Genomic DNA, 246,880 nt, shown 5'->3' on the forward strand with positions numbered 1-246,880 from the left:
ATTTGTGCATAGCAATCTTCTTTATCTAAGATTTCACCCTTCATGGGTGGAAAAAGTCATGCTTCGTGTCTCCTATACAATGATGACGTAGGGGGAAACTTCACTACTACGAGAGGTGTTAGGCAAGGCGACCCGCTGTCTCCCAATCTTTTCATTCTAGTAATGGAAATGGTAGCCAAACATCTTAAGGGACAAATAATGAAGAGGGTTGCCTCCCCTGCTCAGTGAGAGCTATACCTGATGTACACTAGCTAATGTTTGTAGATGACCTCATGTTGTTTAGTGTTGCTTCAGTTAAATCGCTAATCAATATCAAGAGGGTCCTGAGCTAGCTAGAAGCCAGAATGAGCTTCATAATCAATAACTCTAAATCTTCTCTATTAACCTTTTTAACATTGACGCTCCTCTAGAGCAAAGGTTGGCCAACATTGGTAGTTGGCAGGTGGTTAAGTTGCCTTTGGATTATTTGGGTATTCATCTTTTTAAGGGAAACTTAAATGTGGACCTTTGCGCAGGCTTGATTGCTAAATTTGATAAGAAGATCACGCCTTAGAAAACTCAACTCCTATCCTATGCAGGACGTGCATGCCTGATCACTCATAACCTTAGCTCCTTGGGTAACTTTTAGATGCAATCTTTCTCTCTCCCGTATGAAGTATTGAAGAAGCTGGAGAGATGCATGGGCAGCTTCCTATGGGCTGATGCTGAGGAAAACCAACACATCCACCAAATAGCTTGGCGTTCTTTGTGTAAGCCCAAGGTGGAAGGAGACACTGGAATATGCCTTCTTGAAGATGTGAACGATTCCCTTCTAGCGAGCAGACTTTGCTATTCATTTAATAATAACTCTCTCTTTGCTCAGTGGTGTAGGGCTAGATATCTTAAATCTAACAGTTTGTGGACTATGCGAAAACCTTGAAGGGGATCTTGAGCTTGGAAAAGCTAGGAAAAGGCTGAAAAAGATAGCAAAATGGGTGAGGTGGAAGATTGGTGATGGCACATCCTTCTGGTCAGATTGGTGGCATGATGAAATTCTGGTGAAATCAATTAGTGGAGAGGATTATGGTGTCATAGTTGATCAGTTGAAGCTTTCAGTGGCTGAGGTTAGAGAGCTGGGTGAAGCTAGGCTAGTGCGCCGAGCAAGGCATTAGCCGTGAGTAGTTGCATTCAACTAGCTAATGAGGCTGACCAACTTGTTAGTAATGCGAGAGACCTCAATGATCTAAGCTCTAGGTCGATTTGGGAAGCCACAAGACAGAAGGGTAGTCAGGAAGGTTGGCGAAAGGGTATATGGAACAAACACATCCCAGTTAGAGCTAGTTGGATTACCTACATCGCCAACCACATGAGACTGACCACTCAAGGCAAATTAAAAAAGCACGAAGTTCATTTGGCAAATAGATGCCATTTATGCAAAAGGGAGGAAGAGAACAATGTGCACGTCATGTTCAAGTGTTCAATTGTGCAAAATGTGTGGAGAAATGTAATTGCTAGCTTTGACAGGAGTAGGCTTCCATGACTGAGTATAGAAAAAGAATTCCAGCTTTGGAATAATGTGCCTTCGAAAGTTAAATGGCTTAGAAAATGTTGGATGTTTCTTTTTTCAATCGCGCTATGGACACTATGGTGGTTTAGGAATGAAGTGGCACATGAGAGAAAAACCACAGTTATGACTCAATATATTTTTTCTGTTGTTTGGTGCTCAGCTAAGGAGGCCTTTCAAAGTTTGCAACTGGAGGATGACGAGTGTAAGGCAATGTCCATTTGGTTGCTGACTAGAATCCTTTGTGAGGGAAGACTCTCTAACTTAAACATGGACACTAATATGCTCCAAATTGTCACATATAAGAAGAGCATTATAACTATGGTGATGGGCATGTGGAGATTGAGAGGAATGGAATCCAGTGAGGCCATACTTACTGAAGCTTAATCTAGGGAGGATGAGGCTAAATTACATGTGCTTAATGGTTGGCTGCAATCTATGGCGAGAGTCAATGGCAGTTTTGGGATCATTTCGAACAATGAAGGATGGAAGTGCAGACTTAGAGTGATGCTGGAAGGCAGGAGCCCGTTTAATCAGAAATGGCAACACATGAGGGCGACCAGCCAACGTCTCAGGGTTCTTAGTCAACTGCCTACTTTAGAGGCTGGGGACCAGGTGTGTCAGTATGTGGAAAGAGATGAGAGGGATGATGGTGGTTAATGTTTCAATAGTTTTTCAAGTACTAATTCTGTTTTAGTCGTATGCCTTTTATCAGGAGTTGAATTACTGTTGGGATTTTTTTTGGCCATCTGGTGGTGGTTTTAGGGCAGCTGGGTTATGCTTGCTTGGGTTTTTTGGTTGTTCTCCTATTGTGGCTGATGCTTAGCTTTGTGTAAATCTTTCTTTTGTCTTGTACATATCTTAATTTTTCTATAATAAAAAGAAGGGAGCCTACCTCCCAATAGCCATTTATTGGCAAATCGTCGAAGTTATAGAATGACCTGATTCACAAATAAATGAATCATTATAAGTGGGATTTTTTCAATGAATCGCTAAGTGGGACTTGTTCTTTCTCTTCTACATGCACAACTTCAAAATTCATGCATATGTTGAGATTCTGCACTTTGGTTCTTATTCTCTGACCCTCCATCATTTCAGGTTGTTCTTGTCATGCAAAGGTGGGCTTTGAGGGGTCGATTGATGTCTGTTATTAGGGTTTGTAGGAAATGAAACGTTCCAGTTCTACACATGCTCAAATCCTGTTGTCCTCAATAGCACATTCTAGGTCAACCCTGAGGCCGTTTGACAAATGGAACACTTTGTGCGTATCCAATAAATCATGGAACATAATTCTAGTGTTTCATGAATTTGCTCTAATCTATAGAGTAGATTCCCGAAACATTGACAAAGTGTTTTACTTACCAAACAACTCCTAAGCACCCTCTTTGAAGAGTTGCTTGGAGAATGTGGCACTAATTTGAAAATGTTAGATCTAAGATTAGAGGGGGAAATGTCTGATCTTAAATCCACGGTACTTAAATCTTGAGAATCTCAAATCCGAGGCTATCAAATGCCCCTTTGTGTGTGCGTGCACACACTAGTCAAAGAGAGCTAAAGTTATTCTGACCTAATGAAACCTAGTGTCATCCAATTTGAAACCCAATAAGCCAGTGCATTGAAATTTTGAAATATGTACTCGGGTTGAGTTCTAATGCAGATAAATGTACTTAGTTATCTCATCGCCAGCTATACTATGCTATTTGATTTGTTTACTAGGGAACCTAGATATGCGGATTATCATCAACATTTCTAGTGATCAATGTAATAAAAATAGATGGCAGTTCAGAAAATCTTCTGGAGATTCTTTTCTAAAGAAAACTGTTAAGGTTAATGTGAATATGATTCCATGATAGGATACTTTTGTACTTGAAATACATATGTTTGCAATCGCTCAATCTTCACTTAGTGTAACACATAATTTTCAAGATACCAAGATCAAGAATATTGAAAGAACGGCAGTTAATGTCATATTTGTTAGGTTGTGAATTTTATATGTATCAACATATGTTAAATGAAAATAATCTTATCGGTTTACATTAGCCGAAGATTTGACATCAACGAGGGATGGCATAAGTTATAGGCTGTATGCATATCTTCATTTATCGTCTCTTGAATGAGCTTGAAATTAATTCGCATCTCGTTATACCCTTTTTTTTCATTTATTACTGCGAAACACAATAGTTGGAATAGCTTATCTGGGTGAGCATGAGATGGAATTCCTTATCTGGGTGAGCATGAGAAATCCAGCACCTGGAAGGCCGAAACTCCAACCCAACCCTTTGTTCCTTGGTAAAGGGTCTCCTTTCAGTGCCTCAAGGTGTTACCCCCACTGTGCTTTGATTTATGCATATGTGGTCATCCCTCAAGGTGCTACCCCTACTGACACTTGAAATGGAGATTTGCCGCTTACCAGCTTTTATCTCATGTTGTTGCACCAACCCCCTTGGAAACACCTTATCATTTTCTTAAATCCCAATAGGATAAACTCTGAAACTAATATCTCGCCTCATGGAATCCAACCCAGCCAGTGACAGAACCAGACATTTCGTTGAGGGACACTCCCCATATAATTGAGGCACATATAGATATACAAAAATTTGGGGTCAATCAACATGTAAATATGAAAACATTATTGTACTGTGTGGGCAATTGCACACACATGCCCACATGTGTCTTCACCCTTGTGCCCAACAAACAGTTGAAGCCAACTTCACTATGTCAAGCCCCTTGGGGCTCTTGTATTATTATGCTTGGAAGCTATATACATATGGAATAACAAGGGTAGCGGGGATGTTAATGGATTGGATGCAGACTGGATATCCAACTGAACTGCTTTAGATAAATCAGGTAATTAAAGAAAAAAAAAAAACATCTAACCTAGAAATTTAGTTCTAACTCATTCTTAAGAGATGACAACATGTTAGATTCTATCAGATATAAATACACACTCTCATAATAAGCATCAATGTGGGCGGTTAAATTTTCTTATGTCCAATATCCATATATTTAGAAGTCCGTCCATCCCCATTCAAATTAACGAATTTCAAAATTGATTTCTGCTTTGAATTTAAAAGTAGATGTCGGATTAAACTTGTGCATTTAAAAGTCAGATTAGGAGATGGCATATGTTTCTTTACAATTGCATTAAAGTATGAAGTACAAATATGTGATCATCTGTTAAATTAATCACACACTACAAAGGATACATGCGAATTTGTTGACATTCCTAACCAAGGCAAGATATTATAAACCAAACAAATCTTAGTTATATATATATATATATATCACTCTCTCTCTTCCTTTGTGTGTATATGTGTGAGCGCGTGCATGCGTGTGTGTTGATAGTGTTGAACTTTCTTTTTTTTTTTTTGGGTTCGCAGCATCTCCTAATGCTCCTCCATGTTCTACTAAATGCCCAAGCCAGTGTAACCCACTTCTATAATGGCAGCTCCTGTTTCTTTAAATATTCTTATTGAATAAAGAAGAAAAGGAGAGAACAAACTTACCATATAAGCATATGCTTGCTATCACTTGCAAACAAGCACCAATTCTGCTTTCCACTTCTCCAAAAAGTTTATGACAATCCCCAAAAACATCAAATGACATAATTTTACATGCTATAATTGTCAGCTTTGATATATACAATAATTTGCCTCAAAGTTTGGGAAGAAGACCAAACTCTATAATAACACGTAGGCTCCTCAAAACCCTTATAAAAATCAAAATCACAATCTCTCCTAAAAGTAGCGCTCTTTTTTGTTCATAAATACTTCTGGGGAGGGGCAGAACTAACCTATCTAATGATATAGGCTTTTCAAAAGCCCTCAATGAAGCCCAAATGCTTTGAGTTCTTCACTTTTTTGGGATTTCACTTTGTCAAGTGCTTTTGCTTTTAAAGTAGAGCACTAAGGCAATGAATGTTCTATACATCTTGTCTTATCTCTACCTAATTTGTCATAGACAATGTAGGCTTTTGCCTTTTCCTTTTTTGGTACCAATTCCTTAGCTCCAAGGTGGTTGTAAAGATGTCGAGGCACACGGATCCAGCCACATTTAGTAGGAGCCTTTTTCCGATCCAATTAATTTAATCAGGTTTGATTTGGTTTTATGCTGTCAGATCCAAATTCAGCTAAGTTTTTATCTTGGATTTGGTAGTCAATTCGATCCACCACTGCTTACATTTGTTCGAGAGAAGATTGAAAGGCAAGATCTCAAACAAATAGGTTGAGACTTGTTCTGATGCACATTTTTGTTTCGACCCATGGAGGGCTATGCTCTTTGTATCGTAAAAGGGAGTTGACATTTATATGCAAATTGAAGCACATGAACATCTCACCGCCTGATACTGATACAGTTTTGTACCTTGGTGCGAGGGCAGGGGGGTTTTGGCTCTTGTTTAGGTGGTGGGATTAATCTTTCTGCTCACTCTAAATGCATCAAACTGCAACGAAATTTGAACTTATGACCAGTCCCTTACACGTCGTTGAGAAATGAAACACTGTAAGTGCTTTATGAATCTACCCTAATGATTGCTACCCTAATGATTGAGACAAATTCATGAACGCCTAGTTCTAGTGTTTGATGAATGTATTACTATCTTTGGGATATATTTATGAAATGCTCACGAAATACTCTAACTACCGAACTACCCCTTAGCGGCCGTTTGACACTATTAACACATTGTTACCGTCTCATGAGTTTGACCCAAAAAATGAAGCAGATTCATGAAACACTTTTGTTACAATGTTATATGTATGTACCTCATTTTTTAAAACAACTTCATGGGATAATAACACAGTGTCACTATTATCAAACTGGCTCTCAAGAAGCAGTTTTACTAAGTCCAAATGACTCTATGATGCAAATTCTTGGGTTCTTTAAAATTATTTCAGAAAGGCAACATTAGGAATTTAAGTGGCTGAAAAAACATCTTCTCCTTTTTCATCGGCATCTTTAGTATTTTAATAATTTTCTTTTTTTTAATCGCTTTGTATATATATATATTTTATTTGTTTGTTAAAGAATTAATTTCTTAGATATTTTCAGCTGTCAGCATCTCTAATCCGATAAACAAATTCAGGTTTGGGATTTTCCCATGCAGTTTAGGTGGAAGGCCATGAGCCCAGCAATTTTTGGTTGAGGAATACTATTTAAAAAACCTTTAATGAATAAACAAATATTTGAAGGCACTTATTTGGAAACAAACAATAAATATAGAGCCCAATATGACTCCGTCGCCGCTTTCAATGAAAGGCTACTTTGAAAACTAAGATGTAAAAAAAAAAAAGAAAAAGAAAAATCTTTCCTGTATTGGAGACAACAGATCAAAAATTAATATTTTAAAACAACTGATATTTTTAAAGCACATGAGCACCATTGCTGATGACTCCGTTCATACAACCATGTTCTCTAGAATACATGGCCTGTTTTGAACGTGACGACCTTTGATGAAATTATGAACCAAAAAAGGTCCATACAACCTTATATATTAATCCATATATTTCCTTAATTACTATATATTTGGCAAACCCATTTATTTATTGATGTTACTATTTTGTGGAATTAGATGAAGTTTCAAATTATATAACACAATCGAAAGATTTTATGAGAGTTGAGACATAATTTTCGGCTACCAAACATGTTGCCCAATGAGAAAGGAAGTCAAGTCGAGCTGGTTGGTGACCCCACAGGCAGACTGGCGCTCATTTTTCTCAACTGGATCGGATAAAATTGGTAACTAACTCCAACCACATTTTTCTTCTTCATGGGATTTGATGAGTCAACATTCGCGGTTGGATTCTAAACCCAATGAAAAATAGATCCAGATCCAAAACAGAACCAGGCACATGGATCTTGGATCTCGGTTCCATTCTGCTGTCAGATACATAAACAGGTCTCAATGATCTAAATTCCTTCCGGTTCCTGGGGAACGAGGTCCAAACCCGAGATCCAAGATCGGAAGGAAAGCTTCGGATGGCAGTGGGGCCCGCCAGGAAGCTTGGCATTGGGTGCACGCCACCGTCAGCGGTCTTCCCTGTCCGCCTGAGAAGTGGGAACTGAGAACGACGGTCGATGTCTTCGACAGCGTGGCGAGGAAGACTTCCCAGAAGTCGTCCACGCTTCCCGGATTGGCAACCACAAAGGCAGTCGGTCCTTACGGAAAAACCCAGCAGTCGCATCACTTATTCGAAACACCTTAAGATGTTTTACAAATTACGTATCACTACCTACTCATCATTCAATGCACCGTTTCTGTGTTGACACGGCGACACACTTGGATACCACAGTTTAGTTTTTTACATAATTTTTTGTAGAATTGTGCATATTCTTTTGTGAAAATTTACATATTTTTTGAAGTATTTTTCGTTTTAGTTTGCAAAATTTTGCATAATTTTTTATGAAATTTTACACACACACATACATATTATAGGTGGTTGTGTTATTTGATGCATTTGCCTTCATACCAACTACTTTTGTATATTAGTTATAATTTAGAGCTGGTTTTGCTTGTATAAACAACTAGTATCTATGCTACAAAAAACCAAAAACAAGCCGTTTATCAACTATTAGTTCAAACCGTTGTGCCAAACCCTTCTAGTCAACTATTTTTGCATTTATACCAAACTATGAAGAACTCTCAAAACTTTTTATTTGCTTTTAGTCACGCAGTCATCCAACTGCATATTGGTTTGCTTCGCCTTATTCTTTTATCTTTAAATAAAAAAACATAAATTATTTTAAATTGATTTGAAAAATAAAAATGACATATATAAACTTGCATCAGCCTTGTATTGTATCGGTAGAAAGCCGATACATTAATGTATTGGCAGATGAAATCCGATACATTAATGTATTGGCAGATGAAATCCGATACGGCTCGACATTAATAACACTGCCGTCATGCAGAAAAGATCGGCGAATAACTCGCCAGGACCGTAGATGACAAGATCGCCCAAGCTCGCCTCGCCAACGGTCGTACGTCACGTCTTCTTCTCCCTTCCCTTTCCGTTCTCTCTTCCTTCGCCGTCTCTTCTTCTCCTTCGCCGTCTCTGTTTTGCAGTACAATCTCTCTCACCCAACAACCATTCGTAGTACAATACCTCTCTCCCTTAAAGTCCCCAACTCGAGGGCTACCAAGATGCATTCAGCTGCATCTTCAAGTCGTTCTCATGAGCCCCTTCCGCTTCTTCGTCTTCGTCTTTGCCGTCGCCGGCGTCCTACTCTCCGCCGAGGTCGCTTCCGGCCATGGAGGATCGCACGATGATGACACCGGAGGGGGTGAAGGAGAGCCTGCCCCGGACCTGAGGTCTAAGGGGTTGATCGTGGTCAAGGTCCTGTGCCTCATCATCGTCTTTGCGGCGACGTTCCTCGGGGGCATCTCCCCTTATTTCTGCAAGTGGGACGAGGGCTTCCTCCTGGTGGGGACGCAGTTCGCCGGCGGCGTGTTCCTCGGCACGGCGATGATACACTTCCTGTCCGACTCCAACGAGACGTTTGAGGACCTCACCAGCAAAAGCTACCCCTTCGCCTTCATGCTTGCCTGCGCCGGCTACCTCCTTACTATGCTCGCCGACTGCGTGATCCTCTCTGTTTACGAGAAGCGGGCCACCGGCTGCGGTGGAGACGTCGAGAAGGAGAGCAAAGGTAAGGGGTTTCTTTTGCTTCCATTTTTCTGGTGAACCAGAATAATCATTTCATGGTCGATGTCATCATGTCATCATTGCTATTACTTCTACTGCTTCTGCCCCTAATCGCCATCATGATCGTCACTTTCATTTGTTTTGATGAAGTCAGATTGTATTCCAACTTGTCTGAGGAGTTTAAATTTTGTTTCTTTTTTGTTGACTGATCTCTTTTTTTACAATAAGTACGATCTTGCATACTTTTCTTTGAAATTAATAACTTTCCGGTTCATCGTCTGCCCTGTTTGTTTCTTCTTTTCTAGCGGAAGTTATCAATAAAAGAGTTTCATTGATTTCTTTTTCTCTTTCAAAGCGCAATTCTAGATCTTCCCTCTGCTGAAAGAAATAGAGAGCGTTCCTTTTTCCTCTTCCTTCTTTTTTCCTGAAAATAATGCATTGATTACTACGTGCCAAGATTAGGCTAATCATTCAATTTTTTAATGAAAAGTCCTGCTTGGCTGTTGTATAATCTATAATATAAAATTATTTTGAAATAGATAATAATACTGTTACTTTCTTTTCCGTAAATTGCATAGTAGTTGCTTCCTTTAACATTGGCAATTGTTCTCTGTCTTCAGGTTTTCTTTGAATAAATAAAATATTCAAATGTTTCTATTTCTGAACGTGACTATGAATTTGCTATTTGTTTTGGTTGACGAAGTCATTTTCCCCCTTCAAAATTTACCAATATGAGGTTAGAGAGGATTGTTGTAAAAAGAAAAATGAAAAGGATAAAAAAAAAATGTGAGAGAGTAAAAAGGGGGTTTTTGACCCATCTTCATGTTGGGATTAATGTTGCCAAAAGTAAAGCTTGATGACACGCTAGCTGCTCAAAATTTCTAATTTTGTAGTGGCAACGAAAATGGCGTCCTGAAATTGAACAGTTCCCCAATGAATGAATGAATTGGTTTCACACTGCTCTATTGTGATCCTCTGTTTCTCATGGAGGACCTTAAAAGGTTGCATTTTTTGTGCAAGAAGAATGTTACCATTCTCTCATACTGCTTCTTTTGTCATGATTGAAAAAAGAATTGTTGTTTACTGTTCGTTATGGGGTGCAAAAGTGGCATTGTCCTTTTGCATCAAAGAATTTTGTTACAATTTACATGAAAACCTGGCATCATGTGACCAGAGTTTGGAACTAAAACTGACTGAAGAGTCATTCTTGTAGGGGCTGCTGCAGAACTGAAAGATGGGCGTGGGCAAGAACAATCAACGATCCAGGTTCTTCTTGCACTTCTCTGGTTGCAAGTTTCTTTTGTTTGCCTGTTCTTTCACAAATTCCAACTGCATTAGAAGGATATTTTCTTCTAACTGCAGCTGACAAAAAACATAGGGAGAGACCACCAGTCGCCCATCCGTAGCAGGCAGTGAACCCATCGCATTTGTGCCTTTGATGTTCCTTGTTTGGTATTTATTTTGGTTGCATTTTATTTACTGTGCATTGGCATGGAAACCTGCAGTCTGGTATACATTTTGATTGCATTTCATATACTGTGCAATGACATGGAAAAACCAACAGCAGAGCGTAAGTAGCTGACCTGCGTTGTTCTAGTGATTAGGACTTGATTGGTTTGCTGATTTTGGACTTAATTTATGATGCATTCGTGAGAACCTTTTTATTTGATAAGCTTGTGTGCTTCAACATTAGTGTCAGCATTCAGGTTGTGCATACTCTTATTACTCTTTTATTACATGCACAGATGAATAACAGTATGGGAGGGCAATTTTTAAGATCAACGGCGGCCTTAACCAGTGCTACTTCCCTGGGCGATAGCATCATATTGATTGTTGCCCTTTGTTTTCATTCAGTATTTGAAGGAATTGCAATTGGGGTTGCAGGCAAGTACTTGGTTTTGTAATTTTTTCCCTTCCGAATTATAACAACACAAGCAGTGGTTATATGCACAAATGCAACACACACGACAGACGCATTTGACATACTTTGTTTACATATGGTTGCAAATAGATTAGAAACCAATCAACTAAGTATATTTGAGGGCAATGTGACGTAGTACAGCCAAAAACGCCAGTCCTTGTATCACATGTGGCCGGTTTATCGATTTTGTTAGCCCGATTGAGCTATCAAAGTCGATAGGTACACCATGGATACGACTAAATTTATGAAACTTGCTGAACAAAATGAAGAAGTGATGAAAAAGCAAAGTATACAACTACAAAATGGATGATCAGTGAAGATGTGCTATCTGAATGGTGAGATGATAATTTGCTGCTCGTCTCCATCCATGATAGAGCAGGAGATAAGGATGTAAGAAGTTAGGATATACTTTTTGGATGTGTTTGTACTGAACCGATTTTGCCATGAATCTTGGTTATCCAATTCCGAAGGATAGGAGAACTGCTTGTGGAACTAATTAGCTTATGTGCAGCTTCAAGTAGCTTACAACACCTTGTTTGTCCTTTTGCTGATTTTGTCTACTTCGAATTTGTTTCTCACATCCTCCATCCTTCTTTCAAACTAGTTTCTGTTACTTTGTTTCCTTACTGTATTTTGCCGGTTCCAGAAAACAAAGCTGGTGCTTGGAAAGCACTATGGACAATCTCCTTGCACAAGGTGTTTGCTGCTATTGCGATGGGTATAGCATTGCTGCGCATGATTCCAGATCGCCCCTTCTTGTCTTGTGCTGCTTATGCCTTTGCTTTCGCCATCTCCAGTCCAATAGGGGTCGCCATTGGAATTATAATAGATGCTACAACACAAGGCCCAGTCGCAGACTGGATATATGCCATCTCCATGGGTTTGGCTTGTGGGGTATTTGTATATGTATCGATAAACCATCTGCTTGCTAAGGGGTTTGTACCACAGAGGCCGACTCCACTCAATTCTCCATTCAACAAATTCCTGGCCGTACTCCTGGGGGTTGGTGTTATTGCTGTTGTAATGATCTGGGACACATGATTGCAGAGCTGCAGTTCACGATAGATTCAACTGACCCCTGGCATGCCACATAAGGTACCGAACAAGCAACGGCCAGGAGCTTCATATAGTTCTTTCGAGTGTAGTTTTGCCTTTATAAGTGCATACATCCAAGTAAATTTGGTAATTTTAGATTAAGGTTTTGCAGTCGTGGAAATGCTGACAGATCGAGGTGACTGTTATAGTTCGTAGCTGGGATTAGCAGAGGTCGTTTTTGAAGAACATGTTATAAAAAGTGTGTTGTGCCTAACCATGTAACTCTCTTCTCAAAATAATAGATTTGATGTTCACCGTATTCCAACAAGAAAACAGAGTCATGAAAGCTCCCTTCTTTGCGTGGCAGAAACTACCTAAAAATTCAAAAGGGCTTCCAAACTTTTGCTCCTTTCAACGCTCATAAATCGAATCATGCTTTCTGAATACGCCAAAATTATAATTCCATTTAAGTGGAAGCCTCCCCAAATCAAGCCGTATCCCATATCCATGCATCTGCCCAAAGTTTCTAACCGATGCGGCTGATAAGGAAAGTCACATTAATCCAGATACCCAAGAGTAACAATGGTATGAAGATCTTTCATCCAAATGAATTTAGCAGTGGGCACTGAAAGTATATGTCAATTGAAGTGAGACAAAATGCTCGAGTTACCTTTTGACAAAGTATGCAGAAGCACATTAATTTCTTTGTATCTGCATCTAGAATCGGGCGAAAACTTCAAATGTCAACATTAAACAACCTAACTACATGTGTTTATCAAGATGTGCTACTGTCGTATCAAATTTCAGCAGCGCTATGGTTACTCTCAATCAAAACTAAGTACACCTGTCCACAAAGTGCGGCAGCAAATTTAGTACATAGTAAAGCGCATCTGCAGGAATACAAAGACGTGCTCCATAATATTTGCACGAACTAGAAACTGACTTGGCCATGGTTCTACAATTCGACATCAATAAATCTGTCAATACAGATGGCAACAATGAAAGGTCCTGCCAAATCTCCAACTGCACAACCTGAAATAAAAACAGCAACAAGCTATATGACGCTAGATGCATATATTAAACAAGAAATGTTTGAAAGAAATATTTCCCTGAAAAGGCATCATAAGTTTTAGAAAACAATACATGATAAAAATTTTTGGCTCATAGCTCCCTAACTTAGGAAGGGAAGGCCTATAAATGTCAAGAAGTTAAAAAAGACGTGGGTTTGAACACCACAAACACATGCCGGCACAACAATGTCCAAGTTTGATGCACTGTCCAATGGACAAAGAAGATCAAAAAGCTTCTACCAACTGAAAGCATATGCAAATTTGCGTCAATGATTTGGTTACAGGCAGTCCCTTAGCTTACAAAAGAAAAGAGAAATTCATGCCTGCATGTAGTAAAGATTCGGCTCTTCAAAAGAACCTCAACTTTCCTTTGGGTGAGACACCAGAGGTTCATAATATTTCCACCAGGGGATACATATATGGCTTAAAACGAAATGAATACCCATGTCACACTCAAACTATATCATATGGAAGTGTGGATGCACACAGTATTCTATGCTACATTATTTGTCAGGCGTTAGGAGTTAGGGACACACTTGTATGCAGCATACGCGTGTGTGCATGTGTTGGGCTATGTCATATGAGTGTGGATATAAATTGCAGGTGCAGATGCAGATGCAAGCTTGTGTGCAGAATTTTCAAGAAGAATTTAGTTTTGCCAAATCAGGTGCATATGTGTGTGTGTGCAAAATAAGCTTATATATACATATATGAAAGATACATATATTCAATTGAGGGACAGTGCACTGCACCTGCATTGAATGTTAGTTGGTCACAGCAGCCGATCTGGGGTGTCATGTGGGAAATAGGCATTAAGTCGTTAACTACTTAAAGATGAATGAGAGGCGGCTGTGGATAAAAAACTTAATTATTACTTTCTTTTTAAGAAAAAAAAAAGCTTGTATACATTTCACAAGCTATTTCTATTGCTATCTAAGGTTTTAACAGAAAATGGAAAAAATGCCCCCCATGATGCAAACTTGGGATTAGCAGGACTTCTGTTAACAACTTCTAAGCGCCTCATCACTTTGGACTCAGAAGCACCCATAATTGCCATCCTCCTTTTTAAAGTATTGTTTAGCTGTCGGATGATTAAAAAAGACAATTTAAGAAGCCCTTAAAAGAGTTGTACAGACAACGTCTTACAGACAGGCTATATGGTAAGCAAGACCAAAATCAATCAAAGAAGAAAAGTCCAACAAAATCTCAAGCTAATAACCAGCTTTTAGGCCAAGGTGAGATTCCCCACATTAGAAGGGAGAAAGAATGAGAATCCAACAAGAATGTCAAGTTCTTTCTGATGCAAGAAAAGATTGACATGTGACAAACTGTGATCTTTTGGTAGATTTGAAAGAGGTTCCTAACTTGAGGATGACCATATCTGCTTACTAAAAGCACAAAGTAAATACAGGGTCAAAGCTCTACCTACTTGTTAGCTAATCATAACATCATAAATATGGCAGATTATCAAATTAGCAAGGCAAATCTTATAGAACGAGAAACAACAAACTATCTGGCATATTTTTATGGCTTCTTTCATGATTGTAACTAAAGAAACAAATCACTAAATGGGTCATACTTGGCAGAGATGTAGGCACTACTAAATCTTAGCTTATACAAAAACAGGCGTAAGACCTTAAACCTATTTCAATAGTCATAATATTTTCTTAAGCTGCTATTGTATCTTCTGTTTATATGGACGGCCATCTCTCTCTCTCTCTCTCTCTCTATCTCTCTCTCTCTCTCTCTCTCTCTCTCTCTCTATCAACACATACTGCAGAGATGAACGCAGAAACACATACGAGCAGCAGAAGAAAAATGGAAAAATCATTTTAAGAAAAAACAACATTTGATATTGATTAATGATAGTGTACATATTATACAATTAGTAGACACTTCTGGTGAGATAGTTGTTCTATTTAAGTAGACAAGATCTGTAAGTGCCTCAAAATTCACGAAGTATCTATAATCTATTCACAAATTCATGCTTATCTCATGTCCATAGCAGGCTAGCTTCATATATTTTGTGAAAAGCCTTAAGATGTTAAAAATGACTTTTATACCATCATAAACATAAGGTCAATTGGAAAGGTGTAACTCGTGGCCATCATCTGTCCTTAGTTAGTAGAAAAATAGACTGAACTACAGAAATATAGCATGAAAATTGAAAACAATATCCAGTTCAAAGTCTTGAATAGTTCTAAATCATCATAACTAAAAGATCACACATGAAATCTTACAAAATTTATAACAATTTTTATGAAAACAATCTTGGTGTACCCAAGAACCTAGTCCTTGCCAAGAGAAATTGCATATCCAAGTAAAGTGTCTGGGGATTACCTTTCCAGTATTACCTATAACTATTAAGACATTTTTCTGGAAAGTCAAAAAGGGGCAAGCCTGTTCCACAGGTAATCAATATGCTTATAAATATTGGAACGAAAATGCTTACCAATCCATTGTCCTGCTGAAGGGGAAAATATGGTGGCACCCAATCCTGCTCCAATGGACGCAAACACTAATGATGAACTACACCTTACAGTTGTGGCAACAATCTTTTTCCCAAGAAACTGGACTTGGTTTGATCTAACAACAGCATCGGTATTCTTAGCCACCACAGAGATGCATCGGTATATATCTATTCCAACTTGCACCAACCATGATGCAGCAACTGCAAGAAAATGTCCTGAAAGAAAAGAATGAGAATAAAACAAGCATTAGAAGGCGTACCACAAGTACATAAAATGGAATTAAATGAAAGGCTGACCTCTAAATGTTGATTTAGTGACACTATGGAAGAAGACCAGAGTTGGCATGCCTCTTCCAGCCTTGCGTTTGGCTGACTTTGGTAGATCTGTAGCATCCAAAAGTTTGGTAATTTCATTACACAAGAGCATCAGTTTGAATCCAATAGATAGAAAGGATGCAGATGTTGCTGCCGATTTGATAGGATTATACTTGCATAATATGACAAAGGAACAGCAAATCCACTATAATAAAAACTGAATTGCATCTAACTAAAAGGAAAATTATGAATCATGTCCACTACATGGTTCTTCCAACCTCAAGAAATGGGACTCAACTTGATACTCCTGATTTTAGTGCTCAAAAGCACTAGGTGGATCCAGTCAGTGACCCTCCAAAAAGGCCTAGGCAATGCATAGGCAGGCATCAGGAATGCCAAGGTGGGCCAAAAACAGAATATGAAAGGGAAAGGATGAAGAGGAAAAAGAGGAACAAACAGGAGAAAGAACTACAGAACATTCTTTCTGACTTGGGCACCAAAGTGGCTCAACCTAATAAAAAAGATGCACACCCAGGGCCTAGGTGCACTTTTCACTACTGAGCTCATGATACAGCAAGATAGTGACCAATTTAGTTTTACATAAGATATATATATATATATATATATATATATTAGAATTTCAATAACTACTGTTACTAATATATTAGTTGTGAAGTGTGTGTGTATATATATATATACATATGAATATTAGAATTTCAATAACTACTGTTTCTAATATATTAGTTGTGAAGGGTGTGTGTATATATATATATATATATACACACACACACACACACATACACACACACACACACACATATGCACAACCTATGCATATATTCTATAATTAGATCATCAATAATATCTCTATTTCTGTCACTTTTTATATATAATAATATAGAAGCTTTGTGAAATATGCGTGCGCATCGTATGTGGTACATAAAGTTGCATATAGTTCACAGAATCTCTCTCTCTCTCTCTCTCTATCTATCTATCTATCTATCTATCTCTCTCACACACACACACACACAACACACACACACACATCAAATATATGGATGACTCAGCTGAATCATGCTAAAGCCCAGGTGATCAGCTGAGTTGTCCAATTTCATATCATTCATTTAAGTGATTCAAATACTTCCCTTCGGGCATGTGGCCCTAAAATCCAGCAAACAACTTTGATTTCTTGGTTGCAAGTTCCAAGCAAACAAAATCAGCTACCAGAAAAATTACCCACAGGTTTTTTGTATTACTTCAGTATTTCCAAAACACTCTCTTCCCCATTATACCGCCAACCTGATGCTTGCCCCATACCAACTCCAATTCCAATGTTCAAGTGGCTGAAATCATGTGCACAGTGCACACATGTGTACGGGCCAGAACAGGCACAAGTGGCTGTATAAACGCATGGAAAAAGGGAAAAAAAAAAAGAAAACATGGAAAAAGGGGAAAAAAAAAAAAAACAGAGAGCAACAACATGCAGAACTTTCTGTTCTTATCTAATGCACTTGATACAATTTCCACAACAAAATGGACAGATAAAACTAGTTAAAATAGTTTATTACCTTTAAGAAGTTTCCATGACATCCTCTGGGAAATGTAATGTACAGAAATTCTTTCCAGCACCCGTCTAGTTGTTACCACAGCAGACTGAAGAAAGTAGAAACTTCACATCTTAACTTGAAGATGGTGAATCATGATTACATCAATAAACTCAGGAAAGAGCAGATATGTTCCAGTTCTTGGTTACAAGAAGAAAGCAAGACAAATTTTACATAAAGGAAACAAAGGAAAGCTTTCCCATAAACTATGCTAAACAGAAGATGGAAACTAACAACAAGAATAACAACAATTCACAGACGAGCAAATTCCCAGAGCTGTTCCACATGCTCTGCAAAATGGAAATGGGAAAGCTCCAGTCCAAGTTGAGCCTGGACTACATAATACAAACTGAACCAAGATATGCACTCACTCTGCATTTTTAAATTTTCAGACTGATTTATCAAATAAGTAAAGTCATGCTACTGAAGAACACAATTGTGCAAACAGAAAAAAAAGGAAACAGAAGATATGGAGATCACCTCGCGAAAGATTTGTTTCACTGACTTCTTCAAGGGAGTGACGAGATCAACACGCTCGTCTTCTGCATCTGATGGAAAATCTTCATCATCTTCTTCCAAGTGTGAACGAGGTTCCAAAAGTGGAAGATAAAACATCAAAAGTGCCCTTATGGTTGTCATGGTAAGAGCCTTTAGTCCAAAAGCTGAAAATAGGGGCTTCAGCTCTATTGGGTATTCCTTCAATCTGTAACTACTTGCTTCATTGTAGAATATACTCTCAGAACCTTTATGTAGATTAGAAATGTAATCATCACCCCATACAGCAGCACCAGCATCACAATAGGCAATATGACTGCAAATAGGGAAATAAGTTAGCCAATAAATGTACTTCATTTACAGACAAACACTAAAATTTCCAAGTGAATCCATACAGCATGTTAACAAGCAACAATGCATGGTCAGAAAGTACTACAGAATCAGCACGGCACCTTGTAAGACAGTATTATGGGAATGGATATGCAATTATTTGAAGAAAGTTCCAGTACCCATGAGCAGTAGTTACTATGTTGTCTAGGGTGGAGCAAAAAATAATTACCAACATAGGCAGAAGAAGTGGTCTGTGATTTGGCCAGACGATGCATCTATGCATGGAAGAAGAGACTATATGTCACCCTTTTATTTCTTGCCAGGTGACAAGAAATCTAAAGGCTGTGCTTGTGAATGTGGTGAAAGAAGAATCATCTCTGTCACTTAGGAAATAATAAGATGGAGTTATTGCTAAGGCCCTCTATGATGAGAGGATGGTAACCTTTTCCAGAAGTAATATGGAATTCCTGTGGCTGATGGTTCTTTTGAGGACAGAGAGTGGAAAGGATGAAAAGAAATCCTTAAATATGCTCCTCTTGATAGCAAACTTTTGCTAGAGTGCTCAAGTCAAGATACTGTAATTCAGTTTTAAAAAGCCATGGAATGTAAGGACAAGAATGACTTGATCCTAATAGACATTCTATTGACAGCATATAGTTATTGGGCACTACATGCGAGGCACTTATAGTGCAATTGCAACAGTATAGTGATCACCCTTATCAAATTAGCAGGGTCGTCTGTGAAAATCATATTGGAAACTGTGCAGCCAAAATTGGTAATACATCAGCTAAATTGCTGATTGTAGCACGACACAACTTCAGCACATTTACCAAATGCAACGTTTAAAGCAAAAACCATACAAACTCATGGATTCATGGGGCAAATTTGAGCAATTTTGTGTGTAGGAATCACATTGTGTGTAAAGAGATAAAAGGAAAAGGTGATCTTTATGAGGTACTGAATATGGATGAAGAGAGAGAGGCTTGAGTAATGACGAACACAGAGAGAGAGAGAGAGAGAGAGTCATCACAGAGAGAGAGAGAGAGAGAGGCGTTTTATTATATAAGTTTACATTAAAATGAAATTGTATTAGACATGAGAAAAATTGATGGTAGAAGTTAAGTAAGAAACAGAAAGAGAAAGACCATGAGAGAGGTTATCAAGGTGATGCTCAAATTGGAGTTAATGAAAATAATACATCTATAATTTTCATAATCAAATAAAAATAATTTCAAAATCTAGCTCAGGTGTATATTCGAATTTCATTTATTTATATTTTTAATTAATCAGAATTTGTGATTCTCTTTTATATATAGAGAGATCAGTAGACGGACAACTAATGACAATTCTTCATGAGTTGATTATTATGATTTGCTAGATACTCATATGCCAAATTTAGTTAATCTTTCCGATTCACTAGTTTAAGCATTTCCAAGGACGAGCTTGGCAAATACGGATGGAAGGATAAATCACCTGAGTGGATGCCAGACACTGACACTGTCTAACTGTTCAAGTTATTTTTTGTCAAAGAAACAATCCACACGTTTATCAAGGAGAGAGAAGATGCATGTATGACTTCGAAGCTTTCCTGATTCAATGCATTGAAATTTTCATATCAAGGTGTTCAAGAGTCCGAGAGATTATGGAACACTGGATTCCTTAAAAAGATTACATGGTTGCGCTTCTCGACAATTTAAAGAGCGTCAAAAGCAACCGAGTTTATCAAAACAACATTTTATCTATGAACAATTACGATCTCGGTGAAGTTTCTGACTTTCCAAATTCCTCATTTCGATTTCCATTCTCATCTCAAACATACCTGCCTGCATTATTAAGCATTCGTGTCACCTAAAGAAAGACAAAAGAAAAGCTACAATAGGCCAACCATATCTTTAACTTAGCAACCAAGGAAATTAATCAAATTTAACAACCAATTGACGCTAATCAAATAAAACAGGAAATATTAGAACTGAGAAGCACATTTCTCTTGCAACGGATCAAATTAAACGCCCGTAAAGACAAAGGCAAAGCTACAATAGGCTATTCATATCGTTAACTTAGCAACCACGAAAACTAATCAAATTTAATAACAAATTGAAGCTAACCAAATAAAACAGGAAATATTAGAACTGTGAAGCACATTCATCTTGCAACGGATCAAATTAAACGAAGATAACGCTTCCCATAACGTAAACACAAACAAAAATACAAGGAAAACAAAAGGAGAAAAGAATAAGCCGACCTAAAAAGAAACCTAGATGCGAAAGGTCGAGATGCAGCGACGGATGCAGCAGCAGCGGAGGCAGCGACAACGGATGAGAAGAAATTGGAGGAATGAAAGACGGAAGAATTAGAGAGGGCCGGTTTCTTCCTCAGGAGCTCGATTAGGAGAGAAATTCCAGCCATTTTTACCGTCCAAATATATGAAAAAGAAGAGGCACAACGGGAAGCCGGATTCAGACAGAAGGCCTCTCGCTCACATCACTCCGATGGGAACAAAGAGAACGGCAGTGAGATCCCCTCTCATCCTGGTTCCACGCCGATCCAATGCTACCAAAAAGGACCAATTCGCCGGAAATCAGGCAGCCGTTCCGGCCGTCGGTGCGGATTCTCCGGCGGGAGCTGAAGGGGTCATGTAGAGTGGAAGAACCGAACCAGCTTTGCCTTTTAACGGGACCGTGGAGAAATCACCCAGACTGCCCATTCTTCTCATTCCTTTCAGTTTTCACCATCGAAGAGGGTCGGTTCCTTGATCCATTTGATTTTGTCTCCTCTACCCACATCCATTTGCACCGTATAATTTTTTTGTTGGTTTCCCAAATAAAATTAAAAAAAAAAAAACAAAACTCTATGGACACAAAAATGCAAAACTTTGTTGTGATCTGATTAAGAACAATATTTAAATGGCTTAGTTCATAAAATATGTTGGCTAATTCATATAAAAGCCACATTATGACTTGTTTGAGGGTTTACAAGTATATATAAAATCATTTGCCAAAGTTAAATACAAATCTTCATTCATTTTTTAAAAAATAGAGGGTCCAACTTAGTCGATCCGAGTGGCTTAATTATATGTATATAGTATTCCACAGCACATTGCTCTGCATCCTAATTTCTGAAAAATTGTTTTATTGCACCAAGTGACGCAAGTTTCTTGGTCTCCCTAATTAGTTCATTATGATTCAGGTTTCTATAGTTCTTTGCCCAAAAAAAATCAAAGAAAAACTCGGCATTGAAAGGTAACAATAATATACTTCATGTCAAATTTTCATGTAAATATAGTCATAACATGATAATTTTTCAACAAAATAATAATAATAAGAAGTACATAACATAGTTGGTTGGCCAGGAAGAGGGCACCTAGAAGGCACATCGCCGATTCGATTCTCATGTGAGCTACTTTCTTGAACTAAGTGAAATTGCGACATTTTAGTTGAAAGGTGTAATAGACTTTACCCAGATCCCAACATAGTCTATGATCCGAGAGACAGAGGCAGAGTGGGTTGTTAAATCTCTTGCACTCTCCAAAGAATATATGATGATAAAACTACAGAAACATGAAATGATATTTAAAAAAATTGATTTGGTAATGGGGCTGATGATATTTTAGAAACTGAGAATTTGATTGTACATTGTAATATTTCTGTTTTTTGCATTATGTGAAGGCTTTATAAGTCGAGAGTAAAAAGTAGTTGTCTGAGGTGCACTGGTGCACGCTCTTTCTATTTATCACACAAATATCACCACAAGAATACTAGATGAAATGAGAATTTCCGTGTCATTATCACCTTATGCATTTTTTTTTCGGAAGATGCTTAAGCTTTCAATTGCCATAACTGACATACGATATCCGTCCTCCTTGAAGTTATTATTTCTCATTCGTTATGGTCTTCTATCCTAAACCACTGTGTTATCTTTGTTGCAGCATTGAAAAAAATTGCCAAATATAAGTGTGTGTGTTTGATATTTTGTTGCACTGATCTAATCTAAGGTGCTGTATTTTTGAATCTCAAACATAGAACTTGAAGAAATCTAGTCTAAAATCTTCGCAAGAGTTTAATCTCACAAATGAACGAGTAGCATAAACTGGATCTTGTGTGCCATCAAAATTTTAAACCTCTGATTTTCCTTTGATAGAAAAGAATCTACTAATGGCTAAAGTACAAGAAAGAAAACTATAAAGATGACAAAAAGGAGGACCGTTGTGATCTAGGAAAGGAATCCCACTAAGCTTTAACAATAGAGAACCCTAATTTTTTTAAGCACTGTGCGATATGTTAGGTATAAAAGAAACTGGTAAGTGCTAGACACTTAGACGGTAAAACAGATAAATAACAATTTCAGCAAATGATCTTTTTCAGATTAGTGGTTGAAAGAAAAACAAAAAGAAAAAGGTGATGATGCACTTTCTTCATCTAACATTAGTTGATACATTTTTCTTATTGTTTTTCTCTCTCATTCCTGGCTCTAGAAAAGGACTGATATTGATTTTTATCTATCTAACATCTAAGTGCCTAGTATATATATATATATATATCTCCTTCTTTATATCTTTATAGGTATAAAGAAGGAGAGAGAACACACATATATATAATCATTGAAATCAGTTTCTGCGGCTAAATAATTAAAATCTGTCACTAAAATGACCACAAACCCTTGCTAAAAGCGCTATAGAACGTTGCATATCAGACCGTTGTAACCATTCAATGCAAATGTTAAGATACTGAGAGCTACATGAAATTTATATGACAACTAATGTCATACATAAGGCGTGTATTCTATGATTCACTCCGTTACCTAATGCAACTCACGGTTCACCTTCCATACCGCACCTTTTACAGTACATATTAGGTGTGACTCATGTCACACCTTGAGAACATTAAAATGTGTCAATTTTTTAGCGTAAAGTTGCATATATAAATGTATTAATTAAGAATGAATATTATGTTCGACCCGACAGATACTTCTACATTCAAAGTAAAAATGAAAATTAAGAGCGAATTCATGCATTAAAAGGATATCTTTCCCTTATAAACTTCTACGTTTATTCCCAAAAGTGAAAAATAAAAGTTCAAATTCTGTCACTATAAGTTGCTTAAAGACTCCAAACTAGCAACCTAATTAGATAAAAAGAAGGTAATTTAAGTTGTCAATTTTCATTTTTTCTAAGGAAAGTGTATATTTTAGGTAACATATATCGGTAATTCTTTTAATTCTCACAATTCTTTTTTTTTCTTACAGAGTGTTTTTCCTTTTCTTTTAAAATTGTGCATTTTTAGTACCCTAATCCTTAGGACTCATGCACCTTTATATAAGTAGCAAGTTATCTATCCAAAATGAAGCAAGCTGATTTTTTGTGTGAGTTAACCATTTTTGTTGTTTACTTAGGGGAAACCTCCTTTGGCATAAAACGTACAAGGTCATACACTTATATCCAAGCTTTGGGGCCTGTGTAGACCTATGGTACATCCATCAACTCGAGCGCCATGTTTGCTACTATTTGCAGCTCAGAGGAATAAGAAATCAGAACGTGAGTGTTCATGAGATTTGAACCTTGAACTCTTTGGATGTGACCCCCTTTGCTGCCCGGTTGTGCTACGGCCCTTGAGGCTTGGGTGAGTTAGTTTACACCTCATATTAAAAGTCATTTTTCCACTATCAATGGGGGTAATGGAAGACTTCTTAGGTTTATCCAAATTCCATAATAATTTGTTTCAGACAAAGAACAAAAATGCATGTTAGGTCTTTGAAAGAGTTCAAATCATTTGGATAATAATCAGTTGATATGTAGAATAATTGATTTATTGCTGTACAGAAAAGAGCGATATTGTCAATTAACATAATTGATGAGGATAATTTTAAACTCCATATTTAACTGTTCTATACTCTTGAATTCATTTTATCATCAATCACTACTTCTGTCTTGTTTATTTCACAAAAAAAGAAGCTCAGTTTGCGAGAACCCCATAACTAGAGCCCTCACCTCCACGGCTATGTGCTTTGGTTCACAGAGAGCACTAACAACCACAGAGTTTGAACTGCAACTGTCTATCAAACAGTTGAGGCCGGCTCTATAAGCCAACCCTCTCAATCCAATTCTAATGCATGGGTTTTGTAGAGGTGAAAATCAATTACTCGAGTTTCACCAAAACTGAGCGATGGATCTCCTCCAGGTTTAAGCCTTATTAGAAGGTCAACCTCTATGACTTAAGACTAATAATTGAGGTTTAACATTTTAATGGTAGTGATTCCCTTTTATGTCTAACAGCCTAGAGGTTGACGTCAAAAATTAAGTGCTTTGGCTGTATCAGATTTTTCGAGTTTAAAAAGTAGCACCTTGAGCCTTTGGCTTATAAAACTATCTATGGGATTAACATATTTTGAAGACAGATAGTAGTATTGATTCCGAAGCCTTTATGCAAGAAGCAAGCATCTATAAGAATAAATTAATTTAGAGAAAAATCATAAGCTACACATGAGTTGATCCGACCAGTGAGAGATTAGGAGAGAGAGATAGAGAGATGTTATAGTGCCCCCAGAGAATTCCGCCAATATCATGAAAACCACAGCTAGATGCTATATTTTGATAATCAAACCTTGCGTTGCCATTGACCGTGTTCTATTTACAAGATGACAATGTCATCTTGGGTATGAAAACCTTAGCCTTACAAATTGCCACATCAACAACTGTTGATTCTTCTTTGTCGATTATTCATGACCTGAAGACACCCATATGTCAAAATTACATACTGAAAATTTGTCCCCTCACCACCACACACCAACCCCCCTTTCTCTCTCAAGATGTATGCAAATCATGTCCTTCATAAGGTTTGATAAAGAAAAGCCTTTACTATCTATGGAAAAATGTATTAAGTGCACCTGACCATCACATCATTACCGATCCATGTGCATGCGTCGAATGAATACCATTTGCTAAAATCCAGGTCTTTCATCATGTTTTTTATAGAGAACATCATCTGTTAAGATTTATCTTTGGTTTCAACGAAGGAAATCCCACAGTGAAATCATATTTATGATAAGCCAGTTCTTTGAACATGAGGACGTTTGAGCTAAATTTACACATTATAGGGGGCGGACAAACATATCCATCCATCCGCTGACCCCTTTTAGAATGTTGTAGCTACACTGTACACGACATAGAAACGCCTAATCTAACCGGCCGTGGTAACCAATCTCAACCCACTATTTACACAGTCCTAAATTCAGACTGCCCTCATGAACTCACATTAACTGCTACCAACAAATTACTCCCAACCTCACCATCAGTTAGTTTGTCCTCTTCCAACCTCAGAGTCTTCTCTTCATCATCCCCATCATCATCCTCATTGTCATTGTCATCATATTTATCAACGTCATTAGCATCATCATTATCACCTTCCTGTTCACCACCCTTGCTACCATCATCACTGCTGCATCCTGTGCCATCTTTTCCCTTTCCACAGTTAGAATGTCCAGCGTCGCAGGTTTCATTGTGAAATTTCATCATCTGGTCAGGTGATGCATGCTCGCTTATGTCTTCCTGCTTTACACCATCCTGCAGGCAATCGCGTTCTGAAGGGTTGGCTGAGCATGCAAGCTCACCGCCCATCTTAGCAACTGCATCTTTGGCTGCACCTGCAAACGGTGACGGCTCAGGTGACTGCGCTGTGGGGTCTCTGCCCAACAGTCTGCAGCCCCCAGAATCAGCTTTCTTTTCGTCTGCCTCAGAGCATGCAGAAAGCTTTGTGCCTGGGCTGATAGCAGATATGAGAGACAATACATCTGGTTTTGCCTTGATATCCACCCATTGGTTGCCAGCCCAATCCTTGGAAGTCCTGAGGTTTTCCTTACCAAAGACTGAGAAATCATCTTCACCTACAACTCAATACATGCTCCAGAATAAGACTTGCTATAAGATATAGAAAAAATCATAGAGAACATCACCAGTTACTGAAAAATTTATAACAGCAAAAAGAAAATCAAGACCTGTGTTTGTCTGCTTTCTTAGAGTTGTATGAGATAAAATACTACAAGGTAAAATCAACAACTGAAAAAAAATATATATAGTGCAGTTATAAGGTATAGATTATAAGTTTGAAAGGACTTGATGTTTCACAACTGATTGATACATGTCTTGATATTTTGTAAGCGTTCAAGGAGGCTTTCAAATTGAACTTAGAGACCAATTACAACAGGGCTAGTGATGCAAAATGTTTGGACCAAGGACAGCTAAATATTCTGGAGGTCGGTACATAGTTGTTACAGCCTGATTAGAAAGCCAGATCTTGTCATTGTTTGATACCTGTCTGATATTTCATAGTGTTTAAGGACATTTTCAAATTAAATTTAAAGACCAATGATGACATGACTAGCGACGGACAAGGTTGGACCCATGACAGCTAAATATACTGAAGGTGTTGTACAGGTGGATATAGTACAAGAACTGACAAAACACTCTGGACTCATTTGACTCGGATGTCGCCTAACAAGCATTCGTGGAGGATGACTTTTAACAGACCACTTTACACAAACCAAGAAAAAATCCAATGCAATAAAAAATATGTTTGAGGAATGAATGAGAAGCCATTCAGATGGAGAACTTACCAGGGAAGTAAACCTGCACACCACTTCCACAGTTGTCAATGGAAGTGACAACTCCTTCCCACCATCCGTCATTCCACCAGGCATCAACAGGTGCACCTATAACAATGTGAGGCTGAGATGAGCTAGCTGTTGGAGGACAAGGTCGAACAGTAAGGCGTCCTGAAAACCTCATTCCCAGCTTGTCAGGAGCAGCAATCCTGAAGGCTGGGATCCATTCCTGCATGGGTGATAGAGAAAGTAAACACCTTACACAGGAGACGTTCTGTTTTTCACATGGACATTTAAGAAATAAAGAATAAAGCTTGCACATCTATATTGCAGACAGAAAAATCAGAGCACCACAGAAAGATGCTTGTCTTCAAATTCTGTAATGACCAACATATCTAAATTCTAATTTCCCGCAGTAGTAAACAGTTTTCATTAGGGAAACCATCATGAAGTTCCAGCCTAACAAGAAAGCACTGCAGGCACAAACAAACACACAAGCACATGTGCACCAAACAGACAGAGCACCCCCTCTCCAGCAAGCACCCTCATGTTCAGCTGGTATCTTAGGCAAGACATACTGAGTTCTCTCCCCTTTCAAAGTCAAATTAACTGTTCTACCCCTTTGGCTTTAGCAATCTGCCCACGATTAAAACCAAGGCTAGCAAAAAGGAAAAAAGACAGAGAAAACATCTAGCACAATATTTTAGCTCCCTAAACTTTTAGTCTCAAACATCCAAAGTACATAATGAACTTGAGGTACTGAACTTTATAATTCTTTGGGCTTGCTCAGGCAGTCAACAGTGAAATCTTTGTGGAACCAAATGAAAGATATGATCTAATATGCTTTATGGAATCAGTTAATGCCACTGACACGCCCCAATTAATATAATTAAGGCACTGCAGAAAACAGTGGGCTGGCATTCGGACAAAGCAGAAGCATTTATAGAAGAAAAACCATTGAGCAAGTATGTCATTTGAGATCTAAAATATAAAACTCAACTAAAGAAGAAATTATCAAATAACAATTCAATATCAAGAAATTATGCTAGGTAGACAATAAACTAGATTGTGTTTAAAGCCACGTGCTCAATGCTTTGTAGGCATTAATTCTCATTTCTTTGTGAACGCATACATAGAGAATTAACATGGAATTGGATTACAAGAAGAATACTTTACGTACTCTTTGATAACCTTCCTAGTAAACCGCCTACAGAAGTGTTTTATGGCAACATCCTGCACCAGCCACATCTGTGAGCTTGAGCTAGGTATCACGTACTTTTCAGAAAGGGCACCTGAATCCACAGGTCTCGAGTACGAACATGATGCCAGCAACTGGCAATTTGCTTTTCTTTCTTTCTTGTTGAACCATTGATAGAATCATAGTTTGTCAATTGTTAATTGTCAATTCTATTGTGTATATATACATATACATATATGCATAGTGAAATTATGAATCTATGGTATTCTTTGGTATTTCAAAATTATTGTAATACGTTATGATAGTTATTATGCTTCTAAGTTTAAATAATGATATTTTATATCATTTGCATGTTTCTGGAATCATCTCTTTTTTGGTCAAATTTTTACATCATATTTATGAGAATATTAGATTTACTGCATGTGATTTAGATATTCATTTTCCTGTTTGGAAATAGATAAAAAGTATGCAAGCATGACACCAATAAATTTGGAATAAGAAAGAATTTGTCAAATGGAATTCCTAATAAAATGAATTAGATTGACTTGCTAAAAGTCAATTACAGGGAACAAAAATCTAATTCACTACCGGGTGTCCCTGTCCAACTTTTGGGCGAACTTGTGGATGTTCTTTGATATTTTAAAACCATCAACATATGGTAGGATAGTCATTTATGCTTCTAACTTTAAATATTTATACTTCACATCAATTACTTGTTTCCGAAATTATCTCTTTCTTGCTCAGATTATTATGTCATATTTATGAAAAACTTGAACTTACTGCATCCAGTTCTGAAATCTGTGAAGTTATGAATGTTCTTAGATATTTCAAAATGACCAAAATATTTTATAATAGTTATTATGCTACTAATTTTAAATATTGATACCTTACCTTATCTCATACACTTATTTCTGAATTAACCTCTTTTCTTGGTCGAATTGTTATATCATATTCATGAAAAGAACTTACTGCAGTCGTTTTAGAATGTGTTTAATTTACTTAGGTCTTCATAGTTTATATAAGATGTGATTCTCAATTTATTTGTTTTTCTCAGAATTTGCAAATCCTTTAGTTCTCATTATGGGGGCTGCGCATGTGGGATGTAAAGCTTTGGATGCTTCAATTTTTTTTCCAAGGAAGGCTACTTCAGATCAATAGTTCATGAATTCATGCTAATTACTCAAAATTCAGAATCCTCTCTATACTAATTACTCAAAGTTTTGTTCATCGACATGTTACAAGGATGCACAGTGGAAAGAGGAGCTATGTAACACGGGTACTGCTCCTATGTACCGTATCGGTACGATACTAGTATGGGCATTGGTACATACTTGGGTACGTCCAGGGTACAGCGTTGACCGTACCAGCAACGGTCAATGTACCCGAGTACGTATCCGTCAATTTATGGACTCGGTCAAAGTTGATCGAGTTCAAAATTGTCCACAAGTTAGGGTTTTTTTTGTTCTTTACTTTAAAGAAAACGCAGCATCTGTGTTTCATCCACAGCAACCAGCAATGCCCACTGCTCAGGCGAACAGTAAGGGCAACTCCGGTGACCTCCGTCCATCATTTTCCAACATGTGATTGAGTAGTGCAGCGAATGGCAACTTCTCCGGCGAAGGGCAATGCCTTTGCTGTGGTATTCAAACGTCATCTGCTTTTCCATTGCCTGATTTGGGCCTTTTTTTCTCTGTCCAATGTTTAAGCTTCTTCCATCTCCAACAGCCTCACCTGTCGTCCGACAACCTTTCCCATTGACCGGCGGCAAGTATTTTCATCCTCCATCGACTTCTTTATTTCTGTCACTTTTTTCTTTGATTTGAACTGCTGTGTTTGTGGTTCACACATCGAAAATAAGCCATTGTAGCCTGATTTGTGTGTTTTTCTGGTCTGCTGAAGATAACCTGATCAGTGCGGTTTTTTAGTCAACATTATTGGAGCTGCATCTGTGCATTTATGTGCAGTATCTATAAATTTATTTTGAGATCATGATTTATGAATATGTTATTCTGTTTGTTTGAATTCCAATTTATGTATGTGTGTGTGTGTGTGTGTGTGTACAGCCATATCCCCGCACTCAAGTTTTTTGCAAATGGTCTATACCCCTCCCTATGTGACATAGAGAGGAAGCAGGTTTCTGTATGAACACGTATTTTTTAGCTAGTGCATAAATGGAGACAAGCATGGAAACTATAAGTGCATCCCACATCTAAGTATGGACCCAAATGTAAGCCCTAGCATCATCAAAAATACCAACAAGTAAAGCTCAAGCAGCTAATTCGAATGCTTCTCTATATGCATGGACAAGGTTCACTTCAATAGAATACATGCACCAAGGGACCCACCTAACTCCGTCCTATTTTAGTTTTAGAACCTAGTCTTTAGTCCTGAACACATGGACCTCACCACAATCATATGCCTATCCATGTATGCAATGTCACAACTATTCAAGGTACTAGATAGAAATAGAATGGGGCAGGAAATTTAATAAGCAAAACTAGCACATGATACCATAAAACAGCTAGCATTAAGCATAGGCTAGCACTAAATGAAAATTTCCTAGGTACAACACCTTACCTCCAGATTGCCACATCCACCATCATCCTGCAGATCATCATAGCACACCTTTAACTGCTTCCGGGCCACTTGCAGAACTGTACATCTGAACCAGCAACCTCTAATACCACTATCTTGACAAAGTAATTCCACCTTATCATTGACCTTATATGGAACCCAAGAATCAATTCCGACACATTTTACAGCAAATGAGCGGTTTACATGTCCAAAATTTAACCTCCTATAAGCCAGATTGCATGCCATCATCTGGGTCTCACTACCTGGTACTCCAATTCCAGGTTGGTGCTTGAAAAACAACTGATGTCTTTTGCCGTTTTTGCCTTTATCAGTCCCCTTGAACACACTGAAATGGTCAAACTCTTCCGCTTGCTCCATATTTAGGCTTTTGCTTGCTAACTCATAAGTTACATGCTGATCTATACATGTTAGGATCCTTTGTTCAGAATAGCCTTTTAGTTTGCTGATATTGAAAGATGTTACACCATGACCAGAAAACTGCCGAAAACAAAGATGGGTATGTGCTGAAAAATTTATCAAGTTAGCAGCCAAGCATTTCCTGTAATCTTCAGGAGACAACACATATGCGACACCATCCACACACTCTGCACTGATGACTTGAAAATATGGAGTGATAAACACTTCCTTTGGATGAGGATCTGGTTTTGGTACCTTCCCAGTAACTTCTTGCTGTTGATGAAACCATCTAACTTTGACTTTCTTCTTTCCTTTCTTGTCTTCATACATATCTTCCACGTAAGCAAGATAATGAGTGTCATCTTTTGACATGACAAATACAAAAGAGTGGACCTACACACAACCCATCAGCTCTTTAATGCAAACCATCATAAAGAAATTGCCTATCTTTTAGAAAATATGCTTACTTCTACTAGGATGCCATTGCGAGAAAAAGAGTCATAATGCTTAAGCTGCCGGCCACATGTTCTGCTGACACCCAGCCACACTATCTCCAAGTTGCAATTCGCCTTCCTCGTAAAATTGCCCTGATGAGACAAGAGTTTAAGAGAAAAAAAACGGACAAGAGAAAAAAGGCAGTTTATGAAATAGAAAAGCAAGACCTTCCGACTATAGGAACTGCTTCCAGGCTCATGAAATACAGCTGCTAATGATTCGACATTTGACACATGAGTTCTCTCATTCAACGGTGACCCTGTTATGAAAATATTAAAAACATAAGAAGATTCAAGGACATCTTCCCTAGAAATAAGTCGAAGATAGCCACTCAGATGTAAATTGAAAGATGCAACCTAAAGATATTATCTTATAGAGTATCTAGAAATAAAAAGGTTTAGAAGCCCAATAAAGGAGGCTTCCAGGATCCAGGAGTTCAAGTCATACAAAACAATGGAAAAGCATGCAATGTCACTGCAAAAAAATAATTACATGAAGGCCCACCTGACTAGTTTCAAGTTTGAAGTTTCAAGTTTCAACCCGTACCCTTTAAAAGAAACCTCTATCTCCCACCATTTATGCTAGAACTTAATGTATAGTTTTTCTAAATTATGTGGTAGAAAAACATTGATTAGATTAATAATGAGTAGAATGCCTTATATCCAAAAAGAAGAAGTTCCAAAGTAGAACAGCATAGCGTTGAAATGAACAAAGGGCATTTTGTCGCCCAACTTTTTAGTTGGTAACTTCTTGCTAATTGTTCCATGTTATACAGCTGATTCTTTATGTATCTGACACATAAGTATAAGTCAACTTCATTATATCTTGAGCAGTCTCTTATTCTGATGGTGGTAATAGTTACGTATGTTACTGTTATTTTGATAGGCCCAATCTGATTGTTTTAAATAAATAAAAAAAAGGAGAAAGTTTTGGGAGAGTCAAACTTTGTCATTACTTTCCCCCTTGAAGCTTTTCTTGCTACCGCTTCACTGGACTGATAGCACAAAGAACCATACCAAAGTATGACTGTATGAGGAAAATAAGATAGGTTTGTCACCTTAAAATGAAAATTATGGGTTTAGTTACGAGATATGGCTGTTAGTTTAGCACGGCACTTGATATATCATAATAAATTAAGTGAACATAGAATTTATCACTTGTGTAAAAACTGTATTCAATATGTATTATTGTATGCTTCTCTAGCATTAAATTGCTGGGGATATGATAAAACATACCTTGCCATGGTTTATCAGCTTTGTCAGGACATACTGGCCCATTCATACGATATAAAGGTATGTGATACTGTCTCATGTGATGCACCTTTATCCTAGAAGTTATTTTTGACATCAAAGGACTGACTGATTGATCAACTGCATAAGCTACTTTTAAGATCTAGATGTCATCTTGATCCTTTTCATTATACAAGCTTTCTTTTTAAAAACTGTGACATACTGACATGGATGCAACAAATAGATTGATATGAATCTTCTTGATCATGAATGCAGGCAGAGATGCGAGAGTTCTGATGCACTTTATGCTTTAGCTTAATTACATACATTTGATACACACACAGACATTTTATATATATATATATATATATATATATATATATATATATATATATATATATATATATATATATATATATATATATATATATATATATATAAAGTTTCTCTAGAAAAAGTCTAGAAACTTCAAAAAGTTCAAAAGTAAGGGATAACAAAAAAAATTATGAGAATATTGGTTTTCTATTATTTTTTTACAAAAAAAAATTGACAAGCATCCATAAAGCTTTTTTAATTATAAAGAAGTAAAGAAGTATGTTTAAAATGTATACTTTAAAAATGGGGAAAATACAGTCATGTTATTGCAATATTTTCTTTGTTGATATTTTCAAAGGAGCAACGATATTTGAATATTTCTGACCATATAGTATGTCTATATACACACGTGCGCACACCCGATACACATTCCCCACTCATATGACATACTTCTCTATCTCTCATACTAGGGACACAAACCCACCACTTTCCTGCCATCCTATTGCATTGTGAGATAAAGTCAGAGAAAACGGAGTTTTGGCAAATAGAAGCTCTAACGAGCAAGGAAAATCAGATCCCTAAAAGCCCTTCTTGTTAACCTACACCTATTGTTATTTAAGATAGAAAAAGCCCCTAAGGAAGCTTCTGACAAATCTTGACATCAGGCGCAAGTGAAATGTCCATGTCTTACCATGCCAAATTTTATTGTAACCCTCAGTTGCACTGTTCTCAGGTCTTTCATCAGTGAGGTTCTTACTGGGTACTATTTGGCAAGTTGTTTTTCTCATGAAAATCAAGGGAACAAAAAAAAACATAAAAGATAAAAGAAAATTTTATGAAATTAGGAGTTCTCTGCCTTCTTGCAAACACATTGATAAAGATTCAAAATAGTTTTAACATTTTAAACTAAACAAAATGGAAACATACACTTAAGTACACTAGAAAAGGGTATTTGAAAATAGAGAAATATTGTGGTAACACTATTGTGCTGGCAATGGTTTGAAATAACAAGATAATTTCCCATTAAAATGTTTTTTGCTGCTCGAGACTATGCTGCAAACGCCTAATTACAAGCTCCAAAAGCATTGAGTAAAAGATAGTTTATGAAACATGACTTATGAAATTATGATAGAAACGACCCCTGCCTGAAACACAAACCAAGAGTGATTTCAATGTCTTGATGGGAGATTTATATGTCTGTACAATTTTAAGTATTTTAGGAGTTTATTGTACATTTCAAGAATAGAAATTAAAAAAAGTGATCGCATGTGCTTATAGCAATTGCTAGAGATTTTGGGTAATTACTGCAAAAGTTATTTCATAGTCCAAGGAGGAAAAGAAAAGGGGAAAAAAGAACAGAAAAGAAATTAGCAGATATTGGGGTCGCGTTATTTTCAATCTGCAAGGAGAAGTACTGTCAACATGCCCAAGTGTATCTATTTCTCATACTAGTGTATCTATTTCTCATACTAGGGACACAAACCCGAAATGGAGTGTCCTTTCAACAGCATTGAAAAGCAGAACCTACTATGAAGTCTACATGAAAGCTAAGGCCAGAAACTACACCACCCACCACTTTCATAATATACAAGTACATGTTACCTATCCCACTAGATGCAAGTGGTGTTGAATATATCATTCTGTAAAGTATGATATACGTATCATAAATAGGAGAGACTAGCAACATATACCCCTGAAGCTACTTTCCGGAATGTAACTATCTAGTATAGGTTGTAACTTACATTACATCTCTGTACCTTAGTTAAAATACAACGTGGTGCATCTTAATGTGCCACCTTCAAGACACATAAAGTGTGCAAACTTTTTCTTTTGGGTTTAAAGTTGCATTCCTGTTGGGCTGAATAGTGATTGTGAAAGGCAATCTTACATAAAGATTTAATTATTTTGGATTTAATTCAGTACAAGGATTAGTTTAAATTATTAAACTATTGAAGATTTTGATGATCTGTTGTTGTGCATTTAATGTTTATGTGATTCATAGTAATGCGAATGTGAAATTGCAGTCATATTTTATAGTTAATAACATTTTTTATGGCATAGGGCAACAATTTTTTCTCAAAAGTTCTCCAACTCTTGTGGAATTTAAAATGCTCTTAGAAGAAAGTGATGAATCGCAGAACACATAATGTTGCATTCGTGTTCTGGACCCAAATCACACGAGTCATGATAACCCTCAAGTTTCAGTGTCTGTAGAAATTGCCCAATAAAAGTAAGGTGATCTTCATTAACTATTCATTTTTGCTAAAAGCTCAAACCTTATTGTCTTATTATTTTAGGAACATGCAAGCATATGTGCACACAGACACACAGATGCGTGTTCATCCATACACAAGCATGCATGTCTACATAGATATGAATGTGCCTATAATTTCTTAGAGCTATTATTATATACGCTACAAACCTCAATAGCTGCTGATGATTGTTGAATAAACAACAAGCATATTTCCATGATATTAGTTCCATTCTGAGTTAATATTACAAAAGAAACCTACACAATAACCGTAGCAACCTGCAGAGCAAAATCAAACCATAATAATCAAGCCACGACCAGCGCTGGGGCCTCTCGATGTTTATATCTACCTAAATAGATTACATGCAGTGAGAACCCCTCTTCGTCAACGGCATTCGTAAACAATGCCAAAAGAAACGGGGCAACAACAAATCTGTAGAAACAATAAGTATGGAACACACTAAACTGACGAATGATATCACACAAGGATGGTTCATAAAAACTCTTCGCACCATCTAAACCATACCAACGTCCGTTCGACCGATCATTTAAATGATCTAATCACCCGTTTTAGCCGCTCACTCACAAAAAAATGGACAGAGGATGGAGCTCCAACATTCCATAGTTGCAAAGTGTGGCGGGACGTTGGGACCTCAGTGGTTTAAGGGCATCAGTCTAAGCACTAAAACCACCGTGAGGCTTTCCATCTTACAACTGCTCTCCGAACCATAAAGAAGTGACACTAGAGGCTAAAATGGAAAACCAGAGCTATAATGCAAAATTGAAGAAACGACAGCAAAAAAGTAATAAGCAAATAGCTGCCCAGCATCAACCGTTATCAGACACTAGCGGAAAAGATCCAGAAAAGGTGGAAATTTACTTGAAAGGTGGCCCGGAGATGCGGGCTGCTGCTTCGCCAACAAGCTCGTTAACCAATCAACGACTTCCCTCCTCGATCTCCATTTGAAGTTGGAATTCATCGACTTTTCAAGTCCCGAGACCTGCAAGAACTCGTCCGACACGACATACACCATGTGCCGGAGGCTCCGCTCGGTGCCCACGACGGCCACGAACGAATCGCCGTCGGAATCCTTCACGATGTAGTGGACGACCCGATTACCCCGCTCCTGAGAGACGAATTGCTCCGTCCATTCGACAAATCGCCGCTCCATCGACGCCCTACAAGACAACTCCTCTACAAACCGCATCAGACGAACACCACCAGAAAACCCACCCTCGCCGTCCGTTTGCCAGGGACTCTCATATGGGGAGATTCAAGACTCTCGCCTTCTGGAGCTCAGATCGTCGGAGAAATCCTCGTTTGCGGCGTCGATGGGAAAGAAACAAAGACTAGGTGATGATGGTCGTCCTCCTTCTCCTTCAGACTCAGGTGGTAAGGCCTTCCCGCTGGAACCGGATCAACAAAGGAATGCATGAGGAGGAGGAGGAGGAAGAGGTGCGGGAGAGAAGAGGAAGAAGAAATGCAGGGCACGCCATGAACATGGTATGAACGCAAGCAATTTGGTCCGAGAGGGACCATGGAAGCAGAGAGGAAAACCTCCGACCTCCCCGCTCCTCACGCCCTCTCCCTCCCCACACCGGATCAGGAAGCAGAGAGCTCTTATCCTCTCTTCATCCTCGCCTGCTGCCGCCGTTCTTTCTCTCCTCCCTTCTCTCTCTCGCAAATAACTGGACGGACAGAGCGGCGCGTTCTGAGTACGTTCCCTGTTCGATTCACACGAGCGCAATGGCATGAATCGAAAGCACGGTTAGATTGTGGTTAAGAGGTGCGTGGTTTAGAAACATTAATACTGTGATTATGTTAAAAAAATGTTTCAATAATTTACCTTATCAACAGCAACATCATGGTTTTGTTTTAAAAAATATAACAGATTTATAAAAAAATTGTTATAGTATTTGATTCATGGAAGAACAATAACAATGATGTGAATTTTACTGTCTGGTGCATTTAACTTAAAAATTATGTTAGATTCATTGAGCCTTTCAAAAAATATTTCATAAATTAACAATATGTTACTGGTTACCAACAGTTTCTAAAGCGGACAAGATGTACCAAAAAATTATATTGATTACATAATTATATTATAAACTTAAGAAGTGGGGGCCTTGCGTACTTTTTTAAAATAAATTACACATTTATTATATTAGAATGTCTACCTCGTCTATTTTATAGTCAGCTTTAAATATTACTGTGGGCTGTGCACTACTTTCAGGGTGACCGGACCATCGGATGCACTTTGTTTCGTAAGTTTTTTTTGCCGAAGACAAATGTCACTATCTTCTCGGCTCATTCATTTGCTTTATGCGAGCTCACGTATAGTGAAAAAGAAAATTGTTTTATATATTTTTTTTAATGTTTTACATTTTTGGACATACCTAAACTGTAAAGAGATCTGGATCTGATTTAGATTTGGATTCAAGATGTGGTTTCACAATCAAATCTAAAACTGAATTGGAGATAAGATAGGACCCAATAAGATCCAAGTCGGTTACATGTAAATATATGGAATCTTATGCTAGTTGGATTTACATTTGGTTCCTTTAAAAAATATAAGGTCTGAGTCAAAGTTTGTGAATCTGATTACATGGAATCCGATTCAATAAAAGCTAGATCTGATCCGAAGCAATTTTATCCTGATTTATGTACATTACAAAATTATGCACACACATCTATTTTTACACCTAACTCTCACCACTAAGTGATAGTGCAAAATCATTTGTCTCATTTAATTGTATATGTGAGTATAGTTGGTTAATCTTTGGTCTGAAAGTTGATTTGGCGATTTGGCTGGATTATGTTATAAATTTTTTTAGTACATTTTTTCAATATTTAATAGATGAAAAAAAGTAAGTCCGTCGAAACTTTATATTTGATATTTTCATCAACTAAACTAAATAACATGTAATATGAGTACTTATGTATACTCGAATTACATGTAATTTGAGTATTTGTATATATTTAATAAAGTTTATGATGTTTCATAATTTAAAAAACAACAAATTTCAGTATTTAGCAATGGACAATAAAAAAATCCTGACTGACTTGGTCGACCTTGACTCTAACATATACTAGCTTGACTTGGTCACGATTTTTATAAATTTTAATTATTAAGCTCATCATTTTTATTATTGAATGTCTAATAATTAAAGCTAATGAAGAGATGTAAAAAGAACGACCCAGGCATTCTCTTACTTAATGTTGATTAGTAAACAAACATTAATGAAAAAAGAAATGTAGAATCAAAAGTTAGATAATGTACAATATATTTGGATTGTTGACTTCCACAAACATATGCATTCACCCTGTCTTCCTCTTTTAGACTTTTACAAACCCTAATTCCTAGATAATATGCAATGCACAGGGATGTCATTTCAGTAAGGAAAAAAGGAGCTAAGAAAGAAGTGAAAAACCCTGAAGTATTATCGCAAGCACTTCTACAGCAACCCCGTCTCCAAACAATAGAATGTCATAATACTCAAGTCACCCTCAGAATTTTTATTTTGCTTTTTCATAGTCCCAGAAAACTTATTTTTTAAAAAAAAAACACGATAAATTAAATGACTGTTTAAAACTTTTAAAAAAAAGTGTTTTTTTTGAAAAAATGTTAAAAACGAAAAAAATACGTTTTTAACACGTTTTTAATTTTATTTTTACTTTTTTCATTTTTTCCAGCTTTTTAATGCCTATCGCTCTTTCCTTCCTTCGGTGCTACCTTTTCCTTTCCAAGGAATGGGGTTGGGGTGACTAATAATCTAATTGGTGTCTAATAATCTAATTGAGGATGTTGCCTACCTCCTACACGAGAGTGTTTGCCCTTTCTTTCAAGTAGGCCATTTTTTCCAGAACACAGTTTTTTTTTTATTTGTTGCAAATCTACTTATTTTTTGATGTTTGTGTTATTAGTTTCTCACTTATTTTATTTTACTCTATTTTTAGTTTTTAAATTTTTTTAAAAATTTACCTTTTTTTCTGTTTTTTTTAAGCTCACCATATTATACTTCGAGAAAAACCTCACCGTTTAAAATTCAAAGACATTATTTGTGACTATGAACTTGGCCCGGCCCCATCTCAAAATTAAAAAAAAAACTACATGTGAATGTTTGAAAATTTTACTTGTTCTATATAAAAATTCTAAAAAATGATATTTTGATCATAGTTAAAATTTAGAAACTTTAATTTAACCCCACTTTGTAAAAATTTATAACTCCGCCTCTGGCTATATATTACTGGCAGCTTAGTGATGGCAAAAAATTTTATACTAAAATGCATTTTTAAGGTTAAGATTCCTTCATCTTGATATCAGTGAGGGCCGAGTCCTTGAAATTTATGATCCGTGAATTCAACTGGCTTCTAGGTTCCAATATGCACTCACGTCATTAAAGTATGTAGACTTTAAACTGATACATATCCTCAGACTAACCAAGAATTTCCCGTCAGAAATTAATATCATCAGTGACAATGGGACCAACGTAAGTGCACTGAACTTAGCGACAATCACACAACACAGTGATTGTCGTCGTCGGAGATCATCCTTTCTGATGGTCAGTTGCAGTTAGGTTGTGTTTGATAACAGAAGCTGCATTAAAAGGTATGTTTTTGAAGATCTTCGTTTAAACAAACTAATGATCTCAGTAATGTGGATCTTAATTCCATACTGCATGTGAAAAACCATGGATTTAAGATTAGATTAGGGGGGAGGTTTGATCTGAAATCTGTAGATCTGTGATCTCAGGTCACCGTAAATCTCTCATCTGTAGTTAAACAAACACAGCATTAGTGATTTTCATTGACAGTCCGTCCGTCAATAACAGTACTGATGGATTTTACTGACGGTAGAAGAACACAGCACATGTTTTGTTTTGAGCTTATCAATTTTCTTGGCTCTTTCTAATTGGAGAAGCAATTTTGAAGAGACACTCACTGCCTGTTCATTTATATATATGTGAAGATTTTGAGAGTGCAGGTGCAACTGCTGGTGCGAGCCATCGCAATTCTCCTGTTGGTCTTCACTGTGCTCAACTTGCTCGTCTTGAACATTGCTCAAGACTAACTTTTCATCTTCAATGTGGTCTTGAATAATACATGATTAAGGATGTGGCACTGATCTTCTGCGCTATGATCCGTCGTTCCATGGGATCTAAAACAATGTCTGTTCAGAGTTTTGGCCTTTCAATTGAAGAGGGTTGTTGCTTTGAGATGATGGTTTACATTTCCTTCCTACGGCAAAAGATCTGGAGATTGAGACAGGGTTGGTGCCTTATATTTTTTCTATTTATATTTTTTGACAACCCAATTTAATATTTTTTTTTTATGATTCACAGCAGATTTGTTTCTATTGTGGGTCTATCTGGTTAATTTACTGCCTTCATTTCTATGAAGTCAAAATATGTTTGTTTTCAGGTTCCTCAAAGCCTTGAAGTGATTGGATCCTTGAGATCTAAACATGGGTTTCTCCTGCTATCCTGATAATCTGGTCTGTCACACATGCAGCCCGACACATTTCCGCATGTGTAAGAGGTTGAATGAAAGGATAAATTTAACTCCTGTATATACATTATAGTCACAAATAATGTTTCAAAATTTTAAACGGTGAGGTTTTTCTCGGGTATAATACGGCGAGCTTGAAAAAAAAAAGAAAAAATAAGGTGAAATTTTTAAAAACTAAAAATAAGAGAAAAATAAAATAAGTAAAAAAAATTAATAACACAAACATCAAAAGATAAGTAGATTTGCAACAAATAAAAAATAAACAATGAAAAAAAAAACCGTTTGGCATTAAAAAATGAAAAAAGTGAAAAAAAACGCATTAAAATGAGTTTTTTTTAGTTTTTAACATTTTCTTTAAAAAAATTCCTTTTTAAGTTTTAAATGGTAATTTAATTTATCACATTTTTTCTCATTTGTTTCGAAACCTTTTTTGTGACTATCATATACATCCTAGCATTTCATGTCGACCAAGGTAAAGATGGGAAATTATTAAATTTTTTTAGTATAAGTATCAGTCAACCTTACTAGCATGTGATAGAATGCAAATATTTTAAAAAGCCAAAACCGGCCCCGTGATAATGTACTAATCATCATGACAATATTGAATTTTGGATCACTTACTAGCATGTGATAGAATGTAAATATTTTAAAAAGCCAAAACCGGCCCGTGATAATGTACATGACCACATCGAGTATTGGATCTCCCATTCATCTATTCCAAAAATCTCAAACATTCAAAGGTTCAGCGTGCATGCACATAAGAAGCTTAAAAATAATGAAATAATAATTTTCACTTTAATCAGGATTTTACTTTTTAATTGCAAAACAAAATTTGTCTCCGGAAATCTAAAGTTTGCAAATAGAGCTTTAAAACTAAATCCGAAGAAATGGTAGTAATCCCGACTGCCAAAAGCTGATTATCAGCAAAGTCACTTGGGTGAAACCGGTTAGTGTTGGTGTATGGAACTTTTTCCTTTGTAAGGGCATTTATGTCATTTTGTACAAATACGGATTTCGCCCTAATCCTTATGTTGAGAAGAGGGACACAGTTTTATTTTAGTCGGGAGTGTCTGTTTTTTTATATGTAAGTAAATAGTAAAAGATCTGTGCGACCATGGACGTAAGAGATTTTTGCTCTAAACCACGTAAATATTTGTCTTCTTCCTTGTTGTTTCTAACCCCCTCTTGAGAGTGTGAGATAAGAGTTTCGTGTTGTTGTCAACAGTTAGGACTCTCTCAATGCAATTCTTATGATCCTGTGCTACCAACTTCACCCCTTCAAATGAGCAGTATCTAACTCATGCTGCAATGGCTTCTTCTTCTTCTTCTTCTTATAATATATATTTCCATAAGCTACGCCTGCTTCAGAGAGTTTATTTGTTTAGTTAAGCCTCTAAACTTGTGAAGCAGTAATTAAATCAGTTGATGGGCTCATTGCTCAATCACGGAGCTTCGAGAAACCAAAAAAGGAAACCTCCATTGAGGGGTTATGAAAGCTTGCCTGAACCTGGCGTTTAAGAAGCAAGTGGAAATGATATATTATTGTCCCTGATACATATATAAGAAGTTCAATGGAACATTTGTGCATCTTACTGAGAACATTGAACTCACCCGATTGAAGGTCCAACTGGCTTTTGCTTGACTTGTTTGCTTTTGGTGGATCAACAATTTTCTCAAACTACAAATTGGTCTACTCATCAATTGATCAGCACTTTTATCTCTTACAGATACAATGGGCCCTCGAGTTAGAACAGATGTTATTAGTCATCTCTCTGGAGGATTTTCTTTCATCAGCAGAGGTGCTCTTCTAACACATATTTCTTGGTGACTGAACTTGAAGAAAATGCATGCTTTATCATCACAAAGCTGCATGGAAATGTCCATTTTAGGATACGCTTCTGCAATCAAAGCATTCAGTTGTAGAATCAAACCATCTTAAACATCTTGAAATTCATACTTTGTGTTTTTTATACAGTTTGCTTTTCAAATAATCTCCGCGTCCCTGAAGTTGTCAGCCCGTGACACTGACATCAGATTTGACTGTTTAGTTATACCAGAATTTTAGTTGGATTCAGTATTGATTCCAGATCCCAGTTTCAAATGAAGATCTGGAGTTTGAGTCCTGACGTATATATTATTAATATTAATCATGTTTTATTTTTTCCAAGTCTGAGATTTTAGATCCCAATTCAACACCCTTAAATCATATAGAAATCAGAAGTTATTTTACCCCAAAATCTACATTCTTTTTGCTATATATTGAATCACATTCTTCAAGAGTTCTTAGATGGCCAACCTCTTTCGATCCCGTTTCTATCTTCTCCCTCAACAGTTCCCGATGCAAGAAGTGGGGTTTAGCAGAAAGGACAACGTGATTTTATCATGAAAAGAAAAACGGAGAGAGCAGCACTTTTTAAAATATTATTTTGGCAGATTCTAATTGGTTTTGCATACTACAAGCTGTTCCTTTTATTCATACAATCCATGCCTTTTCACATGACAAGAAGTTTGCACCTAGATTTTAGTTACATTCCTTCTTCTTTATTCATACATCTAAAGAAATAAAGTACTACCCAATTGGCATCTCTCGTGCGATGGTCATAAGTAAACTTTCTTGAATTTCCTTAATGAATTGTAGAAGACCATATTTTCCATGAAATTTCTCGTTGCAATAATTTTTTGCTTCACTTTGAAACAGCAGTCAAACCATATTCTATTCAACCAGCAACTCGAGGAAAGGAAGAGATCCAGTTTGATTCTTTAGCATCTATGCAGCAAGAAAGCCTCATAACAGGTGGACAGAGCTCTTGTTGGCAATACAACCCATTATTTACCTGAACAAGAGATCAATCTTAAGACATGTGCGAAAGGAGGAGAGAGCCATGGATTAGGGATTTATCTCTCTCTCTCTCTCTCTCTCTCTCTATATATATATATATATATATATATATATATATATATATATATAGAGAGAGAGAGAGAGAGAGAGAGAGAGAGAGAGAGAGAAATAATGTCCTCTTTATGGGTTCCTCATGAGCTACCAAAGAAAAGATGGAACTTGGATCAAGTTCCAACCTGCCACTCCAAGTTTTAAGTTTTGTCAGGGAGTTGTCGTCATAAGACGTGGCTAGTGCTCATCGAGACTTTACTTCTTAAAAGGTCATGCCCATATAACTATCTGGTCCTAAAAGGGTTCTGTGGTATAAAAATTAAAACGAAGACTACGGATGACTTGCAGATTAGATTCTCTCGTTATATAAACAACTAGGGTGAATCATGCTAGATGCATTAAATATTACATGGCCTTTAATGTAGGGAGGAGGCTAGCCACAAGCAGATTTTTAAACCGTATCATGTGCAAGTTGATGATTAATTTATGCGCAGAAACAAGCACGAACAAAGGCAGGAGTATCATGTGAAAGTTGATGATTCGCAAGCACAGCAGTCAAAACCTCACCGAAAATGCAGCCATGTGCCATGATAAAAGAATTGCCAGTGAACAAAGAGAGGCCTAGCTACTACCCCAAAATACTCTTTGATCTACAACGTTTACTTTCGGTAATTCCATCCAGGGAATATCCAAGCAGAGATGAGAATATTTTTCACCTTCCTCTCTCTCTCTCTGTCATATTTCTTCACTTTACATAGATGCCCAAAATATAACACACAGTACTGGAGCCTCAGCAACAGAATGATTGAATAACTAGTCAATACAAGGAGAGTAGGTGCAGAAAGAAGCAAGAAAGCATAATCCGGATGAGAATAGATGGCGCAAACCTGCACCCTTGGTTACAAAACTTCTTCCCCGAGTCAAGTACAACCAACAAAAGAAATAGTCCCTACATGTTCTTCCCCACAGCCAGAAAACCAAAAACCTCATGACATCCTAAAGAATCATGTCTGCTTAATCTTTTAGATACAATCTTCCCCACGGCACTAAAACGAAAAGGTGTCATGCTCCGGTTCTAACAAAAAAAAGGAAAACACCAACATAATGTATGAAACCCTAATAATTGGCGCCTTGAAGCAGCAGCAGCAGCATTCTTAGTTCTCTTTTCCCTTGTTTAGCAGCGCTAGCCGCATGTTTAGGCATCAAAAGAAACACGATCAAGTTCATGAGCTACAGCCGATTTCAAGATCTTGGCTCACATTTTCCAATCTGATGCCGAGAACAGGCAGCTCTTAAAACAGGGCTCTGAAGTCCCAGAGATGCACGCCCGTGCTGGCCGAGCACCCGGCGACATGCTCGTCGTCGGCCACCAAATCCGTCCCGTCGTCGATCCCAAACTCCAGATCATAGAGAAATTCACCAGCCTCCGCATCCCACACGCTGATGGTTCCATCAATGGAGGTAAAAGCGTAGCCACTGTTCAAGCTGCACAAGATCTTGACTTGGGCAACGTCTATATCCCCAAGATAGAAGCTGCAGACCTCTTCCATGCCCCTCACCTTCGCCACCTTCGCCACGCCATTGGCGTAAACCATCAAGCACCGATCCCCTTGGACGTCCAGTGAGTCAACAACAATGCCCTCCTCGGGCTCCTCTTCACTGAGCACGAATCCGCCGTGCTGCAAATCAAGGACGACAGCCTTCGACGCCGTCACCGCCACTGCTAGATGCTCGTCGGCGACCCTAACGCGTCCAAGCCGATGGTTCGGCTGCGGCTCCGTCAGCAATTGCCAGCCGAGGACCGCTTCGGGGTCAGTAAGGCCGCCACCTATGAAGCTGATCTCCTCTGTGACGCCGTTCCATATGTGGAAGGCCCGGCCGGGGGCGCCGGAGAAGAGTCCAATCCACCACCGGCTGCAGCCAGCGAAATCGATCAGAAGGCCGTCGTCGTAGACGCTGCCGACGTGCGCGAGGCGGGAGTTCCGGCCAGGGATCATGCCCACGCAGACGTTGCCGTCGAGGGAGGCGAATATAACATTGTTGCCCCTCAAGACGATACCGGAGATGCTATGGGAGAAGGGACCGAGCCTGTCTGGGTTCGTTGGCCTGAACCTACTTACCCAGTGGTTCGAGCCCATGTCGAAGACCCGGACCGACCCATCCAAGAAGCCGCAGGCCAAGTAAGCATCGGACAGTGCCACTCGCAGACATGTGTTCCTCCGGTTTGCGCCGTCGGTGTTTCCGGCGAGCTCAAGGGGCGTATACGTCGCGCGGCCGATGTGGAAGTTGAGCGCCGTCCGGTGGCGATAAACGTAATCGTCATGCCAAGTCGCATGGGATCGACGGCTCATGCCCCATATCCGGCGGTGAAGGGCCTGCCACAGCAATTCGGAACCAGATATTGCTCTCCATTGGGAGCAAACCTGCACAAGTGTGAACAAGCGAAAATTGGATTATATACAAGCCAGTAAGAAACCATATTCTTCGCCGACCAACAATGACAAAATCGACAGTACCTTGTTGCATATAACAAATTTGCTCCACTCCTTTTATCCATCTTTTCACTTATACCAATTACAGAGAACCCAAATTCGAAGGACAAGGACATAAATGATTTCATATTTGACAAATAAAGGTTTAAGTTTACACATACGAAAGCATCATATATTTTATAGAAGTAATAACCAAGTTTCTCTTTCTCTCTTCTCCCTCACCGTATATATAAAATGAAGAGGAAAGCTAGATCTCCCATTAAACAATCCAAATAACTATATCAATGTCCTTCATTTATCTAATGACAACAAAACTAACAATAAAACAAATCCAACTGTCTTTCATTTCTTGTTTGCACACAGAACTATTATATATACATGCGCCTCAAGATTCATGCCACGGCAACTTCTGGCTTTTGAGCCTTCAATATGACAAGAAGGCACAATTGCCAACGCTGTTATTTGCTAAATCTCTCTCTCTCTCTCTCTCTCTCTCTCTCTCTCTATATATATATATATATATATATATATATATATATATATATATATATATATATATATATATATATATTATATGAGCAAAATAAAATCATGAGTATTGATAAATGTTCAAAGGATGGAACAAGACAAGCCACTTGCCATGCATTTTATTACAGTATAGTTTCGGTCCTTGTACTACGTTGAATTCATTGTTTAAGAGGAGGGAACCGATGCTTCCAAAATAAATTAAACAAAGCACGAAAAGAATCAACTTATAGTAAGTAAGTAACACCAAGGTCATCAACACTCGAGGGATACACGTCGGCAGACTACACGTCCGACGTCAGAGAGATAAGTAGGTTATTTACACAAAAATAATTTCATTAGTTTTCACCTTTTTTTTTTTAACATAAAGTGCTTCTTAAACTTTGAAATTTAAAATAACCTAAACTTTTAGCTGAAAATTCCAAACTCCGCCAAGTGATGAAGACCATAGAAAAGCTGTTCAAGACTTTTTTGGAGGTTGGTTAAACCACATATCTTGGACGCGGGGAACACCCGTGTCTTGTTCTTCCCACTCTTGGGACACGAAGAACAGTTCATCCTGTTGTTGAGGACGGACGGCATATCCACCCGTCTACTGACATGAAGAACATGTCCAAATCAAACGTCCTTTTATGTTCTCAAACCCAAAGATGTGCACTTCAAAAGAACAATGCCATTGTTACCGAACGCCGGTTTAATCACATTAACAGCATGGGTTCACTTGGCGCTTCCACAAACCTTTATCTCGGCTGCTTTCTTTCATCCATAATAAAGATGCCAACATTTCTTTAGATGGGTGATGCCATGTCCAGTTAAGCTTTAAATTATTTGGAAAAGAGAGTGGAAAAACCATTTTTTAGAAATAAAAAAGGGGTTTCATTTTTTTAACAAAAAAAAGGATGCTAGAACAACTCTGCTGACGCGGTCAAAAACTCATGCAAACAATTTCATAAGGATTTATTTTGCCGGCAATACCCATTCAAGTACAAGTTTTATCACCGATTGTTTTTCTCTATTTGCGAAGAAAATATGAAACAAATTTTATATAGTTCCATGGTTCCGGATTAAAAATCTAAATTAGGATTGAGAAACCAATTAAAAAGGTAAAATCTCTTCAGGGCGAGACATCAACTTCGATAGCGCATCTTCATGATCCCCAGAGGCAGTCCAACTAAAATCATGCATATCTCCCTATCTTTCTCTCTCTCTCTCTCTCTCTCTCTCACACACACACACACATATATATATAAACATTGGACACACTAGGAAAATACGGACAACACATTCAAAGACAATTTTGGAAATAAAAAATATGAAACTTTTGAAGCAGAAACACGGTAAACATTAACTAGTTAAGTTAATCACGTTTCTAAAGTCTAGTTCATGCTGCTAAGCGGTTCCAGCTTGAGCATGTTTTTCTTACCGGTTAGCATGATTTTCTCAGAAATTTCTGAGTATTTTTCATGTTCAGCTAGGCGTTTGGAGCAACATTAGCCCATGTAAAATCAAAAGCTCTCCAAGAAAAAACATGCATCTTACAAACCAAGTTTAGGTCAGTGCTTAGAAATGTTCTCTTCTGGGTAGCTTGGCAGCATTAACAACTTGCAAGTGTTTCATGAATCTACTCCAAAAATTGTTGCATGGAATATCGGCTCTAGTGTCCGATGAACCTACTCCAACCTTACCTTTGGAGCAAAGCCTCGAGACACCCAGAAAGATACTTTGTTGCCAAACGACCTCTTTAGCCAGTGCCTTCCCACAATTTGAGATGTGTAAACATAACTTTGGAAGACATTCACACTGACACACATAGACAGAAACATGCTAAACCAGTCGTATTTTCAAAACTGGCCTCTATTGATTACAAAATCTTACAAAGCTTACACAGATTTAAAAATCTAATTATCATAGATCCATTACATTTTTGTTCATGAAACTCATATGCGGACAATAGGCTACACACAAATGAAAAGAAGAGATGGAGACTGAAAATTCTTATGGAGGCATGTTTATGTGGTGAAGAAAGAAGACCACAGCTAGCTTATAGAGATTTCATTATTGCAATCTGACCTTATATATGCATTCAACGTAATTTATTGAAACCAAACCTTACGTGTACAATTAACTATCCTAACCCATGTGGTGGGCGCAGCTAGAGATTCTATTATTGCAGTTGGACCCTTATATATACAATTAAGTAAACCTAACCTATGTGGTGAAGGCCACGGCTAGATCTTTTATTATTGCACCGAACCTTATATATTCATTTAGTATCTGTGTATAAATTCTTCTTCCATGCATTACTTTGGGTTAGACGGGTCCCCACCACGTCATGTGATGAGAGACAGACTAGCTGTTGAGCAAATGGAAGTCTTCAACTCAAGGGGTCATGGTTGCAAGGCCGGAGCCTGCCATGCCTCATGTTGATGAGTATGCGTCTCCCAGTAAAAAGAATCTGGAGCGTTTGGATGGCAGCGATGTTTTTGAGGCAGAACTTTGGTTTTTGGAAGTGTTTGGATTAACATGAAAAATGGATTTGCCCACAACTTATTTTTCACAAAAACTGGTTTTGCACAAGGAAGTCCAGGTTATTATTCACAAAAAACACGAAAACCAATTTTTAAAAACCACTTAAAAAACTTGGTTTAAACCAAGTTTTTCAAAAACTGGGTTTTGGAGGGTGTCATCCAAACACCCCAGTTTTCCTTCATTTTCCAAAGCCATGCAAATATCTAATTAGAGATCAAGATTTTTGATAATGTAACTGCGAATATAAATAGCCCTACAGGTATTTTTCAGTGACACGCCGTATATTAAAATCTATTGCACAGGCAAATCACAATTTTACGTTAAAAAAATGCAATCTATTCTTTGGTCCTTTTAAAAGAACAAGGGAAAGAACTTATGTGGCTGAATGGCAAGGAAACAACTTGCACCTAGAGGTTCCCAATTAGTGTGATGGAAAATATAGACTATGTGCATTTTTTACATAATATAGAGAAATTATGTACATCGGCCATAGATATAGTCAGGCATAGTTGCTTTAGTAGGACCCCACTTGCGTCATATTTTAACATAAAATCACAAATTTTAAAGAGACTAAGTTTTGGTACATATAATTTGGACCACTAAATTTCAACCTCCTAATTTGTTGAGTACTATAATCACATTGAGGGTTGATCACTTGGAACAATCCGCATCAGATCGCATGCATAAATTTACTAAGGAACACCACCTCTACATTAGCTAAATTATGCGACATAAAACTGTGAGCAGAAGACATTCTTCTCTGGATATAAGAAAAATTTGTTGCTTATTATTCTGCTGAAGACAGGCCCTGGAACAAACAAACGCACCAAAAGCTTTTAATCGCCATGTCTAATTGGCTAGATTAATGGAACACCCTTACAAGGCATTTCGAACATCAAAAAAAGGGCAGTTCTTAGTAAGCAAAGAATACAATCCATTGGTAGAACATGTTCTTTCAAGTTTCTGAGTCAGAGATCTAAATAAGAAACGAGAGAGAGAGAGAGAGAGTATGACTATGATCATGACTTACTGAAACACTAAAAAAATTTTAATGGCCCCGAACAGGGATGAGGTCCGCGCCCACCGGTCAGTAAAAGTATAAAAAGAAGAAACAAAAAGGGGGACGAGACGCAACCACACAGACATTCCAAGAGTTTCTACCGATTAAACAAGTCAGAATCTGGTAAAGATAGTCCATTTAAAAGACAAACTCTGGACATGAGTTCTTTTGGTCCCCAAAATAACAGCGCGTGAAAGAACCGACGGAAGATCAGCACCAGATTTTCCCAAATTCCCACCGCAAGTCAGACGATGGCGGTGAACTGACTGACCTTTCCGATCATAAAGTTGAAAGGGAAAACAAATTCCTGCTCTACTGTCATCATACTATCATCATATGCAACGTGAAGCGTGAGAAGGAAAGAAGGTAGAAAGCACTCCCACATTCTAACCGACCGAGGTGTTGCCCACAAGCAGACCAAAACTGTACTCCCATCACATGTGCGACGGTGTTCTGTGCGTATTTATTCGTTTCTATATCGAGAAAAACTATTTTATTAGTGTTGGAGAAATGACAATTCCTTGCCATCCTACCTCTCTATGCCCCTCTATCATCTATTCATAGGTTCTGTACTTTTGGTGTAGGCTGATTGACAGGACTTTAAAGTAAATAAATAGGAAAATTTATGATAGCCAAGCAGCACCTCTCTCTCTCTCTAAACTACTTCTCTCTAAAATACTTTTCCTGTCTTTCTTCTTTCTCTCTCTCTCTCACATCATTCATGCCCTCGAGAAAGCGAAGACGCACACAATCACTTTCCCAGCCTTTTGACCGGGAATTCAGGCAGTTTCTTGAGCTGCCCAACTGAAAATAAGAAATGGAGGGGAGGGGAAGAAAAGAGGAGAGACAAGGTGAGGAAGGTGGGGGTGGGGAAAACCACCATACAGTTTGTGCGTACTTGATCTGAATTGTCTTGTAATTCAGAAACAAGAGACAAAAGACGTCAACTCAAGCTTTACCCAACAAGGGGTCAAGCCGTACAGAGCCTCGGGTGTGATCTACGCTTGTACTGTTTTCTTTCATACAAAGAACATATACACGGAGCCATGAGGCAAAGCGACCGGTGGGAAAGGCGAAACAGAAAGGGGGAAAAAATATAGAAAAGAAAATTGAAAAGGTGAAAGGGAAAGGGAGAGAACTCGAAAAGAGAGATCAGAAAAAGCAGCCGTTGCAGAACAGTGAAATAAATTTCCATCCCCTTTTTCATAAAACTACAGGACAATATAGAGTCTTTGAAAATTAAAAAGATGGTCAGAAAGAGAGAGAAGGCCAAAATCCTTTCTTCCTACGTGATACCAGGCAAAGAGTTTCTGCTTTTATTGTTCCTACCCTCTGTTTCTTAATGAGTTTTAAATCAGAAAGACAGACATGCAGTGGTACTGGAGTTCAGTTTAATGGGGGAGTCAAAGGGAGAAAATGACGACCCAATGGGAAGAGGCAGGCAGGAAAGAGCATACGTAAACCTCCAGTAAAGCATTGATCACGTGAGCGCACAAGTGATAGAATTTCTCTCTCGGCTTTTCGCCACGGCAGAAGTACACCTCATGATTCTATAAGGAAATATTTGCCGCGCCGGCTAAGTCCACTGCCCATAGCCGGACTAAGTCAAAACAGTTTGTAAGAGAACAGCAAAAAAGACTGAAAAGGAGGAGGCATGGACTCGGAATCCGCCATTGCCTGGCCCTTGGTGGCTCGTGACTGAGCCCTCTTGGAGAAACCTACTGCTCTGTCCCTGTGAAAAGCAAACATGATCGTACCAATTGGTACCACCAGGGAGCAGGCGCTGGTAGTAGCCATCCCTTTTGTTGTGAGATGTAATGACATGCAGAGAAATGGAGGGTACTCAACTCCTTCAAAGCATATTGACCTCTCGAATATGGAATAGACAGGGCAGAGAACGGCATCGATGGAAAGGTAACAAAAAGTTCATGAACCACATACTAGAATTGGAATTGGAACTGGAACGGAATACTGAAATCTCCATGAACCTAACTCGAGTCGGGAATTTTTCGGTTCCCCCTTCTTTTCGAAGGGTTGCGTTTCATCGATTGATGCCTAAATGTATAAGATAACCAGGATTCAGACGGCAGCCGAGTGACCAAACATTCAAAGGCAAGGTATTGTGGGCGTTAGGTCATGCGGTTACCGAAGAGAATTGGAAAAATTATCCACTTGTGCAGGTAAGACTATGATGGGTACACAAGCCTAACTCTAAGGCGGTCAAGGCCAAAATTAAAGAGTCCCCACATCTCAGAAGACGGCGAAGTATTCAAAGTTGTGAATCTAGGATCATATCTGCCCTAGAAAAGCCCACCAACCACATGCATGTGACACATGCAATATTAGCGTCTAAATAGAAAAGTGCATGTGGTCCTCTACCCTTGATTTCATACGCCAACTCTCCGTGATTAGACAAGCATTCAGATCATGACGATGAGTGGAGAGATGATGACAGGAAGCTCAACGCTAGCAAAGGAATATGCTATAAACTGTGGGATTATACATGTTTGGCTGAGTTTGTATTCTAGGCGCACAATTGCACGTTACATGATGGTGATGGTGAAGATGATTACATGGATGATAGCGATGATTACATCAATCATAAAACGTAGCCCGCTCTTGCGCTTTCACAGATCATTACTGCCCAACTCGTAGGCATCCATGGTCAAAGAAAGAAGGTAGGGAAAGGAGCTAATCATGCAGTAATTTCATGAAAAACTTCCACGCGTTTCCGTTTTTTAAGTGTGTAACAAGTATAGCTACATAAGTAACTAGCAGATAGCACAACGCAGATGAACATAGACTTCACAGGCTAGAAAAGTTTGACCCATGCTAGGCACAAACATAAGACTGACACCCCTTTGGTCATCACTTCAACCGAGAGAGAGAGAGAGAGAGAAGAAGCGCGCGCTCTCTACTTTGAGACTTGGAGGTGCGGCGGGTGACAGAGAAGCGAGCGGAGCAGGTGACAGAAGTGAGCGGACGGGGGTGGGGGGCTTCTCCCAGCGGTGGCGATGATGATGATGATGGCGGTTGTGTAAAATTAGGAAAGGGGTGAAGACACAAGCAGACAAAGGGAACGGAGAGGGAAAGCACAGTTTCCAATCAACAGAAGAATGAACACTAGTAGATCCCACCACAGCCGATATTACTACTGAAAGGACCGAAACGTACAGATAATGCCCAAGAGATCTTTTAACACTGAAACCTGCTGTCATCGTGATCTCTCTCTCTCCCTCAGTGCGTCGCCCAGATGAAAAGAATGACAGTCTTTTAGGGCGATTCCAGTATTAGCAGAAAGATAGCCAAACAGGAGAATCCCTCCCCAATCCCATTGACAAGGAGATGACAATGAAGGAATAACGACCAAAGGCTTCTCCCGCCCACTTACACCTTACTGGGTGCTCTCTCTCTGTCTCTCTCTAGGGAATCGAGAACCCCTTACCGGATGCAGAATGATGTGTGCAGTCAGCAACTAGCCAAACACAGAAGGTCGGACTGGAAATGGAAGCATTCCCTTTCCCATAAGAATGCTCCCAAAGGAAAAGACGCTCAAGCTGATTGCGTCCACGAGATATACAAGGAAAATAAAAAGGAGGAAAAGAGCTTCTTTCCAAATTTTAACCGACTTAGAAAGAGAAAGCTCCATGAAATTACAGCGACGCCATGGAAATAGAGAGAGAGAGACCGACGCAGACGCATTTATTTTGAGGACAGCGCGTTTCGCAGCGAGAGAGACGTCCGTAAACTATCAGTTAACAGTTGCAAAAAAACGAAAAACAAAATAGATCACTCTCAGACAGAATCGCGGCTACTGAATGATCAACACTGTTTATGAAAAGAAAGCTGCAAACAATATATCAAAGAGAACAAGATCACAAAAAAATAAAGAATAAAACTATGCTATTCGAAAGAGAAACGCAAAAGCACGCGAGCAAGGTCCACGAAAACCTGAAGAATTAAACAGAATCGTTCCTTCTCGTCTTTTTTCACATTCTGTTTGTAACGAGAACGGCAAAGAAAGCCATGAAGACGGAAACCCTAACGCCATTTGATCAACGGATGAAGTCTCCCTAAAGAGAAACCGCAACCTTGCGGGATTCCCAAACCAGAAACCCGGAAGATCACGACCGATAATCCTCAAGTCTAAAACCGAGACGATCGTTCGCCCGCGATCCCGTTCCCCGTTTCTACGTTATGCATTTCGTTCTTCTCGCTTTTCTCGTTTGCTTTTCCTTTTCCTGCGTTATCTTGCGTAATGCGCAGGCCAGAGAAGAAGAAGAAGAAGAGATGATGGATCGTGAGTACGAACCTGGAAGATGTTGGCGAGGGCGTAGCCGGCGGCGAGCCGGCCGCCTGACCGAGCCGCGTCCGTGGCGACCCGGACTGCGAGCGACTCGAGAAACGGCTCGGGCCAGACACCGTTCGCCCTCCTCCGCGTCGACGCCGAGGACGAGCCCCGCCTTCGCGACGACGACTCGGCGCCCCTCGCGCCTCCGTCCTCCGTCTCGTCCTCGGAGGTGGAGGACGCCGACGACATCCCGTCTCGTCTCGCCGGAGAATCGTAAACCACCGGAGAAACAATCACAAAGAGGGAGCCATCATCAACAAAGAAGAGAAAGAGAGGGGAAACCCAGGGAGCGATGCCGAGGCTTTAAATATTCCGCCATTTCCCGCCAGCCGGTGCCACGTCAGCTTCTGCACAGCCCAACTCGCCGTCCGAGGCCGTCCGGGAGAGGGAAAGAGTGAGCAGGTGAGGGGGAAGAGTGTGGGGCCCACCCCTCCTCCCCCTCTCCCTCTGCTCAGTTGCTCGTGCGGAGCCGGCCGTCACCGGCCGCCAACGGGGTCTCGCCACGTCGCCGGCGGTGAGTGGCTGCCACCGAGACGGTCAAAGTAAGAGATAAAGAGAGAGAAAGGGACGGCACGAGCCACAAGAGAGCGGCTCGCCGTTCCCTCCCTCCGCCGATGCCTAACTTTTGCTTTGGATGATATGACCCCGCCCGACTCTCCCCGGGTCCCACCGAAAAAATAAAATACATTCAGAAAAAAGGAATTTACTTTCTTTTTTTTTTATTTTATTTTTTAAAGATATAAAAATACCAAAAGGGACACGAAGCGGCCACCATGGGAAGGGCAAAGTCGTCACCCCATCTACCCTGCACCAGTTGTTCCGTATCGTTTTTTTCGCTCATTAGGAGGCGCTCTTAGTTTTTGAAATAATCTAATTTAAAATTTGTTTTATTTTATTTTAAATTTTTTTTAAAAAAATAAACTTGCGAAATCCCTTTTAGTCGGTGGGGCCGAGTGCTATCGGCGTTTCTGGTATCGATTTTCGCATCGTATCGGTTTGCCGACTCCATTGTAGCTTAGTCTTTTTTCTTATGTTCTTTGGAACACACTGTTTCATGATATGTTTATTTTGTGAAACATATTGAGGGAAATACATAAATTGAAAACAGTATTTTCGTCACCAAATGTCTTCATAGATTGTCCATGCATTGCACAATTATTTGGGATGAAAGATTTCTTGAGCAGAAATAATTTTATGGTCTATATGGTTGGGAATTTTTTTTCACGAAGAAGGTTGGCTTAGAGCTAAACTAAGATTTTGGAAACGCCCCACAACAACCTTTGCAAAAAAAAAAAAAAAAAACCGGATATTTTTTAGGAGTTGATGATTCAAGTACAATGGTGGAAATTTTTATAAAAAAAAAACGTACACCAAAAAATATTTCAACTACTAGGTGAGTTTTGAATTTCAAGGATCTTAATTTGGAGAATGATCTGGCATAGAACCCACACAATGATACCTGCTTTGTTAGACGTGAGATGACATATAGTTCGACAAGTTATTACTGTTTCATGAACCTACTCAAAAAATTGAGCTAAACACATCGTGTTCTATGAATCTACCTCAATTTGTAGGGTAGGTTCATAGTACAGTAACAACTTATTATTATAGCCAACATACCATCAAGGATTACATGATTACCTAATATTGCATCTAGAGGTTTGATTTAAACATGGTGCATCTGAAATGATCCATAGTTCTGACAGACTATGAATAGTCAGTTGCATAATTAAGATTATTGTCATGCTTGAAATCCATTTGGTGTTGGCTGCAAAGTTGATTTTGTTAGAGAATGGTTGTGAGATCACTAAATGATAGCGTCATAGGATCGTGATTGCGTCTCGCAACAAGAAGAGTCCACCTAAATCGTTTCAAGCACGAGTCACAGGATACTAACCAGTTTCTAACTATGTCTTTGCGTATGATTTATTTCCTTGTTTAACTATCTATGCACATCTATTGTAATCTTTATCATTATCATCTTGTGTAACAGAACTTCTTGGTAACATCAATATAAATGTACTCATCCATCACAACAGATGTCGGAAAATATAGTTCACATTTTGCTTTCATAAAGTTTCTCATCTACAATTTCTTGTAAGGATATGATTATTATTTGCTACTAGTGGAGAATGTTTTGCTATTTGCTTGACGAAACCTTATTTATGAGCAAACTAAAAAGATACCTCATGATGTTTCACATTAGCCATGGATATCACATAAGTTGGCACAAGTTCCGTCCTTGTATATGCTTTGAAACAAAGTCTTATATGGAGAAATATGTGTTTTGATAGAATTTTAATTGGGCCTTTTAAATTATTCAAAATGATAAGAGGTGGCATATGGTGTCATGCCCCCCCCTTGTTTGATCATGTATACAATATATGTATCTATTCTAGGAAAGAACTTACTAAACTTTTTCTATGTGATAGAATATGAAGACATTGACATAAATGGTTGAGGAAAAGAAACAGACATTTGAAATCAAAGGCATGATTTGGCCTGATACTTAAGTGGATTGGGTATGCACAGCAAGGGGAAAAAATGTCCAGATACATGTGCAAAAAGTGGTTCTCTCCCATGCCTTCTCCAAATTCAAATCCATACCCTAATCACATACTATCCTATGGCTCTACAAAAGAGATTGTAACAAATTGGTTGATCAAATGACCATCCAAAATGATCCACATTTATGCAAACTATATGTTTCCATTTCGAGTCACATTCACACTATTGTATTTCGATCAAAGATAAAGAGTTGGATGAGGTGAGCGCAATATTGAACCAATGGTAGATCCAAGCTCAAGCACGCCTGGAGAGCAGGTGACAGCCCATCCCACTGCCAATACTAAGGGGATCAAGAATGCAGAAGATAGAGCCAAGGTCAGCTCTTAAAGCCTTTCAGCCAGGATTAATTTATCAAGCAATTTATCAAGCAACTTGTAGAAACATGCGAAAGGAGTGCCAAAGAAGAATACCAGTATCATTGTCTTGACTAGTAGGTTAGAAGCTCTCTCTCTCTCTCTCTCTCTCTCTCTCTCTCTACGTATGTGTGTGTGTGTACATGTGCATTGGTCAGCCACTACTAATGCAGCTACCATCTAGCACTGTTGATGTAGCAATGTGCCGATCAACAACCAGTGGCTTGTTGTGTCAAACACTGTTGCCTATCAACAATGCCATTTGTTAGCCACAATGTAAAAAGTAGCATTAGCTGCATTAGGAACATAGAGGCTGCTCTTGGAGTGCGTCACTATAGGTTTTTTTTTTTTTTTTTTTTGAAATCTCTCACTCTTACTTTGTTTCTGATATGAAGTGCCTGGTAGTGGTCCTTTTCCCCCCTCCTTTTCTTGTATATATTATGTAGATCTCTTCGTGCCTGTAGCAAGTTATGGTTTCAAGTTTTTTTTGCTTTGGATCACGATTTCCATTTCTTAACATATGTTCTGTTTTAATGAACAATAAGCATTGTAATGAGGATTTTCCATCTTTCCCATGTCTTCTCCTGCTTTGGGATATATTTGATGATACTCTTAAAATGTTCAATGAATTGTTTGAGTGGCATATGCGGGCCATGACTTTTCAATTATCTCCCTTGAAAAATCTAAAGTTAAAGCTTTTATGGCTCAAAGTCACTTAATGTGGGAACCATACTTTCTTCTTTTTATTCTTTATTTATGCATTTTACTCATCATGAGATTTGCTTTTAAAAGAAGTTTACTAGAATTTCTTTAATTTACAAGGTAGCTTTGCACTACACCTACAAGTTGGCTTCTTAAAGATCACAAGCACGATAAAAGACTTCATGATGATTAATGCTCTTTGCAGTATTACAATAGCTAGAATACATTGCAAAAATCACCTTATCTACACTAGTGAAAAAATCACCGCTATGGCCTCCACCTTATACGTGATCTGTGAACTGTTAACAAACTTTTATAGAAGCTAAATTTTGTGCTTAGTTTGTTTTACTTTGCTATTGCGATGTTATTTTCTATGTACTACATGATGTTATGTTTAAAAATCTTGATATAAGGAAGGCAATTTGTAAACGTGAACTAAAAAATGGTCTCTTAGTAACAAATGATATACATATCGCCCTTTGTGTGCACACAAAAATATGAATGGAAAATTTGAAATCAATGCTTGGGTCATCATTCAAGTTATGTCCTCTAAATCCTTTTACATGATATATGTTTCAAAGATAATGACACTAAAGTACATCACAATGTGAAGTTTGCTCATCCTTTTCACGTTACCAATAATGCTTTTCGTTTAGTTCAGTGAGGCCTGATACCCTAATGTCTTGTTTGCATTGTGAATGCTACATATATGTTGTGATTGTTAGTGATTAGTCTAAAGTACTATTTATTTTAATCAATCCAAAGGATGAGGCTTTTGAAGATAAGGCCCTTGGTCATATGGTTGAAGCTGAATTATTTGCAAAACGAGAACTCTTACAAAAGACAATGGCGAATATATAAAAACCATTAATTTCATGAAATTTGAACTTCGATAAGTTTTCTATCTACTAGCACTATTACACTAGAGCACAAGGAAGTGATAGAAACAAAAATTCATCTTGTGAAAATTACATAAGCTTTAACATTTCAAATGCAAATACAAAAACTTTTACAATTTGATGATACAACCAAGGCATATTGTTTGACCAATAGACTTCCCATAAATAAAAACTTTAGATGGCAGAAAAATAAGTTTTCAGCACCTTAAAACCATTAGTTGCGTTTTGTATACAAAAAAAAGATACAATAATTAGGCTCCTTCATTTGAGAAGATTTGAATGGATCAGTTATCTATGTAGACTTCTCCGACTTTGCCATTTATGATGCAATCAAATATCGTATAGTAGAACAACTGACTTTTAGTGACTTCTCGCTAAATTTGTGACTTTTCTATGTAATCTCACTATTCACCAAGAGTCAACCACCTATCATGAAGCAAAAAATGTTGCTATGTGGGCTTGATGCCATTTATATTATTAAATTGCCTAAGGGTTAAAAAAATGAATGATGTAGATAAGCTTATAAGGCTAGTATGCTAATGGCTCTATTGATTGTCATAAAGCTAGTTTAGAAGCCACATAGTTCATTTAAGTTCATGGGGTTGATTACAATGAAAATTCCATTTTAGCAAGAAGATTAAATACCTTAAAGATACTCTCATTTATTGCTTTCAATAAAAATCAGGATCTTAGATATCGTGATGAAGAGATAATAACTTTGTGTATAGGTTCTTGAAGCCAATTTTTGTTATTTCAAATTAAGCTAAGGACTTCAAGGTAAGAACTTCACCAGTTTGCTTTATATACTTGTTTATGCAAATCGGCACATTAGTGCCATATATAATAATAATAATCACATAATTTAAGTAAAAAAAATTATCTATGTGAAACCTTTGATATCAATGACTAGGAATTGAGATGCCTCCTAGTCATTGAAGTATCATGTTTTCAAAAAGATTTTTAATCACAATGCAAATATGCCCTTAAACATTTATGTCTTTTTGAAGAGATAGAGAGATTGAAATCTAAACCTATAGATACACCAATTGATCATATGAATAATGAGACCAACAAACAATTGGTAGGTCTTTAAAAGATATTAGACTCTTGTTTGAAAACTTATGTATCTCACCATCACAAGATCAAATTTGCATGTGCAATAAATGTAGTTAATCAACACATGCATTCTGCTATTGAAAATCATATAAAAATGGTTGATAGAATTATGAGTTGCACATAGAAAATACCATTTTAAGGTATTTGGATGAAATAAGAAATTTACCTTAAATTCATAAGGTATTTAGATGTACATTGATCATATAGTACAAATAGTCAAAGAGTTGCTATAGACTATAATGTCATTAAAGGAAACAAACTTTTCATAGAAGAAAAATAAACAAAATGCTTTGTCGAAATTTTTGATTCCAACATTTGGTGTTGTGCAGTGACAACTACAATATGTGAACCTGATGATGGTTGTAGTCAAAATGTATTATGATAATTAGGTAGTGATACAACATACAACATATATTTAATTTAGCATCAGAGACCAAAACATATAAGACTTTTATATCATTGTATTTAAGAAAAAAAATAGAAGAAAAAAAATATGATGCCTTCGAACACAAAAGAATTGATGGATATTGTGATTAAAAGTTTACAAAGGGCTCCAATTTATAAGATCAATTGGAAGTGAGTTCCCTTAATATTCATGTCCACTTGAGAGGAATTGTTGATAATACACAAGCTAAATAAGTATCACATATTTTTGATAGACTAACGGTGAAAAGTTTACTATGTTTTTGGTTAATGGTGTATTACCTTTTTCCAATGAAATTTCAGGTGCCAAAACAATGCCTTTTTAATGAAAATTGTGAATAAACTTATTTTGGAGAAAGAAATGTTAAATTATGCAATTGATATTTTAGATTATATTACACTAGATACCCAATGATGGGGCGGTAGATGATGTTCAACCTCAACTTTTCAGTAGAATTTTTAAGGAGAAGCAATCAAGCTAGTAGTCTTTAATATAACTCAAATTGTTGTCTTTAGAATGGAGAGATCATGTGACAACCCTAACGAAGTAAGCAGCTCTAGTGCTCCAACTGCTTTATATGTATCTTTTGCACAAGTCTTTTATCTTTTTAATAGTACTGAAATTCAAGGGGTTGAATATTTGATTAATTAAGTATATTCCTAAAAGTCATTTTTACTAAATTACTAATTAAGACATGAGCATATAAAATATATCTTACTTGTTGAATAACAAGATCCTTTTTTCATATTCTTTGAATAAACACATTAAATGTGAATAATAGCATTTTGCTTGTTCAATCATATGAGTAAGCAAGAAGGATAACAACATAAGGGGTTTGCAAGAACCTAAGTAAATGCGACATATGGTTGCCTAAGGATGGTATTCTATTTGTGAAAAGAGTATACCTTGTTCAAAACCCTTTTTGACCTCTCTCTTTCTCTGTACTATTATTTAGTTTTTGACCAACTTACTTAGTATTAAACAAAATATAAAGTGCCAAACTAACTTAGGGTTTTTGTCTAGATAAGCAAGTGAGTTTTCATTTTTATGTACTAGGGTGATGAGGTATTCGTAATGTGACTAAAAAGCCATGCATTTATTTTCACATTACAATAATTTACAGCTTCTGACTTTTATTTATTCATTATTCATTCTATTATATTGAATATTCCTCCCTTGTATATTAATTGTAATAGTAGTCTACATTCTTTTGCAAAACACCTTTTTTATAGATGGCTTGAGCATTAGAAACCATATGAGAAATTTAAGAAGTTATTCATAAAGTACCATAGCTTAAGATGCTCTCTTTAAACCTATTGTCACTTTACTTTTATAGGTTCATCTAGGGATTCTCTTATGAGCTTTGTTTAGTTTCATAAATATACTTTTGAAATAGTTGAAAAACACTTTACTAAAGACTATCTTAAAGGCAAATTGCTATATCTCACCTAAGCACTATAAATGCACTTGTAGCCTACTTTATTCATTATGATAAAGTATAATTTGTTAGATTGAAAAAGAACAATTCTTACATACAACAATCAAGCTCCATTTGAACTCAAATGGGAATTGAATAGTTCTTCAAATCTTGAATAGCTTCTTTACCTTTTATTGTACTTGTTATCTTAGACAAAATGTTTTTAGTAAGTTAAAAAAAAGCTCTTTCTAAAAGGGATTAACAAACACCTCACTTCACATATTTACATGTTGTACACTCTTTCCACTATCATAGCAAAGTCTCTCCCTCTCTCTTCCCACCCCAACAAATAATGACAAGGGTAATGATGTGTCATTGGATTGCAACGGATAGAGAATATCTTCCACCTGATTTCCTTTGTGGTCTATTTTTTGAAGGTTATTGCTTAGCTGTAGAACATTATCTTGGTGATATTTTGAGGTTGCATAGTTTTATTTGCATTTTCACATGTTTTAAATGTTATTTTTTGTTGAACAAGTACAAAGGCTTTATTCAGACTTCTTTTATCTCTCATGTAACCTTTATCTCTCATGTAGTGATACGTTTTCAACATTGAGTTGTTGTATTGTTTATTTTTTATTTTGTACTTTAGTAAAACCATGGTTCTACTGAGTTCATCTTACCAATTAGTGCAAATTTTTATTGTAGCATATATATTTTGCTTTACTATCATGATTTGTATTTTTTGTATTCATTCTTCATTTAAGAAAGTAACTTGTTTCCAAACTTTTTCATTTTATAAGGGTATATAGTTCTTTTAGAGCTTGGGTTTTGGTTTCAATTTGTATCTCGAAATGTTGTTAGTTTATAAAATGAGAGCAGGTGTTAGATAGATATGCATGATAGACTTTTAATGAGTCATCTAAATAAATATATTCTTCAATTGGATGAAGTGTAAAATTTGGGACTTTGCAATAACAAAATTTAGAGTTTATGAACACTCTCAGTTTATATCTTCATGTTGCAACAAAACATGATATTTATCTATAGAGCTTAAAATGTTTCAATAGAATTATCTCTTTTTCAATATATTTTTAAAGAAATATGACACACACAAAATCATGTTTTAATGCGAACTCAACTATCTAATTTTCTAGTGCTCATCCTTTAAGAAAGTATGCAATGCATACCAATGACACACTACATTATCTTAGCACAAAGAGCTAACATGCACATAACCTTAATTTAAGCCTTGTTAGAAGATGATCATTTCTTAACATGTTGACAAAAATATCAAAAGTTAATGACCTGAGATATCATCATAAAATTCTGAAAAAAAAAACCTGAAGTATTGGTATATAGGATATGTTGCCATGCATTTATAATTGCAAATTGCACTCATAATTACCATTGACCTGAGATATCATGATAAAATTCTATTGATTAAAGAATTCTCATAGAAAGAATTATATTATATATTAAAACAATATTTAGTTCAAGCTAGTAACAGTTGATCTGACACGAAGGATTTGTTTACTTGGTTTTCTTAATATATAAACATTCTTGTTTTCTTTTTTAAATTGAGTGATAAATTAGTTACTTAATTATTTAATCTTCTAACTCATTCAAATTCTTTTACTCTCATTCTTTTTTAGCTTCACCCTTTTTTTTTTCTTTTTCATGATACAAGTGTCATACTTCTCATTTTTCTTCTTATCAACTTGATTCTCAAATTTTGCCCATGTATCTAGGCAATGCCATTATATTTCTTTCACAATTCATATAGCCTGTCTTGTATTTCTTACTAACATTTTTTAATCTGACTAAGTGAAAGAAGTAGATTGGATGAGACCTTACCCAAAAAATATATTCCACATCCATCCTCCCAAATCCCATCGCAAGATTTCTTTTGTCACTCTATCAATTATTACTAAGAATCTATCTTATTGTTAATCTCCATGGGACTCATGTCTACGTCTAATGTGGTTGATAACGTTAACAAAAAAAAAATGTAAAGCATGCTTTAGTGACTCTATTAACTCTTATTAGGTCAGTTGCCTAATATTCATCTAGGTTTTGCTTTGAATTGTTTGGTAGATTCCCATGAATCAATATGACTATTGGGCTCATCTTTAAAATCACTTGTTTAGTAGCTATAAAGAGTTGTACCTATTGATTAGAAGACATTGCCTTTTTTTTATGGATGCCAATAAGAAATTATTGTCTTTTTTCTATTACTATTTGTAACAAAAACATTTATTAGCAAATGCAAATTTGTCATATATAAACTCATTTCTAAAAGGGGCTAGGGCATGACTCTACCTTTGACATTGTCACATTCTTCTTACTTTTTTTCTTCTCTACATATTATTTTATCTTTCATCATATTTTGTCTTCTTAGACTACTTTTTTCACATTTCTCATATACATTATTCTAAGTGTTTTCATTCCTAACAATGTCATCGTTTAGTTGGTCAATCACATTAGTCTACAACGAACATGTTCCCCCACCTTGGTAATTTTTTAATTTTTCCATTCTTTTGAAATTCAGCTAGTAGTCTTATAGTTAGTTAGTTGTTCACTTCAACTCCCTTTCTAAGTTGGAAAGTGTAATGTCATCTTGCTTGTATTATTTTCCTCCCTCTTTTGTCTTAGTTTTTTCTCCATTTTTTCCTACAAATCTTGATAACATTTTTCATGATTGTAGGCTGCATCTTTTGGTTGGTTAATGAAATGCATTATATATCAATTGGTTGATCAGCTTTGTTGGTTGACCATTTTCTTCTTCTAAACCAACCAATGGACCAGAATTCTAGTTGGAGGTACTTTCACTCAATAAGTTCTTTTCTACTAGAAGTTTAAGTGAATGCATTAGTCAATTAACATTTGGATGTATGGTTTAATACGGAATTGCTTTTAAAAATATATTTTGAAAAGAAGGTGATAGGGAAATAATATTTCAAGATTGACTGCATATTTAGAACCTCTATAATTTTCCTTTATTTGCATCAAGAATGTAGAAATTGATGATTTTAGCTCGTGAATAATGTACTTCATAATTAAATGTTTGTAGTTTATTTATCCCAAAGATATTTAAACTTGTTGGAGCTTCAATTGGTCTATTACATTGCAACATATATTTAAAAACTTTATATTAAAAAATCTTTTACGAGATTCCATTATTATGTTATTTTTGTTGAACCTATAATAAGGTCAACCTCAACTCAATTTTTTGCAAATGCTAGGTAAATCATAGAACCTTTGTTGTTCATCTTCTCACTTTACTAGTCTATGCATAAGCTACAAGCTTGCCTCAAACTTTAGCACTAAACACAATATAATATGCTTCTAAGATGAGTTCACTAAGCATGATTACTCTTTCGTTATATGTCCAGAATATTCATTTTTTTTGTTGCAACAAATGAAAAGTTATTGTAATTTTGTAGTCTAAACTTTTTCTCAATGCTTTTTATAATAAGATAGTTTATCATTAAACCATATATATGTTTTCAATGAAAAGGTATGTTGAGTACTGCATTTATCTCTTTATTTCTTTTAGTTATTAGATGTATTTCCTTTTGTTATGCTTTGTGCTATTGTCTTTTGCACATGGTATCAAGGCATTGGATTCATGACACTTTGATAATTCAAGAACTATTCTTATCTCTTAAAGGACAACTATACAATAGGGTGTAGATCCATACTTATGGCTCTTGCTACTAAGAATAAATTGGCATTCATTTATTGTACTTCTTATAAACTAGAACTTTGATATTTAGAGAATGCATTATGGCATCATTGTAATAATATGCTCCTAGCTTAAATCATTAATTTTTTATCGTGAGACTTGGCTAAATATAGTTATTCCAGTTCGACTACTCAAAATGTTTGAATTGACCTAAGTGAGGTATTTACACAGAGCACAACATTTAAAAAATTTCAAACTAAGCTTACAATAACCAGACATGTTCAAAATGTAACGTTAGTTGTGTATTTTATCAAGTTGAAAGCCTACTAGGATGAACTGACATCCTATGACCCAACGTCTATTCGTATTTGTGAACCATAAAAATACGTGCTAAAAAAAGTCAAAAAAACCTTGCTAGATAATTTTTTACAGGTTTAAATGAGCATTGGTAATGAAAAAATTTATTAATTGATCTTTTATTTGTAATTGCAAATGTGTATTCCTCATTCTTACAAGAAGAAAAACATAGTGAAACTAAGTTAGGTAATGCAAGCCTTATTATCAACAAAAACATGAGGAAATAATTGTAGTTTTGCACCAATCATCAAATATAAGGTCACATCCATGACAAATACTTTACTATAATTTAATTGATAAAGACTGAAATAAGACAATTCTCGAGCCACTTTTGCATCAAGCCTAAAAGAAATTCAACTATGGCCAACTCTTTTATTATAAATGGAGAAACCAATAAAAAAAATAACACCTATTTTGACAATAGAGGAGTACCAAAAACTTATGTAAGTTCTTAAAGCTAAAGCAACTTCATTCAAGCTGTATTTGCATGTTTGCACTTGTCTTCTTCCAATGCTTGGATTATTGACAATGGTGTAAATGAACCATGTCGTTGTCTCTACCATTTTTCTTTAAAGTCTCAAAATTTAATGTTTCATTTACATTCCGTTAATGATATAACAATGTTGCATGTACTATGTATCTTAGAAGTATCGATCTCAACACCTCATTGAACCTAAATCATATCTTCTTTAAGTATTTATATTCAACTGTATATATGTCAGTCAACTTACAAGATCTTTTAACATTTCTATTCTATTTAATTCTAATGGTTGTTATATTTAAGATCTGATCTCCAAGATGTTGATTGGAGTGGTTGACTTGGACAATGGTCAGCATTAGTTTAGAGATCTCATTTTATCCACAATAATGATTATGATTAGCTTAGAACTTGAAATTTAATGATGGAGATTGTCTTATCCTTCAAATTCTAGAAAAAATAAATTTTAGCATATGCTAGTGCATTTCTTTATTCAACTATCTTTGATTTATCTCTTTAGTTTTAAAACAATCCAAACTTCTACTCACCTTGATTTGTAATTGAAATAGCAATAGATACGTGAACTAATGCATTGTTATATTTCCTTATTTTCAAACTTCTTTAATAAAAACTCTTAATGTTAGTCAATGATTACTCAAGAACAACATATTGTTACTTACAAGATGCAAACTGAAACCATCATCATGAAAATTGTTTTGAAAATGAAACCAATTTTTTTTTTATGACATGATTAATTTCTTGCTCAAAAATGAGTTTCACGTTAACATAGCTGCACTCATATTTCTCAAAAAAATAGTATTATGGAGAGAAAACACATGCACATCTTAAATGTTATTGGAGCACTTCTATTCCAAGCAAATATCCTTTTAAACTTTTTTTTTGGTTGGGAAGGGGGATGCATTCTTACTGCCACATGCTAATCAACTACACTTGTTTTTCATGGAAATGCTTTAATGCAGACATACTAAGCTATCTAACTGTAAACAAAATCATGCAAGTATGAAAGTGAAAACAAATCCCACAAGAGAGAATTAAAAGGAAAAATAAACATCATGCAAGCATACTAAGCTATCTAACTGTAAGACGACTTGACATATTATTTCTTCTAAATACTTTCAACATGTTTGTATACAGCCCACTCAGAACTTGTTTAGAAGCAATCATGAAATGAAAGTATTTAGATCATCAAAGACAACTTAAGTGAATGGATTATGTTCCACATTAAAAATAGATAAATGATCAAGGCCTCTAGTGATGTCGACTAGGCTTTATGTGGGGAACTAAGAGAATTGTAACTAGGTACTACATATTCAATGAAAAAACATTGCCTCTATGAAATTGAGTATAGAGGTCATTCATAAAAGTTGAATAATACTTCAGTAAACATAATTTGTAGAATAGTGTGAGTAAGATAATTATTTATAAAGCCGTAAATCTATCATCATTTCTAATAGAACTTTATTATATTATGACAATCAAACACCACCACATGTATTTGCAAATCTAATTTTTCATGAGTGCACAAAGAACATATCAAGTACATTATCAAATTGTTCACAATCTGAATAAATATGGAACCATTCAAACCTTTCATGTTTCCTCTTTCCTCTCAAGATCAACTAGTATACTTATTAAGTAACACTATGAGAAAAGATGAACTTTGATTTTTGGAGTCCAAATTGAGTATTCATAATGTGCATACTCTAGCTAGTTTGAGGGGGGATCGGTAAAAAATTTCAATTTCTAACATATTCAAGAACTTTTCATAACCTTCTAAAGAGCCTCTTTTGATTTGGAATCTCGAGATGTGTCTAGAATCATATGCTATCTTCTTGTAACAAATATCAAATTGTTGTATCATGCTGTCAAAGTTATTTCTCAATGATTATTTTAATAAGGTGGTCTAGCCTCAAGCTATATATGTGTTTTGTGCTCAATAATGAAAAAGGCAAGTTGAGCATTTCATTTATCTACTTTGTTCTCATCTACTCTATTTCTTATTGTTATCAATTATGTGCTTTTTGTTCAGCTCATTACAAGTTTTCACATCTTCAAATATTACTTATCATTACTTTAACTCTTCCATTGCTTATGTTTATCAGGCCTTAGGGTTTGAAAAGGCAAATGGTCTCTTCTACTTGGAGAGGATCCTATGTTGAGTTTTGCTTTGAACCATTTTTGTTTTTCACACTTGTTTTTTATGTTATTTTGTTTTTCTGTTCAGTTTTGTTTATTTAGTGGGGTTTAGCAACACCAAGCACTATTCATTGCATCTCCTTAGCTTGTGCAGATAGCTAATGGATGATGCCTGACATTGAATACTTTCAAGGATGACAAAGTTTATGAAAAACCACATATCAATATTGTAGACATCCATAAAGATGCCAACCTAGCATTATATGTCAGATGAGTTAGAGCTAAAAAATTAAGGTAAAAGAACAATTGAAGTGTACTTATTGTAGACAAAAGTTTTAACACTTGTTAGGAGAATTGCTGAGACTTATATGGCAAGCCCGATAAAGGAAAAGTTCAAGAAATGAGGGGATTCCAAGAGGCATTGACAAGCTTGCATGCTCATTGCAACAAGTAACTAAGTCCAAGGTATTTTTTAGCAAGGAAATTAAAAATGAGGACAACAATTCAGTTCATCTTTGTGTTCTCACCTCTAAAGCCATTCAAAGGTTGTGGATAGTGGATACTAATACCGATAACACAAATATGTTGAAAAACATGAAAAAACAATCACATATTTGCATGAAAAATCTAGCTCCCATTTATATGCACGAAACTTAAATTCATTTCTTGACAAAAAATGACATAACAAAATTTCCGCCAGTTTTTTGTTAGCAAATTTATTAAAAATGATGATCATGATGTCATTTTTTATTGGTAGTGTTGATTTTAGGTTCTCAAGCATCATGAGACTATTGATAGGGGTCCTTAGGCCCAGTGATGTCTAATACATGGACATTTTAATCTAGTCCTTGATTTCCCATCAAAAGTTCAATACTAATAAGTTGTGATATAATACCCTTCAAATATGTTTAAATCTTTTTTCCATTTAACATGATATGAACATCGTGTCATGCATGTGAATTTTTCCAAATCATAAGACCCCTCAAAATCCTGTCTTACCTGGATATCTGACACATACAAATCTAATTCAAACTTGACAACCTTTGAAGAGGCAAATTTCAAAGCAAAATGAAAGCTAAGAAAAAAGATTTAGATGCTGTTGTGAGAATGAAAACTTGGGAAATGGTGCATGTAACTAAGGAAGACCACCTGTAGCCAAGATCAAATGCAACGGTCGTAAAACAATTGAAATATCTAAAGCTGATTGATAACCAAGTAGTACACATAAATAATGGTGTTCAACTACGATTAGAAGTATGCACTAGTGGGTAAGGGGAACTTTAAGATATTGGCTTGTTGAGGTGAAAATAATAACTAGACCACACAAGAATCTCATGTCTGAAAGGTATCTTCACATGTGAGCTAGAGGAAAAGTTCACATGGAGCTTCTATGCTGGTTCAACATAAACAACGATTAAAAATGTACAAGTACAAAAAATATACTATGCAACCTCGAATGTCACCAAGATAGTGGTTTGCAGCTTATAAACTAGAAAACTTGGAGAACAAGGCTACAGAGTAGGTACTCAAGTGGGCGATGCTCTCCTTCCATTCCAATCATAAATCACAGCATTGCCCTTGTTCTTAGATGATTTGAGGTGATATCAAACTTACAAACAAGGAGAAAGGATTACGAACATTGAAAGTTTGTGAAGGTTTTTGTCAACAAAGATGCTTTTGGGAATTGAGGTTGTACACTACAGGAAGGATGTGCCCATACGACTGAAAGTATGCATTGGCTTTAGTGAAAGAAACAAAACTTTGGGAGCAAAGGGTATCACACATTCTACGTGCTACACAATGATTAGTAGAGACCTCATAATGTCATGATAAAACGCAGAACACATGATTAGATGTATTGAAGTGCCAGTCAAGGCCTAAGATTTGAAACAAGTCAGCCATGATCCTTAACAATGACAGCCTATCACCCAACTTAATGGCTGCCAATTCGTCCTTCCATGAAAGGAAAAAAAAAAAAACATGCAGAAGTAACTGCGCACATCTTCAAATTCTTGGGTCAATTGAGACTTCACATGAAGTAATCTAGCACTGACACAGTTAGGACCATAAACTCAGTCCAAGCCAATCTTTTGACTTCACCCATTCAACTGAACCATGCTGATTTATGTCGGAGGTCTAGTATAATAAAGCAAGTAGATTTGCTATTATTATGCTTCAATCTTTCCTTCTTTCTTCTTGTGCCTCTTTCTGATAACTAAAGCTAAGCCCTACCACTTGCACCTCGGGAAGTACCTACGTAGCTAATATATAAAACATGAAAGGGGAGCCTGCATTTTCCTCTCTTTCTGTCTTGTCACTTTGAAACCCCATGCAACTCTACCCTCTATATTCCAAACCTAATGACCTACCAGAGGAAGCCCCTATAGCTGCTCCCCACCCCCTTTTGATCTCACGCTTTGGCTTTTTTGCCTTGAAGTCCTCCGACTTCGGGTGTGTTGTGAGCCAATGGGGAATGGCCCCCCCAGACACGGAGAGATGGTCATATCTTTAAAGTACAACTGGGCCGGGCTTTTAAGGATAAAATATATCTTTTAAATGTACGAGAGAGAGAGAGAGAGAGAGAGAGAGAGAGAGAGAGAGCATTCTTGATGACCTACGTGGCTCTAGGTTTCCCTTTTCTTTAGCTTCTGTGTTTTTTCAATGCCACATCTTCACTGCCTTTGTAGAACGTGTATGCCTTCAAAAAAGGAAAGTGTTTGTTGACATCAGATTACTTGTTGTGGCTCGTGACCAACTTCCAGCGCCCTGAGGAAGAACTTCTCAAGTTGAGAGAGAAAGAGAGAAGGGATCAGGCAGGCCTTAGGCATAGGCTCCTGGCTTAGGCTCAACGTGACATGACTTCACTGAGCAGCTAGCATTAGGCAAAGCAGAAAGAGATCAGCACCCAGGGAGCTAGCTATGTCCAGCCTGCACTGCAGATCAAGTCATTCATTCATCTTTCGATATAATTTTATTCCTGTTTTTGCCCACCTCATATGTATGTATTCTGCTTCTATCTACCTGTTGTTAAATAAGAGTATTATATATATATATATAGTCCATCAAAGCGTGGGTGGTACATGCCAATGAACCCTAACCACGAACTTGTGCTTAGTCTTGATAAAGTGAAGCAAGTAAATTTATCTCATTTTTCAGTGAAGCGCGCCTTCTGATTTTACACTACCCTTCCGCCTCTCCTTCCTTACCTTTTTGGTATATATTCTTTGGATGTCTGATGGAAGAACAGAATGTTTTTAACAAAAAAAAAAAGGTCCCAACACCATGGGATTTCTTTCTCGTTAACACTCTGATCATGAAATTAAGGTATCTCGATACAAACCCAATATAGCAGTTCAAATATTGCTGTCAAACATTTCTCTCCCTAACCCTCTCGCGATCGTCTGCACTTATATCAATTGTCCATCATGTTAAACCAATAGTGTGTGCTTACTAGTCGTGTACCACCATTCTGTGGGTACCTTTGAGGACTCATCTGTTTCTTTCCTCGATAAAATATATAAATTCAAAAGCAGCTTAACCACAAGCATCCATTAATGGTATGATTTTAATCTGGTTGCTGAAGACGACCTTGTCCCCTTGCTAATACCAGAAATTTTTCATTCTCTGAAGTTACAGGAACTTGACTTTAGTTTCTGTTTCAACAATACCTAGACGATCAACTGTCATATAAATAACAAGTTACTGATTGCAACAATAAATAGAAAACCCAAAAAACATGAAGAAGAATTGTTGGTGTCAACGTTACCAGCAAGCAATCTATACATCATCTGGCGATGGTGAGAACGCATCTGTCAAAAAAAAAGTTAGTCCTAAAGAAGAGGTGAAAGAAAAGGACTCAAAGGGAGGAAGTGAAGAGGTAAGAGGAAAGGGCCTGCGGGAGGAAGGATCGATGAACTGAGCAGGGCGCAAAAGAAAGGGTACTGTACTTTCTCTTGCGCTGAGCGATTCAAAATCAAAGGCGACTATAAACTGAATCAAGGGCTTTGTAGTTGTCCGATGATGGGTTTTCAGCATAAAATGAAGCTACTGTGAACTAGTTTTAGTATAAAATGAAGCGATCAAAATGGCCATCCACATTGCTTGTCTCTTCGTTTGCACAAATCATTTGCGGAATACATTGGAATGTAGCCATTGAGGAAAAATTAAAAAAGAAGAGGAGGAAGAGGGAAGGAAAGAGAATTTGGAGGGGGGAGAGGGAGAGGGGGGTGAGAGGAGGAGGGAAAAGGAGGGTTGGAGTATTTTAAATTTTTTTATAAAGAAATATAATTATATATATATATATATATATATTTTTTAGATTTTTAACTTTTTCATAACTTTTTTTATCTTTGTAAAATCGTTTTTTTTATTTAGTGGGCCAGTATTTTAATCCTGTGCACAATCTTCTGTGCAAAAGAAAGTGTATTGCAGTTGTGTGTCGTGAGAGGCTGGATAGATCGATGACCAGAAACCCAAGAATTATATACATATAGGGTTCCAATTTTTTATATAGACAACACAATGCTTGATGCAATACACCGGGATGCATGCTCGGTCATGACTTGATAGACGTCCTTATGGTTGGAGGATTTCATATATATATATATATATATATATATATATATATATTTGAAAATGACTTGGGCTTATAAAAATCTTCATGAGTTGAATCCGATTAACTGGAAAAGGATCCGATGCCTTATTATTCAGATCGTACCTCCGGCCGAGAGAAAAAATCCCGACTTGAGCGGCGGCGAGAAGAGCGTGCCCACACGAGTACACGCCTATCAAGAGGGCACTCAGGCTTTATCAGCCTTGCGGATGACTAATTTAATAAAGTCACCATCTTTTCCGAGTCCCATCTTTTAATTTGCAGATATTTTTCTACTTTTAACTGAACGTGTTTCAATTTATTAATTGCCCTGAGAATTTCAGGTAAATCAGGTCAATATATGTCCATCCAACAACTAGAACATCAATAGAATGCACAATGTAAATGTCATTTGAGTATCGAAATATGCATTTCTCAACATTGAAACCATAGAAGGGATGCTAAGATACATATACTCAACGTTTTCTGAAATCTAACTTGGCTGAGCAAGAAATTTTTAGCTCAGGGGTAGCCGAAATTCAAATTTCAATTTTTAAGAGGCACTCATATGTAAAAAACTGAAATTAATAATGTTTATATATTGAAATAAAGTAAATTATGGATTGGTGTGGGCAATTGCCCACACCAGCTACAACATAGCTCCGCGACGGCTAGATGAATCAGTGAATGGGCCAATTCACCAATTTGGCACTTTGAACAAGACGATTCCAACAGCAATTTTGTATCTATGTGTGAGTGTGACTTAAACTGACTGATCAATACATATTAATTCATAACATCAACCGTATGTAAACAAAAAGTCATTGATGGAAGCAACTATATTGGGAGATAAATTTCATTAAATAACAAATAAGCGAGAGAGAGAGAGAGAGACCCTTCCCTCCCGTGAGCCGTAGGGAGGATACTACAGCAACCGATATATTAACATCATCATCGTCACCATGAAAACCAGCATTCTGATCATCCTGTGCGGATGTTTGTCCGAGATTAATTATCACCATCACTAACACGCAATCTTGTCAATATTTACTCGTGCATTTGTTAGCGTACATGGGTCCTCATCTTGGTTTTGGACTGTTGGTATATATATATAAACCGAGAGAGAGAGAGAGAGAGAGAGAGAGAGAGAGAGAGAGAGATGGAGTCACTAGAGTGACAAAAGATGTAACCTTCAAGTAGCTACATGATTGTATTAAGCTACCAATTAGTTAACATAGCAGCAGTAACTAATAGTTGAAATTTTCCAGATTAGAAGTGACAATGCAAGACATGAACTTGTCAATATATAGCAGAAAAGGCAGTGTAAATTGGCCGTAAGTTGGCATACTACGGAAACGAAAAAGCTTTAATTTAAAAGCGAAGGGGCGGAAAGGTCAGTACTACACTTTCCCATGCAAGTCTGGATGGGTAACAATCATGCTACAGTGGGCTCAACTTATCCCACAGACATCTGCCTGCTCCCTATCTGAGTTTTTGGTCTTCAAACACTTAGGGTGAAGCTACACACATGGTTGTCAGGAGAAGGGGGGGATGAGGCGACGTCTGAGCATCTTTTCATGGTCTCTGAGAAGCTTCTGTCTCTGTATTCAAGTTGGGGCACATGGCCCCTTGATCCAGTATGGGACAAAAGTATCTGAGAACTCGAGCCAAAGTTATACATGCCTGACTCGAAGAAGACAAACAGAGTGCAACCAAAGTACGAAAAACCGACCATATCGGTGTAAGGGTATCTGTTTACCATGCTTATATCTCAAAAATTTGGATCCCCGGAGCTTTCACGCCTCTGTTCTAATCGCTTTCTGAGTTGGAAGAAGTGCATGGTGTTTTATCACCTTAAAGGAGAAAAAACGGAAAAAGGATTCAGTTTCTTTGCAATAGCTAGGTATCTGCAGAATCGATTTAAAGCCTGTGAAGCTGCCAGAGAACAGCCTTTTGTTGGCATGGAGTTTGACAAAGCTAGTTCAAATTGGTAGAGATTGAATAAGTCAGGTGGTATCTTATTTCTGAGTTAATGTCTGATCTAATCATGTTTTTGTTAAATATTCCATTGGCAGGTTCTTGATGAACACCATCTTCTTTTCTGTTTACAATGAGAAGAAACCAATTCTTTGGGCCCAAATTATTTCCATTTTGTAGAAAGAATACGCTACCTTTGAGGTATTTTTCAGATTTAATCAGCTTCGTAACACTCAAAAGTTTCTACAGTTGCACAGCCCAAATGGAATGCCTCCTCGACGCATCTAAACAAGGCAAAGCTGGTTGTCCTTTTCCTACCAAAAAAAACACTGGGGTTCACATCTCAAAAATTGTTCATCTGAAGAACTCCCCCCGCATCTACAGTATCCAGCAATAATTAACTCCACTCGATATCTACAAAGTCGTCATCTGTGATTCTTTTAGTGATAAAATTACTGGAGTCATGGGCAGTAGAGATAGGAAAATAGGCAATACTGGGGTAAATATTATATCTCTGTCATAGGAGAACTGATCCTTCTACTTGTAAATACGGTGTGCAGAAAATCGCTATTGAGAATTAGAATGAGATCTTGCTCAGATTTGTCACTCAGTGTTCCTGAAAATTAAAACAGTTTTAGAATTTAGAGAATCGGAAATGCCGAATGATGTGTCCTTGCCATGCTTATCAGCATGTGTGCAGACATGTTGAAAACTGGATTTGGATCCACCAGGATGGAAAAAAGGATCTGATTGACTTTTCTCACATTCAAATTTGAATCTTTCTATAATTCAAAGTTTTGAACAAATACAGTAAGTGGCTTTGGAAACCACTCCCTAAGATAGTGATCTCAAACACCTATAAATATGGGCAAGTGCCTGAGATCAAAATGCACTGAGATAATGAGAATCGGGCTCTGTCTTTACCGAAGAACCTGAGGGAGAGGGTATGTATTGTGCATCGTCTCGTTTTGCAAACATAGTTGTGTATGTTCAGCGATAATCATTAATCTGTCGTATCCTTTTTCGCACTATATGATCTTTGGCTTACCTCTTTTCATTCAGTTATAGGTATTGACTTGATTTATGTTTAAATTTCCTGTTATTGGTATTAAAGCTAGGTTACTCCTGCAGGGATAAGGTGCGTAGGAACCCACATGCATGTGCGTACATGTTGAATCATGCATATGTGAATCTAGTTCGTGACAAGATGACAAGATGTTTTTAGATCAATCAAGGTCAGAAAAATATGATAGCTTGTCTCCTCAAATATATTTTTCAAAATAATGTGGCACTAGCTATCTGGGCATGTGTTAGACGTGTGTGTGTATATATATATATATATATCTAAAAAATCACCAATGGGCTGCTCATGGATGCCCGAACCTGTTGGTACAGAGGGATGAACACCACCAGAAAGCGGTTTCCATGAGAAAGCAATTGCACACCCTTTCCATGAGAATTCATAGATGTAGGATTGACAATCTAAACCATGTGAAAAGCTTTTCTTTTCTTACTTTTCCTGTATCCACTCACTAAACTGATAGTAAGGCAGATGTCGAGCTAAATCTATTTTCCTATTAATATACGAAATATCCCCTTCTTTACCATGCATTCCTCCTTAGATGCGTCCACTCTATAGTTGACCTTGAAAAGGGTCTCAACTGATTTATAGACCAATTTACAGACTCCTTCAATAAAACAAGGGCGTACTTTCTTTGATTTAGATAAAGAATTTTTTGGGATTAAGTAATTTCAATGCCAAGAAAGTATTTCAAGTGTCTAAGATCTTCCATTTCACCGCATATAGGTACTTATTCAACATTTCATTTGCACAAATATTATTCTCTGTTTATCACCAATACGTTAACATAGACTAGCACGATGATGATATCTTTGCCATCCCTTTTCAAAAATGATGTATTGTCTAACCCACACCTTCTAACATTCATATTTCTAGAACTTGTACTCGAATTTGTATACCAAGTTGTGAGAGGATGTTGGAGCCCCAAGTCCTCTTGATCAGTATGCAAATCAGATTTTTTCCTTCATTAGGATGACCCAGTGGCAACTCCATGTATTCTTCTTCTTTCAATTTTCCTTATAAAAATGCATTTTAAACATCAAATTGATGAAGTGACCACTTGAGATTACACAAAAATATATAAAACAGTCTTCAAGATATTCATCTTGGCCACAAGAGAGATGGTTCCACATGGACAACCAAATGTTTGAATGAATCATTTTTTCTACCAAATGAGCCTTATATTTCTCGATGTCACTGCCATTTTTGTACTTTATTTTGCAGTGCCACTTACACCCAACAGCATGTTGTGGAACTTCCCATGTTTGGTTCTTCTTACAAAGGCTAGAGCTCTTCTTCCATGACTTTTCTCTATTAGATGAATTCATTTACTCCTTTATAAGAAGATGGCTCATTGTGTTTTTCAAGTTCTTTAACAAAGAGAACATATTTGGAGCTACTTGAGTATGCTTGACATACTTGTCTATGGGATATACTGAGGTATTATGAGTTACATATCTTGAAGCTGGATAGGAGGATGAGATATTCTATCTTCTCAATAAAATTTCTGTATTTTGAATTGATCGAGACACATCCTTTCCTTGAGCCAAGAAAGTTTCTTGATCTCCCTTCTCAATTATTAGGTCCTCGCAACCTTGGGTTTCATAGTCAGTCCATTGATTCATGTATGTCAATATGGAGGAAGGCATCAAGAACGTCGCTATTAGGGTGTGAGCTCTCCCCCATGATTATTACATTCTTGTACTCTTATCACAAAACTACGCTTTCCCCTTAAAATTTACATCAAAGGACCTCCAATGGAGAAAGTTCTCCCAACTGACAATTTAGCATGCCTAATTAAGTGGCAAGATGTGATAGCCTCTGCTGCCCTCGGCTCCGCCCTTGCTTAAATGCATTTCTCACGTCATTAATTAGTTCGACATTCTCCATACAACTTGTCAATGTTAGAAGCTGAATATATATTTGTACATGAGCTTTAGTTTCAAGTACCACTTCATGCACAAATTAGACATGTGAAAGGCTCTGAATAGTTATAATGTAAACGAAAATAGTTATCTACTTGCTTTCTTCCATTTAAGAACCTTATTCCTTGGCATCCATTTGCAATTAAAGCTTCGTTATAGTGATGGATGAATTGTAAGCTTGTCATCAATAAGATTTAAAAGCTCTTGCTCACAAGTCCAATTATAGCATATGTTTTCACATGTTGAACATCAGGAGGCTGGTAAGCTGTAGCTTGATGATCACTAGAAGTAGGTTTATATGGTGGCTTGGGCTCAAAATCATGACTCTTATCCATATCTCTCTCCAGTTCGTCAGGGCCCGCATTGTTGCCTTCAAGTTCAAAAGCACCTTCTTGCTTCCCAAACAAATCTATCTGAAAAGATCCTTGCTAGAAGTTAATACTGATTGTGTGTATGTTCTATCTACTTTATATAGCATCATAAAAAGCAAAATAAAGCAGATTCTCTATGCAGCATATAGTGATGACAAAAATGACATAAGTTACCTTATTCCAAACTATATTTTGCAGTTTTTCCTCAGAAACCCAAACTTAATGCAGTACTTGCAGAACTGTTAATGATTGTTCTTTCAGATTGAAGGCACTAGAGTTTAACACTTGTTGCCAACAACTGTTAAATGTGTACGAACGTATTCTTAACTGCCATTTGTGCTAAAAGTAATGAAACTCCTCTAAAGAATACAAGAATGAGACCAACATTTATAAGACAAGTTCAATAGAACCATTCCCCTATTTATAGATATATGTGAACAATCATTCTTTTTTCCGGAAACAGTCTTTACCTTAATCAAACAGTTGCAAAACTGGCACTATTACACTGAAAGAAAATCGCCAACAAATGTAGGTATTACATGAAGAACAATTATGATCTCCACCATAAGGTATGTGATCAAATGAGAAAAATCCTGTTGTGTACTCTTCTATATAAATCTTACTTGGCACTTCAGCTGGCACATCATCATATATAGATTTGGACGTCCACTTGATCATCTATAATTCCCTCCAATTTAGAGTCTTATGTGAACTATTATTATTTTTTGTACAGCTATTCCTCACAATATATAACAACCAATATTAAACAATGCAAAAAGCAAAAAGTATCACTGTACTACAAGAGAAGACTAAAGGAAACCCTCTAAATTTAGGCATTCAATAAAACATGATTTTATCTTCCACAGAGAGGTCAACGTTCCTAGTGCACTTCTTCTTATTGATTTCAATAGAACACAAGAATCAGTAAGAAAATAGATAGTCATATTTGCTAGCTCAACATTGCAAGCCTATCCATTGTGTAGATTTAATAGAAAACAACCACATTTGCTTACGGTTTAAAATGAATAATGACAGCGACCCGACTTTCCAATTTTTTTACTCCATAAGGAACAAAAAGAAAGGGCCGACCGTCCAGAACATGTAATAACCACGACAATCAAAGTAAGGATAGGCTTCTATTGCAAAGCAGATCTTAAGTGGACATTTTATAGATACATATTATAGAGACCATTAACGTAGCAAATGTGCAATGCATAATTTGATGATTATCACATGATAGTCTGACGCATATTAGGAAATATGATAACTGATCATGAATTAGCCAAGCATGCATTGGGCAACCACAAATAAGTTTATCTATCTCTGTTCCAACTTAATCACTACAGGGAAACATGGAAGAGACTGGAAGCCCCGAACCATTCGAGTTATACAAGTTAGGTCATCACTAAATCAAATACACCACTAGAAGATTCGCTTCAACAACTTCTTCTTCTTCCAAAGTTGCATGAAGGGTTTCGATTAGTCGCATATAGTTTGACAAAAGCCTGCAGGTTCTAGGGGAAGAACAGAACGTATTACAAGCATGACAACAAAGAGTCCTTTACCTAAACTGGTAAAATATCAGAAATAAGCTCGACAATATCAGTAAGAAGGAATTTTCTTCTATGTAGCAGATTTGATTCTCTAATCCCTGGCAAAAGTAGTTGAATAGACATCCTAATGGCTCTTATTGATTATATCACTGTTTTCTTGTGCTTGAATTGAATCCGCCAAGCTGCATGCCGATTCAGTAGATCAGGTTCAGAGATTCAGCTGAACTGGTTGATAATAGGGTAAAATGTTCAAAAATTCATTTTCAGAGAAGAAGTAAATGAAATAAATATATAAAATTAATTTTGAAGAATTTCTTAAAAATATTTAAAAACAATTAGAAAATGGCGCATGGCAATCTTGACTTGGCCGCCGAAATGAATTGGTTTGCCACTGATTCAATTTCGTGAAAAGGAGTTGGAGGCCAACTAGTCCAATAGCATACCATCCTCTATTTTCTAAAGGATGTGTAATTAATTGTTGGTGTTCGTGATTCAAGTAATTTAACCACGGCTATGAGTTTGATAAAATCTGGATTCCAATTCAAAACACATCAACGTATATAGAAACCTTTTATTTTGAAACGGGAACGCAATGAGAATTTTTCGTGGGAAATTCTTTGTGAATTCTTGGATGCTTAATTCTTCCACACCTTACTGCGAACTGGAGGATTCTCTTCCCTCAAAGAAAGGAAAAGCGTTGAGCTTGCATGTGCCTACGCTCTGCAATTCTGCATGTTGCCTCCCTATAAACTGAATTAGTTTCTTTAGATTGGTTTCTCAAGTTCATGTTTATGCCAACACCCAAAATTAACTCTTAAAAGGATCTACAGTCTTTATCTTTTGATATCGTAAGGTCGGGCATACTTCTTTTCGGGTGACATGCGATTTGGAAAGTGAGGTCATTCTCATGGTGGGTATCTTAAATAACCGCCTTTGAAAACTTTGCTTAAAGCAAATAGGCTTTGGAATTTCCAGGTTCAGAGCTGCAAGAGAAGTCATATCTTCATCCGGTCGCGCACAAGTCATATCTTCATCTGCAAGACAGTAATATAAGTTCAACACACCACAGATTAATGTTGGAGTGTGAAGGCTGATCTATACTGAGGCAAGATAAATTGAGAAGAATCATTAGTAGAACCAGTCACAAGTTTATATGTCATGTGGACGTGTTGTTCATGTCCAAAACTATAAATTAATATATATATATATATATATATATATAACTGGACGTATAAACAAGGTGAGTCTTATGAACAGGGGAAAAAAATCTGAACATATTTTGGCTGTGCGATTTTGATATATGTTTTAATGCTCTGGTTATGTGGACAGATTTTACTGAAAAAAACAAATATAAAAAGCGATTGTGACTATTCGCTTCAGTCAAAAATTGATCCACCGATATTAAGTTGGGGAGAATGGTGGCAGGATGAAAAAAGGAAAAAACTGAGGGAGAAAAAAAGATGGTAGACAAAAGCCCGTCTCAAAGTATGCAAGACTACTCTCTCTCTCTCTCTTTCTCTCTCTCTCTCTCTCTCTCTATATATATATATATATATATATATATATATAGTGTAAATGTTCATGTTCATTTGGCTCATGAAGTCCTAAAATGAATGGTCTTACTAACCCAAGAAGATCGTTACTGCACTTCACAAATTGATCTATTAATTACAACCAAGAATTCGATCCTGAAGAAGAGGTGCTCGAGAGTTAATAAGATATTTCAGAATCCCTCAGATTAATGAGATGGAAAAGATCAAGGAATTCAATTGGTTGACCAAAGCACAGTTTGAGTTCAGATGACACGGACTGGCTACTTGACAAATCAAAATAACACGAGAACCAAATTATAATCCCAATGGTCTTCATCTCCTTATAGTTGAGCGGCAGACTTTCGATTGATAAATGGAAATAAAGAAACTGACTTTAGAATATTGCTCAAATGTAGGAAACAGAGGAAATTAATGAACCAAGGAAAAAAAAACAGCAAGTACATGATAAAGAGGATTCAACGTTAATTTATTAGAGAAATTGAAGCATCTTATACAGGAACTGAAGCTTGCAAACCAACATGTTAGACGATGTTGATGAATGGCATTTCAGAATTTGAGTACATTAGCTTCTCTTTACGGGCAGTTTGGCAATGGTGACACTTGTTATGAACCTGCCCAAAAAATGAGGCAGATACATAAAACACTAATATATGTTTCATAATCTGCTCCATTCTTTCTGTCAAACTCATGGGACAGTGACGATGTGTTATATGCAGCCCTTAAACCTTCTGTAGAAAGGAAGACTTGCAACACTTGAGCTCTTCTTTAGAACAATTCTTTGGGAACAGAAGGGGAATCTAGAGACTGCTGTAACCAGAAGCACACACAGACCTGGACCTCAAGATTAATGCTAGATTATCCTATGAAGACCATAAACCTAACCAACTCCACCTCCCGAGTTTTGCATCTGGACTCTATCTAAATCTGCACTTTGTGAATCCGAAAAAATATGTAACCTTGTATTGTATGCAACTTAACTTTGATAGGGCATATAAGAACCCAAGCCCAGCAGTATCTTGGATTTTAGTAGTGGCACACAACAGGTTGAATGAATCACAGAAAGTATCTGCAGCCAGAATAATCTGCTTCTCACAGCTGCCCATGAATGAAAAGACTAACTGTAAGTAGGAATACATGAGGAAGAAGCAGGAAAGTGAATGTTTCTTTGGAAAATGTTTGATTAAGGTGGAGATGGGATTTGAGGAAGTGGATTACAGGAGAAATATAGGAAGGGAGAGCAGGTTTATAATATTTTTCCAGGTTCAGATTCAAGAGACTGCAGTTGATATAACTAATGAATAGGTTCCTCTGCTTTGCCTTTGCGAGTGTATATATGTTGTTTGAATCTGACTTGAGAACATCCATCCCATCAGTTTAACGATGAAAGATGAGATATAATGATCGGCGTGCGCCCATTCTGGTTGTCACTGAAGTTATTAGAGGAGACAAGGCAAACTGACTTGGCTTACGAATTAGCAAGTAGCGCTCCTTTCCTTTCCTTATTAAAATTCAAACAGAAGGGTTCCTTCCTGCTTTTGAACAAGTACAATAATTGTTTTAGTTTATCAAATGTGTGCAACTATTTCATTCTTAAGTGGTCGTATAATTAGAGTGATTTTGGTAGAAACCAGATCAATAGGCCAGGGAGAAAAGCCAGATGCTTTAAATATGATATTTGATGTTAAAAAAACTAGCTTGATCTTAAATATAAGTGAATGCAAAATACATATTAAGGTGATCATTTTTGTGTGTTTTAATAGAGTTTTTATAATAATAAAAAATGATTAATTATCATAGCATCAAAATTTTGATAATAGCAAAATAACATTTTCCATAAAAACAACTTGATTCAAAACATGTTTTATATCAAAATAGTTTTATAAATATACTAGGATGTATATAGTTCGTTTAACATACTTTTTTAGCAAAAAATTAAAGGAGGTCTGGTTTTTATTCCTGACATAAGTATATGGTTTTTACCAATTTATCTAATTATATTGTTTTTACCAATTTCTCTATATAATTATATTACAAGCTTCCGTGTCTTTATGTTAATAAATCAACATGCATGGAGACAAGTTGGCGCATGCTTTGGATTTGGGAAATCTTATTATTGTGCAGGCCACTAAAGAATTAGTGTTAGTATGTCGACACATATATATATATATATATATATATATATATATATATATATATATATATATATATATATATATGACTTGAAACTTAATTATTAAAATGTTTTTTGAAATCCAACCTCATGATTTTGATGAAAGACGTATATTAAGTTCTTACTTAAATAATATTTTTTTAATAGTAAAAAAATGAATGGCTCTCACAACGTCAGAATTTTGGTATTATAAAGACTAATTTTTTTACAAGGACTGACTTAAAATTAAGCATGATTTATAGCCAATTAATGTTCATAAACACACGGAAGGTTCATATTTTGTTTGAAAAATTTTTTACCCTGAAATTAGGAGGTATGGTTTTTATTTCTTACCCAAGTGGTATGATAGCTACCCATCACTATATATAAATATATATAAAGGAGATGAAGAAACATTATGTTTATCCTATTTCTAATCCCTATCAAGCATTATCCTATTTCTAATCTGTTTATAAAAACTTTTAAAATAAATCATACTTTAGTTCAAGTCATTTTTGTCCAAAAAAAAAAAAACTTTATACTACCAAAGTTTTGATGCTATAAGAGCCACTCATTTTTTGTTACTATTAAATAAATATTATTAAGTAAGACAACCACTAACTTATTCTCATCAAATCACCCTTAAGATCACATCTATAAGGATAGACTTCGAAAATAATATTTTAATACGTAATTTCAATAGGTTTGGTTTTTGTCTTGCACACCAGTGGTTCAGTTTTTAATTATTTATATATATATATATATATTTATTTATTTATTTATTTATGGTTTCCTATTTCTAAAGGCTAAGTTTTCACATTGGGAAGAATTTAGAAGCAGGCCATTTTCCTATCCCCTCTCCCTATCAAGATTTATCACATATTCAAATAGAAGAAATGCTTTCTTAAGGGGTGTTTGATAAGGTCAGAGTTGTAGAATTATGAAATCAACATTCTTATTTTTTGACGATTTGTGTTGTCAAGCAAAAAGTTTTGATTTAAGAATTATAGGTTCAAAATTCAGAAATTGTGATTTTACCTCAGGGGTAGAATTATGATTCCAAAATTTTAGAATTTTTTTTATTTTTTATGATTTTAATTCATCAATTCTAATTTCTATTTTATGAAACACATCATTTTCAATTCTGGAATCAAAATTTCAGACTATCAAACAAAAAGAGAAAGTAGAAGTGAAATTTCATTCCAATACCAATTTAATGTGGAATTTTGTTTCTAGAATCTTCTTCGTAATCGATTATATATATATATATATATTGAAAAATAAAAATGTAGATGTTAAAAATTTCGTTTGGCCATCATGAAAATTTTGAAAAATATATATAATGTGATCGGTTGAAAGATTTTTTATAAATTTTCTGTGGGCTTGATATATGTATATAATATTGCCGGTGGATGTGGCATTTATTTATTTGAGTGAAATCATTGAGAAGATCTGTTTTGTGGGTAGAATTTATACTGAGCCCACCTGGATGCATTTGCTCGAACTTGGGGCTCAGATTTCTTCCAGGTGGGTCAGGACCCACTTCTTTAGAGTCCGCACGAATCTTATTCCTCGCCCAGATTGAAGCCGGCGAGTCTCCTGGCTCCAAATCTTATACGTGGCTTTTTTTCCGGCCAATGAATTTTTGCTCCCCGCCAAGTCGGAGGTGTTACATTTTGATTTCTCTTCTTTCGTCGTCTGATTTCCCTTGATAAGTTAATATATAAATACATTAAAAAGAGGGGCAATTTAGATTCAGGTGCTGCAATAATTTTCAGATACTGACTCATTTATTTACCTGTTTATTTATTCAGGTTTGAATCTGAATTTTTGCCTTAAAATCAGTTTCGTATAATTCAACACCATTCATTTTGGAAGTTGGTTTTTAATAAACAATATTGTGGCTGGGATTCAATCCTGTACCTTAAAATCTGATTCATATTTCGAATATAAAATTTCGATCTGGATATGACTTAGGTCATCTTTTTGTGGGTGGATCTCAAATTTGTATTTAAAGACGTGAATGTCCGAAAAACCAAACATAGGCACACAAATTTCACCGATTGTTGAGTTCACGTTGCTCACAAGAATCGAACTGATGACGTGTGACTCGCAGGAATCAAACTAACGAGATGACCCTTAAGCACAATCAACTATGCTACGTCCCGTATCTATCACGATGCAAGTCAAGTCGACAGATACTTTGCTTGTTAAGCTGCAGAGCTTTTAAGTTGCCAAACAATGGTCACATTCAGGGTTTTTTTGTCGCAGGGATCAAACTATTGTTTTAAAATTTTAATAGGGTCGAAATATAAATTTTTAAAATTTATATATATATTAAATTAAAATCTTTCATGTTTATATATAAATTTTTAAAGTTTTTAAAATCCGAGTCATTCAATTGTTGATGGAATGACTCGGCTAAAGGTGAGGAACCCTTTGGTGTGATCGGGTTTATGTTTATTAAATCGTGGCAGGTAGACTTAAACATTTCAAAATATTTATTAGTTAAAGTAAAGCAAGTGACAAAATACTTACCTCATCCCAACTTGCCCGCAATCTTAGAGAGAGAGAGAGAGAGAGAGAGATTATCATCTTAGATCTAGAAAGATGACCAAGTTGGTCCAATTAAAAAATAAGCAGTCTGCGAGAAATTAGGGTTTTCAATAATTAATTAAAGTTTTTAATAGTTAATTATGAAAAAGAAAGCTCAGCGTATCCGAAAAGTACTCATCAAACAAAAGGCCAAAAAAAGGAAGAAAAAATCTTATCCGGCGCAAACGCTGGATTATCGCCTTGTCTGCCAATATGACCAATATCAACATCAATCATTAAGTAGAAAGAGACTCATTTTTAATTCACTTTTTCACATTATTTGAACATTCACTTTAATTTATGTAGCACAATCTTTTTTAAGTCATTTTTGTAAAAAGAAATTAATCTTTCTATTATGAAAAACTGGTTGTTATAAGATAAGGTCTTGTGTACATACAATATAAGGGACTTGATAACACTCTCCCAAGGACTCAGAATCACAAAACTCCAGGACGAGTAGTCTCAGGTGTCTCAAGAAATCAAGACTCACTTTGACCAAGGGGACCTACACTAGATTTGGCGCTGGAACTTAAGTTGGTCACATGGAGGGTTGGTTCGAGAATCGCCCCAGTCCGCTTCGGTCGCTAGGCATGAGTCAAGGTTGGTTAGTTTCGTCCCTAACTAGGCCCAACTCAATTCAATTTGCCCCTATTCAACTCGACTACTCGACTAGGCCCAACTCAATTCAATTTGCCCCTATTCAACTCGACTACTCGACTAGGCCCAACTCAATTCAATTTGCCCCTATTCAACTGGACTCGACTCGACACGACTCGGCCCGGACTTGTTCAGGTCAGACTGGTTTAAACCTTCACCTACAACAAAAAAAAATAATAAATGGGAAAAAAAAAACAAAATGGTCAGGTCGTCAATCGGGTGGGGCCCGGCCTTCGAGGGGTCCCTCTCCGTCGCGTACATGCCAGCGACCGAAAGGACAGGCTCCTTGAATAATGTGTGAACGAATGACGTCATCTCTTACGTCACCCGCAAAACCTAACTCCTTTGGACCCATCATCGAACCATTATCAATCAAATGATGCCATCAAATCCCTTTCAAATACATTGTGATTTCCTTTTTCTTTTTTCTTTTTTTTTTCTTGTACATCAAATTATTTTGTGACAGCACTTCTAACTCTTCCTTCATAATCATATTTTTTATAATTCGGTGAGCTCTTATATATATATATATATATATATATATATATATATATATATATATAATATTTTATAGATAAATAAGAATTACTTATTTTTATAGTATTATTTAAGGTAATTTCTTTTGTTTATATACTAATACCTTTCAAATTTTAAAGCTTTATAACTTATGCTCTTTAGCTACAATTTTCTGACTTAGAGGCAGAATGGACTTAGAACCAAACATGTCGAGACCCTATTGCCTGCTTTGCAAAGAAACTTCTCTTAACAATACTTTCATTAATTAAACCAAATTGTTTTTTTAAGAAATGACGGTCAATTCACATTTATTGGAGGTTTCTAATTACTTCTTTGTTTTTTTTTTAAATATATATATATATATATATATTTATTTATTTATTTGAAAAATTAAATCGTTACTCTAACTTTTCAAAATCATTTGTCATCTAATAAAAGCATTTGATCGATAATGACGTACCGTTTAAAGAAAAGAAAATAATTCAAATAACGGAAATATCTATTATACATTTTTCTTTTATTTTTATCTCAATTATTTGTATGAACAAAAATATGTATAAATATTAAAAACAATTAATTTTTTTAAGAGAAACGACTGAGTTTCATGGATGGGTCAGACTGCCGACTCGATGATACGTTATTTGTCTCCCTGCCGACTCAAGGTTGTGGTTTCTAATCTACTCTTCCTGAAAAACTCCTCCCGAAATTTTTAGTAGCTTCCAGAAAAACGGAAGGAGCTATGTGAAATTTTTAAAAACTTATAACCGCTAAACTTTATTTTGTTAAGATTTGGAGGACGTCCAACTGCCTCCAAGGCCAAGCCAGTCAAAAACATTCCTCAAAGAAATATTTCTGTGAAATTTCGAAATAAATAAAATGTAATTGCCGCCTCGACCGTGTGGTGTCCGTATCGGTGTCGGCTCCTCTCCAAAACGATCCGGATAAAAATGCATGACCTCCGATTTTATCCTTATGACTTGTGTCGCCCGATTCAGTTCAATTAATATTATCTTAAAAGAATAACAGTTTTTTTTTTTCTTTTCTCAATTTAAGAAAAACATACTGTTATTGCTTGTATATCAAGTTCCAGTTCCAATTCTATTCATTATATTTATTATATATGTATATATAACTATTTTTGGAGACAGACAATTAATTAACTTATGCACATCAATATTGTTTCCAATACATCTACGAGACGGTGTACGACGGCAGATTAGTTTTGTGTATATTTGAATCGGTATGTGTATCTTACTTAGGGATGTCAATATATTCGATTTGAATCGAATATGTGACCGATTCGATCCTCAAAAAATTGGATGTGAAAAAAAATTAATACTTGATTAAAAATTGGATTAGATTTGGATTCCAATATACATAAATATTCTATCAGATTCGGATATGGATTTAGATTGGATTCATTTTTAGATAAATATCCTGTATCAAATGCTATTAAATTTTGAAAATTGACAAGATGTGGTTCAAAATTGTGATTTAAATTCAAATACAAATATAAAAAATTGTGATTTGGATTCACATATAAATATAAAAATTGCGATTCGGATTCAGATATCCCAACTCCCTATCCGTATTACTATTCCAACCGCCTCGGAGGGTGAGAACTGAGGAGTTCAAACGCGTATAAACCCTAAATTGCTCATTCGAGCCGTCGAGAGAGGCAGGTGCACTTTGTTTGCTTTTGACCAAAAGCCGCTTCATTCAAACGCGGCGCAAACAAGTCAAAGATTGTTAGCTTCTCTTCTGCGTATCAAAGAGCGGATCAAGTTTTCCCTTGTTAAGTTCAACCACTTCAAATTCCTCCTCTTTTTCCTTTATTCACCGTCAAAATTTGCTCGGTAGACAGAGCCCTTGTAACTATCACCTAGAGAGAGAAAGCTAGAGAGAGCTTTTCTTGATTATTTTGAAATAATGTCACATTATATATATATATATATATATATGTATATATATATATATATATAAAGAGAGAGAGAGAGAGAGAAAGAGAAAGAGAGAGAGAAAGAGTAATTGCCTCAAAATAAATTGTTTAAACACTTGTTTGCACAATCCAATGCTACTAATGTAACTTCAACAACGATTTGACGATAAACATACATTAAGTTAATCATCTTATTAGTAGAACCAATGCGTACGGCTCTTATAACATCAAAATTTGGCTCCTAAAAGCTTAATATTTGTTATAAAAACAACTTGAAATATAATGTTTATAGACATCTGTATTATGTCCATATTTTGTTTAAAATACATTTTTAAGTGGTCTGAATTAAGAATGTTAAGTGGTCCGAGAAATACGAATATATATATATATATGTGTGTGTGCGCGCATGCGCGCTCATTGAAGCATGCCTCTTTAGAATGCAATAACACATTGTTGGAGCCACTTATCGGCAAATATCTACAAGTGGGACCTCCTCAAAAAAAAATATTTTTACAGAAAAATAGGTCAAGCGGTTGGTAAGAAAGCCAATCAGCCCACAACTCTGTAAAAACGACTCAACCATAAAATAATGTCAGGTTCCTATAGGTTATCATATAATTCAGCAACATTCTGGGCCCCTTCAATAAGCAATATGCCTGCCCAATGGCAAAATCTGCATCTATATATATCCCCCACCCCAACCCAGGTCCATAGCTCCTCAGGGAAGCTTCTACCTCTGCACTAGATCAACAACTTCTCTTCCTCTCTCTCTCTCTTGCTAACTGCTTCTCCTCCATCTCAGAAAACATCAATGGCCACCTGTGTCGACTGCCTGCGCTCCGGCGTCGTCGCCGACCCACTTTCCAAGGACGTGCCGGCGTCCATTTACGACTTCGCCGAGCTCTCGAGCGCTTACCACCATTCTAAGAACGAGGAAAAGGACGAACTGTGGCACAGGATGAGGGAGGAGGCCAGGAAGGATGTGGAACAAGAGCCCGTCCTGGGAAGCTACTACGTCTGTGCCATACTCGCCCATGGGTCCCTAGAGAGTGCACTGGCCACCCACCTGGGGTACCGCCTCGCCACGCCCAACCTGCCCGGCCCCAACCTGGCCGAGGTCATCCTCACCGTGCTTCTCGACGATCGCGCCATCCGGAAGGCGATCCGGGAGGACATGAAGGCCATCAAGGAAAGAGACCCTGCCTGCGTTAGCTACGTTCAGATCATGCTCAACTTCAAGGGGTTCCTCGCCATCCAGGCGCACCGGGTGGCTCACAGGCTGTGGCTCACCGGCCGTGTGCCGCTGGCGCTGGTCATCCAGAACCGGGTGTCCGAGGTCTTTGCCGTGGACATCCACCCCGGTGCAAGGATCGGTAAGGGGGTGCTCCTGGACCATGCTACCGGGACCGTGATCGGCGAGACCGCCGTCATCGGCGACAATGTGTCGATCTTGCACAACGTGACGCTCGGCGGTACCGGAAAGTGCAGCGGCGACCGGCACCCCAAGATTGGGGATGGGGTCCTGGTTGGTGCAGGTACGCATGTGTTGGGAAACGTCAAGATCGGCCATGGGGCTAAGATCGGGGCCGGGTCGGTCGTGCTGAAGGAGGTGCCGGAACGAACCACCGCGGTAGGAAACCCGGCGAGATTGTTGGGTGGGAGAAACAACCCAATCAAGCTGACCAAGATTCCGAGCTTCACCATGGATCACACCTACGAGTGGTGTGACTATGTCATCTAAATTTACTAAGAAACTAATCATCTTGTCGGTGTGCTCTTTTTTAAGTTTTCTTCTTCTTCTTCTCCCTCTTCCCCTCCTCTCCTTAAAAGTTGGTGGTGTCATACCAATATTTTCAGTCGCTCGCTGAAAATTATAATGCAGAATCTTTCTTGTATACTCTTTCTCTTTATATGTATATTTATATAATTTACTTTCCTTTTTCCTAATTTGATATTTTAATAATTTAATTGCTCAGCAATACCAACTATCTTGGGTCCCTTACTTCGAGGCACATGGACACACAGGCCTGCCCACATGATAGGAGGAACCATTTTTTTTTTCTTTTGCTAAGTCCTACGATACATTATTATTATTATTTCCTGGTTGAAGCTTGACCATGGCGGATTAATTCCCCCAACAAGTTGAACAACTTGTGATGCTGATTCAATTGAGAAGACAGGAAATAAATTCTCAAGTTGGTGTTTGAATCGTAAAGTAGATTCCTAAAATACTAGGTGGTCAATCTCCAGTAGTAAAACACTTTTACAGTACATCATTCAACTTGAGTATTGCGCTATTTACAATTTAGAAAGTATCGCCCAACAAAAATCAAACTAAGGACACATTATATGAGCGCTCCTCAAACCGACCAACTAAGTTACATTCTTGGGCACAGAACTTTTTTACCATGTTCAAACATGGAACGCTTTACAACCACACCCAAATCAAATTCAAATACTTGATCAATCATCAAATAGTTTTTTTTTTTTTCTAGTTACATAAACATTAATTGTACTAGCCAGCTTTATGCTCAAGTCCGAAGACTGGGTTCGGGCAGAAAAGATGGCTGGATGAGGAAAGAGTGGCGCGCTCGAGCCTATGTTTGAGCCTTGGTGAGAAAGATTCATATTCTAACCAAACAATTTCTAGGTATAAATCGGGCTAGGTTATGTAACTTGACCACCCTAGAACACATACGATATCCTTGTTGATATTCTTTTTACTTTTTTTTTTAAAAAAAATTCCATTAATTTTTGAAATCAAGAAACTAGAGATACATTCCCATGCTAGTTTCCTTTTTATTGCAATCTCGAATTCGAACCATGTCTAATTTCTAGATACATTTCTATGTCATTTCGGTCGCATAATTGCAATTTTTGTACAATCACATTGCACCGAACCTGGTCTTCTCTGCCCGGTCCACAAAAGTCTTCACCATTGCGTGTAGCTGTAACATATTTTGTTTTCATTGACCTGGCCTGTGCAGCTGTGCTTATCTTTTCTTTTGTTTCTTGCGTTAGGAATGGAGATTTGTCCTTGTACCAAATTCTTCGTTGCTTAGAAGCAAACAAGTGATACAAGCAAACATGTGATACGCAACTCTGCCTTCTTTCTTTAACCTGCTAAACCAACCATTTAAAAGCTTCTTTATCTGTATATGCGTTTATCTGTATATGCGTGTATGTGTGTGCATGTATATATATTATATTGTGGCGCAAACTTACATGTATTTTTTTAATATCAACTCCCAACAAATGGCCCCCAAGGTTGGACAGTTGTGGCAGCAAGGTTTCGTTTTCTTCTTCCTAACTTTTGGTCTCTGCTGCTTTTTTAAATGTAGGATGTGGACAGGCAGGGGAGAAAACCATGGGCTGAGGGGAAAACCATGGGCTCAGCTCAAAACAAGGGGCTGTAATGGAGCATGTGCCAATGCTTCTCAAGGTTCAGGAGCTTTCTCCCCCTTTCTTCAACTTAGGGGACAGAAACATTAAATCTCCAGAGCCTTGGAATGTGCCCTCCTTCTTTCTTTTATGGTAGGTAGGTGGCCGCAGAGGGCCCATGTTTCGGATGAATGAAAGGCTAATCTTACCGCTCGAGTGAAACCCGAAATCTTCTCCCCTCGTTACTTTACGATTATGTAGAATTTTAATGGAATTTCAATTTGAATTTTGTGAAAAGTTTTTAGTCGAAAAAAGACTTGTAAGTATAGTCACAAAAAACACGGTATTTTTAAAAAAAAATGTGAGAAAATGATATGTTATTTTAAACAGTTTTTTCTTATATTTTTTAAGTATTAAATTCGAAAAAAAACTTGTTGTTTAAAACTCCGAAATGTTATTTGTAACTATGCTGATGCTTTATTCTACATATTTTAAACCCAGGTAATTTTTTTTTGCCATTCAACATTTGCATTGAAATCATCACAAAAAATGACGTATATAGGACCTGGAAATTTCGTTCCACTTGAAAGCCACCATGGAAGCCACATGGTGTTAAATATTCTATATTCTAATAATGCTTCGGGTATTTTAATACCATATATACAGATGCTACCCTACAGTTTTCTCGCCTTTTAAAAAAAAAAAAATTATATTAAAAACAAGGTTTTGGGTTGTCATATATAGATTCAGATTTTTAAAACACTGATGGTGCTTCTATTGTTTTATATCGATTAATTTCATTGTGGATTTTAAAGCGAGTGCGATGTTTATTTTACATAGTCATTATTGAGGCATGACGCGTGAATATGTTCATACATATATATAATCAATGAATCTGACGTAGACATTATTGAGAGGGAGAGAGGCGTGTCTATGAATTCCAACAATTTGGCATCCCAAAAGTGGGAGCTCTCCTCATTATTCAGTTTCGGTGCAGGATTTGTTGTCCAGGGGCGTTGGATGATGGCGTCAGAGATTGATCCAAGAAACCGTGGGCGCGTACAAAACCATGGGCTCAAAAAACAGTGGGCCGACTAACTCGTCCTCTTCCATGGAAAACCACCTTGTGTTAAAATAGCCATGGTAAATCTCTCTCTCTCTCTCTCTCTCTCTCTCTCTCTCTCTCTCTCTCTCTCTCTATATATATATATATATATATATATATATATATATATATATATATATATATATATATATATATATATATATATATATATATATATATATATATATATATATATAAAACAAAGTTGTTAAAAACATGAGTAAGGGAAAAGAAACAAATGCATTATATAATCATTAAAATATTACTTTTGCAATGCAAGATGTGATTTGAGGAGTGATTTGGTGTTTTTTATTCAAATAATGTTTTTAAAGTAATAAAAAACGAACAAACTTTTGTAATACCAAAATTTTGATACTAGAAATATTGATTTTATTGAAAAAAATAACTTAAACTAAAACATAATTTATGTTATTGAGTTGGTGCTCATGCATCTAGAACCATTTTCACTTTAACTAGTTGAAAATTTTTTAAATTTTTATTTAGTTTGATTCTACCGGAATAAGTTTCTTGGATTATTTGACTCTGTCTCTAAAAAAAATCCTTGTTTTCAGTATATATTAAAAAGAATAAATAATATTTACCTTTTCTTTCTTTCGCAGTACATTAGTTTAAAACTTAGTGACTGAAGCAAGTGCTCAAACAGGTAAAAATTTATGTATAATGGATAGAGAAGGACCTCCTTGGGCCGTTAGCACGCTTAATTTAATAGATAGCTCACTTCTTTCAATGGTTCTTGATAATTTTTTAGAGAGAGGAAAGAGGAGAATGTACACATCCTACATCCGCAACAATAACATCACGCAGCTTTATGCTGGTTTTCATTACTAGTTTTATATATTTACAAACAATATAAGTAGTTGTTGAGGAAAGATTTACAAGGAAGGTGTTTTCCAAAACTTTCCATTAACGACTATATATGCAATGTAAAAGGCATCAAGAGCAAAAACAATGCAACGTCTTCTCGTCAGTTCCTTCCAGGAGAAAGTTGTGTGGCCACAAGCTTGAGGACCTTGCATTGATTTTTCTTCGACTTGTGGCTCGTATTCTCTTCCACTCGTTGTGATTTGGATATTTTCTCCTTCGTATCGACATCGAATCGAATGGACGTTCAGTATCGTTTCATGGCCCCCGCAGGCTTTGTTTAGGGAGTATCTTTCTTGCGAAGAGCTAAGCACATTGTTTCCAGCACATAGAAATGTACAGAGAGCCCATTGTATGTATCTTGCTCTTTCTTTATAAGCGACTCGATATTTCTCAGTAACAAACCTTTAGCTCTTGCTGTATATAATGTTGAAGTCCTTCAGCCGATGGAGAATTCCCAAGCATGACAGATACGTACATGCATGCATGACCCACGTATAGTGGTTGGAGCTATAAATTTTTGGTTAATCATTGGTGATTGCCGCACTCCTTGTGCCTAAAACTGTACATGAGTCATGATTTTAACTCGACTCAGAAAACTCCAGCTTGAGCTTCGCATGAACTCGAGTCGAGCTCCATAGAATGGCTCGAGCCAACGCCGAGCACCATAAATCGTTTTTGTTAAGCCTACCTGGCTTCTTTTGGTTTGTTAACTCGTTTAGCTATTCTTTCATTACATTTTTTGCATTCGTTGTCGTCGAATCAAGTTTAAATGAATCGATTTCTTATAACTCAAAGCCAACTCATTTAACATTTTGAGTGTGCATTTGAACTCGAGCTCGACTCATTTATAAATGTGTTAGAGTTACAAGGAGCTCGTTCAAGACAAACTTGAGGTGGCTCGACTAGATGTTCAACCCTGCGACGCCTGCATGTTGTGAACGTTCACACACACACGTAGAGGAATGCTTCGAACTCACGCTTCAACCTCAGACTATCACTTCCTGCAGCTTCTTTATATATTGCTATATATATATATATACATATATAGTCTTTTTTGTGTTAACGAAAGCTCTCGGGAAGCTGATCAGTGCACGCACTACACCACCAAGCAAAAAATTAAAAAAAAAAGGACCATTTGCGAGTTTAAAATTTCATTAATAATAATGGTTATTCAGAAAAAGTTAAAGCAAATTCACCAACTTGTAGATTATCTATAGGAACAAAAGTTGGTGATTTATTTAACATATATAAATCTTGATCTCATCTGTACAAGAGTTGGTGCAGCTGGTTGATATATGTTCTTGGGATCCAACTTCCATGGGCAGTAACAAATAATACGCATGTGCATGCACGCACACACACATGAATATATAAAAGCAAGTTGGGTTCAAGGAAACTACCACCATTAGTAGCAGGGTGTGCTGAATTTGTTCTCTACTTTGTTCAACTTAAATGGTTTTAATTCTGGCCCTTTGTTTAGCACTCTCGATCCTAACCAGCGGTGGGTCTTTCGGTCAGGTAGTCCACACAATTACTAGAGAGACGTGCGTCGATTATTGAACTCTGTTTCCCATTATTCTTTTACTGTGAAGATCTCCTGCCCAAACTACAGCCATGAAACCCGTCTCGAGCTTCCGCTCTCAAGCAAAAGATTCTAACTTATCGGCGCAGATCGAGCGTTTGCCACCACAAATGTTATACGGAAGGAGCTGCCAGATACAGATCAGATTTGCTGCCGTGTGCTTGGCTTTCGTGGCTGGGACCCTGTCAGCTGTTGCTGGTTGCCTGTCGGTTGCCCTATTTGCAGCAGCCTCTTTTGTTTTTGGCACACGATGACAGTCTTTCTGTCCATTTCTGCGCCTCCTCCTGCCGTCGCCGTCTTAGTTCAGAAAAGAGTGAATTTCCGCCTTGTGTGGACGTTCTACAGAGATGATCGCTAGCTGCGCCCATCGTCTGAGCCCATAGGTTGCATGGAAGCCCATGGTTTCTCTCCTGTCAGGTTGCCGATGCAATGGCACTCCCACCTAAGAGCGTGGCCCCTGCTGCCATAAACTTTGATGGGGTTTTTAAATTAAAGTTTATTAAAGAAAATTTTGCGGCCACTCTTTTAGATTTGACAAGTTTTATACTGAAGTTTTTCAAAGATATTTTCTGCATATATACACAAGAATGGAGGGTAGGCAATCAGACAGGGTACCCATTAGATGAGTTATGCTAGGATTTGTTATATATATATATATATATATATATATATATATATATAAAGTTTATCTCTTTACATTTTTTTAATTTGTTTTTCTTTTCTCTCACTCTCTCTCTCTTTATATATGTATATATATATATATATATCCTTTTTAGCAATAACAGGCTCACTTTAAAATTTTTGTTGATGGCTTCCTTGAAAACTTTCATGTGTTGTGTTGACGATGGCTCATTTAGAAACTTTGATATGTGGATATTAACTTCAATACTAAGATATGAAATGTAATTAAACATTTTTAAAAGTGAGTATTAAACTAAGTACCCAATGAACTTCAAGTTGAATGTTGGGTTTGATCAGATAATTAAGCCCGCAGTAAGAGATTTGGGTCAGTTGGAGCCTAACTTTTTCGAGCTTTGGGTCAAATCTTGTTCTTTGGCTTTCCCTGGAAGTGAAGTGACCTGGTCTGACCTAGAGTATAGAAGAACTTGTCAAGGTTAGCTATAAGACAATTAGCTCAATGACTAGGACCTTAGATGAAAATTACCAAATATTGGCAATATTGAATAATAAAAGTTTAATCGTGTGCATGCATCCCGTAACATATGCATATGTATAAACACGTACATTTATGAATACGGCACATATATGTATGTATAAATACGTGCATATATACACACATATATTTAAAATATTGCAAAATGTCTCAACGAGATTTTCAATTTTTAATATACTATATATGATTACAATCAAACCACTAATGCATTTTGTCGCACCGATCTAATTAATTTAAATTTGAACGGTTGTACTTGTGTTCAGGCTCCCGTTTCCAAGTACTCGGACTGATTACTAAAATGCCTTTAGTTCACATCGAAAAAGAAATTTTTTTGTAAAAACAAAATAAAATAAAATGACTACGGGTGATATTTTTTTAATAAATATTGTAAAAACATGTAAAAGAAGTATTGTCGTTTATTTGTAAAATTTGTGACATAACAATTTAAAAAATAACGAACTCCAATATTCAGCTATGCATGGTAAGAATAAATAAATAAAGAAATCTAATTAGTTGACAATCCGAAGTGACTTAGATTGGCAAGCCTGCCAACTACACTGGAAGGAAGTCATAGCCACTCTCAAACTTTGGAACAAGGAGACAGGCTCCAGCCATTGGAGCGGAGGTACGAGATTCTAAGAAAGAAGAAAATAAGTTTGCAGTCGCTTTGGCTTCTTCACTTTTCTACAATTTCAAACTAAGCTAGCTTTCTTGGTTACAACGTCCAAAAAGACTCGAGCTTCAATGAAAACAGATAATTAAGAGCAAAATTCATCTTTCACCATTTACTCATCGACCACGGGTAATGAAGAACAACAAAATTCGTCTAATTTCACCACTTAAGAGAAAATGTCTCGCCTCGGCCACAATAGTAGAAGTTTGATTGCCCTGACAACATCTCACTTGAACTTCTCCAGATGCAAATTCTCCTATTGCCTGTATTCGAATCTCGATCAAGAGGTCATTCATGTTTCTTTTTCTTTAAATGGAGACGGACTATCCAGGCAGCTAAACATGCCTTAAAGTCTGCAGCAATGGTTCCTATCCAATGATGAGCTCGGCAGAAAAGGTTGAGAGTTGAATTCTTCTCTGTGGGAACGTTTCACGCCTCCAATTTCCAATTATGATCTTGGCAAAAGGTTGGTAGCTGAGTTCTTCTGCTACATTTGAGTTCTTCTGCTACATGTGATAGGATCGATCCCATGTAACTCTTCATTGTAGCTATCTCTGATAGCTTCGGAATTCGTATCCAAGGACCGACCCCGTCCAACTCTTCTTTGTAGGTATGTTTGATAGCCACCGATTTCATATCGGAGATCAATTGAACTCCACTTTATGAAATCCACTGTTCAGAAGAACAGTGCGCTTCAGCACTGTAGATTTTAATTCCATGTTAAATATGAAAATCTTCGAATGTATGCTCAACGAGAAAGGGAAAGAGCTAATTGCCGCTGCAAAACTCGCAAAGCCTTTTTCCTCGACATTCACCTCTATATTCTTTCGGCTTACGGGAAGGCTTACGTCGCCGGCCAGTCAAACAATGACTGCCGGGAAACCTGCGAAGTTCACACTCCCTTTCATCAGCTTTATTAAAGGGTCAAACAAATGTTTACAAATTCAAATCGTATCTGTCATGAATGTCTGATGTTTCTTCTTTCATCATTATTTTTAAGCGAGAGCGACAGAGAGAGATTCGTAGAAAAAAAAAAAACCAAGATGATTTATGAAGGTTTTCAGCGAGTTGCTGAAAACAAGGTACATTTACTGCCACCAGGCCCACTCTTTTATGTACAGAAGCTTTCAAACAGGGAAAACAAGAAGTCCACAACGAAAAGGAAAGCAGATGATGACTAGATGACATAGTCAGACCACTGGGACACGAAGGAAGTATGGTCCATGGTGAAGCTTGGCACGTTGGTCAGCTTGATCGGCTTGTCCCTCCCGCACAGCAGCCTCGCCGGATTACCAACAGCAGTTGTCCTCTCCGGCACTTCCTTGAGCACGATTGAGCCGGCCCCAATCTTAGCCCCCGAACCAATCTTGATGTTTCCCAACACATGCGTTCCAGCACCCACCAGGACGCCGTCCCCAATTTTCGGATGCCGGTCTCCGTCCACCTTGCCGGTGCCCCCTAGCGTTACGTTGTGCAAGATCGACACATTGTCGCCGATGACGGCGGTCTCGCCGATCACAGTGCCGGTAGCATGGTCCAGCAGCACCCCCTTCCCGACCTGGGCTCCGGGATGTATATCCACGGTAAAGACCTCAGACACCCTGTTCTGGATGACGAGGGCCAGGGGCACCCTGCCCAAGGTCCAGAGCCGGTGAGCCGCCCGGTGGGACTGAATTGCCAGGAACCCTTTGAAGTTGAGCATGATCTGCACGTAGCTCACACACGCTGGGTCCCTTTCTTTGATCGCCTTCAGGTCCTCTCGAACCTTGACGCCGATCGAGCGGTCCTCGAGGAACACCGCCAGGAAGACGGCGGCGAGGCTGGGACCTGGCAGGGAGGTGGTGGCGAGCCGGTAGCCCAGATGGGTGGCCAGCGCGCTTTCGAGGGAGTCATGGGCGAGGATGGCAGATACATAGTAACTGCCCAAGACGGGCTCTTGCTCCACATCCCTCCTGGCCTCCTCCTTCATCTTCAGCCAGAGGTCATCCCTCTCCCCGCTGTTGGTACAGCCGAAAGCCCTCGAGTACTCGACAAAGTTGTAAATGGTGGCCGGGTTAGCAAAGAGGGACGGGTCCACGTTGAACCTCGCCGTTCTGGCCTTGGAGCGCTCGACGCAGGTTGCCATTTTCTCTCGGTGGAACCTTAAACTTTTGGGGGTGTAGTTGCAGAAGGGAGGAGGATGGGTTTCTCGAAAAGAGAAGAAGCTCAGTAAGAAGGAGAAATCAAGTTCTGTAGAGGCTTGAGCCCTCTGTGGAGAGTTTATATGCGGCCGTGGAGCTTATATAGAGGAGGTTGAGGGGATGAATAGGTCAGCTTTTGGAGTTTTGACCCGTCATGTTAAAAGTATTATTCTATTCATTGCTTAAGAAGACGGGCTTGGCAAGGGTTGTGGGCGCTTCCTAGCTTCTTGTGCTTGTTTCTTTGGATTAATATATTGAAAAGAGATTAGTTTGCTAACTATTTGCTTATTTCCATCCAAATTAAGTTGTACATGATTAAAAAAATAATAATTTTATGGGTGAGGGGGAGGTTTATTCATTCTTCAAAAATCTCCTTGTTCTTCTTTGTGCACCCTTTAATTTGAAATAATATCCATAGAAATCTAATTAGAGATATTCAGACCCTTACCCTAATCACCTGTCCTAGAATTATTATTTCCATTAACTTTAGTTATACCAAATGGAATTTATGCATTAGTTGTAGCCAGGTGTGTTGGGGGTGATCATTTCTTGCACGAACAACTTTAAGGAACAAAAAACTATAGATTTTTAATATATGCTACATCTTTTTCTTCAAATTTTCACGATGATGATAAATGTTTCATTTACCATATAAAAGTAGAGCCCAAGTTGTCGTCTAATCCTTCGTCCCAAAAGCATATAAAGTCATTCGTTTTGAGTGCTGCTTTTACCGTGTTCAACTTGTTCGGCAGCTTCTATGAATATATTGAACAAGTGATCGCCATTTTCTTCGACAACAGTTGCGGTGATACATACTTTCTTGGTGCTCCCTTTGACAAGCAATGGCGTTCGACATGTGGGACCGTTCAATCGGAGGCTAAATTTGATGAGCTCATGCCTTACGCAGGTGCATATTTTTATGAGCAATTCTTTATAAAACAAATTAAGATTTTCATTTATGTAACAAAAAGATTTTCTAACAAGCGCTAAGTTCTACATAATATCAACATCACGAGCGATTAATTATTCATTCATCGTTATCATCTTCGCGTAAGCATTTCCTTTTCTGGCCTTTGTTTGATAACCAGGCAACAAGGCAAAGATTTTGGTTAAAAATTATAAGGTAACAAGGGTTTGCTTTTCTTGTTCAACGTTCTAATTAAGTAGAAGTTCTTTATTTTTTAAACCTTACGCAAGGGCATGCTCTCGCTTTGTTTAAGCATTGAGCCGATAAAATGAGAATATATAATAAAATTTGGGGACAAGAGGTCTCCTAAGTACATCTGCAAAAAACAAACCGTAAAAACAGAATTAGGAAGAGGAAATATACAATACAATGCACAGAAAAATAAGAGAGAGAGGAAAGGCAGTGCGGCACAGTCACCCAGTCGCAGACGGACAGCGGCGCTTCAACCGAATGGCAAACTGGCGCTTTATTTAAGCGTGGAGGGTTTTACTTTCTCTCTACCATCAATCAAACAAAGCAAAAGTTTTACTAGATAAAAGAATACTTTCTCTAAAGGATTTTCTTGGAATCAAACGTTCTAGGGACACATTATTTCATAAAACAAATATATAGTTGGATGGCTGGAAGAGATTTTGGAAATTTTCCGAGTGCTTGGTACCCATAAGTGATTCATTTTCAGGTGTAGTATGTATCCATCGTTTGATTATTAATTTGGGTGGCGATATTATTATAATTTTTTTTCTTATTACTTCCAATAGCATTGGAATCTGCATTACCTTTTTTTTTTGTTTGGTGAAATACATGGCAATAATATTCATGACTTGAGATAGATGTTCTCCCACTCTATATCAAGGAAGCTTATGATGCAACTTGTAGCAAAAAAAAAATGGTAATAATTTTTTCATTGTATTGACACGGCTAGAAGATGGTGCTATTGAGGAACATGAGATAGACATCGGTGGGTTCGAGTCGAGCCCAAGTTGCAAAGATTGGTGAGAATCCAATTCCTCCGCAAGGCTCGTCCACATAGGGTGACTCAGGGCCTAAGATCAGGCCGAAAGGCGTAGTCTATGGACAACAGGCTTACTCTTTGTAGGTCGCTAGATCTGGTATGCCCTTCAAATTCACAAATAAAGCACTCTTTCTCTATAGCATTTGAGGTTTGTATTGCTTGCCTTTGATGACTCTTTCTCTTCCATCTTGCTAAAGTATCCTCCTACGCTGCATATGTTCAGATCCATTTGCTTGCACAAAGTTCGTGCATGTGTATATTATATTATATTTGCATGCAGATCGTACCAATGTTCACATATCTTACCCATACATGGAATAAAAAAAATCATACACTAAAGTTTTTAAGAAGGTGGATATTTTGAGGTCGGCTGACGATTCTATAGAAGTATATACACAATGTACAAAGACTGCTCATTGGGCACTTGCGAAGCCCAGCAAGCTGACAAAAACGAGCAGTTTGCGATTTGGGGAATGAATAATGGAGAGCTCTTTGTTATATTCGTGGGCTTATCATCTTCCTGTGTTGGCCTACTGATAAAGTCTGGCCTACGATTAAGGTATTTCCTCCAACAATGGAGGTTCGCCCGTTGTTTCGAGTCCACAGATATCAGAAGCAGCACATTGTTTCTCCCTTGAGGTCATCCGTGTAAATCTCCTGATCTTCAATAATGTGGAACAGATGCCAAACGCAAAAGGATCTTTAGTAGAACGAGATATTAATCTTAAGGCAACTGGGACTGAAGTAAGTTTTTTTTTTTTTCCAAAAAAAAAAAGATATGGCTTTAATAACTTTTTGTCCTCAACATAAAGATAAATCGATATGAAAGAAGACGTTTTTGTGTAGTGAAAATTGGGTTGACGTGTGTTTGATGAAGGAATAACTTTTACGATGTTGAGGTAAAAACTTTTTCCTCTAATAGCAGCTTTAAGAAGCTTCAGAATTTGCAGGGCAAATAACAACAGTTTTTCATGCATAAGGACCTCAACTTAACTTCAAATTTGGCTAAAACTCAAGATTCGACGAAGGCATCCAGAGTTCAGACTTCTGGTGCTTAGCTATTATAGTGGGGAGATAGTGATAAAGGAAGGAGAGTGAAGATGGTAAGAGGAGAATCTAAGGATATCAAGTGGAAAACCCTGGACAAGTAAACTCTACCATTATGTTTCCAGACAGTTTTCTTGGTGTTGTCCTCATAAGCCATGCAAGATCATTAGAGCATCTCCTTGTTACAGTGCAATCCCCAATTGAGAAAAACTTACTGTCATCTTGAAACTTCTTGAGGTGCTCTGGTCCTTCAAAATTTTGCCTCAATCGTTTCTACTTATGTTCAATGGGTTCAAATATAAGATTAGGGAGAACTTGAACAACATTATCACACAGGCATGATTTCTACATTTCTTCAATAAAATGACAAACAAAGAAGATCAGTGTCCTGTTGATATGGCAGCTCATTGTCGGGTCGAGCTTCATGAGATTGGATAGAGTTTTCCTTGCCTCATGGGTTCATCAACCAAAGGATTAGCACATTAACGTTTGAGCTACGCCTACTGTATACCATTCTTAAAAGAAATATAAGTATCGGCAGAGTGCGATCTTCAGCTTCTTGATTCTTCTATGTTTGGAGTACCCGGTTTTGCTTCATCCTGCTCAGGTGATTTGGAGAGAGAGAGAGAGAGAGAGAGGGGCTACCCAAGAAAGATATATTCTTCATTACAGAAAATTTTCAGCGAGACGCTGAAAAAAAAAGAGTATGTACACCGGCCATTCCTCACGAGGGAAAAAGAAAATGAAAGAGCTCTATAAGAAAAAACAGGGAGAAACACAAGCCAAATTTTGTCAGATGACATAGCCTGACCACTCATAGGTATGGTCCATTGTGAGGCCCGGGATCTTGGTTAGCTTGATGGGGTTGTCCCTCCCACCTAGCAACCTCGCCGGGTTCCCTACCGCAGTTGTCTTCTCCGGCACCTCCTTCAGGACGATCGAACCAGCTCCGATCTTTGCGCCGGCACCAATCTTGATATTGCCCAAGACGTGTGTCCCAGCACCCACCAGCACACCATCACCAATTTTCGGGTGCCGGTCGCCTGTGGCCTTGCCGGTACCTCCGAGCGTCACGTTGTGCAAGATGGACACGTTGTCGCCGATGACAGCAGTCTCGCCGATCACGGTTCCAGTAGCATGGTCCAGCAGCACTCCCTTCCCAATCCTCGCACCTGGGTGTATGTCCACAGCAAAGACCTCAGACACCCTGTTCTGGATGACCAAGGCCAAGGGCACCCGGCCCATGAGCCACAGCCGGTGAGCCACCCGCTGCGCCTGAATTGCTAGGAACCCCTTGAAGTTGAGCATGACCTGCACGTAGCTGACACATGCTGGGTCCCTTTCCTTGATTGCTCTCATGTCTTCCCGGACCGCGGCGCGAATGCTGCGGTCTTCGAGGAACGCCGCCAGGAAGACCTCGGCCAGGTTCTGGCCGGGCAAGTAAGGTGTGGCGAGCCTGTAGCCTAGGTGAGTGGCTAGAGCGCTCTCCAGGGAGTCGTAGGCAAGGATTGAGGATATGTAGTAACTGCCCAAGACGGGCTCTTTCTCTACATCCTTCCAGGCCTCCTCCCTCATCTTCAACCAGAGGTCATCCCTGTGCTCCTCATTGTTCGCACGCCGGTAAGCCGTCGATAGCTCGACGAACTTGTAAATGGTGGATGGATCGGCAAAGAGGGGTCGGTCCAAGTTGAATGGCAGCGGCTTTGCCGCCATTCCGGACGTCAATTGCTCTATGCAAGCGGCCATCTCAGTGGGGAGCTTTCTACAGGGATGGCTGTAAAGAAGGCGAGAGTTTTTAGATGGGGAAGAGCAAGGTTAAGCAGAAGGATCCTTGTAGAGGCTGAAGCACTCTGTGGAACTCTGGAGATGGACGTGGAGTATATATAGAGGAACAAGGGGAAGCACATGGCCAGGGGATGAGTCCAGTTTTCAGAGACAGGGACTCAACACCTAGAAATTATCTAGAACTCGTGGACCTGAGTTATTTCTGCGTGGAAACAGACACTGTAGCTTTCTTTTTTTTTCCCCTTTTATAAAAAATTGTGGGCGTTTCCCAGCCTCTTGTAGCGGTTATTAAATTGGAGTAGATGACAAAAGAATAGAACTATACCTAAACAACAATTATGCAAACTTCTGCATGTTTATCCTGCTCGATATAAATAACTCCCTATTGTAATAAATTAACAACCGAAAAACTTAATAACGCATTTGATGAGTTAACCTTTGACGCTTGAAACCATGCCTATCTTAGCAAGCCATAAGCCCCCCTGCCTAGGATTCTGCTCCAATACTAGTAGAAACGGGCATGATCCTTAGCATTGAGAAATCAGAGCCTCTGTGGCTGCAGACACTTGTATGATCAAAGGGATTAAGGATGAGCTGTGGCTGCCGACCATTTTCTCAACATGTCAAAGTCTTCGATTCACTGTCTCCATTGAGATCACTATCATGACCGTAAATAATTCTGTTTAAATAAATCCCAAAGCGGTATGAAACTCTCTCTCTCTCTCTCACTCTCTTTCTCTCCCACACACACACGCACACACAAATTTATGTAACAAGAAAATGACTACAGAGCAGCCCCAGAATAAAATCGGTTTTTCGAGTCTGTCTCTTCTAAAGCTATATCGATCTTCTGATAGGGAAGATTGTCAAAATGAAAAGACACAAGAAGAGAGAGGTAGATTGCTCAAGGTAGGTAACAGGTTAGTGGTGAAAAAATGTAATAATATGATTGAAAAATCTGGTTTCTTGCTATGTATTGTGTTAAGAGGGAAAGTATATGTAATCGATTAGTAAAGGAAGGGAAAACTTTTGAAGATAGGAATTTGAAAATATCTTTTTTTCGGAAGCGAAAGGGGGTTCAGTCACTTGACTCACTAGTGTCTTCCAAGCTACTCCTGTGTACGTAAAAGCAGAGACAGAAAGACTTGACTGTGTCTATTGTAGGAAGATGTGTCAAGTAATACGAAAACCATGTACAATGATCAAGTAATACGAAAACCATGTACAATGATCAGGCGCTGTTCTAAAACTTTGATTAAATTTTTGCAAGTAGAATCAGACGTATTCTTTGCAGCAAATGTTGGTAGCCATGTTAATGCGATGCAAAGGGTCAAGGTGACGCAAATTTATGGAGTCCTCAAATGACCATCTACTTCTAAGTAACCCCTAAAACTCTAGAAGCAGTACTGCCGAAATTTTGAGACAAAAATGAGTTAGACTTAGAACTGCTGAATGCACATACTCCAAGAACCCAAGCAATTTGAAATAAACTTCTCTGTGACAAAGATGGCAATTTTTGAAGTCTTATATCCAGAGACAGCTATGTCAGAAATTGGCCATGGCTGAACTTCTCAATTAGGTTGAGCTGGGAGATCCGCCATTCACGAACTGCCATAACAAGAGAAAAGAGGAACAATCCTGAGATTTCTATTCGCGAACAAAATAATCATCATGGTTCTCACAAAGTGCACACAAAACGAATTCGTAGACAAAGGGGCTTCATATGTCAGAAATCAAACACCAGATGATTTAAAACTAAAGGCTGTCTGCAGCACAAGATGTAACAAGAAAAATATTCGCTAGCATTTGCCTCGTACTTGAACCAGAGAGATCGACAGAAAGAGATCATGAAAACCAAAATTCTTTATAGTAACATTCAGCGAGATGCTGAAGGTAGCTTATGTTACCACCACCACTCTTACATGTACAAAAAGCACGCGAGGAAAAATGGCGAAAAACAAGGAACAGATGATGACTAGATGACATAGTCAGACCACTGAGACACGAAGGAAGTATGGTCCATGGTGAAGCTTGGCACGTTGGTCAGCTTGATCGGCTTGTCCCTCCCGCACAGCAGCCTCGCCGGATTACCAACAGCAGTTGTCCTCTCCGGCACTTCCTTGAGCACGATTGAGCCGGCCCCAATCTTAGCCCCTGAACCAATCTTGATGTTTCCCAACACATGCGTTCCAGCACCCACCAGGACGCCGTCCCCAATTTTCGGATGCCGGTCTCCGTCCACCTTGCCGGTGCCCCCTAGCGTTACGTTGTGCAAGATCGACACATTGTCGCCGATGACGGCGGTCTCGCCGATCACAGTGCCGGTAGCATGGTCCAGCAGCACCCCCTTCCCGACCTGGGCTCCGGGATGTATATCCACGGTAAAGACCTCAGACACCCTGTTCTGGATGACGAGGGCCAGGGGAACCCTGCCCAAGGTCCAGAGCCGGTGAGCCGCCCGGTGGGACTGAATTGCCAGGAACCCTTTGAAGTTGAGCATGATCTGCACGTAGCTCACACACGCTGGGTCCCTTTCTTTGATCGCCTTCAGGTCCTCTCGAACCTTGACGCCGATCGAGCGGTCCTCGAGGAACACCGCCAGGAAGACGGCGGCGAGGCTGGGACCTGGCAGGGAGGTGGTGGCGAGCCGGTAGCCCAGATGGGTGGCCAGCGCGCTTTCGAGGGAGTCATGGGCGAGGATGGCAGATACATAGTAACTGCCCAAGACGGGCTCTTGCTCCACATCCCTCCTGGCCTCCTCCTTCATCTTCAGCCAGAGGTCATCCCTCTCCCCGCTGTCGGTACAGCCGAAAGCCCTCGAGTACTCGACAAAGTTGTAAATGGTGGCCGGGTTAGCAAAGAGGGACGGGTCCACGTTGAACCTCGCCGTTCTGGGCTTCGAGCGCTCGACGCAGGTTGCCATTTTCTCTCGGTGGAACCTTAAACTTTTGGGGGTGTAGTTGCAGAAGGGAGGAGGATGGGTTTCTCGAAAAGAGAAGAAGCTCAGTAAGAAGGAGAAATCAAGTTCTGTAGAGGCTTCAGCCCTCTGTGGAGAGTTATACGCGGCCGTGGAGCTTATATAGAGGAGGTTGAGGGGGTTCGATCATCGATAGGTCAGCTTTTGAGGCGTTGGGAACCTTCATGCTAAATTGATTCCCCAGAAAGGAATTGTGGGCGGTTCCAAGCGTCTTGTTCTTTTGTTGGAATTAATGGAGTGCCGTTTCCATCTAAATAAGTTTTGCCTTTTTAAAAGAAACTATTATTTTTCTGGTTTGATTGTTACCAAGTGAACTTTTAATTTATGCACTGATCATCAAGTCCTTGTTGATGATCTTCTAGTCATAGATAAGGAAATCCTGAAAATTTTTCTCACCTTTGAGAGAATATAACGCCCAAAAAGTTGTAACATTGCGTCAGTTTACAATGTAAAATCGTGTGGTTTTTCCAGATTTTCTGCCTCCCCAATTTGCTCCGACTCTTCTTTTGAGGAAAACCCACACCAGTGTGTATATATGATTTGTATAACTCATCCAAAGTAGCAGTACAGACTCAAGACATAAGCAAGCACGTCTCATGTCGCAAGTTTTTTGGGAAAAAAAAGAAGGGGAAAGTTTGAATTGAAAATGAAGAAAGAATTCAGCAGCTTTCATGATCGCCCGATTAGTTACTTGCAATTTTCTTCGATAAACTGTTATATGGTGATGGTGATATATATATATATATATATATTGTCACCGTTTCTTTTGACGAGGAACGCCGGTTGAGCAGTGGGACATCTTGTCGGAGGATTTGATTACCTCATGCCTTACGCACCTCCTACTAGTGGGTATTTTTATGTCTCTTTATAAACAAAATTAAGATTTTCAATTATGTTAAAAATTTCCCAACAAGATGTGAACTTCGTTTGTTAAAATTTTTACAAGGATAATGTTACATCATTTCTCTAAATCTTTATAAGTGATCGGATAAAAAGTTAAAAAATACAATTAGCAAATTTTGATTTTCAAAATCTTGGGGCCCTTGGCCCCTGCCAGCCCCCTGTCAACTCAAACTCGAGTCGAGTTTGAGCCGAGTTCTGGTTATGGCTTAAAGTGCTCGATCTAAGTTCGAGCCGGCTTAACTTTACTTTGTTGGAACTCTTATTGTGTTCAAGCATAAGCGGAGGCTGATAAAAGGATAGTGAAAGAATGGATAAAATATTCCTAAGAAAATAAAACTACCAAACATATCTTCTCCTAGTGCAAATATACGTAAGAAGGTGCGAAGGTTCCTTAGACACAAGTTTGTGCAATGTGACTCGACAATCAATGATCCCTGGGAATTTGTTCCCAAATGAATAAGAGAGGATGAATGTTAGATATGTGTGAAATTAAGGTCGTCTTCTCTAGCTATAGGAAATATTTGGAAGCTCATAAATAAATGTGTCTGACATGAGAATGCACCCTCTTTGACCAAGATTTTTTACTATACACCTTTGGGAGGACATGTGAAACTTACGGTTACCAAGATTTTTTGTTATACACCTTTGGGAGGACATGTGAAACTTACGGTTGAAGGGGGAACACGGGAATCTCAATGGATGTAGTGGAAGTGGTGAGAGTCTGGTTGTAATTTGATTTCTATGAACACTACATTTCTAAACTGTAAGTCGTGATAGTACAATATTCTAGTTGATGAGTATACCATGAATCTACTCATGTCTTGAATTAGTACTAAACCTCAAGGATAGGAAGAAGGAAAGAGAGACTTGGCTCCTTTTTTGAACGGCTTCTAGTTACCCTAGGCATTAGCACACTCAAAAAAATTTGCTGAAGAGACAATTGTTTAAAAATACTCATATTTGGTGAGACACCTTTACATATATATATTTATATATATATTAAGATTCTCATTTAAAAAAATAAATTAAAAAAACTGGTGTGACAATTGCCCACACCAGTCACAATGTCGCTACGCCATTGAACAAAGGTGCTTTTGGCCAGCTCCATTTGCTTGTACACATATATTATATCTTACATAAAAGACCATATTAATTTTCAGATATTCTACACCATAGTCACAAATATTGTTTTCACATAACAACGAGATATTCTACATCATAGTCACAAATATTGTTTTCACATAACAACGAGGTTCAATTTTATTGGGTATAATACATGAATATGAAAATAGCATGAAAAGGAATAAAAATTGGATAAATTCTTTTAAAAAATAAAAATTAATGGAAATTAAAAGATAAAACAGCAAGATAAGCAGTACATAAAAATTAAAAATAAAAACAAGCAGTTTGATGTTAAAAAACATGAAAAATGTGTTTAAATAAAAAAAAGATAGAGAAAAAAGTGAAAACATGCATTTTTTTCATTTTGGTGTTTTTTAAATTAAAAATAAAGTTTTTTGCCTTTTCCATTGATTTAGTTTTTGGATTTTTTAAGTGTACTTTTGAAAAAAAAAAGTTTTTTTTTCATTGAAACTTAAAAAAAAAACGTGAAGATTTTGAGGTGCGCTACTATAATAAAAGTCCCCCGACAAAAGAGTACAGCTCGTCGTGCCTTTGCCAGATCCAGCAAGCTGACAAAAGACGAGCAATTTGCAACGAAAGGGATGAATGAATATAGAGAACCAGGTGATCAGTTTTGTCCTTCTAATATGGCGCTTCCTCCAACAATGGAGGTTAGCCCATAGTTTGGAGTCCATAGATTGATGCAGAAGCCCACTGTTTATCCTATGGGGTCATCCATGCATGAAATTGTACTGGTCTTTGAATAATGCACTGAAATGCTAAGAGGCTTTCAAATTGAAGGAGATATAATATAATTAAGGCATGTGGGATGGAAGAACTGAACTTCCTACCCGTATATTGAAAGTAAAAGAAATATAAGTTCAATAGTAAACTCTCCCTCCTTAATTATCTAGAGATAAATTGCTAGGAAAGGAGACACAGGCCCATATTGAATTGAAGATAGAATATGTTGCCCTAAAAGTGTGGTGAAAGCCATCCTCAAGGAGTTGGTCAGTCGGGATCGTGTAGAGGTTCGATACTTTGTGCTGCAAATGAGAAACCACCAACATGCAAGTTGAACCACTACAAGAATGAAATCTCAAGGTACTCATGCATGTCCTCCACTCCAAGGGATGAAGAGGGGTGGAAGTTTTGACCTTCTTCGAATGATAGGTGAAACCCCACTCATCCAAAACTGTGGTGGAAGTCTACTGTGGTGGAAGTCTACCAATGCTAAGTATAAGAATATTGATTTCAATTTTCCTCTATTAGCTAACATTAGCTTTCAAGTACTTAAGCCCGGCTGAGGAAGAGTTACGGGGAATAACTTGGCAGGGAAACCAAGAGAAGCTCTTCCCCGCATAAGGAACCCAACCTTGACATGTAAATATATGGCTAAAACTTGAGCCATCCAAAGCTCAGAGCGTTTTGATGACTGGCAATACATGATAGTACTGATGAGGAATGTAGAGGTAGTCGAGTCAAAAAGCTGTGATATAAGCCTCAACATCTCTCGATTGGACACGACCATGAAAAACTAAAGCTCTAAACTTACGAGCCGTCCAGGCTTCGAGTGCCCATGAAACAACCAAAAGCTTGGCACATTTGGGCAGGGCCAACAAATAACTAGTTAACTATAAGATCCAAGAACTGCAGCTAGGCTTCCTACTTCCAGACTGAGATCTGCTTTTCTGCTTCAACTGTTGAGTACTCAGGTGGCATTTAGACAGAGATGTCAATGCACTTCTCAAGAAAGATTTCTTCGTTAAACTTTTTAGCGAGTCGATCGAGAGAAGGTATACGTACACTGCCCACTCTTGAGGATGAGGAGGGCGCCAGAAAAACGCCTAAAAAGTGAACACACTCTCAGAAACACAAGCAGGTTAGCTAGATGACATAGTCCGACCACGTTTAGAATCACTTTTTTATGATAAATTCAGGATTAAAATATATTTCGTAAATTCCTTAGTAACTTCAACATCTTATTCCAATATGGTCAACAATGTTTTCCAAAATAACTACTGTCTACTGCTAAAGTTAGTTTCATAAAATTTGCAGGGTAGAATAAGAAGCAAGCTTTGGAAGCCATGTTGATGCATGTGCCATTTATCCTCATCTTTAGCAACACAAAAACCACATCTGCTTCTGGGAAGCTGAATGCAGTTGATGACCTTGAATCCATTTTTTGGAGCTTTGCTGCCTCGGTGAACACACAACTGCAGTGGATCTTCCACACGTACATGATTTGCATCTGTTTCTTCCCAACTTCTTTAAGAAAAACTTTATCCATGGTGCAGAAATGTATAAACCTTATTGACATGCTAAAGAGTCTCTTAAATTCTTGGCTTTCCTCTCTTCAGTTACGTTAAAACTCACGATCTCATGGGCATAATGACCTGTAGCGATCTAGATCTCCTCAAACTCACAACTATGGACAAAGCCACAAAGAGTGTAGCTGTGGAACATAATCGCTGTGACAAAAAATTTAAAAAGTATGTAATTAAGACTGCTCTTATTGATTTTTCTACTATTTTTTATATGCGATTCATTCCTTTCTTCATTTGTAGGGCAAGGAATTACATATTTTGCATGGTATGATTGATAATGAGGAATCATTCAAAACCCAGTATTTTTTGTTCTTCACGGGGCAAAAATCGCTTATGTAGTATGGTGAAAGAATGACAAAGTTGTAATACATAAAGGATTTCACAACTATTCACTGCAATTATCTTCCTTCCTATCTAAGAGATAATCCTTGTTCCAGTTGCAAGGAGTCTCATGGGCCACTACTGTAGCTGTCGTATGTGCTTCCAAATTCAATCTCAATTGGTTCATGTTTATCCTTCCTGTGAATGTCTTATTGGTCCTTAATTTGAAAGCAAATCCAGTTACAACTTCGTGTTCCTATAGTTAGCTTTCACATATGAGATGCTTTAGGCTCATTTTCCAACTCCCTTTCCTTGCCGATGATTATATATCTTTTATATTCTTTGAGTATCAGATTACTGAGCCTGTTTCAGTTTGACGTGCTAATTTTGTAACAGGAGGGGCATAACCAACATTAAAATCAGGATAAGCGAGGGAGAGTGGGATGAAACCAATATTGACGTAGGTATAGAACTAATTCCAGTATTGTATACAATATTGCTCTCTAATCACATGAAATTTTTTTTATCATGTGGGTCCATTTATATAAAATTGTAACTGATTTTAACGAAGAAATGGTCTTTCCACCCATGCTCACTACGTAGAAACATAATGTTCAAGAATCAAACTAAAAAGTTATCTTTATTAAGCTCCTAGCCGGACCACCTAAACTGGCACTTAAGAAAATTACCACACTCTGACAATTCATTTGTAGACAAGTCCATCATCCGTAAAATCAAGAACTAAAAAATCTCAAGCTTTAGTAATTATAGGGCAACTCAATTTCTAGACAGGGTTCCATGAAATTTCCATGCCTGGTGGCTCCAAGTAACTGCCAAAGAATTGGTTATTTAGAAAAGGTCAAATAAATTCAAACCTCGTTAATCTTAGAAATTGAATTGACGACTTCAATGGAGGGCAGCTTCAACCTTTCATAATATTCGAGATGGTAAGCGAAATAAACCGTATGCCAAAAAATTGCACCATTCTTCGAGAAATAACGATAACGGAAACTAAAAAAACTGCTGAAACAATGAGATCTTCAGCTTTCCGGTTACTACTCTGTCCTGAGTACACGGTTTCACCAAATCCATCCTTATTTCTCCATGTGAACCTTACAAAGCATATGTACACTGCCTGCTTTTCAGACAAAAAGTCTTACAAAAAAAAACAGAGAAAATTTTTATTAGATGACATAGCCTGACCACTCGTAGGTATGGTCCATTGTGAGGCCCGGGATCTTGGTTAGCTTGATGGGGTTGTCCCTCCCACCTAGCAACCTCGCCGGGTTCCCTACCGCAGTTGTCTTCTCCGGCACCTCCTTCAGGACGATCGAACCAGCTCCGATCTTTGCGCCGGCACCAATCTTGATATTGCCCAAGACGTGTGTCCCAGCACCCACCAGCACACCATCACCAATTTTCGGGTGCCGATCGCCGGTGGCCTTGCCGGTACCTCCGAGCGTCACGTTGTGCAAGATGGACACGTTGTCGCCGATGACAGCAGTCTCGCCGATCACGGTTCCAGTAGCATGGTCCAGCAGCACTCCCTTCCCAATCCTCGCACCTGGGTGTATGTCCACAGCAAAGACCTCAGACACCCTGTTCTGGATGACCAAGGCCAAGGGCACCCGGCCCATGAGCCACAGCCGGTGAGCCACCCGCTGCGCCTGAATTGCTAGGAACCCCTTGAAGTTGAGCATGACCTGCACGTAGCTGACACATGCTGGGTCCCTTTCCTTGATTGCTCTCATGTCTTCCTGGACCGCGGCGCGAATGCTGCGGTCTTCGAGGAACGCCGCCAGGAAGACCTCGGCCAGGTTCTGGCCGGGCAAGTAAGGTGTGGCGAGCCTGTAGCCTAGGTGAGTGGCTAGAGCGCTCTCCAGGGAGTCGTAGGCAAGGATTGAGGATATGTAGTAACTGCCCAAGACGGGCTCTTTCTCTACATCCTTCCACGCCTCCTCCCTCATCTTCAACCAGAGGTCATCCCTGTGCTCCTCATTGTTGGCACGCCGGTAAGCCGTCGATAGCTCGACGAACTTGTAAATGGTGGATGGATCGGCAAAGAGGGGTCGGTCCAAGTTGAATGGCAGCGGCGTTGCCGCCATTCCGGACGTCAATTGCTCTATGCAAGCGGCCATCTCAGTGGGGAGCTTTCTACAGGGATTAGTGATGGAGAGATTTCGGAGGGAGAAGAGGTACCTAGGCTTAGCAGAAGGATCCTTGTGGAGGCTGGAGCCCTCTGTGGAACTTCGGCGACGGCTGTGGAGTTTATATAGGGAAACAGGGAGGGAGAAGATGCTGAAGGGATAAGTCAGCTATTAAGAGGCTGGGACCCAACAGCTGCAAATTATTGAGAATTCATGGACCTGAGCGGTTTCTGCTTCTCCTTTTTTTTTTCTTCTGCTTTTCCTTCTCTCATAGAAATCGGTGGGCGTTTCCACTCTTTTAGTTGTTTACCAAATTGGAGTGCGTTACAAAAGAGTTGAACTTACATATAAATTACCTTATGCAAACTTCTCCAAATTTATCCTTCTTAATATGAATAACTCTTTGTTTTACTACTATATTATGCAAACTTCTCCAAATTTATCCTTCTTAATATGAATAACACTTTATTTTACTACTATATTACTTACCTTATGCAAACTTCTCCAAATTTATCCTTCTTAATATGAATAACTCTTTATTTTACTACTATATTACAATTGGAAAAACTTTGAACTGGTAATTTGATTGTTGATGCATGGAATCTGATTGGGGCTGACCGACTCTTCTTCAACTGAAGGCCAAAGTCTCCATCTAATTGTTTGTTTTTCTGTGCTACATATGGCTTACTTTGGGTGTTGCATGACCGTGACCTCTCCTTCTGCTCAAAACCTCGATCGCAACCTACTATCTTTCAGCTGGTTAAACTCTTAAAGAGCGTTTTAGTAACACACCATATCTCACTATAAAGCTATATTCAGGGATGCGAAGGGAGGTGTGGAGCATGTGTGGGCTGTTGCCTACACAGAACCCAAATATTCTTTCAAATTTTGTATTAATATTTTTAAGTAACCTTTTTCACTTACAGTTGCTGCTCCTGAAAATTTTAAATTTTATATCTAGTGCCCCTTAACCAGTTATGCCCCAGGATATATATTCCCTTGTAATTACAGAGTTCAGAATTAATATTAATACTTCATAATAAAAAGCAATAGAAAATTGTCAAGCAATGACAGATATATATATGTAAACGCATTATCAAACACGAAAACTCTTGTGCACTAGTTAAAATCATATCGTCTCATCGATATGATCAGACGGCTTAAACATGAATTTAATTTTCAAAAGATCAACTCAAACAGCTTTATGAGTTGGAAAGTTCCTTTTCCGGTTAACATTCTTTCTACCTATAAATCAAGTTTAATCCAACAGTTCCGGAAAAAACTCAACTAGTGCTCTTGCTTGGTGATCATGTGTGCACAGTCTAAAAAATGTGTACCCTTAATAAGGATAACAGGGACAGAAATTTGGAGAATTAAGTGGAAAGAAAAAAAATCGTAGGAACTAATGCTGTAATTAATCAAATATTAAGTAGCATCAACTGTAACTTTAAATGCCCATCAATCCTATGTAACAATCACATGTCATACTTACTAGGTTCTAAAATATGCGCCTCTGGAAGTAAACATGAGAAAAGGAGTACTACCACTGATAATTCTCAATTTTAATTTTTTACTGGGGAAACTTCAGAACATCTGAAAGGCAAGATGATTAACTTGAATAAGTAATAAATGTGGACGGCAAATTCTTTCTGTTTCTATTTGGTAAGCAGGAGAACTAAAAGTGGGAGAGTCTCATATAGAGTGTGTTAGATAGTTGCCAAATAGCTAAAATGTAAAATACTATAAAAACGACTCTTATATGTTTGGGACTTGTTTTAACATGTTTGAGTTTTAAACAGCGAAGTTTTCCTCAGTATAGTACGTGAGCTTGAAGAAAATAGAAAAAAATAATAAATTAAAAAAAAGCAGAAAAAAATAAAATAAGTGAGAAACTAATGACAAAATCACAATATAAGTAGATTTGCAACAAATAAAAAACATAAAATGAAAAAAATGGTTTGGCATTAAAAAACGGAAAAAATGAAAAAATGCGTTAAAACACGTTTAAAATGTATTTTTTTGTTAAAGAAAAGTTTTTTTTTTTTAGTTTTGAACGGCCATTTAATTTATCATGTTCGTGTTTTTTTTTTTTTTTGAAAAAAGGCGTTTTCTATGATTATGGTTTTAACTAAATTGAAGATGACATCCCATAACCTGCAGTCTGTTTTCATTCATTTGAATTGTAGGCTGTCTATATGTGATCCTTTCATCCAATTTGCTGCAAAGCTTCTTCCCCATTGGCACCGGAGAGAGAGAGAGAAAGAGTTAAATTGAAAATCCTTTATAGCATTTTTCAGCGAGCTGCTGAAGACAACTTATATATATTACAGCCAGTACTGTTATGTGTGCGCAAAAGCTTAATTAGAACAAGGCCAAAAGCAGAACAGATGATTACATTTATATGACGTAGTCGGACCACTGGGTCAAGAAGGAGGTCCGGTCCATGGTGAAGCCCGGCATGCTGGTTAGCTTGATGGGCTTGTCTCTCCCACATAGCAACCTCGCCGGGTTCCCAACTGCAGTGCTACTCTCCGGCACTTCCTTCAGCACGATTGAGCCAGCCCCAATCTTAGCACCAGCCCCGATCTTGATGTTCCCTAGTACATGGGTACCAGCACCCACCAGCACCCCATTCCCAAGTTTCGGGTGCCGGTCCCCATTCGCCTTGCCGGTACCCCCTAGCGTCACGTTATGCAAGATCGACACGTCGTCGCCGATGACCGCAGTCTCCCCAATCACAGTGCCGGTAGCATGGTCCAGCAGCACTCCCTTCCCGACCTGGGCGCCGGGGTGTATGTCAACAGCAAAGACCTCGGACACCCTGTTCTGGATGACCAGCGCCAAGGGCACCCGGCCCATGGTCCAGAGCCGGTGAGCCACCCGGTGGGACTGAATTGCTAGGAACCCTTTGAAGTTGAGCATGACTTGCACGTAGCTAGCACATGCCGGGTCCCTTTCCTTAATTGCTTTCAGGTCAGCCCGAACCTTGGCCCCGATTGCACGGTCTTCCAGGAGCACGGTCATGAAGACTGCAGCAAGGCTGGAACCAGGCAGGGAGGTTGTGGCGAGCCTATAGCCCAAGTGGGTGGCCAGTGCGCTCTCAAGTGAGTCATGGGCAAGTATGGCGGCTATGTAGTAACTGGCCAAGACAGGCTCTTGCTCCACATCCTTCCTGGCCTCCTCCCTCATCTTCACCCACAGTTCATCCCTCTCCTCATTGTTGGCATGGCTAAAAGACCTTGAGTACCCCACGAAATCGTAAATGGTGGGATCAGCATACATGGGCATTGGGTCCACGTTTAACCCTGCCATTACAGACCTTGAGCTGTCTATGCAGGTTGCCATTTTTTCTGGGAAACTTTTGGGGTGCAGTTGCAGAACAGATGATGAGTATTACAAATGGGAAAGAAGAGCAAGAAGGAGAAATTAATTGGTCTTGTGGTAGAGCCGTAGAGGGCTGGAGGCTGGAGCTCTCTGTGGAGATCTCGAGGTGGCTGTGGGGTTTATATGGAGGAATTGGAAAGGAAAGAATGGGAGGGAAAAAGTTACTAGCTTTTAGGGCAGATGGGACCCTTCATGTTAGAATTATTCATTCATTGTTCATGGCCATCGAGACTTCGGTTTCCTGAAAACAATTGTGGGCGGTTCCCAACCTCTTGCACTTGTTTGCTGGTTGGAATTTGTGCCCAAAAGTTTTCCAACTTGTTTGCTGCTTCCAGTCCCTATTCCCAAAACAAAGAAAAAAAAAATCTTTTGTCAATGGAGGTATAGGCAGGCAGACTCTTCACAGGTTAAGCCAGAAATGAGCCTTACAGAATTGAAAAATGTGTTGAGCCTTTTTTTTTTTTTTTCTCTACTTGAATTCAAGCCCAAGCCAATTAAATGAACCTCTTCTTCACAGTAGGAGATAACCATTTAGCACTAGTAATTCGCTGTTTCCTTTATAAGTCTGTTAACTTTTGATTGACCTTACAACAAAAGAAGGGTTTCAAATTGGAATACCTTTCTTTTGCCCAAGCGCTTTGTTTGATTGAATAGAACTTGTCATAGATGAGCTATCTTATTTTAGTCAGTGAAAATGATTCCTTTTCTTTATTTTTTTATCATTAAAAGTTGGGGGAAAAATTTCCCAGCAGGGTGGAATCAGAATGGGTAGATTTTATGTCATAAAAGTTATATTGTGGGACAAGCAATCATATTGTGATCTCATTGTCAATCACAGTAATAACTTTTCTTCTCCTCAAGAACCTAACTTAAAAAAAAAAAATAAATTTTAAGTCAACCAAAAACAAAAAATGTGTCTTTTTAAAAAAGAAGCTAAAAATGCAAAAAAAAATCCCTTTTTTTCATTTTCACTTTTTTTAACATTTTTTACAATTTCTATTACCACATTTCTTGACATTTGATTTTTTGAGATCTCTTTTTCAATTATTTTAAAATTTACGAAGATTTTCTTCAGAAAAACAACCCTACTATATCATGCATGTGAAATTCATAACCGTTTAAATCCTGAAAACGATATTTATGACTATAGTTGTAGATCTGAACTGGTGTGGTGGTGAGATAAGATGAGCATCCAGATAGAGAACATGCAGTACGTCTTGAATTAAGAAGGAAAAAAACAAAAATCAGCAGTCCTGAAAATTACCGATAAGTTACTTGGTCTTTTAATAATTCTAGGACAACAAGTGCAGGTAGAGTGTCAGCTTCAAGATAAGATCACGCTGGCGATATGAACACCTCATGGCTGACGAAGCTCGTGTTGGCAGTACAGGCAAAAGATTCAGATTTATCACAAAGAGCTTTTCTGATCACCACAAGCATTGTTGTGTTAGATTATAAGTTCTTTATTGGGACCTTCCCAAGTAGTATTATTATAGATTATAAGTTCTTTGTTTATCGGGGATCATCCCACATTATACCTACCCTATGAGCCATTTGTGTACGCATCCATACCTTAACAAGTTGCCTAATCTTTAGACAATTGCTAGTCTTTGAATTGACGATAGACGTTATCGTCAACAAATGAGTTCACACAACTGTTCTTGAAAGAAGAAGGAAACAGGTTTGGTAGATTTTCTATCTAAAGCGACATCTACTAACCCTGGTCAAACCGACGAAAAAGTGAAAATGAACGGAGACCAAGCTTATCTGTGATCGGAACTTTCCGATTTCTCCCGTGTTCTCACGGCAGACACTGCCGGATGCAATACATCAAGAAGTGGTTACGATCGGACCAAGCTCAAAACGGCCGGAGGATTTCATTCCTTTATTTGCATGTGTATATGCACCTTATCTTAAACTGTTACATGTGAAATAATCAAATTGCATGTATTATACATGAAAAATGATAAGCATTAACTGCTTCGCTTTGTATGTGAAATATCTAGTTTGGTGTATGTATAGGTCGACTTTACCGAGCCAAGCCGTCCATGGCTCATTCGCAAGACCGACGAACCGAGAGCGAGCTGAGCTGAGCTGATCTTGAGATAAGGACTCAACGAGGATCTGTTCGTCGTTTACCTGACCTAGTTGACAAAAATCAAGTTCCAATTTGGGGGGTGAATTTGAAAAGAGACAGAGAGATGAGGAAAAGAACTCTTGTTGTCTCTTGCATGTGGGCTTGTCTCCTACCGCTGGTGGCTGGGGATTCAGCCTGTGAGGGCAGCACTTTCTTTCCTTTTTGTTTGGCTGCTGGTTATTAACTATTGTTTTCCTTTCTCTTCTTCCTTGGATTCCTACTCTCTTCTCCACCTGCTGTGGACACCTACGCTTTATGTACGAAAGAGATGGAGTTAGCCCCATGTTTTGAGCCCACAGTTTGCTCTAGGAGCCCATTGTTTCTGTTTTGCCTGAGGTCATCCATGCATATCGCCTGCTCTTGATCAACGAGAAATAATAGACGCCAAAAGGAGATACAACCACTTGCAATGATAAAATCGGCTTCAACACTTGCATGGCAGCAGGGATGGTGGTTTATAGTCTTATCTTTTTAACTCGATTGATTGTCATCTATATCATATACACTGTTTAAATCACACCTATTAAAAATCAAACAACTAAACCCGACCAACTATGCTATGCCTCTCGAGCTAAACCCGACCAACTATGCTATGCCTCTCGAGCTCATGACAAGGATGAGAACGTTGGGGACTCAAGTAAAATTCAAGATTATTACTGAATCTGGCTTAAATTGGATCTTATTGATCAAATTCTGATTATTCCACCCTCACTTCAACTTTAAAACAGAATTCTGACTCCGACTGACATAAGATCCTGAAAATTTGCTTGTAGCAAGGACAAATCTATGTCGGACCCTTGGACTCGAACTTGGGTTTCGTCTCACAAGCACATTCGATGTGGATCCAAATCTAACTGGTGTACATATACACTTTTCTTTTGATTACCAAGCAATGGATTTACACAAGAAACACAAGCTTCAATATCTAAGCTCAAGCTTCTAATGATAAACTAACATACATTTATGTATGACTGCGCCCGGGTCAAGGTTATTCTCTCATTATAGGGGCAATCAAACACGTAAATGTTTGGGCCTGAACGGATGAGTTGGCTGTTGGAAGCCTGTGATGACCAAAGTGCCCCTTTGTTTTCAAAAGGAGACACCTCCTTTTATAGGGGCAAAACTGGGTTAAAGCTCCCCTGAAACCAGGTTTTTGGAAAAGTAAGTTCATGGAAATTGAAATCACAAATAACGAATAAAATATCCTTATCCTATCATCCACCTAGTGAGATTTTTTTTTTTTTCTTTCATATCAAGTAACTTTTTGATAACTTAGTAAGTAAACCTTTTAGATGGCAAAGATCTTTAAGTGCTTGTTGTGCAACAAATGCATCTACCTTGAAGAAAAAGCGCATTCCATGAGTTTATAATATGAATTAAAACAAGATTACGTGGGAAAGACAACAGAAGGTATGCTTTCATTTTTATTTTTTGGGTTTTCAGGATCAAAGAAGTCTTGATCAAAATAACTATTCACTTCCCTAATTCAGTCTCTCTTGTAGTACAAGTTGTAATGGATAAAAAAGTTAAATATCTGTTGATAGAGGCAACTCAATTTCAACAGTACTTGGACTAAGTTTCATGAAATTGGCTGGAGCTTTACTTAATCTAGCATCATCACACCAAATATATATAGATATATATATATATAAAGAAAGAGAGAGAGAGAGAGAGAGAGAGCACTACCCAAAAAAAGGTTATATTCTTCATTTACGTACCTTTCAGCGAGCCGCTGAAAGTAAAGTCTAATTTACAACACCGGCCTCTTGAAGGGGGAACAAAAATTACAAGTGTCTCGGAAAGAAAAAGAGAAAAACACGACGCATAACGCAAGCAAGTTTTTATTAGATGACATAGTCTGACCACTCGTAGGTATGGTCCATCGTAAGGCTCGGAATATTGGTTAGCTTGATCGGGTTTTCCCTCCCACCAAGCAGCCTGGCCGGGTTACCTACCGCGGTCGTCTTCTCCGGCACCTCCTTGAGCACGACCGAACCCGCCCCGATCTTCGCCCCGGCACCAATCTTGACGTTACCTAGAACATGCGTTCCGGCACCCACTAGCACACCGTCGCCAATTTTCGGGTGCCGGTCACCGGTGGCCTTGCCGGTACCTCCGAGCGTCACGTTATGCAAGATCGACACGTTGTCGCCGATGACAGCAGTCTCGCCGATCACGGTTCCAGTAGCATGGTCCAGCAGCACCCCGTTCCCGATCCTAGCGCCGGGGTGTATGTCCACGGCAAAGACCTCGGACACCCTGTTCTGGATGACCAAGGCCAAGGGCACCCGGCCCCTCAGCCACAGCCTGTGAGCCACCCGCTGCGCCTGAATTGCTAGGAACCCCTTGAAGTTGAGCATGATTTGAACGTAGCTGACACAGGCTGGGTCCCGTTCCTTGATTGCTCTCAGGTCTTCTCTGACTGCGGCCCGGATGGCGCGGTCTTCCTGGAGCACGGCCAGGAAGACCTCGGCCAGGTTCGAACCAGGCAGAGAAGGCGTGGCGAGCCTGTAGCCCAGATGGGTAGCCAGTGCGCTCTCGAGTGAATCATGTGCAAGGATAGCTGATATATAGTAACTGCCCAAGACGGGCTCTTGCTCCACATCCTTCCTGGCCTCCTCCCTCATCTTCGCCCACAGTTCATCCCTGAGCTCCTCACTGTTGACACGCCGGAAAGCCGTCGATAGCTCGACGAACTTGTAAATGGTAGACGGATCAGCAAAGAGGGTTTGGTCCAAGTTGAACGACAGCGGCTTCGCGGCCATTCCGGACCTCAGCTGCTCGATGCATGCCGCCATCTTTGTGAGGAGCTTTTACAGGGATTGCTGTAAGGAAGGTCTGGTTGTGGAAGCTAAAGGAAGGAGCAAGGCCGGACAGAAGGTTCCCTGTGGAGTTAGGAGCCCTCTGTGGAACTGTGGAGACAGCGGTGGAGTTTATATAGGAGAAGGAGGAGGTGGAGACTGTGAGGAGATAAGTTTGCTTTAAAGGCACTGGGACCCTGCGTCTTCAAGTTATTAAATAACTCATGGACCTGAGTCATTCTTGCTCGGGGGAGAGATTGATGCCTATTTTTTCTTCTCTATTTTATAATGAATTGTGGGCGGCTCCAAATGTCTTGTTACTTTTTCCTGTTTTCGGGAAATTAAAAAGTTCGTTGGCAGGATTCTAATTGGAAAAATTCTTGGTGCTTAAATGTATACGTAACTTTGTTCAAAGAGTTTCCTCTTGCAAGTTTCAAATAATCAAACGCGCAGCAGATAAGCCACTTTGACAAGACAATGATTTAACAAATGCAAGTATACCACTAAAAGACGCATGAATTATTTTATGGTACAGTTGGTGGTGCAGGTTGATAAGGAAATCTGAGCTGCTTTATTTGAATAAACTTGTGGATTTGTGACTAATTATGCTTGGTCAGAAACCTTCGTGCCTCTCTTTCTTGACATTACAGACCTTTGTTCTGAAGTAACCAATCTCAGCATCTGCCCTTTTCATGGTTGAGGTTGAGGAGTTGCTGTTCATTATTCGGCAAGTGAAAGTCCTCGGTAGCAGATTGACAAGTTAAAGAGAATGATCACGACCAATTAAAACCAGTTGGTATTGTATACACACACACACACACACATGTAGACCTCTACTCTTTCTTCCTCTACCCAAATCAAAAGTTTTGAGTCAATCAAGTTTTCATCAAAAGTTTTGAGTCAATCAAGTTTTCATCAAAAGTTTTGAGTCAATCAAGTTTTCAGATGCAGTTAAGAAGTCCAATTCAGGTCCCAATGTAGGAAACCCAGCCATAGGCAGGACATATGTATGTCTTTGTGCTCTCTTGATGACTACCCTTTTTTTAATTCAGGAATAACCCACCCCCAGAAACCTATGACAAAATTGACTCTTATCTAGAATATCATTCAAGCATAACTTCAAGGATTGTATGCAGATCTAATATTGCAATGCTCATATGCATCAAACACAAGTAGGAAATATAAGATCTGATGATGTTTGTGGCTAGAGATGTAAATGGGTCAGATATGCAATAGCTAAATGCATGCTTGTGGCTGGAGTTAAATGGATCAGACTTAGGACTGCAGAACACATAGACACTCAGATCCTTGTCAATCTGAAACAAACCTTATTGAGACAATTTTAGATACAGTTTATATCTTCTATCAAGTGCAAGTTTCGTATGTAGCCAGCTGCAAACGTACTGAAAACCTTATATTTGATACTATACAAAATCAGACTTGGTGCTAATGCCCTGCTGTCATACTAGCTATTTGGCAAGTTAATTAGCTTGAAATGGGCAGTAGATAGATATGACTTTACCAACTCAAGATAAGCAATAAAAAAAATTAATGAACTATAGTCAAGCCTAGCTGTAAACCGCAATACACTAAGGACTATAGTCAAAACTAGCTCTAAACTTGAATATACTAGACAATAGATGATGACTAGAGCTTGGCTATGATGCTTTGTAGAAATTGATCACTTCTGGACTCCCAATTATTTTGAGCCAAGAATTCACACACAACATAACCAGAGAAAAGCAGATGAAATATTAAGGTTTCTGTTCATGAATAGACCACAAGGCTTCATATCAGGCCTGAAGCCCAAGTGATTGAACTCAATGTCGAAAAAGAATAATAAAAGGTTATTTATCAATGTGACAATGTACATATTTCTAAATAAACATGTCCATGTAGTTATCTTTCGTAGATATGTTACCCATCAAAGAGATAAAAGGAAAAACAGAAGTCTGATCTTGTCGCTCAGTACATTGAAGAAACAGAGAAGTCTAGGGACACACACACAGTTAAGATATATACAGCTAATTAATTATGGAGGAAATAATTGTATATACAGATAATTAATTGCTGAAAATAAACCCTATAAGTCAAGGGACACACAGAGTTAAGATATGGTTCTGAATTTTTCTTTTTCCTTTTTAGGCACTATAGCTTCAAGTCCATATGAAAATTCAGTTTTGGCGACCTTTAGAAGGGTCGATTAATCTGGACAAAGAGCATGACATAAGGGTGGGTCGTTTCCCAAACTATAATAGAGGTTTTACATATATTTGGCATACCCTTAGTCGCCATCTGATTGCAAAACAAGTTTTTATGCAGAAATGAAAATTTTATTTCATTACTTTTTCAAGAAAAGTTTTATACTTTCCCTAAAATTCTGTGTTTGCAGAAGAAGGAAATCTTTTTCAAGTCTTTTCCTTGACTTTTCTTGTGTTTGTTTGCATAGAAAACTAGAAAAGTGGATGCTCTCTCTCTCTCTCTCTCTCTCTCGCAAAAGGAGATATGTGGTGCGTGTAACAGGCATTTCTATCACCGCAACTGTAAAAGCCATAACTGCAGGAAAACCTCGGCCATGTTCTGGCCGGGCAAGTAAGGTGTGGCGAGCCTGTAGCCCAAGTGAGTGGCTAGAGCGCCCTTGAGTGAGTCGAACGCGAGGATTGAAGATATGTAAGTAGCTGCCCGAGGGGGGCTCTTTCTCCATATCCTTCCAGGCCTCCTCCCTCATCTTCAACCAGAGGTCATCCCTGTGGTCCTCATTGTTGGCACGGCGGTAAGCCGTCGATAGCTCGACGAACTTGTAAATGGTGGAAGGGATCGGCAACAGATGTCTGTCCAAATTGAATGGCAGCGGCTTTGCCTCCATTTCGGAAAGATATGCCTAGCTTACACTTAATTTCCAGCAAAGAGACGGCTTCTTGATCTGTCTTGAGCTTTTGTTCTTTTGTCATGCCCACAAGATAAAACCCGGTATAAAGAGCAGGGAGAAGGCACAGTTTCATTGTGTGTGTTATATATGAACCACAGTTGTGACGACCAATTGTGTGCATGGAGAAGCCATGACAAGATGGAAAGTGAACTAGAAGCAACCATGGCCGCTCAAAAAGCAACATGAAGCCGGGAATTAAGTAGCAGCTGCTTGTTTTCTAGAAAATTTGACATACGTATCTATTAAACGGAATCCAAACATCTGCGGAATCTGAAAAATCGAGTTCCGATTTAGAAAATCAAAATTCAAATATCAACCAAGTATCAGACTTTTCTGTATGTAGTCAATGTATTGAATCTTTCTACAAATAATAATGGGTTGGTGATCACATTTTGAAGACAAAATCTGAGTCCAGATCCCTGACATCCAATATTCACCCATGAATTCTTTTCGTCTACCACTTTCGATCGCCACTAATATATGAACGACTTTTATAAACAAATCATCCTTTAATCCATATCCGCCTCTATACTCTATGGATTGAATATCCACTAAAAATAAATGTGCTCCAATTTGCAGTCTGCCTATCATGAAATCTAATTAGACATATAAAAAGCATGATATGGTAAGTAAAAGTGGATGTTGTATAAGTGTCTCTAAGTGGAGAAAAACGGCGTGACGTAAATTTGCTGAGAGAAAAACGAAGCAGGAAATTTCTACTGATCTTTAGTGTCACTGAAAGTCTTTCTTGCAAAAATAATGCCCCATTGAAAACCTTTCAGTGCGGCACGAAATGTGCCATTATATGCTCATAAACTTAGAAAAATGCCCAAGACTTCGGAACTTCGAATTGCATCTCAAGAAGTTATACGATAAGACAAATCTTTTGACTTCTGGTATTAGATCATCTGTTCATTTGAATCTGGAGCTTGTTTGTTGATCTTGCTGCTGTACAATTAGTAATTGACTGTTTAGCTTGTATGGACTGCAGGTCACCTGCTTTCTTTATCAATGTCTGGTAGAAGTCTCCTAACACTTAAACCCACGAATATACGGTGGTTAGCTTCTTCTCCAGGTATCCAATAGAAGGGGAACCCTTTCATTAAGAAAAAGCTTGGAATATGTGTGTCATGCATGAGCTCATGAATAAACTCTAGTTTTTCTTTTTTCCTTTTTAATGTTAACTTTTGTAAAACCACCTGAGTGTAAAACCCCCAATGTCATACCTTTGTGTCTCCAAGATTTTGGTCTTCCAATTCAGGTGTCATACGTACTTGTTTGCAACCCAAATGAATAATATTAACTCAGCTAACTAATGTTATTAGCATCGAATCTGTGATAAACCAATTTGATTCAAGGGCGTCATAATTGTCATTTATAACTATTTTTAAATGTTTTTAAGAATATTTTTTGCTTTGAATTAATTTTTATGTATTTAAAAAACAAATATTTTTGAATCCCCTTTTCAGAATAGCTGTGGATTCCGCGGCCGGTTGGCCTAATGGATAGGTTCACTAATTCGATCCCGAAACAGATTCTGTTAACATTAACGCACCTAAGATTTTGTCTTCGTAGGTACTTACTTAATACATTGTTACTAGGAAAGTTACTGCAACGTCACCTTGTCTTTTCAAAATTTGCTTTTCCAGCCTTTCTCTTATTTCATTTGGACATTTCCACTTCACATCTTTTCTCTCAGACTCATACTCTATTCTATGTAATCTTTTTTTTTTTCTACAATATTTGCCTACTTGCACTCTTTATATCACTTTTCACATCTTTTCAACTACTCATAAATGTGAAGAATCGCACCAGGAATATGCTCCACTGCAAATGAATCGCCTATATTTCGACTTTGTTGTTTACCTAGAACCTGAAACCTTTCTCTCTCTCTCACCAAATGATGAGTAGCGCAACAAGTTGGGTTGATCCTGAGACCGTGAGATGAAGTGTGAGGTTATGGATCTCCCTCTCTCTCTCTCTCTCTCTCTCTCTCTCTCTCTCTCTATATATATATATATATATATATATATATATATATATATATATATATATATATATATATATATATATATATATATATATATATATATATGCGATTATTCATGCTGACATCTTTCAAAATCACAATCTTAATTGGTTTGACTAGTTTCAATAGGGTAAATTGAGCTTGACTTAGGACCTTAAATCGAAGTACTTGTTTAGGTTTAGGTTCAAAGAATAATAATATGAACATGAATTTAGCCACACACACAAAAAAAAAAAACGTACGAGTGGGTTTTTGCATATAAAAGAAGGTAGCAAAATATATGTGGGGAATGTGTTGTTCTGACCTGTTTTCGTCAGGCCCCAATGCAAGAGATTATAGTGAAAAAACGTATTTTAGTTTAATTTAAATTAATAATTTCTATATGATGTATTCTATTTCGTAAAAGCAGGTATTCGTCCCAATCCCAAAGTTGTTGTCACAGTTGGGCGTGTTCATGCTACAATCAAAGGCAAGTGCGACACAAAATTGAAGGATGTATTGTTGGTCCATCCAAACCTTCAGGCAAGTCCAAACTTCGGAGTTATAAGGATGTATTGTTGGTCCATCCAAACCTTCAGGCAAGTCTAAACTTTGGAGTTATAAGCGCTAAGTGGCTTTTCTTAAGTAAATATTAGCGCTTGAGGATTTCATGTCCAAAGTGGTTTTTCTTAAGTAAATATTAAAAAAAATGAAGAAAACTAAACGCAAGCATTTTTACTAAACTAATTTAATTCAAAGTATGTGTATGAAAGGGTCAGCTTGGACTACAAAAGGTTACTTAAGGAATCATTTTGCTTAATATGGGCTTAACCAACAAGGTAGAGAGAGAAAGAGAGATTAGGAAAGATACTTTATCTTAATTATCAGCAAGCCAAGGTAAGCACACACTGCAACACTTTTCAAGGAGGAGAAAAGAACAGCAAGGGAAAGAGCAGCGAGGGATCTATTCAAAGATCCTTTTATCACAATTTTCAGCGAGATGCTGAAAAAGAGGCACAACGCCACCCACTTTTGGAAAAGGAAGAAAGCATAAAAAGCAAATAACCAGGACCAAAACCAGTCTTATAAACCTTGTTAGATCACATAGTCTGACCACTCATAAGTCTGGTCCATGGTGAAGCTGGGCACCTTGGTCAGCTTCACCGGGTTCTCCCTTCCGCCCAGCAACCTCGCCGGGTTCCCAACTGCAGTGGTGCTCTCCGGCACCTCCTTCAGCACCACCGAGCCCGCCCCAATCTTGGCCCCAGCACCAACCCTGACGTTGCCCAATACATGCGTCCCGGCGCCCACTAGGACCCCGTCGCCGATTTTCGGGTGCCGGTCTCCGACGACCTTGCCGGTGCCGCCAAGTGTCACATTGTGCAGGATCGACACGTTGTCGCCGATAATTGCAGTCTCGCCAATCACGGTCCCGGTAGCATGGTCCAGCAGCACACCCTTCCCGACCCGGGCACCGGGGTGTATGTCCACAGCAAAGGCCTCAGACACCCTGTTTTGGATAACCAAGGCCAATGGCACCCGGCCCATGAGCCACAGCCTGTGAGCCACCCTGTGCGCCTGGATCGCTAGGAACCCCTTGAAGTTGAGCATGATTTGAACGTAGCTGACACAGGCTGGGTCCCTTTCCTTAATTGCTTTCAGGTCTTCCCGGACTTCGGCCCCGATGGCGCGGTCCTCTGAGAACACGGCCTGGAAGACTTGGGCTAGGTTCGGACCAGGCAGGGAAGGTGTGCCCAGCCTGTAGCCCAGATGGGTGGCTAGGGCACTCTCAAGTGTGTCATGTGCAAGTATTGCAGAAACATAGTAACTACCCAACAGAGGCTCCTCCTCCACATCTTTCTTGGCTTCTTCCTTCATCTTCGTCCACAGCTCATCTGCCTGAGTCTCATTGCGGCCATGGCTGAATGCCTGCGAGAATTCATGAGCCAAGTTGCAAATGGTGGTGTCCGGCTTATCGAGCTGGGACTCGAAAGAGAGCAATTTTCCGGCCATGCCGGACCTCGAGAACTCACAGGCTGCCATGGGACCTCTCTAGAGAGCTTCAAGCACAGGGAGGGAGAGGAAGGGGAAGAGAAAGAAAAGAGCAAATCTTGAAGAGGGTGATGCCTCTGTGGAACTTTTGAAGTTGGTCTAGGGGCTTATATAGGGAAAGGATGAAAGAGGGTCAGAGAGTTGTTAAGGGATAAACTCAGTTGATTTGTAAACACATTTGGGACTCAACAGAAATTGAATTTATTAATAACTTAATGAACTTAAAGTAATTGTCCTTGGGAGTGGACATTGGGAATCTTTTCTTAAAGAATTGTGGGCTCCCAACAGCTTGCACTTACATGATATTAAAATGTTATGTTACGACAAAGGAAGTTCAAGTTATTAGCCATTTGGACGTAGAAAAACTTGAACCAATTTCCCGTTAACACATCCAACACACAAACAATTGTTATTTTTTTAGTTTAAACCCCAAATTTTACTGCAATTATCAACTTTTTCCATTAAAGAATGAGTTCTTAATTAGGTATACGTGTTTATTGCTTTGTATTGCATGGTGAAGTGAGTTCCACTAGCTTATTACGTGATAGGTTTCTTTAAGAAAATAATTATGCAAATGTGAACTGCCTGTTCGAAGCCTACCAAACCAACTTGGTCATGTTCTTCTACAAAGTAAGAAGAGTTTTGAAGGCAAAGAATTCGTATATATACAATTTATTTGAAATCGTTATCTAGACTTCTGAAAAACTAATTGATTTTGTATTAGATGTAATTTGATAATGCTTTGAATGTGAAAATCATGCATCCCTAAGGTATATAGTTTAATAGCAAAGCAGCTCATACTAAAGGGCTCCAAATCAACCATAAACGGCGTGATTTTTATGTATAAGGATTTAACAGTCAACAAAACTTTTCACGTTTGTGGAATTCGTAGTATGAAACTATAGTGAGAGAAAGAAAGAGAGTGGAAATTATGGATAAACTTTGATTCATACATCTTTTAATGCGCTGCCGTTCCTTTTTTGTTTTCCAATTCCAAGAAGACGATGTGATCCACGTAAAGAAATGCAATCGAATCTATTTTTTGAATCCGTCACGCATGCAAAGACCTCGGAATACGGATTTAAGAGCTCCCGATGCAAAATTTTAAATGATATTCATAGATTTCTTTAAGTCCTGAATCAGATCTTCGATAATATAAACTGGGTATGGACCAGATGCCCGTGCACATTTCTTGGGTCCCATTTGTTTAAATCGAGTTGAAAAATGTTTGATTCCCATCTAAAGCCTGAAATCAACATCCCACCAACTCTCTCTCTCGCCATTCGGCTTGTGCATCGTCTTCTTTCTGCAGCTGGGTGATGGTGTCGTTCCGTCCTTTCACTTTCTTTCCTCCCCTCTTATTTCTTTTTTTTTAGTTATATTGTATATTTCCTCATTTGCTTCTTTTTTGCAATAACTGCTAACTTGTATGTTTTGTTCTTTATTTTGTTTTTGCAGTTTGTTCTTATAATTAGAGGACTCTTTCTTCACCCTCTTATTTGTGCAGGAAATCTTCACCCTCTTATTTATTCTATTGTGCTGCTAACTTGTATGTTTTGTTCTTTTATTTTGTTTTTGCAATTTGTTCTCATGATTAGAGAACTACTTAAATTTTATTATATATTTCCGTTTTTCTTTCTCTAATCATAAGCAGTCAAGGCCAAAGACGAGGGGGAAATTTGTCGTCAAAGGAAGAATTTTTCAAATCGTTCACCGACTTTTATGTACAATATTAAGAAACTTCCCCTTGTCTTATTTTATTGTCAACTCCGGCTTTAGGTAGTTGGATTTTTAGGACAAATAATTCAAACTTTTGTTACTTGAGCCTCGTGTAAAAGCAGGTTTTAGCATTTATTTACAGGGGCAGAGCAAGAAATTCTGGGGCTAACGAACAAGACCATAACATTTATTTACAAGGGTGGAGCCAAAAATTTTGGACAAGCAATCAATTTGTCAAAAAAATGCCCAATGCCTTATAAGTCAGTTACAAATACAAAAAAGAAAAGAAAAGGAAAAAACTAAAACTGATGATTAAAAATTTGAAGATCTTGGTCATCACTCTTAAGGCGAATGGCTAGTGGCATAGCTGGTTGGACCTGAACCTGGTGGGAAAGGATTTATGTAGCTTGCCAAGGATCAGTTTCAACCCGTGGCAATTATTTGACCAACTATAGTGTCAATTTCTACCAACTTTGAGTTAAAGGAGCACTAAGTATAAAGTTTTAAATTTGTAAGGGACACTATGTAAATTAAAAAAAAATAATTTGAAATATCAATATGAAACCAATATGTAAATGAGAAAAGTTACCTTGAAATATCAATATAAAAATAAAAACATTTTTGGTGTCTATGCGGGCAATTGCCTATACTTAGCTCACACTAGCCTCGGCCCCTGATCCAAATGCATAGGATCTTATGCCAGCATAACCATACATACGTTCCACCGTTGATGCCATTTATGACCACTTTGGCATTAGAGAAAAAAAAAAATTATGAGGGGGGTGTTAGAATAAATCAAACTCGAATTTGTTAGGCATACAATCAACAATACAACAACTAGTTTGTTTCATGAACCTATCCTAATCTTTGGGGTAGACTTGTGAGACACTTCTGAAGTGTCTCTTCCGCCAAACAACCCCAAGGGTCCACTCTTGAACTTATGTCCTTCAACATCTTTTTGTACATTCTTGTAGATATATGTGGGATTTGCTGGAAATGGAGCAAGAGGTTTTCCTTTTAATCTCCAAGGGAGTTGGCGCAATGGTCGGGGCAAGGGTATTAGGCAACTGGTTCTCATTTCAAAATTTCTGTGGTGTCAACCCTCTGTGCTGCAAAAGAGAGCTCGAAGCACCTAAAGAAAGCCATGTATCCAAGAAGCATAGGGAGTTGGGCGTGGACGGCTTAATGTATTCTTTGATTGTAAAACTCTCTGCAGACGTGGTAGGAAAATCGTGTCTACAAATAACATAAAGTCCTTGTGACTTTTTCTTCCTTCTCTTCTGTTTTTTCTCTTGGTGTCGTAAGAGAGACAGAAATGGCAGGAGAATCTTGTCTACAAATCACATAAAATCCTTGTGAATTTTTCTTCCTTCTCTTGGGTTTTTTCTCTTGGTGTCGTAAGAGAGATAGAAAGAGGGCCTTGTTCCTACACGAGCTCCCACAACCATTACTTCCCAGCAACGTTACAAGCCCCACAATGAAAAGCCCCACAATGAAGGACAAAATCCAGTTTACGACCCCGATGAGAAACTTGTTCTGAAGCCTTTAGTATATCAAACTTAAGCACGGTTCATGTATATATGTGTACATGTGGATGTTTAAAATTGATGATGACAATATATTTGCATATGGTTAGGTTAGATTGTTGTTTCAAGTTTAACAATCTATTGGAATTTAAATAAAGAAAAGTCATATCGAATCTAAATCTGATTTTATATTATATTTGAATCTGAATTTTGAACAGAATTTTACCAATTTTCAAGTTTTAATAGCATTAGATATAGGATATTTGTTTAAAAATGAATCTGATCCGAATCTGTATCAGAATCTGTATATTTATGTATATCGGAATCCGAACCTATTTCTTAATCGGATATTAAATTTTTTTTCATATCTGTTTTTTCGGATCGGTTCGGTCAGATGTCCGATTCAAATCGGATATATTAACGTCCCTACATGGACGTTACTCCTACGTAATGCAAATGGTGTCATGCGCAATGTTCGAGCGAAAGGGTATAATGCAGGGCCATCGGGTCCGAAAGCAACCCTGTACCTTGGCGGCAGGAGGGGAAGTAGGCTAGCTTCACCTCTCACTAACCACCACCTCTCTATCTTCATCATTTTCCTTGTCTCGGACTTATAAGGCCATTATACAGCAGCAATTTAATGGTTCAACTGTAGTTGTCTCTAGCAGAGCAATTAGAAATTGTTAATAATACAAAAAGATAGTTCCTAATTGCTTGAAGACACAATTATTGCTTTGATGGATCAATTTATATGATAGTGACTCCATTGTGTGTCACTTCTTACGCAATCTGATGTTATTGGTGCATACAACCGGGGACTAAATGCATTTAAGAGATTTTACGGCTTCTCCCAAGATGATTTAATTAATTGGGCTTTGTTCATAATAATAACAGGAAAAAATTCACACATAAATACAAAAACAAAAAGACTTTACTAACCTGTTTAGAGGCTGCAAAATTGGTTGAATATAATAAGAAGATCTTGTCATTTTTTGTTGCTTTAAATATGAACATGTCTAGGCAGTAGTGGAGCCAAGTATAGTGTCCACAGATCAGATTTAAATCGGGTATATCCTTGACCAAATCCATCCTTTTGGATATTTACATATTTTGGATTATATTTTGGACAAAAAAAGTCATATCCAAATCTAAAACGCGATTTGGCGATCCTCATCCAATCTAAATCCAATTTTATATTCATATCTAAATCCGAATTTTGAACCAAAATTAGCTCATTTTCAAAATGTAAGAGCATTAGATATAGGACGTTTGTTTAGAAATAAATCATATCTGAATTCGATCGAACACTCATGTATATTAGAATCTGAATCTGATCCAAGCTCAATTCTTAAATCTGAATCTGATCTGATTTCTTAATCGCATGTCAATTTTTTTTTCCATATACGTTTTTTCATATATTGTTGTCTCTAATAAGTAGGTGCAGTCTGTTGTGACACCAGTTCTATAAAACTCCTTTATTTTTATATTGCTGTCTTAAGCGATTTGCTCATCTATCTATAGCTTTTCAATGCAAGATCAACTTAAGTTAGGCAATTCCAGAGAAGATTTTACAGATCAGATCCGGTTGAATCCAGGCCTTTACCAAATCCTACTTAGTTGGATCTCATGCAACTGGATATGTGTTCAGGCTTATATTACTGAGACTTTATTTTCGAAATGAAATCTGGGTCCGACCATTGTAAGATGTAGGCATGTATTCGAGTCGCGGCCTCTGTCAGGTCCAAGATTATGAAACTGCAGAATGAATTCAAATCTAGTTAACAGAGATACAAGAATATATGTCACACCCTAAGACTTAATCGCCTAAGTAATTGGCCGTCTTAAATACATCTTACGCGACTGTTTTTAATTATATAAAATAAAAAATAACTGTCCGGTCACAAAGGTAACTAGTTGATTTCAATTATATATACTTCTTATTATTATTAAAAAAACTATGGGCTTCCTTCAAACCATGTTCCCCAAAACAGCGGGCCAATTTTTTGTATTATAAACTAACTAAAAGAAAGACAACTGAAACATCTTTTATATATATATATATATATATATATATATGTGTGTGTGTGTGTGTTCTTGGGTTTTCTGTTGAATCTGACATCATAGATGTGCTGATCATGGTCCGTTCGCTAAAGATATTATATTTTGAAATAAATTATGATGCTGAAAACAAAGGACTTCCTTCACCCAATTTTGACAAGTTGGAGATATATAAGGGATGTGTTGGATCATAGTCTATTTCCTAAGAATAAATATTTCACTGCTATGGAACTTATCTATACATACGGCCGCATTGACAAATGACATAGATTACATACTTATGTGGTTTCGGAAAGCGTCTTATATATATTTTTACATCTTTCTGAATTACTGTCATAATATTTTTCTCCGAGATTATAAGCAATTCGACCGAATGGCTGAAATTATCAATTCACTGAATTGGCATCCTGGAGATTCGGTTCAATTTGCGTTTTTTACAGCACTAGCAAAAATGGGTTTTACATTGTCATGAGGTTTTTCTCTTTTTCTTTCTAGAAATATCAAAAATCCAATCAGAACTAGATTCCCTATAATCCACTGAAGTTTTCTTAGATCCCGCTATATTTCTTTTGGATGTTTTTGTGGATGCTTAATTTATATCTAATTTGATATTTCAACAGCAGCATGATCTTCTACCATGAAATTCTTCTCTTGAGAACCATATGAACATTGCCATTATCCTCCATGATTCTGGCGCTATCATCTATTAATATTCACTCCTTGATTTTAGTTTGGCTTTGATATGTTCATCCCATACATGACGCGGGCCATAAGTTATTGCTTTCACAAGGTAGGAGTAAGTTATCAATTTCATCAATGCTTAGTGGAAGAAGGATTAAATTCTATGTGACTAGAGGCCCTTGACCTTGCCAAATATTAGAAACAGTTGCAGAAGTGTGGAAGGCCGCCGTAAATAATGCGCGAGTCGAGTATGATCTGCAGCACACGTGAGAACCAGAGTGAAGTTTAAGCTCGCCAAGCTCGACGAGTTCATAATGGCATTCTCATATGAATTGCAGAAGCATTAATTTCTTAGTAAAATCATATGGCAGAAAAGGTTGATCCGTACTGAGATATATCATAGAGTTGAGCAAGTTTGTGATGAGTTGGTTGCTACTGAGAAATGAATCCTAATAATGTATGTATTTTGGTCCACTGTTCTAGTTTAATGGAGATCATAGATTATATGAGGCAACAGATTAAATCTATCACAATGATCGATTAGAAAATTGTGAAAGAGAGAAAGATGTTTAGTGAGAATCTGATAAATCCGCTCACTTCGTGATTTAGAAGAGAATCATTTAGCAAACAGGATACTGCAGAGATTGCTGTAATCCGAGAACAGTTCAACCAAAGGAGACCAAGGCATGTTCCAGGTTCATGCTCCTCAACAGCTGAACCACATCACACATTGCTTATTGACAATTACACCAATCTAAAACTGCGTACCATTAGGCAACCGAAATTATTATTGATGTTTCATCTTCATTGTCATTACCGTACTTGATTTCTTTTCTTCTCATTCCTACCATTTTCCATCGTCATCTGCCAATACAGGGTTCTGTCAACAGTACCCAGTCCTGCACCGTTACTAAAGGAAGACAGCCTTGCATTCTCCATCTCCATTACCAAGACCATCTACTTCTCCCTGCCGAATTCTGCAAGTCTTCAGCTCCATTATTCGAATGATAAGACATTGGTTGGAAGCTGCCTTCAGTAAAGCTCGGAGTCGGCAGGTTTCCCCCAATCACAGGACCTCGTTGAAGGGCTTCTGCTGTTGTACCCATATCACTAGTATTTGCTGGAAATGGCGGAGTGGTATCACACGTTAGACCAGAAGAGAAGTTGCCAAGAGCACTAGTATTTGCTTGAAATGGTGGAGTGGTATCACACATTAGACCAGAAGAGAAGTTTCCCATGGTTGTTAGATTATCAGTTGATCCTCTACCGAGGGCGTTCCCCTGTGGAAGAAAGTTATTCCGCAGATGATCAACCCTGGCATTGAAACAGGGAGCTCTGGAAGGAGCAGTACTCCAACCTCTGCTGGGCATGTATGAACTTGAATTCCATGTGGAGAACTGGTGTTGGTATCCTGTTGGTACAGAGTGTAACGGCATGTTAGAGCTCCCTGACACTCTTCCTGGCAGACTCAATTGCCTGCGGAATCTTGGTATCGATCCCCCAGTTGTATAGTAGCTGTGCCCTCTGAAACCTGTTAGTCCACGTCCGTTGAACTTATTGGTCAGCAGATGATCTTTTGAAGTTGAAAGAAGAGGGCCGGTTGTTGAGGGCTGGGGTGCCTGGTTCACCATTGAGCCTGCCGAATAGGCGAGCTCACTGTGCCGGTCTGTGAGATCTTGATTTTGCATAGAAACAGTGGCAGCTATTCTAGCTTCCTGTTCTCTTTTCGAATTCAGCCTGTACTTCTGCAACCACGATGAAAATTTTTCAGGCTTGTCCAGTTACTACTGCCAAAATGACATATAATGCATTTTAATTGTTTGATAATATGGAGAACAGAACCATCTTCAGAGCTCATGAGCATAATTAAGATGGTGGTAGATACGGCCAGCAGATGTTAAGGTGCATGCTTAATCATAAATTCATAATGGGATTTGCGAGTTTGATTAAATGGTCGATATAGATGGTAGAAAGATAACAATTTAATCACATAAGAAGCAGATTATTTTGGATGATTACTGAATCTAACTTTGAAGCTTAGAGTTTCAAGACATGGAGATGATAAGGCGCACTGAAGTTGTCACCTGCAGATGGCTGGCAACGTTTTGCAGTGTCAACCCCGGTACATTCATGGCCCTAAGAATCAGCCTTGGGACAGCTCCTGATGAAGCATTTGTTAGTGATTTTTTGCTCAACACTGTACGCAAATCCAAAAACAGAAGAAAATTTAAGGGAAAAACAGAAGAAAGAAGAAAAAGATACAAAATACATAAGTTAATTTACGTACTCTGAGGATTTATCATATTCATTGCTTCAATAAATTTACCGTGCAGTTCGTTCGTCCAGACCACTCTCCTCTTCCTCCTACTCAACGAACCTTCATTGGAATCGCCATTATCAGTTTCCATCTCCATCTGTTCATAACTACTCTCCTCCTCTGAAGCATTCGATTCAGAAGCAGCCATGACACTTTTCCCATGGTCGACGTCGTCATCTTCTTCTTCTTCTTCATCTTCATCTTCATTGACACATTCAATGCCCTCTTCACCAACATCATTTGTTGGGCTTCTTTCGACGAATTCAAATGCCTTTTTTCTCTCTACATGAAGCCAAATATTCTTGATCTCTTCCAGTCTTATCGGTTTTATCAAAAAGTCTTTTGCTCCACTAAGAACTGCTTTAGTTATGGCCTCTGTGTCTGCAGTTGCTGAGATCACTAAATTGCAAAACAATATGGATGTCAAATATTTTATGGTATACGCTGAAGCTAGCTAAAAGCTGGAGGAACTTCTTCTTTTGATAGGAAACAAAGCTAAAAACTAAAACAATATGAATTGCATGAGTTGCTGCTCAACTTCAAACTTTAAATAGGTATTATATATACCATGTGTGTGTGTGTGTGTGATGGATATGACCTTTTGTCTTAAGGTTATCAATCTGGGTTGTGGACAATCAACACTAATTTAGCTTAGAGATTATGGATGTCGTCCAAGTTTTTAATGCGAATAAGAACTTGATAATCTGAAACTCAGTTTGAACATAATGTGACTTATTTCGATCACTTTCTTGTTCAGAATGCTAGTAAAATTCTGTGATATTGTAAAAAAAAATATATGAAACTGATTTCGACAAAGGTATCCTAATTTTAGCTAGCTTTATTGGGGTTTTTTCTTTGGGAGGGAGATTGAGGAAACCGCACTTGATGGCATAAAACTCCGAGGCTAATACTTTCACCATCAAGTTGGCGCCCATGAAAATGGAACCCGCAACTAACCTTATACCAGCCACTGATCCAACCATCTACACCGGGGCCGAAGCCAAAGGGCCGCCAAAGGCCATGCCGCCCCCTCCACCCCGAACTCAAATTTTCAATAAGAAAATGCATGTAATTTTAAAAACTTTTCATTTAGCCCGTATAACAAAATTTTGAGAAAATTAGACTTGTGTGTCTATTAAAATTTTGAAACTATAGCAAATGTACACAAATCATTTGGGGTATATTATGCTAATTAAACTTCATCATTTTACTGCTTTCCTCTGCAAAACATCCAAATCCAGGTGAATGAACTTTAGGACATAAATGTGTAAGACCCAAGTTGGATAAAGAAGTGTATTTCGAATCTGAAGTGTGGAAATAAGTTTCAAAATGGTTGGAGAAATAAGTTTGTATATGTAAGTAAAAAAGAAAGTAAATCAACATAAATACATGAAAGAGGGAAAAGTTGGATAAAAGGTTCATGAAAAAAGTGAAGTGCATGTCTATAATAATATAATGCCATAGGTACTCTGTCAAAAACACAAAATATGAAAAAGCACAAAGCAAGTAATAGAAAAAAAAAATGAGAGAAACGGCTAATAAGATCAAATTAAGTAATTAATCAGAAAACAAGTTCTCAAATCTAAATGAAACGGGTTCGTCTAAATCACAATTACAATTCTCCGTCTATAGGATGTTTTAGCAGTGTCGTCAATATCTGTGTCGTGCTCCAATTGACTCCAAATTAAAATGGTTTTGGCCATTATAGATCTTAAGATCTTACATTTCTATTTATTTGAATGTTTTAAAATGTTTATTAATTATTTAACATAAAAATTAAGGTAATTACTAGATACAAACCGATTCATATTATGCCATGAAATGGAAATCGAGATTTGCAACATCACAGAAGGCATTTGATTGCCTATGATCTAAAATCATCAGGATTTGAGAACCGTGGATTTAAGATCAGATTCTCTTCATCCATCTTAAATCCAACTTTTTTAGAGAAAAGCTAAGGTCTGACCTGAAAAGATAAAATAAGAATTTTAAGTATAGATATTAGATCTGACCTAAGATCCTTATTAAAATTATCCATGAATTTTGCTGTGGATGGTTTGTCACATCTACCACATCATGTTCACATAAAAGTTCATGGATTTCAAATGTGAATAATCAAAAGCTCTTAACATTTTTAGTGACTATGAGCTTGTGGGTGTTGCGGGAGTCGGGCACTAACAAACGACAGGCAAATCCATTTCCCCGTTGGCTACATCGAAGAGCTCGGAGCCCTCCATCTGCATCATGCGCGCATCGCCAACGAAAATATCATAAGATCCTTGGCTTTGATCCTTTAACATCTGCATCGCCGTCGCCGGACTGCTCGTCGCCGTCACTGTGAAAACAAGAAGAATAAATGCATGATTATCCTAAAGAAAGACAACCAAATACAATACAAAGTCGCAGCCAAATCAGATTCAGTACAATAAATAAAAAACGCCGGAATCTTCACATTATGTTCCAGACATTTACATCCATGGCTACCATCTTACACCATCGCTCAGCAGATATCAATCACTTTTTTCTTGTAGAAGGGTGAGTGGTTCATTCATACCTTGAGAGGGGCCACAGCTCCACTTTGTGCCTGCTACCCTCAGATTTTACAGAGCTTGTTTTGGATTTATTACAGTTTGATTTATTACAGGTTACAGGAAGAGTTTAAACCCAAATCCCTTAACAGATTGACGGTCTTACTGTATCAAGAATACAATTTGTGAATCTAATTATGAAAAAGGAAATCCCGAAGCACTCAAGTCACCACTGTAACGATCATCACCTTACACAGGTAAGTTTCAACAAACAGTGGAAAAAGACATTGAACTTTTGGATTCTTTACTCTGTTGATTACTCCATCACCATCAACGCAGAACAGACAAACCATAAGAAATCATCAGAACCCACTTATGTCTCTTCTAGTTCTATACGAATCAGAATTCATCATTGAATCTTCACCGTGGACATAAGCATGTCGATGAGAATCGATCCTCTAATCACCCACAAGAAAATGCAAATTATGTTTTAGATTCGAAGTTTAAGTTTTAAGTTTCAGAACTCTGAAATATGTGTGTGTATTTTTTCTGCAATAATAATGTTTGCAGCCTATTTTGGCCCTCGAATACCACTGTATAGTATTCAAAGATGTGATGCAAAATCCTTCCCACAAAATCTTATAATATTGTAGAAGTCCTGAGAATTAGATCTGAGAGTTGATTGGTAAGTTCTCATTCACGTGGTTAGAACTATTTCGAGGAAGAACATCAGAAATCAAATCTTTAATGTCATAAGTTCACTGCAACAATCCCTATTTTCCGTCAATATCATGTGAAATATTTTGCTAACTGCTCCTAGGAATCAAGCAGGTTATACCCATCATAAAAATAAAATAAAATAAAATAAGAAACAAAATCAGAAAACCAGAAAGAAAATCTTCCTCAAAATCCTCTGCGTCCTGAGGAATTAAAGAAAAATAGCAAATAAATCTCACCGTCATATTCGCAGTGCTGAAGCATCTTCTCCAGCAGCTTCAACGAAGATGGATCGTCGTCAACCAGCAGCACTCTGACCACAGTCATCTTTTCTTCGCTTTTTCCACGATTGGTGATACAGCAGGTTCAAATCCTTCGCTCTCAAGTGAATCTTATTTGCTTCTGATTATAGAAAAGGAAAAGAAAAATAAAACGAAAACGATATCTCCAGCAAAGAAGATATCGCAAATAGCCATATATAGAACAGCAAGGAGTGGAAAGAATAGATGCAGAAAATCTTCCTCTCATCTCACTGATAAGAAAATAACATCTGTAGAAGATCATGAAAATGAATGGCTCAAGATTTGGAAACCATAAAAGAAAATGGTGCAAGTAATTGGCCTCTGATCCTCATCAGACTCTCCCAATGTTGATCACCTGAATCGTTTTTTGAATGGAATCGGTCAAGTCAATCAAGCGGTGAATCGGTCACTTAAATTATTCAGCCAAATCCGCTGTGAATCGGTAAAAAAAAAATACTTACAATTATTTCAAACAAATAATAGAAAATATTATCAAATTTAACTCAAGATAAAAAAATTCTTAAACTTTATGAAAAATATTTTAAAAACAGCATGCAGCACTTTCTGAATCAAGAGTAAATGTTGATTCAAGTTACAAGTAGGATATGATATCTCAATCTAACATGCATATTCAGCTTTATTAATATACAAAGGGATTGAATATGGTGAGACTTATGAAGATGGAATTTGATGTGTATGAGAGCTATACATTTTATCATTTTTACAAGTATTATATGCTCTTAACCGGTATACAACATCCTTTCGGTCCTTCGTAGGGCCATAAAATCCATTTCTCAGTATGTATATGAGAAACTCACATAATACTTTTCTCATCATGCGAGAGTCGGAGAATGTTGGAAATTGGATTTGGATCTTCCCATATAGAAAAAGGATCTGATTTGTTCTTTTCATATTCAAATTTGAATTTTTCTTAATTTCAAAGTTTGAACAAGTTAAAAAGTGTGCATTTGTCTCATTTTGTAAGTAGATTTATGAAAATATACACTTCTCGAGTTCTGTGAGAATCTTGGGCAAATTTCATCTTCATTCAAGTATAATTTTTTACTTGAATTATGTTTGAATTTCCTTACACCATCTATCCATCAAGAACATATTTAACACGAACAGTTTTGTGCAAAATTCGATTGTGATATACGACTGTCTCTGAGTTCTTTACAAGAAGAATCAAAAAGAAATCTAGCATACTCTGTTCTATGTTGCTAGCAACCGATTGTTCCTAGAAAGTAAGAAACAAGTGAAATTTTAATATTGCAAAAAGACATAGTCACATATGTAGTGTATGGATATTATACAGCAAAAAATTTCTCGGTTGTAATACTGCAAAGTTATATAACTTTAAAATATCTCAAGAAAATCTTCGTAAATTTTAAAAAAAAAATAAACATTTAATAAATTCTGAAAATTATTTAAAAAATAAAAAATACAAAAAAACATTAAAAGAACACGTATAATATGTGTTTTTTTTTCACATTTTTGATTTCTAGCGTTTTTTTTAAGACGCGTTTAATTGCCGTTTTATATGGCTGACTTACTTCTCGGACATTATATGCATTTTTTTATAATGTGTTTTATGTGACAATGCAAGAAACAAAGGGGATTTTATTGTGGGAACATGCTTGGCAACAATTTGCTGCTCTTATTTCTTGCTTTTCTTCAGGTTGGTTGTTGCTGAATCATTAGGTCTTGGTGGGTGCAGGAGAAAGAGAAAGAGTCGTAAGCAGTGGCGGAGCCACATTGTGGCTGGAGTGGGCAATTGCCCACACCAGACCAATAAGCTTACATTATTTATGTATAAAAACCTCATTAATTTTTCATTTTTTACATGTGAATGCCCCTTCAAGTTTGAAATTTATACTTAGAGCGCCCCTTAACAAGAAATTTCTAGCTTCGCCACTGGTCGTAAGGATGCATACGAAGATCTAATGAACTGCATGTTGTGGTCGTAGACATGTGTAAAGAAAGATTAATTGTCTTCAACGAATAAACAGGAATATATCGCTTTCTTTATTTTTTGGTTTTTTCTTTCCTCATAAAATTTGTTTGTTACATTAGAACTATGCATCCTTTCTCACGAAAAATGGAAAGCACTCACTCAAAAAATGTTAAAAGTACATAAAATGAGTGGTTTGAGTTATATGCCATAATATATATATAAATAAGAAATGTTTTTTTTTAACGTTTGTAAATCACATTTTAATCACTTTTGTATCCACTGTATATGCAAGGGCGACGCCAAGGGGGGTCTACATGGGCCCTGGCCCCATCTCAAAATTTAAAAAAAAAAATACACGTAAATTTTAGAAAATTTTACATGTTGTATATAAACATTTTAAAAAATGATATTTTGGCTCCTATCAAAATTTAGAAATTTTAATTCGGTCCCTCTCATAAAAAATTTCTGGCTCCACCCTTATATATACACAATATTGCATTATGGTAGCAGGATATGGTGGCATGATCATCGGTTACGCTTGAACCAAACTGTTCCAAAAGAAAATCTAATATGAAAAAAATACTTAGTATCTGATTAAGAAATCAGATTTGGATTCGGAATTAAGAAAGAAATCTTACCAGATTCAGGCATACATAAATATCTAATCGGATTCGGGCTCAGATCGGATTTAGTTTTAAATGAATCCTATATTCATTGCTTTTAGGTTTTGAAAATCGGACGGATTCAGTTCAAAATTCAGATTCTGTTGTGAATGTCAAAAATGGCTTTGGATTGTATTTGGATGATGAAATCAAATTTCAGATTCAGATATGACTTTCTTTCGTTCTTGTTCGAATCTGAATACGTGATATATTTTATTCAAATCTGGTCTCTTGGCATCCATATCATCAGCATAGATGCCGGTGACACTGGTATAAGCCTTGTCCTTTGTAACATTCTTTCAAACACTGTTTGACAATTTGAATGTCTCGTGGCCAAGAGGCAGTATAGGTCGATTCACAATGCTATAAAGCTGTGGCTGAGTTATAAAATATGGTCTGATAGTTGGGGACTATATGTAACTGTGGGTAAGGGCCGAGACCCGGGCTGCCGGGCCGAGACCCGGGCTACCGGGCCGGATCGGGCCGGCTCGGCCTGGCCCGATGCCCACCCTATATGGGGGAGTAAGACTTTGTTCCAGTGGCGGAGCCAGCCATATGTTGCGCAACGGACCACACCAGCCCATCCAAAAATCTTTATTTGTACATGGACTCTTCAAACATTTGTTCAAACATTTGTTTGAAGAGTCCATGTACAAATAAAGATTTTTGGATGGGCTGGTGTGGTCCGTTGCGCAACATATGGCTGGCTCCGCCACTGGAACAAAGTCTTACTCCCCCATATAGGGTGGGCATCGGGCCAGGCCGAGCCGGCCCGATCCGGCCCGGTAGCCCGGGTCTCGGCCCGGCAGCCCGGGTCTCGGCCCGGCCCAGCCTTACCCACAGTTACATATAGTCCCCAACTATCAGACCATATTTTATAACTCAGCCACAGCTTTATGTTGATTTATATATATTACTGCCCTTTAAAGTATAAGAGCTTTTAAATTAGTGGCCCTCGGCCCAAAATTTCTGGCTCCCCCACTGCTTTGTGTTGTAGTCCTTTTGGCATGGTGGGCAGATTATTTTGAAGTATATATGGTGGGCTTTCTTTTTTCCTTTTTTTTTAAAAAAAAGTTGAAATATTTTAAGATGATTTTGAAAGTAAAAAGTGACTTTTACAAACTAAGTAGATTTTGATCATCTCTCTTGAACATGATCAGGACCTTTATATGCCTTTTACGTCAAAATTATCTTATAAAACCGTCGGTCAACTTATATTTTTCCCTTGAGGGCAATGAGGTCGAAGCGCATCAATTGTTGGTTGAAAATTTCACTGTCACAAAAAACTCATTTAAAAAAAAAATGTGATAAATTAAATAGTCGTTTAAAACTTTTAAAAAAGTGTTTTTTTAACCTCAAAAACTAATTTTTCGCATTTTTTCACTTTTTTATTTTTTTAATATTAAACAGTTGTTTTATTTTTATTTTTTTATTTTTTGCAAATCTATTATCTTTCAATGTTTGTGTTAAACTCACTTATTTTATTTTTCCCTTATTTTTAATTGTTTTTTATTTTTAAAGTCTTACCATATTTTTTCTGTTTTTTTCAGACTCGCCATATTATACCTGAAAAAAACCTCAATGAGTCAAACAGATTTTTAAATGTCAGCAGAGACAGCTAATTCTTTCCATGTCGACCAATGAGTCACTTTTAAAACATAAAAAAAAATCCAATATATTAATTAAGATATCAGATCGGATCTGAATATCACAAATTGTATTCAGTTAGATTCTAATTATGATTTGTATAAATATTCAATCGAATCCAAGTTCGGATTTCGATGAGATATAGTTTTACACAAATATATGCGGTTCAGAAGATTCAGTTTAAAAGTCGGATGCAAATTCATATGTTAATCTAGAAACTAGATTCAGATCGAATTTGGATTGTGAAGTAGGATTCCTACTGGGTATGGAACATACTTTTCTTCATTCATATTCAAATTGAATATATAAACATCTGAAAAACTGGATATCCTAAAAAGCATAAATCAGATCTGCTGACATCCTCACAACCCAACTATAACGGCTGATATTTCATGACACAACCAAAAATATTTTTATGGCTTGAAAATGTGTGCGTAAAATCAAGAAAAAAAAAAATAAATTATACCATCTTCAACGGTGTCTATCATACCTATTCTTCCTAGATGAAATAAGAAACGCTTTCTTCCTAGATGAAATAAGAAACGCTAGGAGCGTAGTCAGAAATTTTTCATGAGGGGACCAAATTAAAGTTTATAAATTTTGGTACAGGCCAAAATATTATTTTTCAAAATTTTTATATAGTACAAGCAAAATTTTTTAAAATTTATATGTAATTTTTAAAAAAAAATTGAGATGGGGTCACGGCCCATGCAGCCCCCCTTCCCTCTCCCCTATGAGGCAGAGCTAGCCCACAAAATTTACTTTATTTACTTATGTATAAAAATTCTATTAATTTTCAGTTTTTTACATATAAGTTCTCTTTAAAGTTTGAAATTTAAAACTAAAGTATCCTTCAGCTAGACCCCTGCAAATGAATGGCACCAGCTGACCGGTCCACCAAGTGATGAATTCTTTCACCTTTACCGCCATATATATATATATATATATATATATATATATATATATATATATATATATATATATATATATATATAGTGTTTAAATGTGCTTCCATGTCTAGATTATGGAAGTAAATTAGACATGCAATATGAGTCTTGTAAGAATAAACGAAAAAAATTTTGACTGTTAATTATTAAACTTTTAATTCAATCTTAATCACACGCTTGAAATAAGCAAGTTATGCAAGTTTTAAACAGATTTATAATACTTCTGTTAAGAAAATCACATCCACATGATTGATTCTCCAAGAAAATGACAAAAAAAACGTAAAAGACCATTTTTACTGAACCCATTCAATAAAATGCCGTTCTCTCTCTCTCTCTCTCTCTCTCTGTGTGTGTGTGTGTGCGCGTGTGTGTGTGGTTGTGTGTGTGTGTAGAGGGAATTTTATACACTGCAGAAGGGTACGAGAGAATCTTGAAGAGATCTGAACTATAGTTGTCCCATGTGGTTCACTTACCTTACCATGAATGAAGCGGTAAATTATGTTTTTTATTATAAAACACGACTTTATATTACACCAAGGTTTCATTGATAATGAGCTGTCAATTTTTTAAGGGTTTCCATAACCTACATCACTGTCAAGGTCACATGACCCAAAACTTCTTTCTAATAAATAAAGCATGATGAGATTTTAGGATTATTTATCAGGCAGAATTCATTGGCATCAGTTCTCATGCCCTGTATGTTGTCAACGCTTGAAGCAAGTAGGGAGCCTACTTGTGTGTCAGAATCACATGATGCAGGAGTCCTTTAATACTGAAAAAGATGGTGCAGATCACACTTTCAGGTCTAATATACAAAAATTGAACAAAAAAATGAAAAGGAAATAACATTTTGCTCGTTAGGTTTTGTATCTTCATAGTAACTTTCAACTGTCAAGTAAATAAAATACATACTAAAAAAGCGTATAACTTTCAGTGAGACAAAGTAAACATGGTCAAATTCAAAAAGTTTCATGTGAATGCCCAGTTGGTGATATATATATATATATATATATATATAAGGACCATCAGAAGCCACCTTTTAAGTTGATCTTGAAATGGAAGATGCTTCCAACGTGGATGGTGAATTAAACATATGCTTCTTAAGCAAACATGGAGATAGTACCACTACGAGGTATTCATGCAAGTTTTCGAGGTCATGAAAATTGTGGCACCTCGATTTCTTTCCATAAATATAAGGCCAACAAAATCTCTGCATAAGAAGCACAATCAAATTATGCAGGAACTATACTTGTACGGTAATTGATTCTCATCCTCAGAGATTTGGTTATTTGGTTTCCACATGCAAATATCTTGTCCTTCTATGCTCCATATCCTGGAAAAAGTACAGTGTCTTTGACAAGCGCCCCTTCATCTCTGGAGTAATAATAGTTACTAAACTTATATAGCAGAACTAGCTTAACTACCACAAAAAAGGAACCAAGAAATTGACTACTTCATTGACATGTAACTAAAGGATAGTTCAAGCTGCACCAACAGCACCCGCTTCCATTGCTTGCCAGCAAAAGGAAAGAAAACATACTAACTGTTGTTCATAAATATATGATTCCCCTATGCAGGAAGCATTTACACTTTTATGTATGGGGAAACAACTAAAACTATTTCTTGATCATCCTACAGGAAAAGTGTAACAAATTTGTGGATTTTCATTTCCATAAATTGCATTGTGTCGCAGGAGAACACAAATAAATTTGCTTGTATTTAGATTCTAATAACAAAACGGCTACTGTGGTCTCTGTGATTCATAAAGTACAATAATCATGGGTTAAATCCAAATACTTGGATAGAATTATCTAAAAAATAAAAATAACAGATAATGAACGGCAGAAAATGTCAACTTTCATGACCTTCGAATTTGGTCATGAAGCATCCAATGCATTTATCTAAGAAAAGTCATCCCCAGGAATTTTCCTGATGTGCATTTTTCTCAAACCTGGCCATGTCCATCAGACAATATTTTGTATCCTAATCTCCCCATCTGTGTGTTCAACAGTTTCCAGGCTATGATGCACTAGTTATTTCACCTTCTGCTCCTGCTGTAGCATAAAGCAATTCCTGTGGGGTGGCTGCAGTGTCTAGATCACGACAACCATTTGGCGTGTTCTTAGCTTGTGCTTCTGTGAGGTTCCAAGATGGAACCTGGTGTGAAAACTGAAGCATCTCATTCCTTGGTATCCATCGAACAGCATTTGGGTCCATATCTTTTCCATATACAGTCCTGAAACCAGCAACTTTAACAAGTGGAACTACACATGTGCCTTCTCTCTCTGTGTAATCTTCAAGAACCTCCACCATTTCATATTTGTGTCTTACTGCAGCTGGTGTACAGGAGCTCCAATCAGCTGACCAGTTCTTGTAAATAGCCCAAGTATCACCTTTTCTAGGGAATATTTGAACTTTCTTTCTCTTTTGAATTTCTGCATGAACAATATGAGAGAACACATTGACTTGATCGATCATCTCCACTTTTTCTACTACCTTGAAATTACCACATGATTTAGCAAACCTGTGATTGACCCATGTAACTGGAGCAAACTCGTCATTTCCTTTACCATTCAAATAACTAATTTCTACTTTGAAAGGGATTAGAGAAATGACTTTACGAATTTTGGCATAAATACGTGGCATACCATCATCACTATCATACAGAGCCCATATCTGATTTCGCCGAAAGCAATTCTCCATCCGGTGTTTATCAAAATCATAAAAGTCTGGATCAGGTACTTTCAACAAATCCAACTCATCTTCTGAAGCACCGACTGAATCATCAGCTTTTGGTAACTTGTCTTTGTAAAAGCCTGTAAATTTGACAACCTTGAATTGAAGGGACTCCATTGGCTTTGGCTTTTCCTCTGCTGTCTCTGTTGCTTGTGCAGATTTCATCTCTTCTAATCGCTTCCTTATGTCCATCCTTGCCTTGTCAATTAACAACTTCCGAGTATCAAAAGCAGGAGCAGCACCAGATCGTTTGACCAGAAATCTCACATCATCTTGGTTTGAAGGTTTCCCATTGGACAAACCATTCTGCTGCACTGCACCTGGTCCATCGCTTTCATAGGAAGGGTTTGTGCACATATTTTGACCGGCCTTGGCAACCTTGTTTTTCTTCCTTCCTGCAGATTTCACTGTTGCTATGGAACTGCCATTTCCAACAGCAGAAAGAGCTTCTTCTTCATAAGCACAGAAACCTTTCTCAGCTTTCCTTCGCTTGATGGACCTTTCTGTGTTCTGGGCCATTTCTTGTGGCAGACTCTTGCCAAGACCTGAAAATGTCTCATGAAAATCATTCATGGTGCAATTTTTCTTCGCAGAGTTTAGCATGTCTTTGTCCTTAGCAGTCGAATTCGGCTTCCTGATCTGCTTATGATCGCTTTGACCATCCTCGCATGTAAGTGACCAATTAAACGTGGCATCAGAACCATTTACAGGAACGACGGCAATTTCTATAGCCAAAAAACAGCTTCTGCAGTTTCGACAAATGAGCCGATAGTTGAGATAGATCCTAAGATACTCATACTGCATTCTACAAGATGTACATTCTGTCCAAAAAGTGAGTGATTTTAGTTGATGATGGGAAGACGACTGAGGTGGTCCCACGTAAGCTACCTCTGAAGTCTGAGTGTGGGATGCACTACTAGCTGTCCCCTCCAGAGAATTATTGCCAACGTTTGCAGCAACATGAGAACTTGTGCAGAAGGAAGCTGCAGCCTTGCTGCTGGACTGCGAAGCCTTCCTATGTGATGTTACAGATGACTGTAGATTTCTCTTCTGGTCATATTGTGATCGCCTGCTTTGATCCGACAGAACATTCCATGCCTCTGAGACATACTTAAATGCTCCATCAGCACCAAAAGATCGATTCTTGTCAGGATGAAGGATAACAGCCAATCTCCTGTACTGTTTCTTGACAGTTCTTTTCTTAGCCCAGGGATCCAACTGAAGAACTGCATAAAAGTCTGTGACACCATTGATCTCAATTCCAGCAGCAATATGGACATCCAGTATTGTCAACAACTGAGAGATACCCTCCAACTCAGGGTTCAGTTTTTGTGCTTTCAAGGCGTACTCTTTAGCACCCAACAAGTCATTCTCAGAGAACTTTCTCTCAGCAATTGCCTTGGATTCAGCAGCCTCATCTCTCTGGCACTCCATTTGCGTCTTAAATTCCCAAAGAGAGAACGACCAAAATGAATTAACTATTCTTTTGAATATCTAAAGCCATCTGTTCAAATTCATAAAGAACCCTTTACAATCCAATCGATAGTGAGTCTGTCACCTTTCATCTCGAACCAACTCTCAACGAACGTAGCAGGACGAGAAACATCCTAGATCGGGATTTGCAAACAACAGAGAAAAGAAAATAACGACAACTTCCGATTCCAAATGCAACAAGGAAGCCCAGGTGTCAAAATTTAGCAAGAATTTTGCAAAATTTAGTGACTGGGAGCAATAACTACGCGGAGTTAGTGAATGGAAAAAAAACCTATCTCCGCGGTTGGAATTTTAGGCGTTAATTCTGCATTTTTACGGTGATCCAAATGAAATTGGAATTTCATGGAATTCAACCGAAAAGAAAAAGATTCTGATATTGGTGGCCTCAATTTGAGCACGAATCAACTTCTTGTTGTTTTACATAACTAAACGAATTAGAATAAACACACAGAAAACCGTAAAACCCCAAATTCTCCCCTCAGGTAGCAAAACAGAAGGAAGTTACGAATCCGAAGCTGAAACCGGACCTCCTAAGAAAATTCAAATTCTCAGCAGGAGCTCTCATGAAATAGAAGACAAGTTCCACTAGGCATCCAACAGATGAATACAGACCCTAGGGAAAAAAATCATCTCAACTTGGCCGGGACTGAAGACTCCTGGTCGTCAAAACCAAAGAACAAGGAAGAAAAGCCCCACCACCTCGTCATTCTCAGTCACAGCAGGGGTTAAACGGAAATCAGGAACAAAGTTTTCGGAGGAGACTTACAAGCCGAGCCCAGATCCGCCATTGATAAGAACTAAAGGTCACGATCGCTGGTCGCTCAATTTCTCTCCCCTCGACTCCATTGATGCAAGGATCGAGATCTTTTTGGTTCCCCTTTGCTTCTTTCGTCAACTTTGGACAAACAGGTTTTTGACTTGCCCGAAGCTTTGTGATGGTTGAAAGAATTATGTCCTGCGACCCCACTTTTTCTGATAAATTCCACAATGGTGCTTCTGTTTTTCTATTTATTGTTAATTGGCTAGCCAGGAGTCGGCAAAGCTTTCGCCACTTCCCGCTGGGGCAAACGGATCGGACTTACCATCTATCAGACCTGACCAGATCAGATTTTATCTAATCAGATTTGGACCCGAAGTTAACTTGTAAATGCAATCTGCATTCAATAGGCACATAATTCAAAACTTATGTCCAAATGGGTCACCTTGAAGAATCTGGGATTTTAATTCAGGTTCTATAAGAAAACTTGAATATCAAATCCGAATCCAGTTATCCTTTTTTTACTATGCCAACTAAGCCCATTCGGATTGAAATCCATGAATTTACCCCAAAAAAATTGATGCATATTCATGAACCAATAGTTCGAATGTTCAATGAACCTACCTCAATTTTTTTAACAGATTCATTAAACACTCGTAAAGCGTTTCTGCTAACAAACGACCCATTAGGTGTCGTATAGAAATTGAAATCAATAAACTGTCGCATGTTCTTGGATGACAAAATTGATACGGATTCATGAAACAATAGTTCTAGTGTCCAGTGAACCTACCTCAATTTTTTTATCATATTCATGAAGCACTCGTAAAGTGTTTCTGCTACCAAACGATCCGTTAGGTGTCATGTAGGAATTGGATTCAATAAGTTGTCACGTGTTCTTGGCTGACAAAATGTTGTAAAACTGTCACTAAAAACTTCATACAACAAAAGCACTAGTGATGGATTATGGTATAACCACAGTTTATATTGTTTTTAATAACTACTTATGGTATATCTAGTCATAATTTTGAAATATTTAGTCATCCAACAACATCTAACAACCAGCAGATTTCAATTTTCGTATAAAGATATTGAAGTATGTCAGTTGTTTGCCGGATGGATTCATTAAAATCTAAAAAACTGTCCTAATAAGTTGCAAAAAACATACTGATCTAATGCACTTGTAACATACATGAGGTTTGGTTATCTAGTATAATAAATTCAGAATTTTCTTTTTCTTTCGACGGCTAATGTGGAAAAATTCAAAGGCCTGCACTATTTTTAATAAAAAAATAAAAATACAAAACTAGGTAAGAGAGCGTGATCTTAGGTAGAGAAAAAGGTTGAGAAAACCAGTCTCAAATTAATATTTTTCAGTAAATGATGCAATATTAAAAACTCACAGTGAAAATCATTTTTTGTTTAAATATTTGATCCCAAAAAATTCTAAAAAAATGTGGAATTTTATTGGTAAAATAATCATTTGTTGAGGAAAAAGTAGCCAATCATGAGCCGTCGTAAAGGTTGCAAGGAAAAGAAAAATAAGTTGCCTCGTTTAATAATCAATCGGTTCACGTTTGAAAAACTTAGAATAAAGTACCAAATCGAATTTCGTTGCAAGTTATTGGTCAAGTTTGAAAAACTTATAATAAAGTGGAAGAAGACGTTAGGTTCACGGTCGGGTTAGCCAAAGCACGTGGTTCACCTTGTGTTAGTTGTTGGACCCCAGTAGCTTCACTGAAAATCCAGATCTTGGCCTGAGTTGACCGGGTCCAATATCCAATTGAATTTGGATCTCACTTTTTTGGATCGGTTTACAGATTCATATCTGATCCTACAAAGCTGGTTTTGGGATCTCGTTCAGTAAATCCAGTGATGGACCTGGATCGCCGATCGGATATGATAACAGGGATGCAGTCTCTTGTATCATCCATTTGAACCCAATATAACATTTCTGTGCTTCGGTCGCGCCTGGATCAAGACGAACCAGATCCAGACATTAAGCGTGAGTTGGAAGAGATCTCAAAGCTTGAAATGGTGTTAGGCAGGGAGCTGGATCTAGATGGAGATGAGAAAGAAATTTGATAGTGATGATGTGATCCGGATCCAATCATTAATCAAATGAATATGTCATACTTATCGGGTAAGTGGGAGGCTAATCTCGCCACTTGAATGAAGGTCGAAGCCTTCTTTCATTCTTCAAGGTCTAGGGCTGCTTTTGGTGCCGTGGGATGACTTCAAAATGGAGACTGGCCGCCTCAGCTAATTGGCAACTCGATCGAGTTGCCTACTCATAGATAGGTCATACTTAATTGCATCTAAATTTCATAGAGTTTTAGTAAGATTGAATTATTTCATCAAAACATATATGATTTAGATGTAGATCCAGATCCAATACCCTAAAGTCAGTCCAACCTGTTAAGTATAAACGGGTACAATTTTATGCTTGGATCCAAGTTGGGAGTATTAAGTTGTTTGGACACTTGGACATCCAAAACCAAATCCGGTATACTTCTGTCCCCTTCTATGTAAACCTTTTCATGTTATGGATCTAAATTTGGTTTCTAGATCGCCAAAGTTTGGTTGGGAAAAGCGGCTGACCGGATCCAGATCCAATTAAGAGATTCCTCTTGGATCTGGCTGATATCAATCTTGACCATGCACATCCAAATCCAAACACCATATGATTACCTGGGCTTAGAGATGATTATCCTTTACTGGAAATTGAATGGTAGCAGGCATTTATATCCCAATGCAGAACATGGATTAGTTGGACCTAAATACTGATCCGAATCTGAATCCAGCCAGTTGTGCTTGAAAGAAACCTATTAAGATCCAATTCCTAACAACGATCGCATTCAACAGTATTCCTGCATCCGAATCTGATTTCGAACAATAAACAAACATTAGACACATCTGCCTCTGATTTTAAGCTGCTTAGATTTGGATCTAATAAAAAGTTTAAACCTTTCTTATGGTCTAAATTATAAATCTGGTTACTTTCAATCAGGCCTAGAATCGAAACCTCTAGAAGGACATTTGATAAGAAGAATATTTTACGTATTCTTACAACACATTATTCAAAAACACTATACTCTTATCAAGAAAATGATTCGATTATAAAGATTGTTACTACATCCAACCATCAAATACTGGATTTAGTTATATCAAGTTGTTTGAAATAAGAACATGGTATTCCTGAAACATGTTATTTAAGAAAAATATGTACTCAATATGATCTGATATTTGATTCAAATTTGAAATTGAGCACCAACGTTTTATAAAGAAAATTGTCTTGTTTTAATCAGATATTACATTAGCGTTTTTTTTTATTGAATTTGATATATATTTGTTCTAATTAGAAGTTTGGACTGAGGAGCACTCACTAAAATAAAAGACACTCGTAGTTTTAGGAGCACCTCTATATATAAATGAACGAATCATATAAAACACATATATGAAAACTAAAAGATTTTTATAGGGCTAGTGCAGACAACTGCACATACAAATCATATATGAAATAAAAGATTTTTGTGGGACTGGTGTAGGCAACTGCCCACACGGCCACCAAAATTTGATTCCAAGTAATGATCTGGACAAGGGTTTGTATCTTCTATATTGAAATTCAAACCTGGTTTCAAATCATCTATATCGTAATAGCTATAACTTGTGGAGATCTGATCGATTGACATCGATGTATCGTATCCAGTTTGAATTCTCCCTTGCCTACTTAGCCAATTTGGATCTGATCCATTTGCATCACTAAGAACACCAGAAATGTTTATGAAGCTTCCACCAAGGTGTAACATCTTTGACTATTCAAAGCTGATCATCTTATCTTTGACCACGGCGCAGTCAGCCCAGCAAGGACGGCACTCGGTCTGACTTGTCAAAGTAGGCCCGCCTTGACTCGGCCCACATCCGACCAAGTCGCAGTCGAGTTTTACTCCAACCGAGCTTTTTAACACTAACATCAAACATGGGGAGCCATGTTCCTCCACTTGGCACTTTCATAATTTTATAGGGAAATTTTTTTTTTGCGTCTCACTTTTGCCCTTGTTAGGATCTAGTCTTTCATTTAATCTATACGGACAATTTGGTCATTTTTAACCCGATAATAACTAGATGGAAGCCGCTCGAGCTCTAATCGACAGTTACGTGTTGAGCACGAGCTCGGCAAACTCGTTTCAATAGAATTGATATTCATCGTTATGTGTCGAGATCGAGCTCGACTCGATTAAGGCTCGAAAAACTCGTAAACTTGTTTGAATATATCGACTTGATTAAAGCTCGACAAACTCGATTAAGACTCGAGCTCAACTCGACAGTTACACATTGAACTCAAACTCAATTCTATTATTTGAATGAGTTGACTGATGAACTCGAGCTCGACTCATTATTATCGCGAGCTCAGCGGAGAATGTATATAGCCTGCTCTAATTATGCATTATCGAGCAAATCAGAAACACGGGAACCATATTTTAAATTAGAATGGAAAAGTGATCCTTTAGATGAAATTTTTTCAATATTTTAATTCAAGTGTGCAAGTAAGATGTTTTCGTGTAAAAAAAGGAAGAAAACAACGGCGATGGATGTGCGCGAACGAATTTTGAGTAAATGAGCTCTCATCGTCAAAGTTCGTGGAATTTTCTCGCCTATAAAAGTCGTACCTCCTCTGAAAAGTCCTGCTCTCCCTCCCCTGTCTTTCTTGCTTGCTTATTCACCGGTTTTGTTCAACAACTTTGGGGTTCTTCCTTTTCGGAAATTCACATCTTCTCCAATCTCTTCGAGCAAAGAAAGGAGGAAAGATGGTAAATCTTTCGCTTGTTTTGGGTTAACTTCCACCTTTCTCGGAACGGAAAATTCGCATCCGGATTTCGGGTTTTCTTTTTCCTTTCTTTAGTTTCATCATATTCCCTTTCCGCTTAGTGTAGAGCTTTATTGGTTGTGTATTTTTTGGCTTTTCGCAAGTTTTATGGCCGTGGAAATAGCTTTTGACTCATAATAGTTTGATCCCGTTCAGGTATTTTCATTATTTTATTGTTGAATATAAGGTTTAATAGAGGGATCTGTTCTTTCCTTTTCCTTGGTTGTTGTGGGAAATTTTCCATAGCGGGAGTTGGGTATTCTAGGGCTGATCCTGGAGAGGTAGAATCATTGGCCGTACCTGTAATTGGAGGAATTGTTTGTTTTTCTTTTCCTTTTTAGTGTATCTGGATTTATTCGCAAATACTGATCCTAAATTATCCTGTTTTTCTGAAGTAGGTGCGTCCATGGGTCTGTCATCTCCTTCCGAATTCGATTATATGATAATTGGGGGCGGTAGCTTAGTTGGGCCATCTCCATCTGAATTCGATTATATGATAATTGGGGAAACTGTAGCTTAGTTGGGCCAGTAACTTTTATGATCCCACAAGAGAGCGCTGAGTGACGATTGATGCACAGAAAGTAGTACTTATTAATTTCATTTCTTGTCAACATAACCAGGCTTCATGATGAAGTAGAGACCGTGAGTTGAGAGCGCTATCTTCTTCGTCTTGAAATGTGTGTGCAATTTTGAGACTTGACGTGTGAGAGTATGAAGATTCGGCAAGTATGATGTTTTCATGTAAATGCTCCATACTAATTACCAGTTAAAGGATAAGGCATGTTGGAAGAAACCTGCTAGGTTAGTCATGCTTCATTTGGAAGCTTATGTGTTTTTTTTTTTGTGCCTTAAATGGTGAGAATTGTGCTTGGTTTTCAATGGGGATTCCTCAATCTTTTGCTTTGAATTTATCAAATCTCTCCGAAATGTTTGTATGTTTCTCAACTGTTATTTTTACACATGTCAATTCAGCTACAGCACGTAAAGGCATTATTCTATGAAACCCAGCTACATTGTTTAATGATTATGCTGGTGCTTTTTGTCTTATTGTAATTTTCCTATTGACATAGATGCTTTTCACAGTATATGTTTGACCTGCTTTGTTTCTTATTCTTTACAGACAACCTCAAAGCGTGTTGCTGACAGGAAGGTGGCGAAGTTTCAGAAGAACATTACTAGAAGAGGTTCAGTTCCTGAATCAGTTACCAAGAAAGGGTCTGACTACCCTGTTGGACCGATTGTGCTTGGCTTCTTTGTGTTCGTTGTGATTGGATCATGTATGTCATCTCTTCCTTTAGCCATGTGTTTGCCATTGCAAGGAATCTCCACTGTTCTCTTAAGCAGTAGTTTATTTATTAATTAGCAGTTGATGCAACTGTATTTCAGATTACACTTGATCATTTGTTCCATTTTCTTTTGTCCAAAATGTGGTGATTTTTAACTCAAACAATACTTGATAATTTCAGTTCCATTTCTTAGTTCTTTTTAGTTTCCAAGATTAAGTTCGTAAATGAACAGGCAATATTTTCTTGTACCTGCTTTCAAATGATAACCGTATCTAAATTCCATCTGTTGTGGAACTTGGAAACTCAGAACTTTGTTTCTGATGTTTTTTAACTTGTTGATTTCCTGAAATATTATAAATTTAATCGTCTGGTTTTGACTTTTGAGGCTCTCTTTCAAGAGACTCTTCTTATCAAACTCTCTGTTCTCTTGGTACTGTTCACTGCTTTTGTAGAAACTAATGCTCTTAAGCGCATGTTTCATAGAGGTGGCACTGAATCCCAAAAAGATGCTGTTGCATCAGATAATTTTAAATATCTTAACCTCTTATTTTGCAAAATTTAACTCAGGATTGTAGTCTTGTGGCAAACTACTTAAATTTACAGTGTAGAACTTGCATCCAAATGAATATCTTAACATCTGTTTGGAATTTGGAAAGAAGTGTGGAAGCAAATGGCAACTAGTTGTGAATGGAAGGAAAAACATGTTTTTGATCCCTAGATAAATATAACATGTACCACATCATATTCAGAGGCTTTATGCAACTTTTGGGTGCTGTTACAGAAGCTATCTGTGAGGGAGATTGTAGTTAAGTACCCTGTGATGGCAAAGGTAAAGGAAGTGTTCTAACTTGGAAGTAGTTACACCTTCCCACATGATTGGAGTTCCATTCTCTCATATTGAGTCAATATATCAATAGTAATTGGATTAAGAAGCTGAAAAGGGAATAAGCTTCATCTTCTTTGTGATCCTTTGGCAATGAGCTGACAAGTAACAATTTCTTGGTAGTTAAGTATCAATATGTATCTTTTGCCCTTATCTGGAGGAAATCAATACTGCGCGAGAAATTAAAAAAAAAAAAAAAATCATGGTTAGTCATACGAAAACGTGGCCAAGTGCATTATATGGTGAAAAATGAAAGTGATGCACATGAGTTTCATTGTTTAGTTGCAAGATCCAACAATATGACTCCCAACCTGTTTTCCTCATGGCTTCTGAGAGTGTGCAACAAGAAACTTCTGATTTGGTATTTACTTCTGTTGCCTTGTTAGAAGCGATCTAGAAAAGTTAGGTATAAATATGTGAAAAGATGGTACATATCGTTGCCATCTTTGTCATCATTACATTCATGTCAGATATGCTTTGAGGCTATTCAGCTTCAATTTGGGTTCTTGGAATTCAATTATGGTTTTGCTATATTTGAGTTGTTTTGTTGGTTATATTTAAAATAAGATCTGCACTGCAGTGGAAGATTGATGCCAGAAAACCAATACATGATTGCATAAAAAAATACAATTGGAAGGTGGGAGCAAACATATTCTTCATCATATTTAAGAGCGTCCTAGAGTAATAATTTCATGCTCAAGGTTCAATATCTGTATATTCAATGGCAAAATTGGGCAGCATAAAGAAAAGATCCTTCTCCTTGAAGTTCACAAAAATTGCACCCATTTGAAAATAGCCTGTTTTTTAATATCCTGATATGGTTTTTGTTGCTGTCATTGGATAAACAAAGCACTTTTAAGTGCCTATGATTGCAAGTATATTGCTGGATATCTGCAGTTATCATTAAAACAAAACAAAACAATTACTGTATGTCTGTGTTTGTGTCTTTGACACTGACATGTATGCCTACTTTTTTGATTTGATTCTCACAAATTTGATAATGATGGTAGGTTTTCAATAGATGAATCCATTGCTTTGAAATGACTGTACCTGTAAAACTTTGCCTGGACATATTAGTTTAATCAATACATGTACGAATTTTCTTTGCAGGAGTAAACTGAATCATGCTCGATTTCTCCGTGTGCCAATAAAAACCTAAGGATTTGAATAAAACTTATAAAGGAAGAAAAACAATTCATACAGCCTCATCAAACGAAAGTTTCATGATGAAAAGCCCCATGCTACTACTAAAGCTACTGATGTCTCCTAACTTGTCAGCCTAAGAAGTATGATGCTGTGGTACTCAGTTGAGTCCGATCTTTTGTATTGTCTTATGCATGTATAACATCAGAACATTTTTATGTTGCTATCTGCTTAAATTGGTGTGCAACCGTCAGTTTCTCGTTCTGGCCCTCTGCCCATTCTGGCCGTAATGCACTTCTTCTATGTACTTATCATTTTCCGTAAAAAGTGTCATTCAGGTTTGTGAATGTTGACCTTTTTGTCCTTGTCAAGAGGGTCAGGAAAGGCTATAGCATCCCTCCATCTCCAAATTGGTTGTGCATAAACAGTTGTTCAGTTAATGTGAAACCATGTGTAAATAAATGGGGAAAGTTCCATTTAATGCTAGCTCATATTCTTCATTTTGAAACTCCTAAGTTCTTTGTTATAAGCATCTATACGTTTTCATGTTTCTGACTTGTCAGTAATCTCCTCGTCTTTAGTTATTGATTGCTTTCTGGTGTCTGAGGTTCAATTAGACTGAGAATTGGAAAAAAAGAAAGGAAATCTAAATTAGAAGTAGATAAATAGAAATGCAACTGAATTCATGTGAGGGAAAATACGCATGCCTTGAGCTGGATATGTAAATTTATTTCATCGTCTGACGTTTCTTTTTTTTCACTTTTTGTTCTCTGGTGGCAGCCTTGTTTCAGATAATAAGGACAGCAACAAGTGGGGGTATGGCTTGACTGGGAGCTTTTTCGTATTAACTAGTGAACTTTACCAAGGATGTAATTCTAGGCTTCTATGTATGGGACAAGAAATGATTGTGCTATTTCACTAAGCTTTGCTTGACAATTTCTTAGTCTCTAACCTTGCATCTTCTGTTGTAAGCATGCAACTAGAGTCCTCGTGCCAAGTGATGAAAAACTTGTTCTGGAGTACATCTCTTCTAGTAAAACGTCTGGCTGCTTAAAAGTATTCAAAGAGAAATCATTGTGGTCACTTCAGGGAGGCATTTTATTTCTGAAATTCTTGTTCAATGCCACTTTTCTTGCAAACTGTTGAGTGACAGAACGTTAGAGTATGTCATTTTAAGAGCAGAGGATCCTGATTCCAGTCCGAGTCCAATTAGGATTTGGGTCGTGTTCTTTGCTGGGTATGCTTAACGGGTTTCAGTCTCTCATCATACTCAAATGTCTCTAACCTGTTGACATCCCTAATCGGCTGTACGGAGGTGATGTTTTTCAAAAAAAATGCTTGCTTCACATGAGTGGGTATTACTGACAGTTGTGGTTGGAGACTTGGAGCATTCGTGAGTTGACCGCTTTAAGGTCGAAAGGATCAGAGTGACTGCTATGGTCTATTTAACTTGATGAATCTGTAAATATTCGAGTTAGTTCAGGTTCCCGGCTTTCAGAATCACTTCTTTTGTTTTCTTGGAATGGTTACTTCAAATGGATTGCTGTTTGAACGCAAAGAAGAGACCATTTGATAACACTGAAATCAAATTCTTTTTGTTTATATTGTTGTCTTCCAGTTCTTAGGCTTGATGTGCTCCTTTAACCGTCGGCCAAAAGCGTTTATCTAGTCATTACAAAGACGTCCAACTTCTGGTGGTGTGCAAAAGAAAAAAGAAAAACACACATGCACATGCACACACACTCACTCACTCCGTTTGAACAGATACCCATAGGATTACATAATCAGAAACCTGCATCCGACTTGTTCACATTTCAATGAATTGCATTTCACATTTGAATCAGCATCTGGGTAGTGGGTAGTACAATGAAGGCTTGAATTTTGACGACCCCACAACAGCCTTTAATATTCCACCAGCCAAACAACCACCTTTAATTAACAAAGGTCCAATGACAGCTAAACTGAGCGAGACGGTACAGCTCGCGGTACAGTAGTCATTAACCATCCATACGTGATCTAGTTTCTCTTTCCTGTAAATTTTGTCAAAGCACAACCAAGGGTTCAATTTCGGTAGCTCATAACTAAATTCGGGCCTAAAAGAACGTTCAGGCACTACAGGTGATGGCTTGTCCCGGTCGAACTGAATCCAATCTCTGACCAAGTTAGAGGGCAGACCGCACTTTTGAACCTAAACATGGGTTGACCAAACATTAAAACCGACCTTTAACTCGTTTCTGAGTATTGGCATATTCTGAATCCTGTTTCTAAGCTTCTAAAACCAAATCTATTCTGCCCGACAGAGGCAGCAATGTTCAGAACAAATCTTGGACTAATTTTGACATGAACGGCGCAGGAAGATATTTGGTGACATACGAATTCATATTATAGCAGCTAATCTGGAACCAAATCCTAACCCACTATACAAGCCAAGTTTGCCAAACGCTGAGATAACTGAATTTTTTCTTTGGTTATTCAAAGTTCAAACGTATTATATGATAAATAACCGTCTACATTTATTGCATCAAAAAATGCACATTTGTTGGGATGAAAACACATCAAAAAGAATATAGAATACAAAATGTTACATGGTGCATGGTGTCGCCCAGTACACAACCCATAAAGAGTGCAGCCATTTTATTTGAAGGCATAAGCTACGGTTATGGGGACAAAAATACACACACTCAATCACCAATTGCTTAATTGGGCGGTTAAACTTTTGGCCACGGAATGATACTGCGTGTGAACGAACTGTCGTGCCTTCCCCGAACCAGCATGCTCTAGCCATTCCTTGTAAAGGTTTATAACTAGAGGGTTCTCAAATGGATCAGCAACCATTACCTAAGACATGGCAACTCCAAGTTAGCTTTCATCTCATCCAACAGAATATTACTCGAGGGGAATCCAAATATTTCATTTGATGTATGGAATCAAGATAAAATTGCAGACCTGCAATCAAAGCAAATAGAAAGATGTATCCATGCATGTGATGACATGCATTACATTGGCCCCAGTAGTTCCACCACAGATTTTGGCACAATAAAGAAACATGTGTCCCTACCTTGACATTGAAATACATCAAGAAACAGGATAACACTATTCTTGCTTGATATCTCCCAAAATGCCGCAGTTAGAGTTATATGATCATCAACCAAGGGTTATTGGTCCAAAGGCATAAGAGTGAATAAAATGAAACTCGGATGCAAAAAAGAGATGCTAAAGAGAAATTTACACATTAAGGCCTTAGACGGGGAACTTGTATGAGCTGATTCATTAGCCTATCTCTATAAAACAGCCTCAGAAGGCTGTCTCTACTCAGCATGAAAGGCTAGAAGAGCAAAACTCAAGGGCAAGAAACAACATCTACTTTCTTATGCATAGCCAAGAAACTGAAGTTGAAAACAAGTAAATAAAACTCAAGGAATTGCTGTACGTAACATAGCCCTAGAACTGTAAACTATAATTTGTGATCTATTAGATAACTTCAAATGCCTTTGACTAAGTGGGGCCCATATCTCAAAATTTTTGCAGTGCAACTGGGCAGCATAAGATACATCACAAAAGAATATAGAACTTCCGAACACATTAGAATGACAGTAACCTAAATTTGCAGCAAGAGAAAATGTTGAAAAGAGAAGTCAAATCACCAGACTGAGAAGTATCTCCTTGAAAACTTAACTACAATATGAAGTGCTTTTGAAATTGATTATTCAAAGCTTTCATGTAAAGCAACTGAAAATGAATGGAATTCTTTTATATGAACACCTTTAACCTAAGTCACACGGACTCTTCTATTGTACTGCCGCACCCGAGTCGTGTCTAGTTTGGTGCACCAGACATGGGTGCGGCTCCAACTCGCACCCGAGCCCAGTCAATGGGAGTCGGATGCGATCAGCCGCACCAGACTATATTTGTCCATTTCTAACACGCACCCGACTCACGTCGGGTGCGGTCAACCCGCGTCCGGTCTTTCAACTAACAAATATATATTGTCAGAAGTTTCAAAGTTCAACTAACAAATATATATTGTCAGTCGTGTACATATGCAGCCGTGCATATATACTTTGCAACTGATATAGTGATATATTGTCATGTTATAAACTTATAATATATAATATAAGCTTTTTTTATATATGCATTATGCAGCTGACTAGTTGTGGTTAGTGTTGTTCTTTTGAAGTTTTAATTTCACATTTTCAATTTCTGTTTCTGTGATTTTATCAATTTTTTGTGTTTTAAGTTAGACTGTTAGTATGTCATATTACTAAATTACTATATATAATATATTATATATGTTGTTTTGATATTTTCCTATGCAATACAATTATGCAAGTATGTTATATACATAAATAACAAAATTGTAATAATAATATATACATTCTTATTCTGTTATATATATAATAAAATAATAATAATAATAATGAAATACCCTCGCGCACCACCGCACCTAAATTTTTTGGGATGTGTAGCTCCGGCACCAGCACCCGCACTCATGTGACATAGCCTTTAATTCACCAATGTAAAAAGCACCTCCAAGAAAAAACTCTTCAAAATGAAGATGCTTTCAAAATTAATTAGTCAAATGTATTCATGTTCAGGCAGCTCACAACATATGAATTGCATTCATGTTCAGGCAGCTCACAACATATGAATTGCATTCATGTTCAGGCAGCTCACAACATATGAATTGCAAACTCTGGAAGATCTGGATCAGACAACAGGTTACACATGTAACTTGTCTAAATAATACTTGTGCTTACATCTTTTGTATACAAATGCTCCAGCAACTGGATAACCTCTTTTGCAGATTGACCTTTATTTGGTTTGATCTGACCACCGCCATTCAAACAACCTGTATGAACAAACATCAATATATGCATGTTTTTGTGTTCCTGTATGAAACTCGGACACTAGGTAAAGAGAAACTGAAAAAGAACCTGAAGGGCATGCCATGACCTCCACAAAGTGGTATTCACACTTCCCCATCTTGATTTTTCTCACGATATTTTGGAGGTTCCGGAATCCATAACAAAGTGCAAATTTTAGCACTGTCATACCTTCAACCTACAGATTAATGCAGAGATTATTTTTAGAAAGAAAAACAAGGTTAACTTCTGGAAAATTTTTCTTCATCCTAATCAGTACACAGCAACTTCTTCTTAATCTGATATTCTTCTTGCTACTATGAAGTAGTTTTCTTTTGGTTCCTTCCCATAATCCAGGTGTTCTACTCCTTAAACCTGCACGGAACGCTAAGCTAATCCTGAAATCCCAAAACCATGGTCATCAACAATAATCTCCTTGGAGATGAAGGTCCCTATTAGGGCAGTAATTCCACTCCCATATATATCCTTGTTAATAAACTGTATCCTATGGCCATGATTAACTTGTCCACATTTGCAGGTTCCAGAAAGAAAGATGGAAAACTACCAGATTGGACATATGGTTCCTTCATGGAGTAACGTGCACATTAGAAAGAGATGCTCATACATGTGCAAGTATAACGCATGCCGACATGTACACCTAAGAAACAATGGCAATCACTCATGCATAAATATGCTGGTGAATTATGTGGAGCTCTCCTTCAGCTGTCAACCATCTTTACATTTATCAGATTTTCAGTAAAATATAGCCTATGTTTATATTTATTAGCTGAATAATGTGTCTTTCTTTGGTAAATCATAAAGAAAATATAGCGTTGAAAATGTCTACCTATCAAAACAAGATCAGTTTCAAAAAGTTTCCAGAAATATGAACTCATTTTCAATCTCAATCATTAACACATGAAACCAATGTTGTAAAAGGCATATCATAACGCATATTGTCATCCTGACCTATACGCGTACAGTAATGTATCTTAAGTGTATCAAAAACATATTGTAAAAAATTATTTTCAATTCATAAAATACAAGAAAATAAAGAAAATTTCAGAAAAAAGGAAAAATAAAGAAAAATGAGTTCAATATAAAAATTCTTCACACACATAATGAACATGCATGATTCAGTTCATCATTCATAAGCCATAGTATGTTAACGACATATTAATAACATAAAGTTTAAAATTTGTTGCATCACATAAAACAAATAACCCATAATTTTCACTCTCAAATGACAATTGAAATTATGTTTATGATTAAGTAACATCATGATTACAATCAATCAATACGATAATCATCATCTTCGTCTTCGTCCTCATCTTCATTTTCATTTGCTTCAATGTTTGTTTCATTGTTTCATTCTCTCTAGAATGGCAAAAACTTCCCCTCCCACAACTCCTAAGAATGTCGAAAATGAAAGAGGAGAGGAGATTTTAAAAGAAAAAACGACAAAAAGGGTGTCATGCCTCTTTTTGAAAAACAGAGTTATATCATAAGATACGACCCATATTGGTTGTATCTTATGATACAAGGGTCTTATCATAAGACACGGTGGATACAGGCACAATACAAAAACATTTAATGTATCAATGCCATATCATATAGGTTTTCCCAATTTATATGATACATATCGTATGATATGAATAACACTACATGAAACCATTCAAGCTCTTTCTTTTTCCTTTTTTGACATCAGCACTTTGGTTATTTGTAATTTTTTTTTTAATAGCAGTTTGTACAAGGATGACCAGCAAGTTTAGTTTTGCTGGCTAAATGGTGACATCCACCCAGTGATCATAAATCATCCTTGGCATTTCCACCACCATCAACACAAGGATGATCGACTCTAAGATGATAGAATGCAGTATATCACTGGGATAAGTGTACCACGTTAGCCTATAGCAGCATTTAAAAAAAATAACATAAACAGAATTCTTTCATAAGCAGCATTATGAATTTATGTTCTTACCTCTAAGATTGCTTCTTGAAAATCTGAATTTCTTATAGTTTTGAAGCCAATTGGTCCTTCAATAACCTTTCCAAACAACACTTTGGCAGCATAACGGAAGACAGTCTCTGAATATCCACCAGAGCCTCCAGGCACACCATATAAGTGTCCTTCATCATCAACATTAGTTAATCTATCATCAAATCAGTAAAGGAGATTAACAGGATACTTGATGTTCCTTAAAAAAGAAGTGAAGCTTTTCTTTCTTTTTTTTTGCAAGGGGGGGAGGGTTTGTATGCAAAAAGTAAGTAATAAAACTCACAGTCTGTCCAAAGGACCTTCTTCCAACGACTTGAAATCGACAGCCTTTAGCTGTACCAAATCAAAGAAAAGAAACTTATGCCAATACAAAGAATAAAACACAAATGCACATAAGCTTGTCAAGGCCCCAACACGTAGTTCCCCATAAATGCACAGGGACACACTACATATGCACCCATACACAGACATGCAAAAACCACTACCCAACCATGTCCATACACATGTATATAAAGGATATTGTTTTTCATACATTATACCCCTTTCTATAAAGTGCATGTTAGTCAACTAACCAAGAATTATGGTAAGAGCTTCAAATGTAGAAATATGTTTTCTTGACAATGAAATTTTTGTGCACCATATGGTGATTTCTGGATCTCCTGATAGTCCTGATCTCGTCCTACAATTTAAACCATATTCCTGACTAAGCAAACCATGTAGGGACCTCCTACCAGAAAGAGACCAAATAACTTCCACAATTCCCTTCAACCTACTATTTGTCATCCCCCTTTTGAAATTACCTAAGCTTACTATAAGAGCAACCAACCTGTATGAGATCCAGAACTTCTCCAGACGTCAAAACTGAATCTACTTCAGAAACCCTTGGACCTGCAGCCTCCTGACCTGTTTCTCCTTGGCGTTCAACAGAGAACATAAAATCATCTCTTGCAGCTTCTAGTTTTTTATCATAACAGGGCATGACAGCTACGTGGTAAACTTCATCTGGTCTACCGAAAACAATTTCAAAGAGTCAAAATATTCACAAACTGAACATGACCTAAGCAAGAAAGAAAACATCAACTGGAAACCAGAAGGAGCAAGAACCAAACTTCAAGAATCAGATGTTCTTGCATAGACATCTATTCAGGTCATAAAGCAAGCAACAGAAAATAAAAAATAGAGAATCAAGAACCTATTCATGCAAGCAAAAGAACCAGAAGAAATTGCAGGACTATACTAAAATGAAAAATCGAGCTACACGTACACCAATGAAATCTAAATCACAAAAGGTTGAAAGATTCAATGGATTTTCAATACACCAATGAAATCTAAATCACAAAAGGTTGAAAGATTCAATGGATAGAAAGAACAATCAATTTGATTGTATGGAATCCAGAATACTGAATAAGAAATAATTCAAGAGAACAAACTGTCTCCTAGATGAAAGAAATAACTATAAATTCTATGCACATTCAAGAAGTCAAAAAGCTTGCCAGAAATTGAAATTTTAAAATCTGGTAATTAAAGAGGAAAAACATAAAGAATAAACCAAATTAGCATGCCAACATCCTAAAGAATGCTTAATGGCGTTTAACACCAGAAACATGACTATTGAATATGCAGATCACAAGCTGGTGTATTTACCTAAAGAGACTATCAACAGACAATTCATCCTATTCTGAAAGTGAAGCTAACAAGTAAAAAAAAAATTCCTAATATGCTGTCAATCATAACATAATTACTATGTAACAGAATATACAAGGAACATAGGAAGATTCCTCATCATGACTTTCACCTACTACAGTAAATCTGACTTTGCAAACTCTGTTTTCCAGTTGTTCTTATTTAGAGCCATGCATTTAGTAACTTTACAGTCCCTCCTACCACTTTGACTCTCATTCCAAGTCTTCAATATTTCTGAAGCATAAGATGAAACAGGAGAAGACCTAGGGACCACGATTTTAACACCACATACCAGCAAGGTCCAATTATTATGCTAACGAGCGGATGCTTCCTGAAGCCAGAAGTGTTCACATTAAAAAGGCTCAAAATATTCCTTACAGACATGATTCTAACAGGGCTCATCCAGTTCATCTAAAAATATGTTTTCCATCTTAGCCCAGCAAGCCATAAAACATCACTCTTGTGAATATGGGTTATAATATGACAAGCCATTAGGTGTACAGAGCAATCACTGGAAGCCAATAATGAATAACCTAGTCCTGACACTTATAATATATGCAGGATGCTGTTCTCCCTTCAAGTTTCTACTTTCACAGATGAACCACAAAAGCTCTGGGTTTGGTGGCAATTGCTAAGGAATAAATGTGATCCCCTCTTGTGTTCTTTACCACTACAGATGAAGTTCAATATTAATCTTTTCTGCAGAAAATTAATGATATTTGAAGGAGGGAAGCTCCAGATCAAGATATCAAGTAATTTTTTACTTAAACACAAAGAAAGAAAGTCCATAATAACTCTAAAGCGCCAAAATGAAGGTAAGAAACCTACTTGAGTCCCATTTTCCAACAAACATGGTTCTTTATTATGGTTCCCATTGCCTGCTGAGGGCTCTTCACTGTGCTTATATAAGGCAAAATATAAGATCCAAGCGTTTTCTCAGCATAACATATCCAACCTGGAACCAAAAGTGCTTTTCAGCATAGCATGTCAAATAAAATTATAAAAATACAACAATGGTAAAATTAAGCCAACTAAATAACTGTGCTGACTATAAGTATAGACTAAATCAATATGTGAAATCAAACTATTATTCTCGTTTAAAATAAAGAAGACACAGACACATAACAGTTTACTTACAAACAGTCATGTAAATGCATAGCAAACGAAATTTAATTTTTCAATTTTAGATGAGAAAAATTCACACATATGCAAATGCGTCCACATGGTAAAAAAACTTTTTGAGCCTGGTGATATTGACTATTGAGTAGATTGGGAAATTGGTAAGCCAGAAGGATCCATATGTAAGAATCCATATGAATTTCAATCTTAGAAGAGATGTTTAAACTTCAAATCATATTAGAAGAACATGCGTGCTCACAAGACAATTGAATAAATTTGGCAAGACAACAGCAGCACTGCATGTAAATGCACCTGGACACGCTGAAGAAAGCACAGGAAGGACTCCACCATCAACTGCATTCTGATGTTTGTATCTCTCAATAAATTCATGACAACATTCAATGAGTGAGAGGTCCCGACTGCAGCTTGTATCAAATACGGCCTTCACTCCTAAAGACTTCAAAAACTGAGTGAGCTTTCTGAAAACCTGCAAATACATGCCTCCATAAGTAAAATTTTTCACTCGAAAATGCAGATTGATTTTTGCTCACACTAAGACTGCGAATTTCAGTTAGATGGGAAACTAATATTTAGATAAAAATATTAGGAAAATACTAAAGGAAAAAATACAGAAAAAAGTTACTTTATGAAAGCACTTGTCTCATTAAAGGACAATGTAAAAAGCAAGTCATCATGTGTCAAACTATCATGGATAAGGAATATATCTCAACTTTTCTATAACATGAAGTAAAATACCATCTAATCCCGAATTATCAAGGATTAGTTGATATTGATCTTGATAAATTTGGAACATTTGATTCTGTTCTAGATACAAAAAGAATTCTAAATTGTTTCGAGCAAGTTGGAATTACTTCAAGCTACCAAGAAATAGATAACCTAATATTTAGGTTATCAAAGCTAGAAATCATAGGAGATAATCTCCAAAAATATTGGGAGAAAAACTAAGCTATGTGTAAACTTGACATAATCAATCTTGATTTAAGAATAAAAACAACCAATATCAAACTCTCGTTAGAAGAAGAGAAAGATATGGCAGTTCATATAAGAGATCTGCTTAACCTAAAGGTTATCACTTACTACTGATTATTTGGTAATCCAAACTGATGGATCACATCTTGGATGGAGAGAAGTTTTATTTGTTAAGCCCTCAAAATATGACCCTAAATCAAGTGAAGAAATTTGCAGATGTGCGTCTAGTAAATTTTAGGGAAAATGTAATATATCTTCAATAGATATAGAACTTTTAGCAATTTCTTATGCTTTAAAAGCATTTGAATTAGTTGTCTTAAGAATGGCTTTTACAATATGAACTGATTGTGAAGTTATTGTTAAGTTTCATTCACAGTTACATGAAACACACAAAAGATCATCTGCAAGAAGATGGCTCAATTTCAGAAATATTGTAACTCAATATTCTTCCCATTATAGTTTTGAACATATCATAAGGACAATAGTATATTTGACGTCTTATCTAGATTGCTTAATTTGCAGGGAAAAGATGGAAGACATTCTTGAAAAAATCTCGAAGGCAGTTGATATGTTCTTCGAGCACAGGAGGCAAAAACAAAAGTTGTTAACAGATTTCTTTGAAAAGCAATCAAACTTTTCAAAGCAACAAGATATTGTGTTTGATCACCTCCAAAATTTGGAGAAAGAATTAACCTCCCTGGTAAAAATAGGTGTGGTTACAAGGGTTGCAAAACCAAGTTCTCAAATTGGTAAAATTATTGAGGATCAAAAGTTGCCTTTAGACCAGAAAACTGAGAAAGAGAAACTTCAGATCCCTGAAAACTGAGAAGGATAAATGACAGTCATCTGTTTTTACAGCGACTGACCTAGTTTTAAAACCTCAAACTGCGAAGATTCAAAACTCTGCAGGATTTGCAATAGAAAAGATTCCAAAAAATCCTGAACTAGTGGATTTATACGAACGAAATCTTTTTGAATTATATAAACTCCCTGTGGAAGATCCACAAGGAAATTTTTTGACAAATTTTTCAGGAATGTATCCCAAAATCATTTGTCATCAAGGTACTCCACCTGAATTTATTACAAAATAGTTTTGCATCAATCAATAATATTTACTTTATCTCCTTCCTTCGAAGAAATAAAAATATTACCTCCTGAAATTTTGAAGACAGTAAAAGAATTTTCTATCAATAACCCAAAAGTTTCTAACGAGACTGTTATCTCTTTAAAGTTCTTTTCAGCTGGTCCTGAAATTATCCAAAGAGAAAATTGACTTTTTAAAGAAAAATCTAACGTGCACCTAATTCATATTAGGATTGTAGGAAAAAGTTACGAGTTGACTTTTGATACAGCTCAAGAGAAAAAAGCTTATCCCTGTAATAAGGATTTAATGAAACTAATCTATTACAGGAGAGCAATAGGCCTTAAAGTCATTGTTAAGGCTGCAAAAGCCTACATGGAAAACGCTATTTGGTGACATCATGCCTCCAGTAACTGTTGTGCTCTGATTAGTATTGCCAAAAGAAATAATCCTTCTTCTTTAGCAAAACTATATGTATTCCAGAAGAAAATTGATATAAGAAACCATACATGTTCTCAGAAAACTGCCAAGTTTTACTGCAATCTAATGAAGCACGAGAAGCAGACTTTTTATGTCTGCGGCAAGGAGAAAACTAAAGGAGCCAACTACGAAAAGGTTAAAACTTTTCGAATCGGAAGAATGGCACCAAACTCAAGCATCATATCAAGACGTGGTGGCTTTACTATCAAAAGAGGACGCCACTCAAAAATATCTTCAAACTCGATCAGAAGAAAGCACGTCCTCATGAAAACTACGTGGACGGCAACCAGAAAAAGAATAAACTACTTTTTCTAGAAGATAATAATAAGACAAACTGCACTCAGAAAAGCAAAGATTCTGAGAGCAATAATAGAGTCTTGTCTTTATAAAATGACAAAGACTACCAACCGCACCAAGAAAAGGAAAGATTCTTTGTGCAATAATAGAGCTTTATCATTACAACAAGACAAAGTTAAAGATAAGGATGATAATATAGTGGAGGGTCCCACTATAAAGACATTCATTGTATGTGCGACAAATGTACGCACAAAACAAAGTATCCTAATGTGACAAATTAAGAGATAAGGTGGTGAGGGTCTACTTGTAACCCTAAAACATGTAAACAGTAGTTCTTCTCCACCTATAAATAAAGGAGAAGGTAGCAAAGAGAGGACCATCAGTAATCTATCGATCGAGTCATAGAGCGAGTGAGTGAGAAAGAAAGAGAGATAGTCCCTTCGGGCTTATGTATATTCTAGCCATGTCTGCCTAAGGAGTTGTAACCTCCTTCTGTCTAAGGGAAAGATGTTAAAAGTCCAATAAAGATGTGAAATCTTTACGAACAGATCCTTGTTTGTAAGTTCTTCCTTTTCCTTTTCTGTTTACCTTATGCTTTCTATTATTACATTTGCAAGGCCAAGAATTTATCAGGTTCTCTGCCTATTTTGGCCCAGAAGCATCTGTCGCTATTTTCATAGTGAAGAGCTCTCTTGGGAAGACTAGTGGATGTCTCATCCTCTATAAATCTTCCTATTTTCCATTCTAGTCCTGCAAGTTCTTCTGATTGTAGGATTTGGGTTTGATAAATTTAATGCTTTGTGATGCTAACGCATCTACAATACCATCAATATTCAAGTTATATCTAACTTGATCATTGTTACTTAACCTTCTTACTGTGGCAACAGAGACTAGAAGGTTATCTCCTTCTGTCATATCTTCATATCCCCGTGTTTGAATTCCTACACAGAAGTATTTTTGAAAATCTCTAAAACTCATACAAGTATTAGGAACCAAATATATAATTTTAGCTCCCTGGTTGAGATCGATTTCCATTGCCCCCAAATTTGCTTTAGCAGCTTTGTTGAAACGTTTGTCAAGAATCATGACAAAACATTTGGTTCCAGTCTCTTTCCTATGAAGAGGTCTGATTTTTGTGGCGATTAAACCTACATGAATTAGGTTATAACTTATGTTTGGTTACTCGGAACAGATATGACCACCTCTCTATTGTACGCGTATCTACCTTGCAGAGGTCTCCATTTTGAATGCCATACAAGATTTCAAGGTTTAGGATTTGTCTAACACCCCTTTCTTGTTGGTCTTCAGGGATCTTAGCGATTTCCTCTAACTGCATGTTATGAAGGTAGCTAGAAGAGGCACGATCTCTTCGTCTTCTGAATGTTTCGCCTAAAAAGGTTAGACGAGACTGGTTTCCTGAAGAAGGACTTTCCCTCAGGGTTCTAGATCTACCATAGAATGGTAAGGTTCAAGTTTCACTTACGGTATGAGTTGGATAATTACCTTCTTCTGTCTTTAAGGGGTTCAAAGTTAAAAGTTTGAAAGATGTTGGACCCTCACCACCTTATCTCCTAATTTGACACATTAGGATACTTTGTTTTGTGCGTACATTTATCGCACATACAATGGGTGTCTTTATAGTGGGACTCTCCACTATATTATCATCCTTATCCTCAACTTTGTCTTGTTGTAATGATAAGGCTCCATTATTTCACAAAGAAACTTTCATTTTCTTGATGCGGTTGGCAGTCTTTGTCATTTTGTAAAGACGAGGCTCCATTATTGCTCTCAGAATCTTTGCTATTCTGGGTACAATTTGTCTTGTTATTATCTTCTAGAAAACATAGTTTCCTCTTTTTTTGGTTGTCATGCAAGTAGCTTTCATGAAGATGTGTTTTCTTCTGATGAATCTGAAAATATTTTTGAGTGGCGTCCTCTTTTGATAATAAAATCGTCACATCTTGATATGATGTCTGAGTCTGGTGTCATTCTTTTGATTCTCTGCCACAGACATAACAAGTCTGCTTCTCGTGTTTCATGAGATTGCAGTAAAACTTGGCAATTTTCTGAGAACATGTATGGTCTCTTATATCAATTCTTTTCTGGAATGCATGTAGTTTTGCTAAAGAAGAACGATCCTTTTTTTTGGCAATACTGATCAAAGCACAACGGCTACTGGAGGCATGATGCTACCAAATAGCGTTTTCCACGTAGGCTTTTGCAGCCTTAACAATGGCTTTAAGGCCTATTGTTCTCATGTAATGGATTATTTCCATTAAATCCTTATTACAAGGATAAGCCTTTTTCTCTTGAACTCTATCAAAAGTCAGCTCGTAATTTTTTCCTACAATCCCAATATGAATTAGGTGTAGGCTAGATTTTTCTTTAAAAAGTCTATTTTCTCTTTGGATAATTTCAAGATCAGCTGAAAAGAACTTTAAAAAATAAGAGTCTCGTTAGAAACTGCTGAGTTATTGATAGAAAATTCTTTTACCGTCTTCACAATTTCAAGAAATAATAGTTTTATTTTTTTGAATGAAGGAGATAAGTAAATGTTACTGATTGATGCAAAACTGAACTATTTTGCAATAAATTCAGGTGGAGTACCTTGAAGACATGATTCAGGAATAAATTCCTGAAAAATTTGTCAAAAAATTTTCTTGTGGATCTTCCACAGGGAGTTTATATAATTCGAAAAGATTTTTTCCGTATAAATCGACTAGTTCAAGATTTTTTGGAATCGTTTCTATTGCAAATCCTGCGGGGTATTGAATCTTCTCAGTTTTTGAGGTTTTAAAACTATGTCGGCCGCTGTAAAAACAGAGGATTGTCCTTTATCCTTCTCAGTTTTTTGAGTCAGATGCAAGTTGTCTTCAACCACTGAAATTTCAAGGGTTCGAAGTTTCTCTTTCCCGATTTTCTGGTCTGAAGGCAACTTTTGATCCTCAATGATTTTACCCATTTAAGACTTGGTTTTGCAACCCTTGTAACCACACCTGCTTTTACCAGGGAGGTTAATTCTTTCTCCAAATTTTGGAGGTGATCAAACACAATATCCTGTTGCTTTAAAAAGTTTGATTGTTTTTCAAAGAACTCTGTTAACAACTTTTGTTGTTGCCTCCTGTGCTCGAAGAACATATCAACTGCCTTCGAGATTTTTTCAAGAATGTCTTCCATCTTTTCCCTGCAAATTAAGCAATCTATAAGATGTCAGATATACTATTGTCCTTACATTTGATATGTTCAAAAGTGCACTGTAAGAATATTGAGTTACAATATCCCTGAAATTGAGTTATCTTCTTGCAGATGATCTTTTGTGTGTTTCATATAACTGCGAATGAAACTTAACAATATCTTCACAATCAGTTCGTATTGTAAAATCTTTCTTAACATAAATAATTCAAATGCTTTTAAAGCATAAGAAATTGCTCTATTTAAGATATATTACCTTTTTCTTTAAATTTACCAGACGCACATCTGCAAATTTCTTCACTTGATTTAGGGTCATATTTTGAGGGCTTAGCAAGCAAAGCTTCTCCCCGTCCAAAATGTGATCCATCGGTTTGGATTATCAAATAATCAGTATTAAGTGGTAACCTTTAACCGCAGATCTCTTATATGAACTGCCATATTTTTCTCTTCTTCTAACGAGAGTTTGATATTGGCTGTTTTTATTCTTAAATCAGGATTGATTCTGTCAAGTTTACACATAACTTGGTTTTTCACCCAATATTTTTGGGGATTATCTCCTATGATTTCTAGCTTTGATAACCTAGATATTAGGTCATCTATTTCTTGGTAGCTTGAATTAATTCCAACTTGCTCGACACAATTTAGAATTCCTTTTGTATCTAGAACATAATCAAATGTTCCAACTTCCAAATCTATCAACATCAACATCAACTAATCATTGATAATTCGGGATTAGAAGGTATTTTCGTTCATGTTCTAGAAAAGTTGAGATATATTCCTTATCCATGATAATTTGACACATCATGGCTTGCTTTCTATTTTTCTTGATTTTTAAATATTTTTTAAAATTAAAAAATTAATTTTACGATACGCTAGCTACATTTGCGATACGTTACGATATAGCGCATAGGTCGGCCAGACCAATACGCGATACGCTACGCCTTTTATAACATTGATAGAAACTATTGAATAGATGGATTCTGAGTCACTAACATATTCATCTCCGCTAATGAGTTCTTCATTAGTGATATTTAATAATATCGCTTCTTTAGAATACAAGTTCATTAGTTTAGGGCAATGGCTTCCTAAATGGTCATTGTTTTTACAAACAATGCAACTTAATTTATTTTTATAATTTCTTTTCTTATCATACTTACGGACGTGCTTGTCCTTATTTAAGTATGGTGCTTTGCTTTCTGATTTTCTCAAAAAATATCTTTTATTAGGCATTCTGGGTTTAGATTTTGAAACGATCCTTTTACCCCTTCTTTTAGTAGGGTTTCTTTTCACAGGATTATATCCATAAGTCTGAGTTGTGTAAATGTTTTTGCAAAAAGAATGATCTCCTTTTACCTGTTTTTCGATTTTTATTTTTGTACATTTCTTTTCCAGAAATCTATAAACGTATCTTATCCTGAATCCAATATTTTGCATAAAGGGATGTGCATTCATATCTTTGAGATAGATGGGCCAGTTGTTTACCATCTCCTTTCCCAATGCTCCAGGTAATTTCCTAAAGAGTGTCTCCTATATTACTATCATACGCATTTCCAGATAAGAAGGTGTAATAATAGTAATCATTTAAAAATTGTTTAATATGACTCCAACTTGTTGAGTTGTTCCAACATGTTAAGGGCTTCATATTGAAGCTCTATCGTTCCCATGTTAGGGCTAGCACCTGTCAGAATAATTTGTATTCTAAATACAAAATTATAAGTGTTAGAATATATTGTATTGGGAACCGGGTCCATATCTGGACCCAGTCGTGTGGGGCACGGATACCGAGGTGGGCTCGGTACCCTAGGCGGCACCTCTTTCTCTCCCTCCTATATATTCTTCACTTACATGTAATTGTTGAGATAAGTGAATATTATTTTCTCTCTCCTAGGGTTGCGGTTTGCCCCTAGGTCAGAGCTTCCCCGTGGTTTTTCACCTCTTTCTGAGGTTTTCCACGTATATTGTGTGTTCTTTCTCTGCTCTCTCCTTGTGGTTCGTGTTTCTACATGGTATCAGAGCCACCGCGTGTGAGATCGTTGGTGTGCAAGTAGTGATTTTTCCGCCGTTCTCGTGCCGCCTCCGTTGCCGTTTCCAGAACCGACGCCGCCCATCGTTCCCAGCGCCGTCGTCGTTTTTCCGCCGTCCAGGAACGCCGCTGCCGTCGTTCCCAGCGCCGTCGCCGTCGCTTCTCCCAGCGCCGCCGTCGCCTGGGTTATCTCCGCTGCTCTGCCGCCGTTGCTGTTCCCAGCGTCGCCGTCCATTGCTCCCAGCACTGCTCTGCCGCCGTTGCTGTTCCCAGCGCTGCCCTGCGCCGCCGCCGGGTGTCTTGTTTCCGCCGGCCGCCGGTTGTGACCTTCTTTGGGGATTGCGATGGCTGACACCGCGATGCCCAAGCTTGATGATGCCCTCGACACGGGCAGCAATACCAAGGGTGAGAACTTGCCTGTTCATGTCACCTCCATTCGGCTGAACAAGGATAACTATCTCTCGTGGTTTGCTGCCCTAGAAATCGGGATTACTAGTCGTGGTCGCCTGCACTATATCACTGGGGAGAAGCCTGCACCTTCTAAAACTGATTCGCAATGGCCGACCTGGGCGTTGGAGGATAGTCAGGTTAAAGTATGGATTATTAGTTCGGTTTCCGCAGATATTCAGCCCTTGATCTTGCGTAAATCGACGGCGTATGATATGTGGACTGTTCTTGCACGTATGTATGGTCGTAAGAAGCGTGTTTTACGTGCCTATCAAATCAAACGTAGCATATATGCTCTTAAACAGGATGACTTATCTGTTGCCTCCTTCTATGCCGCCCTGAAGACCAAATGGGAGGAACTTGACTATCATGTGAATGATGACTGGAAATGTGGTGTAGATCATGCCCTGTATTGGGAAAAGGAATGGATGGACCGCACCTTTATCTTCCTTGGAGGCCTGCGTGATGAGTTTGAAACCATTCGAAGCCAGATTCTTAACTGTGATGAGATTCCTGGCATCGAAGAGGTGTATGCCCGTATTGAGTCTGAGGAGCAACGGCGCCAGATTATGCATATTGACTCCCATCAGGGGAGTTCTCCAGCAGCCTTTGTGAGCCATACTTCAGGGACGGGGCAGCGTCCTACTCGACGATGCAGCCATTGCAACAAAGTGGGTCATTCTGATGATTTTTGTTGGGATCTTCATCCTGAGAAGCGTCTCGTCCGAGGTCGTCCTCCTCCTCATCGCCGTGCTTCTTCTGTGCCAGAGCCTAGCCCGGGGTCGTCCAATGTTGCCAAATCCAAGCTCTCCTCATATCAACTCAGAGAGTTGCAAGCCTACATTAGTCGGTTGTCTACCCAGGATGATGCTTCTACTTCTGAGGGGGCTAAGTTAGCCCAGGCTCTGGTTGCTACTAGTGATCAAGGTAATTCTTCTCTCGGTGATTGGATTGTTGACAGTGGGGCTACTCATCATATGACAGGGGACCCTACGATGTTTCAAGAGTACAAGTTGACCTCTGGGCAGCAGCGTGTGTCTATGGCTGATGGTTCTTCTATCTCTGTGGCTGGAAAAGGGAGTTTATCACTACTGAACAAATATTGTCTTCATAATGCCCTGCATGTTCCCAATATTCCCGTCAATTTGTTATCTGTCAGCAGTATTACTAAAGAGCTAAACTGTAATCTAATTTTCTCTGCTGATCGTTGTTTCCTGCAGGACTTGGGGACGGGGCAGAAGATTGGGATTGGTTCGGCTATTGATGGGCTCTACAGACTGCCCGTTCGAGTTGCTTCTGCTTTGATTTCAGCCACCAGTGGACAGTTGCCTGGCGTGGAGGCCAGATCCGTCATTATGCGTTGGCACGAGAGACTTGGTCATCTTCCATTCCAGTTGCTTAGAAAGTTGTTTCCTAGGATGTTTCATTCTGTGTCTTTGGACACCTTCGCCTGTGAAGTGTGTCAGTTGTCTAAGCATGTTAGGGCCTCGTACCCTATTTCGTTCAATAAAGCCAACCGTCCTTTTGCTTTGGTTCACTCTGATGTTTGGGGTCCTTCGGGAGTACCCACTTGTCGTGGCTTTCACTATTTTATGACTCTTATTGATGACTACTCCCGGTGTACGTTCGTGTATCTGTTGAAAGAACGTAGTGAAGTTCCCGACATTGTCAAAAACTTTGTGGCATTTGTCGAAACTCAATTCCAGACCACTGTTCAGGCCTTCCGTACTGACAATGCCCGAGAGTATGTCTCTCAATCCCTTGATGACTTATTGCGAAGCAAGGGTATTATTCATGAAACATCCTGTGGCTACACCCCTCCTCAGAATGGCGTGGCTGAAAGAAAAAACCGTCATTTGTTAAATGTTACCCGGGCAATTATGTTTCAACGTCATGTCCCTAAGAGGTACTGGGGGGACGCACTTCTCACTAGTGCTCACCTTATCAACCGTATGCCTACTCGTGTGTTGGATGGTCATTCTCCTTATTATGTGTTGTGGCCCACTCAGAATCCCTGGCCTTTAACCCCTCGAGTGTTTGGGTGTGTTTGTTTTGTCCATGATCATCGTCCCACTCTCAAGAAACTTGATCCTCGATCCATCAAAGCAGTCTTCTTGGGATATTCCTCCACCCAGAAGGGATACAGGTGTGTTGACCCTAGCACTTCCAGAGTATATGTCTCCAGGGATGTGACCTTTCATGAACATGAGGCATACTTTCCTGCGAATCCTCTTCAGGGGGAGTGTCTAGGTGACGGAAGGGAAGAGTATTCTTCGCATCAGTTGATTCAGTTCATGGATTTCTTGGATTATACGGTGAGTTCTCCAAGTGTGGAAGACGTTGTCAGTGAGGACAGAGACAGTCAGATGGAGGGGGACCCTGTGGAAGAACAGTCTCGAGATCACCTATTTGGTCAGGTTTACAGCAGGAAGAAGAAGGATGTGATGGAAGATGTTGATGTTACCAATCCCAATCTTCCCAATCTTGTGACCTCCCCGGATGATCCAAGTCCAATGAATGAAGAACTTCCCATAGCTCTGCGCAAGGGCACCAGGTCATGTACTTCTCATCCTATTCAGAGATTTGTTTCATATGCAAAACTCAGTAAAGACTACAAGTGCTTTGTTACCTCTTTATCTATGGCTGTTATTCCCAGGTCAGTGGAAGATGCAAGGAAGGATCCTAAATGGCTACAGGCCATGACAGAAGAGATGGACGCCCTGGAAAAGAACAATACGTGGGAGGTTGTTGATATCCCCAAGGGAACTCACTTAGTTGGCTCCAAGTGGGTGTTTAATGTGAAGTACAAACCTGATGGCACTGTAGAACGCTATAAAGCTCGTCTTGTTGCTAAAGGGTTTAGCCAGAAATATGGGATTGACTATCTTGAGACGTTTGCTCCCGTGGCGAAACTGAAGACCGTAAGGGTCATCTTAGCTCTTGCAGTGCAAAAGAAGTGGAGCATGGACCAACTTGATGTAAAGAGCACCTTCTTGAATGGTCACCTTGAGGAAGAAGTCTATATGAGCATGCCGCCTGGGTATGCTCGGAACGGGAAGTGTTGCTATCTCAAGAAAGCTTTGTATGGTCTCAAGCAATCCCCTAGAGCTTGGTTTGAAAGGCTAAGGGTTGTAATGAAGACTAATGGGTATAAACAGGGAAATGGTGATCACACCCTCTTCATCAAGCAGAGAAATGGTCTGGTGAGCCTTTTACTTGTATATGTTGATGATATGATTGTCACAGGTGACGACGAGGGGGAGAAAAGGAAGATGAAAGAAACGTTAGCTGCAGAATTCGATCTCAAAGATCTGGGTAAACTAAGGTATTTCTTGGGGATTGAGATCGCGCGATCTGAGACTGGGCTTGTTATGAGCCAAAGAAAATACACGTTGGATCTTCTAAAAGAGACAGGTAAACTGGGATGCAGGCCCTTTCTTACCCCAATGGAGTCTGGCACAAGGATAAGTATCAAATCTGGGACTATCTTGGATGAGGAAGAAAAAGGGAGGTATCAGCGTCTGGTTGGTAAACTTATTTATCTCACTCTTACTCGCCCAGATATTACGTATGCTGTGGGTGTGTTAAGTCAGTTTATGCATGCCCCTACTGATTGTCATTGGAAAAGTGTTGAAAAAGTATTGGGATACTTAAAGAATGACCCAGGGAAAGGACTACTCTACACTCGACAAGATCAACTAAGCATTGAAGGGTACTCTGACGCCGACTGGGCAGGATGCACAGATACTAGGAGGTCTACCACAGGATACTGCATATTTCTTGGAGGTAACCTTGTGGTATGGAGAAGTAAACGTCAAGAAGTTTGTTCCAGGTCCAGTGCTGAGGCTGAATACAGGGCGGTTGCTATGGGGGTTACAGAGATGTTATGGCTCAAAATTCTTTTAGCAGATATTGGGGTTAAAATGGAAGAGAAGATGAGGATGTATTGTGACAACAAGTCTGCGATTAACTTGGCAAACAATCCGGTCATGCACGACAGGACCAAACATGTGGAGATCGATCGTCACTTCATACGGGAACGCATAGATTCAAAGGAGTTGATTCTGCCCTATATGAAGTCTGAAGATCAAGTTGCGGATGTCTTAACTAAGTCTTTATGTACATCTCAATTTGAGAAAAATGTTAGCAAGCTTGGCATGTTTGACATGTATGCCAAGCTTGAGGGGGAGTGTTAGAATATATTGTATTGGGAACCGGGTCCATATCTGGACCCGGTCCTATGGGGCACGGATACCGAGGTGGGCTCGGTACCCTAGGCGGCACCTCTTTCTCTCCCTCCTATATATTCTTCACTTACATGTAATTGTTGAGTTAAGTGAATATTATTTTCTCTCTCCTAGGGTTGCGGTTTGCCCCTAGGTCAGAGCTTCCCCGTGGTTTTTCACCTCTTTCTGAGGTTTTCCACGTATATTGTGTGTTCTTTCTCTGCTCTCTCCTTGTGGTTCGTGTTTCTACAATAAAGATTAATTCCTAATTAATTCCTAAGGATAATACAAACGTATCTTATCCTGAATACAATATTTTGCATAAAGGGATGTGCATTCATATCTTTGAGATAGATGGGCCAGTTGTTTACTATCTCCTTTCCTAATGCTCCAGGTAATTTCCTAAAGAGTGTCTCCTATATTACTATCATACGCATTTCCAGATACGAAGGTGTAATAATAATAATCATTTAAAAATTGTTTAATATGACTCCAACTTGTTAAGTTGAGTTGTTCCAACATGTTAAGGGCTTCATATTGAAGCTCTATCGTTCCCATGTTAGGGCTAGCACCTGTCAGAATAATTTGTATTCTAAATACAAATTTATAAGGATTAATTCCTAATTAATTCCTAAGGATAAATCCTTTTCATATTCTACTGGATGGTTACGTTTGTAAGCTTCCCAAGTCGCTCTAGCAAATTCACCTGAATATGTTTCCAAGTAGGCGATCATTTCTCTAGAATCTGTATGGCCTAGATTTGCTTTGAGGTAATCTTTTACTAATATTGCACCCCATTGGTCAATAACCTGAGCCAAAACTGTGGATCATGGGCCGCCAAGTTCAAAACTCTTCCTTGATCAATAAGCTCTTATGATCAGTAATTTCTAAAGGGAATCTTTTCCCTTTAAGTTTATATTTTTCTACCCCTTCTCCTATATCCGTATAGGGTATTCTGGAAGGATAACCAGCAGGTGGTACTCTTGAAATTACTTCGGATTCATTTTCTCCTTCCATAATTAGATCTATATAATTTTTTAATGTTGTTTCCCGTTAAGGAATCCCCTGCTATAGATTCTACATCTATAGTATCTAATTCTTCTATATCTGACATGATTTTAAGTCTTATTCTTATATTTTGATCTTCGTCAGTATAGATTTCTTGGTCTTCTTGGATCTGACCAAGAGATTTTAGGTGGTCTTTAAGTTCTATGACTTGAAGAATATATTTTAAGTTTCCCTCCTAATTCCTTATGACAGAATTTTATCAGGATTTGCTTGTTGACAAATCTCTATTTATCTTAGTTTTCCCTTTATCAAGGGTTGTTTTAGTTTTTACAGATTTTTGCTCTGTAGGTTTCCTATTCATTACTAAGCATTTATTACTTATTATAGTTTTTCTAGGCACGCCAGAATCTATCTTAATTTTATCAAATCATTTAATAAGATCCTCAAGTTCCAGGCTAGATTTAGGCTTTTCTAGTTCTTCTAGAATCCTATTGTATTTTGTCTCAAGATCTTCTTCTCTTTTAAGGACATAACATAATAACCCAATTATCAAGTTGAATAATTTGGGATATTCTTTGTCAGATGCTCCTGAGCCAGAATAGGCAGAGAACCCTTCTGCGACATTAAAACCATCAGTTTTAATTTTCATAGCAATAGGTTTAATTATTGCTTCATCTTCCATTAGCTTAGAATTAATTTTTCTAAGTTGGTTATCATGTTTTCAATTTTTTCAAGTTTAATGTTTATTTCATTAAACCTGTGATTCATATTGTTTTCTACAAACTCTAATCTTTCCTGAAGATTAAGAGTCTGACATATAGGAAACTTATTTAATGATTTTATTAAATCATTAACTTGGGATTTTTGATCATCCAAGTTTCCAGTCAAGTCTTTTAATAATTTGTTCTTATTTTGTAAAGAACTTGCTATAGTATCAAATATTCTTGTATCTGATTTATCATTTTCTTTTAGGTTTTTACCTAAAGAGATAATTACAACGATTATTGTATTTAGATGAGATTCATTATTATGAAACTCATGTTGAAAAGTGTTTCCAAAATAACACTTATGGGTAATGCTACATCGGTCATGTGGTAGGCTAAGGTCCAAATAGTCAAACTTATTCATTATTTTATACCTTAGATGAGGTTACCAAATCTTGGTGCCTTTTACCAATTTCTCTATTATAAATCCAAGTTGTTATTCGGATTTTATTAGGTTTAGTAAAACTATAATTTTCTTTACTTACTAAATCATACAAATATATTTTGTATGTTCTAGATTCTTGATATGATCCGTATAGATCAAATCCCGAATGAGCCAAATCCTTTTGTTTGTCGGACTATGGCATTAAATTTTTCTACTTCTTTAATTTTGGGAGTAGTTATTTTATGCAGGATTAGCTGAGCAATCCTATCCCTTTTTCTAATAAAGAAGTCTATCAGAATGGTTAAAGAGTAGATTTTTTACTTCACCTCTGTAATATGCATCAATTACTCCGGCTCCTACTAGGATTGAGTAATTAAGTGCAAGCCACTTCTAGATACAATCTAGCCATATGTTTCTTTTGGGACAGCAATGACTAGACCTGTACTAACAGGGGTTTTTCCTCTAGCAGGGACAACTATGTTGTGGCTACTTTCTAAGTCGTAACCTGCTGCTCTGTTTGTCAGCCTAGTTGGTAGAGAATCAATTGGATCAAGTCGTTGGATCCTTAAGTAGTTATGCTTTTTTCTTTTTATTGAAAAAGAAGTATATTTTTTCAAAGAAAGTTTCCATAAGTTCAATACTCAAATGAAAGATTAACTATTTAATCAAGGTATTTAAGTATAGAAACCTAAAACCAGGCTCTCATACCAAAACGAGGGGGCCGGGTCACAAATTCCGTGTCAGGATTTTGTGCCATTGGTGCATTGCATTTTCAGTCAGACACCATGATAAATGAAGTTGATCTCCAAGCAAGGAGGTTTTATTCTCTTTGAGATCTAATTTCATTTTAATCATGGTGTCTGACCGAAAATGCGATGCTTGTTGCCATATTCAGTAATTATAGGTTCTTTTTCCTTCTCCTATCACCTATGTTGTGGCTACTTTTGATCCTCAACGATATTGACAGGAATCAATATCAACAAGCATCATTAATGTCTCAAGAGAAAGAGAAAAAGTAGGGGCTGAACATTGGAGAGACCTCAAAAAACTAACAACATAAATAAGAACGATTACAGTATCAACCATTACATTTGCAGCATGATTCAGTGGAAGATGTTAAAACAGCTAACTTGGTGTCCCTCCCAATCCTCCCCAATCACAACCATCCTTACACCTCTTCCAAACTACCAAGCATTTTCATTTCATGAGGCACTAATCACAATGATCCCAGTCTTCCACTTTGAAGTTATCCTCAGGTGGAACATGGATTGTGACTAAAGAACTTTCCTCCATTTTGAATAGAACAGGAAATAGGTACTTGTTCAAACGACAGAAGACAATCCCAATTCCCAACAAGCCAATCACACGGGACTTCATAAATGCAAAATATATGAAATATCATCAATGTATCAAAAAATGTCCCCGGAAGAAATGAAGATGTTAAATATAAGAAGGCAGCTAAAAAAAAAAATTAGGGGGGGGGGGGACAGAAAACTGCATCAGAAAGAAAATGGAACATTAAAAAAAAAAAAAACTCCAACCAACTGACTATATTGATGAAAAACCCAGTAAAGTACCTAAATCTCAGGCAAAAGAAATTGTCTACAAACTAATTCAACTTGTGTAAGATCTCATCAATCAAATTTCATACCTGAAGAGGAGAGAGTTGAAAATGGTTTGCTAAGGATGCTCTTGATTGAGGTGACACAGATACTATAACAGACTTTTTCTTTGATTCTAAATGAGAAAGAAACTCTTCCAAGCTCTGCTGCTGAAGCATCACAGTCTCAGCTGATGTTATACAACCACTGTAAGATCAAAAAGCAGTCAGACAACACAAATATCCAAGTAGTTAATGACATGCTGATCTAGAAACCTAACAGCATTGATCATACCCAACTTCAAGCAGACCCAGTTTAGATTATTCATCACATCCATTTTGGTGCATGTACTTGAGCATAAGCATGTGTGAGCTTGCTCAGTGTGCCCACATTCTCTCTCTCTCTCTCTCTCTCTCTCTCTCTCTCTCTTTCTTTCCATGAGAATTACACATTTAAGATTGTAACAAGCAAGCTGTATGAAATATAGTGTATCCTGATGCGTATGATACCTGTGTTATGTAACATAACTATGAAGAGAAACAATATGGTACACCCTAGAACTAATTTCGAGGGTGTAATTGTACTGTGCTGGTGTAACTAAGGATATCCTCATACACCATGGTATGACACAGGATGTAACTTAAGTTACACCTTGAGCACATAAAAAGGTGTGTTCTTTTTTGGACATAAATTTATATAAGTTTCTAAAGGTTGAATATTAAATACACAGAAACGCATTCTTACACATTTATAAGGCTGATTTCATGCAATGAAATAAAGCAGTTCGTGGTTTTCCATATAACAGCCTATCTTTTGTCCTCCAAAATAAAGACTGTCAAGCTTAATGGATGTTAAGCTGTTTCAAGGCAGAGTCGGTCACAAATAATAAAAGCTTAGTTATACTGACCCCATTTAAGTACTTGGGAATAGTTTAAGTGGTCAATTTTGATTATTACCATGAAAGTGTGCATGTTCTACATAGCACATACTTGTTATCTTCTTATGTTTATAAATTCATCTTTTTTCATGAACAGAATACGTTTCCTATTTTTTCCAATTATTTTATTTTTATATGTTTTTAATTTTCTATGAATTTTAATATTAAACATTAAATTCACAATTTTTTAATATTATGCTGCGTATATAACTTTGGAACGAAATGATATGGGTTACTTTGTACTTTTTACAACATCAGTAACAAGCAGCAATCCAGCTAGTCTTGCACAGCTTGAACAAAGTAATCAGCCTGACGCTCAGGAAATACCTCCCAAAAATTGATGAAGAGAAACTAAACGTGGAAAAACCAAAGGACTTAGAACAACCTGCAAGCTAAGCAATCATGTAGTGTGATTTTGACAGGTTCACTTTGAGACTGACTTTTCTGAGATAGCAACTTTTGTTGGCCCTGCAAAATGAACAGATCCACCAGACAAATAAAATTAGCTCAACTCAACTATATTTAGATATCATGTTTAAGTGCCATACTTTAGCATGAAAATGGCACCAATATCATGCAACAAAGACAAGTTTGACATTTCATAAATCGTGTTGATTATGAACGTTTGCCTACTGATGGTAAAAGCTAAACTGATTGCATAGAATTTATCTATTCATCTTGATTACTGCCTAGTAATCTTCCACTATCTGTGTCCGAGGCATGGTGACAATAAAATAATTCTGGATCGATGTAAAATGTAATGGCATTATAGCAACTTGAAACCTCATTCTCTCATTTTCATGTTAAGGGTTAACCTTCCATTAAGCTCCATTGCAAGTATGTTAATATGTCTGTGTCTAGTGCCTAGTGCCTACATATATATAATCTCTAGATCATTCCACAACAAATATGAGGACCAGTGCCCACCCGGTGTTTTTAAGTTTTTCTGTTAATAACCACATAGAGGGATGTCCAAAATTGAAAAAATTAAGAAAAAAAATGATGAATTGTATAAGTGTGGATCAAATTTATCATCTGAAAAACCCAAACCCTTAAAACCCTATTGAAATCCATACTAGCAAATCATGATATTTATATTTTTGAACATATATATAAAGGGTGTGGGTCCAACTGAGACTGGTTTTATCAATCCTTTTCTTCCTTCCTCTTCCCGTTTCTTTTTTTCCTTGTTACGACCATATTCTCCATCACCAGATTGGCGAATCCTTGACAGGGAAAGAGACTTGAAAAGCCAGTCACATTTTGGGACTGTGTTACTCATTTATCATATATGCATAGCAGAGAGGCCTGCATGCGCATTTACTGTCGCGCGTTGCGTATCAATCTCTCTGACATCAATAAACCATAAAAGTTCTACAGCATCGCTGGCAGTATACCGAACAAAGACATGAGCTAATTTTATCTGCAATACAGAAGAAAAAGAGTTCTATTGGTAAGAGAAAGTGTTATTGACTTATTGTCTAAATTTAGACTTGAAGATCACCAGTCCTCCTTCAATAAGAAAGATCGTGAGTTCAATATCTCCATAGTGGAGAGCACAAATGCAAGAAACTCCTAGAATTTCAAACTTCCCGTACGAAATCAAAAAATGATTCGGACGTCATCATCACATTCGCGAACTATCCTATTGATATATTTAATTCAACAATTAAGGGCCGCTAATGTGAGATCCTGCGATTGTGATACTACTTCGGTTTCACTAAATATTTTACATAAGCCACTAAAAAGGAAAATCCTAGAGACCAGCTGTCATCTCTCTTCATGAATGGACTACTAATTAAAAACCCATCTCATTTACTGATGCAGCAAACGGCTCGGACTAATTTGATCTCTATCTATCATAAAGGCCAGAAATCCTGTAATCATTAAAATCAATGCAGATTTCCGTAATTTCCAACATCCCCATAACATCAGTCCCATGTCCTTTATGAAAAATACAAACTTAAACGACTATAGCAGAGGGGAAACGACCGTAACAAATGAGGAAAAAGAAGTGTACGATTCTCACCTCTTCTCTGGAAGAAGCTTTCTTTCCCTTGAAGGGAATGATACACGCCTGCGAAGGAGCGATGAAGTCGTTCAAATCCGCTAGTCTCAAAGCCGGTGAGAATTTCTCAGACATCTCGGGCTCCTCTGAAGCGCGACTCGAGAGAGAGACAAAGAGGACGAACAGAGTTAGGGTTCCGAGAGCCGAAAAGACGGCGTCGAGGGAGAAGTCGACAGAGAAATGGAAGAACAGAACAAGACATGAAGACGCCAGAGAAATCGCCCATTTATACCCAGACGCAAGGACTTCCCGATTTCTCTCGACCGTTGTATTAAATAAAATTGCGTAAGACCTACTATTCGATTACGTATTACAATAGCACCCCCAAATAAAGAGAAATTTGAAACTCACGATCAACGCTTTTTTAAATTCCAAACAAGGATCACCTTGAGATAAGAAAATCTAATATCACTCATGAGGATGCGCAAATATCCTTAAAGGGCCATTGAAATAAACAGTTACTCCGTGGTCCATACAACTTTAGCCATAGTTGCTAATTGTGAACAAGCAAAGTCTAGTAGTTTGATAAAGGTTTGATTCTTGAACAAGTTTTGATATGGTTATATGTCCATTCTCAATGACAACAAAGAGTACCAATCTTTTGGAATATGTCAATCTTACTCAATTAGGAGATGCACACACAAGATGCTCTATCGCGTTTTTATGTTTGTGTGAATGCACATATTTTTTTCATAAATCCAGCTTATCAATGTATTTTATATGTCTATAAATGTGAATCTTCAACTTATAATAGGTTTGTCAGCTTATAGAACTTGATCAACATATATTTTGAACAGGATGTATATGGTTGTATTTATCAGAAAAACATAAAGTATTGGGAAGAGCAATAGGGAGGCACAATTTAAGGATCTTGGTGATCTATCCCTAAAATTCTAATCTCTTGTTTTAATTAGTAAGGTATCCCTCTTTTTGGGCGAGTAGGGGGAGACCTTACTGTTCACTTAAAGGACGAAGCCCTATTAACCTCTTATCTTTATGGTACATGACTTGCGTTTAGTGTCTCGAGGTGTTACTCATACAACATTCAACTTGTGCATCAGTAGTTTCCTTTTTACTGTTTTACAACAAAGGAAGCTGACACTCTTGGTATTCAAAACAAAGATTGACTACCTATCAACCCCTACTTCATTCATTGCACAAACTCTTTTAAGGATAGTAAGGTGTCCTTCTTTGAAAACTTCACATAAAAAACAATGGTTAATATTCTAGGTACTAAAGTGCAAATACCTTTCATTTTAAATACTATAAAATAAATAATTTATTATATTAAAGCATAGGAAGCCCTTGTGAGTAAGTGAAGTTCCCGCGTATAAAAATGCACTTAGGTCAATGCTGTTTAAAAAATGTTCACCTATTCCTCCATGATCCACCCACTTTGTATGCTTTTCTAGTATAGATGGTCAGCTCAGCCAGATTTTGCCTTTTATTCCACAATTTGAAATTGAACCACTCAAATATTTATATGTTTGAAAAAAAACATTAAATGCATAAATTAAACTCTATAGAGATTTTAAAATCAATAGTTTTATACTGATAGATATGAAGGGTCTTGACATTAATCCGTGTGCATGGGATTGAAGCTTTTTCCTTCAAACTAATAGGTTCAGCTATCTAAATTTACCCATGTAGTTAAATAAAATAATTGCAAGAATATGATCAAAGTGTAAAAATGACCATAAATATTACTTGGTCCAAGCCATAATATATATATATAAATTGAATGGTGTTTCTGGTTACACCTTTTTGTCATTATTTTTCTCTTTAGCATCCATTTGTTTTACGTGAACGGTTGCTGGTTAGATGACTAGGTGACTGTAGATAACCAGTCACCTTCACTCATATATATAGTTAGAGGGGTAAATTGACTAGATTTGAATCCGATATACATTTACCAATTTATCAGATATATTAAGATTTGAAATGGTGCTTGAATAACGACGACCAAAAGTTTCACTGCATTTGAATCCAATTTTTGAGTTTGCAATTCCAATCTGACTTTCAAATCTACAATCAAATCTAAACCACATTAGATGTTTTATCTAACACCAAATTTATAGAATTTTTTTTTTCAAGAGTTCAATCTAATATCTGATCTGAATTTGATCCATTGACATCCCTAGCTGGATAAAGTCCAAAACATCGAATGCATCACATTTTTTATTTCTTAAAAAATCTACAGATTGGTGGAGTTCCTAATCTAGGAATTTGCAAACAATCTCCTTGTCAGCAGAATCTTGGTGAACTTCGACCAGAAAACACGACAAGTATGTGGTTGCCACCCCTCAATGCCGTCGGGACTAGGGGCGGAAGGAGGGGGGGCCGGCCTAGGCCATGGTCTCACCCTAGCTAAGTAAAAACAAAAAAAAAATTATATTAAAAAATTTGAAAATTTTTAGTTGTCTAATGTATTTTTTGTATTCTGATTTAGTTTGACCCTACTCGCATAAATTCGTTGGGCTGTTTGGCCTAGTTGAATGACCGTTTGGCCCACCCTTGAAAAAAAATCCTGACTCCGCCCCTGGTCGGGACAGTCTTGTGAGGCATCTCCAGCAGCCCAAATCCAAAGACGCAGGATTGAAACTTATCCAACGTTTTCATTTTAAAGATCCTTGTGGTCCCTTTGGATCCTACCTCTGGCATCAGCTACTTTGCAAAGTTGACCAATTTTATGCACCCTACCTCTGGCATCAGCTACTTTGCAAAGTTGACCAATTGACAGAAGGAAATACGTAAGGGAGAAGAATAACTTAACTGAGCGTGCAATTTTATAGTATAAAACTTAAAAATTTTTGTTTTTTTAGTTGGAAAAAAAAAAAAGGGAAGGCATGGGGGCTTATAGAGTCATCCAGAGAGGGTAAGGATATCGAATCCATTTGAAAGTGTAATTTAGGTTGCATTCATATGGTTTTTAGTCTTTGTTTTATAAGTGAAGAGAAGCCATGAATGTTTTGCTATATATATGTGTTTTCCTTACCAATAAATGCAGGTCAACTACAAATGAGTTTGCAATAGTCGATTTTTATGTACTTATGAGTCATTAGATCATTCGGAATGTTTCATGAATCTCTCAAAAAATAGGTAAATTCATGAAACACTGTAACTAGAATTCCATGAATTTGTCACAATCTTTGAAATAGATTCATGAGACACCGACTGTTGTTTTCTTTGTTGCTTAAATGAAATAACGTGACATAAGATACTTACATCATGGACATTCTTCTCACCTAGTAAAGTGAGGGGAAAAGAATCTATGCCCTATCAAACAGGGCAAAGGGATGAACAGTATGAGAAAGTGAATAACAAGTCCAACCCGTGAGCGCTCAACTTTATGTATGCAGTGAACTCGTCTGCTGTAAAGACTAGTAGTGCACATGAGTTATTCTAACCTCCAAACATGCCTCAAGGTTGTGTTTGATGATGAGAGATATCCTCCAACCAGACGGAATATCCAACCTTCCATCCGCTCATTTTCGTGTAAAACAAGAGGAAGGTTGTCAAATTCGTCCTCAATGCAAGTTCATCGTGTTTGAGAGAGCATTGCACTGATCGGACATTCTTCAACCAATATGAAGAATGCCATGCCTATCAAACATCCTAAGAGTAGGGCTGTACAATGAGTCAAGCCAACTTGGGCACAACTCAAACTCACTCGAAACAACTCAGCTCGTCCTTGACTCGTTTATAAACGAACTGAATTTGAGTTTACAAAGATATTCAAAACGAAAAATGAGTCGAGTCCGAGTTTTAGGAACTCGACTCATGTATACTCGACTCGATTTGCAAATTGGTACTGTATATAATATTATCAAAACCGGTTTTATAAGTTACACGAGTTAATTATTACACGAGTTAACGCTAAATGAGTTAAATGGTTTAAATAAGTTGAGTTCGACCTTGATTTTGTGTAGTCGAGTCGAGTCGAGCTCGAGCTTGTTATAAGGATCTCGACTATGAATTAACGTTTACACGAGTTAACGCTAAATGAGTTAAATGAGTCGTGTTCGAGCTCGATTTTGTGCAGTCGAGTCGAGCTCGAGCTTGTTATAAGGATCTCGACTATGAATTAACGTTTACACGAGTTAACGCTAAATGAGTTAAATGAGTTGTGTTCGAGCTCGATTTTGTGCAGTCGAGTCAAGCTCGAGCTTGTTATAAGGATCTCGACTATGAATTAACGTTTACACGATTTTGTGCAGTCGAGTCGAGCTCGAGCTTGTTATAAGGATCTCGACTCGAGTTTGAGCCGAGTCGAGCTTGAGCTGTCCAAGCTCAACCTCGACTCTCCTCGTGTGCAGCCCTACCTAAGAGAGGATGGATCCTTTCAATGATAGTTATTAGGGTTGCCATTTTCTTGGTCTTTTTTGGCCCATAATTTTTTATTATCCGCCAAGTAAGAATTACGCGGGTTACTGCCTTCTACTACATCAAGTCAGGATCAAACAACTCTTCTAACCCGTGATGCAAGGTGAATTTAAAATATAAGGTACATTTAAAGCATGAACTCATATGAAACTCTCATATGAAAAATTATCTAGCCAGGCTACATATCTAAGCAAGCAAGCTTGCATTCCAAACCTGATTCGTATCTAAGCAAGGGCTTAGGGTTGTATTAGTTTTTCTAGAGGGATGACGTCTATAACAATCAAATCCCAGAACATCATGTGAGTGTTTCATGAATCTATCCTAAAAGTAAAAACTGATTTATAAGACATTAAGTTCTCATGTTATGTAAATCTACCTCAATTTCTTGGGCAGATTCATGGAAACACTCACACGATGTTCCAGTTGTCAAATAGCTCCTTAGAGCGTACTAAGTAGATGCACAAATTGAGCCGAAAGCATTAAAGGTACAGTTTTCCAAATCCATATTGAAATGTTAAGGTTGAAGTTGGCTCAACTATTTAATGCGATCCATTAAGAAGTTGGATAAAATTTAACATGGGCATTTACACTTTAAAAGTTCTTGTCAAGAAAGTGAATCTCATCACCCGTCATTTTTCTTCAAGTTGTTTAATTATGAGAACTATTCATTCGACTGTCAGAATAACAATAATTAATTATGAAAGTCATCCATTTGGTTGTTAGAATAGTATCAACTAATAACTTTGGTTGGACCAATGCAAGGAAAATGATAAATGGTGTAATGCTGCTTCCCTCAAAAGATCCAAATGTGGATTTTCTTAGAGAGGGCGTTAAATTGCCCGTAATATAAAATTCTCAGGATTTAATAACCTTGAATTTTAAGATCATACCGTTCCCTTCCCATCTTTTATTCAATCTTTCTTAACGTAAAATGACAAAATAAGAATTATATGTGAACCTTAGCTGCATAACTAGTCGAGCCAGCTTGAGTTTGACTCGAACTCGCTTACCAAAATTCGACTCAAGTTCGAGTGAGTTCGAGTTATATGTTTGCAATGTTAAACGAACCATGTTCAAGTTATAAGAATCCGACTCGACTCGACTACATAATGAATATTAAATTATAATGAAAAAATAGTTAAACGAGTAGCAACTAAACAAACAAACTAAACAAACAAACTAAACAGATTAAAAAAAGAAAAACAAGATATCCTTAACAAAAATTAAATGAATCAAGTTTGAGCTCAGCATTGTAACAAAAAAGACTGATCGAGTAATGAATTGAGTTCGAGCTCAGCATTGTATCGTCCAAATCGTGCTTGAGCTTGATTTTATCGAACTCGACTGGAGTTCAAACTCTAGTTTTTCTCAATCAAGTGGAGCTCGACCTTCACTGGTGTGCAGCCCTTTTGTGTGAAGAACAAGTTTACTTTGGACCTTTCACCTCACATCCACATCAAATCAATGGATTTTAAATAGGAAGTAACCCAAATAATTGGCAGGACGGCCACATGCTCGATGCTTGCATGCCATTATCCTCCGGAAGTGCGCCCATCATGGCCGCTGATCATCACGATGAACGGAGACAATGTCAGAACATCGGAAGTTGGTAATTTGGCACGGTAGTAGACAACCAACGTGAACCAACTGCCGTTCTTTTTTCCTGTCCCGATGGGTCGCCACAGCATATGGAGGCAGAAAGAAGAGGGACTTGAGGGCGGGGAAGCGAGGAGGACTCTGACCGCTGTATGTTAAACAGATACCCAAGGAAAGGGGGAAGACAGAGAAAAAGCAAGATGGATCCGGCAATCTGGCACAAGGTGGCTGGTATTTCCGGTATGGTGGTCTTACCACCCTCCTCCGCCTCTTTCTCTCTCTCTCTCTCTCCCCCACTCCCCCTTGTGTGTGTGTGTGTGTGTGAAAAAGCTGAAGGTTGCAGTTGAAACTTGAAAAAATGCAGGTGTAGCTGCTCTTGGCCTTGGGACTTACGGTGCCCACGTCTTCAAGCCCAAGAACCCTGCATACAAAGAGGTAGAAAGGAAAACCCACCCTCTCTTCCTCTCTCTGAAAGTTTTGGTGGCTAATTGATAAAATATAATAGGTTTGGCATACCGCATCCCTGTATCATCTGGTCCACACAGCAGCCTTGCTCGCGGCTCCTCTTACCAAGCACCCCAACCTGGTGAGCACCCAATTTCTCCTTCTATTATGGCCTGTCCTTTGTCTGCCTTTTCTCCCTTTGCATCAGGAGTCATGTTATTGTTGATCTTGATGTGAATACTGTACTTGGTGTCACGATGTATTTGTTTTTGTGTAGTTTGGTGGCCTTATGACTGCTGGAATCGTTCTCTTCTCGGGAACGTAAGTGTTCGATCCTTTTTACCCTTTCAGATTTCTTGAGTTTGCAGTGTCCTCTCTCACTTCCTCTCAGAAGTTCCTATTCTAACGATGTAACACAGATCCATGATTCTGTTCGATAAATTTTTGGCATATGTTTTTGTGGGATTTGTTTATTTTTCTACAAATTGTTAGTCCTAAATTCTGTAGCCCTCCTTGGCGTTTCTTAGTTCCAGAGCTTCTTGGATTCCAGTCCTTGAATTGTTTAATGTTATGTTCTACTTCTCCATCCATATTGTTGGGTGTTCGACCCTTTCGCCCTTCCTGGGATTTGTAATCTTAACTCTTGTAGTGTATGATTATGCATCAACTTATCTGCAGCGTCTTGGGTTCATGCACTGCTCATTTATGTTCTCATGTGAAACGTAATTGTGAAATCTAGGATTGATGAAATCAATTGGTAGCATTGGCGAAACTGAACACTTAAGGTAATTGCACCACCAATAGGTTTGACTTGTCTAATGTTTAAGGCTTTAAAAATACCCCATTTGAATTGGGGGCCACCCAATGATCAAGTAACAGGACAACCTATGTTTATCTCGTAAGCATCTCCTCTTAGTGGATAGCCACCTCCTTACAAGCTCCTTCCTCCTAAATTCCTAATAGAGTGCCACCACCTTGCAAGTGCTCATATGAGTTGCCACTTGCCAGTAGCAAGCACTTGCGAAAATTTGATGTTGATCAAACTTTCTCAACAAGCCCTTCTACCTTATTCTGTGTTGCAAGTGTTTTCTCTCAATTGCTAAAACATTAGGAGGTTGGATGAACATAATACTACTGGTAGCATGAACATGGTATTTTCGTCCGAGAAAACTCTATACTATGGTACGTTACCTTTTCAATTCAGTGGCCAATTGATCCATAATGCTTTTAACCATGGTCTATTATCTTATTCTAGACATTTAACCTTTCTTGTGAAACGCTTTCAAGTATATCACCCTTGCTTATGCTATTTGGGAACAGTTCTGAACAACATATTCCACATCTATATAGCAGTACAATCATCTGCTATCCGAACATGAATGTCTTAGGTTAGGGAATAATTGGTACGTACAATTGTCAACTCTTAATCTTCATCCAGAAAGAAAATTGACAATTTAGAACTTAGAAGAAGTTTGGTCAGGAGTATTATGTTTTTTTCTTCCCCCATAGGTATAGTCTGATAGAACTTCAACTAAACCGTCAAGATCATGCGAGAAATCTGTACTCCATGTTAAAGGAGTAAATGGTTTCCCTTTATGTAAAGAAGTTAGGATTTCTGAGTTTTTCTAAAACAAGTTAACTGATGGTCAAGTAAAGAAGTAAACATATCTGCAGGTAACTGGAAAGAGAGGAAATAAAAAGTTATGGTCTCATGAAATTAAGCCTGACTAAAAGTCGTGCAAAGGAGCTAAAACCTTTAAAGCAGAGATGGAAACTTTAAACAGATTTGATGGTCTTACTCAAAGTAGTTCAGTGCCTCATAAAGCTGTTCATCAGAAGCATTGTAGGATGAAAGCAGAATATTTTTGAACCGATGAGGATGAGAAGAGATAAAAAGAATGTTATTTTTAAAAGAAAGGTATCCTCGTCATGATAGGATTTCATTTTCACAATCATTCAATCAAACTTTCAAAGTAAACCCAAATGTAGTTGGCTTTGGTCCATGAGAAACACAGAGAGAGCATGGAAACGAGAATATTAAGAGAGAGAGAATGAAATTTTAGGATAAGAGGATATCTGACTTGGAAGAAGATAGGGATCTCTTTGGACACCCATTTGGGATCAATCACTAGTAAGTGGTAGTGGATCTTGCTTTTCTGGTAGCATGATAAGGGATGTAAACCACCAGGTTACTCGGCAAGGAAATGAAAAGTTATATACGTGCACTTAATTGGAAAGCAAAATTTCTCATGTTGACATGTCCTAGGATCTCTTTATGTCAGTAAAGTATAAATGTGCTACCTGGATAACAGTATCCCTAACATTGCAAAATGAATAAGTAGTTAGGGCTACTAGCACATGTTACAGAAAACCCAGCGAAAGGATTACCTGGTCCAGCTAAAGATTTAATGAGGACACAATGTGGTTTCCTTGAGCATATCCTGAAGCCTCACATCTATCATGTGGCTAAGTTTATTTGAAGGTCCATAATTTTATTAATTACACTAGTAGCTCACTTTTGGCAGGATTTGGAAGTACAAACTGCCTGTTGTGGTCTTTGTGTTATTTATTTATGTGCTGTTGTTCTTGGTTTCTCCTAGCTATTCTTGGTTTAAGAATAGTTGCTTTTGGTTGGTAAATTAATTTTCCCATTTGGGTCATCCTTACCTCTAGTGGTCAAGTATTCTGTTATGTTGGCGACATCAATGACATGAATTAAATTTTTCCTGTTTTTTGTCATCACTTGACCTCTTCCACAAATGCACACAAATACTATTCTAGTTCGTAACTGCCATTCAAGGGGAGAAAGTAATTTGTTGTGGTACATCATTTTTAATTATTATGCATTAGCCTTGAAAGCCTCACAAGTCCTCTAAATAAGTGTGAAATACATGCTGTTTTCCAAGTAAAATTCCAAATGCATGCCAGATTGTTGTTTTTTCTTAGGAAAAGGTGGTCTTGGGTGCACCACTCTCCTCCATAGTTGGCACCATTACTTCGTTTAGTTGTTTAAGCTGTGCAGTGATGTAGACAGGGGCACTTGTGTTTCTTGCAGATGTTACACAGTGGCTTTTCTTGAAGATAGAAAATATTCTCATACAGCACCTATAGGTGGATTTGCATTTATTGGAGCTTGGGCAACTCTCCTCTTTTGAGATGAAACAGCAAATTTCCGCAATGTTGATGTCAATAAAGCTGCAGACTTCAGAAAATAGCAAAGCTGTTGTATGCCAACTTCGGTTGTGTTATTCTTGTGCTTTGCACCTTGTGTACAAGAGATAATTTCCCAACAGCAATCACGTTAGGACTCTTCTACCTTTCTCTCCGTATGAAAGTCTTTTGTATGGTTTCTTTATGATAAGGGTGAGCTTCGACCACCTAGCGTTGCAAGGTCACGCAAGCTGATTCAATTTCTTAACCTGGTAGTGCAGCATTTATGCACATTCATAGGATTAGAGTCAAGTTTTTGGTGGCTGAGTTCACCCAACAGTATGAATGATCATCAGCATCGTTCATCGGAATTGTCATTGGCATCATCATGCCTTCCCAGCCTTTCGTACCAAGGGCTACTGAGATATCAGCATATGCATCAGTTTTGTTCAGTGAATTCCCAAATAGAGCATAAGGTCCATTTTATAACCCGAACCACGTCTAATCAATTGAATTGATGTTGCGACCGGAATGGATGCAAAAAGCCATGATAGAACATGTGCTATAATTTCAATAAAATTGGAAATTTGAGGTTTTTGGAAAGGGTCGTTTCAGTAACGAAAACATGCTGAAAGCAGTAGCGGAATTTGGCAGCAAACCTACGTGACGGAGAGAGAGAGAGAGAGAGAGCACGAAGAGACCATTTGCTAGCGAAACCAGGACAGATCCTGGCTAATTGTCAGTTCATCACTGTGCCATAGGGCAATGCGCTCGTCTGAGAGAGGACCAATGGGAGTAGTTAGTGGGTCTTCACCTTGGAGGCTCACATTGCAGGAGAAGTAAGCATAGAGACAACAGTTATAAACTAGCACCGCTAGGTCTCCCACCACAGAATCGTTCTTCTGTTATAGATGATAAAAATTTTAAATGCAAGGCCATGAATTTCTTCCAGATAGGATCTGCTCAAATACATGAATACAGCCTGCCCATCAGGTAGTACATTCTCACAAAAGAATGGTTACTTGCCTTCGCCCGACATAACCGTTTAGGAAGCTCCCCTTGTAATCTTCCTTCCACGAACTGAAGGAACAATGCCTGGTTAGTAAGTACAACAACGCAACTGTATATTGAAAAACATTACATATATTGGACAAACTAAAAGAAGAGTTTATATTCCGCTGAAAAAAGAAGAGCCTATATTAAAGCTAATTATCTCAAGGCGACTTATTAAACTCTTCATTTGAAATGTGGCCCTAATCTTTTAAAAATGCCAACTTGTTTTAATACCATGGTAACTGATGTAAAAACTAGCAATAGATATTATACAAGAATTTACCAACAGAAAGTGGATACATGCAGCCAATTACTGAAGCTTGAAAACTATCTGAATCACAAAAGGCATGAGGTGCTCAGCTCCCTCAAATGTCGGATATCAGTTATCAAACAAGAGTCTGGTCCGGCTGGCAAAAGCAATTGCTTAAGCGTTCAACATACTTAGACTGACCGAGTGTCTTCTGCTTAAAACACTAAATTTAAGTTTTTCACTCATCAAGACTTCTTTTAAGGAACTGATCCGATAGTTTGATGGTCTCCTGATGCAGTACTCTGCCCTTCTACCTTGGTTGGGGGCACGTTGTACACATTCTTAAGCATATCCTGTATCTTACAGAGCATCAGCATCTGAGAAGATTCACCTCCACCTGATAGCCTGGAGGATTCCTGGAGCCTGATCTTCTCAAATAGGCAACGCTTTTCTGCTTCTGCCTCATTCAGTCTCTGCTGCAGGTAACTGCTAGCATACTCTTCCTCTGCCTTCTCAGATTTGGCCAGCATAATCCTTTTCAGCCTCTCGGCTTCACGCCTGGCTTCAGTGGCCTTAATCTGAAACATGTCTGCCTCTGCCTGCTTCAGCCTAATTATGGTCTCAAGTTCCTCAATTTGCTGCTTCTTCCGTTGCCTCTCCATCTGCAATTCAGCTACTTCCCTGCTTTTCTCTTCTAATTCCCTATCACATGCTTCCAATGCCACTCGAGACTTCTTGTATGCTCGTTTCTTCTCCTCGGCCACCATCTCCATTTTCTTCACTGCCTCCTGTACCACTTCTGCTATTCTATTGCAAGCCTCTTGTGGTGATATCAGCCGTCCAGACTCTTCAGCTTCAGGATTCTTAGCCCCCTCCATCTCTATCTCTGAAGAAACAAAATAAGACACCTTACATGATGCACTTGGGAGAGAAACTTCTTTAGTGTATAACAAAATTTTTTATCTAAATCTCATCTTTTCTTGTGGTTCTGTCAGCAAAATTTCAGTGATATTAATACATTGGAATTTATGGGAAAGAAAGGGTGGGGCTAGCACCCCAGACCCCCAGTTGGCTGCTAGGTGGACCTTATGGGTGATACAGGGAGCTACAGGGAGCTGATAACAATAGAAATTGAAACTTGACTCCCGTTAAACAGTCTTCTCCAACCCAATTAATCTAAGTCCCATGTGTCTGAGGAAAAGAAAAGAGGTTTCTCATTTGCAGCTTTGCATCAAGCAGAAACGTGACAAGGAATTTTCTTTGGTCGCACACGCATGTGGACAAACGTCCAGAGTACTATACATTCTTTAATTACATAGTAACATTTGAAGTGGTAAGACATAGCAGCATTAGTTATCCAAGCCATATAATGGCTTGTCTTGATTACTATAAGAACTACTGGTACTATTAACATTATTATTTTATTTAGCTCAACTGAAATTTCTGACTCATTTAAATATTGATTGGAATTAAAGTTCATATCGAACTACAGTCATGCAACTACGCTGCTTAAAACAAAGTATGTGAATGAACCAAGACTAAAAGGAATGGAAAAAAAATCCATCAGCATCGGCATCAAAAAGAGACACATACCAACACCTCTTTAATGCGTACTGCAATCTCAATCAACAAAAAGATGGATGTCAATTTAATGCGTGCTGCCAATCTCAACCAATAAAACATGGATGTCAAAGTGGCACTAAATGATTGCATTCCAACAATCAGTATGAATTATCACGTGTTTAGTCTTCCCATGCAATTACAACCATCTTGCATTCTCGGTTTCTCAGGATTTGGTCTTGATTTACTAACTGCTTTGCGCTAGTAATGTATAAACTATGAACGCATACGTCTTTGACTTAAAAGTTGGAGAAAACTTGCAGAAAACCCAAAATAAAAGCAAGCATTACCTTCAAAGAAAAGCAACATCACTTTACAGACAGCAGACTCCGCAACTCCATTCTTCAACCTGTCTAGAAGTTCCTCGCACTTCCAGAAAAGCTTCCGTCCCTTTGAGTCCTCGCTCCCCCTGAAGATCCGGCTGACAGCATCAAGCTCCCTTATCAGTGCTTCCCGATCCCACCGTGGCGCACACTGCTGGAACACGTCCTTTACCCACCCCAACAACTCCGACGTCCTGTTACAAGCTTGACATCTAAACACCATCTCAGAGGACGCTGCCCCGGCCTTGCGGGACGGCCCCATAGTGATCTGACCCCCACGGATGGCACAGTCGGTATGAGTCCAATGAGAGCACGAATCGCAACCGACCCACCGGCAAGTGTTCACTTCGAAATCAAACTTACTACAGATCACACACATACAGACATTGCAGAAGCCATTCCTGGTGGTGCAAATCTCGCAGGAGCAGTCATCCGCAGGAAGCGCATTCTGGCAGGCAATATTGCGGCATCGTTTGTAGGTGAATATCTCAATCAGGAACGACTGGGGGAGGGAGATGGTAGGGTGGAGGAATGCTTGGATCCCGGTGTTGATGGCTACTAAGATCTCCAATTGTGCCCGATGAGCTCGAACCAGAGACTTCGCCGTGAGGTCCAGCCTCCCCTGGACAAGCTTCTGCAAGAATAGGAACTCTTCCCGCTGTTGCGGCCCCCCGGTGCCCTCCAGAATAGACCGGAGCTCGCCCCTGAACTCCTCGAGTAGCTCCTCAGGCATCGCCTGCATCCGCTCCGCCACCACCTCCACCCGCTCCTTGGCGACATCCCGGAGCGAAATCCGGTCCGAGCTCGCCACCCGTCGAACGACCGCCTGCTCCGCAGCCCGGTAGTTGCTCTCCTCCTCAACGCCCTCCCTCTCCTTCTCGGCCACCCGCTTCCCGCCGGAGGACAGCTCTGCACCACCGCCGCCGGTCGCCTCACCCCTGCTGTTGTGCGCAGACCACGTCTCCCTCGAGCTGGCGCTCTCGGTCGCCGAGCCCTGCCCCGGATCGGAGTTCGACGCCGGCTCCGGCGGATCACTAAAGCCAGCCTCGGAGGAGGCGAGCGAGAGAGAAGTCTGCAGCCCGCTCGCCAGCCGCGGAGGCGGCATCTGAGGCTGGAAGCTCGCGCCGGACGACGTTCCCATCCCCCCCAAATTCTGGTCCTTCAACTCCTTCTCATCAAAATCCCTCACCTCCCCCACCCTAACCACCTCCCGTCAAATTAGAACGTCCAGAACCAAAAGATATATCTCGACCAGAAATTGCAAAGCCAAGCCTAATCTCCAAACCACCAAAAACCAGAAAAAATAAAATTCTACCTCAGCAAAGGGAAAGAAGTACTATCAATAGATCAATAACAAGAAGGAGGCTGCTACTGCTGCTTACCGGGGAGGAACCCTGCCTGAACCTTCCTCCCAGAGAGAGAGAGGTCCGAAATTAGGGTTAGGGTTTCTGGAAGCCTCACTCCAGCGACGCCATTGCTGGTGGGCGAGGTTTCTCTCTCTCGCCTTTTTCCTTGTTTTGGGTGATGGGGGGACAAGAGTCTCGCTTCTTCAAGTCAACCTCATTGGGTAACCGGCCAAACCGGTCTCCACGGGCTCCACTTTGCGTGTGACAAACGCGTCGCGTCTTCCTTCTCACCGCGGTCTCCGGAACGTTGGCAGTAAGAGGATGAAATTACCAAAATAGTCTCGTCTTTTAACATACCTTTTGGGTCGGATCTAAGTTTAGATCTAATCCGTGAATGATGGAACTTTTTGCAGTGTAACACGTTGTTATTGTTTCAATACAGATTCTTGAATCTACCCTTTTTTTTCAGGCAAATTCGGTGAAGTTTTTACACGCAACCCTTCTCTTGTAGACCCAAAGCCCAAATGACTCGGCCCATGACTATGGCTTGCTAAAGATCAACATAAACTGACCTTGACACACATTACCCCACTCAATTTTAGCACAAAATTTAGGATGTCAATAGATTGGATTTGAATTGAACTTAGTTTTGCTTATATTTGATTTATTAGATGGGCACATATTTGGATATCAATGAAAACGATGAAAAAATGGTGAGTGCTCGTGTTGGTATGGTGAGTCCTAATGGCATTGAATTGCAATTAGTTCTGACCTTTTTTGTTATGGTGAGTACGTTGCGTTGGGGGTTTCTGCCTATCAGCGAGGACCTGGGGATCCCTATCATCCATCAAGAGATCGATGAGGTGATCCCGTAGTTCGCTTCTGTTTTCAATCTTCCCGACTTCCCCCTCTTCAAAGTCCAAACAAGAATCAGAAATCAAATGATTTTCGGATTGGTCTATGCCTGCAGTTCCAAGTTCTAACATTTCAAGAGAGTCCTAACCTTTCAAAAACCTTTCTATTTTTGTGATTATATCATATCTAAATTTTATTTTTTAATTCACAATTGAAATCAGACTTTTTAATTCAAAACTGAATCCGTATCTCGCTTTTAAATTCACATTGGAATTTAAACTGTATGACGATATGTTCAAAGCTAGGTATGGATATTGAGTATTAGTATTATTAACTGATCTATTATTCACTTAAATTTGATTAAAATCCAATTCAGAGACATCTCCTAAATCGTACTAAAATATATATTTTTTTAATATATGCTTTGATATACATTGATATCCCATAGCTAAGTCAAGTTGGAATCAAAGGGTATAGTACATTGATTCCAATCGGAACTTGGATATTGGACTCGTCTGCGAAACGAGTTTGGACCTGGTGGCTCTTCCGTCAGACCGGCGTCAAAGGAGGGGTATTTTGGTCCGTGAAAGTTGGGGCCGGGTCGTCGCCACCGTGGGTCCAGACGGGAAAGAGAGGAGTCGAGGGGACTTTCGGACGCCACCGGCCGAAAGAAAAAGGGAAGGAAAGCGCTGGACTTTTTTGCGAGAACTTCGCAGTTCGGGAACTTTCTAAATCTGGATTGCGTCTATTTCCGGGAGGACTTCCTGTCCCAGCGGTTTTCTTCGGCAGCTGTAGAGCTCGACGCTTCGATCTCTCATAGACTTATCTCACTTTATCCGGATAAACTGGTGCGGCTCTTCCTCCGCCCAATCTCAGTAGTTCTCGAGGTGCGTTTGTTTCATTTTATATTCAGCTTATTAAAAATCTTGCCGTTTAATGGGTATTGCCGTATTGGTAAACAAGCCTGAATGGATCGAACTTGAACTTCAAGATGAATCTATCGAGTCGAGCTTATCTTTTTTTAATTTCTTCTTTATTTCAGCCCTTTGAAGAGGACCTCTTTTTTTTTTTTACGATCAGGAAGTGTGAACACCCGATTGACTAACTAGAACACTTTGACGTACATAAGTTTACTTACATGACTAGACAAGGGAGAAAAACAACAGAGGCTGTTGAAACAAACAGGGGAGCAGAACCTTTTATGACAACCACTACACAAGATCGAAGAAAAAAGCGAGCAGAAAGGAGAAAATTTGGCTGCTGTACTTAACATTAAGCTCCTCAAAGAAGGAATGTAGGAAATGCATTTCATTTCCCGAATGGAACTTCAGCGAACAGCTAGGTAGATAAGATCGACAAAAACATCAGCACATTTTAACATGACCCTCCAACAACGGAAAGATGGAAATCCTCTTTCCACATTTTCCTGTTTGTGAGGAAAAACTAGTCAGAAACCACGACGTCTTAGAGTTCTAGGCAAATGCATTCATGCGGGGTTGCCCAGACTGTAAACTGTGAAAATAAAATTGCTCCCAGGGAACGAGAATTCTCATTCTTGATCATCTATCTGATAAAGCGTCTAAAATCCTAACATGAAAATTTTCTCACTGATCGTCTAAATACCATTGCAGTTTTCCAATGTTATCTTCAGTTTCAACTGCACAACATTGTCTGGAACAGTGGACGCCACGCACTTCTTTCTTCAATTTTTCACAATGGAAGATTTCTCAAAACACAAACGACGACAGGACAAATGAAGCTTACTTCGAACACCCATTTCCATATCCTCATGTGAAAAGTATTCATGTGCAGGATAGCTGAAATGGTAGAAATCTGTAACAGATTCTCCCAGACCAAACTGGGAAACAAGTTTCCAATCAAAGGATTGCTGGGAGGTAGGCTAGCTACATTTATTACCAACAAATTACATATACATACAAAAAATGAGGAGGATGCATTGCATCAACACAGTGAAGAACTAGCAGCATCAACGCAGCCACTGCCAACACCAAGAGCCAAGTAGGCACTATGCAAAACACTACACCAAAAACGGGAACCATACTTAACCAAACTCATCTGCCATCGGCTTCTTTATAGTTCATAAGCAGATCGCCCATCGCTGCAGGAACTTTCCAGTTTGTTAGGAAAATAGATTAACCATCCATTGGCTTCAAAGGACATAACATAGCTGGTTGGTTGGACTTAGAGCATGTGAGAAGGCACGTCTCCAATTCAATCATATACGTGTGTTAACTGTTACGGCGATGGAGCACAGTACTTAAGTTGAAGGATACAACACTGCCACTACCATTGTAGATAGTGATGCAGCACGACCCCAAAAGCAGGAGGAATGGGGAGGCCCTTCAGGCCTCTTTTCTGGCGGTGGGTTGTTAACCTCTCACTTACTCGGAGTCATTCATTGGTCACTTTCCTTGCTGCCAAAAGGTCATCTTTCCTTCCCTTAATAATCCCCCCAAATCTTCTTTGCCATCAACTGGGAAAAGTTTTTTTGTACTCTCATCTCCTGTTTTTGTTGTCAATTATTGTAATCTATCATACTGGGACATCCACTAGATATAATCTGCCGTGAGGGGTGGGTGCTTGTAATATCCTTCTTAAATTAATCTCATGATGATTTCTTCTATTCCGAGGCTACCATTCACACCAGATTGGAAGCACCAATGAGCTATGTAAAACATAATAGCATGAGAAACTGAGATCATAATTCCTTTGTATGCTGAACTATTAATGAACATAGGTTCGACCCCCTACAAGCAAGAGTACAATAAAGACATTTACCGCACTTTTACTCTCCGAAATTTGAAATTCAAGTATGAAATTTCCAAAGTTGTGAAGGGTTACGAATATGCATCCCAGTCAATCACTTGATTCTCACATAGATACAATAAGAAGGCAGCTAGCCATAAAGTATGAAGCTATGGAGTTACCTAGGCCAAGAAATTGCACATGTTTGGAACGACTTATTAAGACATACAAGCAACAGGCAACAAAGAAACAACTTGACTGCAAATCTGCAATTATACAAGGGATTGTGCTTTGAACTACAAACAAATAAAGACCTCTCTCACCATCCATTTTATGGACAAGAAGGTGATCTCAAACTTGATTCCCTCCCGAACCTGCTATGACTCCTACTAGCTGTCTTTGGAGTCCCGAAAGGCAGAGGACTTGCCCGGTAGCTTGCTCGTAGTGTCTCATCTACTCCACTGCCTGCCTTTGCCATCACCTTCTTTACAAATTTCTGAGCAGCAGGCGACAGACCCTGCAACCCCGGGCTCGCACTCCTCCCCCTTGGCAATGGCAACCCAGCCTTCCCGAATAACCTCGACTTCTCTCTCAGCCTCCGTCCAGCCTCCCTCGACAGATTGTGTGCCTTCACATCCCTTGACGCCAAATCTGGCATCTTGAATTGTGGCCCTTCTGTCATATCCTCAGATTCCAACCTCAATGGGGTGCCCTCGATCTCCCCCCATGTCATGAACGGCGACTCTTCCACCCCAGGCTCCGGTGAAGGTGTCCTTACGTAGCTGTAACCGCCCTTCCCATCCTCCGGCGTCCTTCTGAGGTCCTCGAGATCATATTTCTTTGCCTTGTCGGACCCCCGACCGGAGAATGGCCAGGTCGTCGCCGGGGAGTTGCCCCTCACCGGAGTGTACAGAATCGTGACCTGACCGTCTTCCTCTGGAAGCCTCGAGTCAGCTAACTTTCCACTGAACCGAGTATTGGCCGCATCAACCTCCTTCGTTGCCGCCTTGAGCCGCTGCGCGAGCTCTGCTTCCGTCAATGGCGCCTCATCCCGACTCACCGACCCATACATAAGCAGATTCTGAGCGGTGAACTTCCACCCCTCAAGCGTGTCGGTTGGTTGCCCGGACGTTCCAAACCCATCGGTTACCCTCTTTACGTTCTCGGGCGCGGCCACCGCACCGGAGGACGTTTCACCTTCCGTGAGGTATCGGTTCCTCTCCCGCCGCTTGCGATTCACCTTCTCCAGAATCTTCGAGAAGCTATCGTTGTCCTCGCTCGTGTACCGCCGGAGGAACGCGTCAAGGCTCAGAGACGAATCCACCGCAGGTTCCGCACCATCGCCTTCTCCGGCAAGTGGGTTGCTCGCGTTCTCCTCTATCGACGACTCCTGGCGCTGATCCGGCGTGCGATCGTGAGTCCACGGAGTCACCACGGAAACCGACCGCGGGGTTAGCGTTGCGTGCCTCCCGGACCCCGAACCACCGCCGCTCGCACGGCGGCGCTCGAGGATCTTCAACTGGGCATCTCTGATCTGCAAGGGATCGCCGGAGCGGACTGCGGACAACCAATCCAGCCGGTCGTGGAGTTTGGGTATGTCCGGAAAGAAGTCACGCTCAATGATGCCCTCGATGGCGGCGATGTAGGTATCCTCGTCGAGGACGATCGGATGGGAGGGGCGGCGCCGCTTGAGCGGCCGCTGTTCCCCAGACGCATCGGGGACGGAGTTAGGGTTAGGGCTTCGGAGGGGAGTGGCTGCGGATTCCGGGAGGGACAGGTGACGAGGGGATCGACCGGGAGTTGCCAACATAGTCGCTTGCCCACAACGAAATCCGACGACCAAAAATTGAACAAAGGAAGAGAAGATATAGAAGGGAAGGGAGACACAGCCGCGGAAATGGAGTCTTCTGGCCTTCACCCCCTTTTTTGGCTCCGTCCTCGAAAGGAGAAGGAAAATGGAAGGAACGCGGGGTCTCCTGATAAGCTTGAAATTCACGGTTGCCGGGGTCTGGAGTTGATCCAAATCCGCCAGAACACAATCAAGAAAAATCTAAGCGACATTTTAAAACAAATTTCTCTCTTATTAAGAAAATCTCACAATTATCAGCATCAATAAATAAATTTTATGGTGAAAAAAGTGAAACAGTTAATTTATATTGATCTTTTATTAATCTTTATCTGCAATTCTTATACATAAATGTATTTTCATCTGCAGTTCTTGTAGATAACTGTAAGTTATTGAGTTAAGCCAGTGATGTAGCTAGGAATTTTGGGTTGAGGCACTAATTCAAAATTTTTAACTAATTAAACTGATTATTTCGACTTAATGTTAATAGCATTCCTTCTAAAATCTCCAACTAATATGCAATTTTCTGATGCATACGCGCTCCTTTTGCCGCTTTAATCAATGCCAGCAGCTTCCTGCAACTATGCCCTCAGTGGAGTTTTTATTTTACAATGATAAATATTTATTTATTTTTAGATTATTAAAATGTAAAAATAAATAAATCACATTAAAAACAGTGAAAACTATTAAAAATTGAGTACGTTTATGTAATAAAGCATTAATACAATCTTTGCCTCCATGGCTTCTGCTCCCGGACATAAATTTGTGAAATTCGATGGACTCGAAGCACCAATGTGCATGATTTATATATGTACCATTTCATTCAATATCTTTACTGGACATAAATATGTTTAATAGTGCCAAATTTTTTTCCAATAAAAATAAGTGAATTATGGAGGGGTGGTAGATTTACAGAGTGTCAACAGATTAGGTTGTGAGATAAAAGCAAAAAAATAAAACAATTTTTTGCTTCGAAATGAATGCTCAAACATCATAATGCTTTCATTGAGATTCGAACTCAAGACCTCCCGCTTACTAAACGGGTGCTCTAACCAACTGAGCTATGAAAGCTTGTCGGTACACTTTTTCCCATAAATAATTATGACGGAGCCTGTCAGGCCGACCGCATCAGCATGCCGCACCAAGAACGATCCGGTTAAGCGCGGTGTCAACGTACCATGGTCCAACCCCGGATATCTAAGATCCAAATACTGATATCAAGTGGAGAACCAACACCAAACATATTCATATAATATATGTGATTTTTTTTTGGTTTCTGTTTCAAGTTTGAATGGATAAACCTTCTGACCTCTTAATGGAGATCTTCAACCCAGAGGATTTCACATTATATATATATATATATATATATATGCCTAAATTTTGTGAAAGAATTTGAACTAAGTTAGTATCATAAACAATGCTAAAATATCTACCTTTAAATTATATTATAGTACTTTCCGATTTTCGACCTTCATACAAGAAGTAAGAGATTTTTTTTTTCCTCTCTTTCCCCCTACACACAAACACACATTCATATGGTGTCACTACTTGCAAAAATTATAGATCTTGTTTATCTTTTATAACCAAGTATAGCTAAAAACTGATAAGTTCAAAAGAAAAGAAACTGGAGAAACCTATTTTAAACTCTTGTAAGAGAAATACTGAAACCTACATGTCCACAACTCCAATTATTTTTATTAGGTAAAAAAGAAACCTCTTAGTCGGCTAAAATGCACTCATTGTTCGCCTTTACAGCCAGATGAACAAAAGGGAATGAAAGGAATGGATACTAACTTGTGTTATTATTGTCGAACAACTCTTAAGTAGCAGAGCTATTTGAACCTCCTAGTCGGCTAAAATGAATCACAACTCTATTATATTGTTTTATAAATGTATCTCATTTTTTAGATTATATATATGAAACAGTTACAATGTGTTATTATTGTCAAACAACTTTAAATAGGATGACCATGTGGTTGGGCCCCACATGTGTCTACATGGCATCCAAGGGGCCGAAACAAAAAGAGTTAAGAGTGGGCTTAAAAAAAGTTACATATAAATTTTAAAATGTTTTACTTGTTATTATATTTCGACCATTGTTAAAATTTTAAAACTTTAATTCAACCCTCCTTATCAAATATTCTACCCTCTTCAAGGTGGACAAGCCCGGGGTCTAACACCCAACAAGCTGTTGTAGGTGAGCTAACATGGTCGTGTCATAGTGTTTGGTATGGCTAGGTGTCGTGTCCTCACCCAGCCATGTGTTCATCATGACATGCATTTGCATTCAGCAGGTGTGTTCATTTAGGTGTGTGTATCCATTGTAGTACATAAAATTAGAATTAGACCTGGGCAACGAGCCGGGTACCCATCGGGTACTCGGTACTCGGCCCGGTCAGGTTCAGGTCCGGACCGAGAAAACTGCCCAGCGGGCCGGGCCTGGGCCTCATGTGCGGCCCGGGTCGGTCGAACTAGGCCCGATCCGGCCCGTTTAAAATAAAAAATAAAAAATTTTTAAATTTTTTAAAATTTAATAATATATATTTATTATTAAAAATATATTTTATATTACTAATAATTTATTTTATAATTAAAAAATATTTTTTATTACCAAAGGGGCCTGAACCCGAGCTATGGGGTCGGGCCTGGGCTGGGTTTTGGACCCGACCTGGGCCGGGATTTACGGGCCTGGAATTCATGCATGTGAATGTTTTGTAGGTATTCATCATAATCATGCATGTCATCTCTTGTTCGTATAATGGCAAGGTTATACACACCCAATACATCATGTCATATATTGTAGATCCCATGCATTTCACATCATTCTTATGCATACAGGTACGTCTAGATCAGTTAGAGTTCTTCAGTTTATTGTGATGGGTAGTTATGTAATTTTATGTGTTCCTTATCCTTGTTGTTGTTAACTTAAACATGAGGAGATTGGGTTTTTATTCTATAATTTTTAGTTTAGACGTAATCTAGGTTTAATCCTCCTCTAATGCACTCGTATTTAACTACGTAGCATTTCCTAATTTATGTAAAAACAATCATTTATGCAGTTTTAAGACGCATGAATTCATGGGCAAATGACTATAGTTGATTTTCGTGGTCTATAAAATAAGTCCGGTTCTCTAAATTGTTAACTCTAAAACGGCATATTTCTCTCTAATTTTGACACTTCTAACCCTCCATTTTTAGGCAAAGTACGTCGTCCCGTCATTAAGAGTCCAGTATGCGCGAGTAGGGGCATTTTGGTCGTTCCACACACTCATATCGTGAGTGCTTAGTTTATATTAGATGTGTTTTTATATTTTTAGTCTTTTTTATATTTGGTATAGTTAAGCTAATAAATATGTTAGGGTAGGGAGGAGTAGCAAACAATAGCGGAGCTACTGTGTGACTGGCATGAGTTATATTGTGATTAAGTTGTACCTACGTTCAGTTAGGTCCAACCGCATGTAGTGTTCGCACCAGACCTGAGTTAGTGTCATGCAATCACTCATTCTCTTAAGTGAGAGATTGGTTGGTGTCCCTCGATCAAAATTTCCTGGCTCTGTGCGACTGGTGATAGATAATGGAAACCCTCATGGTTTGAATGAAACCAAAGTTTCAAGATTAGTGTTCTCTTGTGTTTCCTTGATTGCTTGATTGAGCGAATGAAATGCCAATCCATCTTAATAACTTATTCTTTTGTGAACATTCATTCGCTTGGTTAATAAAAGTATCTTTTTAATATTTGTGTGGATGCCAAAACTTTATTACAAATTGAGAAGTATTCAATATGAAATTCATTAGTAACAAAGATGAAGTTGTCCAAACATAGGTAAAAAAACGCATTTAAAGAGACTATGCAGATAAAGATAGTGAATTGATCATTTACGGGACATAAATAGAATGCCTATGGCATGCTATAAGAATCACATCAAATTGCCTTACTGTATTATAATTTATTTAGGGAACATTCATGCTATTTTTCTCAAGCTGAAAGATTGAAACCCACAAATGACAAAGTGGAACCCCCCAAAAAGAAACCCTACTAAAACCAAAAACTCAAATTCAAACCAATAAATAGACAAATTAAATCTTCAAACAAAAGAAGAAGAAGAAGAGAGAGAGAGAGAGAGAGAAGGAGGTATTGGGCTCAAGTCAGTGGTAGAATAAATGTCTTGCTAGTGAAAAAAAACTTTTTTAATCCATTAAGCCAAAAAAAAAAATTTATTGTGGCTCAACTCAATATAAAATAATTGTGTTGCTATTGAATGCAAAAATCATCTTTATTTACTTAAAAAAAAAAATCAAGATACTGATTTTGGAACTTCCTTTTTTGTTATTAATTTATGTACTTGTCTAAATAAGAACATGTTATACGTTAGGACTCCTAACAAGGGACAATATAACGTGGAGTGAAATCGATCAAAATGTCTCCGATAAGTAAATGAAAGACTCTTAACCTATAAGGGTAAAAGACGAAATTAGGAAAACTTTTGTAATGTAAAATTACCATAATACCCTTACTTGGGGGCGGGGGGCTGGGCCATGGGTGAGTTGAGGATTTTTTTTTATATTAAAAATATCAATTTTTTTAGTTTAGCCCGACTGATCGATCCTCGTCGCTCTTCTTAGCTCGACTTTGGCCCGACCCTCAAATCGCCCTTGCCCAACCATAAAAAAAAATTTTGGCTCCGCCCCTAATCTTACTTTAGTTTTTTTAAAAAATACTCATAAAAACTTATTTTTATTTTTTTTGCTGTTCATGTCAAAATTTAAATTTAGAAAGTGAAAACTTGGTTTTGTCAATGAAGCTTCAAAATTAATTAAAAAAATTAGAGGGTGACTTGTGTGTTATGGTGAAAGAAGCTCTTCCTTGGTAACATGCAAGGAAAAAACCAAAGTTTTTAGTTTTTCTTTTTAGATGTCATTCAAACGCACCTCATGTGTTTTTGCAATATACACCATCGTTGAGTGTGTTTTTGTAAATTTTCATATTTTCTCCTCTATTCTCTTCACTCGCGTCGGCTTCCCGTGGTGGCGGGAGGGAAGGGCACAGCCCGACGGATTTACCTGTAATACCCTTACTGGTATCCGCAAAGACGGAGAAAAGCCGGGGTAATTTCGTCTTATGAAACTCTGAGGCTTCCGAAACTCTAGAGACTTCCATTCCATAAGCCCCTGTTAAAACCCTAGGAGTACTCCTCTCCTCGCTGTGCTCCGACTGAGGAAGTGAGACTGAAGGGTGGAGGTCAGAATGTACAGGGCTTCCAGGCGCTCCATCTCCGCTGCTCTGCGCTCCAGCGCTCAGCTTCGGAGCTCTGTTGTTCCCTCCGTCGACGCCACTCGGCAATCTGTAATCACATACCGTCTCTGTTTGCTTCTCTTCCATTTTTCTTTTTAATCTTCTGTTTTTTGGTTGGACGATCGTGAACTTGGACTTCCTGTTCGTGGCGATGGTTATAGTGATTTCCAGTTCATTCTTCTTGAATTGTTCTGAGCTCCACTAATCAGTTTCATGCTACGACTTAAATATTGTGGTTTTCTTTTCTTTTTAAATACGGACGAGAAATGGTGAAGCCGTACGAATTGATACCTCCAGATATTTTTGAACATGATCGATGTTTCGGGGTTCTTTGTACGTAATTGTTTTTTTTGTTATTTGAAAAACAATCTGGTTTTCATTTTTTGGGTTCAATTGGCGGTAAATTTGGCGGGCTTTTATTGATAGGGATCAAGCGTGAGCAAGGCAATCTTCGCTTGACTAGGAAACGGCGTTCTTTGTATAACCTAACTTGATGTTTTTTTCGTGAAGGATGAAATTGAGTTTGGTCTTATGTTGCAATTACACGATTAGTGTCATCAAAGTTCCTTCTTTTGCTCGAAACTTTATCCTCCAATTAGTCTACGATTGCGTACTTCTGAACTCATTAGTTTTTTGCCTCCTGCTGTTTCAAGTGTAACAGGTCGGTCATTCGTTAGATTTTTTTTTTCGATAGAATACTAGAATATGAAGTACTGCGGCACCCCACAAGCTAGCTTACTCCCTGTTCTGGGCTTCTTTTTTCTTCATTTTTACATGGTTAAATGCTATGGTGTCAACACGGACGAGCTTGTTTTGTTTACCATCTGCTTATGAATATTTTTGGATTTTGTCTGAGATGTGCTTATGAATATTTTTGGTGTTTGGACGTTGCTTGTGTAGGTATTGGGGCAAGAAGATGCACAAAAGAGGTCCCCATCGAGGTGGTATTCTTCGTTAAATGGTGTTAGTGGTGATCGGGTTAACTGCAGTCGGAGAACTGTCTTTGCGCTACCTGTTTCTGCTTCTACATTAGGCGCAAGAAATGGTTATCTTGGTCGCACCCGACATGAAGCAACTGCAGTGTCGATTGATGGTTCAGAACTACCAGTTGAAAAATTTGAATACCAAGCTGAGGTATGTCTCTTAAATCAAAACATGTTTCTGTCCATTTTTATATTCGTGAGTGCCAAAAAGTTTTTGATGGAAACTAGTCGACTAGCAGTGTGCTTTTCTGATATAAAATATTTGTGGGGTTTTGAATTTGATCTACCGTCAAGATTTTGTTCTGGACATCACTTTCTTCTCCTGATTCTTCGTATTTTATGCTGCAGGTTAGCCGCCTTATGGACCTGATTGTTCATAGCTTGTACAGCAACAAGGAAGTCTTCCTACGAGAGCTGATCAGGTGTTTGCTTATTTGCTTTTTAGTTCTCTGAGTTTTTGCGTTATTTGTAAATTTGTTCCACCTGCAATGATAAGAAAATCTTTATTGGATATTGTGTGGACATCTGATCAGTAGCAGCTCCTTGTGATGCTGTTTCATTTTCACATTGTATCACTGTTTCCACAAAAACACATACTTAGTTTTCTGCTTGGTTGATGTGTTACCTTTTTAATTGTGTGGTTATCTATTGAGGTCGCTGCATCTGTTGACTCATATATGCGGTGATCGTTCTCTTCTTTCAGTAATGCTAGTGATGCACTGGATAAGCTGCGATTTCTGAGTGTGACAGCGCCAGAACTACTCAAAGAAGCTGTTGACTTGGATATCCGCATCCAGTCAGACAAAGATAATGGGATAATCACGATCACGTAAGCCTCTCTATGTATCTTGCATTTCGTTAGAACCCACTTATGGTTTAATTGGGTGTTGGTAACTTACGGACATACTTTATGTTGTCCGTGCAGGGATTCTGGAATTGGTATGTCTAGAGAAGAGTTAGTTGAATGTCTTGGAACTATTGCACAAAGTGGAACGGCAAAGTTCTTACAGGCTTTAAAGGTATGGAAGGCTTATTAGAATGAATTTTCTTCTCTTATTATCTTTGATCCATTTTAATACTTGCCTTGAGTAGTTATGGTTTTCATTGTTCAGTTTTCATAATTTATCTTCATCATTCTGCAGGATAGCAAGGAAGCTGGTGCGGACAACAACTTAATTGGACAGTTTGGTGTTGGGTTCTATTCTGCATTTCTCGTGTCAGATAAGGTGCCACAGAAGTTCGTTTGTGTACTTATGCATGGCAATCATTTGTTTGCTTTATGTTTTCAAAATTTTGGGCACTCCAGACCTTGTTGACCATTTCTTTTGTGAAACTTCCATCTCCAGAACTAGAAGCATTCTTTTTCTAAGCTTTGCCCAAGATTGTGTTTAAAAATTTTGAAGCAAAAGTTCTTCTGGAAATCAGTATTTGGGGAAGGGGTCAAAACCATGAGCTGTTTGAGGTCGTTTATGGTACAAAATTGAAAACTTAACCCTCTTCATATTCAAGATAATAGAAAAAGTTCCCTTTTGTTTGTCTTCAGTGGTTGTATCCTTTAGGAAAAAAGTAAATATCTGCTGTGATTGGTAGCTGGCAGGCAGGGTCAAAGTCCACATGTCCCATGCTTTTATGCTCTAAATGACTGTGTTTCTTGGGAGCAACAGTTCCTCTGACAAGGATGTTGTCTTAGTGTTGGGAAATCTCTTTCTTGGATCCAGTTCAAGCCATATGAGATTTTTTAAATAAGTTTTCTCATGTAGAAAATCAAATTTTTAGTATCCGGAGTCCTGGCCAAACTTCAGGCCCCTGTTCTTCTCTTCATCATGTGTTGGATTGGAACAAGAAAAGAAAGAAAATAGTTATTTTTTCTGGTTGATTTCCATTTAGTCATGGGTCAAAGTGTTCTACTTTTTCTTCTGTTTAATCTTAGGTTAAATTGTTCTACCTTTTTTCTGTCATTTGTAGCACAAAGAGATAAAATTATGTTTGGTACTGATTAATTTGAGACCAACTTCCATATAGTCTTAGGATAGTTGCATTTTTTACAATTAATCAACATGTCGTGCTGATAGATGCATTTTTTTCGGTGTTCATAGCAGATTTTACTGTGGAGAAGTGGCAGAGCCAGAAATTTAATTTAGGAGGACAATGATAAGCTAGAGTAAAAAAAATGCCATATATATATAATTACATCTTTTTATGCTTAGGTGTTCATATTTTATTGAAAATGCTTGAGAATATCACAAGATTTACTTCTCTTAAGGTTTTCTTATAATGAGTTTCATAGAAATATCTTCTTTTCAATTGTCTTTAAACTTAGTTTTGATAATCTGATGCTTTTAATTTGAGCAACTGGAGAAGGTGAATTTTTTCAAGTTCTTATTAAAGTCAAATAGAATTACAGAAAGGAAATATGTTGACAAAGATAAATAGTTATCGTATATAAATTATTTTTGAGTTCAGTTTTCTCATGTTAAAGAAATTTGACCCATATAACTAATAAAAAGAATGAAAGTAGGTATTTAAGTAAGATTTTTTGATAAAAGTTGGTCTTGAATGGAGACCTGTATGTGGAAAATTCAATGATGTTTCTTTTAATGCAAAGCAAAATACATGTAAATCTTTTATTTATTCTATTTTCAGATATTGAAGTCGTTTTTTCAAAGAGAAGAGAAGATACATTATTTAAAAGATTAAGGGACAATTTCAAAAATGAAGCAGGAACTCTTTTTACCAGATATTCTGTAAACAAAAATTTTCTTATTGAAGCTCAAAATTTGGGGAGGCCACTTGCCACCCTCAACTAAACATGGTTCCTTCACTGTCCAGGAGCTTGCCTTTATGGGTTTACTTATGAATGTATTTTTCAACTTTCGTAATCAATTCTAAAAATGTAGACTTACCTGTCTGCAGGTGGTTGTATCAACAAAAAGTCCAAAATCTGACAAGCAGTATGTTTGGGAAGGAGAGGCTGGTAAAAGCTCCTTCACCATTCGAGAAGAGACAGATCCTGAAAAGCTTATCCCACGGGGCACTCGTCTTACACTTTATCTGAAGGTATTAGTTATTGCAGTCATTTCTTTGACAAATTATATATGGCCTCTTTGATTCATTCTGCTGCTGAATGGTGCTGATGATGCCATCTGGTGAAATCTTCTGGCAGGCAGATGCTAAGGATTTTGCTCATCCTGAAAGGATTCAGAAGCTCGTGAAAAATTACTCACAATTTGTTTCATTTCCAATATACACCTGGCAGGAGAAGGGATATACAAAAGAGGTACGTGCTAATCTCATTTACTAAGAATTGATGCATTGATTGACGTGGTTCAATCTCTTCCAACCATTTATTGAAAGTTGAGCATGAACAAATACAATAGTAAATAAGAACTGGTCTTGAGATAATAAATGGAGGCTTAAGGTCATCTGTCAACCTTGTTGGTCTACATAATTGGCTGTAAGTTTGGCTTAGCTGTTTGTTCATAGTGCCAACAAAGTCTTCTCCCACAATAGTTTTCATTTTCCAAACGGAGACGTTTATTCAAGCTTATATCTTGGCAGGTCGAGGTTGATGAGGATCCAGCTGATGCAGAAAAGGACGGGGAAGCTGACAAGGCAGAGGTGACTTGTTAGTAGTTGTACATATTATTGGATTGTGGCTTCCTTACTAATTGTGGATAACCATTTATATTTGCTTGGGTGTGTATTTCTGCTTGCAGAAAAAGAAGAAGACTAAGACTGTAGTTGAGAGATATTGGGATTGGGAATTGACTAATGAGACCCAACCTATATGGGTAGGATTTTTTCCTTTATGACCTGTTTATCTAGTTGCGCTTTTATAATGGGCTTTGGAGGTGCATGGGAATTGGTTCCTAAGGAAGTTCAAGGTTAACATTAGCGTCAGTCATTGAATATCACAAGCAGCTGTCTTTTGAATGTTTGAAATGATTTCTTTCTACTGTTTTTTAATGCAGTTACGGAATCCTAAAGATGTAGCCACAGAGGAATATAATGAGTTCTACAAGAAAACTTTTAATGAATATTTGGATCCACTAGCTTCATCTCACTTTACAACAGAGGTATCACTTTCATCTGTTTGGCCTTTCTGAATAGTGCTTGTAGTATTTATATTTTCTTAACTTCTCATGCCGGTTTCACTGTTTGTAGGGTGAAGTTGAATTTAGATCGATTCTTTTTGTGCCTGCAATTGCCCCTTCACGTCGAGATGACATACTTAATCAAAAAACGAAGAACATTAGACTCTATGTCAAACGTGTCTTTATATCGGATGACTTTGATGGAGAGCTGGTATGTAATTCAGAATGTCATTCAGCCTAAATTTTTTCTTCTTTTTGGAGTTATACAGAATATTGCTTTATGGAACTGCTTCTTAAATGTTCCCATGTTTTGTTTGCTAGTTCCCAAGGTATCTGAGCTTTGTCAAAGGTGTTGTAGACTCAAATGATCTTCCTCTCAATGTCTCTAGAGAAATTCTTCAGGAGAGTCGTATTGTAAGCTTTCTTGCTTTTTTTGTTTCTTTTTTCCTTTGCCAGCATCATATTCTTGATAATTGTATCTTATGTTTTTCCATGTTTTGATTCAGGTTCGAATAATGAAAAAGAGGCTAGTAAGGAAAACATTTGATATGATCTTGGGCATTTCTCAGAGTGAGAACAGAGACGTATGTCATATTTCTAGTTAAAATCCTTTATATTTTCATGTTTTGTCTGAGGACACGTGTTTAGCTTTTGCATCTAAAGTTCAACGTGTTGGTAAATGAGAATCTGAGATTATCCTTCAAGTTATGTTGACTTCTCATTTCCATGAAGTGTATGTCTCTAATTTAATTAACATCTTATTTGATGTCACTAAATTTTTGCCTGCTCTTCTATTCTGCTGCAGGACTATGATAAGTTCTGGGAGAATTTTGGTAAGAACCTAAAATTGGGCTGTATTGAGGATCATCCAAATCACAAACGCATTGCACCACTTCTTAGATTTTTCTCATCTCAAAGTGAGGCGGAACTTATCAGTCTGGATGAGTATGTTGAAAACATGAAGGCAGATCAAAAGGATATATATTACATTGCTGCAGACAGTGTTGCAAGTGCAAGAAACACACCTTTTCTGGAGAAGCTTCTTGCTAAGGACTTTGAGGTGAATCTTGTTTCTCATCTCAATTGAAAAAAAAAACTTCAAAATATTTAAACCTAACTTATGTATAAGGTATTTTATTGTGCAGAAAGCATGCTTTAGGACATGTACTTGGCTTTGGTCTGCTTATTGCATTTATCGATTAGTTTTATCTTTACCGAGGAGCAGAAATGGTTGCATTCAGGACCTTCTTATTGTAACGTCTTAAGGAATGTAGGATAATAGCAAATAAATCACTATCGGTTGCTGATAAGTTCATGTATTGAGGATCCCCCTAGATTCTAACTTTTGGAAAAAAATATTTGTTCTTTCATGCTTCTGGAGAACAATGTTTTCTGTTGTTTGTGCTCCATTGTATAAAATTTATGTGTCTACCTTTAATCTGATAACTTGTTGGCTAATTCTGTAGGTTCTGTTTTTGGTTGACCCCATTGACGAAGTTGCCATCCAAAGCCTCAAAAGCTATAAGGAGAAGAACTTTGTAGATATCAGCAAAGAGGACCTTGATTTGGGTAAAGCATTGTCGTATTTTCATCTGACTCATGTTCTATTTCCTATCTTTACCTCGATTTCTTCATTTTTTTTGCACTATGGCAGGTGATAAGAATGAAGAGAAAGAGAAAGAAATGAAGGAGGAGTTTGGCAAAACTTGTGATTGGATTAAAAAGCAGCTGGGTGAGAAGGTTGCAAGTGTACAAATCTCTAACCGGCTAAGCACCTCCCCCTGTGTTCTTGTTTCTGGAAAGTTTGGCTGGTCTGCTAACATGGAGAGGTAATTTTTTTTCAATGTGCAAGATTGAGTTTTCGAAATTGTTACCTACTCCACTTTTGCCTTGAGAGCATGCCATGTCCAAGATAGATGTAGTTCCAGTTCTTAAAGTCATGTTATGGATGGCAATCTATTTTTTAAGTTTCTTAGGAATTTAGTACACATTAACATCTGGAATTTTACGCATTGGTTATTAATGTTCTAAGTCTTGATATACTTGTCTGAGGTTATCAGTCAATTTGTGGTCCTATTTTTGCTAAAGTCACGAATATCTAAAGGAGATTCAAATGCCTCAGGTAAAGCCACAAGATGGTACGATTACACCTTAATGTTTGGTGATCTTGCATAAGAGAAAGTGAACTATAATCCTTCTTCAGTTTACCTTATATTATGGATTAAAGAAAGCTTACCAGCGGATTGTATTCAAGAGTTGCAGTTTGATATTACTGATATGTGTGCAATATCTCTGCAGATTGATGAAGGCACAAACTCTAGGGGATACTTCTAGCTTGGAGTTTATGCGCAGCAGGAGAGTTTTTGAGATAAATCCCGAGCATCAGATCATCAAAGATTTGAATGTAAGCCAGAAGATTTCAGTCCTTTGATATAACTCAGCTTCCTTGATATCCGTGACATATTCCTTTCATATCCTGGTGGTATAGGTTGCTTGTAGAAGCTCCCCAGACAATCCGGAAGCTCTAAGAGCAATAGATCTTTTATACGACGCTGCTCTCGTGTCTAGTGGATTCACGGTGAGTTGTTTGTCCTCCAGTTTTCGCAGTTATGTCTTCTTTTGTTTTCCATGTTTGCTTTGTGAACACGAGCAGGCAATGCCGTTGTGAATTTTCTGAGCACAGGTCTCTTTTCTTTGAAAGAAACTTTCTTCTTTCTTTTTAGTAGACGTATTGCTGATTGCTTGTTTTCCGTATGTCGAATGTATCTACAGCCGGAGAACCCAGCGGAGCTAGGGTCGAAAATATATGACATGATGAGCATGGCACTGTCTGGCAAATGGACGGGTTCAAGTGCTGAGGTTCAGCAGCCGCTGGATCATTCTCAGAGGTTAGAGAACCCAGAAACCGTCGAGGCCGAGGTAGTAGAGCCAGAACGAGCTGGTGGTCACAAGTGAGGAACAGATTGGTTGTTGTCTTTTTGAGAGAGAGAGTTTATTGTAGAAACATTTACATAGCAATGATCTGATCATGGGCCAGGTCACATAATTTAAGAAATTTTCTATATCGGAGCTTTATCTAGGCGGTGTGGCAACGAGGCATTGAATTTGAAGAAGCAACTCCCGATTCGATGTTTGAAGTTCAATACTAAATGAGTTCTGGGTAACCGAAGAGGATCTGAAATTCGGTACAGTTCAGAGCGGGTGTAGCCTGTAGGTGTAGGCGGTAGAGCGTTCTGGTGAAAGTACCTCACCTGCGAAGAGGAGAGATTTAATAACCTATGATTTGGATGCTTTTCTTCTGCTTTTTAAACAGGCAACGTGATTTGACATTTTTTTGATAGGTGATAGGTCAAGTAACAATACTTTTATGGACGAAAGGAAATGGAAGTACGAGTTTCATAGAGTAGCATTGTCAAGGTTCTGAGAATTTTTAATTCAGAGTGTGTGGATTTTCTAGAGGTTACTTTCTGCTTAATATTGAAGAGGAAATTGAAAAAACCATGTTGGAGAAGAAACATTGACAAAAAAAAGAAAAAAGAAAAAAAACTTTGCAAAATTGCACCTGATAAATGATCATATAATGGTTGCATCCCTACGTCATTCATTTTTTTTTTCTTTTAGCCCCCGGATAACGTTTATCCCCATTACCTCCTGGAAGTTGCCTTTTTAAGGTAGACCATGATTGAACTGAGGCTAGGTAAGAAACAACCGATCCTTTTTCACAATCACCTGTTTTAAAATGTAACTATATCGCCTCGTTCTTCATCTTTATAGGTTTGCTTTTAATGCTTCATGGTCATGTTCTTCGCCACACTTCAAATTGTATGTTAGGTGACTTTTCATCTTTATAGAGTACATGGTTTGCTTTTGATGCTTCATAGTCATGTTCTTTGCCACACTTCAAATTGTATGTTAGGTGACTTTTTATTTGACGCACAAAGAATTGATGTTTCAAAAATTCAAAACGAAAACTTGCCACCTATCGGCCCTCACTCCAATGGTTGCCCAACCACCTCGGGAGACGGCGTTGAAACAGATAACTTTAAGACAACTAAGAAAAAAAAACAGGTGAGAGCAGTTGAGAAGATGATGAAATTAGCCGATGTATTCAGTTCAAGAAATTTAACATATAATTAAGAAGTTGGGTTGGATTTGGATTTAACAAATCATATCCATTTGTATTTATACTTGGATTTAGCCTTAAATCCACTGGACCAATTGGATGATGAGCAACGATATGACCCATTAATTGTTTTTAGGTGTTTAATGTCCATAAGTTTTGAAATTCAACTATTAGCATATTATAATGCAGTTTCGATTCAGTTATACATTTAAAAATCAGATCTGGATCGGATTTGAATTGCAAATTTAAAAGTCAGATGTGGTACAGACTTTCCTTTATTAGCATTAAAATTTGAACTTGAAAATACAAACATCTGACAAGTCAGGTATGCTGAAGGAATCCAATCTCTAGACATTCATAGCCCAAATAGGCCTAGTATATTGCATCTAAAAACTTAGTCTTGAAAAAAAAAACATTTTTTTTATGAAATATTTTCTTGACCTAGCAGTCTGATGAGAAACATTGAAACATGAGCTTTTTCCTTTTCTTTCCCATGTTGGGTCACAACTTATGAAATTGTCTTCTTGTGACCCCATGTGGGTGGGCAGGTCATAACATGTTTGAAACAATCCATAGCTCAAAGAAAACAGCTCTTCTCACAGAGGATTTGGTAGTCCTATTCCATCAGCAGAAGAAAAAAAAACACCATCTCTAATAATTCTGCTTGGATTTTATCTATGCAGTCTTTGTCTTGTATGAGCAAGAGTTCAGCTCATCTGGACAGCGAGTTTGGTCAGGAAGTTGGATTTGAAGACATTCAAGAAATTCAAAATCTTCAAGATCTTGTTCTTTATGATGATGCCAACAAGTTGTCCTTTTCAGATCCCTTTCCGAGGTCCAATTATGCACTGAACCAGCTTGGTTTCAAATGAAACAAATCAATTTTGAGTAAGTTTGAAGCTACCTCCCAAATACTGAGCTCAAATATCAGGGCAGATTACATGGGGGGAATATTTTCAATCTTATTTGCAAATGAAGCAAACATAATCTATAAAATTTCATTTTTTTTAATATGAAATCATCTTCCATATTAACTACTTAGATCTTGCAGCAGAACTCTGGTGATACTGCTTAGTAACATTGCCGTATTGGCGAGTATCGGTTTCAGAAAATGGAGAAGCTTTTACGATTTGAATCGGACAATTAATCCCGTATCTATCTTTCCTCCGATAAGATAAGAATAAATTTTTTTTATTTTTATATTTTTTTAAAATAAAAGTTTGTTGTAAACTTTCTTGTTAATCACCTAAGAGTATCGCCAACATGCTTGATTTTCAGGTAAGCGAGATGGTCAATCCTATCGCCCGAAGCGAAGCCAGAAGGTCCCTTCCATTCTCCTTGCCTCCTAGGTCCTGAGCTACGTCGGTGATAGAACGAGACACTCTTCAACTGATGTCGTGCCTTATCGTTTTAAGACACAGGAGCATAACGCTCACAGGAATCAAACTAGAGACATGAGTTTTAAAAAGCTTGTAACCCCACATATCATCAAGTTGAAAAAGATGACCAATTCAATGCATTTTTCTCTAAAAGAAAGAAAAAAAAAAAGTCTACTTGGTGGAGCTTAAAAATGCTAAGGGGCCTTTTGGCAGCAAGAAAGAATATGAAATATGGTGTAAGTGTTTTATGAATTTGTTTTAATGATTGGAAAAATTTCATGAAATAACATAACCTCATTTTTGGGGCAAATTTATAAAACACAGACTTGCTGTCAATCAACCCATCATTATTTTCGCATGTGTAACTTTGAGTAAGAGATAATGCTGTTAAACCACCCGCTGTTGGCCCAAATGAGTCCTTGGGTATCGGCCCAGCCTGATCAGGTCCGATAAGGGCTCTGGCTAGCTCGACACCCAAAACCTAAGCACGACGCAACACCCAAAACACGAGTCCAGGCCTGACTCGGTTAGAATTTAAAAAAATATATATTTTTAAAATAAAATAATATATAAAATTATTCATAATAAAATATTATAATTATATTAAATAAATATCTTATCAAACGGAACCGACGTTAGCCAGGGCCCACCCGGGTCGGCCCATGACTTATAAGGTCAATTGGGTTTTTTTTTTTCATTTTTTTCTTCTTTTTTTTTCTAACACGAGCACAAGCCCAAATCAAGTTGGGTACCATGTACCTATCGAGTACCCAACCAGATGCCAAAGCTTAGGTCACCCAATAAAAGAATTGCTTAATCCTTTCTCTCTCTCTCTATATATATATATATATACCATTAAAAATGTGATTTATATAATGATTTAGGCTCTGATATAGGCCACTAGTTTCATCGTAAGATTGTAGATATTTTAGTGAGGCGATAATAGAAAATTGCATGGCGGCCCGATTTGCAACAAGTTTTGACCTTTCACATTTATGGCTCTCCATTTACGCTAACCGGCCCTTAAAAACGGGGTCAGACAAGCAAACGTAGCTGTTGTCTCTCTTTCAAAGAAGAAAAAATTGTAGAAAGTAAGAGAGAGAAAGAGAGCACAAGGACATAATGACATATGGTAGGGATGTGCTTTCAAATTTGAATCAGATATCCCTGTCACCTTTACCAGACTATTCGGATATTCTTTAATCCAACTTTTGAATTTGAATATACAAAATGCAGAACTATATAATTAATAGATTTGGATATCGAATATCCATCGAATACCCCAAAAGAAAAAAAAATGGTACATTGATTTCTGATCTCATTTCAGATAAGAAGTTAATTTTCTTGGAGTGCAACTACACGAATTCAAACACCGGATTATATTCAACGGGTTGACATTCCCTAACAGGCGGGCATGTATCCTTTAAGATACGAGTGTTTAATCCAAGAAAATTGATACGTGGTTTTCTCTTTAACATGCTTTGGTTACATGTTCGGATGGCCTAAAATGACTTATGTGCCCCTAAAACTACAGTTGGTTTGAATCTGAGTTAGCTTAGATCGCTAAAAAACCTGGCCACTAGTCAAGGTTGGCCTGACTCACTCTCCACTCGCCGCCGACTCGTCATGACTTGTCCTATTCAGGTTATTTTAATAGTCGACCAAGTCGACTAGTCAACTCGCTGATAACGATGACCCGATCATATGCTGATCCGAGTCCGAGTTCATGAGTTTGTCAACTACACCTAAAACTCAAAGTGTTTAACTCGAAACTTCAGGAATCAGACATCCAGTTCTCAGCAGCTGTAAAAATCGAGTTCTGAATAGAATCGGCATGGCTGTCGGTTCAGTTTAATCTGTCGTGAATGGGTTGAAAATATTGAAGAGACGTCAGTGATTCAGTCCTGCCGTCACTAATTATTATCGGCGGTTTTTGTCATGAAGAACGATGGATAAGTTTATGACGATGTCTTACTATGATGAAACGTGATAATTGAGCTTTTCGTTTTCTCTCTCTCCCATTCTTTATTTGTTTTGTCTTCTTCTTTTTCTTCTTTGCAGTTTCTGCTAACATCAAGTGTAAGTATTTTTTTTATCATTTTAATCTCTCTCTCTCTCTCTCTCTCTCTCTCTCTCTATATATATATATATATATATATATATATAAAAGTATTCTTTTGTATAATCTAACCACATGGATATGATCTTAATAATGTTTTAGTGAGAATCATATACTAAGTCAATCATTTTTTTGAGTTTAACATGTTTTTCTAGTATTAAAAAAATAAATGGCTCTCATGATACCAAATTTTTGACGGTAGAAAAATAAGTATTCTTCTTAAAAAAAACTTTGAATTAGTATTTGCAAACATAACAAAAATGTATATATTTTGTTTACATTCAATTTTGTTTTTAATCATGTATTAGGAAATATAATTATTGGAAGAAAACAAAACCAGAGTTCTTTCTAATGATCTTCATTTCTATCTATTCATATCTACAGGTTTAATTATTAGTTTATATATAACAATGACTATCTAGAGTCACCCAATCATTTAATCAATACCGTTCATTTAAAGCATATTGATGGTCGAGAGAAAAAAAAAAGTATGAATAGCCGACCTTTTGTGGGCTCTCAAGGAACATAACGTAGCTGGTTAGGTTAGGAGTTTATGTAAAGACATGTCTCTAATTCGATTATCATGAGCACTATGCTCTTGTGTCTTAAAGTGATATGACACAACATATAAGTTGAAGGGTGGACCGTTCTGCTGACATCGATGTAGCTCATGACTCCTAGAGAATGGGGGGGCCTTCGGGCTTCGTTTCGGCAATGGGATGATCCTCTCGTTCACCCAAAATGGGCTCCCACCAACCTGACGTTCTTGGGGCGGGATGGGTGACCCAGATCCATTTGCTCAGCCTGACAATAAATAAAATGTCAAACCAAGATGGGTTTCCCAACCTGGCTCCGTCCAACTAAGCCAATTCGATGCCTTGAGAACCCGGCTCAATTGTTAGTGGAAGTTGACATTTCATGGGTTAAATACACACTTTTCATTCTTGTAAAACTAGGGCTGCACAATGAGCCGGGCTCTCGACTTGAACTGGTTCGAAAAAACTTGACTCGTGCTCGATTCGTTTATAAACGAGCCGAGATAAAGCTTACAAAATACTCGAATTGATAAATGAGTCAAGTTGGAGTGGTTCACGAACTCACTCCACTCGACTTGCAAACCATGATTTTTTTTTTGTGATGATGGAAAAAACTATGATTAAATAACCAAAGGAAAGTTGGCAATGTTTTTAGAAATGAAAAGTTGCATGGCATTTCAACTTCTCCTTTTTGGCGTCCTTCTCACTTTGAAATATTGAGTGAACAAGTTTGTGATTTTGAAAAGCAGAAAACCAGACAGTCAAAGTTCATGGTTTCACAGCCAAACGGGCCCCAACGAGCGAACCGTACAATGTGACTCGTTGACAAGAACCGGAAAATCCGATACGTCGCGAAGGAACCGTGACAGGGACGCATGAGTAATTAGTGGAAGAGTTTGAGGGTATAAGGATCTTTTGGCTCAAACCCCAAATACACAGCCAGAGGAAAAAAGACGGACAGGGAACAGTGGGCTCTCTCTCTCTCTCTCTCTCTCTCTCTGTTTATCAAACGCGGAGGTTGCTGTCTCCTGATGCTCCCCGATGGACGCAGAGTCAAACCCCGATCCTCCCAGAAACGGCCCTGGTGGTGATCACCTGGAGCTTTCGTCGTCTTCCTCAGCCGCCGCCGCCGGCGGAGCTGGCGGCAGAGGGGCGGAAGGGACGCCGGGAGGCGGCGCGGGGTCCAGCACGGCGAGGTACAAAACGATGTCTCCGGCGAGCCTGCCGATCGCGCGCTCCCCCTGCTTGACGATCCCTCCGGGTCTAAGCCCCACCACACTGCTTGAGTCGCCCGTCCTCCTCTCCAACATTCCGGTATGGTGTTCCCCTTGTCAGATTCCTCTCTGGTCGGTTGGTTTGTTGATGTTGGGTGAGAATGCGAAACCTCGCTTGAACTCCTTTTGGAAGATTATGCAAAAAATTTCCCTTTGAAGCTGCGAAAGGTTGATCATTTTTGGGGGAAATTTGCGAATGCGCTGGAGATGGAGGCATGGATAACAGTGCGGGAGCACGAATGATAAATTTTTAGTTCTTCTTTTAGTCAGATCGTTTCTTCTGGTCCTGGATATGCTCTCTTCTGATTTTTGGTAGTAGATGAGTAACGTATTGGAGAAAGATGGTTAAAAACCCTAAAGGGAAGAATTTTGATAAGGGAGTGAAGTTTTTTGACCTTTAGCTTAAAATGTTGAAAGTTGGAGCGAATCTCGAGTAGAACACCAGCTTAGATGCTCTCATTAGTTGGATGGAGGCACATGTCCAGTTAACTGTTATGATTGTGGTATTTGGCGAAATTTAGTCTGTATTTGGCGAGAAATTTCGTATTTTCTTCCGTAGAGCTGTTTTCAATTTTTGTTCGTCATTAGTTATTACTTGGTTTTGGTTGGTCTTCAGATTGGGTGAAGTGAATCGCGTGTTGAAGTCATATGATGATGAATCTCATGCTTCCCAGAATAAAATTGGTTCTGACGTTAAATGATTGTAGTACGAGATAATGAGATTTGATGTGATTTTGGTTCTTTTGGCAGCTTTATGCTGTTCGATTTTGGAATTTCTTTACACTGTCACTTTTTTAGGGGTTTTGATCTTGTAAAGTTAGCCTTCCGAAAACGTGTGGTGGGGAATCTGTCCGTGATATATGAGATATCTTAGAGAATATTTATCTATAGTTCTCATCTCTTTTCTCAGTTGGATTTGTCCCCGGAGTTATTATGTTGTCCTTTTTTATCATTTTGGTTTTTATCTCTTTTGCTTGAAGGTTTGTGAAATGTGTAAATGGTATGTCAAGTTCCAAGAGTGGGGCAAAAGGTAAAATGAACAAGGCGACCATGAGACATAGCATGCCTTAGAATTTCCCAACGGTTCCAAGTCCCAACAGGAACTCACCCTTCTCCCACAAGAGTTCTCGAATTGGCTATAGTTCTTTTAGTCATTCTATACAAGCCACCCCTTTTGACTTCGAGTTGGTTACACTGTTCTTTAATCATCCTCTACAAGCTATCCTTTTTGAGTGATTTTAGAGTCATGGAACTGAATCAACCAATCGTGAAGAGTTCTGTTCTTCTTAGTCTGTGTCATGAAGCACCGTAAGCTTGCGACTTCTTAGGAATTTTTAAAGTAGAAGTTCATGGGAAGTCAGATAAGGGATACTGACTGCATTAAAGCTGTCGGATTTGGATATCCATTGAATGATATAATCCATCTGCTATGTATTATGGGGAAGTATGTAATGGAAGCAGTGTTAACATGGCCAATGATGAGGGTAATAAATGCTTTCAGGTTTGTCATCTTCTCTGCCGACTGATTTAGTGGTGTACTACATAGCTGTTACACTATTATCAGGGTTCCTGAATGCCTCCAAGACCTTATAACTAAGCAAATCCAAACAAAGTTCAAGGCTTCAAGCTGTATAATAGCAACCTCTCCTTGTCTGCTAACAGGCAAGGGTTGTGCAGTAAGAGGAAACTTGATGTCAGAGCAGGAATGCTTGTTATTTTATGGTTCCGGTGTCTTGATGGTTCCTAGAAGTTCACAATCAGAACTATCAGCTAATGTGTGCCCTTAAAATCAGGTCATTATATTGGTATATGTGGTATATTTAAGTAAGATTCTTTGGCACAATCCTACAGGCTTGTGTTTCACTCAAACAAGTGAAATCTAGGTTCATCAGAATTGTCAACTAGGGTATTCATGCACAGGAAAATGACTTCCTTTTTTACTTGCAATTGCTAGGTTATTCGCTTAAAATTTTAAAACTTAATTATTTTTCTGAAAGTTCTTTCTCATTTTTTCCTTTCTCGGAATAGGATAGAGGTGTTCAATAGTTCTATTTTCAGCAGAGTTCCAGTTATTTTTCAGCTGTTTATTGCAATCAAAAAATTGGAAAGTGAAAAGACCTTTATGGCTAGTTTTCTTTGGATTAAAATTCCTTGATGGTTGCTTAACTTAGTTATTATTTTAGTAATTCCAGCTTGTCTAAATTAACATCTCTGGAAAAGGCAGCTACTGCAGTTCTATGTTCATGTTTGTATTGTATAGACCTAAACATTTATAATGCATGTGGATGATACTAAAAGTTAGCTAGATTTAGCATTAAAACAAGTTTCAAAGGTTTGTTTTGGTGTAAAGGCCAGGTTTCTGACATGGTTTCAGCTTGTCAAATTCAGACTTATAGAATTGCACTTCCTTTGGTTTTCTTCAAAACAAAACTCCTTTACCCCTCTATATGACATGAATAAAGCAGCAATTTGTTGCGTCCCTGTAGACTTGTCTTGACATGGGTTCATGGATATGTCTGAATTCCCTCTCTCTCTCTCTCTGTGTGTGTGTGTGTGTGTGTGTGTGTGTCTCTTGAATCACCACTTTATTTCTATGACAAGTGTGCTTATTATTTTGTTATTTGTTGTTACTTGGAATTGACACATGCTGAATGTACCATGTCAATTTGCATGATGTAGCTTGCAGAGCCCTCTCCAACTACGGGGACCTTCTCATTTCGTCCATGCAATGCTGGTTTCAATTCTGGCCTTGTATCTAATGCATTTTCTTCCTCATGGAATGTCTCCAAGAAGCACTATCTTGGTGATGGCAGTGGCCCCGGAAGTTTTGTGTTTAAACCACGTGAAGAAGCAAGTTCCAGTGTGGGTGCCCTTGTAAGTACTGTATGTACTTTTTTCTGGTTGTGTGTCATTCTTTGGAAAAAAAAAGTTGATTTTCTCTTTCCAGTGATTGTAAAGCTCATTGGTTTGTGACATCACATTCATGATGACAGTCTGATGACTATATTACTTCCTTTTAAGATAGAATTATGTTCGCCAATTTTGTGGTTTCTAGGAGTTTGTTTCTTGCATAATACATATCAATGCTTCACTTGAGCTATTGTCAACTGGTCTTAGAAAATAACATATTAATAATTAATGCATAATTTTTTCGTCTTTGTTGTGATGCACGAATTTGTTCTTGCATATCATAACCATACCATTTCTCCTATTGGAAGTTTAACAGTGGAACAAGAGGTTGAATATTAAACTGTGATAGTATTTTATGTGTTTGCCTTTTTTTATGTGCTAAAGAAAGTTATAGGTTCGAGTATTAGCTTATGCTATTGATTATCTTAGAAGTTTGGGAATGGGCATCAGTGGCAGCAGTGAGTTTTTTTGTTCATTAGAACCCCATTCCATCAGTTGAGGGCCAAAGTGGCAAAAAGTGGGGATCAAGAGGAATTTGGCATCTTCAAGTCTCTCATATATATGGATTTGAATGCCTTTGAATAAGCTGATGATTGGCATATCCAATAACTGACACCTGATTTGCATTGGTTAACATTGTTGCTCGCAAATCATTAGTCCACCTTGAACTTTTAGGAAGAAGTAATCTGTTGAGTTGACAGTGTTTTGCTGCTCCTAAGCTGTCCAAAAAGGAGAATGCATGGCTGGAAGTGGTGGTGCTTGGCCATGTCGTAGTTGTGAAATCCACTTTTACCTATTCCATGATTTCTCGTGTCATGGGATACATGTCATCCCTAACTACAGGTCCCAAAACAGAACCTTCTTATGTTCAACAAGATGATGAACTATTAAACAATTTTCCAGGATGGTTAAGAGTCCTTCAGCACAACAGTGTGCAAAATGATGTAATACCCTGTCCATCTATTATGTGGGCCCTAAAAAACCAAAACTAGTCAAATTCAAATCTCAAACCTTAGCCTTAAAATCTCTAGTAGGTCAGCATCAAGACCATCCTTATTTTAGTCACATTTGATGTTTTTATTGTCAGTATGAACAAAAATTAGTAATTATGATGCCTATGATGATGATGGCGAAAAATTTATGTTATTGATGCGATTTTTAAGTTTTTTGTCTTTTCTTTTTCTTTAAAAAAAATGAAATTGCTTATATTTATGATGTAGACACGAGCTATTTCTTAAATTAGGTGCATTTGCTCATATTCATATGCAATTTTAGACCAAAGGATGTAGAGAAACATTATCAATGTGTTTAGCTACTTCGTATAAGTCAGCAAAGCTGAAATGGAATGCTAACATTTACACTACAAATTTCCAACTAGCTTGTGGCTGAATACATTACACAGTTTCTAAAAAATGGAATATGGGTAAAAGAGGAATTGTTTTTGTTCGTATATAAACTCAAACACTTCCTTGGGAATTGGGATGGTCACTGGCTTCCTCCGTGTTAATGATGACAACTAGGAAGACTCATGTATATTGCCCTCTTTTCATAGTCAGAATTAGCTGACACACTTGTGCACATTTTGTTTGCTGCTTCAGCTTTTGGTCCATCAGACAGTAACACAGATGTACACAGGAAAGTTTGTATGGTTTCTTTCTCTTTTTCCATGGTTTTCTTTCTTTCCTTTTATTGCCAACCTGGAGTATACCCAGCTTAACTTACACAAGAAACTAGTGACAATTGTTTATTCATACATTCATAGATGTCATGACGGGCACTAATCCATTGTTGGAAAGCATTTCGTTGTTAATATTTATACGACTGCTTAACCCTTAAAGGAGTTGTGACTGATTTGCAAGGTTAATACAGATTATTATGGCTAGAACGTGCAAATCTGATCCTGAGAGTTGACCACATACTGCTTTATCAGAACTCAGAAGTAGAACTGCAGTTTCTTCTTGCTGAATTCCATCTCATTGGTTTTGGACATGAATATGACAATTGTTTTTTGAATAAATCAAAGAAAAATGTTCGAGTTAAACTCTGTTCTTCAGTTTCTCCTGGAAACATCTCAAACTTCAGATTTTCAGTTTCTCCTGGAACCTAGAGACATTGCATCATTGAAGCAAATACAATTGCATCGTGCTAGGACTACCATGCTGTATTTATGTATATATTAATTATTAAAGTAATGAGAAACTAAAATCAACTAAAATTGGTGCTTGATAAGTGATTACTATATGGACAGGACGGGTGTGTGTTTATCAAATATGTAAGCATGTTACCAAAAAAGGATGAGTATATATTTATCATTTAGTATATGAAAAATGCTTTTGCATATTTGGTTGTCAAGTACTATTTTTCCTCTGCATCTACCTTGTGTTTACAATTTAAACATTGTTTTATTACCCTTTGTAGGCTGTTGTCAACTCGAATCCAGAAAAAAATCAAAATTTTGGGCAATGTCAAGGATACTCTGAGCCACAAGCATCCATAAAGATTGAGGCAATGGCTGTCTCTGCTAAGGATCTTTCCCTTTCTGTTGCAACTTCTGAGGCACCTGCATGTGGTGCTGCGTCAAATTCTATCACACCTGCCAATCCTTCATCTGATGAGTTAAATGTTAGAAGGGGCCCTGACGCCGAGACTCAACATGTATCCCTAGACCAGAAAGGTGCTCCTTTGACAGTAGTTGAAAGGCCATCTGAGGATGGATACAATTGGCGCAAGTATGGGCAGAAGTTGGTTAAGGGAAGTGAGTTCCCACGGAGCTACTATAAATGTACTCATCCAAACTGCCAAATGAAGAAAAAGCTGGAGCGAAACCATGAAGGGTTGGTTACCGCAATTATATACGAAGGGGTGCATGATCATCCTAAGCCTCAGCCAAGCCGGAGGCTAGCTGTTGGTGCTTCTGAAAATGCACATGGAGATGACAGATCAGATAGATCAACTAACATAGATGGTAATATGAGATTTAATTAATAATCTGCTGTGGTTATGTACTTTCCCTATGTGTGCAGTCTTGCAGTTGTATGACCTGATCGTCTATTACAGATAAGTCACTGAATGCCATTGGTCAGGCATGTAATCAGTTAGAATCAAATGGAACTCCGGAATTGTCCTCTGTATCTGTAAGTGATGATGATGAAGACGTTGATGGATCTGGTGCTCACCGAGACAGGAATGATGAGGCTGATGAAGATGATCCTGAAGCAAAACGCAGGTCTTGTATCATTTTAAAGCTCTGATTCTAATTAATTTACTACTGAGATTGTGCCAATCAATCTGATGCTCAAGTTTATTTCAAGCAGAAAACTGGAGACTGTGGCCATGGATAGTACAATAACTACTAGAACAACTCGAGAGCCACGTGTTGTTGTACAGACACTGAGTGAAGTTGATATCCTTGATGATGGGTACAGGTGGCGTAAATATGGTCAGAAAGTGGTGAAAGGAAATCCTAATCCAAGGTTGGTCTTGGTTTGCTTCATTATATATGGCTTAGCAAGTGTACGGAATGATAAACATAAAACTTTTTGTCATGATGATGTGATGTTACAATGCTGCTGCTATGTACAACAAAATAAATTTTTACAACCATATGTTTTTGACTTTCTTGTTTTGAAGAGATTGCATGTATCATTCTTGGTGGTAGTTAAAGTAGGTACGTCTGCTTATCTGTATAATTTATAGGTATGATATCTTATTTTCTTTGGGGATGCTTGTCTGAAATTTCATGTAGAATTTCTTGAGTTGCAACTGCATGAGATCAGCACTATTCTTATGTATGCTTAATATCTGTACATATGAATAGTATTTGAGCAATCTTAGAGATGGTTTTTGCGCTAGATCTTGTGTGGTCAAATTAGAAATTAGTTGAACACTCAGCCTAGTTGCTGCTCAGCTAACCAGTCATTGGCCTTGAAGCCAGTAAGGCTCTTTTTTTAGGCTTGGCAGCTGATGCGATGATTCGTGCGCATTGACAAATTAATTATTGGCCAGGTAGTCCGTGATTGGTAACTACAACAGAGCATTTTTTCCCCTCTATTTTTAAGGATAATTTGGAAGTTAACTTTTTTAAGGACAAATGAGACGATTGGTTTTTGGTACACATTGACAAACTAATTGTTGGCCAGCTAGTCCGTGGTAGGTAACTAGAAAAGAGCATTTTTTTCCCTTTTATTTTTAAGGATAATTTTGGAAGTTAACTTTTTTAAGAACAACTTTCTGTTGATACGGATGGTTGGAAGAAAAGAAGAAGAAAAAGAAAAAAGAGCATTTTTTTGGTTGTCTAGTATTATTAGTTCATTACATTATTTTCTTTTTCTCTCAACTGTCAATATCGAAAAAGTCAAATGCCAAAGATCGTTCCTGATGGATTTAACAACTAAGGGTCTGACACCTACTCATTAGTCTATTACTGTGTATGTGTGTGTGTGCGTGTCAATTGTTTAGTCTATTACTCTTAGGGCTTGTCCAACTAATATGATGGGGTTTAGGTGTATGGGTGTGTTTATGTCTTCTCTTCAATGACTTGAATCCACTCATTCTGTCATTCATTGGTGTTCACGTCATGAGCATATGGTTGTGGCTGATCACCTATTTATCACAACATCTAAACCTTCTTAGCATATTGCTATTGATGCACTCGCTCATCGGCTTCTTGCATCATCCACTATTCCCATATTTCCTGCTAATTCATCTGGTCTTTATGCCACTGTTCTGTCCTATGTTGCAATCTGTGAGTTCATGCCACAAAGTGGGTTAGCATATGATCCTGAGATTGTGAGGGCAAAGTCGCTTTGCCTACTCTGCTTACTAGCTATAAGTTGGCATGCTCCCTTTCAGTTGTTATTGTGTGTTCAGAACTGGAAACAATCTACTATTTCTCCTTGTCATATGGCTTAGAAAGATAATTAGTGACTAGAATTTCAATTAGTGAAGTATTCTGATAACCTTATCTGGCTTAATGCCTTTTTTTCGTCAAACTACTGGGATTTCTTTTTTTTTTTTTTTCTTGATTTAAATTCGATTACTGCATTCACAAAAGTGAACTACTTGGAACTCACCCATATTTACCAAATGCCTGTCACTTGAGGATGTAAACTTTTGTTGCATGTTGGGCTCTAGCTTGTCAGATTTAATTCATAATTGATCATCTTGAAGTTGGATGAACTATGTCTTCGTGCTTCCGTAAGAGCAAAGCAGAACCAATGAAGTGCTGTTGTTTTTTCATCAATGCTTTACTGTTGGCAGGAGTTACTACAAATGCACCAATGCTGGATGCCCTGTTAGGAAGCATGTGGAGAGAGCCTCGCATGACCCAAAGTCTGTTATTACAACATACGAAGGAAAACATAATCATGATGTACCCACTTCCAGTTCCACCAACCGTGAAACATCTGCACCAATGGCAGTGCAGAACCTCAGTCCTCTCAATACCAATATGCAGGTGTCTCTGAATCCTGTTATGCTAATGCCACCTAATCAGATTGAGGTTAACAGGGCAGTACCTTATTCTAGAGGACCTGATGCAGTTAGTCTGGATCTTGGTGTGGGGATCAGTCAAGCTGCTGAAAACAGTTCCCTTCACAAGCAGAATCAAGCAGAAGCGGACAGCATGTTGAGACAGGTCCATGGTGGCAATGTTCCCAGTTCAGGGATCAACTGTCCAGTTCAATCTGCTGGGATTTTACCTTTTTATGGGAATGGAATTATGGGCAACCGACCTGATCATTACAGAGTTAAAGAAGAAGAGGGCCAAAATTTCAACTTCGATGTGATGTCATCGTTGAACAATTTCCATCGTAGCACTGGCAGATTTATGTTGGGGTCCGAAGTAGATGCATCTCATGCTCAACAGTTCACAAGATAACCCAGTTTTGTCATGGTTTCTTACTGAGGTGATCCCCACGGTCGGAGATTCTGCTAGAGTTCTTTCTTCCAGGGAAAATAAAGGCAAAAATGGTGTATCTCTTGTTGTAATATAGCTTCCGCAGAAAGCTGTAGTTTATGTTGTTGGACTACAAAATTGTTGTTAGCAGCAGCGCTTTTGGGCTCAAAAGGCCCGTATATAAAATCATGCTGCGGTTTTAGTGGGGAAATCCGCTTTCTATTTTTTGCTGCTTTCTCTTAGCCGAACTGATTCTTTCCCAACTCGAAGCCCAGAATGCTTTCCCTTTGGCAGGTTCTCTGTGCAACTTTAACAAGGTGGACTCGGTGCAAGTAGGTGTTTGATTCGAAATCAAATGCAGATGCTGTATATTCTTGAATATTATCAGATTGTTGGTTGGATTTTCATAAACCATCGAATGGGCTGATTCTTAAATTTTCCCTTTGGAGTTTGGTGAAGAAAAAATCAACAAAGCTGAGAACTTCAAAAGCAACCGTGTTCGATCCTTCCCTTTTTTCTTTCGTTTAATATCTCGATCATATTTCAAGTATGACATATATAAGAAATATCAGGATTTTGGTTGGGACTTCATTTATTTCTAGTAGTTAAGAACAAAGCATGAATGCGTCTTGAATGTTAGTAGGTCTCTCGTTGCACCAAATTATTCAACCCAAGCTATTTCCCAAGTTTGCAACAGGGTTTCAAACAGAACCCATGGATCTACAGACTGCCAAGGGCAGGATTCCTGAAGCTGATATTAATGATGTACAATCAGCAGATAATATTTGGTTTAATAAAATATATGGAGCTAATGAGGCGAACTCTGTTTCTCGTTAATTTTTTAAAATCTTTGCAAAGTAAAAGGTCAGAAGTGGTTCACACAAATTATTAGTAGCAAACGTTTTTGGTTCATGTGATTCTAATATTTTAGTAGGTTTTGATGGCAAACGGTAGATACACGATACTTTAGTTGATAGGTGTGTGGTTCCCTACTCACGTCTCTAAGCTGCCCTGGATCACAGGACAAGAGGAAAGGAGAAGGGGCTCCTTGGCCATGCCCATCTATTGGTTTTCTTCCTCTAGATTACCGATTTGACTATGGTACCATTTATTTGGATCTGGTAAGTAAAGTTGAGATCGTATTGCTAAGCATATTTGTATTCCCTATGCATAGGGATGTCAACATATCTGATTTGAATCTCATATCCGATTGAACCAATCCCAACAAATCAGACATGACAAAAATTTTAATATCAGATTAAAAAACCAGATCGGATTCGGGTTTAAAAAATAACATCAAATCGGATTCGATATAGATTTTGGATAGGATTTATTTTTAGACAAATATCCTTATATTTAATGCTCTTACATTTTGAAAATTGGCAGAACTCGGTTCAAAATTAGTATTCGGATATGAATATAAAATCGGATTTGGATTGTGAAATTGGTTTTCGGATTCAGATCTGACTTTGCTTTATTCATATTCAAATCCAAATTTGAATCCAAATATGTGAATATTCGAAAAAACAGATATGATTAAGGCAAAATTCATATTCGGATAGAACTGACACTTGTCAGATCCAAATCCGATTTTTAAAAATAGGATCTGAATCTAATAACAAATGTGGATCTCATTACATAGGATTAGATTGAATTCGGTAAAGTGCAGATCCAGGCCAAATCAGAACCGCTTAGTTTCCTAAACTCCAAACAAAATAACATTAGACAAGGTCGGCCAGTGAATAGGCCCTCAAGTAGAAAGCACGATTGGTCACAGGTTACTTTAGACATCCAACCTGAAATCCATGATTATTATTAGGCCGTATTTGATAGCTTCGGATTTCAAATCTGCGACTAAATTTCGATTTCAAATCTTAGACGGGGATGAAACTATGTCCTCATATTTATAATTTTAAAAAAGGATAAAATAATTGAAAAAAAAAATCCTTAAAGATGGTGTAAATTTACACACATCAGTCCCATTTTGGACGTTTCCTTTCACAGTTCTAATTTTTTGTTTTCTTGACCTTTTGTGAGCAACTTTTCTCACCATTATCGACCCAAAACATCTTCAAACATTTATTATATACATAAAATAAATGGTAGAAGATAAAAAATATCAAGCACAACAAGCTTTTGTTTGTATAAAAGGACAAGATGGGTACACTGGAGAAGAATTTGCAAGGACAAGTCAGGTACAATTGAGAATAGTTTTCAAACACCCTTAGAAATTCAAAGAAGAAGGGTGAAGTAGGTCCAAAACATTAAAAAGGAACAAAGGTGTCTTAAAAGGTCCAAAATAGAAAGTCTAGCCTTGTTGGTAGGAGGAAAAGATAAAAAAAAAACTATTCATATATATATATAATGGAGATTTACTTTTTCTGATTGATACAACCATTTAATTAGGACTGTTCCATTTAAATTGATGGATAGTCGAGAAAAAATGTGATAGGTATTTTTGTCATATATTATTAATTTATATTTTTTTTCTTTATTTTCCTCTCAACCATCCATCTGTTCGGGAGAATGGCTGGTTGATAATTAGAGTCATCGGTTTTATTGACTATATATATGCACATGAATGCAGTCTCATTAAGGTTGTCATTTGCTTTTCTTTATATAAAGAAGAATCAAATATACCAGTTGCCAATACTCTTAGATGGCTAAAAATTGACAAAAATTATTTATGAAAGAATGCTAGATATTATCAATAACTAAGAATTATAACTCCGTTGTTAAAAATACCATAAACTTTTGCTAAAAACACTATAAACCATTGCTAATATTTTTACAACTATTTTATAACAGTGAACTTTTATTCTTGTCCATCCATCTTATCCAACTACATCGTGTGTGTGTGTGTATATATATATATATATATGAGAGAATTGAAAAATATCTACCTACCTTTGTAGTGGAAGGTTTCTAATTTAGTATTACTGAAAACCGTTGGAAAACATGCATTAACATGACACTTATAAAAAAAAAAGAAAGAGACAACCACCCGGCAGTAAAGATAATCGGCCGTTATATATATATATACATTTAAACAGGCGAAAGGGTGAGAATAAATTAAATCAACGTTGAAAGTACCAAACCATGGGTAGGTAGGATTGCAAAGGAGTCCAAGCCAATTTAAAGCAAATCGGTCGGTTGACAATTAAATTAGCTATAGATTGACAAAAAAGAAAGGTATAAAAATATTTAAAAATATAAAAATAGCGTGCTGACCTCGATAGTATAAGACGTTGCTCCGCCACCCTTTATCCGCCCATAGTCTAATCAAATTTCCTCATCCCTTGCTAGAGCTAGAAATTTTAGTCGAAGGGCACCGATAAGTCTCCGAATTAATGAAATAGGTGCTCGCATGACACTGACATAAGTCTAGTATGGACATCAAACACGGCCGGGTTTAATTTGTCACCATAAAAGATTTCAAAGGCCGGCATGAACAGTAGCCTACACTAATCACACTGCAGTCAGCATCTCTGCAACTGAGATACCAAAAGTAGGTTTAGTGTTTAAAGGAGATAGAAAAGGATGAAAGCGGCAAAGTTAGTCAATGGTTCTGAGTTTCGTGAATGTCAAACTTTTACAAAAGATGAAACAAGTATGAGCCCCAAGAACATAATTATTAATCAACGGTTTTACACAAGGGACAAAGTCTCTTATACCAAAGAAATAATGGTACATGAAGACAGGGGCGGAGGAGGGGGGGTTCGCCTGGGCCATGGCCCGGGGGTGAGTGCAGGATTTTTTTTTTTATATTGAAAAATTCAAATTTTTTTAGTTTGATTCGACCCATCACTTCTCTTGGCTCGACCCGCTCTTAAAAAAATTCTAGCTCCGCCCACATGCGCCCAATCACCCCTTTACCTTTAATAACACGGTGGAAAAGGTGGAAAAGCTAGTCATTCTTCCTTCTTAAATGTAAAGTGCATCGGATCCACTAAAGTTTCTACTTATAAACAATTGAACACATCATATGGTGGTCTCGTACTTATCCTTGATCAGTATTTGACAGGAAGGTTCTTCATTTAAGGGCTTAATTTTGCTCCTAATTCAAAAGGCAGCTGGTTTATTCTCAACTGTGGCCGACCTGGCTTTAACTTGGAATCAGCTTTACCATTACTTTGAACCTCTATGCAAATTCAAATTGAAATTTGGGTTCAAATTTGTGCTGAGGCATCTTGGGAATATTAGCGAGTCCCTTTCATCTTAGTGTCCTCCTTCATTCTTTTAAAAGCGAAACTAAAATTTTTTCACGAAGGAGCTGAATTAAAGTTTTTAAATTTAACTGGAGTTGAAATACCATTTTCAAAATTTTGTATAGAACAAATGGAATTTCTAAACTTATATGTAAATTTTAAATTTTTCCTTTTGAGATGGGGCAGGGCACATGTAGGCGCCCTCCTTGGCTCTGCCCCTAAACTCTTCAACTTTACGCGAAGCATTACATATGGGCAATATTGAAACTGTGTTTTTCAGTGGTATCGCTGCTGTGTTTTTGCAGCTTTCATTGTTGCTGAAACTACTATCAGCGACTACTTAGATTGAATTATTTGATCTTGAGACCGAATTGTTTGTAGCATGAGAGTTTATGGAGCAAGTTATTTGTTGGGGTATTTCACTTTTAACTGTGGAATAACACACAAGTTGCCCTTTAAAATTTTGGCATGTTGAATTTGGCACCGTTTGATGGAAGTTAATCATCAGTTTAATATGTTGATGGAAAAATACCAATAAGGTACCCATTTCTTGGCATAATAAATGAAGTATCCAGACAAAATTCTCTTTTCAGAAAATAAGCATTGGATTGAATTCAGAACATATCAGGTGAAATGAAATATCAGTTGAGGGAAGCTTAGTCAACGAAATCCTACTATTTAAATGTTTTGTCCCCCTTTCGTCTTTTTTTTGTTTATAAATAAGAAAAAAGAAAAGATTCTCACCCTCAGGAACCGTGTGGGCACCACACTCACTAAAAAGCAAAGAAAAGTAGAGTTGGTCCTCCACCTTTGACGTCATAAAGCCTGAGAGATATATATTTTAAATTAGTGGTTCTTTAAAGAGGAAGTGACAGTTGACGCATTAATTTTATTTTATTACAAATGAATTGATTCTTCATAATGACACTTGATGATAGATATAGAGAATTTAGAGAGAGAGAGACAAAGAGAGAGAGCACTTAGTTCTTATAATGGTATGATAATTCAAGTCCCACATTGTTCAAATATCATCTCAAATAGCATTCTTCAATTATGGAACTAAATATGTGGCTATAACTAATCAGTTGCACTACTTATCATTGATATGTTTTTAGCGATATTTTTTTTTTAAAGAGTGAATGATTCATTTCACCGCTCTTAAAAGAGGTCACTAGTCTTCTATGCCCCGTTCTTTAGGTTTTTATGGAGAATGTTTTAGGTCCTTTTACGTGCTAGAAATAAAACGCACTACGACGTGATAGTGACCACTCTAAAACTCGAACCTGAATTCATAAAAAAGCTAAACTACGTTGCTGTCTAATACGCTACCACCTCTCAGAGTTCATCATAATGTGCCATAATTATTTACAAAATTAAAAAAAGTGTTGCTTTGAGGCTTGTTAGCTCAAATTATATAATATATATATATAAAGTGAACTTAGTTTGGATGAGTGAATGACAAGTAAAAAACTGGTTTTACAATAAAAATCAAATTTGTTTGAAAAACTAAGGGGAGGCAGGTTTTCATGCACTTTATAGAAACCATGTTTTGCTGAAACTGGATTTAACAGAATATCTAAACATTGTGAAATAGTGTTTGAAGCAAAACCAGGTTTTATGTTCCGTTGAAACACCCCTTAAAGTTGCAAGCAAAAGACAAAAGTGACGCGTAATAGTAAAAACTAAAAATGACAAGCTTGCGTAAAGAATACAGGGAAATGAAGCCCCTTTCAAAGAAATTTCTAGTGCGAGCACGTGGAAGCTGCCACGGTGAACGTTTCAGAAAATAAAATGGTTAAGTAATAAATTTTTTTATAAAAAAAATAAAAAAGATAATGTGGTTGTGAGTATGTGGAACGGTGGATGTTGACTCCGATCCTTTGAATCGAAGATTTATTCGTTACCGAAATACCCTTCTCAGTTCACCTTTTCATCACTGCTTGCCTCGTCTCGGTTTGCTATCGTATCGGTAAGGGCCGGCTCATTTCAAAATCATATGGCCAAACTAAATATCTCTTTAAAAAAAAAAAACTATTTCAGCATTTTATTTAAAAGTAAAATATAATTAAAAATAGTTTTTTTTTTAAAAGAAGAATATCTTAGTTGGACCAATAGATTTGAAAATGAGCCGGCCCTTACCGATACGATAGCAAAACCGAGACGAGGCAAGCAGTGATGAAAAGGTGAACTGAGAAGGGTATTCGGTAAACGAATAAAATCTTCGATCAAAGGACTCGGAGTCAACATCCACCGTTCCACATACTCACAACCACATTATCTTTTTATTTTTTTATAAAAAAATATATTACTTAACCAATTTATTTCTGAAACGTTCACCGTGGCAGCTTCCACGTGCTCGCACTAGAAATTTCTTTGAAAGGGGCTTCATTCCCCTGTAATTCTTACGCAAGCTTGTCATTTTAGTTTTACTATTACGCGTCACTTTGTCTTTGCTTGCAACTTAAAGGGGTGTTCAACGGAAACATAAAACCTGGTTTTGCTCAAAACACATTTCAACAATGTTAGATAATCTGTTAAAATCCAGTTTCAGCAAAACATGGTTCTATAAAGTGCATGAAAAACCTGCCTCCCCTTAAGTTTCAAACAAATTTGATTTATTGTAAAACCAAGTTTTACTGTCATTCACTCATCCAAACTAAGTTCACTTATATATATATATATATAATTGAGCTAACAAGCCTCAAAAGCAACACTTTTTAAATTTGTAAATAAATATGGCACATATGAAGAACTCTGAGAGGTGGTAGCGTATTAGACAGCAACGAGTTTAGCTTTTTATGAATTCAGGTTCGAGTTTTAGAGTGGTCACATCACGTCGTAGTGCGTTTATTCTAGCACGTAAAAGGACCTAAAACATCTCCATAAAACCTAAAGAACGGGCATAGAAAGACTAGTGACCTCTTTAAGAGCGGTGAAATGAATCATTCACTCTTAAAAAAAAAAATATCGCTAAAAACATATCAATGATAAGTAGTGCAACTGATTAGTTATAGCCACATATTAGTTCCATAATTGAAGAATGCTATTTGAGATGATATTGAACAATGTGGGACTTGAAATTAATCATACCATATAAGAACTAAGTGCTCCTCTCTTTGTCTCTCTCTCTCTAAAATCTCTATAATCTATCATCAAAGTGTCATTATGAAGAATCAATTCATTGTAATAAAATAAAAATTAATGCGTCAACTGTCACTTCCTCTTAAAGAACCACTAATTAAAAATATATCCTCAAGGCTTTATGACGTCAAAGGTGGAGGACCAACTCTACTTTCTTGCTTTTAGTGAGTGTGGTGCCCACACGGTCCTGAGGGTGAAGAATCTTTCTTTTTCTATTATAAACAAAAAAAAAAGACGAAAGGGGACAAAACATTAAAAATAGTAGGATTCGTGACTAAGCTCCCCTCAACTGATATTCATTCACCTGATAATGTTCTGAAAATTCAATCCAATGCTTAATTTCTGAAAAAGAGAAATTTGTCTGGATACTTCATTTATTATGCCAAGAAAATGGTACCTTATTGGTATTTTCCATCAACATATTAAACTGATGATTAACTTCCATCAAAACGGTGCCAAATCAACATGCCAAAATTTAAAGGGCAACTTGTGTGTTATTCACAGTTAAAAGTGAAATACCCCAACAAATAACTGCTCCATAAACTCTCATGCTACAAACAATTCGGTCTCAAGATCAAATAATTCAATCTAAGTAGTCGCTGATAGTAGTTCAGCAACAATGAAAGCTGCAAAAAACACAGCAGCGATACCACTGAAAAACACAGTTTCAATATTGCCCATATGTAATGCTTCGCGTAAAAGTTGAAGAGTTAGGGCAGAGCCAAGGAGGGCGCCTACATGTGCCCTGCCCCCATCTCAAAAAGGAAAAAATTTAAAATTTACATATAAAGTTAGAAATTCCATTGTTCTATACAAAATTTGAAAAATGGTATTTCAACTCCAGTAAAATTAAAAACTTTAATCAGCCTCCTTCGTGAAAAAATTTAGTTTCGCTTTAAAAGAATGAAGGAGGACACTAAGATGAAAGGGACTCGCTAAATTCCCAAGATGCCTCAGCACAAATTGAACCCAAATTCAATTGAATTTGCATAGAGGTCAAAGTAATGGTAAAGCTGATTCCAAGTTAAAGCCAGTCGGCCACAGTTGAGAATAAACCAGCTGCCTTTGAATTAGGAGCAAAATTAAGCCCTTAA

General features: G+C 37.8%; 21 protein-coding genes and 1 non-coding gene across 27 annotated transcripts; 7 read left to right on the forward strand and 15 right to left on the reverse strand.

Annotated features, from left to right (window-relative positions):
- Window positions 1–8,490: 8,490 nt before the first annotated feature.
- Window positions 8,491–12,301, forward strand: LOC116257437 (zinc transporter 2-like). The gene is made up of 4 exons (XM_031634183.2): window positions 8,491–9,187; window positions 10,397–10,449; window positions 10,929–11,067; window positions 11,751–12,301. Exons 1-4 carry the CDS (start codon window positions 8,713–8,715, stop codon window positions 12,143–12,145), a joined length of 1,062 nt encoding a protein of 353 aa, XP_031490043.1. The 5' UTR covers window positions 8,491–8,712; the 3' UTR covers window positions 12,146–12,301.
- Window positions 12,302–12,758: 457 nt separating this feature from the next.
- On the reverse strand, window positions 12,759–21,126 carry LOC116257438 (uncharacterized). Its single transcript, XM_031634184.2, has 6 exons — window positions 20,666–21,126; window positions 18,079–18,409; window positions 17,563–17,647; window positions 15,977–16,063; window positions 15,662–15,895; window positions 12,759–13,171 (listed from the first exon to the last, which is right to left on the reverse strand). The coding sequence occupies exons 1-6, from the start codon at window positions 20,827–20,829 to the stop codon at window positions 13,095–13,097; spliced, it is 978 nt and encodes a 325-aa protein (XP_031490044.1). The 5' UTR covers window positions 20,830–21,126; the 3' UTR covers window positions 12,759–13,094.
- Window positions 21,127–25,411: 4,285 nt separating this feature from the next.
- On the reverse strand, window positions 25,412–37,166 carry LOC116257517 (uncharacterized). Its single transcript, XM_031634353.2, has 6 exons — window positions 36,375–37,166; window positions 31,867–31,958; window positions 31,672–31,791; window positions 30,791–31,597; window positions 27,028–27,244; window positions 25,412–26,298 (listed from the first exon to the last, which is right to left on the reverse strand). The coding sequence occupies exons 1-6, from the start codon at window positions 36,700–36,702 to the stop codon at window positions 25,658–25,660; spliced, it is 2,205 nt and encodes a 734-aa protein (XP_031490213.1). The 5' UTR covers window positions 36,703–37,166; the 3' UTR covers window positions 25,412–25,657.
- Window positions 37,167–44,695: 7,529 nt separating this feature from the next.
- On the reverse strand, window positions 44,696–55,442 carry LOC116257063 (transcriptional regulator STERILE APETALA). Its single transcript, XM_031633678.1, has 2 exons — window positions 54,812–55,442; window positions 44,696–46,316 (listed from the first exon to the last, which is right to left on the reverse strand). Exons 1-2 carry the CDS (start codon window positions 55,037–55,039, stop codon window positions 45,186–45,188), a joined length of 1,359 nt encoding a protein of 452 aa, XP_031489538.1. The 5' UTR covers window positions 55,040–55,442; the 3' UTR covers window positions 44,696–45,185.
- A 35,169-nt stretch (window positions 55,443–90,611) lies between these two features.
- On the forward strand, window positions 90,612–91,863 carry LOC116257100 (serine acetyltransferase 1, chloroplastic-like). The gene has a single exon (XM_031633716.2). The coding sequence runs from the start codon at window positions 90,728–90,730 to the stop codon at window positions 91,655–91,657; it is 930 nt and encodes a 309-aa protein (XP_031489576.1). The 5' UTR covers window positions 90,612–90,727; the 3' UTR covers window positions 91,658–91,863.
- A 7,900-nt stretch (window positions 91,864–99,763) lies between these two features.
- LOC116257099 (serine acetyltransferase 1, chloroplastic-like) lies at window positions 99,764–108,778 on the reverse strand. Of its 2 annotated transcripts, XM_050078747.1 has the most exons (2): window positions 108,590–108,778; window positions 99,764–100,800 (listed from the first exon to the last, which is right to left on the reverse strand). In XM_050078747.1, exons 1-2 carry the CDS (start codon window positions 108,628–108,630, stop codon window positions 99,894–99,896), a joined length of 948 nt encoding a protein of 315 aa, XP_049934704.1. In that variant the 5' UTR covers window positions 108,631–108,778; the 3' UTR covers window positions 99,764–99,893. The 2 variants fall into 2 exon arrangements, with proteins under 2 accessions (XP_049934704.1, XP_031489575.1); XM_031633715.2 differs by lacking the exon at window positions 108,590–108,778 and having other exon boundaries at window positions 99,764–101,117.
- Window positions 104,565–105,789, reverse strand: LOC116257601 (serine acetyltransferase 1, chloroplastic-like). Its single transcript, XM_031634521.2, has one exon. It carries the CDS (start codon window positions 105,666–105,668, stop codon window positions 104,715–104,717), a length of 954 nt encoding a protein of 317 aa, XP_031490381.1. The 5' UTR covers window positions 105,669–105,789; the 3' UTR covers window positions 104,565–104,714.
- Window positions 108,779–114,369: 5,591 nt separating the features above from the next.
- On the reverse strand, window positions 114,370–115,616 carry LOC116257600 (serine acetyltransferase 1, chloroplastic-like). Its single transcript, XM_031634520.2, has one exon. It carries the CDS (start codon window positions 115,493–115,495, stop codon window positions 114,542–114,544), a length of 954 nt encoding a protein of 317 aa, XP_031490380.1. The 5' UTR covers window positions 115,496–115,616; the 3' UTR covers window positions 114,370–114,541.
- A 2,223-nt stretch (window positions 115,617–117,839) lies between these two features.
- Window positions 117,840–118,967, reverse strand: LOC116257825 (serine acetyltransferase 1, chloroplastic-like). Its single transcript, XM_031634820.2, has one exon. The coding sequence runs from the start codon at window positions 118,847–118,849 to the stop codon at window positions 117,902–117,904; it is 948 nt and encodes a 315-aa protein (XP_031490680.1). The 5' UTR covers window positions 118,850–118,967; the 3' UTR covers window positions 117,840–117,901.
- A 3,741-nt stretch (window positions 118,968–122,708) lies between these two features.
- Window positions 122,709–123,949, reverse strand: LOC116257040 (serine acetyltransferase 1, chloroplastic-like). The gene has a single exon (XM_031633639.2). It carries the CDS (start codon window positions 123,821–123,823, stop codon window positions 122,870–122,872), a length of 954 nt encoding a protein of 317 aa, XP_031489499.1. The 5' UTR covers window positions 123,824–123,949; the 3' UTR covers window positions 122,709–122,869.
- Window positions 123,950–129,675: 5,726 nt separating this feature from the next.
- Window positions 129,676–130,882, reverse strand: LOC116257870 (serine acetyltransferase 1, chloroplastic-like). The gene has a single exon (XM_031634876.1). The coding sequence runs from the start codon at window positions 130,804–130,806 to the stop codon at window positions 129,859–129,861; it is 948 nt and encodes a 315-aa protein (XP_031490736.1). The 5' UTR covers window positions 130,807–130,882; the 3' UTR covers window positions 129,676–129,858.
- A 6,861-nt stretch (window positions 130,883–137,743) lies between these two features.
- LOC116257713 (two-component response regulator ORR24-like) lies at window positions 137,744–142,688 on the reverse strand. The gene is made up of 5 exons (XM_031634669.1): window positions 142,601–142,688; window positions 141,296–141,451; window positions 139,087–139,515; window positions 138,884–138,996; window positions 137,744–138,544 (listed from the first exon to the last, which is right to left on the reverse strand). Exons 1-5 carry the CDS (start codon window positions 142,686–142,688, stop codon window positions 137,744–137,746), a joined length of 1,587 nt encoding a protein of 528 aa, XP_031490529.1.
- Window positions 142,689–149,546: 6,858 nt separating this feature from the next.
- Window positions 149,547–152,988, reverse strand: LOC116257805 (uncharacterized). 4 transcript variants are annotated; one of them, XM_031634797.2, is made up of 2 exons: window positions 152,870–152,988; window positions 149,547–152,049 (listed from the first exon to the last, which is right to left on the reverse strand). In XM_031634797.2, the coding sequence occupies exon 2, from the start codon at window positions 152,041–152,043 to the stop codon at window positions 149,893–149,895; it is 2,151 nt and encodes a 716-aa protein (XP_031490657.1). In that variant the 5' UTR covers window positions 152,044–152,049; window positions 152,870–152,988; the 3' UTR covers window positions 149,547–149,892. The 4 variants fall into 4 exon arrangements, with proteins under 4 accessions (XP_031490657.1, XP_049934858.1, XP_031490656.1 ...); XM_050078901.1 differs by having other exon boundaries at window positions 149,547–152,113; XM_031634796.2 differs by having other exon boundaries at window positions 149,547–152,216.
- Window positions 152,989–157,453: 4,465 nt separating this feature from the next.
- LOC116257959 (uncharacterized) lies at window positions 157,454–162,119 on the forward strand. Its single transcript, XM_031634985.2, has 3 exons — window positions 157,454–157,668; window positions 158,845–159,001; window positions 161,817–162,119. The coding sequence occupies exons 1-3, from the start codon at window positions 157,666–157,668 to the stop codon at window positions 161,861–161,863; spliced, it is 207 nt and encodes a 68-aa protein (XP_031490845.1). The 5' UTR covers window positions 157,454–157,665; the 3' UTR covers window positions 161,864–162,119.
- Window positions 162,120–163,479: 1,360 nt separating this feature from the next.
- Window positions 163,480–190,424, reverse strand: LOC116257555 (protein NAR1). Its single transcript, XM_031634418.2, has 11 exons — window positions 190,160–190,424; window positions 188,516–188,598; window positions 187,244–187,400; window positions 171,012–171,186; window positions 170,409–170,535; window positions 168,724–168,904; window positions 168,181–168,230; window positions 167,880–168,051; window positions 165,971–166,097; window positions 165,794–165,885; window positions 163,480–163,874 (listed from the first exon to the last, which is right to left on the reverse strand). Exons 1-11 carry the CDS (start codon window positions 190,271–190,273, stop codon window positions 163,722–163,724), a joined length of 1,431 nt encoding a protein of 476 aa, XP_031490278.1. The 5' UTR covers window positions 190,274–190,424; the 3' UTR covers window positions 163,480–163,721.
- On the forward strand, window positions 173,872–180,568 carry LOC126410224 (uncharacterized). The gene is made up of 2 exons (XM_050078759.1): window positions 173,872–180,136; window positions 180,430–180,568. Exons 1-2 carry the CDS (start codon window positions 179,107–179,109, stop codon window positions 180,471–180,473), a joined length of 1,074 nt encoding a protein of 357 aa, XP_049934716.1. The 5' UTR covers window positions 173,872–179,106; the 3' UTR covers window positions 180,474–180,568.
- A 5,792-nt stretch (window positions 190,425–196,216) lies between the features above and the next one.
- On the forward strand, window positions 196,217–199,946 carry LOC116257079 (uncharacterized). Its single transcript, XM_031633694.2, has 5 exons — window positions 196,217–196,417; window positions 196,542–196,612; window positions 196,683–196,763; window positions 196,899–196,942; window positions 199,677–199,946. The coding sequence occupies exons 1-5, from the start codon at window positions 196,330–196,332 to the stop codon at window positions 199,774–199,776; spliced, it is 384 nt and encodes a 127-aa protein (XP_031489554.1). The 5' UTR covers window positions 196,217–196,329; the 3' UTR covers window positions 199,777–199,946.
- A 1,121-nt stretch (window positions 199,947–201,067) lies between these two features.
- LOC116257730 (OBERON-like protein) lies at window positions 201,068–204,556 on the reverse strand. The gene is made up of 3 exons (XM_031634695.2): window positions 204,400–204,556; window positions 202,985–204,289; window positions 201,068–201,960 (listed from the first exon to the last, which is right to left on the reverse strand). Exons 2-3 carry the CDS (start codon window positions 204,156–204,158, stop codon window positions 201,332–201,334), a joined length of 1,803 nt encoding a protein of 600 aa, XP_031490555.1. The 5' UTR covers window positions 204,159–204,289; window positions 204,400–204,556; the 3' UTR covers window positions 201,068–201,331.
- A 3,630-nt stretch (window positions 204,557–208,186) lies between these two features.
- Window positions 208,187–209,941, reverse strand: LOC116258085 (uncharacterized). Its single transcript, XM_031635187.2, has one exon. It carries the CDS (start codon window positions 209,792–209,794, stop codon window positions 208,316–208,318), a length of 1,479 nt encoding a protein of 492 aa, XP_031491047.1. The 5' UTR covers window positions 209,795–209,941; the 3' UTR covers window positions 208,187–208,315.
- An 886-nt stretch (window positions 209,942–210,827) lies between these two features.
- On the reverse strand, window positions 210,828–210,901 carry TRNAT-AGU (transfer RNA threonine (anticodon AGU)). The gene has a single exon. It is a non-coding gene; the product is annotated as a tRNA-Thr (tRNA).
- Window positions 210,902–215,007: 4,106 nt separating this feature from the next.
- Window positions 215,008–223,262, forward strand: LOC116257995 (heat shock protein 90-6, mitochondrial). Its single transcript, XM_031635050.2, has 20 exons — window positions 215,008–215,174; window positions 216,024–216,257; window positions 216,455–216,528; window positions 216,810–216,935; window positions 217,032–217,125; window positions 217,249–217,332; window positions 219,020–219,163; window positions 219,270–219,383; window positions 219,665–219,724; window positions 219,823–219,897; window positions 220,078–220,182; window positions 220,271–220,411; window positions 220,522–220,614; window positions 220,707–220,784; window positions 221,006–221,260; window positions 221,667–221,769; window positions 221,855–222,029; window positions 222,499–222,604; window positions 222,689–222,778; window positions 222,973–223,262. The coding sequence occupies exons 1-20, from the start codon at window positions 215,076–215,078 to the stop codon at window positions 223,153–223,155; spliced, it is 2,433 nt and encodes an 810-aa protein (XP_031490910.1). The 5' UTR covers window positions 215,008–215,075; the 3' UTR covers window positions 223,156–223,262.
- Window positions 223,263–229,313: 6,051 nt separating this feature from the next.
- LOC116257566 (WRKY transcription factor SUSIBA2-like) lies at window positions 229,314–238,662 on the forward strand. Of its 2 annotated transcripts, none has more exons than XM_031634443.2 (6): window positions 229,314–229,671; window positions 232,311–232,505; window positions 234,960–235,506; window positions 235,599–235,767; window positions 235,856–236,014; window positions 237,801–238,662. In XM_031634443.2, the coding sequence occupies exons 1-6, from the start codon at window positions 229,399–229,401 to the stop codon at window positions 238,417–238,419; spliced, it is 1,962 nt and encodes a 653-aa protein (XP_031490303.1). In that variant the 5' UTR covers window positions 229,314–229,398; the 3' UTR covers window positions 238,420–238,662. The 2 variants fall into 2 exon arrangements, with proteins under 2 accessions (XP_031490303.1, XP_031490304.1); XM_031634444.2 differs by having other exon boundaries at window positions 232,311–232,493.
- Window positions 238,663–246,880: the final 8,218 nt, after the last annotated feature.

Source organism: Nymphaea colorata, chromosome 7 (assembly GCF_008831285.2).
Source record: "Nymphaea colorata isolate Beijing-Zhang1983 chromosome 7, ASM883128v2, whole genome shotgun sequence".
Taxonomy (NCBI): Eukaryota; Viridiplantae; Streptophyta; class Magnoliopsida; order Nymphaeales; family Nymphaeaceae; genus Nymphaea; species Nymphaea colorata.

Excerpts from the sequence above, each read along its gene's own strand:
- LOC126410224 (XM_050078759.1), top strand. The coding sequence starts at position 179,107 with ATGGCTGACACCGCGATGCCCAAGCTTGATGATGCCCTCGACACGGGC. Across the intron at positions 180,137-180,429 it reads GGTTGCTACTAGTGATCAAG|GACTTGGGGACGGGGCAGAA; the intron begins GTAATTCTTCTC and ends TGTTTCCTGCAG.
- LOC116257601 (XM_031634521.2), bottom strand. The coding sequence starts at position 105,668 with ATGGCCGCTTGCATAGAGCAATTGACGTCCGGAATGGCGGCAAAGCCG.
- LOC116257517 (XM_031634353.2), bottom strand. The coding sequence starts at position 36,702 with ATGCGGTTTGTAGAGGAGTTGTCTTGTAGGGCGTCGATGGAGCGGCGA. Across the intron at positions 31,959-36,374 it reads ATCTCCGGGCCACCTTTCAA|GGTCACCGTTGAATGAGAGA; the intron begins GTAAATTTCCAC and ends TTTTCATAACAG. Across the intron at positions 26,299-27,027 it reads TGTGCAGGTTTACTTCCCTG|GTGAAGATGATTTCTCAGTC; the intron begins GTAAGTTCTCCA and ends ATTGAGTTGTAG.
- LOC116257099 (XM_050078747.1), bottom strand. The coding sequence starts at position 108,630 with ATGGCAACCTGCGTCGAGCGCTCGAAGCCCAGAACGGCGAG. Across the intron at positions 100,801-108,589 it reads TCGAAGCCCAGAACGGCGAG|GTTCAACGTGGACCCGTCCC; the intron begins GTTCAACGTGGA and ends CAGAACGGCGAG.
- LOC116257870 (XM_031634876.1), bottom strand. The coding sequence starts at position 130,806 with ATGGCAGCCTGTGAGTTCTCGAGGTCCGGCATGGCCGGAAAATTGCTC.
- LOC116257555 (XM_031634418.2), bottom strand. The coding sequence starts at position 190,273 with ATGTCTGAGAAATTCTCACCGGCTTTGAGACTAGCGGATTTGAACGAC. Across the intron at positions 188,599-190,159 it reads AAGCTTCTTCCAGAGAAGAG|GGCCAACAAAAGTTGCTATC; the intron begins GTGAGAATCGTA and ends TTCATTTTGCAG. Across the intron at positions 165,886-165,970 it reads GGTCATGGCATGCCCTTCAG|GTTGTTTGAATGGCGGTGGT; the intron begins GTTCTTTTTCAG and ends TTGTTCATACAG.
- LOC116257959 (XM_031634985.2), top strand. Across the intron at positions 159,002-161,816 it reads GTTCGTTGTGATTGGATCAT|CCTTGTTTCAGATAATAAGG; the intron begins GTATGTCATCTC and ends CTCTGGTGGCAG.
- LOC116257079 (XM_031633694.2), top strand. The coding sequence starts at position 196,330 with ATGTTAAACAGATACCCAAGGAAAGGGGGAAGACAGAGAAAAAGCAAG. Across the intron at positions 196,613-196,682 it reads AGAACCCTGCATACAAAGAG|GTTTGGCATACCGCATCCCT; the intron begins GTAGAAAGGAAA and ends AAAATATAATAG. Across the intron at positions 196,764-196,898 it reads TTACCAAGCACCCCAACCTG|TTTGGTGGCCTTATGACTGC; the intron begins GTGAGCACCCAA and ends GTTTTTGTGTAG.
- LOC116257100 (XM_031633716.2), top strand. The coding sequence starts at position 90,728 with ATGGCCACCTGTGTCGACTGCCTGCGCTCCGGCGTCGTCGCCGACCCA.
- LOC116257600 (XM_031634520.2), bottom strand. The coding sequence starts at position 115,495 with ATGGCCGCTTGCATAGAGCAATTGACGTCCGGAATGGCGGCAACGCCG.
- LOC116257438 (XM_031634184.2), bottom strand. The coding sequence starts at position 20,829 with ATGGCTGGAATTTCTCTCCTAATCGAGCTCCTGAGGAAGAAACCGGCC. Across the intron at positions 17,648-18,078 it reads TGAAACAAATCTTTCGCGAG|TCTGCTGTGGTAACAACTAG; the intron begins GTGATCTCCATA and ends TACTTTCTTCAG. Across the intron at positions 13,172-15,661 it reads TTCAGCAGGACAATGGATTG|GTTGTGCAGTTGGAGATTTG; the intron begins GTAAGCATTTTC and ends TTTTTATTTCAG.
- LOC116257995 (XM_031635050.2), top strand. The coding sequence starts at position 215,076 with ATGTACAGGGCTTCCAGGCGCTCCATCTCCGCTGCTCTGCGCTCCAGC. Across the intron at positions 216,529-216,809 it reads TTCCTACGAGAGCTGATCAG|TAATGCTAGTGATGCACTGG; the intron begins GTGTTTGCTTAT and ends CTCTTCTTTCAG. Across the intron at positions 220,183-220,270 it reads CATCTCACTTTACAACAGAG|GGTGAAGTTGAATTTAGATC; the intron begins GTATCACTTTCA and ends CACTGTTTGTAG.
- LOC116257063 (XM_031633678.1), bottom strand. The coding sequence starts at position 55,039 with ATGTCGTCGGCGTCCTCCACCTCCGAGGACGAGACGGAGGACGGAGGC. Across the intron at positions 46,317-54,811 it reads CCCTCGCCAACATCTTCCAG|GTTTGCTCCCAATGGAGAGC; the intron begins GTTCGTACTCAC and ends ACACTTGTGCAG.
- LOC116257040 (XM_031633639.2), bottom strand. The coding sequence starts at position 123,823 with ATGGCGGCATGCATCGAGCAGCTGAGGTCCGGAATGGCCGCGAAGCCG.
- LOC116257825 (XM_031634820.2), bottom strand. The coding sequence starts at position 118,849 with ATGGCAACCTGCATAGACAGCTCAAGGTCTGTAATGGCAGGGTTAAAC.
- LOC116258085 (XM_031635187.2), bottom strand. The coding sequence starts at position 209,794 with ATGTTGGCAACTCCCGGTCGATCCCCTCGTCACCTGTCCCTCCCGGAA.
- LOC116257805 (XM_031634797.2), bottom strand. The coding sequence starts at position 152,043 with ATGGAGTGCCAGAGAGATGAGGCTGCTGAATCCAAGGCAATTGCTGAG.
- LOC116257566 (XM_031634443.2), top strand. The coding sequence starts at position 229,399 with ATGGACGCAGAGTCAAACCCCGATCCTCCCAGAAACGGCCCTGGTGGT. Across the intron at positions 235,507-235,598 it reads TAGATCAACTAACATAGATG|ATAAGTCACTGAATGCCATT; the intron begins GTAATATGAGAT and ends CGTCTATTACAG. Across the intron at positions 235,768-235,855 it reads GATCCTGAAGCAAAACGCAG|AAAACTGGAGACTGTGGCCA; the intron begins GTCTTGTATCAT and ends TATTTCAAGCAG.
- LOC116257730 (XM_031634695.2), bottom strand. The coding sequence starts at position 204,158 with ATGGGAACGTCGTCCGGCGCGAGCTTCCAGCCTCAGATGCCGCCTCCG. Across the intron at positions 201,961-202,984 it reads GATGTTGCTTTTCTTTGAAG|AGATAGAGATGGAGGGGGCT; the intron begins GTAATGCTTGCT and ends TTGTTTCTTCAG.
- LOC116257437 (XM_031634183.2), top strand. The coding sequence starts at position 8,713 with ATGAGCCCCTTCCGCTTCTTCGTCTTCGTCTTTGCCGTCGCCGGCGTC. Across the intron at positions 9,188-10,396 it reads CGTCGAGAAGGAGAGCAAAG|GGGCTGCTGCAGAACTGAAA; the intron begins GTAAGGGGTTTC and ends TCATTCTTGTAG. Across the intron at positions 10,450-10,928 it reads AAGAACAATCAACGATCCAG|ATGAATAACAGTATGGGAGG; the intron begins GTTCTTCTTGCA and ends TTACATGCACAG.
- LOC116257713 (XM_031634669.1), bottom strand. The coding sequence starts at position 142,688 with ATGACTGTGGTCAGAGTGCTGCTGGTTGACGACGATCCATCTTCGTTG. Across the intron at positions 138,997-139,086 it reads GAATATGATAAATCCTCAGA|TGTTGAGCAAAAAATCACTA; the intron begins GTACGTAAATTA and ends ATTTGCGTACAG. Across the intron at positions 138,545-138,883 it reads ACGTTGCCAGCCATCTGCAG|AAGTACAGGCTGAATTCGAA; the intron begins GTGACAACTTCA and ends TCGTGGTTGCAG.